Source organism: Somniosus microcephalus, chromosome 16, assembly GCF_052327205.1.
Source record: "Somniosus microcephalus isolate GS21.2 chromosome 16, FLI_Smic_1.0, whole genome shotgun sequence".
In the NCBI taxonomy this organism is placed as follows: Eukaryota; Metazoa; Chordata; class Chondrichthyes; order Squaliformes; family Somniosidae; genus Somniosus; species Somniosus microcephalus.
Window position 1 is genome coordinate 73851872 of NC_141002.1, and position 276349 is coordinate 74128220.

The 276349-nt window shown below is 45.7% G+C and overlaps 2 protein-coding genes across 3 annotated transcripts; one reads left to right on the plus strand and one right to left on the minus strand.

Annotated features, from left to right (window-relative positions):
• The first annotated feature begins 80438 nt into the window (after positions 1-80438).
• Positions 80439-128655, plus strand: vhll (von Hippel-Lindau tumor suppressor like). The gene is made up of 3 exons (XM_086009272.1): positions 80439-80825; positions 122972-123106; positions 126987-128655. Exons 1-3 carry the CDS (start codon positions 80600-80602, stop codon positions 127148-127150), a joined length of 525 nt encoding a protein of 174 aa, XP_085865398.1. The 5' UTR covers positions 80439-80599; the 3' UTR covers positions 127151-128655.
• Positions 128656-130456: 1801 nt separating this feature from the next.
• On the minus strand, positions 130457-238720 carry tbc1d30 (TBC1 domain family, member 30). 2 transcript variants are annotated; one of them, XM_086009269.1, is made up of 14 exons: positions 237998-238719; positions 236557-236721; positions 207104-207165; positions 203977-204042; positions 198946-199071; positions 188984-189169; positions 183668-183836; positions 171418-171586; positions 169156-169261; positions 145656-145768; positions 142755-142891; positions 139962-140171; positions 135669-135740; positions 130457-131567 (listed from the first exon to the last, which is right to left on the minus strand). In XM_086009269.1, the coding sequence occupies exons 1-14, from the start codon at positions 238671-238673 to the stop codon at positions 130813-130815; spliced, it is 3012 nt and encodes a 1003-aa protein (XP_085865395.1). In that variant the 5' UTR covers positions 238674-238719; the 3' UTR covers positions 130457-130812. The 2 variants fall into 2 exon arrangements, with proteins under 2 accessions (XP_085865395.1, XP_085865396.1); XM_086009270.1 differs by lacking the exon at positions 135669-135740 and having other exon boundaries at positions 237998-238720.
• Positions 238721-276349: the final 37629 nt, after the last annotated feature.

The following is a 276349-nucleotide window of genomic DNA, read 5'->3' on the forward strand; positions in this document are numbered from 1 at the left end:
CTGCTCAACGACCTTTTCATCACAGGGACGATGGGTGTAGCCCACTCGCTCCAGTCTACCTTGGACAGTACACCTGAATGTTCCAGACTCTCCAGCTCTGCTTCGACGGCTGGGTGGATCGCATAAGGCCTTAAAAAATTTTGGGCTTGCGTTTTCTTCAATTTTAATCATCGCTGTCATGCCTTTTAGTGTTCCGAGTCCTTGCTGGAACACTTCTTTCGCGTCAGTTAGGATCTTTGACAGTCGCCCAGGTGTGACGTCGTCATCCTTTTTGTCAGCCACAGTCAGTGCCTGTATGGAATGCCAATCCAGTTGTATTTTCCAGATCCATTCACGTCCCAGTAATGGTGGTCCTCCATCTTGCAATACATACAGGTCTAGTTTTGGTGTTTCCTTACCGTTATATATAATGGTCACCCTTATTTTTCCTTTGGGGTAGACTTTTTGCCCTGTGTACGTCTTCAAAATAATTTTTGTGTCTCTCAAGGGTATGTGTGAGAATAGCCGCTCATAGTCCCGTCAGTTTATGACTGTTAGGGCTGATCCTGTGTCCAATTCCATCTTTACCTGGACTCCTGCTAACTTGAGAGTGACCCAAATGGTTCGGTGATCCTCCATTGTGATCACATTATGTAGTTTCAGACAACTCAGTTCCCTGCTTTCGGAGTTGTTATCACTCTTTTGTTCATCTGAACTATTCTCCGTCATCTTATGTACCTTCTTGTACTTTCCTTTGGTAGGTTTCTTATTGCTGGTTTTCTTTCCCGACCTGCAGACTCGTGCTATGTGTCCTACTTTTCCACACTGTCTGCACACTTTGTCTTTGAACCAGCAATCATTCTGGTCGTGTGTTGTTCTGCCGCAGCGATAGCACTTCTCTGTTCCATATGACATTTCGTTTGTGCCATATTCTTGCGGTCTCTGTTGTATCTCTGCAGCGCCCCATGCAGCTGCTTCATATGATACCGCAATGCTGAAAGCCTTTTCCAGCGTAAGGTCCTTTTCAGATAAAAGCCGTTTCTGGGTTCCTTCACTTTGAAGCCCACACACAAACTTGTCCCTTAAGGTATCTGCCAGTCCCACTCCAAACTGGCAGTGTTTCGATAGTTTGCACAGTTCTGTTAAATAATCAGCATTGCTTTCATCCTTATGCTGGTTCCGTTTGTGAAACTTGAATCTTTCTGCTATCAGCAGCGGTGTGGGGTTTAAATGTTCCTTTAGTATCGTTACTATGTCTTCAAAACTCTTTTCCATTGGCTTCGTTGGGGTTACTAGATTTCGTAATAAACCATACGTCTTTGCACCCATTAAATTTAACAATACCGACACTTTCTTGTCATCTGACACCTCATTTGCCTTGCAGTACACCTCTATTCGTTCGACATATGTAGTCCAATCTTCGACTTCATTGTCAAATGCGGTGATACTGCCACTCTTTGGCATTTTGGGTGTGGTTTAAAATGGCGTCTCCCAATGGCTTAAAATGGCGTCTCCCGCGCTTTCCTTCCTCCCCCGCTGCTGCCAGTTCTCGTGGCAATGGCGGCGCCCTGTAGGTTTCGCACGCTTCTCCTGCGCTGCTGCCAACGCCGCTCTCGGCGGTCCTCGTGGCAATGGCGGCGCCTCGCGGGTTTCTGCGCGTCTCTCTCTCCCTCTCCCTGACGCTGCTCAGCCCCTGAACACTGGCTGCGCCCTGTGCGCTCTGCCCTCTCTCTCTCTCCCCCGTCGACGCTGCTCGGCCCTTTGCTGTGCCGCTCGGTCGGGCTCTAGCCCGCCGCTGTCCGGGAAGGGTCTGCGCACTACCTGTTGCCAGCCCGTTTCGCTGGACCACCTCGACTGGAAAGCCAAGCCTGGCTCTCGACAGCCTCCCCCACAATTCTCGAGTCTCTGCTGGATGACTGGGCGGTTGCCCGTGGTCGACGCCCGAGTCTCTGGCCTTGACCTCCAATCCACTGATCTTCAGGAACGAATCCCCGGGAGGTGATGCAGAGTTGCAGGTAGGTTCGAACCTGCCTCGTCGCCAATGTTACGTCCGTGTATAATAAGACACAGACTGCGGAGAACGGTACAACAGGTGTTTACTCAACGTGGCTCAAACTGCAACTGAACTGTACAGATTACTACTCAGTGTTATATACAGGTATGGTCACTGCCGGTACTGCAGTATATATGAGCTGTAAAAAATAGTTCCCTCCTTAAAGGTATATACATTACAGATGCGAGTTCAGGGCTAGGGTGGGGGGGAACCTTAGAGGAAATTTGGCCCAGTGGACTAGGGGAAGGGAGAGAAGCAGTAGAACGGATGGTCTCAATCTTAGTCACAAAGTCGTCCATGAGCTCCTCGCACTTGGTGTTAGAGGTAAGGATGAAGGAGGCAGGGGAGATGGGTTTAAGAAGACAATTTGTAGTAGAGAAGAGAAGTCGGGTGCTATCTTTGCATTCCAAGATGATCCTGGAATAGCGAGGGTGATCCTGGATAGTGAACAGTTTATTTATTCGCTGAAATGAAAATCAGCAAAGATCCTACAGGAAATCAGCTAAATCACATCATTGAATTTATTTTATCAAATGGTTCTAGCAGCCAACTTGATTTCTGATCCAGCCAAACATGTAGTAAATACCATTTATAACATAACTAACACAAAAGTAATTAAATAATTTACTATTAAATCATTAAAAGACAAGAAAAGATATTTAGAAACAAAAGAGGGAGCAGATAAAATGAGACAAACGGGCAGCAATGATGCAACAAAGAAAAGATGAAATATCAAAATAACAACAAAAAATGCTGGAAAAACTCAGCAGGTCAGGCAACATCCGTGGACAGAAATTTGAGTTGACGTTTCGGGTCGAACCCTTCTTCAAAACTGGAAAGAAAAGATAGATCAGAGGCAGGGCTGCGATCGGACAAAAGAATAAAAGAAACAAAAGAAGTAAAAAAGAGACAATAAAAGGTATTAGAAGCTAGACGAGATGGTAATAGGCTGAGATTAGGTGTAAAGTGTACTGGCAGGGCAAGAGATAGCTGCCAGGTGTGAGAGAGAAACAAAAGGAAAGGGCGGGGGGGGGGGGGAAGGAGTGGAAAAATTACAAGAAAAAATGAAATAGGGGCTGAGGTTATGATCTGAAATTGTTGAACTCGATATTGAGTCCGGAAGGCTGCAGAGTGCCTAATCGGAAGATTGGGCCATAAATTGCGGTCGGAGGCGTACCTCTGGAGTACACCGCCGTCCTGTGAAAAGAACACGCACCTACCTGATGGGGGCCTTCCTGCGTAAACTTGCTGTCTGACACTATGAGTAGGAGGGCAGTGTAATGGTCCACGGATCCCAGGGACACAACCTGTGCGGAAGCGTGGGCCTGGTCCTCCAATCAGAAATCAGATTGTCTGTCATTCATTTAAATTACTACATTACTTCATTACTACAGCCTTTAAAATACATACAGCTTGAACTTTTATCGTGAGAATCCAATTCATTACTTATAATTCCTGTAGTGTCCGAGGATCAATAATACTCAGACTGCAGGAGAACAATAAAACAGGTATTTACTGAACAGAGAGTAACTCAAGACTGAAGTACAGAAGCCTGCTAGGGCTTTTTATACAGGTGTGGTCACTGCCGGTACTGCAGTATAAAATCAGTTCTTCTCTTAAAGGTACATACACAACAATTCCTCCCCTTTTAGATAAACAGTACATAACATTCATTTAACAACTAAATAATAACTAATTACAATTACAATTTTCTCTGTACTATATACATCAACTGAAATAATTATTTATAAGTTCAGTCTTTGAGGAGGCTTCCTGATCCTGACTGGATAGCGCCTTTCTCGAATATCCTGTTCTTGCGGCGGAGTCGATTCTGGCTCATTGTCATTGGTTGGTTCGTCAACTTCCAATACCACTGCTTCTGAGGTAGACGCAATCTGTACTTCGGGTTCATTACCAGGTGCACATGCTCGTGGTATAGGTTTGGCTTGTTCCTGTGACTCTAGAATCTGGTCAGCATGGCGTCTCACGATGCTCTCTCCAACGTCCACTGTGTACATTAGTGGTCCCTGCTGTGTGCATATCGTTCCTGGCTGCCATTTTTCTGTTCGGTAGTCGCGGGCCAAGACTGGTTGCCCTATCTTGAAGCTCCTGGTTGGCTTCTCATTGACGTGCTGGAATTGCTTATCCTCAACATCTCGTCTTATGTTTGGTTTGAGCAAATCCAGGCGACATCTTAGCCTTCGGTTGAAGAACATTATGGCTGGAGCTTGGTTGGTGACTGCATGTGTCGCATTCCGGTAAGCAAACAAGAAATGATCTACCTTGTGTTGTAGTGGTATGTCGTCGTTATACATCGCCTTTATTGCCTTTTTAAAGGTCTGAACAAACCTCTCAGCCAATCCATTTGTGGCTGGATGATATGGGGCAGATGTGTAATGTTTCACCCCATTATTCCTCAGAAACCTCCGGAAATCCTCGGACACAAACTGTGGCCCATTGTCGGAGCAAATCTGTTCTGGCAAGCCATTCCTGGCGAAGATGGTCCATAGGACTGCAATAGTTTTCTCTGTGGTGGTGGAGGACATTTTGATGACCTCTGGCCATTTCGAGTGGGAGTCCACGGCGATTAGAAACATTGAGTCCATAAATGGACCAGCAAAATCAATGTGTACCCGTTGCCATGGAGATAAGGGCCACTCCCATGGGTGTAGAGGGGCCTGTGGTGGAGCGTTTTGGACCTTCTGGCATCCTGTGCATCTCTTGGTCATATCCTCGATTTCTTTATCGATTCCTGGCTACCACACAAATGCCCTGGCTAGGCTTTTCATTTTTACCCCTCCCAGATGACCCTCATGAAGCTCATTGAGCACTCTATCTCTCAACTTGGGTGGAATTACCACTCGGGATCCACACATCAAGTTCCCCCAGCACACTGACAGCTGTTCTCCCCTTGGCGAGAATGCTGGCAACAGTGAGTCGTCATGTGCTGGCCATCCCTTCACCGTCAAATCATAGACCCGAGAGAGTGTCGGGTCATTTCGGGTTTCCTTCTCTATACTTGAGTTTGTAACAGGCAGACATTCGACTATGGTCGCATGGAATATCTCAACAGGGTCCACTGCAGGTGCTTCCTCTACCGTAGGCAACGGTAGGCGCGACAGCCCATCAGCGTTTCCATGCTGTTTTGTACCCTTGTACTCTATGTCGTACTGATGTGACCCTAGAAAAAGTGACCATCTTTGCAGCCGTTGCGCCGTCATCACCGGAACGCCCATCTTTGGGTTAAAAATGGAGACCAGGGGCTGATGATCAGTCAGTAGGGTGAATTTCTGCCCGTGCAGATAGTGATTGAACTTCTTCACCCCCCACACCAGGCTGAGGGCCTCCCTGTCAATCTGGGCGTAGTTACGCTCGGCTGAGGTTAACGAGCGCGACGCAAAGGCTATTGGCCTCTCTGAACCGTCAAGGAATTTGTGTGACAGCACCGCTCCAATGCTGTAGGGAGACGCATCACATGCCAACCGAATCAATAGTGTTGGGTTGTAGTGGGCCTATACTTCTTTTGAAGTGATTAGGCATTTACATTTCTGAAAGGCACGCTTACACTCATCACTCCATTTCCATGTTACTCCAGTTTGCAGCAGGGCGTTCAGTGGGTGCAGAATTGTAGATAAATTCGGCAAGAACTTATGGTAGTAGTTCACCAACCCGAGGAACGACCTCAGTTGCGACGCATTTTCTGGTGCTGGAGCCTTGACTACAGCCTCAATCTTGTCTGGTGACTTATGCAACCCTTCCTCATCAATCATGTGGCCACAATACGAGATTTGTCTCCTGAAGAACTCGCATTTGGGGCGGTTGGCTCGTAGCCCATATTCCTGTAATCTAGTGAGCACCTGCTCCAGGTTGGCAAGGTGTTCACTGTCATTTGCGCCCGTAACCAGGATGTCGTCCAAATAACACTGGGTCCCCGGGATCCCTTGCAGGACTTGTTCCATCGCCCTCTGCCAAATAGCCGGGGCTGATGCTACCCCGAATACCAGTCGATTGTACTGGTAAAGGCCTTTGTGAGTGTTTATGGTGAGGTATTTCCTAGATGCTTCTTCCACCTCCATTTGTAGATATGCTTGGGCCAGATCAATCTTCGTAAAGCGTTTCCCTCCAGATAGTGAGGCGAAAATATCTTCTATCCTTGGAAGAGGATATTGTACTGTGTGCAGGACTGGGTTCACAGTTACCTTGAAGTCCCCACAGATGCGAACCTTCTTCGGCTCCCCTGGCGTGCTGCTCAATGATTTCTTCATTACAGGAACGATGGGTGTGGCCCACTCGCTCCAGCCCACCTTGGACAGCACACCTGAACGCTCCAGACTCTCCAGTTCTGCTTCAACGGCTGGGCGGATCGCGTACGGTACCGGTCTGGCCTTAAAAAATTTTGGGTTTGCGTTATCTTCGATTTTTATCGTTGCCGTTACTCCTTTTAGAGTCCCAAGTTCTTGTTGGAACACCTCTTTTGCGTCAGTTAGAATTTTTGACAGTCGTCCAGGTGTGACGTCATCATCCTTTTTGTCAGTCACAGTTAGCGCCTGAATGGAATGCCAATCCAATTGTATTTTTTGGATCCATTCACGTCCCAATAATGGTGGTCCTCCATCTTGTAGTATATATAGATACAGTTTCTGTGTTTCCTTGCCATTGTATTTAACTGGCACCCTTATTTTTCCTCTGGGGTAGGCTTTTTGCCCCGTGTATGTCTTCAATACAACGGATGTGTCCTTCAAGGGTATGTGTGAGAATAGCCGCTCATAGTCTCGTCGATTCATGACAGTTAGGGCTGATCCTGTATCCAATTCCATCTTTACTTGGGACCCTGCTATCATGAGGGTGACCCAAATGGTTCGGTGATCCTCCTTTGCGATCACGTTGTGTAACTTTAGACAACTTAGTCTCCTGCTCCCGGAGTCATTATCACTCTCCTGATCTTCCGAACTACTGTCTGTCATTTTTTTTACTTTCTTGTACTTTTCCTTAGTAGTTCTTGTAGTGTTGGTTTTCTTTCCCGACCTGCAGACTCTTGCTATATGTCCCATTTTCCCGCATTGCCTGCATACTTTGTCCTTAAACCAGCAGTCCTTCTGATCATGGGTTGTTCTGCCGCAGCGATAGCACTTTTCTGCTCCATACGCCATTTAGTTAGCACTGTATTCTTGTGGTTTCTGTTGTATTTCCGCAGCTCCCCGTGCTGCTGCTTCGTAGGATACTGCCACGCTGAAAGCCTGTTCTAGCGTCAGGTCCTTTTCCGAAAGTAGTCGTTTCTGGGTTCCTTCACTCTGGAGCCCGCAGACAAACTTATCCTGTAAGGTGTCTGCCAGTCCTGCTCCGAACTGGCAGTGCTTCGATAACTTGCGTAGTTCCGTAAGATAGTCAGCATTGTTCTCATTTTTGTGCTGGCAGGCTCGATGGGCCGAAATGGCCTCTATCTGCACTGTGGGGTTTCTGTGATTCTGTGATTCTGCTATCAGCAGCGGTGTAGGGTTTAGGTGTTCCTGTAAGATATTAACAATCTCTTCAAAACTTTTCTCCATTGGTTTAGCTGGGGTAATTAAATTCCGCAATAGGCCGTACGTTCTCGCGCCCATCAAATTTAATAATACCGACGCCTTTTTTCCATTGGCCACCTCATTGGCATTGCAGTACACTTCAATTCTTTCCACATACGTGGTCCAGTCTTCTACCTCGTTGTCGAAAGCAATGATACTGCCACTTTTCGGCATCTTGGGTGATTTAAAATGGCGCCTCCCGCGCTTTTCCTTCTTCCCCAATGGAATAAAATGGCGCCTCCCGTGCTTTTCCTTCTTCCCCTTGCTGCCACGCAGCTCCTAGCATTCTACAGGGTAATGGCGGCGACCCGCGGCTTCGGCGCGTCTCACTTTTCCTTCCCCGCGTTCTATCCTCTCCACGCTGCCCTGTTCTTGAGCACCGACCGCGCCCTGTGCGCTCCACCCTCTCTCTCTCTCTTCCTCCCGATGACGCTGCACGGCCCCTTTGCAGAGCCGCTCGATTGAGCCCGAGCCCGCCGCAGTCCGGAAGGGTCAGCGCACTACCTGCTACCAGCACGACTTGCTGGAACACCTCGACTGGGGAGCCAGGCCCAGCTCTCCACAGCCTTCCCTGCAACTCTCCGATGGATCCCTGGGCGGTTGCCCGCGGTCGACGCCTGCCGTTCTGACTTCGACCTCCAAGAAGCTTCTCTTCAGGGAAAAGATCCCCGTGAGGTGATGCAGTACTGCAGGTGAGTTCAAACCTGCCCGTCGCCAGTGTAGTGTCCGAGGATCAATAATACTCAGACTGCAGGAGAACAATAAAACAGGTATTTACTGAACAGAGAGTAACTCAAGACTGAAGTACAGAAGCCTGCTTAGGCTTTTTATACAGGTGTGGTCACTGCCGGTACTGCAGTATAAAATCAGTTCTTCTCTTAAAGGTACATACACAACAATTCCCACTTCTAAACAGTGCAGAAAGTTATGAAATGTAAATGTTACTTTAAAAAAACCTGCAGCTTTAACAAACACTAGGATTGCTTCTCATTAAAGCTTTTAATGTTCCTGGATATCATTTAATTTAAAAAAAAGCATTTTTTCCATTTTGGGTATCCCTTTACACCGTGGAAACAACAACAACAACTTGTATTTTTATAGCGCCTTTAACGTAGTAAAACGTCCCAAGGCGCGGCACAGGAGTATTTTAAGACAAAAAATTTGACACCGAGCCACGTAAGGATAAATTAGGGTAGGTGACCAAAAGCTTGGTCAAAGAGGTAGGTTTTAAGGAGCGTCTTGAAGGAGGAAAGAGAGGTAGCGAGGCGGAGAGGTTTAGGCAGGGAATTCCAGAGCTTAGGGCCTACGCAACAGAAGGCACGGCCACCAATGGTTGAGCGATTATAATCAGGGATGTTCAAGAGGGCAGAATTAGAGGAGCGCAGATACCTCGGGGGGGGTTGTGGTGCTAAAGGAGATAGAAACATAGATTACAGAGATAGGGAGGGGCGGGGCCATGGAGGGATTTGAAAACAAGGATGATAATTTTGAAATCGAGATGCTGCTTAACCGGGAGCCAATGTAGGTCAGCGAGCACAGGGGTGATGGTGAACGGGACTTGGTGCGAGTTAGGAACAGGCAGCTGAATTTTGGATGACCTCAAGTTTACGTAAGGTGGAATGTGGGGGGCCAGCCAGGAGTGCGTTGGAAGAGTCAAGTCTAGAGGTAACAAAGGCATGGATGAGGGTTGCAGCAGCGGATGAGCTGAGGCAAGGGCGGAGACGGGCGATGTCACAGAGGTGGAAATAGGCGGTCTTTGTTGTGCTGCAGATATGTGGTCGGAAGCTCATTTCAGGGTCAAATATGACACCAATGTTGCGAACAGTTGCCCTGCTCCTGTTTTCACCAGCCGTAGGATTTCCGTACGTAGCTGCTGGGCAGTTGGTGGGTAAATAGCCCAACTCTGCACCAGCAATTAGGTTTTCGGTGGCGGAGCGGATGGCCGGTCAACGCATATGTTGACAGACCGCAACTTCGGGATTTAGCGCAAGCGCATTTGGAAATCCCGAACTTGCGGTGGATTTCAAAAGCAGTATGATGGCGTACTCTGAGGGGTTGATTTTAAGTCAGCCGTGAGGCGGGCTTTGAGGCGTGTGGGGGGTCAGAACCCCCCCCCCGCCTGATTCCCGACCCCCCCCCCCCCGCCTGATTCCCGACCCCGAGCCATTTTAACCCAGGCATGTCTGATGGTCCCAAATCAGTCCCGCCTCCAACAGGCGGGACTGGACTTTAAGGCCCTTAATCAACAATAATTGGCCTTTATAATCCCATTTTAACAGGCCCTTGCATTTTTTACCCTTTTCCCACCTAAAACACATCTGGTGGGGATCACACCTGTGAAACCTGGCATGAGCACTATTGGCTTGCTGACTATCAGCTGCAGGTCCACCATTAAAGAGGAGATTTGATCAGTCATCATTTGCAGGTGGCAGGACTTTGTTGTTTCAGGCCTGGGGCAACTTTTACCAGGCTTAACCACAGCTGTGGAAGGTTGGAGCCTCACACACATCTCCAGTGTGAACTCCTGGGAAACCCCGCTCGCCACCTTCACTCAGCGCTTCCTCAATGGAGGCATATACCAGAAGCATGGGAGCCATTTATTTCCTTCCCTTCTGGGCATTAGATGAGCTCGAACACCAGCCGCGGCACCAGCAGAACCAGGAACAACAGCAGCAGCAACAGGAGCGCCAGACTGCTGCTCACCCACCTGAAGCTGCACAGGCCAGAAGGGGCCAACGCTTGGAAGTGGCTTGAGAGCACCTTGCAGCACATCAGGGGGCCATAGGGACCCGTATCTGCACTGGCAGTCCTACTCAGAAGGACTTCCATGAAGGTCTGGTTTCTCTATTCAATAGATGCCCATCGCTCCTCAAGAGATGTCATTCTATTATGAACACTCACCATGTTTTCCATACCCTGGCGACTTATCTCCTCCATGGAGGTTGCCATCCTTTCCATGGTGATGCGTTCATGCGCCAATGACTCCACAAAAGCTCTGCTCATGTTCGCTATGGACTCCTCCATTCGCTCCACACTCACATCGACCCTGGAGATAAAACCTGCCAGAGACTCCTGCATCTGTTCCTGGAGTTCCAGCCCCGCTGATCTTATGGATGGACCCAGAGGCAGAGGGTCGACATGCAGCTGAGCTGAGCTGGCAGAGTCCTGCGCCCTCCGACTAGCACTCTCCACTGCTGTCCCTGTCTCCACAATCTGCTGATGCTTACTTGTGAGCTGTGATACACCAGGTGACAACACTACTCTATGTCCCGAAGGTCCCAGCGAGGTGTGAGTGTCTGCGCTGGTGCTGGGTGCGCTGAATTCTGCTGACGCTGCGCCCTCAGAGGTTGCAGATTCCTCTGAGGATTCTGGAAGTTCAGGCTCTTCCTCCTGGACAGTGGGGACGAGGGCTCTCGATGGTCCTGTGGGGGAGTAAAGGAAAGAGTTGGAGATGTGAGGTCAAGGTTACATGCACATTGCATATTGCAGATGATCATAGCTCCATTTGTTTTCGCTTCAGAATCATTATCTGCGACTCATGCAATGTCAATGAGAGAGATGGAAAATTATTCTATCACCAGCTTGGTGTGGTGCACCCGTCTGTCCGTCCCCCACTTGCGCCTCATCCTCCACTCCTGCGATCTCCAGGACCGCCTCCTCCCAGGGGGTGAGGTGGGCTACTGATGGTGGCCCTCCTCCTGTCCTCGCTCGCTCTCTTTTATTGTGAGCTCTCTTTTCCTGCAATGAGGGAGACAAGTGGAGTTTGAGTGAGAATGAATGAGTGAGTGTAGAGAATCCATAGCATAGATGCTTAGAAGGAGACAAAGATGGAGTGAGGTGGCAAGACCAAGGGCCCTCCCTGTGTGTTGTCAGTTGTTTTCATAGCATCAGAGTGATAGGGAGGGCTGCATAGTCGAATAGTTAGGTGAATGTGAGCATAGAGAGAGAGGGAATGGGTAAGGGTGCATGGATGTCAGTGTCAAGTGGGATGTGGAGGAAGAGATTGCTAAAGCTGAGTGCTGGTGAGGAGAGGCAATGGAGATCAGATTGAGAGCGATGGGAACTTCATACTCACTTTTCCAGTGTGTTGAAGGTCATGAAATCTCTTCCTGCACTGTATCCAGGTTCTGTGGGTAGCCGATAAGGAGTTGACTCCTTTGCCACTTGCAGCCACGCAGCCTTTGTCTGCTGGGGAGGCATCTTCCTCCCCGATGAAGGGAAGAGCACCTCCTTGTGAGCTCTTGCTCCCTCCATTAAAGCCTGCAGGGCAACGTCGTCAAAACGGGGTGCAGACCTCGGTCTTTCTCTTGCCATTCTGCTTCCAGCAGTGTATCAGCAAATGCCAAAAGGTTGACAGCCTGCAGAAGAAGCAAGGCTTGTTGCAGACCCTAAATGCAGCAGCAATAATGACGTCATATTATGCGACTTTCTGACTGGAAATACTCATTTGCCAAGGGTTCCCACACGTTGGAAATCAATTGGCCAATTGAGTTAAAATTGCATCAATCTCACACACCCATTTAGATTCGTGTGGGAAACACCAAATTCGGGGAACCCGACAATTCCCCGCACCCGAGTTAAAATCGACCCCTGAGAGTATGCCATCATAACCACTGCAAAATCCGGCCCATCATTTTATCTATTGAGCAATGCTCAGGAGATCAGCTGGTTTATTTATCTCTCTGCATGTATATAAAATGTATACACTTTCATGGGTTGAGTAGTTTGGATCAATTTTGCATGTCCCAATACTTTTGGTTCAGTTTTATTTTATAACCAGGCTGTTTCTATTGTGTAAATAATTGCACAGCTTCAAAAGAAAAACATATGAAGTACACCTTGCAACAAATGTGCAGATTCTTAAAAAAACATCTGGTACATTGCATGGTTTTAATGAAGTACAGCTGTACACCTCAGAGTTAAATCTGTGACCCATAGTCGTTCACCTAAACTTTAAATCTCATTTATTCATATCACTAGCAGTAAAGTCAATAATTTATTCAATACTTTGTCATTTTAGTGCCTTATTTATTTCACCCAGTGTTTTTTTCTTCCCCAGGCAACGCGCTTCCTGCAGTTTAATGGGTAGGCCGTGTGGTCTGCTCGCAGGCCGCTGCCATCCCATTCTTAGTTAGGTGCCAGGAAACATGCGAAAGCAGTCTCGCAAACCTTTCCCATTTCATTTTCCATCGCTCCCTTCCTCCCGCCCATTTATTGGGTGCTACCTGGCCGCTGCTTGACAACTCCCTGCAGCAATGGCTGAGGTTAGGAATTCAGCTAAGTGGGAGATGGAGCCTTTGACCCACTATTTCTTGCACCCGGGCTCTGCCATAGAAGTAGTCAAGATTCTTATTGCCAACTGTAATAAACACTGCGAGAATGAATTAACGTCATATTGATTGCAGTCTATGAACGTATCAATAAAATGAAAAAAAGGACACAAGCCGCTGGGAATATCTGCAATAAATAAACGGAAACAGAAGATTAGAAATGTTGCAATTTGATCATTTTGATTTGCTACAATTTGCAGAGACACACGATCCAACAGAAGAACAAAAAAGATGTAAAGCCCTGTGCATTAACACTATTCAGGAGGTTGCGCCTCAGCTTTTGTATTTTTGATGCACTTTCTCTTTAAATTCTTCAGGCAGTATTATCCATTAAGTTTTTTAGTTTGCTTTCAGTGCACAGACACAACCGGAGCAAAAAAAATTCTGTACAACTGGCAAAATGTCAATCCTTCAGAATGAAGCAATGGCCAAGGGGTTCTCGTGTATTTACAAGGGTTGTTTGCGAAATGTCACCTGCATTCTAAAGACGTGTCTCCGGGAGGCTGAGTCGTTGTTTTTTTGAACAATTTGGGCAGAGACATGGTTGAGGGAGGGGCAGGACTGGCAGCTTAATATTCCGGGGTATAGAATCTTCAGGCACGACAGAGGGGGATGTCAAAGAGGAGGGGGTGTCGCAATATTAATCAAGGAGTCAATTACTGCTGTAAGGAGGGATGACATCTTAGCAGGTTCCTCTAATGAGGCCATATGGGTAGAGCTTAAAAACAAAAAAGGGGCAAGCACTTTGCTGGGAGTGTACTATAGGTCCCAAAACAGTCAGGGGGAGATAGAGGAACAGATATGTAGGCAAATCTCAGAGAAGTGTAGCAATAATAGGGTAATAATAGTAGGGGATTTCAACTTCCCCAATATTAACTGGGATAGTCAGAGTGTGAAAGGCTTAGAGGGTGCGGAATTCTTAAAGTGCATCCAGGAGAGCTTTTTGAGCCAGCATGTAGAAAGTCCTACAAGAGAGGGGGCGGTACTGGACCTAATTCTAGGGAATGTAGCCGGGCAAGTGGTAGAAGTGTCAGTAGGAGAGCATTTTGGTCAGAGTGACCATAATTCGGTGAGATTTAAGGTAGTCATGGAAAAGGACAAAGATGGACCGGAAATTAAGGTTCTAAATTGGGGGAAGGCCGATTTTAATATGATAAGGCAGGATCTGGCCAAAATGGACTGGGATCAGCTACTTGTAGGAAAATCCACATCAGAGCAATGGGAGTCTTTCAGAAAGGAAATAGAGAGAGTACAAAGCCAACATGTTCCCGTAAAGGTCAAGGGTGGGACCAACAAGCCCAGGGAACCCTGGATGTCAAGGGATATACAAGAATGGATTAGGAAAAAAAGGGAGGCTTTTGGAAGATACAAAGGACTAAAAACATTGGAAGCCCTAGAGGAGTATAGAAAGTACAGGGGGGTACTTACAAAAGAAATTAGGAGAGCGAAGAGGGGGCATGAAAAAACACTGGAGGGCAAAATAAAGGAAAATCCCAAGGTGTTTTATAAGTATATTAAGGGCAAGAGGATAACCAGGGAAAGAGTAGGGCCCAGTAGGGACCAAAGTGGCAATCTGTGTGTAGAGCTGGAAGATGTAGGTGAGGTTTTAAATGAATATTTTGCATCTGTGTTCACTATGGAGAAGGGTGATGTAGGCATAGAAATCAGGCAGGGGGATTGTGATATACTTGAACAAATTAGTATTGAGAGGGAGGAGGTACTAGTGGTTTTAGCGGGCTTAAAAGTGGATAAATCCCCAGGCCCTGACGGGATGTATCCCAGGCTGTTGTGTGAGGCAAGGGAGGAGATTGCAGGGGCTCTGACACAAATTTTCAGAACCTCTCTGGCCACAGGGGATGTGCCAGAGGACTGGAGAACAGCTAACGTAGTACAGGAGACTTTGGTTTATCCGGAGGTTGCATGTCTGGAAACCTCAATCTACCGGCAGAAATCAGGAGCCGTTTTGTTAGGTTTTTTTTCTTCTCGTGGCTTTTTTTCAAACTGTCAGGCTCTGGAAAGTCTCTCTGAAGCTGTTGCTAAGCTACAGAGATGCTTCCAAGGTACAGGCCGACTGTTTAGAAGCTGTTGCTAAGCAACAGTGTTTGTTGTCAGATACGGAGATGAAAACCTCCGTATGTTTCAACATTAACGCTGGTATGTCCGGCAGTTTTGATAAATCGGCAACAGCTTGGTCCCATTGGTGCCGGATATAACAAAGTTTCCTGTACCATTGTTCAAGAAGGGTAGTAGGGATAAACCAGGGAATTACAGGCCAGTGAGCCTAACATCAGTGGTAGGGAAATTATTGGAAAATATTCTGAGGGACAGAATTAGTCTCCACTTGGAGAGGCAGGGATTAATCAGGGATAGTCAGCATGGCTTTGTCAGGGGAAGATCATGTCTGACCAATTTGACTGAATTTTTTGAGGGTGTGACTAGGTGTGTGGATGAGGGTAATGCAGTTGATGTAGTCTACATGGACTTCAGTGAGGCATTTGACAAAGTCCCACATGGGAGACTGGTTAAGAAGGTAAGAGCCCATGGGATCCAGGGCAATTTGGCACATTGGATCCAAAATTGGCTTAGTGGCAGGAGGCAGAGGGTGATGGTCGAAGGTTGTTTTTGTGACTGGAAGCCTGTGTCCAGTGGTGTACCACAGGGATCGGTGCTGGGTCCTTTGCTGTTTGTAGTGTACATTAATGATTTAGATATGAATGTAGGAGGTATGATCAGTATGTTCGCAAATGACACGAAAATTGGTGGAGTGGTAAATAGCGAGGAGGGAAGCCTCAGGCTACAGGACGATATAGATGGGATGGTTAGATGGGCAGAACAGTGGCAAATGGAATTTAACCCTGAAAAGTGTGAGGTGATGCATTTTGGGAGTACAAACAAGGCAAGGGAATACACAATGAATGGTAGAATCCTAGGAAGGACAGAGGATCAGAGGGACCTTGGTGTGCATGTACATAGATCCCTGAAGGCAGCAGGACAGGTAGATAAGATGGTTAAAAAGGCATATGGGATACTTGCCTTCATTAGCAGAGGCATAGAATATAAGAGCAGGGAGGTTATGATGGAGCTGTACAAAACGCCAGTTAGGCCACAGCTGGAATACTGTGTGCAGTTCTGGTCACCACACTATAGGAGGGATGTGATTGCATTGGAGAGGGTGAAGAGGAGATTCACCAGGATGTTACCTGGGCTGGAGTGCTTCAGCTATGAAGAGAGACTGGACAGGTTGGGGTTGTTTTCCTTAGAACAGAGAAGGCTGAGGGGGGAACCTGATTGAGGTGTACAAAATTATGAGGGGTATAGATAGGGTAGATAGAAAGGAACTTTTCCCCTTAGTAGAGGGGTCAATAACCAGGGGGCATAGTTTCAAGGTAAGGGGCAGGAGGTTTAGAGGGGATTTGAGGAAAAACTTTTTCACCCAGAGGGTGGTTGGAATCTGGAACTCACTGCCTGAAAGGGTGGTAGAGGCAGGAACCCTCACAACATTCAAGAAGCATTTAGATGAGCACTTGAAATGCAATAGCATACAAGGCTATGGACCAAGTGCTGGAAAATGGGATTAGAATAGATAGGGCTTGATGGCCGGCGTGGACCCAATGGGCCGAAGGGTCTCTTTCTGTGCTGTATAACTCTATGACTCTATGACTGTACGATTCTTGATGTGATCCTTTTGACATTGATCCAATTTTTAATATTGTCACTTTAACACCATATCAGATTTTACTCACACGTTATAGCTGGCACATACTGCTGGCCTACCCTTCCCCTGGGGAACTTGATCCACTACTCACTTAATTATGTGTGACGTATAACTGTTGCAATATTTTCTTACTAATTCAAAAGCAGTACACTCTAACATAATTTAATCCATCAACTGTATTGATTTTTCTGTGGCAGTAATTTAAGCCTTCTTTAGACTAGCTTAAACAAAATTAAAATGAGATGAAACACATAACACTTACCATTACTTACAAAAAATCTATTTGGTTTTCATTTACTTTATATTTAGGGTGTTGTGGTGTTGCAGTTTGATGATTCTCCAGCTACTAATTGGTACAATCCATCATCAGGTCTGTGATTCCCGAGATTGTATCATAAACACATTGGGGTAAATTTTCAATTTCACTTCCTGGGTGGTAATCTGCCGGAGCAGATTTCCCATTGATTACAGAATCCGTGCGATTTTCATTCCATTGAAATGAATGGGATGAAAATCGGTCGGGTACTATAACAGGTGGGCGATCTGCTCGGCCAGATTACCATTCCAAGTGATGAAGACAAAAATTTTCCTCATTCTTTGAGTACATTTACAGTGTCAATACACATAGCAACCAGAACAATTCTTCCCAATGGTGAATTCCCAATCTTGGTTCTCGCACCAAGGAAGGTATCAAGTGAAGACCAAAGTGTAAAATCAGAAGACAAGTCATTCAATGTCAGTCCTATGTAGCTTCTAGTGGTTGCTTCAAAAGTGACTGACTGAAGCCTTGGCAAAGGTTTGCCTGCCTACATCCTTGGCCAAGAATATGTGGCACAAAGACATCTAAAAAAGGGCAATAAATAAAATAACTTAAAAGTGTGAACAAAACAAGACCCTCAGGATCTAAAATGTGTAAGTAGCCAGAAGTTATTATTTTTTAATTAATTTATATCCATATTGGACTTACTCTTCCTTTCTCTAAGACCATGAATTCAGAAGAGACCATTAAGCTGTCTTTCAAAATAAAACATTCCAAAATGTGATTTTAATGTGGATAACTTACTTTGACAGTTATATTAGGAAAGGATTTTTTAGTAGGTGCTAAAAAAAAATGTGTATTCTAAGCCTATCATATATTAGACAAATGTGACAACTACAGGCAAGATGAAAAAACAGGGCATTTGAGCAAGTGAACCAATAACATCAGGCTTCATTACAATGTTTGCTTAAACAGTACCGCCTGTGAACTTACTGCTATTGCAAGCATGACCTGGCTTTCTGTTAATTAAAGAATGTGAAGACAAATAATCACAATCAGGATGTGGATAGTAATCTTGCAGTACACTGAAAAGGCATGCCATTTAATTAAACTCCCCCGCACAAGCGCTCTCTTCATTCAGTGAAATCATCAGGCGTACTCTGTTTGTTATCATAGCATTGGAGATGAAAAGCATATTATTACCAAATTGCTTAGCTTTAGCCTTAGAAGTGAGGAAAGTAAATACTGTGGGTTAGCACACCCAAAGTTAAAACACAATCGTAAGCCTGTCAGAGTTGGAGTTTGTGAACTCTTTATTGCACAGTCCAAACCATCTGAAAAAGATTGAGGTGAAGATAGCCAGTGTTTGAAACATTTTGGCAAGATTACAGAGAATTTGAGAGGGCTAGTGGTTTCCATCATTCTTCCCAGTCAGGTTTAGAGAAAAGAAACAAAACCGTATCAGAAAGATGTGGCCGCTGAATACTGTGTGCGAAGTTTTTGACCTGATGGAGCCAATGTTTACCCTAGTACACTAGCATTGGATAAATATTATTTAAGTATTATAACCCGCATACTTTTTATTTTAAAAATCTGTATTTTGGGTACTTGAGCACTGCATGATGCAATAATTATGAAATGAATCATGTTCCAGTACTGTGTAAATTAATACAAAACGTTCTGAACAGCTCCTCTGATGAATGGACCACCTGCATCCAGGGAGGCCCTAGGTTTAATCAGTTTGTCAGTCTGAGTCAAGTCAGCAGTGAGAGCACTAAAAATGGCTTCAGTGACCCCGGATTAAGTGGAGGATAAAAATCAGCCGTAGTTCCTGCTCCTGATCACTAGCCAGTGACCTCTGCTAAAAAGTGCACAGGTGAGGACAGAGTGAGTTTAGCTGTGATATTTCGCCCATGGTCCAATAGCTTACTAGCACTTAAGAACTAGCCTCAAACAATGGCAGCTTGGGCAAGGTTACTGGAAGTCTATTTTACCCCAGCATGAGTACATGCCATCAGGAGAGAATGGAAATTGGAAAAGAAAATGTAATAGCTTTATAAAACATTGGCCCAGATATTCCGATCCCTACGGGTGTGTACGCGCTGTGTACCCACCCATAGGGACATCGGAAATGCCGGATTCAGGCATGCACAGCGCATGCGCTGAAAACCGGCATTTCCGATCTGTCAAGAATGGTCTTGACAGATCGGATGCCTGCCCTAGAGAAGGGCCTCTGTGGGCGGAGAGTTCCGCTTTCTGGAGAACCTCCGCCCGCAGAAAACCTTTAGAAATCTCACGCCTGGCAAAAGCAGGTATAAGGCCTGCTTTTACAAGGATAAGAGTTGAAAAAAAGTTTTAAAAATATATTTTTCAGTCATTTATCATTTAAAAATACTTTAAAAAGAGTTAAGTTTATTTTTAGCCCTGTAAAAACTTTAAATATTTTTTTCAAAAAATTACATTTTTGTTTAAAATATTTAATTTATTGTAATTTCAACTAATTTTAAAAATGTGATTAAAAAAAATGTATTTAATGTTTTGAAGTGTTTTTGGGGTGATCTCCATTCATATATTCGACAGGTCTATCTGTCAAGTGTATGAAGGGAGATTCCCTTCTTTGATTGGCTCCCCATGGCCCATGTGATCCCAGGGACGCTTGCGAACCGCATGCGCCCCTGGGATACGTAGGCCCTGCGCACGTGGAGTTCGAGAGGCCCAGCATCGGAACTATACGCACCTCGGGAGCCCTCAGGCAAGTGCGGGAAGCCTCCGATCGGAAAAATACGGCCCAATTAGCTGCTTTTGTATTCCTCAATTACTGAGCCAGTGTTGCCAGCTCCCAATATCCAGCTGGCAGCAACACCAATGTTAATTTGCCAGATTCACTATGGATAGTGACTGGGATTACTTTTTTTCTATGCATTTCTGGCTGCCTGCCTTAGCAAATATGGCAAGTTTACTTTGGTTTTGCCATCAAATGTGAAAGCCCTGTATGTCAGGAGCCAGTCTTAAGTGAAATATAAAATCAGTTCTTGATGGCTAATGAAGATAATTTAGCTGCATTACTCTAACTCTGTCTTATTACAAATACTTAGTAATAGAAATGGACACCTCATCACTGTCTAACTGTGGAAGGTATACTGGTGCTTCTGCCGAACTGGTATCTCCAAATGTGAATGCACCAACCTATTTACCCAACAAACCTTCTTTGTTGTGATAATTGATTACAAGATGATGGTCTAGAAATTCACTATGGCCCCGCCAGCTGGCTAGCGCCCAAAAGTTAGCGCTGGGCGGGAAGCCTATAGGGATCGCCAGATATTCATTGTTAGCGCCCCAATTCGGAAGTGGGCGCTATACCAGGGTGTGCCCGCCTCCGCTTGGTGCGCTGACACTGAATATCACCGCTCTTGGCGCCGCTGCGCCAGGCGCTGCGCAGCGGCAGGCTGCGGTACTGCAGGCCTCCTTCTCTTAAGGGGGAGCTGCCTGCAATGGGGAGATCGCCGCTGGATAGTGCCGGCAAATGAGCCCGGCACCACGGAGAAGTGCCGGGCTCGCGGAAAGCAGCCGGCAATGCCGCGGGGGGGCTGGTGGAGGAGGCCGGGGAAGGAGGTGCGGGCAGGCTGCCGCCGCAAAAGCGGCCGGCCGCACCTTCCGCTTTAAAGCGCCCCACTAAGGCAGCAGGACGGCCCCGTTTTCTGGTCGCTGTTTGCGGCCGCTTCGGAGGAGGCGGCCGCAACTAAATATGGGGATCGGCGCGGTTTCGGGGCAGAACCGGGGCACTGCGCACACCGATGATGTCAACGGTGCCGGTGCAGCGCTAACGGCTACCGCCGCCAATACCGCTGCGCTGAATATCTGCGCAAACTCATTTTTGGCGCAAACTCACCCTTTAGGCGTTAACTGGGCGCAAAGCTGGCAGCGCCTTAATGAATTTCTAGGCCGATAACTTTATTTGACTCTGAACTATTTCCTTTTAAACATTAGGGAGTTTGAATTGCTTGAATGTTTGAAGGTGCTGGAACTACTTCAAACAATGAGACATTAAAGAACTTTGTTGAAATATCTTAGCTGTGAGGGACACAAAGGCCATTTTAGGACTGTATGGTTAAGATGACAAACAAAGTTTAAAATAACAGGTTCTCAATTCACTTAACAAATATCATTGTGATGGGTAAAGACGAAGTAAAAAAATTAGGTCCTTATCACCAGACCACTAAAAAGAGTGTTATATTAATAATACCTTTTGTTGGCTTTGCTCTAAATTGGGCTTCACTTTTCTGTATGAATGTTCTTGTTATTTAGTTAATCAAACAATTCTGAAAGAATTAATCTTGCACATGATTAATGTTAGTTGGACTTCTATTTTTGGAATAGGCATGGCTTCAAAGAAAAAGAGCAGGAGTATGTACAGCAGATCCAGATATGATTTAATTAAATATTTCTTTGTTAGATAAATATGGCTTTAAATAAAAAATGGTCGTATTCTGAATTCCAAATTCCATTGGCCTCAGTGGCATACAGTAAGTCCATGTACAGACACAAGTAAGTCCATGTACAGATACTTCCCAGCAGGGGACATTTGTTAGAAATCAGGATTAGGAACCCTGGTTGATTTTTTCTCTCTCCCTATCTTGACATAGTACGGCCAAATATAATGCCCCTGTTGCTGCCTAGCTATGATCAGCTGGCTTAACATAGAACAAGGATTGTACCTTGGACCTTCCTGGTTTCTTTGGCAGTATGTTATGAATATGTTGCTTACTTCTGATGTACATCAAGTCATATGCAAGTGTCTGATGTGTTATTTTAAAAGAATACTTCCACTAGTTTTCGCCCCTCCTTTCCTCAAGGCACTGATTCTTAGTGGGATCAGGTGACCCAGCAGCATCCAGTATTCATTAAAAAAAATTGTACTCAGCATGTGGGCAATATTGGCAAGGCAACATTGTCCAGAGACAGTGATGGTGGGATTTCTTGAGTTTGTGGGCCATTAATAGTCAAACACATAGGCCGCAATTTCGCCTACCGAGGTGGGTCGGTGGCGGGGTGCCATCCCGCTGCTGGCACCATCCCACTCTGTGAAAAGAGTTTTACGCTGATTGGGCTCGTTAAGCCCGCCCAGTGCATTTGCCGACCAAGTGAAGGAAGCAGGTCTGATGACGTCACGTGATGATGCGTCATCAGCCAGTTTCCTTAAAGGAACCATGCGCAAATTGATTTTGACAGTTCTGCTGTCAGTATTCTACAGCATTGAGCTGCTGTAAACACTGATAAGCACGGCACAGAGGTGCAGGGCTGCATCCAGGCTCTCCCATAGACTCACTCCATATGCTTATGGAGGGAGTCACAGCACGCAGGGAGGTCCTCTTCCCTTCCCATGGGCTGGAGGCCTCCCCAGGAGATCAACGCAGCCTGGTTGCACATTGCACAGGAGGGCACAAGCAGGGATGTCGTCAGGAGGACCTGGGTGCAGTGGCGCAAACCTTTCAATGATCTCAGTAGATCACAAAACGTTACTGCAAAGCCACACTCAAACTCACCCTGCTGTGCCACTTATCACATCCCCATCACACTGCCTTCCCTACCCTACTCCTGCACATCCTTACACCAACTTACCTTGCACCTCCATCCATCCCTCTGTATCTACATTATCACTTCCCCATCTCACTAGCCACCCCTCACACTCACCCTCATCCTAGTGCAATCATACCAACTAACAACACACAAGGGTAGGCACTTGGGTGTTTTAGCCAATGTTCATGTGAAGTTTCTGTTCATGTGCTGTCAAACATTGAAATTTTTATTTTCAACACTTTGCGTTCTTGGACAGATTTGTGTGCACCTTTGGAAGTGGCTTAGTGAGTTGAAGTGAATGGTGAGACATAACGGTACCCCCCGCAATGGTAGTGAGTGTGAAGGGAATGGCTTGGGCACTGTAGGGATGCTTTATGGTGTTGGTGTGGGGTGGTGCCAAACTGGTGCATCATGTGGCAGCCACGGTGTACAACATCAAGTGAAGTAAATTTGGCCATGGTGAGGCCATGACTGGCGTCCCGGGCAGCAATGTGCTCGGGTGCTGATGCCCTGTGTCCTGTGCAGCACCAACTGATTGCAGAGAAGGTTGGTGTGCCTGGTGCTGCTGGTGTTGGGGCTGATCGTGGTGGGATTCTGAGGACCAAGGTGAGATTTTTTCAAGGGCACCGATGCTGATGGAATAGATGGCAGGTGAGGTTGAGATGACAGAAGCAATCTGTCAATCGTGAGAGAGGTTTTTCCAATGAGGTGACACTGGATAGAGAGTTTGCTCCAAACACTTGCAAGTTGCATAAAGCTCAATCTGTCTTCCAAATGCAGTAAGCAACAACTTGTAACCTTGGAAAGTGAAGACCTATGAAATGGGAGCTTTTATAGACAATTTGCAGCTGTCAAGTTAGTAAATCAACACATGCTGACATAGCACCCAACCTCCTTACCTGACGTGATCCCCGAGCAGTGGGGAAGCCGTTGGCGAACTCTAAAAATCAAAAGATAAGCTTAAAATAATACTCTTAACAATCCAGCTAATGATCTAAATTGCCTCCTCCTCCGCTTGGTGTCGGGTATGTTCTGTAATGACAGACCTGACACCTGGGAGACTAGCGTGGAGGTGGGTTGACAGTGGGTTCCCTACCCGCTGTCAAAAAAACCATTTTCCCAGCCAACCCGCCACCAAACGTGTCCTCTGACCCCCGAAAAATTCCATCCTTAGTGTGGGACTAGAGTCACCTTTAGACCAGGCTGCATAGGGGTGACAAGTTCCCCTTAAAGTCATTACTGAACCATTCAAGTTTTTACAACAAAACAGCAGCTTTGATGGTCAGTAAGAGGTGCTCTACTGAGGTTGGAGCTAGGCTGTGTTGTTGGGGCTGAGTACACAGAGCTTTACTCTGCATCTAGTTAGGAAGATAAGAAAAAAGGACATTTGAATTTTTATAGCGTCTTTCACGACCTCAGGATGTCCCAAAGTGCTTCACAGCCAATAAATTACTTAATTGTGCTATTCCGGACCTGAGGTGCTTGATGCTGATAGAGGGTACCTGAAATGGAAAGAGCTTCATTCCCCAGCACCAAATATGCCTTTATTTTGAGAGACCAGGATGGTGGGAAGTATCACACATGTCATATGCAGGACCTCAGAGAAGTTTTCCTGTTAGGTATGGAACTCAAACCATGCTATTCCTTGCTCGCTGGTCAATTGTTTCTTTCAATATTTAAATGAACCATTAGCAAGAATAAGGGATTGTTTGCTACAACTTGGGCTTCCTGATTGGGTGAAGGTGGCCGCAGACGTCCAGCTCAGGGATGGAAGCTTCAGTGGGAGGATTTACTCATCATGGAGAAATGCTTAGCTGGAATCAAACCCATTTGCAAAGGGATTTTAAAGTCAAAGGGATGTTCATTAATTGGCCCCAAAACTACTTGAAAATGAAATGTGGGAAATTAGGAACAGGTGGCAATTCCAACCAATCCAATGGAGCAGCCACGGGAACATTATGCCCTGCAGTTGTTGAGTGGAAACAACTGTATGGGTGATGCCCACTTACTCTCTGCTGCATATGGGGTAGTCGGCCCTACTCCAAAGCACTCAACACCACTGCAGAGGTAGGTGCCAAAGTATCTCATATGGTTTTGGCTTATGAGGCTTCAACATAGTCTGACTCTATTTGAATTGTATTCCTCTTGAAGTAGACTAGGAGATCTTTGAAGGAGTCTGCGATGGTGCAAACAATTGCAAACTAATTTGGAATAGATTTCATACTGCTTTTTCAAATGATGCATTAATTCTTGTTGTACATCTATGTCAGAATGTGTCTGGAACCAAATTTTCAGAAGCCACCACCAAGTCTGCCTTTATTTTGAGAGACCAGGATGGTTGGTGTGGGTAATATCACACGTGTTATATTTGAATTTTGTGGAATCCATGTTTTACATTTGTGAGAGGATTAGCACGATCAGCAAAAGTTAAGATTACCACCCACCCCTGCCAAGGTTCATTTGCTGTTTGTGAAATAAAGCAGCTTAACAATTCGTATCTGCTCTCAGTTCTCCAAGTGTTTGCTTGTTCTGCCTTCTAAAAGAATGAAGAAGTACATGTGCAAAAGATATGATGTGCAGTTCATACATCAAGTGGGACGCACTGTTCCATTTCCTTGATTAGGCTCATATACAAGAAGATATTGGGCCATATGAGTTCTTTCTTATGTTCTTATGTTCTTTCCAGAATGTAAAGGATGTGGGATCTGCTTGCAGGAATGATTGATGCCACTGAACACTGCGATAGACCTCCAAATTTGTAACAGAGGGCATGATGTGGGATTTGTCCACATTTCTGGAGGTGTGATGTTGGGTTGTTTGTGTTAATTGGGTGATGGCAGTTCTGCCTCGTGGTCAAGTAGCCTATGAAGCTAGCCTTACCTTATTTTCTAGCGCAATTCTTTCTTGGACATACTAAAGAGTGGTAAAATAAATCAAACATATGATGATTCACTCAGTAGTCTGAGACTTTGTGATTGCTTTCCACAGCTGCAGTTCCTTTGGATAGTACAGCCAGTTCTGTGATTTAAAGTTATGGTGTATCTATCAGAAGATAACAAAGTGCTTTACTGATCAAGGGTCTGCAAATGGGGAAAGAAAAGTATTTGGCATGCTTTTGTCATCAGTTGGGCAGCTCTATAATAATAAATCGTCAATCTCCCACCTTCCTCAAAAGGAGGCTAAAAAGTTGACTGCAGCGCAAAGAAAATATGAAGCGACTATGAGACACGACATGCATGATCGAGGAATCCATTAACACACATGAAAATCCACTAACATTTAACTAAATAAAAAAGTGTTGAGGCATTTTCACTTAATTTGTCAAAAAAAGCCTGTTGTCCACAATTGATATTATTTTACAGTAACACTAATTGACTATAGGCATATGTCTCAATCCACCTTTTTAGTAAATATGCAAAACGGACACAATTTGTACATGCATTTTTATAACAAATTTTTGACTTTTTTGTTTAAAATGTCTCCCATTTTTAAAATGTTGTTTTCCTCTCAGGCCCCCCTGTAGGTAGGCAGTCCTATTCTTGGCTACTTACAGGTTCAAGAGCCACCTGAAGTGACCGGCAATCTGATTTTCCTACCCCTCCCCACCCTCTCTAATGAATTGTTTGGTCTCTATTTGGTAACTGCCTATCAAATGAACTTGCCACTTTATGCTAATGACCATGACTGCAAACAAATTTCATTTAAATATGTAAATCACCACATTAATATGCACAAGGACCAAAAAATTTATAACTGTTTAAGCACATCAAGGAGTCATAGCACAAATTGATACCATTATATGAGCAATTGAGTTTACATTAACGATTTAGACTTAGGAAAGATTAATGGTAGGCCAGAGGATTGGGAAATTTTTAGGAACCAGCAAAGGATGGCTAAAAAAATAATAGAGGGAGAAGATAGATTATGAGAGTAAACTCGCAAAAAATATAAAAACAGACAGTAAGAGCTTCTACAAGTATATAAAAAGGAAGAGAATAGCTAAAGTAAACGTTAGTCCCTTAGAGGATGAGACTGGGGAATTAATAATGGGAAACAGGAAAATGGCAGAGACTTTGAATAAATATTTTGTATTGGTCTTCACAGTAGAAGACACTAAAAGCATCCCATTAATAATTGATAATCAAGGGGCTATAGGGAGGGAGGAACTTAAAACAATCACTATCGAAAAAGTATTAGGCAAACTAATGGGACTAAAGGCTGACAAGTCCCCTGGACCTGACGGCCTGCATCCTAAGGTTTTAAAAGAAGTGGCTGCAGAGATAGTGGATGCGTTGGTTGTAATCTTCCAAAATTCCCTGGATTCTGGAGAGGTCCCAGCGGATTGGAAACCGCAAATGTAACTCCCCTATTTAAGAAAGGAGGGAGACAGAAAGCAGGAAACTATAGGCCAGTTAGCCTAACATTTGTCATTGGGAAAATATTAAGGAAGTAATAGCAGGACATTTAGAAAATCATAATAAAATCATGTTGACTCTGTTTGATTGTATGAAAGGGAAATTGTGTTTGACAAATTTACTAGTGTTCTTTGAGGATGTAACGAGCAGGGTGGATAAAGGGGAACCAGTAGATGTAGTGTATTTGGATTTCCTGAAGGCATTCGATAAAGTGCCGCATAAAAGGTTACTGCACAAGATAAGAGCTCACGGTGTTGAGGGTTATGCTGATAGATTTAGATGAGGAAAGACTGGAGGAGGCTCGTGTGGAGCATAAACGCCAGCATGGACTGGTTGGGCCGAATGGCCTGTTTCTGTGCCATATATCCTATGTAATCCTATGAGTCCACAGAGAGAAAGATGAGCTCTTTGGCACCTTTAAAACACAGTAACTGGGTGTGTGCGTCTGCAGTCCGAGAGACAATGGGGGTGCAATTCGCCTTGGGCAGTAGTGCAAACCTGGCAATAGTGCAGTAAAATGGGCTGCCAATGCACTATTGCCCAAGACAAATTTCACCCCAATATTCTTATTTGAAAGGTGCTGCACAGAATATGATCTTACAGCAACAACAACTTGTATTTATATAGCTACTTTAACGTAGGAAAACGTCCCAAGGCGCTGCACAGGAGTATTTTAAGACAAAAAATTTGACACCGAGCCACATAAGGATAAATTAGGGCAGGTGACCAAAAGCTTGGTCAAAGAGGTAGGCTTTAAGGAACGTCTTAAAGGAGAAAAGAGAGGTAGCGAGGCGGACAGGTTTAGGCAGGGAATTCCGGAGCTTGGGGCCTAGGCAACAGAAGGCACGGCCACCAAAGGTTGAGCGATTATAATCAGGGATGCTCAAGAGGGCAGAATTAGAGGAGCGCAGATATCTCGGGGGGCGGGGGCTGAAGGAGATTACAGAGATAGGAAGGGGTGGGGACATGGAGGAATTTGAAAACAAGGATGAGAATTTTGAAATCGAGGTGCTGCTTAACTGGGCGCCAATGGAGATCAGCGAGCACAGGGGTGATGGGCGAACGGGACTTGGTGCGAGTTAGGACACGAGCAGCCGAGTTTTGGATGACCTCAGGTTTACGTAGGGCGTAGGGGAGAATGTGGGAGGCCAGCCAGGAGTGCATTGGAATAGTCAAGTCTAGAGGTAACAAAGGCATGGATGAGGGTTTCAGCAGTGGATAAGCTGAGGCAAGGGCGGAGACGGGCGATGTTACAGAGGTGGAAGTAGGCGGTCTTTGTTATGCTGCGGATATGTGGTCGGAAGCTCATTTCAGGGTCAAGTATGACACCAAGGTTGCAAACAGTGTGGTTCAGCAAGGGAGATATGCTGAAATTATTCTAGGATAATTTAGTTGCCAGTAACATGCATTATCTCCTACAGCGTGGCTAAACCAATGTGTCACATTTAGACTTATTGCAATGAAGTGTATACATAACTTTTAATAAGGAAATAAATTACGTACAGACAAGGTTAGGTCAGGCACTAATTAAAGCGGTATGTCTGCTCGCTAGCCGCATGCCACAATTCTAATTAAAGGGATAGCACTCTTAAATTAACAAAATGAAAGAAAGTAGTTCTGGACTGCATTCTTAGTCACATACCTCAGCCTTTAAAATAAATGCAATTATACCAATATACGGGAAGCGTTGGTTGTATCATTTAAAGTGACGCCTACTGGTTAACTAAATCATACATAAATGGTCCAAAAATGATAGGTTTCAAAGGAGATATTAATGGACCTCATATTCTTTAATAATAAACTGTGGATTATTTCCCAATAAACTTGTGGTGATTCATTAATCTTGTTTTGCGAATGCATTCGGGCATCAAAGCCATGGAGCATACTGACAGCTGGCTTCTGCACTGGAAGTAGCTGCCAGCACACAAGCTAACCAAACAGAATAAATCTGCCGTATAAAACTGAAGACTTGCATTTATATCACGCCTTTCACGACCTCAGGATGTCCCAAAGCGCTTTACAGCCAATTAAGTACTTTTTTTTTGTTGAAGTGTAGTCTCTGTTATAATGTAAGAAATGAGGCAGCCAATTTGCGCACAGCAAGGTCCCACAAACAGCAACGTGATAATGACCAGATAAAATGTGTTTTAGTGGTTTTGGTTGAGGATAAATATTGGCCAGGACACCAGGGAGAACTCCTCTGCTCTCCTTCAAAATAGTGCCATGGGATCTTTTATGCCCACCTGAGAAGGCAGATGGGGCCTCGGTTTAACGTCTCACCTGAAAGACGGCACCTGCGACAGTGCAGCACTCCCTCAGCACTGCACTGGAGGGTCAGCCTAGATTTTTGTGCTCAAGCAGTGGGTCGATTTTAAATCAGAGTGGGTTTTGGGCGGGTGTAAGGCGGCGTACGTGTGGAATGCAGTCGCTGGCCTAAGTTTCAGGCCTGGGCTATTTTAACTCTTGTGTTGCATTTAAATGCCACTAGTTTACTTTCTGCTGGAAACAGAGGCTTGTGGGGGATGTGGGAAGGAATGGGAAGGGAGTCCATGGTAGGAGAGGCTGTGACTTTCCTTGTAGGGCCCGGAGGAGCACTCCCGCTCCGCCTCGTCTCACAAATGAATTCTTTTCACTTACCTGGAGTGCCTCTTTGTCCTTCCCACCAGCTTCCAGCCTGATTCAGCCTGGCGGGGAAACTGCAGTGGCTTCCCCTACTCAGGCCCTTGTTAAAAATGCCATTGGGATGCCATTGATGTCATAGGAACCTGATTAGCATTTATTCACGAGGCTTCCGCCTGAATCCACTAAAATCAGCAGCATTAATATCGGAGATCGGCGGGAAATGGCACTCTCAAGTTTAGCTTCTTGCCTGCTCTGTTCCTGCCAACAGGGAGAGTTAAAATATCCTCCAGTATATATTACAAACAACAACTACCAGCGAATTATTTCAGGGTTGTAATCTAAATTTGAGATTCAAATGACCAAAACCACTTTGGTTTCCGAGGTCATCTGAACTTCCAAACTTCATCACTGCCTTGTAATCACTTCCCGGTACTAACTTCTTTATTTAACACTCTGGTATGCAGCCTATGTAGGAATTGCCTGTATATTAAGTGGTCTTTGAGGATTAAGCAGGGAAAGGGCTATTTTAAAATAATTTTCAGTAAAGAAAGTATCCTTGTACATTATCCCTCTCAAATGCCGATTGTCACATTGCGCATGACTGAAAACATATCTATTGCAGAAAAATAAACTGTCCAGATGTAAAAAAGAAAAACACATTCTAAGGTGAACAGCAACAAATCCCTTGAGGTTTAAATAATTTTACTAGAAAATATTGAACTAAACAGTGGCTGTTGGATCAGGCATCAAGTTGCAGCAACACTTCCATTCAACCCTTGGCCAGTAATTAGTGGTGTTCAATGGGTGTCAGGCAGTCCTTGCAAATAACGACACACTCTTGGGAACGTGTACATCTTTTATAATACACCAGGGAATACTGAGCATTTTTACATTATCAGATCATTACATATGATCTGAGTTCTCTTTTTCATGATCTCCCTCATTCACTGTAACATTTATTGAACCAGCTACTTATGGGGATCTTTGTCTCACCCTTCCTCTCAATTCTTTATTGAACATCACTTATCATCATATTACCTTGTTTCACTACTTCTCATATCCATAGCAATTTAGTTTCATTACAAAGCAAGTAGGCCCTAAACCTTAAGCCTGTCTTTTCTACTCTTGTATTCTCTATCAAGAGATTTATCCACTCTTCCATCACGGCAGAGACTTTTTGTCAAGACTAATGCCAAGGAAAAGCTTCCAGAACTCCTTATACTCATAGGAAGTGTACAGTAACAATTTACAGCAGCAATCATGTCACACTGATTGCGTAAGCAGGGCATGTTCCTTCGTAAAATATAATATAGAGTGATGTCTCAGTTACTGGGCTACAGAAACATTTTGTTAGAACCAGAAAGATAATGTTAAATATCTTGCATAATTTGTTGTTTGTATAGATAAAATAAAGGGAAAATGGGCTGTATTCTGTAGCATACCAACATTTTGAACGTGCGTATCTTTTTATATGTGTGTCTTTTCTATTCCACAAGAACTACAGCTTCTAAAGTTAATTGTGCGCCATGCTTTGAGATGATCTGATTAGTCACTATTCACATAATCAAAAGTTGAACTTGGGTTGAGCAGTCTTCTGGTGAAACTTTGAGCCGGTTATTTTAAAGCAGGAATAGTGTAAAACCTGGTTCTGCTGTGTCCATTGGAATTCAGATTTATAACCTGTGCAGAGCTCAGTCTGCCAGTGTCCAATTGCAATAAAAGTTTTAATGTAGGATCCACGAACAGGATGGTCAGCTGCTTTCTGTCTTTAGAAACTTAAAGCAGTCTGGTTTTCTTTTTGTTTTGTTAATCTTTATACTTAGCAAAGTTATGGATGTTGGTGCTGTAGAATCGTCTACTATCCATTCAAGTACCCAGTAGAACATCAAACACCCCAGGTCAGGCACACTATGTTTAGATACAAAATAAGATTCCCATTACGCTGTCCCAACCTGCTGCCCACCAGACATGGCTCCATTTTCCACACATCATTCCGTGGCCTGTCTGACTGGATTGCCAATTAGTGCCAATTTCATGCCAAATTAAGCACGTTTTGTGCTGAGGGACTATATCCACTAGGGACTTGATTGAGACTGTGCAGGACCGTTTCAAGCAGGATCGTTGCAGTCAGTAGACAGAGGAAACTTTCATTCCATCAACATGTGCTGGATTGAAACCATTTTTGATTTAAGATGGTTTCATGATCAGTGGAAAATACCAACCTGATACTGTTTTTTCTGCAGTTATACTGTAACTTTTGTACTGTTGATGTTTCTTGCAGTATTATAAAATGTATAGTATAACTGCACCATAAGATGGAATCTTTTTTCTTGATTCTCCATTGGTACATTGTCCTATAGACTCTCCACAGCAACAAAACATTTAAATCACCAGCAAAACCAAATTTCATTATCATGTTATTTTAAAGTGCTCAAAGAGTTCTCTCTGATCGCTGAGTTGATAAATATACTGCCTGGAGTGGTCGTGAGCAATACAGACTAGGAACATCTTGGGTCCAATTTTGGTCCGTACCAAGTTAACTGATTTCAGCTGGGATAACAGCAGGAGTCCTACAATTGGCCACAGTTTCCCTGGGCGAAGGAAAAAAAAATCAATCAGCCAGTGTTCTGACTTCCTCTGTGTGTGGGGGTGCTGGGCTCAGCTGTGATAGCACTTATGGTCACAATGGAATAACTTGCTGATGCTTATTGTTCAGGTTCACCCATGCAGAAGGTCCACTTGGGCGAGGTAAGGTTAGCATGTTAGCATCTATGAGACTGTACCCCAGCATGCTTTCAGGACAGGAGGGGAGAAAGGGAAGTATGAAACATGATCTCAAAAGCCGCTGCCTTAAGTATGACCATCATGTGTGCATCTTGTTTAAATATACTTCAAAAATGTATAAAAATGAAATGATATTTATAAGTTGTGACAAGCATCTGCACTGTACCTTTTAGTACTTAAAACAGAAACTGCAACATCTCTGCTTTTGATTAACAAATTTATTTATAATTGTATAAGCGTTTCAGAGACACGGATTTTGGATATTTTGTTTAAAAAAAAGGATAAAATGGATTCTACTGATGTGACATGAAGGGCTTCAGCAAGGTATTTGTTAAGAAATATTTCAAATAACACATCTGCTTGCTGTTCTCCATCTTAAATATTTGTTTCAACACTGTATAGTTCAAGCAAAGCGATTTACATTTTGGCAGATGTTTAATGCTTTATTTAATATATAACTATGAATGTTGGCGAGGCATATAAAATGAGAAGGAAAGCAGCTAGAGTTGTTGAAAGGCCGCATGGACTATTTGTCACATTGTTCCCGGCAGCTTTTTGATGTACTTTCTTGTTTCAGCTCCTCCGTCTGTTGCTTTCAGTGTCAAGAAGACAAAACTGTTCATCCATTCATTTGATCGAAGGAATGTGTTTACAAGCACTCGCGGAAAAGCTCGAGTGACTTTGGAGAGGTTTCAATCAGCAGGTAAAGGTCATTTCCTGTGGAGACCATAGAATTTAAACTGGCCTGACACTGGCCAAGGCAACAGTAAAAGAAAATGTGATTTTCTTTCTTTAAAAGAGGCACAGGATGTTGTCAGACTTTTCCAGTCAGTGACAAATCTTTGCAATATGTTAAGAGGCATTTCTGCTATCAAGAGCTGCCACATAGCAGGTGACTAAAGCCACCTGCCCTCGCCTGCATCTACTGTATAAACAAGTAAGAAGATCTGAGAGGAGAATTTCACAAAGATCAAAGCTTGGGATAATCCATCTGGAATTTCTCAAAGCTGGCAAAGATTTATAAAACTCTGCTGGAATTTTAAAAGGAATTTTAGGTCTCTTCTCTTCCAGCTGAGATAGGTTCTAGTGGAGCTTTTTACTCACAGTTGGTACTTTTATTGAGTGTGAGCTTATCGTTCAGAAGGAGAACTTCAAACACATTAACATAAGGCCAGTAACTAAAGAGAATGCTCACCAGTTTTTTTTCTTTTTGCGCAAGCCAAGGAAACAAAAAACATACCTTATTTCAATTGTACTCCCCCCATAAAATATATTGATCCCTCTCAATAAGGTTATGTTTTAACAATTGTAGTAAAATAGAAGCCATACAGGTTTCACAGTGATATTACACCAGCAAGGGGCTGTTTATCTGTGTGTCATCATGAAAATATGGTACTGATGATTACACATAAAAGTATAAGGTAATATTTTGGCTGCTATTAGCACTAATCTGTCATATTCAAGCTTTCGTGACACCCCAATATGATCTAGAGCAAAATCTGCCACTACCTGAAAATATTTTATAACATTTCTGTTTTCTTTTTTAAAAATTGCGCCAAAAAAAATTGTAAAATATTCGGTTTCTGTACTGTAGATCAGCGTAAAGCTCTCTGTATTGTGTTGGACATTATTATACATCAAGTATTATGGTGAGGAATTGATATATATGTATGGTAATGCTGTACAGAAAAAAAGCAGGAGGCTGCAAGGCAAGAAAGCAATTTTAATAGCAGTTTTCTTCTATATGGTAAGTCTTTCTCACAAACTTCGGTTTCATGTTTACCACAGCCCTCCCTCCCCGAGCTGCAGTTAGATTGCAGGAGCCCTTTCTAGCAGAAATCCAGCAGTTTATTAAGACAAACACATGGCAATTTGATCAAGTAAATACTTCCGTTTCATACACAGCAGGAGGGAAATGATCTCAGCTGGAGAGGCGCTGAATGCTGTGCTCCCATCTATAATGTGCATTCCCATATTTCCTGAAATTCCCACCACACAAACCCTTCAAACGTATGTTCTGCATAGCATGTTGTAGGGTGTGCAGGGAGTAATGAGTAAAACAACAAAAACCAGTGGTAGCCGGCAGCATTCAGTTGTTCCAGACTGGCGACAGGATGGCCGAGGGTGTGGAATGGATTAAATGTAGTCCCTCCACATGACTGGGTGCATCACGCGCGATCCAGATATTGGCAAATGAACAAGAGAGGCATCAAAGGGAGAGTGAGCTAAACATTGTAGATAGAAACAGGGGGTAAAAAGAGCGATTTTTGTGAGCATGGAGGGAAAGAAAGAGACACCATGGAAACAGACAAACATCAGAGAGTGAAAAAATCAAAAGGAGAAACAGAAACAGGAAGGACATTGAGAGAAAGAGGGAAACAAAAAAAATGAGAAACAATAATCAAAAAGAAAGACAAGTAAAGCGGGTCATAGAAAAGAAACACAACTGTTGCAAAGATAATTCACATAATCAATAATTCAAATATGCCCTGCCATAAACTTTGATCAGTAATTTTCCTGTATACAAATGTATCAGAACGGAAGAAAAGTATGAAAACAGTTTCATTGTCTCAATACTATTTTGTTTTGACACGTGTCATACAGGGAAAATACACAAAAAATCAAATCAGATATATATGGAAAATATAGGGGGAAAATGTGCTGTTTGAAGGCTGCTGGCGAGATACAAGAGCTCTCCGAGTTGAAAGGACGTGCTGCACAAGGGGATGTAATGGAAAACGGGAGAATTATTCAACCCACAGAACTCGTGTTCTTAATTCTGCTTCAGGAGTGGCACAGAGTCACTCTGGTGTAGGTCACGCACACCCCTATCCTCCCCTTCTCTTGCCATATGTTGCAGGAGAAACCTAATGAGTTGGGGAAATAACTTTCAAAATGGAGAAGGGGAACAACAGTGATGGCAGAAAAATGAAAGGTAAACTATTTTACGAAAGGATCCCCAACCACTGGTATGATGCATCTGTGGAGTCACAAAAGTAAAGGTAACAAAACATTGAATGATGTCCTGACTTGCAGAACTCCGCCAGGTGCCACTCTGCCTATTGCTCATGCTTCAAACAATTATTTGTTCAATTTTCTCCCCTTTTCACCTCTCCTCTCTATTGAAAGTCAAGTACAGTTTCACAGGCTTTCCAGTCCAAGCGGCCATTGGTCATGTGGATGCCTAAGCAATGTCAGCGCGCAACAATAATCTGGGATTCCATCATTACCCCCACAACAGTTGATCGGGTAGGTCACCACCATATTACATAGGAAACTTAAGGAAGAGGTGACACTGCCCATGGATATCAGCACTTCTCCATCTATGGTTCAAGGAATGTGATGAGGAGGATTGATCCCATTGTCTTAAAGTATATGACAATCTGTGCTGTAGTTGATGGCTCAGGGCCTGACTCTTTTAAACCATTACTACTGGACCCGTGGCCAGCCTCGCATCCTCCACCCTCCATAAACTTGAGCTCATCCAAAACTCTGCTGCCCGTATCCTAACTCGCACCAAGTTCCGCTCACACATTACCCCTGTGCTCACTGACTTACTTTGGTTCCCGGTCTACCAATGTCTCAAATTTAAAATTCTCACCTTGTGTTGAAATCGCTTCACGGTCTTGCCCCTCCCTATCTCTGTAACCTTCGCCAGCTCTGTAACACTTTAAGAACTCTGGCCTTTTCCACATTCCCCACTCCCTTTGCCCCATCATTGGCGGCTGTGCCTTCAGTTGTCTTGGTCCTAAGCTCTGGAATTCCCTCCCTAAACCTCTCTGCCTCTCCACCGCGCTCTCCTCCTTTAAGACCCTCCTGAAAACCTACCTCTTTGACAAAGTTTTTAATCAAATATCCTAATATCTCCTTCTTTGGCTCAGTGTCAATTGCTGTCTGATTATATTCCTGTGAAGTGCCTTGGGACACTTTCCTACATTAAAGTCATTACATAAATGTAAGTCGTTGCTGTTGTCATCAACCCAGAGGTTCCCTAAAGCTCCTTCCTCTCTTTGTATTGTTGACCTCCATTCATTATCCAATCCTATCTACACCATTCCTGATGATTTCACTCTATATTCATAAAATTCCATAAGACTGCATGCTGTCAAGGCATAAAACCACCATTTTTCTTGCAGTACAATGATTGAATCAATACATCTTGATTTCCTCCATGGGCTTTCAAGTCCATGAAAATCTTGTTTCTTTTAATTTTTCATCATGTTTCTCAAAAGTCTAACCAACAGCAACCAGACCTTAGTTTTGATGGCCTCCACCATAGTCCCTCTGAATGAGCTGTTCTCAGCCAGTGCAACAGTTTGCCTCAATGACCTGGGCTACAGAGGAAAAACAATAACTAGTGTTCTCACTGCTGATTGTCTGGGTTGGTTTAATTAAATTGATTAAATTCTTTATATGGAATTAACTGAAACTTCCAACTCCGAGAGGATCCAAGTCCCATTAGAAAAGAGCAATGTTGATTAATCTTCTGTGGTGTGTTGGACTGGTTCTTGTGTCCATTCAGTAAAGCATATTATTTGTCTTATTAGTATAAAGAATATGATTAGGCAGCACTAAAATTTGTGTTTGCAACAAGGCTTGTGATTTTGCCATTTAGCCAAATTTCTCCTCCAATGATTTCTGCTATAAAGGTAATTTCTACCTTGTCATGACAGGAGAGATTCATATCAGGCCCAGTGCGAAATGTTGACTTCTTTGTCATCAGTTCCTGTGATATTTTGCAGTCAAACAAAGTAGATTGTTTGTGAATGAAACATGTTCTCCTCCAGAAGTTATGGAGGATATTTTGCACTTGTGTATGTGAATCTTTAAAATGCACTGGAGGCACTATATGCGTATCGCAAACATGGGCCCCAATTACTTTTTCTGTTCAAAACCAAACATTTCCATTTCGTCTGAAGAATCAGCATCTGGACATTTTTATCCTCTTTGTTGCTTTGTTTCCAGCTGTATGTTGTGCAGCAGAGCTGATTAGTATGCTCGCCCTCATCTGGCTTGCAGTCGAAATGTTTTTGAAGTGTGTGCTGGAGGACAGGCGTACACTGGCAAGCCTTCAGTAACACTACAGAGTAGAATTTTTCCCTACAAAAAAGTAGCTATGTGCAACAGATTCCTAACATAAACAGTTAATGGCGCAGCAATTAAATTAAATGGAAAAATAATGTGGCTAGAAACCAGGCTGTAGACTAGCGGGACAAATATAGACAGATAATCAAACAGTCCAGTCCAGTCTATTGAATATGATGGTTCCTGAGCTGCTCAGACCATGGGCGTATCGGTACTGGAAGGCAACTGCACAGGGTTGAATAATGTAGATGCTGCATTGATATCCTGGAATTTTCTCCTTGATTAGCTTCAAGAGTTAGAGAGAGAAATTTCATGAAGCTTTGTTTTGGGAATTTTATGTTTTTCCTCACTTTCCTAAACAGATTAAATAAATGAGGAATAAGAGTCTATGGCAGAGCAAATTGCATATGTCCTGTTAGAAGTTGCGCTTGATCAGATAAATGTAGTTTTCTCATTCCATATATTTTATGTTTTAAAAGAAAAACTGATTAAAACATTGCCAAAAAAAAAAGGCATGAACATTTTTTTGTGGTTGCTGACACACAGGAAGGGCTGTGGCTAGGCCTTCTAATTGGTTACAGTAATTGAAAGACGCTAATCGCTCAGCATCATTGCAATGTAAAATGTCTTGTTCACTGCATTTACAACCCTCATGATTTGTGACTTTTTGGGGCGGGTAAAACTGTGCACTCATTTTCCTTGTTTGTACATTCTTTGTTCAACTGTGTGCCATGAGTCGCAATTCCATTTTTACATCCAAATCCATAGTTTTATCAGTGGGTGCACTGCAGGGATGGGGCGGAGGAGCATAAACCATTTGAAACTTTGCTGCTGCAGCTCTTTAAATTGTTGCAGCAATGATCCAGAATCCTATCTTGTGTGTGAGATCTCAGGGCAAGTCATCGTGTGGGCATGAGCTGGGCATTCAACATTAATTGGGGTCATGCTGGAATGGCCTGAATACCATGTCAAACGGATGTCTCGTGGTGCACCGTTACCACCCCAGGAGTGCATAATACAGAATTTCTACCCTATAGTGTTAAAGAGGTTCAGCTGGTACCCTCAAAGGCTTAGTGGTAAGGCATTGCTCAGTTTAACACAAAGCCTGGAAAATCCCAGGTTTAACCCCTGATCTCAGTCAGGGCAGCATACAAAATTATTACAGGGCTTGATAGGGTGGATGCTGGGAGAATGTTTCCCTTGGCTGGGGAATCTAGAACCAGGGGCCACAGCCTCAGGATAAAGGGTAGGCCATTCAGGACTGAGATGAGAAGAAATCTCTTCACACAGATGGTGGTGAATCTTTGGAATTCTCTACCCCAGAGGGCTATGGAGGCTCAGTCATTGGGTATATTCAAAACAGAAGTCGATAGATTTCTGACTAGTAAGGGCATCAAGGGATACGGCGATAGGGCTGGTGAATGGAGTTGAGGCAGAAGATCAGCCATGATCTCATTGAATGGCGGAGCAGGCTCGAAGGGCCGAATGGCCTACTCCTGCTCCTATTTCTTATGTTCTTTTGTTCTAACTGGGGCAGTAGAATTACCTCCATTCCCTGGACAAGTGAGGGGAAAAAGAATCAGCAAGTTTTTTGCTGTTCTAGCTATCCAATGACCACTGTTGAAACGTGTGCTTACATCAGATGAAAACACTTTTGATCTCAACTGTGGTGTTGTTCACCATCAGATAGATTGCTGACACTTAAGGAGCCATTTGCCAATTTTGACTCTGGCAGGAAGCCTCACCTGCCAAAAGCATATATCAGACAGTCTGGTGTGCACTTATGTTCTGAGCATTTAAAATAAGGGTTGAAATCCCAGGGTTGGTGTGCTCCCAAATTTCCAATATGTGCTCTGAGCGGATGAGGCATTTAATTTGGAAAATTAACTCTAAAGCTATAAAGATTGGACCCTTGAGTGAGGTTCCTGCTCTCTTGAGTAAAGTTGGATCCCGTACATCTTCACAAATGTGCACACCAGAGAAGTTGCAAAAAATAAATCCGATTTTGCAGAGATAAGTGGTTTTCCAAGGCTACATTTACACCACACTGCAGTGTCAATGCAAAAATGTTATGCTTCAGACTGACACGAAGATGTTGGCCCTGAATTTCTGATCAGAGGCTTCCTGCGGGCGGATGCCTCCGATCGGAAAAAATCTATGAACCTACCTGTTGGTTCCGTAGATCCCGAGGCTTCCGCTCCTGGACCTTTCTTGTTGGAAATGTGCAGAGGCCCAGGTATCCCAGGGGCGCATGCGGTTCGCAAGCGCCCCTGTGATCACGTGGGCCAACTCAACCAATGGAAGAAGGGAATCCCCCTTCATACTTTTGACAGGTCTGTAGGGTCAGAACAGTCAAAAGTATGAGTGGGGATCACATTTTTAAAACGCACTAAAACATTAAAATTCAATTTAATTAAATACTTTAATATTTTTTTCCAAAATTAAAATGTTTTAAAAATGTTTTTACAGGGCTAAAAATAAACTTACATTTTTAAGAGTATTTTAATTTATAAATGAGTTATCAAATTTAATTTTTCTATTTTTCAAGATTCTTAAGCGTAAGAATTCTATGGCCTTTCAGCGGGCGGAAGTTGTGCAAAAAGCGGAACTCTCCACCCGCAGAGGCACTTTTCCCGGCACTTGCGAGGCCCCTATGGGTGCGTACACACCCGTGGGGGTCGGAAAATCTGGCCCGTTATAGTCTAAATCTGCAGTCTTTGCCTGATCTGACTTCTTATTTACACAGCGTCACGTGCTTTATGCTGATTCTATAGTTGTAATGTAAATACAGTCTAAATGATTGTAGAATCTTGGGCCTAGAAATTCAATGTCACTGTGCCTGTCTTGCAGGCGTAAGACGGGAGCCTAAGGGTCCAATATGAAGGGTGGCTTGTGCTCGCTCATTCCGCGCCAGGACTGTGCTGCCTGCCATATTGGTAAAGGCTCCTTCGTAGCCATCCAAGGTGCGCACCTGAAATAGGCATTAGCCTCTTTGCATATGCAAATAGGCAGCTTTTCGCTTGTTTGAGATCCACTTTGCAAAACTGGTTTGCGATTGACCGCAACATGCCCCGAGCATGCTTCGGTGAACTTCTTCAGGCAGTTGACAGCCAAACTATTGATCCTTAAAGGGACCGCTGGAAGTTGCCACCAGAAAGATAAGTTTTAACATTTTTTTTACTTGCCTTGTTGTGGGGCCGGGAGTTCTCCTCCGGGCTCCACGTTAAATCCGCGGGCCACTATTGACCACCACTCTGATTGCCTCTCTCCGCCTCCCTTCCCCCAGACTTTGTTGAGGACCTCGGGTGGCATCTAAGCTCCTTGGTGACCGGCAAGCTGTCTCTGGGGCCATGACTGGGCCGGCAGACCAAATTGCCATTGGCTGTCGTGCCGCCATAAAAGAAAGACTTGCATTTATATAGCGCCTTTCACGACCATCGGATGTCTCAAAGGGCTTTATAGCCAATGAAGTACTTTTTGAAGTGGAGTCACTGTTGTAATGTGGGAAACGCGGCAGACAATTTGTGCACAGGAAGCTCCCACAAACAGCAATGTGATAATGACCAGATAATCTGTTTTTGTTATGTTGGTTGAGGGATAAATATTGGCCAGGACACCGGGGCTAACTCCCCTACTCTTTTTCGAAGTAGTGCCATGGGATCTTTTACATCCACCTGAGAGGGCAAACGGGGCCTCGGTTCAACATCTCATCCGCAAGTCGGCACCTCCGACAGTGCAGCACTCCCTCAGCACTGCGCTGGAGTGTCAGCCTAGTTTTTTGTGCTCAAGTCCCTGGAGTGGGACTTGAACCCACAACCTTCTGACTCAGATATGAGAGTGCTACCCACTGAGCCACAGCTGACATCCTCATTAAGCGCTTGCAGCATGTGCTGCACCGGGATTGCACCCAGATTCGGACACAATCCAATTCCTGGGCCTTGGATTCCTCAACATAGAATAGAGCAGTGGTTCTCAACCGGGGACCCGCGAGATGGTTTTAAGGGGTCCGCCAAAAACAAGCGCTGAGCCCGGTGGAATGGAATCTGAGCAATTTATTATTAGTACTACACTCGGATGAGATGCAGTCGGAAACGGGAATGATTCACATGAGCAAAGTTTGGATTGAAATTTGAAAGGGTCAGTGAAAAGTTTGGGACAGAACGGTTCTTCTGGATGGCAGAGACTGCCGGCTTGTTCTGGATGGAGTTGTAGCGCAGCCAATCCATGAGTCATCCAGGCTCCTCGTGGCAAAGCAGAGGGAGAAGCTGGAGAACCAGTCGGGAGCGAGGGACGGACACCCAGTTAAGCTCCTGCATATAGAGCTCCTTTAAAAACACTTCAAATGGGAATTCTCATCAGTTTCATAAACTGAAATCAACCAGCGGGTATGGTTTATTGGGGGGGCGGGGCCTCGTTTGCGGATATGGTCCAAACTCAGTAAGATCTCTGAAACGTTAACACCGTTTCTCTCTCCATGGATGCTGCCTGACCTGCTGAGTGTTTCCAGCATTTTCTGTTGTTTATTTAAGATTGTGGCGTACCGATCACAGAAAGGACACAATCCGGTTTTCGGTCTGTAGACTATAAATCAGGCGTCATGCCTTTAAGAAGGATCACACCTTTAAGAAGCTCGATCTGCAACATAGTTAAGCCCAGAGCGGGGGAGGGGGAGTCGAAGCTGTGGACTGATTAAAGACAGTCGGACTTGGTGTCGTCTCTGACGCCATTTTTGTGTTCAACATGTGGTCTCAAGAATTAAACCTTTTCTGTTGAACCTCTCCGAGTTCAGTATATTTTGTTAGGAGTACGTAGACTCCTACATTGGTGACCCCGACACTCAGGACGACTCCTAAGCATAACCATGGCTGACACAAACGCAGTTTCTGTGAAGCTGCCGGAGTTCTGGGAGAACCTAGCCACCGCCTGGTTCCTTCAAGCCGAATCGCAATTCCGACTCCGCGGCATCACCGCCGACGCAACGATGTACGACTACCTCCCCCCCAGCATCCGCCGGGCGATCGTGGCGTCCAGCCTCACGGACCTCGAGGACCTGGCTGACGAAGCCGATAAGCTCCTGTCCGCCGCCTCCAACCACGCCGTCACCCCCGACCTGGCCTCCGCAGCGTCGGCGCGCGCTCCACCCTCTATCGCACGGCCACACAGCTCGGCCACGAGGCCCCCCAGGCCCCCACGTCCCCCAAGCTCTCCGACCCAGGGCTACTGCTACTTCCATACCCGGTTCGGCGCACGGGCACGCCGCTGCAGCCATCCCTGCACGTTTCCAACCGCCACCACACCGGCCTACACGATGGCCGTGGGGCAAGCAGGCGCGCTGCTGTACGTTACGGACAGCGCCTCCGGACGCCGTTTCCTATGCGACACGGGCGCGCAGCGCAGCATCATCTCCGCATCCGCCCTCGAGATCCAGCGAGGCGGCCGCGGCCCTGCGCTGGCTGCCGCCAACGGCACCGACATCCGGACGTACGGCACCCGCACCGTCACCATCGACTTCGCAGGCCGCCGGTACCACTGGGAGTTTATCACCGCCAAGGTGCTCTCCCCGCTCCTCGGTGCGGATTTCCTGTGCGCCCACGGCCTGTTGGTCGACATGCCTCGGCGCCGCCTCGTGGACATGAACACCATGTCACCTATCCCGGGCGCCATGGCCCCCCCCAACCCGCCGAAATGGCATGGCAGTGCCGCGCCCGCTCAACGGACGACTACTCGGCACTCCTGGCTGAGTTCCCAGCCCTCACCAACCCGACCTTCTCCGCGAAGGTTGCTAAGCACGGGGTAGAACACTTCATCCCCACCACAGGCCCACCGGTGTATGCCCACGCCCGCAGGCTGGACCCGGCCAAGCTGGAGATCGCGCGGGCCGAGTTCGCCACAATGGAACAGCTCGGCATCATCTGCCGCTCCAACAGCCCCTGGGCCTCCCCACTCCACATCGTCACCAAACCCGACGGGGGATGGCGCCCCTGCGGGGACTACCGGCGCCTAAACAACGCCACCACGCTGGATCGGTACCCCATACCGCACATTCAAGACTTCTCGGCTAGACTGGCCGGCTGCTCAGTCTTCTCCAAAGTCGACCTGGTGCGTGATTACCATCAGGTGCCAGTCCACCCCACGGACGTCCCCAAGACGGCCATAATCACCCCTTTTGGGCTATTCAAGTTCCTCCGAATGCCCTTCGGCCTCAAAAACGCGGCCCAGGCCTTCCAGCGGCTCATGGACTCGGTCCTCCGGGACCTGAAGTTCCTCTTTGTCTACCTGGATGACATCCTGGTAGCTAGTTCCTCCAAGCAGGAACACATCGAGTACCTCCGCACCCTGTTCCAGCGGCTCAGTGAGCACGGGCTCATCATCAGCCCAGCCAAGTGCCAATTCGGCCTCAGCAGGATCGAATTCCTCGGCCACCACATCACACAGGATGGAGCCATTCCCCTGCCCGCCAAGGTGCAAGCCGTCCAGCAGTTCCCCCGGCCTACCACCATCAAAGGCCTCCAGGAGTTCTTGGGGATGATCAACTTTTACAACCGCTTCATTCCCGGAGCGGCCTCCCTCATGCGGCCCCTATACGAAGCCCTCCGGGGTAAGAAAGACAGAATGGCGATCGAGTGGTCGGCGGATATGTTGACCGCTTTCGACTCGACCAAAAAGGCGCTCGCCGATGCCACCATGCTCGCTCACCCACAGCCCAACGCCAGGGTGGCCCTCACCACAGACGCCTCCGACCACGCGGTCGGCGCCGTGTACGAACAGTGGGTCGATGGGGCCTGGCAACCGCTGGCCTTTTTCAGCCGCCAACGGCGACCCCCGGAGGCCAAATACAGCGCCTTTGACCGCGAGCTCCTCGCACTGTACCTGGCAGTCCGCCATTTTAGATTTCTTCTGGAGGGCCGCCCCTTCACCGCGTTTGTCGACCACAAACCCCTAACATTCGCGATGGCAAAATCTGCGGACCTGTGGTCAGCCAGGGAACAACGCCAGCTCGCCGCGGTGTCCGAATTCACCACGGACATCCGGCACGTCTCCGGTCGAGACAACGTGGTGGCCGACTGCCTATCCCGCCCCGCCGTCCACGGCGCCCACCTGGCAGTGGACTATGCTCAACTGGCAGCGGAGCAACGCACCGACCCCGATCTGCTCTCCGCGCCCACAACCCTCCCAGGGCTGCGACTGACCGACGTCGCCTGCGGCCCATCCACCATCACAGTCAAATGCGACACCTACTTGGCACAACCCCGCCCCGTAGTCCCGGCGTCCTGGCGAAAACAGGTGTTCGACATCATCCACAGCCTCTCACACCCCGGCACCCGCGCGTCCATTAGACTGGTGGCCAACCGATTTGTCTGGCGCGGCCTGCGCAAAGATGTGCGCATCTGGTCCAGATCCTGCATAGCTTGCCAGCGTGCCAAAATCCACCAGCACGTCAAAGCCCCACTCGAGGAGTTCACCATGCCAGAAAGAAGGTTTGAGCACGTCCACATCGACCTCGTCGGCCCCCTGCCGCCATCACAAGGTCACACGCACCTGCTGACAATCGTTGGACCGTACCACCCGCTGGCCCGAGGCCATTCCACTGACGTCCACCACCACCGCCGACATCGCGAGGGCGTTCGAGACCTGGGTCGCTCGGTTCGGCGTCCCCTCCGACATGACGTCGGATCGAGGCCCGCAGTTCACCTCTGATCTGTGGGCCGCCATCGCCCGAAACCTCGGGGTGGCCGTTCACCGCACCACGGCTTACCACCCCCAAGCCAACAGACTGTGCGAGCGATTCCACAGGTCCATGAAGGCGTCCCTCTGCGCCAGCCTCGAGGACGAGGCTTGGATCGACCGCCTCCCGTGGGTGCTACTTGGCCTACGCTCCGCGGGCAAGGAAGACCTGAAGCCTCGGCAGCGGAACTCGTGTACGGCCAGCCACTGCACGTACCTGGAGAGTTCCTGCCCACCGCCACGACCCCCTGGTCGGCTGACCAGCAATGCCGCGCTTTCGCCAACCAAGCACAACAGTTCGCTCCGGTACCCACCGGCCGGCACGGCGAACCAGCAACCCGCGTACCACCTAGCCTGCACATGGCCAAATTTGTTTTCGTGCACCATGACGCACACCGAGGACCTCTACGGCCCCCATACGACGGACCCTACAAGGTACTCCAGACGGGGAACAAGTTCTTCCTCCTCCAAGTGGGCGGCAGAACTGACAAGGTGTCGGTCGGCCGGCTCAAACTGGCGCACCTAGAGCCCGACGAACCCGTTCAAGTGGGCCAACCCCCACCGCGGGGCAGACCGCCTAAGAGCCCGACGTGTCCGACCGCCCCGCTCCCGACACCAAGAGCCGTTCCGGCCGTGCCATCAAGCCGCCACGCTGGTTCGTATACTCCCTACTAGCGGATTCTGGGGGGAGCTGTGTGGCGTACCGATCACAGAAAGGACACAATCCGCTTTTCGGTCCGTAGACTATAAATCAGGTGTCATGCCTTTAAGAAGGATCACACCTTTAAGAAGCTCGATCTGCAACATAGTTAAGCCCAGAGCGGGGGAGGGGGAGTCGAAGCTGTGGACTGATTAAAGACAGTCGGACTTGGTGTAGTCTCTGACGCCATTTTTGTGTTCAACATGTGGTCTCAAGAATTAAACCTTTTCTGTTGAACCTCTCCGAGTTCAGTATATTTTGTTAGGAGTACGTAGACTCCTACAAGATCTCTGGTTGGTTGAGTTTTAATAAAATTAACGGGAATGTTAACTGGAATGTCACGCCTGCTGGCATTTCTTTTATTTTGCTGGTGTGGGCCTAGATGGGCGACAAAAGAGCTTGATTTGCCACCGCCCCTCTCCCGGGCGGCAGTGACAATGCAATCCAGGTCCTGGGGGTTGACATATTGATTCTGCATATTAATCCTGGCCAGACCTGATGGTGTGAACATGAATTAATGTAGCCAGCCTTGTCTGGTAACTCATACCCATAGAGTAACTTTGCAGTTTTCCTATCTTTTTTTAAATTTAAAAATACAAATACTTTTGATGAATTTTGATGTGTGTTAAGGAGAGGGCTATTTGGACTGGGAAAATGAACTATTGGACACTCCCAAGTCAGACACAGTATACCAATAAGCCCGCTTGTCTTCCCCAGCCTCAGGAGAAAACCCCCTACTCAGTAATACTTATTTTCCAGAACTCCCAACAGAACAATCTGCTGCACACCTGTGGGCTACAAACCCCTTTGGTGAGAATATTGAAGCTAAACTGCCACCCTCTGTCCCATAAGAACATAAGAAATAGGAGCAGGAGTAGGCCATTTGGCCCCTCGAGCCTGCTCCGCCATTCAATAAGATCATGGCTGATCTTCTACCACAACTCCACTTTCCTGCACTATCCCCATATCCCTTAATTCCCTTAATATTCAAAAATATGTTCCATCACAAAACAAAAAACATAATAAATAAAGACATGCCAGATCATCAACACAGATACCACCATCACACGTGACGACACCACCCACCAGGTACATGGTACATACTCATGTGACTCGGCCAACGTTGTCTACCGCATATGTTGCAGGAAAGGATGCCCCGGAGCATGGTACATTGGCGAGACCATGCAGACACTGCGACAACGGATGAACGGACACCGCACAACAATTGCCAGGCAGGAGTGTTCCCTCCCAGTCGGGGAACACTTCAGCAGTCAAGGACATTCAGCCTCCGATCTTCGGGTAAGCATTCTCCAAGGCGGCCTTCGAGACACACGACAACGCAAAATCGTCAAGCAGAAACTGATAGCCAAGTTCCGCACTCATGAGGATGGCCTCAACCGGGATCTTGGGTTCATGTCACGCTACATGTAACCCCACCTGACGTAGAGTCATCTAGACTCGAGTCGTCGTTGGCTTGTTCTCTCTACACAGATGCGGCTGGACCTGCTGTGATTTCCAGCAAAAAAAAAATTTTTTAATATTGTTTTTTGTCTGTTTTTTGTCTTTCATACAGACCCCAGCATCTGCAACATTTGACCCCTTGTGACCCCACCTCATTGTTCTTTGATGTAATGTGTTCCTGACTGACCTGTTTGGACACCATCCACACCTTTGATTGCTGTGATTATCTCTCTGCCGAGGTGTGATAAAGGACAGTTAGAAAGATTACTTGTAATCATCTGGCATTATTCTCTGACTATATAATCTGTGTCTATATGTATCTCTTCACTTCACCTGATGAAGGAGCAGCGCTCCAAAAGCTTGTGATTTCAAATAAAGCTGTTGGACTATAACCTGGTGTTGTGCGACTTCTTACATAATAAATATATGTTTAATTGTATAACTAATTTTTATACAGAAAAAATACTTGTGTTGTGTTATGGGGGTCTGCGGAATTTTTATAACAAGAGGGGGGGGTGGGTGGGCCTCAGAAGCACAAAGGTCCAGAACCTCTGGAATAGAGGACTAGTACGCCCCCTCCTGGATCATAATCCATTCTCTGAATGAAATCGTATCTTTTAAAGGAAACAGATCACACCAAGCCTTGCTATCACAACATTTGGCACTGAAATTCTGCAGTAGTTATTTAGTGTTGCTGCAATTTAGAATTAGATGCATCTGAAGGTTGTGTTGTGCTGTTTGACTGGACAGTATCTGCAGGACCAAAAGGAAGACTTGTGTTGCTTTGATTAACATGCTTCTGTCAGCCAGCCTCCTGCCTGTGCAAATATTTCTACAGCACAGTGACTAGCAATTGGTTTTAAAGTAAAGCTGGCATGTTCTGTCAACTGGTCGTCTTCTCTGTGTAAAACGTGGCGAAATCATGACAACTATGGAGGTTTTCAAGAATTTTCAATATTCTGCTTTTGTGGTAATAGAACCATTGGGTATTTTCTTAACATAAAGTTATATAGTTCCACTGCCGGCCATTATCTGAGGATTGCCAACCCTGTCTTTCACCTCCGATGTCACGCCCTCGTACGTGGTAATGTACTCCTGCATTTGTCCTGAGGTCAGGCCTGAATTCATCTGTAAGCAGTCTTTCTGAGCATGCCCTGATTTACAGTCATTCTGGCAGAAGGTAAAGAATCACTGAATATTTTAAAAGATATAAACAATATCAGATTGTAGGAAAAGTACAGGAAAAGGAATGCTCTATAGTCATTTGAGAATGGAAAATTAAATTGTAAGCTCATTGAGCATTATCATTCCACAGAATCATTGAATTTTACAGCATAGGAGGCCATTCGGTCCATCGCACCCAGGCCTGCACTCTGAAAGACCTATCCATTTAGTCCCTTTCCCCATACCACTTTTTTTTCCTTTTTCAAATATTTATCCATTTCTACTTTAAAAGCTATAACAGATTCTGCTTACACCATATTAAACAAATATTCTTAACTGTCCCTTCATTCTTTTGCTGATTTTAAATTTATGCCCTCTAGTTATGTACTCGCTGACCATTGGTGAGTCAGTATCTAGAGGGCATTAATTCCAATTTAAATATATGATTCCATGTAGGCCCCACCTGCGGAATCCAAGTCTGACAAGCAGATCAGACCCCCAAAGAAGAAAAAAATATTAAAAACTTATCCTGGATCAGCCCCCTTGCTCAGGGACCAATTGGAGCAGTGCCAGGGTCACAGGGACTAGCAACCTCTCCCCCCCACCCCCCCCCCCGCCCCCCTCAGTGAGAAGCTGGTCAAATTTTAATTTGCATGTGCCAGGTGGGCACCAAAGAGGTGGCCCAAGGGGGTGCCCTCTTGCTGACCGCTCAAGCTCCGGCAGAGTTCCATGTTGGAGGGCACTGCTGCGTGCAATCCCAATGCAACTGGCGAGATCACCGACCATGGAATTTCTGGGCCCAGATGCAGTAAGATATCATAACATAAGATTTGGTCATACATATTGATAAAGTAGACAAAATTGATCCTATTTTTCACTTTTCCCCCTTGAAATTTGCATGATGAAATTTACCTGAACCCAGCTGAGTTTCCTGATTTAGGCAATTTGCATCATTTGGTCTTGAGTTGGGCAGTAATATCACCAGTGAATGGGTGAGTGTCTCAGATCAGGGGAGGGAAGTTATTTACTGCAACAGGCCTGAAGGCCTGCACAATTGTAAATTCCTGTTTGTCTATGAGCTCTCTGGCAGCTAACAAAAATAGCAGACAAATGGCCTACTGCCCCACTATTCCTTCTTCTTGGTCCATTAAAATTGGAAACCTACCTATCTGGAGGGTCTGAAGAGATTGCTGCCAGCCTCTTTTCAGAAACTCAACTGGACCAGCCATATAAATGCCGTGGCTACTAAAGCAGGTCAAAAGTTGGGTATTCTGTGGCGAGTGGTTCACCTCCTGACTCCCTGAAGCCTCTCCACCATCTTTAAGGCACAAGTCAGGAGTGTGATGGAATACTCTCCACTTCTCTGAATGGGTGTAGCTGCAACAACACTCAAGAAGCTCGACACCATCTAGGAAAAAGCAATCCGCTTGATCGGCAACCCATCCACCACCTTAATCATCAATTCCTTCTACCACCGGAATACCGTGGCTGCAGTGTGTACGATCTACAGGATGCACTGCAGCAACGCACCAAGGCTTCTTCGACAGCACCTCCTAAAAGTACAACCTCTAGAAGGACAAGGGCAACAGATGTATGGAAACACCATGACTTCCAAGTCCCACACTATCCTGACTTGGACACATATCGTTGTTCCTTCATCGTCGCTGGGTCAAAATCTTGGAAGTCCTTGCCTTGGGATGGCAGTGCAGGTGGTGTGTTGTAACTGCAGCATATGGAAGTTGGTGGAGACCAATGAGATCCCAAGCGATCACGTCTGTGGTAAGTACCTGCAGCTCGAGGAACTTCGGATCAGTGTTGTTGAGCTGGAGTCCGAGCTGCAGACATTGCGATGCATCGGGGAAGGGGAGAGTTAAACATAGAAACATAGAAGATAGGAGCAGGAGTAGGCCATTCGGCCCCTCGAGCCTGCTCCGCCATTCAATGAGATCATGGCTGATCATCCAAATTCAGTACCCTGTTCCTGCCTTCTCTCCATATCCCTTGATCCCTTTAGTCTTAAGAAATATATCCAACTCCTTCTTGAATATATTTAATGAATTGGCCTCCACTGCCTTCTGTGGTAGAGAATTCCACAGGTTCACCACTCTCTGGGTGAAGAAATTCCTCCTCATCTCTGCCCTAAATGGCTTACCCTTTATCCTTAGACTGTGACCCCTGGTTCTGGACTCCCCGACCATCGGGAACATCCTTCCAGCATCTAGTCTGTCTAGTCCTGTTAGAATTTTATAAGTTACCTGGACACTTTGTTCCAGGAGGCAGTCACACCCCTTAGGTTAAGTAGTACTTTAGAGTTAGTCAATGGTCAGGGACAGGAGAATGTGACAGTGAGTCAGGAAGGTATGGGGACTCAGGATATAGTGATGGAGGAGCCTCAGCCCTTGACCTTGTCCAACAGGTATGAGGTACTTGTTGCCTATATGGATGAGAACAAGGACTGCAGAGAGGATGGGCAAACTGACCATGGCATTGTGGTACAGGAGGCCATTCAAGTGGTGGTGGTGGTGGTGGGGTGGGGGGAATAAAAAGAAATGTGGTAGCAGTAGGCGACAGTATAGTCAGGGGGATAGATACTGTTCTCTGCAGCCACGACAGGGAGTACCAAAGGCTGTGTTGCCTGCCCAGTGCCAGGTTTAAAGACATTTCCTTGTGGCTGGAGAAGAACTTGGAGTGGGAAGGGGAGGATCTAGTTATCGTGATCCACATAGGAACCAACGACATAGGTAGAGCTAGGAATGAGATTCTGCTGAGAGAGTTTGAGGAGTTGGGGTCCAAATTAAAAAGTAGAACCTCAAAGGTAATAATTTCTGGATTGTTACCTGAGCCATGTGCCAATTGGTATAGGGATAAGCAGATTAGAAGGTTAAATGAGTGGCTGAAAGAGTGGCGTGGGAGGCAGGGGTTTCACTTCATGGGCCACTGGCACCAGTACTGGGGAAAGAGGGAGCTGTTCTATTGGGACGGGCTCCACTTAAACCAGGCTAGAACCAGTGTCCTGGCGAATAGAATAACTAGGGCAGTAGACAGGGCTTTAAACTAATGAAGTGGGGGTGGATGGATTCAGGAAATAATAAATTTAAATGTCAAGGCTCTGGAGCAGAGCAGAGTTTTGGGTAAAAATAAGCAGAATGGGTCAGGAAGGGACAGAACGAGTAACAAAGGTAATAGGGCATCAGTAACTAAGGTGACATCAGGGAAACATATAATAAAGTCAAAGCTAAAGGCACTATATCTGAATGTGTGACGCATTCACAACAAAATTAATAGCGCAGATAGAAATGAATAGGTTTGATCTAATAGCCATTACTGAGACGTAGTTGCAAAGTGACCAAGGTTGGGAACTAAATATTCCAAGATACTTAACTTTTAGAAGGGATAGGCAAAATGGAAAAGGAGGAGGGGTAGCCCTGATAATAAAGGATGGGATAAAGACAGTAGAGAGAAAGGATCTTAACGTGGAAAATCAAGAAGTAGAATCAGTTTGGGTGGAGCTAAGAAACTGCAAGGGGCAGAAAACATTGGTGGGAGTTGTTTATAGGCCCCCAAACAGTAGTTGTAATGTAAAGCAGAGTATAAATCAGGAAATTAGAGGCGCATGTAACAAGAGTAATACAATAATCATGGGGGACCTTTAATCTACATATAGACTGGGCAAACCAAATTTGCAGTAATAGTGTGGAGGACGAATTCATGGAATGTATGCAAGATAGTTTTCTAGATCAGTATGTTGAGGAACCAACTAGGGAACAGGCTATTTTAGATCTAGTTTTGTGCAACGAGAAAGGGTTAATTAATAACCTTGTAGTAAAGGGGCCTTTAGGGAAGAGTGACCATAATATGATAGAATTTTATATTGAGTTTGAAAGTGATTTAGTTAAATCCAAAACTAGGGTCTTTAATCTAAACAAAGTAAACTACATAGGTATGAGGGGTGAGTTGGCTAAGGTAGATTGGGAAACTACATTAAAAGGTATGATGGTAGACAAGCAATAGCTAGCATTTAAAGAATTAATACATAATTTACAACAAATATACATTCCTTTAAGGCACACAAACCTCTCAGAAAAAGTGGCCCAACTGTGGCTAACAAGAGAAGTTAAAGATAGTATTAGATCAATGGAAGAGGCTTATAATGTTGCCAAAAAAAGTAGTAAGCCTGAGGATTGGAAGGATTTTAGAATTCAGCAAAGGAGGACCAAGAAATTGATAAGGAAAGAGAAAAAAGAATATGAGAGTAAATTAGCAAGAGACATAAAAACAGATTGTAAACGTTTCTATAGGTATGTAAATAGAAAGAGATGAATGAAAGTAAATGTGGGCCCATTAGAGGCAGAGACAGGAGAAATTATAATAGGCAATAAGGAAATGGCAGAGACATTAAACAAATACTTTGTATCTATCTTCACAGTAGAAGACACGAGAAACATTCTGGAAACAATGGGGAACCAAGGGTCCAGAGAGAATTAGGAACTTAAAGAAATCAGTATAAGTAAAGATGTAGTACTGGAGAAATTAATGGGACTAAGTGGCGACAAATCCCCTGGGCCTAACGACCTGCATCCTAGGGTTTTAAAAGAGGTAGCTGCAGAGATAATGGATGCACTGGTATTATTCTTCCAGAATTTCCTAAATTCTAGAACAGACCCCAAGGATTGGAAGGTAGCAAACATAACCCTGCTATTTAAGAAAGGAGGAAGAGAAAAAATGGGGAACTATAGGCCAGTTAGCCTGACATCAGTAGTAGACAAAATGCTAGAATCTATTATTAGAGACATGGTAACAGGGCACTTAGAAAATCATAATATGATTAGGCAGAGTCAATATGGTTTTATGAAAGGGAAATCGTGTTTGACAAATCTGTTAGCGTTTTTTGAAGATGTAACTGTCTGTAATAGGATGGATACGGGTGAACCAGTGGATGTAGTGTATTTGGATTTTCAAAAAGCATTCGATAAGGTGCCACACAATAGGTTATTACACAAAATTAGGAATTCATGGGATTGGGGGTAATATATTAACATGGATTGAGGATTGGTTAATGAACAGAAGACAGAGAGTAGGAATGGTTGGCAGGTTGGCAGGCTGTAACTAGCAGGGTACTGCAAGGATCAGTGCTTGGGCCTCAGCTATTTACAATCTATATTAATGATTTAGATGAAGGAACTGAGTGCAATGTATCCAAGTTTGCTGATGATACAAAGTTAGGTGGGAAAGTAAGCTGTGAGGAGGACGCAAAGAGGCATAGACAGGTTGACTGAGTGGGCAAGAACATGACAAATGGAATACAATGTGGAGAAGTGTGAAGTTATCCACTTTGGTAGGAAAAACAAAAAAGAATATTTTTTTGAATGGTGAGAGATTGAGAAATGTTTGCATTCATAGGGACCTAGGTGTCCTTGTACATGAATCACAAAGTAACATGCAAGTACAGCAAGCAATTAGGAAAGCAAATGGTATGTTGGCCTTTATTACAAGAGGATTTGAGTATAAGAGTAAAGACATCTTACTGCAATTATATAGGGCCCTGGTGAGACCACACCTGGAGTATTATGTACAGTTTTGGTCTCCTTACCCAAGGAAGGATATACTTGCCATAGAGGGAGTGCAACAAAGGTTCACCAGACTGGTTCCTAGGATGGAGGGATTGTCCTATGAGGAGAGATTGAGTAGACTGGGCCTATATTCTCTCGAGTTTAGAAGAATGAGAGGTGATCTCATTGAAACATACAAAATTCTTACAGGGCTTGACAGGGTAGATGCAGGGAGAATGTTTCCCCTGGCTGGGGAGTCTAGAATCAGGGGTCACAGTTTCAGAATAAGGAGTCGGCCATTTAGGACTAAGATGAGGAGAAATTTCTTCACTCAGAGGGTGGTGAATCTTTGGAATTCTCTACACCAGAGGGCTGTGGAGGCTCAATCGTTGAGTATATTCAAGACAGAGGTCGATACATTTTTGGGAATTAAGGGATATGGGGATAGTGCAGGGAGGTGGAGTTGAGGTAGAAGATCTGCCATGATCTTGTTGAATGGCGGAGCAGGCTCAAAGGGCCAAATGGCCTACTCCAGCTCCTATTTCTTCTGTTCTTATGTTCTACCTTCTCAAGGGCAACTAGGAATGGGCAATAAATGCTGGCTTTGCTAGTGATGCCCATATCCCCAAAATTAATAAAATCATATACCAAATGTCACTAACCAGACATCATACATCAAATTTCACACTTCAGTACAGATGCAAAAACAGAAAGAAATCTAGTCAATGACCTGAAGCTTGCAATTCCAAATCTGAACCCGTGAATTAGAGGCAAGAGTGCAACCAATTAAGCCAAGCTGACACTTGGTGAGAAAACACCCAGCATGCACCAATGTGACTGTGTTAGCCGTCTGGAGAAAACACCCAGCATGCACCAATGTGACTGTGTTAGCCGTCTGGAGAAAACACCCAGCATGCACCAATGTGACTGTGTTAGCCGTCTGGAGAAAACACCCAGCATGCACCAATGTGACTGTGTTAGCCATCTGGAGAAAACACCCAGCATGCACCAATGTGACTGTGTTAGCCGTCTGGCGAAAACACCCAGCATGCACCAATGTGATTGTGTTAGCCGTCTGGAGAAAACACCCAGCATGCACCAATGTGACTGTGTTAGCCGTCTGGAGAAAACATCCAGCATGCACCAATGTGACTGTGTTAGCCGTCTGGCGAAAACACCCAGCATGCACCAATGTGACTGTGTTAGCCGTCTGGCGAAAACACCCAGCATGCACCAATGTGACTGTGTGTAGGCAGTCTGTGTAGGTTGCTCTTCTCATCTATCCCTATTGTGCTTTCACCTTCAGTCCATGCCAACCTTGTCCAATTCTATGGTACTGAGCCACATAGACTGGGTTGGTTCCAGGTTTAATCCCTGGTTTGTGCTGGGTGAGCTAACCTCCAGCAGTGCAACAGTGGGGCTATTACAACTGTCCGCAGTACCCTTAGGGGGAAGAGGAATCAATCAGGAATCCAGATCCTGCTTGTGCTTGTTATCTACTGACCCTCTGCTCGACAGGCAGATGTGCAATGTTGGGTAATGGCATGATAATGATCAAGTATTCTGCTGGTACTGATTGCATGGGCTCAAAGACAGGCAATAGTCTGTTGGGTAAGCTACTGTAGGGCTGTCTGCACCTGTGGAGTCATGCACCTGCATGAGTCATTGTCCTCAAGTGAGAGCCGGAGATATTAGGATAAAATTGGGAAGAAAAAAGTGAAAAATATCTTGATAATTTATGCCCAGTTATGTCTGTTTTGGGTTCCCTGCTGTCCACATTGTTCATAAACAATAAGTGGGAGAGTCGTTATATGATTTGCTGATGTCACCAAGCAATGAGGCCGGCTGATATCTGTGAGGCGATAGCACTCAAAAGGGATTTGGAAACTTAGGCCAGTGAGCCAAGAATGCCAAATGGAATTAAATAAATGGTGATAAGTTAATGCACGTTAGTACAGAAATCATGTGAATAAAACGAGTGCTGCTACTTTAGAAGAAACAAAATAACTTTAACTTGAGCACATCAGTCCACATGCTTATCTGTTAAACCATCCAAAGGAAATTGGTCCAATGGTAGATGTTGAAAAGACAACATTTCTGTCCATCACTGTATCTGGGAGGTCTCTGAGGCTCTCTCTGCCAAGAGAAATAGCTATATCTCTTACCCCATGGACAGACCGAAGCAGGATGAGAGAGCACTGGGCTTCACCATTCCATTGCAGAGTTCTCCAGGGCGCAAGGTTTCATACACTGTACCTACATTGCCTTGCGTGCTCCCCATCACCAGCCTGGAATCTTTGAAAATAGAGAGGATGTAATGGATAAGCCCTTAAAATAGTACTGCTGAAGGATCCTTCCTGCCTGTTAGCGCCACGAGTGCTGGGCGGGTTCATCACGTGGGGCAACCCAATATATCAAAAGGGTCCTACAAGAAGAAGAGGACCCTTATTTAAATAGATTAATCAGTGATTTAAATAGTTATGGCATGCACCCTGGATGCCTACTGAGCAGCCCAATCCGATCTGCCGGGCGTTGCACTTCTGACATGTATTAAGCCCGTGGGCTCCAACTGCCATGTAAGATGCTTCAGCATCCGTTTTTCACCTGAAAAACAGCTGCGATGTCATTGAATTTCTAGGCTATTATCTTCAAAGGAACATTGCTGCCCTGGAAAGAGTTCAAAGAACAGAGGGAAAAAAATGATTCCAGAACTCAAACAAAGTTTTATGAGGATAGGCTGACATAATTGGAGTTGTTTTCATAGGATTAAGTAAGATTGAGACAGGACACGATCCAGGCCTTTTAATGTTGAAAGGACTGGATAATCTGGATGTAAGTAGGTTATTTTTCCTTATCTTATTTTATCTTGAACTGTGATCACAGAATATGATTACAAAATTGGCAAGGCTCAAATGAGTCCGAGACTAGAGGATTTTGTTCCCCCACGCATAACTATGTGGAATAAACTCCTTATGTCAATTAACCCTTTTAAAAATGAGCTGGATGATGGCCTGGTTATATAACAGATAAGTGTAGACATAGATGGTCAAATTGCTTGTGGAACAATGAGATCCAGTTCTATTGGGAATGCCATGTGGAATGGGTCTGATCAGGGTTGAACAAGGTTTGACTGATATCCTTAGTAATGGTCCATAACTGAACAAACTGCACATAGTCTGTTGAAAGGAGCATTCCAATGAGTTGAAACAGAGACAGCCCTGGGCGCCTTTATTTTTGGCTTCACTAATATGGTGGGCGGTGCACCTCCGGTGGATAATGAGCACACGCACCCTGTCCGCCATGTTGGATGCTTAGGTACTTGTTTTGCGACAGATAAACAGGTGCAGCGCCATTGAATTTCTAGGCCTCTGTCTTTTATTAACATCATGTAACTTGTAACAGTTTTCTGCAATTCAGTTTGTGTTGTACATTTGCCAGTCACTATGGTAGGGCTGGCCAACCTTCCAAAGATTAAGAGCCAAAAAAATAAATTGTATATTGAAAAAGTGCCATAGGTTTTAAATATGAGGCTTAGTAATGTGGTCCTGATATAGTGGTTGCTCTTTGGGTGCAGCGCATGCCTGTAGTGGGGAGAGCTGTTCTCTCGCTATAATGCATAGTCAGCTCATTTGCATGAAATTGGTGTATTCCTGGTGCACAGTGCATAATGTGCCAGGAGTGCACCAAGATGAAAGGGCAGGTTATCTAGCTGCAACAACTTTTAAAGGGCTGCCGTTTGCCCGTAAAGCTGTCCTGCTCCTGCAGAGAGGGAGGAATGGCTTTTAAACAGCTTTGCAGATGCGACCCGAGGAGGTTGTGAAAACAACGGTGGACTTTTTTGGAGCCTCCTCCCAGAGTCGCAATGCGGATTCCGCCCACTAAGGGGCACAATGGACATGATCCTCACCGCGCGTCAATTATAAGAGAAATGTAGGGAACAGCACCAACCACTGTACATGGCCTTCTTTAACCTCACAAAGACCTTTGACACTGTCAACCGTGAGGGATTATGGAGTGTCCTCCTCAAATTCAGCTGCCCTCAAAGGTTTGTCACCATCCTCCGCCTGTTTCTTGACAACATGCAAGCCGTGATCCTGACCAACGGTTCCACCACAGACCCAATTCACGTACAGACTGGGGTCAAGCAAGGCTGTGTCATCGCACCAACGCCCTTCTCGATCTTCCTTGCTGCAATGCTCCATCTCACCCTCTGTAAACTCCCCGCTGGAGTGGAGCTAATCTACAGAACAAACGGGAAACTGTTCAACCTCCGTCGCCTCCAGTCCAGATCCAAGGTCGTCCCATCCTCTGTTGTCAAATTCCAGTATGCAGATGACGCTTGCGTCTGCGCACACTCAGAGGTTGAACTCTAAACCATTGTCAACACCTTCACCAAAGCGTACGAGAGCATGGGCCTTACACTAAACATCCGTAAGACAAAAGTCCTCTACCAACCTGCCCCCGCCACACAGTACTGCCCCGATTAACAAAATCCATGACAAGGCCTTGGACAACGTGAACCACTTTCCATACCTCAGGAGCCTACTGTCAACAAGGGCAGATGTCGATGACGAAGTCCAACACCGCCTTCAGTGTGCCAGTGCAGCCTTCGGTCGCCTGAGGAAGAGAGTGTTTGAAGACCAGGACCATAAACTCTGAACCAAGCTCATGGTCTACAGAGCAGTAGTGATACCCGCCCTGCTGTATGCCTCAGAGGCATGGACCATGTGCAGTAGGCACCTCGAAGCACTGGAGAGGTACCACCAATGCTGCCTCCGCAAGATCCTGCAAATCCATTGGCAGGATAGGCACACCAACGTCAGTGTTCTCGCTCAGGCCAACATCCCGAGCATCGAAGCTTTGACCACGCTTGATCAGCTCCGATGGACGGGTCACATCGTCCACATGCCCAATATGAGACTCCCAAAATAAGTGCTTTACTCGGAGCTCCGGCACGGCACGAGAGCCCCAGGTGGGCAGAGGAAAAGATTCAAGGTCACCCTCAAAGCCTCCTTGAAAAATGCAACATCCCCACCAACACCTGGGAATCCCTAGCCCAAGACCGCACAAAGTGGAGGAGAAGCATCCGGGAAGGCGCCGAACACCTCGAGTCTCTTCGCCAGGAGCAAGCGGAAGCCAAGCGCAGGCAGTGCAAGGAGCGCACGTCAACCCAAGCACCCCACCCACCCACCCCTTCAACCACCATCTGCCCCACCTGTGACAGAGACTGTAGGTCCCGCATTGGGCTCATCAGTCACCTGCAAACTCATTTTTAAAGTGGAAGCAAGTCATTCTTGGTTCCGAGGGACTGCCTAAGAAGAAGAAGAAGGACTTTTTTAGAGCTTAGCGGCACTCTCCAATGAAGAGCAGCGCCAGAACAACCTGGGTGGAAATGGCTCAAAGAGCCAATGTGGGAACAGGTGAGAAAGAAATTTGCTGGCTTCAAGAGATTACCAAGGGATGTGCTGCTCATATTTTTGTTAGTTTTATAATATTGCATTAGAAGGCCGTTACTTGCGTGTAAATCGTCCAGCAATTTGTGGCGATTCGCAATTCATGGGGTATCTTTTCCTCACTACAAACTGCTGAATGATTTATACACTAATAACAGCGAGCACCATTAAACTCTCCGTTATTCTGCCAGCAAACAGGGCCAGCCTTACAGGGGGGGGGGCGGGGGCGTGGTCAAGAGAGTCTGACATTAGTGGTGTCGGCCTCTGTGAAGAACTATCTCCAAAGTTTGCTTCCATCAGACTGCAATGCTCCTCAAGAAGAACAAACTTCAAGTTTCAAGAGCAAGTTCCCAAACACGTGGATAGCACTCAGGATTCTGTTAACCATGCCCGTCTGGTGGCGAGCAGTGAACGGAGCTTCTCGAAGTTGAAGCTCATGAAAACAGATTTGAGATCGACCATGGGAGACGACAGGCTATCTTCGCTGGCCATCCTGTCCATTGAGAATGATGTGGCTCAAAACATCTCGCTGAACAAAGTTTTTTATTTGTTATTATTTATTAGTTTAATGTTTAATTTAATGTTTAGTTTATTTGTCACTTAGCTACAATGTTACTTTTTATGACTTATATTGTTTATTATTTAAATTATTAAAAAAAACTTTTGAGATTACAGCTTTATTTCTGCAACTTTTGCTAATACTACTACATACTTAAACTCAAAGAAAAGGCGCCAAAATACAAGTTCACTCAGGGCGCCATTTTCCCCTAAGACCGGCCCTGCCAGTAAATTCTGGCCCATAGTCTTTTACTGCAGGGTTATGGATGATGCTGTTAACTGTGCAATCTATACTCAATGTGTAGCTAAAACAGCACCATCTACAGGTACAAATTATTAAAGAACTAACCCAGTCACATTAGCTGCATTGCTTAGATCCTGCTCAATATTTCTATGTTATTGCATTAGTAAGCACCATATAGTTTTACAAATTTGTCCTAATATTGGAAACAACTACATGATTTTCCACTAATCTGCCCAGGGTTCTAACATACTGTACAGCTCTATTTTCTTTTCTTGTCAATTTGCTCCCCCCCCCAATCCTGAAGGCGTTTACTGCAGTGTTGGGGTGAAGTTTCATGGATGTTATGTTATCCTCCAATACATCGCCCAATTGGCCATTATTCATTTAGCAGCCTTGACAGTATGAGATTACTCTCAAGATCCCTGTCCACTCATCTGGTGCCTGTAGATGTGCGCTTGTAACCGGGGTTTCTGGGAATTGATCAGAAGTGTGAACCTTAGTCGATTCCCACCACCCCCCAACCTAAGAGGTGATGCAAATTGTAGCAACTATACGACCACCTCAATGGAGATGGGCTAACTCGACACAGACCAAGGACCATCGTGGCCTGTATGCCTCAGCTATTCACTGGACAAGTTCACGGAGCCATTAAGGTAGCCTATACAGTGCTACAATACAGTATTACATCACCTTTGTTATATAGGCCTCCTTCTACTATAAATATAATATCCCTCATTTTTGTGATTGCTATCATTATAGAACATTTGGACATCAAACATTTATGGAGATCAATACAAGGAGTAAAGTGAGTGCTGCGTTAATGCAAAAGTTTGTCTCTGAAAACGAATGCAAACCTACAGCCTTGCATTTGTTGCTATCCCTTTCATTCCATAGATCGATTTCAAATTAAGACAGCGGGAAACTATAATTGGCCTAAGTGTCTGCAGGTAAGAAAGGGAGCAAAATCTGTCTGGGTTCAGTCCTAATCAGTATCCTATGATCCTTACTGGAAAGCGTGTGGACATCAGGCTAAAACAACATTGGGATCACCTTTGATGCCTTTATGTTCAACATGGGAATAATGGTTACATTGGTGAGGTACTGAAGAGCTGGAAATACTTGTGAAAACATATCCAAGAATGAGTCACCATGAAGAGAGGAGAGAACATGGATAGAACTAGGGAGAAAATTGGTGAAATAGACTAAAAATTCAAAGGCAGATAAAGCCAGTACAGGCGACGTCGGCCTGCAGGTGGTGCTATGGTACAAGTAGTGAACTTCAGAGGATACAAAGTTTAGAGCTGGAACTCAGGGGATCCCAACCCGCCCACTTCTGGTTTTAACACAGGTGGGCTGGGGGCAGGCGACCAACCCGCTCTCAGAAGACCCGTTGGTCCTTAACATATTTTAAGGAGGCTGCGTGTCTCCATTTTACCGTAACTTTTATTTTTAACACCTACAAGCTGGGTTTCCCGGGCCTCGGGAAACCCGGCGGCTGAAGGCAGGCGTGAAGGGCCAGATCCATAAATAAGTGCCTTTACAGCACTGCTTGTGGGCCAGGTGGAGCAGAATTGTTTCCCCCGCCGCCCCCCCCCCGGCCCAACAAGCTTATCTGTTTTAAACCTCCCCCCCGCCATGAACTGTCCTCACCCCCTCTTCCCCTCCCCCGACGATCGACTTCCTCCGGATGACTGCTCTCCTGCCCATTCCAGATCCCCAGCTGCGGCCCGGAGCCACAGGCCTATCCACCCAACAGACAGACACCCTTCAATCTGGCTGGCTGCGGCCAGGAAACAGAGAATTAAAAAAAAAATCAAGTCTGCTGCTAAATTCATATGTTCGGGCTTCCCACCCACTAACCACCCCCTCTCTTGCACCCTTCCCACCTACCTGTTATCATCGGGGACATAATCTGCATAAATGTAGGCCAATGGAAAATAGCAAGAGATGTACAAAAAAAAACCAGCAAGTTCTTTGACAATTGTAAATCTCAGCTGCAATATGACAAAAGCCAAAGGAGGTCGGGTTTAATTCAGTAGGAGGCCAACGGACAAAACCACTTTAGAACCGACCTGAAGAAGCCAAAACTCAAAGCCAAAAGCAACATTGTAAAAAACAGAAAGTGCCTGCAGTTATGTTTTAAACCATTCCTGATAACATGATTAACTGTCTCTTTGCTCCATTCCCTACCTTCTATCTCGAACAGTCAGATAAGCACATTTTTATCCTGACATTCTATGGATTTCGTTTTTAAATAAGTTTTGCTGAAAACTTACAAAACTCATTTGTTAATCAAGGAGCCTAATGTCCTCCATCTAGTCATCCCCCCCCCCCCCCAGTAATGTGAGGGATGTCCGTGCTGAGTTTTGGATGCTTTTTAATTATGCCCATCGAATGACCACATCAGACACTTTCCAGTCAACATACACATCAACCTAGAAAACCAGCAAAATCTGATCAATAGCTTCAATAACAAACTCGGAAACTGGCCTGAACATGCAGTGGTGGATGTAATTGTCATGACTTAAACTGCAGACACACCTAACGTTCCATCACTTATATAGCAAATGCTTCCTCTTCCTCCCCTTCACTCCCCACTTTCCACCTTTTGCTTCACTAGGTTAGAAAGACTTGCATTTATATTGCACCTATCATGACCTCAGGACATCCCAAAGTGCTTTACAGCCAAGGAAGTACTTTTGAAATGTAGTCACTGTTGTAAAGTAGGAAACTTGGCAGCTGATTTACGCGCAGCAAGCTCCCACAAACAGCAATGCAATAATGACCAGATAATCTGTTTTTCGCGGTGTTGATTGAGGGATAAATATTGGCCTAGACACCAGGGATAATCCCCTACTCTTCTTCAAATTAGTGCCATGGGATCTTTTACGTCCACCAAAGAGAAGCAGGCGGGGCCTCGGTTTAACGTCTCATCCGAATGACAGCACCTCCGACAGTGCAGCACTCTCTCAGTACTGCATTGGAGTTTCAGCCTAGAATTTTGTACACTTGAGTAATGGGACTTGAACCCACAACCTTCTGATTCAGAGGCGAGCGTGCTACCAACTGAGCCACAGCTGACACTTGCGATCATACAATTTTGAAGCACAGAAGGAGGCCACATGAAGAAAATGAGACACAGCCCTTTCATTGATGATAGAAGGGGGTACTCCAATAATAAAAATCAGTTTCATTGTGACTTAATTGCTGGGAATTTGCTTGGGGATGGGTCACCGTAACTTCAGCGCAAGGTCGGTGGAATCCCAGATAAATCGCATCCGTCAACCTTCCATCGAAGTTGTGGCCTCCAATCAGGAGACCTTCTGAGGAAATTCCTGGTGAAAATTTCTTAAACAAAAATGAAAAAGCAGCAAAATTTGGAGATTCCAACTTGTACTGTCGGATAAAACAGAGGAGAAGGAATGGGAAAAAGAGAGAAAGATGTAAACAGTAAACAGAAAAAAGCAAATGAAACATTCAAATTTGAATTCAGGGAAGATAGAATCACCTTTAATTGTTTAAAATGTTAGCTTCCAAGAAACCGTATAAAGAAAGGCTGATGTGGAGTTACAAATAATTATTATCCGTAACCTCAAGCCAAAATTTAGCTGCAATACACACAGAAACATAGAAGATAGGAGCAGGAGTAGGCCATTCGGCCCCTCAAGCCTGCTCCGCCATTTAATGAGATCATGGCTGATCATCCAAATTCAGTACCCTGTCCCTGCTTTCTCCCCATATCCCTTGATCCCTTTAGCCTTAACAAATATATCTAGCTCCTTGAATATATTTAATGAATTGGCCTCAACTGCCTTCTGTGGTAGAGAATTCCACAGGTTCACCACTCTCTGGGTGAAGAAATTCCTCCTCATCTCTGTCCTAAATGGCTTACCCCTTATCTTTAGACTGCGACCCCTGGTTCTGGATTCCTCGACCATCGGGAACATCCTTCCAGCATCTAGTCTGTCCAGTCCTGTTAGAATTTTATAAGTTTCAATAAGATCCCCTCTCATTCTTCTAAACTCTAGCGAATATAAGCCCAATCGACCCAATCTCTCCTCATACATCATTCCTGCCATCCCAGGTATCAGGCTGGTGAATCTTCGCTGCACTCCCTCCATGGCAAGAACATCCTTCCTCAGATAAGGCGACCAAAACTGCACACAATACTCAAGGTGCGGTCTCACCAAGGCCCTGTACAACTGCAGCAAGACATCCTTGTTCCTGTACTCGAATCCTCTCGCTATGAAGGCCAACATACCATTTGCTTTCTTAACCGCCTGCTGCACCTGCATGCTTACCTTCAGTGACTGGTGCACAAGGACACCCAGGTCTCGTTGCACTTCCCCTTCTCCCAATCTATTGCCGTTCAGATAATAATCTGTCTTCCTGTTTTTGCCACCAAACTGGATAACCTCGCATTTATCCACATTATACTGCATCTGCCATGCATCTGCCCAATCACCCAACCTGTCCAAATCATACTGGAGTTTCTCGGCATCCTCCTCACAGCACACTCGCCCACCCAGCTTTGTGTCATCTGCAAACTTGGAGATATTACATCTAGTTCCCTCGTCTAGATCATTAATATATATTGTGAATAGCTGGAGTCCTAGCACCGATCCCTGCGGTACCCCACTAGTCACTGCCTGCCACTTGGAGAAAGACCCGTTTATTCCAACTCTTTGCTTCCTGTCTGCCAACCAGTTCTCTATCCAAGTCAGTACCTTATCCCCAATCCCATGTGCTTTAACTTTACACGCTAATCTCTTATGCGGGACCTTATCGAAAGCCTTCTGAAAGTCCAAATACAACACATCCACTGGTTCTCCCTTATCTATTCTACCAGTAACATCCTCAAAAAATTCCAGTAGATTAGTCAAGCACGATTTACCTTTTGTAAATCCATGTTGACTTTGTCTGATCCTGTCACTGTTTTCCAAGTGCTCTGCTATTACATCTTTTAAAATGGACTCTAGCATTTTCTCCACTACCGATGTTAGGCTTACTGGTCTATAATTCCCCGTTTTCTCTCTACCACCTTTTTTGACTAGTGGGGTTACATTAGCTACCCTCCAATTCATGGTAACTGTTCCAGAGTCTATAGAATTTTGGAAGATGACCAGCAATGCATCTACTATTTCTAGGGCCACTTCCTTAAGTACCCTAGGATGTGGATTATCAGGCCCTGGGGATTTATCGGCCTTCAATCCCGTCAATTTCCCTAACACCATTTCCCTGCAAATACTGATTTCATTCAGTTCCTCCCTCTCATTAGACCCTATGTTCCCTGACATCTCTGGGAGGTTATTTGTGTCCTCCTTTGTGAAGACAGAACCAAAGTATGTATTTAATTGTTCTGCCATTTCTTTGTTCCCCATTATAAATTCCCCTGATTCTGACTGCAAGGGACCTACGCTTGACTTCACCAATCTTTTTCTCTTCACATATCTATAGAAGCTTTTACAGTAAGTTTTTATGTTCCATGCAAGCTTACTCTCATACTCTATTTTCCCCCTCTTGTAAGATTCGCAAAATGTCTACATTTTCCCGAAGGTTATTATTAAGAAAAGGGACCCTGCATGGACATTTTTAATGAAAAAGGGTACCCAAAATGGCGTCCGCACCTCGTGGCAGAAAGCCTGTGAGATTTTAAAACTTAGGCTCTGCAACGAAGGCAGCTTGTGGAGAAATCGAAACCAAGGCTGCGGTTTCTGTGAAGAGAGACTTTGTATTTTGAAACCAGACAGGACTTTGAATTATGTATTACATCGAATTGGAGACAAATCTAAATTCAGTTCGGCCTATAGTTAAGGACATCAAGCAGTTTACATATATAATCGACAACAGATTAAGGAAGCCATCGAGGTTGGACAGGCCCATCAAGGAACATTCATGACAAAACAAGTCAATTATCGGGCCGGTAGATGCGATTACCGGCCATCTAAAAACAGTTAGTATGGATTGCTACCATTATTTAAAATAACCCGCCAAGATTAAAACAAAGAACCAACCTGATTTGGCGCGCAGATAAGGGTTTTCGAAAGGAATATAATTGAAGGCCCCGGGTAGCAATCTCTCTGCTCTGCTCGGCTCTTCTGCCCCTCTCCCTCGTGGCTGTCGCTCTTTCCCCATCCCGCGCTTACCCCCTGGCCTTTGCCCGTGCCTTTTCCCACTCCATCTGGAAATCACCCAGGCACTGCATCGGGCGGACACGGACAATTCAGGCCAGGCGAGGCGGGACGCGACGAGGGGAGAAGGGAAGACCGACTGAAGAAGACCAACTGAGGAGACAAACTGAGGGTAGGCTTCGAATCATCGGGCCTTCAGCCTCAGCCAACCTGTGACTATCTTCATACAAACTCAAACTGTCGGCCGACGACGAAGAATCATCCTGCAAGGTAAAGTACCCAAACAGAGACTTTAACTTTGGGGTACTCGAACCTGGACAATGCCCTTGCAGCACTTGGAAACCACGTGACGACGGCAGGCTCCAGAGAGCACCAAGAGTGAACCCCGAACCCAACCGCTGTTTTGAGTTCAGCAGAACCCTTTTGATTGGTGAGCAAGAAGTTCTGACCCCTCGTAGCTTAATCTAGTTAGGTATAGGGGGTGGGATAAGGATAAGGGGATTGTTAAGATAGTTTGTTTTCCCTCGATGTGCCGTGTGTTCCCCATTCCCTGTATAAGTATAGTTATTCTTTTGTATTTTGCCTGTAGAAGTGTACACTAGTAATTTTCCATAAGATTGTATCAATTTTCATCTTCAATAAAATCTTGGTTTTTGTTTACATCCAACCACCTGTCTACTCGAATCTTCTCTGTACCGCCGCCTTGTACCTAAGTCCGGTGTCTAGAACCCAGGGGCGTGGGAGCGATTCGAACCACTCATAAACAGTCAGAGGCATAACTGACTGGGCGCATGCACCACCCCACAGGCCACCCCCTACACTCTTAATTAATCCCTTTGTCCTCCTTTGCTGAATCCTAAACTGCTCCCAATCCTCAGGTTTGTTGCTTTTTCTGGCCAATTTATATGTCCTCTCCTTGGATCTTATGCTATCCCTAATTTCCCTTGTTAGCCACGGTTGAGTCATCTTTTTTGTTTTATTTTTATGCCAAACAGGGATGAACAAATTCTGTATTCATCCATGCAATCTTTAAATGCTTGCCATTGCCTATCCACATCAACCCTTTAAGTAACGTTCCCCAATCCATCCTAGCCAACTCACACCTCATACCATCATAGTTTCCTTTATTTAAATTCAGGACCCTAGTCTCTGAGTCAAATACTTCACTCTCCATCTTAATGAAGAATTCGATCATATTATGATCGCTCCGCCCCAAGAGGCCTCGCACAACACTATCTGCATGGTCATGTCGAGATGTGGAAAATGTAGTCATCTGCTTTTAATGCCATTTTTAATAGGGTTCAGGATGCCTGTCAGTTCCATTTCCTACACTATAAAACTCAACACAATAGCTGAACTTTCTCCCCCCCACTCATTGGATCCTTCACACTAACCACATTAATTCTCCCAGAGATGGGACATAATCTGCATTGTAACCCAATGGAAAATATCAAGAGATGTACAAAAAACCCCAGCAAATTCTTGGGCAATTATAAATTCTGAGGCAATTACATGAGTTTTAGTTTTTAGAACGCTCTCTGGCATCCATCACATAAACCACATTAACTCCTTCACACGATTTTGCATCCATTCGCAAATAGCACGAAAAACACAATGGCCCGGAATTTACGGTCCCCGTGAACGCATATGCTCCGTAAGCCTTCTGAAAGGTCCCGCAAGTTCCAGGTTTCCCCATGCGCGAAAACCCGGAACTTGCAATCTGGCAAAGTATGTCTTGACAGATCATCCGAACCGACTAGAAATTCACTTTCACTAGTGCAGACTGCCCAACTCCTGCCAAGCAATTGCCCACAAAACCCTTACACCTGGTAAAAGCAGGCATAGGGCATGCTTTCACCAGTGTAAGGGTTATTATAAATCTTAAATTAAAAATAAAAAGTAAAAAATGATGCACCAACACTTAAAATTAGTTTATACAAATATTGGCCTGGATTAAAATGTTTAAAATTATTTTTCAAAAAATTAAATTTTTATTGTATTTGCTGTAATGAAGGGACCTTTAATTAAATTTAAAAATCAGAACATTTATTTTTATTACAGTTGTCTAAATTGTTTAATTATTTGGGGATTCCAGTAGGGTTTATGGGGATTCCATTCGTAAAGGGCATCCCTGGGACTCGTGGGCCTTTACGCAGGCATACGTCTGGAGGCCCAAGACCCGAACTCTTCTTTGGAGCCAGGGGTAAGTTTGTAGTTTTTTCGCGGGTCATACTCCGGAGGTACGCCTCCGACTGCAAATTCTAGGCCAATCTCTTCCACTTTCTAATAGGAACTGAACTTACAGCCTGGCAGGACCAGCAATTCTATACCTGTTGAATCGATTCCAGGAATGGTGCTGAGAGTTGGAGTTGGGTTCTTCAAACCTGGCCAATTTGTGACAGACTTGTTCTGGCTGATTTGTTCAGTCTTACTGTGGTTTCTGTTTTTGTGTTCTCTGCTATTGGGCTGCTCCTTGTGCAACACCAAGCTTCTCTGCATTCAATGTTCTATCTCTGTCACACTGAGACTCTTCCAGATACTCTCTTTTTAGTGTACATAGGACTCTCTGTCCGCATTCTTCTCTACTTTTGCTCCTAAACATTCTGCTGTTTGCTGCTTATGGGGAAAGTGATGTTGTTTGCCCTGGCAAGTAGCACATCAATTCCCTGCTTGATACATCTGTGAACTGCAGATTGACCAATGTTGCTGATGTCTTATTTGGCAGGATGCAATGACCCTGAGGCTTGAAAGTTCAGGGTCATAGTGATCTTGACCACAAGTGGCAATGCCATCCCGATGGTGAAAGTTGGTTGGAGATCAGATGCTAGGAGACAGTACCACTCTGTCACCGCCTCATTAATGAACCAGGACCTATGAAGGCAGTTTTCCTCTGACAGTCCCCAAAGGTGTGTCTCGACCTGTAAATATGGCTTTGTAGTAAAGAGCAGGTAAAGGGAGTCCACCTGTGACAAAATCTGACTTGCCCTTGAATTCCTTCTTTCATTTTTTTCCACATCCTCCAAACAACATAAAAAGGGATCTATCACCATTTTCAAAATTATAATGGTAGCAATTAAAAATGATTTGAGCCAAAACACTTAAGCAAAATCACTCTAAAAATAACCGGACACAAAATAGCATATTAAATAACACCTGACACAAATGTAAAGATAAATTGCTCTTTCAGGTATTTTTACTCAAAAATAACTACCCTTTAAATGCTCACTTCCTGTTAGCCCAGAACGAGCCTACTCCCCCCCCCGCCCCCCCCCCCAAGTCATAATCCATATGGGTGAAATCAAGGCACAGTGAATTCATGCCGATAATCAACAGGAAGTTGCATATATGTTTAGAAATATCTTGGCCCCAAATTTACTTAACTTTTCCAGCAATTTTTGGCCTCAGAATGGTGTTTATACTCACTGAGGCCTGCAAATTGGGGCGAGCTTTCACCCTGTAATGGCTGCACTGTCATTTCCAGTCAGCTCTGGGGTTTTCTAATTTTGTGTGTGTGTGTGTGTTAATGTTACTGAGAACTCATTATAATGTATGGAAATTGCCCTGAACCCATGATTAGTACTTCCATGGCATCTAGGGTAATTCATAATGAAGTAAAAAAAAGTGCACTACAGAATTTGTTCATCCCTGTTTGGCATAAAAATAAAACAAAAAAGGTGACTCAACCGTGGCTAACAAGGGAAATTAGGGATAGCATAAGATCCAAGAAGAGGACAAATAAATTGGCCAGAACAAGCAACAAACCTGAGGATTAGGAGCAGTTTAGGATTCAGCAAAGGAGGACAAAGGGATTAATTAAGAGGGGGAAAATAGAGTATGAGAGTAAGCTTGCCGGGAACATAAAAACTGACTGTAAAAGCTTCTATAGATATGTGAAGAGAAAAAGATTGGTGAAGTCAAGTGTAGGTCCCTTGCAGTGAGAATTGGGGGAATTTATAATGGGGAACAAAGAAATGGCAGACCAATTAAATACATACTTTGGTTCTGTCTTCACAAAGGAGGACACAAATAACCTCCCAGAGATGTCGGGGAACATAGGGTCTAATGAGAGGGAGGAACTGAATGAAATCAGTATTTGTAGGGAAATGGTGTTAGGGAAATTGACAGGATTGAAGGCCGATAAATCCCCAGGGCCTGATAATCTGCATCCTAGGGTACTTAAGGAAGTGGCCCTAGAAATAGTAGATGCATTGCTGGTCATCTTCCAAAATTCTATAGACTCTGGAACAGTTACCATGGATTGGAGGGTAGCTAATGTAACCCCACTATTCAAAAAAGGTGGTAGAGAGAAAATGGGGAATTATAGACTGGTAAGCCTGACATCGGTAGTGGGGAAAATGCTAGAGTCCATTATAAAAGATGTAATAGCAGAGCACTTGGAAAACAGCGACAGGATCGGACAAAGTCAACATGGATTTACAAAAGGTAAATCATGCTTGACTAATCATCTGGAATTTTTTGCAGATGTAACTGGTAGAATAGATAAGGGAGAACCAGTGGATGTGGTGTATTTGGACTTTCAGAAGGCTTTCGATAAGGTCCTGCATAAGAGATTAGCATGTAAAGTTAAAGCACATGGGATTGGGGGTAAGATATTGATTGGATAGAGAACTGGTTGGCAGACAGGAAGCAAAGAGTTGGAATAAATGGGTCTTTCTCCGAGTGGCAGGCAGTGACTAGTGGGGTACCGCAGGGATCGGTGCTAGGACCCCAGCTATTCACAATATATATTAATGATCTAGACGAGGGAACTAGATGTAATATCTCCAAGTTTGTAGACGACACAAAGCTGGGTGGGCGTGTGTGCTGTGAGGAGAATGCAGAAAACTCCAGTATGATTTGGACAGGTTGGGTGGTTGGGTAGATGCATGGCAGATGCAGTATAATGTGGATAAATGCGAGGTTATCCAGTTTGGTGGCAAAAACAGGAAGGCAGATTATTATCTGAATGGCAATAGACTGGGAGAAGGGGAAGTGCAATGAGACCTGGGTGTCCTTGTGCACCAGTCGCTGAAGGTAAGCATGCAGGTGCAGCAGGCGGTTAAGAAGGCAAATGGTATGTTGGCCTTCATAGCGAGAAGATTCGAGTACAGGAGCAAGGATGTCTTGCTGCAGTTGTACAGGGCCTTGGTGAGACCACACCTTGAGTATTGTGTGCAGTTTTGGTCGCCTTATCTGAGGAAGGATGTTCTTGCCATGGAGGGAGTGCAGCGAAGATTCACCAGACTGATGCCTGGGATGGCAGGAATGATGTATGAGGAGAGATTGGGTCGATACCACAACCTCTCTGACCATTTAATTTTACAAGTGTGGAGTCTCATTCCTTCAGATTTTAATTATGGGAGATTTTTTTTTAAATTACAATTTTTTTTAACTTTTTCTTTCTGTCTCTTAATCCCACATTTCTTTCTCTCTTGATTTTACATTGAATTAATATTCTAATTTATATTTCCTCATTTAGCATCTGCATGTCTGTGAGGATTCCTCAATCTGATTGGTTGAAGAGACACGCTGTTGCTTTACCTGCTCACACACATCACAGATCCCTTGCAGAGGGTGCCGCTCTGAAAAGAATCTCTAGTAACTCTAAGTTGCTGCTCAAAAACCCACAAAAAGCAAGCGCCGTTCCTTCGGCGCTGACCACAAAATTCGAGCCTATGTGTTCTGAGTTATAAGATTGGACTCCATTCAGATGGATAGACAACAATTCAGCTGCTGGTAATTCAGAAGGAGCTTGGATTTTAGTTTAGAAATTTAGACTAGATCTTTGCATACCCTGGTGGTAAAGTATTTGAAATAATCTTTTCTACCTATCCACTTTTTTGAAGCCTCTTGTGACCAGTTTTGGCCTAAAGTGAAGGAACCATTATGAAGATTCATTGTATCCCATTAGCTAGGAGAGACCTGAGGACAGGGTCAGTGATGATGTACTACGAGCATGTGTGGAAATGGAAGCTATGTAAGAAAACTGAAATAAAATGGAGGAGTCACCATGTGTCAGGGATAATGGATAAATAATGCAGAGATTCAGGAATGTTCTAAACAGAGGGCTCATAGGTAACCTCGTCAGACACGCGTGAGGTCACTACAGACGCCAGTTAGCAAACAATGGGTCAATTAGAGAAAATGGATGAAGTAAGACGTAAACTAATCAAGGAGATGAGACAGGATGTGGAATAGGGTAAACTAATCATCAGGATGCAGGGACAGTAACAAACATGTAACCAAAGAGATGGGACAGATTATAGGATAGTATAAACCAGGAGGAAAAACCCCAGATAGAGAGCAACAACCTGGGAGCGACAACCTGGCAGCAAGAGACCTAGGAGCAACACTCGACAGCAGGGACCTGGGGACAAAACCCTACGTAGAGGGTTGGGCAGAGATTGAGCACCTCAGACCAAATCAGGGTAATATCTATATAAGTTGTGAGTCTTATATTTTGGAATTGTACTTTAAACTGCGAACGGTGTTTGTTAAGCATTTATTAAAGATAAATCTTTGTACGCGAAATCTGTTGCCTGTGTGTTTGTTCAGACCAAACTTCTATTTGAACCCTAAAAGGAAATTTACGAACCTATTTGTTCGATCTTTCAAACATCTAGCGAAATCTGAGCAACAGCATGTTAATCCAGAAGATGTTAAAACCTGGCTACCATGGTACTGCCAGCTCTGTCTGGTAGCAATAAAAGTTACCACCACACTCAGCTTTTATGCCAGTATATCATTTCAAGTTATCACATGGGACCTGAGTCATGTACTCCCTCACCCTGCTCACTCTTCTCCACTGGAGATTTTCAATATCATGTTCATGTTTGTTCGATGATATTGATCAGTGGTGTTGATGATATTTGTCATCCAGGGTGCCATCCAGGTGTGTATTCATGAAGTCACTGAAACCATTTTTAGGACAGCAGGTGAGTTCAATAAATTTAGCATGACTGCCAGGTAGCAGCGTGATAGAGCCATACAGTTGATTATAGTCAAGTTGCTGCATTCCCCAAATTGCAGGGTGCAATAGATGGCACTCATAGTATTGCAAGCTCCTCCAGTATACCCCCTAAACTTTAGGAATAAAAAGGGCTTCTACTTACTGAATGTACAGATTGTGTGTGACTAGAATTCGGTATGTCAATACCAGATTTGCTGAAAGTTGCCAGGACACTTTTGTCCTTAGGAATTCTCCCCTCCCTGACCTCTTCAAGGAAGAATCTGATGTGACCAGCTGGCTTGTGGGTGACAAAGCGTATGTCTTGGGTAGTGGATTGAGGGAATGTTCTTTTATTTGAAAGTGGAGGAGGTGGAGGTGAGGCCCTGGTGGTAAAGATAGACTGTGTTACACAGAAGACCTCAGTAATGAGATGTGCTCTGATGTCCCTTGCAGCAGTCCTGAGGAGCCCTCTGAATGTTGGTCACCTTGGTGTTCTATTCCATGTAGTTCTGCCTCCAAAGAAGTTAGGGTCACCTCCCCAGCAGTGCCCAAATCCAGACCATTTTGTATGGTGAAGTTGTACATAGGATAAGAGTAGGCCATTCAGCCCTTCGAGCCTGTTCCGCCATTCAATTAGATCATGGCTGATCTGTATCTCAACTCCATTTACCCAACTTGGTTTCATATCCCTTAATACCCTTACTAACAAAAATCTAGCAAACTCAGTTTCAAAATTTTCAATTGACCTAGCTTTTTGGGGGAAGAGAGTTCCACATTTCCACTATCCTTTATGTGAAGAAGTGCTTCCTGACATCCCCCCTGAATGCCCTAGCTCTAATTTTAAGGTTATGTACGCTTGTTCTGGACTCCCCCACCAGAGGAAAGAGTTTTTCTCTATCTATCCGATCAAATCCTTTAAACATCTTAAACACCTCAAGTAGATCACCCCTTAGTCTTCTATACTCCATAGAATACAAGCCCAGTCTATTTAACTTGTCCTCATAATTTAACCTTTTTAGCCCCAGTATCATTCTGGTGAATCTGCGCTGCACCGCCTCCAAGGCCAATATATCCTTCCTGAGGTGTGGTGACCAGAACGGCACACAGTGCTCACATGGAGTCTAACCAGAGCATAATTTCCACCCCTTTGTATTCCAGCCCCCTCGAGATAAAGTCTAACCTTTTATTAGCCTTTTCAATTATTTTTGTACTTGTCCACTAGCTTTTAGTGATTTCACAGTAAATGGACCCCTAAATCTCTCTGCTCCTCCACAGTTCCTGTAGTGTATGTGCCTTTAAGAGCCCCATGTGTACTGTAATGCCAGTAATGGCCACTCGGGCTAGATAAGCCTGTATATTGTGTTGTATCAGTTAGTTCCCCTCCAGACTTTGTTTAGTAAACACCTATGAAACCAACTCCTGTCTTCAGTGTCTCTATCAACACACAGACACAACAGTGGCGACGAATTGGAAACGAACTTACCTGCAATTCGGCAGCACCTCAAGGACATCGATTCCTCTGGAGTCCAAAGTTGAAGAAAAATCAAGAAAAAGAAAAAGCTGTGGTTTCACCAGCTAGCCAAGCTGGTGGCAGGTACTGCAATAATCCTACCTGGGCGTCGGGCTGGGGCTCCAGCGGCTGGCTCTACAGCTAGGCCAAGCAGCGAAAGCGGAGGCAAGCAGTAACAGACGGGGAGGGAGCACTCGGGAGACGGCCGGCGCTGCAGGCAGGTCGGCGTTCAGACCTAGAGAGAGAGTCCGGCGGGAACGAGTCTCCAACTGTAAATAAATAAATAAAAAGAACGGAAACCGTGGGAAACAGCGTTGTCATCGGCAGCAGCGGCGGGGAAGCGCCATATCTTTTCTGCAGAAAAGAAAGAAAAGCGCGGGAAGCGCCATTTTATTTCTAGGATGCCTAAGTCTGGCAATATTGATGCTTTTGATAACGAGATAGAGGATTGGACCACATATGTGGAAAGAGTGGAGGTATATTGCACCGCAAATGGAATAGAAGATGAAAAAAAAGCTTCAGTACTGCTAAATCTAAGGGGCGCAAAGACATACGGGCTGTTACGAAATTTAATCACTCCAGCCAAACCAAAGGACAAGAATTTTAAAGAAATTGTTGATACCCTACAGGAGCACTTAAACCCAACACCGCTGCTGATAGCGGAACGATTCAAATTCTTCAAGAGAAATCAACACAAGAATGAAAGTAACGCTGATTACCTCACCGAATTAAGAAAGCTATCAAAACACTGCCAATTCGGGGCAGGACTAGCAGATTATCTTCGAGACAAATTCGTCTGCGGTCTCTTAAGTGAAGGAACACAGAAAAGGCTGCTTTCTGAAAAAGATTTAACACTGGACAAGGCTTTCAGTATGGCTGTATCATACGAAGCTGCCGCAAGAGGAGCTGCAGAGATACAACAAAAGACACAGGACTTCGGCACCCATGAAATGACACGGGGTTTCGAGAGATGTTATCGCTGCGGCAGATCCACCCATGACCAGAGGGACTGCTGGTTCAAGGACAAAGCATGCAGGCAATGCGGAAAGATTGGACACATTCCATGGGTATGCCGATCTGGACAAAAAAAATCCACAGACAGGAAAAAAAAAATCAATAAAGAAAAGTACAGGAAGGTACAAATGATGACGGACAGTAGCTCCGAAGACCAGAAGAGCGATAGCGACTCTGAAAACAAGAGACTAAGCTGTCTCAAATTACATAACGTAATTGCCAAAGATGATTACCAGACCATTTGGGTTACCCTCACGATAGCAGGGTCCCCAGTTAAAATGGAGCTAGATACAGGATCAGCTCTGACCGTCATAAATCGACGGGATTACGAGCGGCTATTTCCGCATATACCTTTAAAAGACACATCCATTATCTTGAAAACATATACGGGGCAGAAAGTATACCCCAAAGGAAAAATAAGGGTGCCTGTTGTATACAACGGCAAGGAAATACAAAAGTTGTATTTATACGTTCTACAAGATGGTGGTCCACCGCTGTTGGGACGTGAATGGATCAGGAAAATACGTTTAGACTGGCACTCCATTCAGGCACTGACGGTGACCAGTAAGAAAAAAAACGATGATGACGTCATACCTGAACGATTAAAAGACATCTTGGCCAACGCCAAGGAAGTGTTTCAAGAGAAACTAGGAACCTTGAAAGGCATCACCGCCTCAATAAAAGTGGAAGATGCAGCAATTCCCAAGTTTTTTAAGGCAAGACCGGTGCCATACGCAATTCGTCCAGCAGTCGAGGCAGAGCTGGAGAATTTGGAAAAGGCAGGCGTATTATCCAAAATAGATTGGAGCGAGTGGGCAACACCCACTCAAGGGATTGATGGACGGCGCAGACACGATGGGCCGAAGGGCCTCTTTCTGTGCTGTAAAACTCTATGACTCTATGACCCATCGTTCCAGTCATGAAGAAAGCATTGAATAATGATAAATCTGAAGAACAGAGAAAAATTTACATCTGTGGAGACTTCAAGGTGACTATAAACCCGATCCTTCACACGGTACAGTATCCTCTTCCGAGGATAGAAGATATTTTCGCCTCACTATCCGGAGGGAAACGTTTCACCAAAATTGACTTGGCACAGGCATATCTACAGATGGGGGTTGAAGAGGCCTCTCAAAAGTATCTCACGATAAATACACACAAAGGTCTGTACCAGTACAATCGACTGGTTTTCGGAGTAGCATCCGCTCCAGCTATCTGGCAAAGAGCTATGGAGCAAGTCCTCCAAGGGATTCCGGGGACTCAATGCTACCTAGATGACATCCTTGTAACAGGAGAAAACGACAACGAGCACCTTGCCAATTTGGAGCAGGTGCTCACTAGGCTGAGAGAACGGGGCCTATGAGCAAATCGCCCCAAGTGCAAATTTTTCCAAAATCAAATATCATATTGTGGCCACATAATAAGGAAGGGTTGCATAAGTCACCTGACAAAATTGAAGCGGTCATAAAAGCCCCAGCACCTGAAAATGTTTCACAATTAAGGTCGTTCCTGGGATTAATAAATTACTATCATAAATTTTTACCGAACTTATCAACTCTTCTACACCCTCTTAATGAACTGCTACAAACAGGAGTAATTTGGAAATGGAGCGAAGACTGTAAACGTGCCTTCCATAAATGCAAAGACTTAATCACGTCCAAAGAAGTTTTGGCTCATTACAACCCATCACTGCCAATCAGACTGGCGTGTGATGCATCCCCTTACGGCATAGGAGCAGTATTATCGCATAAATTCCCTGATGGCTCGGAACGGCCGATAGCTTTTGCGTCACGCTCATTGAACTCAGCTGAGCGTAACTATGCCCAAATCGACAGGGAAGCACTCAGCCTGGTATGGGGAGTGAAGAAATTCAACCATTACCTACACGGACAAAAATTTACCTTGTTGACTGACCATCAACCCCTCATCTCCATATTCAACCCTAAAAAGGGTGTTCCCATTATGACAGCGCAAAGGCTACAGAGGTGGTCCCTTTTTCTAGGGGCACACCAATACAACATAGAATACAAAGGATCAAAACAGCATGGGAATGCTGACGGGTTATCGCGCCTACCGTTGCCAACGGTAGAAGAAGCACCTACCATAAACCCAGTGGAGATTTTCCACTCTACCATAGTCGAATGTCTACCAGTAACAAATTCTGCCATTGAAAGGGAAACTAGAAATGACCCGACTCTCTCACGAGTCTACGATTTAACAGTGAAGGGATGGCCAGCACATGGCAAACCACTGTTGCCAGCATTCTCGCAAAGAAGAGAACAGCTGTCAGTGTGCCGAGGAACCTTGATGTGTGGATCCAGAGTGGTGATTCCACCCAAATTCCAGGATAAAGTTCTAAAGGAGCTTCACGAGGGGCATCTGGGTGGAGTGAAAATGAAGAACCTAGCCAGGGCGTTTGTATGGTGGCCAGGTATCGATGGAGACATCGAAGAAATGACCAAGAGCTGCCTAGGATGCCAGAAGGTCCAAAACGCTCCACCCCAAGCCCCTCTACATCCATGGGAGTGGCCCTCATCCCCCTGGCAAAGGGTACACATCGACTTTGCTGGTCCATTTATCGACTCAATGTTCTTAATCGCGGTTGATGCACACTCCAAGTGGCCGGAGGTAATAAAGATGTCCTCCACCACCACGGAATAAACCATCACAGTATTAAGGACCATATTTGCCAGGAATGGGCTGCCGGAACAGATCTGTTCTGATAATGGACCGCAATTTGTGTCCGAAGAATTCAGGAAGTTCTTAAAAAACAATGGGGTTAAGCACTACACGTCCGCCCCATACCATCCCGCCACCAATGGATTGGCTGAAAGGTTTGTCCAGACCTTCAAGAAGGCCATAAAGGCCATGGGTAATGAAGACATAAAACTTCAGCACAAGGTGGATAACTTCTTGTTCGCATACAGGAATGCAACACATATGGTTACAAACCAAACTCCCGCCATGATGTTCTTCAATAGAAGCCTAAGATGCCGGCTGGATTTGATCAAGCCAAACATCAGAAGGGACGTGGAGAACCGGCAATTTCAAGGCATGAATGAAAGGCCAACTAGAACCTTCCAGATAGGTCAACAAGTTTTGGCCCGGGACTACCATACCGAGAAATGGCAGCCTGGAACTATCTGCACATGACTAGGACCGCTGATGTATACCGTGGACATCGGAGAAAGCATAATAAGGCGCCATGCTGACCAAATCATAGAGTCATCCGAAAAGGGACAACCTACACCACAACTCTATACGCCTAATGATGAAGTAGAGATACCCATATCTACCTCCGATCCGGTGATACTGGAACCCGACGAACCCGACACTGGCATTCAAGCCGAATCAGCCTTGCCAAAAGAACCTGCTACACCACCAGAAACTACTACACCACCGAGGCGTTATCCGGACCGAGTCAGGAAGCCTCCAGAGAGACTGACTTATAATTAATTAACTGCAGCAATGTGTAGATTATTTTTCTTGTAACATGTAATTAATAATTACTTAAAATATTATGTACTGGTTGGCTAAAAGGGGAGGAATTGTAGTGTATGTGCCTTTAATGTGTACTGTAATGCCGGTAATGGGCACTCGGGCTATATAAGCCTGTTGTATCAGTTAGTTCCCCTCCAGACTTTGTTTAGTAAACACCTATGAAACCAACTCCTGTCTTCAGTGTCTCTATCAACACACAGACACAACAGTTCCGAGCTCCTCGCCATTTAGAAAATACTCTGATCTGTCTTTCTTTGGTCCGAAATGGATGACCTCACACTTCCATCTGCCATAGTTTTGGCCTATCACTTAATCTATCAATGCCACTTTGCAACTTTTTGCTCCAACTACACTATTTACTGTGCCATCTAACTTGGATATATGGCTCTCTATTCCTTCATCTAAGTCAATGATAAATGTAGTGAAAAGCTGAGGCCCCAGTACAGATCCCTGGGGAAACCACTAGTCACATCCTGTCAATTTGAGTACGTACCCATTATCCCTACTCTGTTTCCTACATCCTCACCAATTCCCTACCCACGTCAATAGGTTGCCTCCAATTCCCCGCACTTCCATTTTTGGTAACAGTCTCCTGTGTGGAACCTTATCAAATGCCTTCTGTATGTCCATATAAATGACATCCATAGACCCTCCCTTCTCTACCACGTTAGTAACCTCAAAAAAAATTAACTAGGTAAGTTAGACGTGATTTAACCTTCATGCCGGCTCTCTCTAATCAGTTCATATTGGTTCAAGTGCTGCCAACTAAAGGTAAGTTTTAATTTACCTTTTACAAGTTTTAATTTAAATGTTTTAAAAAACGTTTCTGTGGGGCCTGGAGGAGCAAGAATGTCCCCCTTGCCTGCTTCAACCCTCACTCCAGGAACTTACCTGAGGGTTGTTGTTTGTCCCTGTCTGGCGAGGTGTCTGGGGGCGCTGCTGGCGCCGGCAGCTCGCCCCAATTATTATTCAGATATAAAGCCCTAGGACCAATTTTTATCGATCCTCCGGCCTCTTGGTTTGAACATCTGCTTGATTATTTTACAGCCTTCGCTGCTGCTAATTTTACACACCTTGACTTGACGTGCTTTGTTTAAACTCAGGCTCTCCCTGGCTCTGTTCCCACTCTCCCCGGCTCTGTTCCCACTCTCCCATCGGTCTTACTGCGTTGTATCTGGAGAAGGATCATTGACGTCTGCCTTTGAGCTGGACACTTCCTGGCTGGTTGCACCGGGTTCAGAATCAAAGTGAAAGCGATCAATGGGGGCGGCACTGCCGTGGTTTAAACACTGGGATGTCATGGCTCATGCAGGCGAGCAGCCGGTGGATGCCCTTAGGTCCCTGAATTCAGATGAAGCTACTTTCGTTACATTTGTTAATCAGACCCCGCGGACTGCAAGGCCTTGGTGGATCAATTTTAAGGCACTCCCTCAGAATTATGATGACATTCCGCCAGGAGGAACCCTGGAAATGCGCACCTATCGGAGTAAGTAGCTGAGCATGAACCGTGCAGGAATAGTCTGAAAATATCAGGGCAAGCATTTAACAGCTCCTTGGACGCTGGGCGCCGATTCTGTAGCTGCATACAGAGGAAATTAGATAAGCCCCGTGCAGTTTCCTGTCGACCTGAAACTGCTTCATTTATAGTGTTTATAATTTAAAGGGGTACTGCTGCCACGGTTTGATTTGCATTACTGTATATTTGTGCACAGATGAACATTAACTGCGGCTAAAAAATATTTATTTCAATACTTTGAATAATTGATTTGAAAAAGTTTGATTTTTCAAAGTGTGTTTTTGAAATAACCCAGCAATGGGTAATATGCTCATTTAATAGTTGGTCCAGTATTAACTGTGAAATACTTAAATCCTCACTTAACATGCCAACCCACCTACCCTCATTGGGTGAGATTTTCTTTCTTGAATGGATTGCTAGATTAAACACTGTACAGTAGATACTCCATTTTACAGGTTAAATGCAGAACCAGTTCCATTCTCAGAACTTCACCTTATGTTGAGTAACTGTGCAGCAGTTTTAATAACAGCAGTGGAGAAGATCGTGGCTTGACCCCTTTTGGCTGAATGTGAAAGTGTGCTGACTCTCACTGGGCTACAGATCCTGAAGGTGCTGACTCTCAGTGGAGTACAGATCCAGAAGGTGCTGACTCTCACTGGGGTACAGTTCCTGAAAGGTACTGACTCTCTCCGGGGTACAGATCCAGAAGGTGCTGACTCTCAGTGGAGTACAGTTCCTGAAAGTGCTGACACTCACAGGAGTACAGATCCAGAAGGTGCTGACTTTCACTGGGGTACAGATCCTGAAGGTGCTGACTCTCACTGGGGTACAGTTCCTGAAATGCTGATTCTCACTGGGGTACAGTTCCTGAAAAGCTGACTCTCACTGGGGTACAGTTCCTGAAGGTGCTGACTCTCAGTGGAGTACAGTTCCTTAAGGTGCTGACTCTCAGTGGGGTACAGTTCCTGAAGGTGTGACTCTCACTGGGGTACAGTTCCTGAAGGTGCTGACTCAGTGGAGTACAGTTCCTGAAGGTGCTGACTCTCAGTGAAGTACAGTTCCTTAAGGTGCTGACTCTCACTGGGGTACAGTTCCTGAAGGTGCTGACTCTCAGTGGAGTACAGTTCCTTAAGGTGCTGACTCTCAGTGGGGTACAGTTCCTGAAGGTGTGACTCTCACTGGGGTACAGTTCCTGAAGGTGCTGACTCTCAGTGGAGTACAGTTCCTGAAGGTGCTGACTCTCACTGGAGTACAGTTCCTGAAGGTGCTGACTCTCAGTGGGGTACAGTTCCTGAAGGTGCTGACTCTCACTGGGGTACAGTTCCTGAAGGTGCTGATTCTCAGTGGAGTACAGTTCCTTAAGGTGCGGACTCTCAGTGGGATACAGTTCCTGAAGGTGCTGACTCTCACTGGGGTACAGATCCTGAAGGTGCTGTCTCTCTGTCGGGTACAGTTCCTGAAAGTGCTGACTCTCACTGGGGTACAGATCCTGAAGGTGCTGACTCTCAGTGGGGTACAGATCCTGAAGGTGCTGACTCACAGTGGGGTACAGATCCTGAAGGTGCTGACTCTCAGTGGGGTATAGTTCCTGAAGGTGCTGACTCTCACTGGGTTACAGATCCTGAAGGTGCTGACTTTCAGTGGGGTACAGATCCTGAAGGCACTGACTCTCACTGGGGTACAGTTCCTGAAGGTGCTGGCTCTCAGTGGGGTATAGATCCTGAAGGTGCTGACTCTCAGTGGAGTACAGATCCTGAAGGTGCTAACTCTCACTGGGATATGTTGTGTCTGTGTGTTGATAGAGACACTGAAGACAGGAGTTGGTTTCATAGGTGTTTACTAAACAAAGTCTGGAGGGGAACTAACTGATACAACACAATATACAGGCTTATATAACCCGAGTGGCCATTACCGGCATTACAGTACACATGGGGCTCTTAAAGACACATGGGGCTCTTAAAGGCACATACACTACAATTCCTCCCCTTTTAGCCAACCAGTACATAATATTTTAAGTAATCATGTTACAAGAAAAATAATCTACACATTGCGGCAGTTAATTAATTATAAGTCAGTCTCTCTGGAGGCTTCCTGACTCGGTCCGGATAATGCCTCGGTGGTGTAGTATTTTCTGGTGGTGTAGTAGGTTCTTTTGGCAAGGCTGATTCGGCTTGAATGCCAGTGTCGGGTTCATCGGGTTCCAGTATCACCGGATCGGAGGTAGATATGGGTATCTCTACTTCATCATTAGGCGTATAGAGTTGTGGTGTAGGTTGTCCCTTTTCGGATGACTCTATGATTTGGTCAGCATGGCGCCTTATTATGCTTTCTCCGATGTCTACGGTATACATCAGCGGTCCTAGTCGTGTGCAGATAGTTCCAGGCTGCCATTTCTCGGTACGGTAGTCCTGGGCCAAAACTTGTTGACCTATCTGGAAGGTTCTAGTTGGCCTTTCATTCATGCCTTGAAATTGCCGGTTCTCCACGTCCCTTCTGATGTTTGGCTTGATCAAATCCAGCCGGCATCTTAGGTTTCTATTGAAGAACATCATGGCGGGAGTTTGGTTTGTAACCATATGTGTTGCATTCCTGTATGCGAACAAGAAGTTATCCACCTTGTGCTGAAGTTTTATGTCTTCATTACCCATGGCCTTTATGGCCTTCTTGAAGGTCTGGACAAACCTTTCAGCCAATCCATTGGTGGCGGGATGATATGGGGCGGACGTGTAGTGCTTAACCCCATTGTTTTTTAAGAACTTCCTGAATTCTTCGGACACAAATTGCGGTCCATTATCAGAACAGATCTGTTCCGGCAGCCCATTCCTGGCAAATATGGTCCTTAATACTGTGATGGTTTTTGCCGTGGTGGTGGAGGACATCTTTATTACCTCCGGCCACTTGGAGTGTGCATCAACCGCGATTAAGAACGTTGAGTCCATAAATGGACCAGCAAAGTTGATGTGTACCCTTTGCCAGGGGGATGAGGGCCACTCCCATGGATGTAGAGGGGCTTGTGGTGGAGCGTTTTGGACCTTCTGGCATCCTAGGCAGCTCTTGGTCATTTCTTCAATGTCTCCATCGATACCTGGCCACCATACAAACGCCCTGGCTAGGTTCTTAATTTTCACTCCACCCAGATGCCCCTCGTGAAGCTCCTTTAGAACTTTATCCTGAAGTTTGGGTGAAATCGCCACTCTGGATCCGCACATCAAGGTTCCTCGGCACACTGACAGCTGTTCTCTTCTTTGCGAGAATGCTGGCAACAGTGGTTCGCCATGTGCTGGCCATCCCTTCACTGTTAAATCGTAGACTTGTGACAGAGTCGGGTCATTTCTAGTTTCCCTTTCAATGGCAGAATTTGTTACTGGTAGACATTCGACTATGGTAGAGTGGAAAATCTCCACTGGGTCTATGGTAGGTGCCTCTTCTACCGTTGGCAACGGTAGGCACGATAACCCGTCAGCATTCCCATGCTGTTTTGATCCTTTGTATTCTATGTTGTATTGGTGTGCCCCTAGAAAAAGGGACCACCTCTGTAGCCTTTGCGCTGTCATAATGGGAACACCCTTTTTAGGGTTGAATATGGAGATGAGGGGTAGATGGTCAATCAACAAGGTAAATTTTTGTCCGTGTAGGTAATGGTTGAATTTCTTCACTCCCCATACCAGGCTGAGTGCTTCCCTGTCGATTTGGGCATAGTTACGCTCAGCTGAGTTCAATGAGCGTGACGCAAAAGCTATCGGCCGTTCCGAGCCATCAGGGAATTTATGCGATAATACTGCTCCTTCGCCGTAAGGGGATGCATCGCACGCCAGTCTGATTGACAGTGATGGGTTGTAATCAGCCATAACTTCTTTGGACGTGATTAAGTCTTTGCATTTATGGAAGGCACATTTACAGTCTTCGCTCCATTTCCAAATTACTCCTGTTTGTAGCAGTTCATTAAGAGGGTGTAGAAGAGTTGATAAGTTCGGTAAAAATTTATGATAGTAATTTATTAATCCCAGGAACGACCTTAATTGTGAAACATTATCAGGTGCTGGGGCTTTTATGACCGCTTCAATTTTTTCAAGTGACTTATGCAACCCTTCCTTATTAATTATGTGGCTACAATATGATACTTGATTCTGGAAAAATTCGCACTTGGGGTGATTTGCTCGTAGGCCCCGTTCTCTCTGCCTAGTGAGCACCTGCTCCAAATTGGCAAGGTGCTCGTTGTCGTTTTCTCCTGTTACAAGGATGTCGTCTAGGTAGCATTGAGTCCCCGGAATCCCTTGGAGGACTTGCTCCATAGCTCTTTGCCAGATAGCTGGAGCGGATGCTACTCCGAAAACCAGTCGATTGTACTGGTACAGGCATTTGTGTGTATTTATCGTGAGATACTTTTGAGAGGCCTCTTCAACCTCCATCTGTAGATATGCCTGTGCCAAGTCAATTTTGGTGAAACGTTTCCCTCCGGATAGTGAGGCGAAAATATCTTCTATCCTCGGAAGAGGATACTGTACCGTGTGAAGGACCGGGTTTACAGTCACCTTGAAGTCTCCACAGATGCGAATTTTTCTCTGTTCTTCAGATTTATCATTATTCAAAGTTTTCTTCATGACCGGGACGATGGGTGTTGCCCACTCACTCCAATCTATTTTGGATAATACGTCTGCCTTTTCCAAATTCTCCAGCTCTGCCTCGACTGCTGGACGAATTGCGTATGGCACCGGTCTTGCCTTAAAAAACTTGGGAATTGCTGCATCTTCCACTTTTATTGAGGCGGTGATGCCTTTCAAGGTTCCTAGTTTCTCTTGAAACACTTCCTTGGCGTTGGCCAAGATGTCTTTTAATCGTTCAGGTATGATGTCATCATCATTTTTTTCCTTACTGGTCACCGTCAGTGCCTGAATGGAGTGCCAGTCTAAACGTATTTTCCTGATCCATTCATGTCCCAACAGCGGTGGACCACCATCTTGTAGAACGTATAAATACAACTTCTGTATTTCTTTGCCGTTGTATACAACAGGCACCCTTATTTTTCCTTTGGGGTATACTTTCTGCCCCGTATATGTTTTCAAGATAATGGATGTGTCTTTTAAAGGTATATGCGGAAATAGCCGCTCGTAATCCCGTCGATTTATGACGGTCAGAGCTGATCCTGTATCTAGCTCCATTTTAACTGGGGACCCTGCTATTGTGAGGGTAACCCAAATGGTCTGGTAATCTTCTTTGGCAATTACATTATGTAATTTGAGAGAGCTTAGTCTCTTGTTTCCGGAGTCGCTATTGCTCTTTTGGTCTTCGGAGCTAATGTCCGTCATCATTTGTACCTTTCTGTTAGTGGATTTTTTGTTTCCAGATCGGCATACACGTGTAATGTGTCCCATCTTTCCGCATTGCCTGCATGCTTTGTCCTTGAACCAGCAGTCCCTCTGGTCATGGGTGGATCTGCCGCAGCGATAACATCTCTCGAAACCCCGTGTCATTTCATGGGTGCCGAAGTCCTGTGGCTTTTGCTGTATCTCTGCAGCTCCTCTTGCTGCTGCTTCGTATGATACAGCCACACTGAAAGCCTTGTCCAGTGTCAAATCTTTATCAGAAAGTAGCCTTTTCTGTGTTCCTTCACTTAGGAGACCGCCGACGAATTTGTCTCGTAGAGAATCTGCCAGTCCTGCCCCGAATTGGCAGTGCTTTGACAGCTTTCTTAATTCGGTAAGGTAATCAGCGTTACTTTCATTCTTGTGCTGATTCCTCCTGAAGAATTTGAATCGTTCCGCTATCAGCAGCGGTGTTGGGTTTAAGTGCTCCTGTAGGGTATCAACAATCTCCTTAAAATTCTTGTCCATCGGTTTGGCTGGAGTGATTACGTTTCGTAACAGCCCGTATGTCCTTGCGCCCATCAGATTTAGAAGTACCGATGCCTTTTTATCATCCTCTACTTCATTCGCTGTGCAATATACCTCCACTCTTTCCACATATGTGGTCCAATCCTCTATATCACTATCGAAAGCAGTAATATTGCCAGTCTTAGGCATCCTGAAAATCAAAAATGGCGCCTCCCGCGCTTTCCTTTCTTCCCTGCCGAGAAAAAATGGCGCTTCCCGCGCTTTCCCGCCGCTGCTGACAACGCTGTTCTCCACGGTTTTTATTTACACAGATATTTTTAATAGTTGGAGACTCGTTCCCGCCGGACTCTCTGGGACTTTTCCCTCCCTCTGCTTGGTCCGAATGCCGACCTGCTTTGCAGCGCCGGCCGTCTCCCATTAGATTTAGAAGTACTGAAGCTTTTTTTTCATCTTCTATTCCATTTGCAGTGCAATATATCTCCACTCTTTCCACATATGTGGTCCAATCCTCTATCTTGTTATCAAAAGCATCAATATTGCCAGACTTAGGCATCCTAGAAAAAAAATGGCGCTTCCCGCGCTTTTCTTTCTTTTCTGCAGAAAAGATATGGCGCTTCCCGCGCTTCCCCGCCGCTGCTGCCGATGACAACGCTGTTTCCCGCGGTTTCAGTTCTTTTTATTTATTTATTTACAGTTGGAGACTCGTTCCCGCCGGACTCTCTCTCTAGGTTTGAACGCCGACCTGCTTGCAGCGCCGGCCGTCTCCCGAGTGCTCCCTCCCCGTCTGTTACTACTTGCCTCCGCTTTCGCTGCTTGGCCTAGCTGTAGAGCCAGCCGCTGGAGCCCCAGCCTGACGCCCAGGAAGGATTAGCGCAGTACCTGCCACCAGCTTGGCCAGCTGGTGAAACCACAGCTTCTTTCACTTTCTTGATTCTTCTGGACGCTAGAGGAATCGATGTCCTTGAGGTGCTGCCGAATTGCAGGTAAGTCCGTTTCCACTTCGTCGCCACTGTTGTGTCTGTGTGTTGATAGAGACACTGAAGACAGGAGTTGGTTTCATAGGTGTTTACTAAACAAAGTCTGGAGGGGAACTAACTGATACAACACAATATACAGGCTTATATAGCCCGAGTGGCCATTACCGGCATTACAGTACACACGGGGCTCTTAAAGGCACATACACTACAGGATACAGTTCCTGAAGGTGCTGACTCTCAGTGGAGTACAGATCCTGAAGGTGCTGACTCTCACTAGGGTACAGTTCCTGAAGGTGCTGACTCTCATTGGGGTACAGATCCTGAAGGTGCTGACTCTCACTGGGGTACAGATCCTGAAGGTGCTGACTCTCACTGGGGTACAGATCCTGAAGGTGCTGACTCTCACTGGGGTACAGTTCCTGAAATGCTGATTCTCACTGGGGTACAGTTCCTGAAATGCTGATTCTCACTGGGGTACAGTTCCTGAAGGTGCTGACTCTCAGTGGAGTACAGTTCCTTAAGGTGCTGACTCTCACTGGGGTACAGTTCCTGAAGGTGCTGATTCTCAGTGGAGTACAGTTCCTTAAGGTGCTGACTCTCAGTGGGATACAGTTCCTGAAGGTGCTGACTCTCACTGGGGTACAGATCCTGAAGGTGCTGACTCTCAGTGGGGTACAGATCCTGAAGGTGCTGACTCTCACTGGGGTACAGTTCCTGAAGGTGCTGACTCTCAGTGGAGTACAGTTCCTTAAGGTGCTGTCTCTCTGTCGGGTACAGTTCCTGAAGGTGCTTACTCACAGTGGGGTACAGATCCTGAAGGTGCTGACTCTCAGTGGGGTACAGATCCTGAAGGTGCTTACTCACAGTGGGGTACAGATCCTGAAGGTGCTGACTCTCAGTAGGGTACAGATCCTGAAGGTGCTTACTCACAGTGGGGTACAGATCCTGAAGGTGCTGACTCTCAGTGGGGTATAGTTCCTGAAGGTGCTGACTCTCACTGGGTTACAGATCCTGAAGGTGCTGACTTTCAGTGGGGTACAGATCCTGAAGGTGCTGACTCTCACTGGGATACAGTTCCTGAAGGTGCTGACTCTCTCCGGGCTACAGATCCTGAAGGTGCTGACTCTCCGCGGAGTACAGATCCTGAAGGTGCTGACTCTCAGTGGAGTACAGATCCTGAAGGTGCTGAGTCTCATTGGGATGCAGTTCCTGCAGATGCTGACTCTCAATTGAGTACAGATCCTGAAGGTGCTGACTCACAGTGAGGTACAGATCCTGAAGGCACTGACTCTCACTGGGGTACAGTTCCTGAAGGTGCTGGCTCTCAGTGGGGTATAGATCCTGAAGGTGCTGACTCTCAGTGGGGTATAGATCCTGAAGGCACTGACTCTCACTGGGGTACAGTTCCTGAAGGTGCTGACTCTCACTGGGATACTGTTCCTGAAGGTGCTGACTCTCAGTGGAGTACAGATCCTGAAGGTGGTGACTCTCATTGGGATGCAGTTCCTGACTCTCAATGGAGTACAGATCCTGAAGGTGCTGACTCTCACTGGGGTACAGTTCCTGAAGGTGCTGACTCTCATTGGGGTACAGATCCTGAAGGTGCTGACTCTCACTGGGGTACAGTTCCTGAAGGTGCTGAATGTCAGTGGAGTACAGATCCTGAAGGTGCTGACTCTCACTGGGATACAATTCCTGAAGGTGCTGACTCTCTCCGGGGTACAGATCCTGAAGGTGCTGACTTTCACTGGGGTACAGATCCTGAAGGTGCTGACTCTCTTGTAGGGGGTTTTGGTTTGCGGTTTGTGTCTGGTCAGTCAGTCATGTGTCTGAGCTGCTCCAGCCCCGTGCGGTTCGAATCGCTTCCCCTTTGGTTCTGACCACCGGACTTATTTACAAGTAGCGATATAGACAAACGAGACCAGTGGTTCAGTGCAAAGAAAACCAATGCTTATTAAAATAGAGAATAATTACTATACAGAGAAAATCACTATGGATGCAGCACAGTTACACTTAACGGGGGAGGAGAAACGGACACATCGAGGGAAAATGACTAAAATGACACTTTAGCAATTCCCCTTAACTCCCACCCTCTACTCCTATCTAGGTTATCTTGTGATGGGCCAGAAAATTGATGCTCACCAGTCTAGGATGTTGAAACGCCTGCTCCGTGCCCTGTTGCCTGCCGATGTCTTAGGTTTTCACCGCCCCAAAGCAGAGATACCCCAGTAATTTAAACGTAACTGCGGGTATTCTACTTCCCTGGACGGGCTCTTCGTCGACGATCCTCTTGCTGGGTTGCTGGTAAGGCAGGGCACCGGAGGCGAGGCAGGAGAGAGAGAGAGAAATGGCCTCCCGAGGGACTAGTTATACCCTTCCCGGTAGCCCTTATCTCCTGCCAGATCAGCTCGTTTCTTTGTCTAATCTGGACGTATTGAAAATCATACAAAAGGTACCGATCTGGGCCCATCAACCTGGATGGCCGGTAATCGGTTTTAAACGCCTCATCAGTGTTCCCCTTTGTCCAACTGGTTTCATGATGGGGCCATTCCAGTCTGGATGCCCCGTTGATTGTTTTGAAGCACTTGGGTAAACAATGTTGACGTCCTCTAAACGAAGGCCTGAATGCAGCTGAGCTTGTCCCACTACATATTGAATAGGCCTTGTCTGCTCTTGATTGTTTGTGCAAACAACCTTGATAGCTTTTAATCAGAGGCCCGAATGCCACTGGGTTTGTTTCTCATGCATAAATGCAGAAGGTCTGTCTGCATTCAAGTTCTGGAAAGTTCCTTCTCACAGTCATCAGAATACAAGCTTGTCAGTCCAAACTGAAACTTACAGGCTTTGGCCATGAGGCTGACCGCAGCCATCTTGTTGAGTCCTGGATTCCAAACTCAGTCCAACCAGGGCTTCTTTAATAAACCAAAAGTAAATCCTCGGGGGAGACATGAAATTTGCGAATCCTTTCAGTCCTCCCTAGGATACTGAAACTTGCTTGAAGTGTCCAATCAAGGTGAGCAAAATTTCTGACCCCCCACAAGCAACCTTCCCCTATATTTATCTATTCACGATCCCCTGACACATAAATTCCCCTTACTTAGAGAAAACCGCAGTGCACGGCAGGCGGCTATCGATAGCAAATATGATCTGTTACAATAATCCAAGCACGGAGGGGGTCCAACACCCCTGCACTACTTGGGACATCATAAAACTTTATTACAACACATAATCTTTAATAAAATCAACATCCGGCCAAAACCATATTTATTAAAATTAACGAACGGAAGGAACGAGCTTTATTAAAAAAATAACAAACGAGTCTGCCATCATTCGGTAGTGATACGACACAAAGCTCACACGGGTGTTTCTTCTTCCACCCGGGCATACTGGTCCTTCCACAACCTTGTCGCTTTAAATTCTACCCCGGGACCCTTTCTCCTACACTGGACACAAACCAGGTAGAGGACAATCCCTAGCTGACAGACTACTAAGATGTGGGACGCCATTCGAATCCAGGAGGGGACCTTTATACTTTCAAAAATGTCCCACCAGGGCGGGTTCGTAATATCTAAAATGTTGGCCCCTATCTGTACAGTCTTCTGTTCCAAAGTGTAGAAGTGCTTTTGTGATACTAGAATGGCTTTTAATAATTTGGTAAGGTGCTCTGGGAGAGGGGGAATCAGGTACCCGAAGTGGGCAACGTATTTCTGGAGGTGGGTAAAACTCTCCTCCACAGTGAGGTGAACAGTGGATGGTTCAGGAATGGGGACAATTCGTATCTGTGCCACTTGAACTTCTGCCTCGGGTTTGAAGCAGAAGCTGCCGTCACTCACCGCGCACCAGCTGTGCTGTCCGTGCTGGTAGTGAGACGCTCCTGTGGTGACGCAATATGTCCCACCTCGTATATATGCTACCTGTGGGGGAACATGGCCTTGTGCCATGGCTTCCATGGTACATTTTATAGGTTTCGCGTCAGCAGCTCTGAACCCGCATTGTGGTTTCGAATAGGCATTCAAGTGCTGGGGACACAGGATGATGTGTGCGCCCCGGCTACAGCACCCCGAGAGGTCAGTACCCGTCATAGCGTGCTCCCACTTTATGACATAGGACGGGATCGCTGCAAAACGAATGTGTGCACCCCATTGAATGATTCCAATGTTCTCCACTCTGTATACCGGTGTGGGTCGGGCCGTCCCGCCCCTGACCGGCATTCTTACAACTATCCCCATGACGGTGTGGTTGGACCGCCCAAAGTCCACTGGGACTGGGTAGGCCTCCGAAGCTAGCCGGAGCTGGCACGGGCTTAATGCATTCTCAAAAGGGTGGAGGGCTGCGAGGTGTTTGTTGCTGATCCAGCAGGGGACTAAACCTTGTTTTAAATCCTCCAGATTACTGCGGCCCTCGCCCAGCAACCATGCCCTGTACAGCACGTACACTTCATTCTGCGCAGCCTGGTCAGAAGCGTTTCTGTCCTCCCTGATGAGAGCATTTACCGTCTTTGCATGTTTTTCCAGCTCCGCTATGATCTCCTTTAAGTGGAGTGTCATGGCCTGGTCTTCATGCAACTCAGAACTTACCACCTTATTCTCATCAGTTAAAATACCCTTTAATTGTGTTTTTAGACCATTAATCTGGGTCTGCAGCTCGATGTCATCCAAATTGTTGATGACCGAGGACCCCATGTTAAAACCAGTTAAAACATCATTAAGAACACCCCTTCTTTGCCTCCCAATCCCGTCCCAAATCTCGTGGTGAGTATACAATTCGGTCTTATTGACCTCCGAAAAGTCAAATTTGCGGAATTTTTGAAACATCTCTGTTAATAGGGCTTGATACAATTTGGCAGTCTCTGCGGGGCACCACGCGGGTAGGTGTACCTCAGTGAGGTTTAAAATCACCGAGGCCACTGTGTAATGCACCCCTTGATACAGCACCTGGTCTGTGGGTACTAGCACCAGGCCGTTCCCTGGTCCCTTGGTGGTGGCGGGGCATCCCTCTGCTACTGTCCGTGACGTCGGGGTCGTGGGCAGGGGCCGTCGGGGGCGGGTCACTAGTTCAGTGGCATTAACCGAGATTGGGGAGTATGGGATCGCGCATGCATCCAGGCGAGACTTCCAGTCCATCCCCCTCCCGTTATCTTGCCACTGGCTGTGGAAAATGATGGAAATGCCTGTGGGGCAGGCCTTCTCTGATCCCCACATACAGACGTAGATCCCCTGATCCGGTTCCCACCATTTATCCCAGCACACACTTAACCCTCCCTGGGTCCCTGTAATGGTCCTGTGAGTGTTATTCCCTAACCTTTCCCACTCTACCCTGGGGTTCCCCATGTCTTTACTTAACTTTCTGAGCCACCACCACCTATCCAGGGGAACGTTCCCTTTACACGTCAAACATATTCTTTTGCCCACGGCGACGCTAATCCTTCGGGTGACGATTCGTATCCTCGGGCACTGGTGGGAGGCCTCCCCATACGTGAAGCCGGTCTCACTAGAATACTGGGTCGAATTGGATCCCAGCCATCCTGGCCAGCTCCCCTCGTGGACGTACGAGGTGATTTCATCCGCCTCCCGTAGACCACTTCCGTCGTGTGCTAGGGGCGCCCTCTTCCCCGAGCATCCGAAGATATGATGGTCCTCGACATTGCCCCTTCTCGCGAGGCTCAGCCCGAACAGGGCGAGCAGGATTATGCCTCCGCACATTTCGAAATTCTGAAAAAGACATAAAAGCATCTAGCCAGGTTCCCTGGAGGCTCCCTGACTCGGGGAAGTGTGATCGGGTCCCGCGACCTCAGCTCACGTAGACAGCACTCTGGAACGGTTCCATACTTAAAACTTATAGACTACTGGTTCCTTACATAGAATTAAATTAAAACACTCTAACTTAACCTTATACACATTACTAAACTTAAACAAAGCTATGTACACCTGCCGCCCGTCTCCGAGCGGCCAGCCTAATCTCTGTTAGGACTGTTGCAGGCTACTACCTGCGGCGAAGCTGGACTGATCTCCACTTCTGGTCCCTCGCAGCTTATGTCTGCTGGCTGGGGACCTCTGTCTTTCGGCTTCTCCCTGACACGGGAGGCCGCCCTTTTTAACTGAAGAGCCGGTGACCATACTTTTCTGGGCTGGTGTGGCCGAGGAGACCTCCTAGGGAGTGCTACCGGTGGGGCTACACTGGCGAGCGGACCCTTGGTTTGGGTCACAGTCCTCGCTGGATGGGGGCCTTCTCCCTCGGGTCCCTCCCCTCCCAAACCTGAACTGGGGACGGGCAATCCCTTGCCACCGGCTGCCGGTGGCTGAGGGTCTTCCCCTCCAGGTTCAAAACCCGGTTTGGGGGCGGGGCCATCTGATTCGGGCTCCTCCTCCTCAGAATCCCATAGGAGAGGGGGAGTGGTCTGGACAAAGTGCTGGGGAACTTCTCCCTTGACGCACGCGACTGCGCCTGCGTGTGCAGCCTGCGTGCGCGTACCCGCTGCGGGCTGAGGATTTCTAACCTCTGTAGTGTATGTACCTTTAAGAGCCCCTGTGTACTGTAATACCGGTAATGACCACTCGGGTATATAAGCCTGTATAGCGTCTTGTATCTTTTAGTTCACCTCCAGACTTTGTTCAGTAAACACCTGTTAAACCAACTCCTGCATTCCGTGTCTCCATTAACACACGGATACAACAGTGGCGACGAATTGGAAACGGACTTACCTGCAATTCGGCAGCACCTCAAGGAGATCGATTCCTCAGACGAAGGTCGAAGAAAAAAAAACAACAACAAAAAACTGTGGTTTCACCAGCTAGCCGGGCTGGTGGCAGGTACTGCACTAATCCTTCCTGGGCGGCGGGCTGGGGCTCGATCAGGTGGCTCTGCAACGGGGCTGAGCAGCGAGTCGGAAGGCGGATGCAAACAGAGACGGAGGGTGGAGCACTCGGGAGACGGCCGGCGCTGCAAAGCAGGTCGGCATTCGGACCAAGCAGAGGGAGGGAAAAGTCCCAGAGAGTCCGGCGGGAACGAGTCTCCAACTATTAAAAATATCTGTGTAAATAAAAACCGTGGAGAACAGCGTTGTCAGCAGCGGCAGCGGCGGGAAAGCGCGGGAAGCGCCATTTTTTCTCGGCAGGGAAGAAAGGAAAGCGCGGGAGGTGCCATTTTTGATTTTCAGGATGCCTAAGACTGGCAATATTACTGCTTTCGATAGTGATATAGAGGATTGGACCACATATGTGGAAAGAGTGGAGGTATATTGCACAGCGAATGAAGTAGAGGATGATAAAAAGGCATCGGTACTTCTAAATCTGATGGGCGCAAGGACATACGGGCTGTTACGAAACGTAATCACTCCAGCCAAACCGATGGACAAGAATTTTAAGGAGATTGTTGATACCCTACAGGAGCACTTAAACCCAACACCGCTGCTGATAGCGGAACGATTCAAATTCTTCAGGAGGAATCAGCACAAGAATGAAAGTAACGTTGATTACCTTACCGAATTAAGAAAGCTGTCAAAGCACTGCCAATTCGGGGCAGGACTGGCAGATTCTCTACGAGACAAATTCGTCGGCGGTCTCCTAAGTGAAGGAACACAGAAAAGGCTACTTTCTGATAAAGATTTGACACTGGACAAGGCTTTCAGTGTGGCTGTATCATACGAAGCAGCAGCAAGAGGAGCTGCAGAGATACAGCAAAAGCCACAGGACTTCGGCACCCATGAAATGACACGGGGTTTCGAGAGATGTTATCGCTGCGGCAGATCCACCCATGACCAGAGGGACTGCTGGTTCAAGGACAAAGCATGCAGGCAATGCGGAAAGATGGGACACATTGCACGTGTATGCCGATCTGGAAACAAAAAATCCACTGACAGAAAAAAAATCAATAAGGAAAAGTACATAAAGGTACAAATGATGACGGACAGTAGCTCCGAAGACCAGAAGAGCGATACCGACTCCGGAAACAGGAGACTAAGCTGTCTCAAATTACATAATGTAATTGTCAAAGAAGATTACCAGACCATTTGGGTTACCCTCACGATAGCGGGGTCCCCAGTTAAAATGGAGCTAGATACAGGATCAGCTCTGACCGTCATAAGTCGACGGGATTACGAGCGGCTATTTCCGCATATACCTTTGAAAGACACATCCATTATCTTGAAGACAAATACGGGGCAGAAAATATACCCCAGAGGGAAAATAAAGGTGCCTGTTGTATACAACGGCAAGGAAATACAGAAGTTGTATTTATACGTTCTGCAAGATGGTGGTCCACCGTTGTTGGGACGTGAATGGATCAGGAAGATACGTTTAGACTGGCACTCCATTCAGGCACTGACGGTGACCAGGAAGAAAAAAAATGATGATGACGTCATACCTGAACGATTAAAAGACATCTTGGCTAACGCCAAAGAAGTGTTTCAACAGGAACTAGGAACCTTGAAAGGCGTCACCGCCTCAATAAAAGTGGAAGATGCGGCAATTCCCAAGTTTTTTAAGGCAAGGCCGGTGCCATACGCAATTCGTCCAGCAGTCGAGGCAGAGCTGGAGAATTTGGAAAAAGCAGGCGTGTTATCCAAGGTAGATTGGAGCGAGTGGGCAACACCCATCGTCCCGGTCATGAAGAAAACGTTGAATAATGATAAATCTGAAGAACAGAGAAAAATTCGCATCTGTGGGGACTTCAAGGTGACTGTAAACACGGTCCTTCACATGATACAGTATCCTCTTCCGAGGATAGAAGATATTTTCGCCTCACTATCCGGAGGGAAACGTTTCACCAAAATTGACTTGGCACAGGCATATCTACAGATGGAGGTTGAGGAGGCCTCTAAAAAGTATCTCACGATAAACACACACAAAGGCCTGTACCAGTACAATCGACTGGTTTTCGGAGTAGCATCACCTCCAGCTATCTGGCAAAGAGCTATGGAGCAAGTCCTGCAAGGGATTCCGGGGACTCAATGCTACCTAGACGACATCCGTATAACAGGAGAAAACGACAACGAGCACCTTGCCAATTTGGAGCAGGTGCTCACTAGGCTGAAAGAACGGGGCCTACGAGCAAATCGCCCCAAGTGTGAATTTTTTCAGAAACAAATATCATATTGTGGCCATATAATTAACGAAGAAGGGTTGCATAAGTCACCTGAAAAAATTGAAGCGGTCATAAAAGCCCCAGCACCTGAAAATGTCTCACAATTAAGGTCGTTCCTGGGATTGATAAATTACTATCATAAATTTTTACCGAACTTGTCAACTGTTCTGCACCCTCTTAACGCACTGCTACAAACGGGAGTAATTTGGAAATGGAGCGAAGACTGTAAACGTGCCTTCCATAAATGCAAAGGCTTGATCACGTCCAAGGAAGTGTTGGCTCATTACAACCCATCACTGCCAATCAGACTGGCGTGCGATGCATCCCCTTACGGCGTAGGAGCGGTATTATCGCATAGATTCCCTGATGGCTCGGAGCGGCTGATAGCTTTTGCGTCATGCTCATTGAACTCAGCTGAGCGTAACTATGCCCAGATCGACAGGGAAGCACTCAGCCTGGTGTGGGGAGTGAAGAAATTCAACCATTACCTACACGGACAAAAATTTACCTTGTTGACTGACCATCAACCCCTCATCTCCATATTCAACCCTAAAAAGGGCGTTCCCATTATGACAGCGCAAAGGCTACAGAGGTGGTCCCTTTTCCTAGGGGCACACCAATATGACATAGAATACAAAGGATCAAAACAGCATGGGAATGCTGACGGTTTATCTCGCCTACCGTTGCCAACGGTAGAAGAGGCACCTACAGTGGACCCAGTGGAGATGTTCCACTCAACCATAGTGGAATGTCTACCAGTAACAAATTCTACCATTGAAAAGGAAACGAGAAATGACCCGACTCTCTCACGAGTCTACGATTTAACGGTGAAGGGATGGCCAGCACATGGCGAACCACTGTTGCCAGCATTCTCGCAAAGAAGAGAACAGCTGTCAGTGTGCCGAGGAACCTTGATGTGTGGATCCAGAGTGGTGATTCCACCCAAACTCCAGGATAAAGTGCTAAAGGAGCTTCATGAGGGGCATCTGGGTGGAGTGAAAATGAAGAACCTAGCCAGAGCGTTTGTGTGGTGGCCAGGTATCGATGGAGACATCGAAGAAATGACCAAGAGCTGTCTAGGATGCCAGAAGGTCCAAAACGCCCCACCACAAGCCCCTCTACATCCATGAGAGTGGCCCTCATCTCCATGGCAAAGGGTACATATCGACTTTGCTGGTCCATTTATGGACTCAATGTTCTTAATCGCGGTTGATGCACACTCCAAGTGGCCGGAGGTAATAAAGATGTCCTCCACCACCACGGAAAAAACCATCACAGTATTAAGGACCATATTTGCCAGGAATGGGCTGCCTGAACAGATCTGTTCTGATAATGGACCGCAATTTGTGTCCGAAGAATTCAGGAAGTTCTTAAAAAACAATGGGGTTAAGCACTACACGTCTGCCCCATACCATCCCGCCACCAGTGGATTAGCTGAAAGGTTTGTCCAGACCTTCAAGAAGGCCATAAAGGCCATGGGTAATGAAGACATAAATCTACTACATAAGGTAGATAACATTTTGTTTGCATACAGGAATGCAACACATGTGGTTACAAACCAAACTCCCGCCATGATGTTTTTCAATAGAAGACTAAGATGCCGGCTGGATTTGATCAAGCCAAACATCAGAAGGGACGTACAGAACCGGCACTTTCAAGGCATGAATGAAAGGCCAACTAGAACCTTCCAGATAGGTCAACAAGTTTTGGCCCGGGACTACCGTACCGAGAAATGGCAGCCCGGAACGATTTGCACATGACTAGGACCGCTGATGTATACCGTGGACATTGGTGAAAGCATAATAAGGCGCCATGCTGACCAGATCATAGAGTCATCCGAAAAGGGACAACCTACACCACAACTCTATACACCTAATGATGAAGCAGAGATACCCATAGTATCTACCTCTGATCCGGTGATACTGGAACCAGATGAACCCGACACTGGCATTCAAGCCGAATCGACCTTGCCAAGAGAACCTACTACACCACCGAAAACTACTACACCACCGAGGCGTTATCCGGACCGAGTCAGGAAGCCTCCAGAGAGACTGACTTATAATTGATTAACTGCAGCAAATGTGTAGATTATTGTTCTTGTAAACATGTTAATTAATGATTACTTAAAATGTTATGTACTAATTATCTAAAAGGGGAGGAATTGTAGTGTATGTACCTTTAAGAGCCCCTGTGTACTGTAATACCGGTAGTGACCACTCGGGTATATAAGCCTGTATAGCGTCTTGTATCTTTTAGTTCACCTCCAGACTTTGTTCAGTAAACACCTGTTAAACCAACTCCTGCATTCCGTGTCTCCATTAACACACGGATACAACAACCTCGGGTTGGATCCCAGCTGCCTGCTTCTTCGCCTCCGGCTTAAACAGCTCACACTGGTCATGAACTATTTTAAAAACCCTTAGAACATAAGAACATAAGAACATAAGAAATAGGAGCAAGAGTAGGCCAATCGGCCCCTCGAGCCTGCTCCACCATTCAATAAGATCATGGCTGATCTGATCCTAACCTCAAATCTTCTATCACTCTCCATCCCACCCGAACCCATGTGATCTCCCGGGAGAGGCGAAAAACCAGATAAAAAACCCAATGGCCAATTTGGGAGAAAAAATCTGGGAAATTCCTCTCCGACCCATCTAGGCGATCGAAACTCTTCCAGGAGATCACTCTGTCCCTATATTTTCTACAGTACTTACCTTCTGTAAAGGCGATCTCCACTCCAGCCAGGAACAGGAATAAAACCATCTCCTGAAATCTAACACAGAATTAGAACACAAGAAGTAGGAACAGAACCAGGCTACACGGCCCCTGGGCCCGCTCCACTACCCACAGGGCCATGACCATTCCGAACCTAGACTCATGTCCAATTTCCTGCCCGCTCCCCATAACCCTTAATTCCCTTTACTTCTAGGAAACGATCTATTTCTGTTTTAAATTTATTTAATGATGTAGCTTCCACAGCTTTCTGGGGCAGCAAATGCCACAAACCTACCACCCTCTGAGTGAAGAAGTTTCTCCTCATCTCAGTTTTGAAAGAGCAGCCCCTTATTTTCAGATTATGCCCCCTAGTTCTAGTTTCACCCATCATTGGGAACATCCTCACCGCATCCACCCGATCAAGCCCCTTCACAATCTTATAGGTTTCAATAAGATCGCCTCTCATTCTTCTGAACTCCAATGAGTAGAGTCCCAATCTACTCAACCTCTCCTCATATGACCACCCCCTCATACCTGGGATTAACCGAGTGAACCTTCTTTGTACTGACTCGAGAGCAAGTATGTCTTTTCTTAAGTATGGACACCAAAACTGTATGCAGTATTCCAGGTGCGGTCTCACCAATACCTTGTATAACTGCAGCAATACCTCCCTGTTTTTATATTCTACCCCCCTAGCAAAGAAAGCCAACATTCCATTGGCCTTCTTGATCACTTGCTGCACCTGTATACTAACTTTTTGAGTTTCGTGCACCAGGACCCCCAGATCCCTTTGTACTACAGTACTTTCCAGTTTCTTGCCATTAAGATAATAACTTGCTCTGTGATTTTTCCTGCCAAAGTGCATAACCTCACACTTTCCAGTATTGTATTCCATCTGCCAAATCTCTGCCCACTTACTTAGCCTGTCTATGTCACTTTGCAGGTTTTTTATGTCCTCCTCACTCACTACTTTCCCTCCCATCTTTGTATCATCTGCAAACTTTGATATGTTACACTCGGTCCCCTCCTCCAAATCGTTAATATAGATTGTAAAGAGTTGGGGACCCAGCACTGACCCCTGCGGAACACCACTAGTTACTGATTGCCAGTCTGAGAATGAACCATTTATCCCAACTCTCTGCTTTCTGTTAGAGAGCCAATTCTCCACCCACGCCAGAATATTACCCCCAATCCCGTGATTTTTTATCTTAAGCAATAATCTTTTGTGTGGCACCTTGTCAAATGCCTTTTGGAAGTCTAAATACACTACGTCCACTGGTTCTCCTTTATCCACCCTGTATGTTACTTCCTCAAAGAACTCAAGCAAATTTGTCAAACATGACTTCCCCTTCATGAAACCATGCTGAGTTTGTCCTATTAAATTATGTTTATCCAAATGTCCCGTTACTGTCTTCTTAATAATGGACTCTAACATTTTACCAACCACAGTAGTTCGGCTAACAGGTCTATAGTTTCCAGCCTTCTGCCTACTACCCTTTTTAAATAAGGGTGTTACATTAGCAGTTTTCCAATCTGCCGGGATCTTTGCTGAGTCCAGGGAGTTTTGGAAAATTATTACCAATGCATCCACAATCCCTACCGCCACTTCCCTCAAGACCCTAGGATGTAAGCCATCAGGTCCAGGGGATTTATCCGGCTTAAGTCCCATTATTTTACCAAGTACCACTTCCTTAGTGATTTTAATCGTATTTAGCTCCTCTTCCCCTAGAGCCCCCTGTTTGTCCAGTGTTGGGATATTCTTAGTGTCCTCTACCGTAAAGACTGATACAAAATATTTGTTCAGCGTTATTGCCATCTCCATGTTTCCCACCATTAATTTCCCAGCCTCATCCTCTAAGGGACCAACATTTACTTTAGCCACCCTTTTTCTTTTTATATAACCATAGAAACTTTTGCTATCCGTTTTTATATTTTTTGCTAATTTACTTTCATAATCTATCTTCCCTTTCTTAATCAATCTTTTAGTTATTTTTTGCTGTCTTTTAAAGACTTCCCAATCTTCTATCTTCCCACTAGATTTGGCTACCTTATATGCCCTTGTTTTTAGTCGGATACTATCCTTAATTACGTTACTTAGCCACGGATGGCTATCTTTTCTTTTATACCCTTTTTTCCTCAGTGGAATATTTTTTTTGGAAGTTGTAAAATAACTCTTTAAATGTACACCACTGATCATGTACCGTCTTACCCTTTAATCTATTTTCCCAGTCCACTCTAATCAATTCCGCTCTCATACCTTCATAGTCTCCTTTATTCAAGCTCAGCACGCTTGTTTGAGATCCAACCTTCTCACCCTCTACTTGAATATGGAATTCAACCATGTTATGGTCACTCATTCCAAGGGGATCCTTTACTTGGACATTTTTAATTAATCCTGTCTCATTACACAGGACCAAATCTAAGGTTGCTTGCCCCCTGGTCGGTTCAGTTACATACTGCTCAAGAAACCCATCCCTAATACACTCAATGAACTCATCCTCCAGGCTGCTCTGCCCAGTTTGATTTGTCGAGTTAATATGATAGTTAAAACCCCCCATAATTATAGCTGTTCCCTTATTACAAGCCTCAACTATTCCCTGATTAATACTCCGTCCAACAGAGTTGCAACTGTTCGGAGGCCTATAGACTACGCCCACTAGTGTTTTTTTCCCCTTATTATTCCTTATCTCTACCCAAACTGTTTCACTATCCTGCTCCTTTGACCCAATATCATTTCTCTGTATTATAGTGATTCCTTCCTTTATTGACATTGTGATTAGCTGACGCTCTAAACTGCCAGCCCTCGCTGTTAACCTAGCATTCTCCTCCCTTAAAGCCTACTCAACTAACTTAGCCTCCGCAACCTGGCACCGCAGGTATTCCTCCATTTTACAGGAGGTCTATTCCTGTGCGTGTCTTTCTGGGGGACACAGGTCGACAGGCTGCGCTGGCTCTAGTCATTGTGGGGCATCAGAGGGGGCCGAGGGAACCACCACACTGGTGGTGGCTGCTATTCTCCCCTGGCTGGTCATAAGAGATCGCATGGTCTCTAAAAATGACTCGATCGCAGGGGGAGCTATTTCCGTCTCTGCCTTCTGGGCTGGGGCTGTGGAGTTCTTTACTTTATTGTCTTTCCATGCATTTTTACAATCCTTGCGCCAGTGGCTGTCCTTCCCGCACCCATAACAGTTTAACTTAGTCTGGGAGGGATGGTTCCCCTCCTGGTGCCACTCTTTCTTATTCTGGCCCCCAGGTTTAACCTCATGGACTTTTCCCTTGGGTTGGGGCATCTCGATACCCCTCATATTCCTAAACGCTACCGTGAGCTGGTGGATCACCGTTTCTTCGGTGGTCTGGGGGCTTCGGGGGTCAAACCAGGCCGCAGCCTGGGCTCGGATTTGGGGCAGGCAGTTTGTCATTAGACAACGGAGCCAGTGGGTCAATTGGGCTTGGTTCAGTAATGTCTGCACTGGCATTCCTGGGCATGCGCTCCAGTAGAATGGCCACAGCCTGTCTGCGGACGCCTGCGGGGACTCCCCTGGGAGCTGTACCGTTTTTTCCCCCGGGCGAACGGACTACCGTCATTGAGTCCCATGGCCTCCAATATCTCGTTCCTCAAATCCTCATACTCTTTCTGCCCCTTTTTACATTCATCAGAAAGGGTCTGGAGGAGATCACTCCCCAGAGAAAACAGCAGCATCTTAACTTGCTCTGCGTCATCGCAGTCATTAACGCACGCTTCCTGTTCTATCTCCCTGAAGTGCAGAGAGGGGTCTCCCTTTTTGGTGAGCTTGGGGATGTGACTAACCATGGTCCTGAGCTGTTGAGTGCCATGTGGCACCACAAACTGATTTTGGATGGCCCCTGGGTCCTCGTCATCAACGGGCGGGCCGTACCTCCGTTGTCGGAGGGGGTACACCGGTCCTGGCCCCGGCCTATCTAGTGGGGCCTGCTGTGCTTCCCCTACCACTTCATCCTCCACCCCCCCCTTGCTGCCAGAACTCCTGAAAACTCGGAGCTATGGGTGGCGGCCGTGGGACCTCTGATTCCCTAGCCAACTTTGTTCTGGGTGCTGCCTGTGGGACGGTTCTGTTTGGGTTGCCGGTAAAGCCCTCGATAAGGCCATGCCCAAGCTTTCTATCTCCTCCCTACAGGGCCCGTGATCTGCCTCCTCGAACCCCTGGTCGCAGGCTAGCTTGTATGCTGCCTTAACCTCCCTTACTTTCTCCTCCTGCTCTTTTAATTCTTGGGTGAGGACGCAAATCGTGTCCTGCAGTCTTATCTCGCTGCCCCTCGCCTCTCTAACCTGGTATTCCAAGTGCTCCATCTTGCGCCTAGCGCTGGCTTTAATTTCAGCAGTCTGGTATTCCAGGCGCTCTACCCTTGCCTGATGTTCCCGTTGCACTTCGCCGGACCGGGCCTCCAGGCGCTCTACCTTTGCCTGGTGTTCCCGTTGCACTTCGACGGCCCGGGCCGCCAGGCACTCTACCTTTGCCTGGTGTTCCTTTGCCATCTGCGCTCTTTCTTGGCTTAACACCTGAAGTGCCACTAGCACTTTCTCTTCCGCTAAAACCTTATCCTGCATTTCTAGGGCCAATTTCTTGAGCTTGGCAGCCTGTGCTGCTACAACACTGTCCAGCACTAGGACTTGTTTCTTGTAACACATTAACCAGACTGCCTTTTCAATTGCCCTCTTATGCTGTTTACTTGCCGTCCACTGGGCGGCGGCGTCTATGCGACGCTCGGCCTTTAACATAGCGCCCACCCATTTCTTGGCGATATTGACCTTTCTGCACACATAAGTGGACAACCTCTCTTCCATTGCAGTTTCTCCCTCCGCACCACTGTCTGTCATATCGCATACTGTCGCCGATGCTCCTACCTGGGTCGCCATTTCTGTAGGGGGTTTTGGTTTGGGGTTTGTGTCTGGTCAGTCAGTCGTGTGTCTGAGTTGCTCCAGCCCCGTGCGGTTCGAATCGCTCCCCTTTTGGTTCTGACCACCGGTCTTATTTACGAGTAGTGATATAGACTAACGAGACCAATGGTTCGGTGCAAAGAAAACCAATGTTTATTAAAATAGAGAACAATTACTATACAGAGAAAATCACTATGGATGCAGCACAATTACACTTAACGGGGGAGGAGAAATGGACACATCGAGGGAAAATGACTAAAATTACACTTTAGCAATTCCCTTTAACTCCCACCCTCTACACCTATCTAGGTTATCTTGTGATGGGCCAGAAAATTGATGCTCACCAGTCTAGGATGTTGAAACGCCTGCTCCGTGCCCTGTTGCCTGCCAATGTCTTAGGTTTTCACCACCCCAAAGCAGAGATACCCCAGTAATTTAAACGTAACTGCGGGTATTCTACTTCCCTGGAAGGGCTGTTCGTCGACGGTCCTTTTTGCTGGGTTGCTGGTAAGGCAGGGCACCGGAGGCGAGGCAGGAGAGAGAGAGAGAAATGGCCTCCCGAGGGACTAGTTATACCCTTCCCGGTAGCCCTTATCTCCCACCAGATCAGCTCATTTCTTTGTCTAATCTGGACGTATTGAAAATCATACAAAAGGTACCGATCTGGGCCCATCGACCTGGATGGCCGGTAATCGGTTTTAAACGCCTCATCAGTGTTCCCCTTTGTCCAACTGGTTTCGTGATGGGGCCATTCCAGTCTGAATGCCCCGTTGATTGTTTTGAAGCACTTGGGTAAACAATGTTGACGTCCTCTAAACGAAGGCCTGAATGCAGCTGAGCTTGTCCCACTACATATTGAATAGGCCTTGTCTGCTCTTGATTGTTTGTGCAAACAACCTTGATGGCTTTTAATCAGAGGCCTGAATGCCACTGGATTTGTTTCTCATGCATAAATGCAGAAGGTCTTGTTAGATCCGTGATTCTTAAAGTAGGATGTTTTCCAATAACTACACGGAGGCTGTAACTTAACAATCAACAGTTGTTTACTGGAGTAGGGTAGTCTCAAGACTGGCAGTACAGAGGCATGCTCAAGGCTTATATACAGGTGTGGTCACTGCAGGTACTACAGTATACAGGAGCTGTAAAAGTAGTTCTCTCTTAAAGGTACATACACTACAATTCCTCCCCTTTTAGATTAGCAGTATCCATAATATGCAAATAACAATTAACACTTTAACATGCACATTAAACAGAAATAGTCCATTTATAGATTCAGTCTTTGGGGCGGCTTCCTGATCCTTTCTGGATAGCGCCTTTCCTGAGGTTCTTGTTCTTGCTGCGGTGGCGATTCTGGCCCCCTTTCATCGGTTTCCACTGCTACTGTTTCTGAGGTAGATGCTACCGGTATGTCGGGTTCATCCCCAGGTACGCGAGACATGGGGTTGACTCGTTCCTGTGACGCTAAGATCTGGTCGACGTGGCGTCTCACAATGTTGTCCCCGACATCCACCGTGTGCATATCGTTCCTGGTTGCCACTTCTCTGTTCGGTAGTCACGGGCCAAGACTGGTTGTCCTACATTGAAGCTCCTTGTCGGCTTCTCATTGATGTGCTGGAATTGTTTATCCTCAACATTTCTTCGCACATTTGGTCTGAGCAAATCCAGACGAGATCTCAACCTTTGGTTAAAGATCATCATGGCCGGGGTCTGGTTGGTAACTGCATGTGTCGCATTTCTGTAGGCTAACAGGAAATTGTCCACCTTATGCTGTAGTGGAATTTCATCATCGCACATGGCCTTTATCGCCATTTTAAAGGTTTGTACGAACCTCTCAGCCAATCCATTTGTGGCTGGATGATACGGGGCGGATCTGTAATGCCTTACCCCATTCCTTCTCATAAATTTCCAAAACTCTTCGGACACAAACTGTGGTCCATTATCAGAGCAAATCTGCTCTGGCAAGCCGTTCCTGGCAATATGGTCCGTAGGACTGCAATCGTTTTCTCTGTAGTGGTTGAGGACATTTTTATCACCTCAGGCCATTTCGAGTGAGCATCCACTGCTATTAAGAACATTGAGTCCATGAATGGACCAGCAAAATCAATATGCACCCGTTGCCATTGGAGAGGAGGGCCACTCCCATGGGTGCAGAGGGGCATGTGGTGGTGCATTTTGGACCTTCTGGCATCCTGAGCAGCTCTTAGTTAGGTCCTCGATTTGTTGATCAATCCCTGGCCACCACACATAAGCCCTAGCAAGGCTTTTCATTTTCACCCCTCCCAGATGACCTTCGTGAAGCTCATTTAGCACTCTCTCCCTTAACTTGGGTGGAATTACCACTCGGGATCCACACATCACTGTCCCCTGGCATACTGACAGCTGTTCTCTTCTGGATGAGAATGCTGGCAACAGTGAGTCACCATGTGTTGGCCATCCCCTCACCGTCAAATCATATACCCAAGACAGTGTCGGATCATTGCGGGTCTCCTTCTCTATATCCGCGTTAGTTACTGGCAATCGTTCAATTATTGATGAATAAAATATCTCGATAGGGTCCACTGCTGGTGCTTCCTCCACAGTAGGCAGTGGCAAGCGTGATAGCCCATCAGCGTTTCCATGCTGTTTCGTGCCTTTATATTCTATTTCCTATTGGTTCGCCCCTAGAAAAGGGACCATCTTTGTAACCGTTGTGCAGTCATCATCGGAACGCCCTTCTTTGGATTAAAGATGGAGACAAGTGGTTGGTGGTCAGTCAGCAAGGTGAACTTCTGCCCATGCAGATAGTGGTTGAATTTTTTTACTCCCCATACTAGGCTGAGGGCCTCCCTGTCGATCTGGGCGTAGTTGCGCTCGGCTGAGGTTAGTGACCGAGACGCAAAGGCTACTGGCCTCTCCAACCCGTCTGGGAATTTGTGCGACAGCACCGCTCCAATACCATAGGGTGATGCATCACATGCCAACCGAATTGGTAGTGCTGGGTTGAAATGGGCCAACACCTCTTTTGATGTGATCAATTCTTTGCACTTCTGGAAAGCTCGTTTACATTCGTCATTCCACTTCCATAGTACCCCCGTTTGCAGTAGGGTGTTCAGTGGGTGTAATACTGTAGACAAATTTGGTAAGAACTTATGGTAGTAGTTCACCAGCCCAAGGAACGACCTCAGTTGTGACACATTTTCCGGTGCTAGAGCCTTGATTACTGCCTCAATCTTTTCAGGGGACTTATGTAACCCCTCCTCATCAATAACATGGCCACAATACGAGATCTGCTTCTGGAAAAACTCGCACTTGTGGTGATTAGCTCATAGCCCATATTCCTTTAATCTAGTGAGCACCTTCTCCAGGTTGGCGAGGTGATCACTGTCATTTTCACCCGTGACCAGGATGTCGTCCAAATAACACTGGGCCCCTGGAATCCCTTGCAGGACTTGATCCATTGCCCTTTGCCAAATAGCCGGAGCCGATGCTACCCCGAACACCAGCCGGTTGTATTGGTAGAGACCTTTATGAGTGTTGATCGTGAGGTATTGTTTCGAGGCTTCTTCTACCTCCATTTGCAAGTACGCCTGGGCCAGATCAATTTTGGTGAAGCGTTTACCTCCAGATAGCGAGGCGAAAATATCCTCAATCCGTGGAAGTGGATATTGTACCGTGTGAAGGACTGGGTTCACTGTCACCTTAAAATCCCCAAAGATGCGGACATTCTTTGGTTCCCCAGGCGTATTACTCAACGACCTCTTCATTACAGGAACGATGGGTGTAGCCCACTCGCTCGTCTACTTTGGACAGTACTCCTGAATGTTCCAACCCTTCCAGCTCTGCTTCGACGGCTGGTTGGATCGCATAAGGCACCGGTCTGGCCTTAAAAAACTTTGGGCTTGCATTTTCCTCTATTTTTAATCGTTGCTGTTATGCCTTTTAGTGTTCCGAGTCCCTCCTGGAACACTTCTTGTGCGTCAGTTAGCATTTTTGACAGTCGTCCAGGTGTGACGTCGTCATCCTTTTTGGCCTCAACCTTCAGTGCCTGTATGGAATGCCAATCAATTGTATCTTCCGGATCCATTCACGTCCTAGTAGTGGTGGTCCTCCATCTGGCAATACATATAGGTCCATTTTAGGTATTTCCTGGCCTTTGTATATCACGTTCACCCTTATTTTTCCTTTGGGGTAGACTTTTTGCCCCGTGTATGTCTTCAAGACAATCTCTGTAGCTTTCAAGGGTATATGTGAAAATCGCCGCTTGTAGTCCCTTTGGTTTATGACTGGTAGGGCTGATCCAGTGTCCAATTCCATTTTCACTTGGACTCTGTCTATCTTGAGTGTGACCCAGATAGTCTGGTGATCCTCCATTTTGGTTACCTTATGTAGTTTCAGACAACCCAGCTCCTTGCTTCCGGAGTCTGTATCACTTTTCTGTTCGTCTGAACTACTGTCCTTCACCTTATGTACCTTTTTGTACTTCTCCTGTGGAGATTTCTTGCTGTTGGTTTTCTTCCCTGACCTGCAGACTCTTGCTATGTGTCCTGCTTTTCCACACTGTCTGCACACTTGGTCCTTGAACCAACAATCCTTCTGGTCGTGTGTTCTGCCACAGCGATAACACTTCCCTGCTCCATATGACATTTCATTGGTGCCATATTCTTGCGGTCTCCGTTGTATCTCTGCAGCGCCCCATGCGGCTGCTTCGTGTGATACTGCCATGCTGAAAGCCTTGTCCAGCGTAAGATCCTTTTCTGATAGAAACCGTTTCTGGGTTCCTTCACTTTGAAGCCCACACACAAACTTGTCCCTTAACGCATCTGATAGTCCCACTCCAAACTGGCAGTGTTTCGATAGCTTGCGCAGTTCCGTTAAGTACTCAGCATAACTTTCGTCTTTATGCTGGTTCCTTTTGTGGAACTTAAAGCTTTCTGCTATCAGCAGTGGTGTGGGGTTTAAGTGGTCCTGTAGGATTTCTACTATGCTTTCGAAATTCTTATCCACAGGCTTCTCTGGGGTTATTAGGTTTCACAGTAAGCCATAAGTTTTTGCACCCATGGAATTTAACAAAACCAGTACTTTCCTAGCATCTGGCACTTCATTCGCCCTGCAGTACACTTCAGTGCGTTCCACATATGTCGCCCAATCTTCGACTTCATTGTCGAACGCAGTGATACTGCCACTCTTCGACATCCTTGGGTGTGATTTAACTGCATAAAATGGCGTCTCCCGCGCTCGCCCTTCTTCTCCGCTGGCACAAAATGGCGTCTCCCACGCTTTCCTTTCTTCTCGTGCTCGCCCTTCTTCTCCGCTGCGGCTTCTAAACATGGCGTTTCCCGCGCTCTCCCTTCTTCTCCGCGGCTCAATGGCGTCTCCCGCGCTCTCCCTTCTTCTCCCCGCCGACGCGGTTCAGCCCTTGAGCCCTAGCTGTGCTCTGCGCGTTCTCCTGTGCGCCTTTCCCATTGCCGTCGCTCGGTCTTGAACCCGGCTGCTGCTTTACCTTTTCTCTCTCTGTTTGTTTTTCCTCGACGCCGCTCGGTTTTCAACCCACGGCCGCACCCTGTGCGCTTCACCCTCTCTCTTACCCCGTCGACACTGCTTGGCTTTTTCTATGCCGTCGGTCGGCTCCAGCCGCCGCTGTCCGGGAAGGGTGTGCGCTGTACCTGTTGCCATTCTGTTGCTGGAGCTTCGTGGCTGGGGAACCAAGCTCGGCTCTCAACAGCCTCCCCTGCGATGTTTACTCTCTGCCGGATGACTGGGCGGTTGCTCGTGGTCGACGCCCGTGCTTCTGGCCTCGACTTTCTTCCACCGTCCTCCCGGAGCGAATCCTTGAAGGGAAATGCAGAGTTGCAGGCAGATTCGAATCGACCTCGTCGCCACTGTTAGATCCGTGATTCTTAAAGTAGGATGTTTTCCAATAACTACACGGAGGCTGTCACTTAACAATCAACAGGTGTTTACTGGAGTAGGGTAGTCTCAAGACTGGCAGTACAGAGGCATGCTCAAGGCTTATATACAGGTGTGGTCACTGCCGGTACTACAGTATACAGGAGCTGTAAAAGTAGTTCTCTCTTAAAGGTACATACACTACAGGTCTGTCTGCATTCAAGTTCTGGAAAGTTCCTTCTCACAGTCATCAGAATACAAGCTTGTCAGTCCAAACTGAAACTTACAGGCTTTGGCCATGAGGCTGACCGCAGCCATCTTGTTGAGCCCTGGATTCCAAACTCAGTCCAACCAGGGTTTCTTTAATAAACCAAAAGTAAATCCTCGGGGGAGCCATGAAATTTGCGAATCCTTTCACTCTCCAGGGTACAGATCCTGAAGGTGCTGACTCTCACTGGGGTACAGATCCTGAAGGTGCTGACTCTCACTGGGGTACAGATCCTGAAGGTGCTGACTCTCACTGGGATACAGTTCCTGAAGGTGCTGACTCTCTCCAGGGTACAGATCCTGAAGGTGCTGACTCTCAGTGGAGTACAGACTCTGAAGGTGCTGACTCTCACTGGGGTACAGTTCCTGAAGGTGCTGACTCTCATTGGGGTACAGATCCTGAAGGTGCTGACTCTCACTGGGATACAGTTCCTGAAGGTGCTGACTCTCAGTGGAGTACAGATCCTGAAGGTGCTGACTCTCAGTGGAGTACAGATCCTAAATGTAGTGTATGTACCTTTAAGGGGAGAACTACTTTTTACAGCTCCTGTATACTGTAGTACCGGCAGTGACCACACCTGTATATAAACCCTGAGTAGGGATCTGTACTTTAGTTTTAGAGTAACCTTCATCCAGTAAACACCTGTTGATTGTTCCTCTGCAGTCTCTGTCGATTTATTGAAGGACACCATACATCAAAATTCACGGATTTAACAGTGGCGATGAGTCGATTCGAACCTACCTGCAACTCTGTAGAAGAAGGCCGATTCCACCAGTGCGGGCGTCGACCATCCGGAGAGGACTTGAACATCGCAGAGGAGGCTGTGGAGAGCTGGGCTTGGTTCCCCAGTCGCGACGATCCAGCGCAGCGGGCTGGCAGCAGGTACGGCGCAGAGCCTTCCCGGATGGCGGTGGCTGGAGCCGACCGACGGCACAGAAAAAGGCCGAGCAGCGTCGACAGGGTAAGAGAGAGTGTAAAGCACACAGGGTGCAGCCGGGGTTGAAGACCGAGCGGCATCAACGAGAGAGGGGAAAACGCGCAGAGCACGGCCGGGGTTTCAAGGGCTGAGCAGCGTTCGCGGGGGAAGAAAGGAAGCACGGGAGACGCCATTTTGAGCCAGCGGAGAAGAAGGGAGAGCGCGGGAGACGCCATTTTTAGCTAGTCTAACCACACCCAGGGATGCAGAAGAGTGGCAGTGTCACAGCGTTCGACAATGAAGTCGAAGATTGGGCAACATATATAGAACGCGTAGAAGTGTACTGCAAGGCGAATGAAGTGCCAGATGCCAGGAAAGCACTGGTATTGTTGAATTCCATGGGTGCAAAAACGTACGGCTTACTGCGAAACCTAGTAACCCTAGAGAAGCCAGTGGAAAAGGATTTTGAAAGCATAGTGGCAATCCTACAGGACCACTTAAACCCCACACCGCTGCTGATAGCAGAAAGATTTAAGTTTCACAAAAGGAACCAGCATAAAGACAAAAGTAATGCTGAGTATTTAACGGAACTGCGCAAACTATCGAAACACTGCCAGTTTGGAACGGGACTAGCAAGATACTTTAAGGGACAAGTTTGTGTGTGGGCTTCAAAGTGAAGGAACCCAGAAACGGCTTCTATCAGAAAAGGATCTTACGCTGGACAAGGCTTTCAGCGTGGCAGTATCACACGAAGCAGCCGCACGGGGCGCTGCAGAGATACAACGGAGATCGCAAGAATATGGCACAAATGAAATGTCTTATGGAGCAGTGAAGTATTATCGCTGCGGCAGAACAACACACGACCATAAGGATTGTTGGTTCAAGGACCAAGTGTGCAGACAGTGTGGAAAAGTAGGACACAAAGCAAGTGTCTGCAGGTCGGGAAAGAAAACCAGCAGCAAGAAATCTCCACAGGAGAAGTACAAAAAGGTACATAAGGTGACGGAGAGTAGTTCAGACGAACAGAAAAGTGATACAGACTCCGGAAGCAAGGAGCTGGGTTGTCTGAAACTACATCATGTAATCAAAATGGAAGATCACCAAACTATCTGGGTCACGCTCAAGATAGATGGAGTCCAAGTGAAAATGGAATTGGACACAGGATCAGCCCTAACAGTCATAAACCGAAGGGACTACAAGCGGCTATTCTCACATATACCCTTGAGAGATACAGAGATTGTCTTGAAGACGTACACGGGGCAAAAAGTCTACCCCAAAGGAAAAATAAGGGTGAACGTGATATACAACGGCAAGGAAACACCAAAAATGGATCTATATGTATTGCCAGATGGAGGACCACCACTACTAGGGCGTGAATGGATCCGGAAGATACAGCTAGATTGGCATTCCATACAAGCACTGACTGTAGATGCCAAAAAGGATGACGACGTCACACCTAGACGACTGTCAAAAATGCTAACTGACGCACAAGAAGTGTTCCAGGAGGGACTCGGAACACTAAAAGGCATAACAGCAACGACCAAAATAGAGGAAAATGGAAGCCCAAAGTTTTTTAAGGCCAGACCGGTACCTTATGCGATCCGCCCAGCCGTCGAAGCAGAGCTGGAAGGTTTGGAACGTTCAGGAGCACTATCCAAAGTGGATTGGAGCGAGTGGGCTACACCCATCGTTCCTGTAATGAAGAGGTCATTGAGTAATACGCCTGGGGAACCAAAGAAGGTTCGCATCTGTGGGGACTTTAAGGTGACAGTGAACCCAGTCCTTCACACTGTACAATATCCGCTTCCGCGGATTGAAGATATTTTCGCCTCGCTATCTGGAGGGAAACGCTTCACTAAGATTGATCTGGCCCAGGCGTACCTGCAAATGGAGGTAGAAGAAGCCTCGAAACAGTACTTCACGATCAACACTCATAAAGGTCTCTGCCAATACAACCGGCTGGTGTTCGGGGTAGCATCAGCTCCAGCTATTTGGCAAAGGGCAATGGATCAAGTCCTGCAAGGGATTCCAGGGACCCAGTGTTATTTGGACGACATCCTGGTCACGGGCGAAAATGACAGTGATCACCTCGCCAACCTGGAGCAGGTGCTCACTAGATTGAAGGATTATGGGCTCTGAGCTAATCACCACAAATGCGAGTTTTTCCAGAAGCAGATCTCGTATTTGTTAAGTCCGTGAATGATTGAGACACGGACTAGCAGGAGAGAAACAAACAAGTCTTTACTGGTGAAAGGCATAAACGAAATTAACCAACAGAGGCTCTCTAGCGCCTTTTATACAGGGGTGGTCACTGCCGGTACTGCAGTCTGAGACCAGTTATTCTTTTAAAGGTACATACACAACAATTCCTCCCCTTTTAGATAAACAGTACATAACATTCATTTAACAACTAAATGATAACTAGTTACAATCACAATTACTGTTGCTAGATACATTGGTTAAGTTTAAGCAATTATAAGTTCAGTCTTTGAGGAGGCTTCCTGATTCTGTCTGGATAACACATCTTTGGAGTATCAGGTTCTTCTGGCAATGTTGAGTCGGAATCAATGTCGTTGTTTGGTTCATCTGCTTCCAATATTACCGGTTCTGCGGTAGCTGCAATTGGAACGTCGATTTCATTACCAGGTGTATCAGATCGTGGTGTGGAGTTGACGTTTTCCAGTGACTCTAGAATCTGGTCAGCATGGCGTCTTACAATGCTCTCCCCAACATCCACGGTATACATGAGAGGTCCTTGTCGTTTACAAATCGTTCCTGGCTGCCATTTCTCAGTGCGGTAGTCCCGGGCCAAAACTGGTTGACCTATCTTAAAACTCCTGGTCGGCCTTTCATTCATATTCTGAAACTGCCTGTTCTCCACATCTCTTCGGACGTTTGGCTTAACCAAATCCAAGCGGCATCGTAGTCTTCGATTGAAGAACATCATGGCTGGAGTTTGGTTGGTAACCGCATGTGTCGCATTCCGGTAGGCAAACAAGAAGTTGTCCACCTTGTGTTGTAGGGGTATATCTTCATTACACATTGCCTTGATAGCCTTCTTGAATGTTTGGACAAACCTCTCGGCCAATCCATTAGTGGCTGGATGATATGGGGCAGATGTGTAATGCTTAACACCATTGTTCTTTAAGAACCTCCGGAACTCTTCAGACATAAACTGTGGTCCATTGTCAGAGCAAATCTGTTCAGGCAGCCCATTCCTGGCGAATATGGTTCGTAAAACTGCGATAGTTTTTTCCGTGGTGGTTGAGGACATTTTTATTACCTCTGGCCACTTTGAATGTGCATCCACCGCAATTAAAAACATCGAGTCCATGAAGGGACCAGCAAAATCAATGTGCACCCTTTGCCATGGAGATGAGGGCCACTCCCATGGATGCAGAGGAGCTTGTGGTGGGGCGTTTTGGACCTTCTGGCATCCTGCACAGCTCTTGGTCATCTCTTCGATTTCTCTATCGATTCCCGGCCACCACACAAACGCTCTGGCTAAGCTCTTCATTTTTACCCCACCCAGATGACCCTCATGAAGCTCATTGAGCACTCTATCCTTCAACTTAGGTGGAATTACTACTCTGGATCCACACATCAAGGTTCCTCTGCACACTGACAGCTGTTCTCTTCTTGGCGAAAATGCTGGCAGCAGTGGTTCGCCATGTGCTGGCCATCCCTTCATCGTTAAATCATAGACCCGTGATAGTGTCGGGTCATTCCGTGTTTCCTTTTCTATGTTTGCATTCGTCACAGGGAGACATTCGACTATGGTCGAGTGGAATAACTCCATTGGATCCACTGCAAGGTCTTCTTCTTCCACCGTCGGCAACGGTAGACGTGACAATCCAGCAGCATTTCCATGCTGTTTAGTTCCCCTGTACTCGATGTCATATTGGTGTGCCCCTAGGAAAAGGGACCATCTCTGCAGCCGTTGTGCTGTCATTATCGGTACGCCCTTCTGAGGGTTGAAAATGGAGACAAGAGGTAGATGATCGGTTAGTAGAGTAAATTTTTGACCGTGCAGATAGTGATTGAACTTCTTCACCCCCCACACTAGGCTGAGGGCCTCTCTGTCAATCTGGGCGTAGTTATGCTCGGCAGAAGTTAACGAGCGTGACGCAAAAGCTATCGGCCTCTCCAAACCATCAAGGAATTTATGTGACAGTACCGCCCCAATGCCGTAGGGAGACGCATCACACGCCAGCCTGATTGGCAGTGCTGGGTTGTAGTGAGCCAATACTTCCTTCGAAGTGATTAAGTCCTTACTCTTCTGAAAAGCACGTTTACAATCATCGCTCCATTTCCATGCTACCCCCATTCGTAGCAGGGCATTCAGTGGATGCAGAATTGTCGACAAATTCGGCATAAACTTATGATAGTAATTCACCAACCCGAGGAATGACCTCCGTTGCGACACATTTTCAGGCGCTGGGGCCTTAACAACCGCTTCAATTTTGTCAGGGGACTTATGTAACCCCTCTTCATCAATCACGTGGCCACAATACGATATCTGTTTCTTAAAAAATTCGCACTTGGGGCAGTTGGCTCGCAGCCCATGTTCCCGTAGTCTAGTGAGCACCTGTTCTAGGTTGTTAAGGTGTTCACTGTCATCTTCACCTGTTACAAGGATGTCGTCCAAGTAACACTGAGTCCCCGGAATCCCTTGCAGGACTTGTTCCATCGCTCTTTGCCATATCGCCGGAGCTGATGCTACTCCGAATACCAATCGATGATACTGGTAAAGATCTTTGTGAGTGTTTATCGTGAGATACTTCCTAAGGGCTCTTCAACCTCCATCTGCAAATATGCTTGTGCTAGGTCAATTTTTGTAAAACGCTTCCCTCCAGACAGTGAGGCGAAGATGCCTTCTATCCTTGGAAGAGGATATTGTACTGTGTGAAGGACAGGGTTCACCGTCACCTTGAAATCCCCACAGATGCGAATCTTCCTTGGCTCTCCGGACTTATTGCTTAACGTTTTCTTCATGACAGGAACGATGGGTGTCGCCCACTCGCTCCAGTCGACCTTAGACAACACGCCCGCCTTCTCCAGATTCTCCAGCTCTGCCTCGACGGCTGGACGAATTGCATATGGTACCAGTCTCGCTTTGAAAAACTTGGGAACTGCATTCTCTTCTATTTTTAACGAGGCGGTTACGCCTTTAAGCGTGCCCAGTTCTTGTTGAAATACCTCTTTGGCGTTAGCTAAGATTGTTGACAATCGTCCAGGAGTGACGTCTTCATCTTTTTTACCGTCCACCGTCATTGCATGAATGGAATGCCAATCTAAGTTTATCTTCCTGATCCATTCCCGTCCCAATAACGGTGGTCCACCATTTGGCAGTATGTAGAGATACAATTTCTGTATTTTCTTGCCATTGTATTCGACAGGCACCCTTATTTTTCCTCTGGGGTATACTTTTTGCCCCGTATACGTCGTCAAGATGATGGATGTCTCTCTCAAGGGTATGTGTGAAAATAGCCGCTCATAGTCTCATCGATTCATAACGGTTAGCGCAGATACTGTATCCAATTCCATTTTAACTTGGGACCCTGCTATCGTGAGGGTGACCCAAATGGTTCGGTGATCCTCTTTTGCGATTACATTGTGAAGTTTGAGACAGCTTAATCTCCTGTTCTCGGATTCACTATCGCTCATCTGGTCTTCGGAACTACTGTCCGTCATCTTTTGTACTTTCTTGTACGGTTCCTTAGTAGCCTTTTTGTTGTCGCTGGTCTTCTTCCCAGACCTACAAACTCGTGCAATGTGTCCAATCTTCCCGCATTGTCTGCATATTTTGTCTTTGGACCAGCAGTCCTTCTGTAAGGATTTCGGGGTTTCTTTTAAACTGGTTGAAGGTAATCTACCTGGCCAGCAGTCTTTTTGCTGCTGCACTCTAAACCAATTTCGCTACCCCTCCTTTAGTTCTGAGTGGAGGAACTTATAATTAATGATATTAAAACGGAACACGTGGTTTGGATGAGAGAAAATTATCAAGCTTTATTAACTAAAAGAAACTACAATCACAATATCAAACTATCCCACACGAACACAGTAAAATTGTAAAACTATATATCAAGGGGGTACACACGGCAAAAACGAGGGGTACAAAAGCTACAATGTATTTAAACAATCTTAGCAATTCCCTTAAATCACCATCCCCCCTTAACTCCTGCTAGGTTGCCTTGTTGAGAGTCAGAAAATCTCTGCTCACATGGTCCAGCGAAGAGAGAGAGAGAGCTCACCTTATCGTCCCAGGAAGTCAAGAGAAAGAGCTGGCTTCTCAGCCCTTTTTTTATACCTGGTGAGCCCCTCACATCCTGCCTTGCAGGCTGTGTGCAAAAGTTCCCCACCCAAAAGGGTCGAAAGCTGTGATAGGCTAACTCAAAGTGGTTAGATTGAGTTAATGTGATTTTCAGAGCTCCCTGTGCTGAAACAAAAGGGAGATACATCTGCTCTATAGTCCAGTACTGGGTGATTGGAAACCCATTTAAAGTTAACGCTTCCCATTCAAGGTGCAAACGTCTCGTCTGCAGTTTCAGGTGTATCTAAACAAATGCTAATAGCATTCAGTTGCTTTGGAAACAAAGCATTGTCCTTGTCTTCGGCCATGTGGTGACAGCCATTTTATCCCTGGAAAGTTAAAAGCACATTGCTCAGGGATCCTTTAATCAAAAACATGAATCTTCAGAACTGTAAATTATTGCGAATTCTTACAGTCCGCCCTTGGATACTTCCAGCTTGCTTGTAGTATCCTCTTGAAGAAATGAGCAATGATTTCTGACCCCCCACAAACAACCATCCCCTGTATTTACCTAATAGCTATCTGCCACTGATCCCCGTCCCGTCTATTCCCCTTAAATTCAAGAAAAAAAAACCATGGTACGGTAGGCATCTTACAGATACTTCAGTTTTCAATAAGGGGTCTCATACCCCTACACGCTTGTAAAATTATACAGTGTAAACCAAATTTACAATCACCTTTTTTTTCACATCGTAAGTTATTACAAAATGTTACGATCTTAGTTACACAATGTACTCAAAAATTATCGCAAGCACGGAGAGGGTCCTACGCCTCTGCTTTGCTCTGATAATGGAGCACAGTTTGTGTCCGAAGAGTTTCAGAAATTTATGAGAAGGAATGGGGTAAGGCATTACACATCCGCCCCGTATCATCCAGCCACAAATGGATTGGCCGAGAGGTTTGTACAAACCTTTAAAAAGGCGATAAAGGCCATGTGCGACGATGAAATTCCACTACAGCATAAGGTGGACAATTTCTTATTAGCCTACAGAAATGCGACACATGCAGTTCCCAACCAGACCCCAGCCATGATGTTCTTTAACCGAAGGTTGAGATCTCGTCTGGATTTGCTCAGACCAAATGTGCGAAGAAATGTTGAGGATAAACAATTCCAGCACATCAATGAGAAGCCGACAAGGAGCTTCAATGTAGGACAACCAGTCTTGGCCCGTGACTACTGAACAGAGAAATGGCAACCCGGAACGATATGCACAAGGCAGGGGCCATTAATGTACACAGTGGATGTAGGGGAGAACATTGTGAGACGCCACGTCGATCAGATCTTAGCGTCACAGGAACGAGTCAACCCCATGTCTCGCGTACCTGGGGATGAACCCGACATACCGGTAGCATCTACCTCAGAACCAGTAGCAGTGGAAACCGATGAACTAACCGACAAAAAGGGGCCAGAATCGCCTCCGCACCAAGAACAAGAACCGCAGGAAAGGCGCTATCCCGGAAGGATCAGGAAGCCGCCCCAAAGACTGAATCTATAAATGGACTATTGTTGTTTAATGTGCATGTTAAAGTGTTAATTGTTATTTGAATATTATGGGTACTGCTAATCTAAAAGGGGAGGAATTGTAGTGTATGTATCTTTAAGAGAGAACTACTTTTACAGCTCCTGTATACTGTTGTACCGGCAGTGACCACACCTGTATATAAGCCTTGAGTATGCCTCTGTACCCCCAGTCTTGAGACTACCCTACTCCAGTAAATACCTGTTGATTATTAAGTTACAGCATCCGTGTGGTTATTGAAAAACATCATACTCTCAGAATCACGGATCTAACAATGGCGACTCACTGTTGCCAGCATTCTCATCCAGAAGAGAACAGCTGTCAGTATGCCAGGGGACCTTGATGTGTGGATCCCGAGTGGTAATTCCACCCAAGTTAAGGGAGAGAGTGCTCAATGAGCTTCACGAAGGCCATCTGGGAGGGGTGAAAATGAAAAGCCTTGCTCGGGCTTATGTGTGGTGGCCAGGGATCGATCAGCAAATCGAGGACCTGACAAAGAGCTGCTCAGGATGCCAGAAGGTCCAAAATGCACCACCACATGCCCCTCTACACCCATGGGAGTGGCCCTCATCTCCATGGCAATGGGTGCATATTGATTTTGCTGGTCCATTCATGGACTCAATGTTTTTAATAGCCGTGGATGCGCACTCGAAATGGCCTGAGGTGATCAAAATGTCCTCCACCACCTCGGAGAAAACTATTGCAGTCCTACGGACCATATTTGCCAGGAACGGCTTGCCAGAGCAGATTTGCTCTGATAACGGACCACAGTTTGTGTCCGAAGAGTTTCGAAGATTTATGAAAAGGAATGGGGTAAGGCATTACACATCCGCCCCGTATCATCCAGCCACAAATGGATTGGCTGAGAGGTTCGTACAAACCTTTGAAAAAGCAGTAAGGGCCATGTGCGATGATGACATTCCACTGCAGCATAAGGTGGACAATTTCCTGTTAGCCTACAGAAATGCGACACATGCAGTCACCAACCAGACCCCGGCCATGATGTTCTTTAACCAAAGGTTGAGATCTCGTCTGGATTTGCTCAGACCAAATGTACGAAGAGATGTTGAGAATAAGCAATTCCAGCACATCAATGAGAAGCCGACAAGGAGCTTCAATGTAGGGCAACCAGTCTTGGCCCGCGACTACTGAACAGAGAAATGGCAATCAGGGACGATATGCACACGGCAGGGGCCACTAATGTACACAGTGGATGTTGGGGAGAACATTGTGAGATGCCATGTCGACCAGATCCTAGAGTCACAGGAACGAGTCAACCCCAGGTCTCGCGTACCTGGTGATGAACCCGACATACGGGTAGCATCTACCACAGAAACAGTAGCATCGGGAGCTGATGAACCAACCGACGACAGGGGGCCAGAATTGCCTCCGCACCAAGAGCAAGACACTCAGGAAAGGCGCTATCCAGAAAGGATCAGGAAGCCGCCCCAAAGACTGAATTTATAAATGGACTATTTGCCGTTAATGTTGCATGTTAAAAGTGTTAATTGTTAAATGAATGTTATGGTACTGTTAATCTAAAAGGGGAGGAATTGTAGTGTATGTACCTTTAAGGGGAGAACTACTTTTTACAGCTCCTGTATACTGTAGTACCGGCAGTGACCACACCTGTATATAAACCCTGAGTAGGGATCTGTACTTTAGTTTTAGAGTAACCTTCATCCAGTAAACACCTGTTGATTGTTCCTCTGCAGTCTCTGTCGATTTATTGAAGGACACCATACATCAAAATTCACGGATTTAACACTAAAGGTGCTGACTCTCACTGGGATACAGTTCCTGAAGGTGCTCTCAGTGGAGTACAGATCCTGAAGGTGCTGACTCTCTGTGGAGTACAGTTCCTGAAGGTGCTGACTCTCAGTGGAGTACAGATCCTGAAGGTGCTGACTCTCACTGGGATACAGCTCCTGAAGGTGCTGACTGTTTGAGTACCTGGTTGATATTTCCTTTCTCCACCCAGGATCACTGTGCACCCTCATGGTTCTTTAAAATAATCCAATAGCATGCTTAGAATTTGGTGGAAATGGTTATATAATGTGGTAAGGCTGTGATTGCTCTGAATTTTCACTAGTATTGACACTGAAACCTCAGGAGATGCTCAAGATTGTGCATGCTGCTGTTTAAATGTAGTAACTGAGACTTTCTGACTGTGGCCTGTATGGCCAGGCTGACCATAAAAGAATTGTTGCAACAGGATCCAGCCCCATCAGAGGCATGTTTACCTGCAATTGTGCTGTACCATAGGTGGGATCTCATCTGAGGTGGGTCTCATGGTCTCCAAAGGCACTAGTACTGCCTTGTTTTTGTCACTGCAATACCTCCAGAAATGGCATTGTAATAAAAATGGCACATAAATAAAGTGGCCAAAGAGACTACCCTCTTCACTCCTATCTTCAGTCTGTATCGAAGCTTAGTTGGTAAATGCACAACGGTTGCATCTGGAAGCTAGGGAGGGGAAGAGGAAGAAACAGATAGGGTTCCCACTCCTGATCACTGTCAAGGGACACTTGCTAGAAAGTGCCTGCATGTGGATGTTGTTGACAGTAAGCTTCAATTTAGATATGATGCCTCCATGAAATTAGCTCACTGACAATCACTGTCTAGGCACACACCTGAAGAATGGCCACTTGAGTGAGGCACTGAACGCCAGCCAGTTATTCAGCAATGGAAAAGAGGGGGCATCCTTGTGTTGATGTTGGAACTCAACTCTGACAAAGGCCAGTCGAATACATTGCAAAATGAAGCGGTAACAGGGCCATGATCAAACTTTTATTAGGCAAAAATGGCAACGCACAGTTTTTGATATTTAGTTATTATTTTACTGTAACACCATTAGATGCCCTCCCGCAGCAAATTATGGCCTTGAATGGAAGCATAAACATTTTTACAGCTGATTTGAATTGAAAAATGAAAGGCGCTAATTTGAGATCTGGTCCTGTGAAGGATAATGAACGATGTAACAAGACTGCTGAAAACAAGGAGCGCTTTTGATGTGGTCAAGTTTCAGCCAGAAAATAGTGTTATCTTGCACCAATCTAATACAGACAAGTTCATCAATTAGTTTTAGTACGCTAATGTTCTCATTTTTATAAACATTACTGTTGGATGCAGAAGCCAGCAATTATTCTGTCCATGACTGTCCATGATGTGATTTGGTTTTTTTTGCTGACTGGTCAGCACAGATCTATGCCGTTATAGGAGTCGCTGGAAATCAACAGATTGCGAGACTTTCGTAGCAGCAAAGAAAAACGCGTGTTAGCTTTATTAACTCTCCGCATCGACTGAGGGACTCAGCCTCGTCGCAGGGCTATGACGTCATCACACAATCGACGACTCTTAAAGGGACCCTGCCCCGATAACCCAACCAAGTTCTGTACATACCGTGGAGCGATAACAACATTGGCTATACATAGTGAATTGTGTTACTGTCCCTATGTGGTCTCCGCCACACCATCATTAGAGAAGGTTCAGTGGCCAAATACAGTCATGCAGCTGTTTTTCTGTTATGTTGCAGTATAAAGGAGGTGAATTGCACAGCAGCAGGAGCCTTGGACAACATAGCAGAATCACTTCTGGAACTAAATTAGTGTGTACTTGTTATGGATGTACATAAAAATAACCACAGGTGTCATGTGTGACTTCAGATGCTGACAAAACGTTGCCTCACTTGATGCCAGGCTCTTATCTTTTTCAGCTCATCCTTGGGTTTTTCGGGATGCAAACACTAGAGACGAATTGCTTATAAATAAGGATGAGGTTTATTTTCCAACATCTGCACAATATGATGAAGATGATCCTGTTTACATTCCTGTTTACATCACACTTCCAGGTAAATACCGCACACACAGCATCCGGTTTAGCTGAACTCACAACTATCACATATCACAGACAATAGATCTGTAATTAGATCTTGGCCCCACTCTCAGCTACAGAGGCTTCTGCATTAGTTGGATATTTTGCTCGAGAGCCAAAACCTTGTTATTCTCCAACATCTTAGCTACAAATAGGACTTTTCAAACCATTAACCGTCTGGAGGAAAATTAATTAATTAACTTTTTCCAGAGATTACATTGAAATATTGCTCCACCACGTTAAAAATCTCCCATCACTGTTCGCTGATAATTCAGTTGGTAAAGCAGCTGTGTAATTTCACCATACGGCCCAGAAAATCTTAGCCTGTAATGCGTAAGCTGGTCTCAGATGGGCAGCAGTACGGGTACTTCAAATGACCTCAATGCTCCTGGCTAGGAAGAGGAAAATAATGGCCCAGAAATCCGGGTCGGGGGCTTCCTGCGGGTGCAAGCCTCCGACCTGCACTTACCTTGCACGCCGGCCGTTGAGCTCTGGGCCTGCGTGGGATTCCGATCCTGGGCCTCCTCCAACTGCCGGCGCGCTGTGCTTGCATATCCCAGGGGCGCAGTTAGTTCGATGCGTCCCCTGGGATCACGTGGGCCATGGGGAGCCAATCGGAGCAGGGAATGCTTCATTCATAAGTTTGACAGGAAGAGCTGTCAAACCTATAAATACTATAAGCCCCAAAACATCACTAAATCTTCAAATAAATTTTTAAAAAACATCACATTTTTAAAATAAACTATAAATTACATGAAATAACTATTTTAAACAATAATTTAAATTTTTGAAAAAATTAATTACATTTTCTAACGGGACTAAAAATAAACTTACCTTTCTTTAAATTATTTAAAAATAATAAACCTGTGGAAAAAATTTAGGTCATCTCAGCCAATTGCTATATTGGGCCTCAATGTCCTGGACTAGAGAGGGCAGAAATCACCCTGTTTTACAGCATTAAAAGTTTAGCTTCTGGCTATTTGTTGGTCACTAGACTCCAGTAATAAAGATTTTTTCAGGTAAATTTATAGGTTGAGTGAAAGGAATCTTTTGCGTTCTTCCCCTTGACGGGGTTTTTCCACACCCTGCCGTTTATTCTGTTTCTCGGTGTTTCTGCCAATCGTCCAATGAAGTTACGGCAAGGAAATCGGGAGCAGCTCCACGGAAATTCTACCCCCGACTTAATATGTTTGAGTGAAAGAAGATTGACAGTGACCGGGAGATTGTTATGAATTCAGGTCTGTCTTAAAGACATCCCCACCGACACCTGGGAATCTCTGGCCCAAGACTGCACAAAGTGGAGGAGAAGCATCTGGGAAGGCACCAAACACCTCGAGACTCTTCGCCAGGAGCAAGCGGAAGCCAAGTGCAAGCAGCGCAAGGAGCGCACGTCAACCCAAGCACCCCACCCACCCACCCCTTCAACCACCATCTGCCCCACCTGGGACAGAGACTATAGGTCCTGCATTGGACTCATCAGTCACCTGAGAACTCATTTTTAATGTGGAGGCCAGTCATCCTCGGTTCCGAGGGACTGCCTAAGAAGAAGAAGGATTGAGTATCGGTGATGTCAGTTGCTCCCATCAGTGGTTTGAATGTTTTACTTTTAATGGGAGCTGACTCACTCTGTCCTAAATCTGCCTGTATGGTAGTGAGATCCAAGGGAGACCTGTTATGATAGCAGAATACTGCGGATGCTGGAAATCTGAAATAACAACAGGAAAAGCTGGAAAAATTCAGCAGGCCGGGCAGCATCCGTGGAGAAAGAAACAGAGTTAACGTTTCAGGTCGAAACCCTTCTTCAGACCTCTTATGATCTGGACTGGATATCCACGTGTTTGGGATGATTCTGCAGCTCATGACAAGGCCTGAGGAGTAAGGCTGGAATGGTAATATTTTTCAGCTGGTAGTGAGCCTCAGACACAGGACCAGACTGAGAATATTTTTTAGCCTGCAGTGGGGCATGGGGAATTGGGTGAACCAGGAATATTTAAAAATTATTATTTATTCTGATCTTGGAGGAAAATGGCACCCTGAGCGAACTTGTATTTTGGCACCTTTTCTTTGAGTTTAAGTATGTAGTAGTATTAGCAAAAGTTGCAGAAATAAAGCTGTAATCTCAAAAGTTTTTTTAATAATTTAAATAACAATATAAGTCATAAAAAGTAACATTGTAGCTAAGTGACAAATAAACTAAACATTAAATTAAACATTAAACTAATAAATAATAACAAATAAAAAACTTTGTTCAGCGAGATGTTTTGAGCCACATCATTCTCAATAGACAGGATGGCCAGCGAAGATAGCCTGACGTCTCCCATGGTCGATCTCAAATCTGTTTTCATGAGCTTCAACTTCGAGAAGCTCCGTTCACTGCTCGCCACCAGACGGGCATGGTTAACAGAATCCTGAGTGCTATCCACGTGTTTGGGAACTTGCTCTTGAAACTTGAAGTTTGTTCTTCTTGAGGAGCATTGCAGTCTGATGGAAGCAAACTTTGGAGATAGTTCTTCACAGAGGCCGACACCACTAATGTCAGACTCTCTTGACCACGCCCCCGCCCCCCCCCCCCTGTAAGGCTGGCCCTGTTTGCTGGCAGAATAACGGAGAGTTTAATGGTGCTCGCTGTTATTAGTGTATAAATCATTCAGCAGTTTGTAGTGAGGAAAAGATACCCCATGAATTGCGAATCGCCACAAATTGCTGAACGATTTACACGCAAGTAACGGCCTTCTAATGCAATATTATAAAACGAACAAAAATATGAGCAGCACATACCTTGGTAATCTCTTGAAGCCAGCAAATTTCTTTCTCACCTGTTCCCACATTGGCTCTTTGAGCCATTTCCACCCAGGTTGTTCTGGCGCTGCTCTTCATTGGAGGGTGCCGCTAAGCTCTAAAAAAGTCCTTCTTCTTCTTCTTAGGCAGTCCCTCGGAACCGAGGATGACTTGCTTCCACTTTAAAAATGAGTTCTCAGGTGACTGATGAGTCCAATGCAGGACCTACAGTCTCTGTCCCAGGTGGGGCAGATGGTGGTTGAAGGGGTGGGTGGGTGGGGTGCTTGGGTTGACGTGCGCTCCTTGCACTTGGCTTCTGCTTGCTCCTGGCGAAGAGTCTCGAGGTGTTTGGTGCCTTCCCCGATGCTTCTCCTCCACTTTGTGCAGTCTTGGGCCAGAGATTCCCAGGTGTCGGTGGGGATGTCTTTAAGACAGACCCGAGTTCATAACAATCTCCCGGTCACTGTCAATCTTCTTTCACTCAAACATATTAAGTCGGGGGTAGAATTTCCGTGGAGCTGCTCCCAATTTCCTTGCCGTAACTTCATTGGACAATTGGCAGAAACACCGAGAAACAGAATAAACGGCAGGGTGTGGAAAAACCCCGTCAAGGGGAAGAACGCAAAAGATTCCTTTCACTCAACCTATAAATTTACCTGAAAAAATCTTTATTACTGGAGTCTAGTGACCAACAAATAGCCAGAAGCTAAACTTTTAATACTGTAAAACAGGGTGATTTCTGCCCTCTCTAGTCCAGGACATTGAGGCCCAATATAGCAATTGGCTGAGATGACCTAAGTCATCGCAAACTTTGATTGAACCTGGACCTAAAACATTAGCATAGTTATCTCTTTCAGGTGCTTACAGTGAGTGTCCAGTATTTTCTGTTTTTAGTTCAGCAATGTACAGTAGTTATTGGCTGTAGGTAACTTAATTGTTGACCCTAGAATTTTTTCGGGACCCAAATCCTTAATTTGCACCATTGGTTGATGATAAATAGCTTGACAAACCTGAATCTTTAAAACATTTTAAATCAATGACCCTCATTCCAGATTGTATAACAATTTTTGTCTTTACAGTGTATTCGCTGAAGGATTGCTGTTTGCAATGTATTCGTAAACAAGTAAAGCTGGAAGACTACAGAAAGTTAGAACTACCGATGTCATTGCACGATGATCTCAAGAATTCTCCACATCTGCTAAGGGAGATTGAAAGTTTGAGCATGCGCTACAGAAACAGTTAATAATTCACCATTTCTACTCGGAAGAGAGGCCAACATTTCATTCTGCCATCTCCATCTTGTTTTAGCATTTAGGGTAAACCTATCTTTATTCTCACCATTACTCCTTTGTTAATATACCACCTGAAATTATGAGTAACTTCCTTTTGCTGGAGTTTCTAAATTTCAAACAGTTTGCTGAATGATTTAATCTTTAATGGGATGCTCAAAAGGGGTTTTTCCACAGACCTTAGTGAAAAGGAAGGATTATTTTCTAAGCTACAGATTTACTGTAAGGGATTTATTAGCGGAGGGGAGGAAAATGTTATTCTCTGTCCCTATAAGATCCATAAAAGGTCTAATATATTGATATGCGCATAAAATAGCTAATATATATTACTGCACATAATTGCATTTGCCTTTCAAACCAGAACCAAAGGAACCTGTCTCTTCCATCAACAGTGGTTTGCACTGGAATTGAATAACTGAAAAATGTCAGAATAATCATGCTGCTGTGCTATTCCTCATGGCTTCATTGCCAACAGATTATTAATTGATGACAACATGCATGCATTTTAAAAATCAATACGCTGTCAAGCAGAACCAAATAATTCCAATCTTCTAAAACAGAACTCACAGTCTCCTGAGAATTATAGGCCACAATATTCCCCCCCCCCATGCCCTTTCCAAGCTGGTGGGCAACAAAGTGCACTCAAAATTTGGTGGGCCAGGTCATTAGCATGGCCCAATCGACACCGAGCTGCCAGCCTCAGGGCGTTTGGGCTGCTGTTGAAGAACAGCAACCAGAAGGCCTTTCTTCCTGAAGAACCATTGGGAGGCTGCAAGAGAATGGGAGCACTTGCTTTGCTGCCTCACTTGCCTTGTTCCTGTCTTCCTCAGGGGGTCTCGCGCACAAGGCCCACTACCAGTTTCTTAGGGCATCACTGAAAATGGACACCCTTCTGATGCAGTGACATGAAAATGAGGTGAGAGGCCCAGGAATGCCTGCCTCATTTATATGGCTACCGTTGCCCTGCACCTGTTCCTGTCACAGGCCCTAGATGTCCTAGAAATCAAAGACAATGTAAAAGAGATAGAGACCTGATGTAACATGTCCCCACTCCCTTTTCCTCTCCATAGCACCTGAGAAATAAGGATTTCCCGGGAACTAGGGAGAGTATTATCAGGCCATAGTGTTAGGAATAAATATTACTCCTACAATTGTCCATCCTCATCTCACGAGACAAAGCAATCTTCAGTTGTTGATAGTTCTTGACTCGCATATTGAGTCAATTCTTCAGTTCTTCGCAGAAAGCAGGTGTTATATTGTAAATATATCAACTTTCTTTTTTGTCTCTTTTTCCCTGATTATGAATATTCTTGCCCTGGGTTATCATCCATTTGTCTGAGAATTTATGCCACTCAATTTTTGAAAGTGTTTATCATTTTGGGTGCTATTAATGGCCATCAATCTTGGAGTGTGTTTCTTGAGTCTTTACAAAAATATCATTAAATGAGCTCAATGTAAATTTGATTTATTATCTCCTTTATATGTTCTCTGCTTTGTATTGTGTTTCAACACTGTTATACGAACAGCTGCATTGCACCACTGGCACCATGCAAGTGAAATGACAATGGATTCTTAGACTTGCCTGTTACTCAGCTTTCTGATCCTTGCATTATCTGGAGTCTTCATGAAATCACATTACTCTGTATTTGAAGCACACTTCACACAAATTCAAATTACTGGTATGAAACTACCTCCCCCCCCACACCTATTAACAACAACTTGTAACTCGCCTTTAATGTAAGAGAACATCCCCAGGCACTTCACAGGAGCGATTATCAAACAAAATTTGACACCGAGCCACATAAGGAGATATTAGGACAGATGACCAAAAACTTGGTCCATGAGGTAGGTTTTAAGGAGCATCTTAAAGGAAGAGAGGTAGAGAGGCTTAAGGAGGGGGTGCCAGAATTGGAGGAGCGCAAAGATCTGAGGGTTGTAGTGCTGGAGGAGGTTACAAAGATAGGGATGGACAAGGCCATGGAGGGATTTGAAAACAAGGATCAAATTAGAGATAGAGCTACAATAACTAACTTCAACAGCCCTTTATGTTTTGTCAGATTCAGCTATTTTACTGGAATTGGCACAATGTTAATAGATATCCACCTTTTATTTCTCAGAGATCTGACAGAAGGCTACCAACTCCAGAGGACACTATGGTGATGTACTACCATGGTGCTGGATTAATACTTTCACCCAATATGTGGGATATCATTGTAGCATTGTGTTCAGGAAATGTCCATGGAGCACTTCTCTTGCTTTTTCTCTTTCACCAATAGAAAAGCAATGAAAACCTGACATCATCATGTCATCAGGACTGAAATGGTAAGAATTATAGCAAAGTGGCAAATACTACGATTTTTCGAATAAAGGGTAGCTACATTTGGGTTGATGAAAATTCTCCAAGCTTATTCAAATAACTCATCACAGATGGAAATCTGGGAACATTGCAGCATATTACAACAAAATACATTTAAGAGCTAGTAGAGTAGGATTCAGTGTATTCATACACCGAGCAGCATTCCAATCCTGCTTCAGCACACTATTTCTCACTCCTGGTGTGCCAATTCAATAACGGATCTCCCACTGGGAGCCTGCCCAAAATTACTGACATTAGCTGACCCCAGAAAATTCACTGAGGTCAGCACCAATATTGTGGGACGACCTGCCACACTTCTGGTGGTGTTGTGGCTGAAGCAAAGAAAATTGTGCACACTTTTCAGGAGCTGACCAGTGATCAGTAGCCAAACTCAAGGCTCACTGCAGAGCCGTTGTTGCTTCCCTTGTTGAGGTCACCCAACTCTGCGAAGAGAGATTTAACCTGGGACATCCCTGCTCTGTAAAACTCAGTACAGGAAACTTTTTCATCCGGCACCGACGGGACCGGCGTGGTGCCAGTTGATCAAAAAGTCCGGATTACATAGAGGTATACTTACCAAGGTACGAGAGCCCCGTACACGGCCACAGGTGCAGGAGCCCCAGTTACACGGCACTTGTGCAGGAGTCCTGGTTACACGGCCACAGATCCAGGAGTCCCTGTTGCACAGCCACAGGTGCAGGAACCCCGGTTACACGGCCACAGATCCAGGAACCATGATCTTATTGAATGGCGGAGCAGGCTTGAAGGGCCAAATGACCTACTCGTCTTATTTCTTATGTTCTTATAGAACAGAAATTGGGTAAGCTTGTAAACAGGTATGAAAGCACAAATATTTTAAGATTTCTATTTCTATCTGAAGACTAAAAAAATGAAAAGTCTGCAGTTGAAATTGTAAACAGTAGTGTTTATTGTCACATTATACAACAGCAATAGATAAGACAGCAATTGTGAAGAGTTTTAAACCTTTTTGTACTACATCACCTTTAATGCTTTTTAGTTTTCCTTCAATTGTCCATAAATATTGTACCATGGTGCATTTAATGTTGGTTTTCAATTTCTGGAAAATGCATTTAATACAGCAATACTTTATAATTTGACCACAGGTACTTAACCCACTTTAAAAAAAGTTATTTACATTTGGTAAGTTTTATAACATTGCACGATATAAAATGTTTTTAAACATCTTAATTTAAGAATAAATTATAACAAAATGGTCATCATTGAATTATTCTGACATATTCACTCTTTCCTGGTCCCACTTGGTCTGCTATTTCCAGAACTGTTAGCAGTTTTGCTCATGTGGGGAAAATGGACTGTTGGGGTCCTTTCAGTTGGCCCATACAATCCTAAATTTCTTGCTGCTGCTGATTTTCTGGGAGGTTTAACACTAGGAAAAGGGCTGAATGTCTGAGTCTTCGCAGTGCTAGTTCTGTGCGCTAGATCTTTGTCAGAATCCGAAGAATCAGATGAGCGCCTTTGGCTTGGAGATGGACTGGGTGGCTCAGCTGCAGTTGTGTTAGTCTGGCTTAAGTCTAGCGTTTTTAGCTGGTGCTGAATAACAGTCACATTGTCATTAGCATCCTTGTAAACTGGTTCCGAAGATTGTCCATCTGCTTGTGCTAATATTCGATCCTCAATGCTTTTGCTGTCAGCTTCTGTGCTTTCTGTCGAGCTAAGGGATGTTTCTTCCACTGGTTTATTATTTCCTTCTTTGGTAACGTCACTCTGTTCCTCCATTAGCCCGATGGTATCACCGTAGCTCATCTGGGTCTTGGCCCTTGCAAGGTTTTTCCGGTGAACTCGAATGTGAGTGCGCCATGGTGAGTTAAGCTTTGACTTCATGTCTTCATGTGGGGCCTTTGATGCAGGCACATGAAGAACAGCATTCCTAGTGATCCTGTTAGTACTTCTCTGTTTCTTCCCGAGAAGCAAGTGATTCATCATTGGAGTTTGATTAATCTGTGAAGGCAGAATGGTGGTGGCAGGTCCGTCGCCTATGAAACGCACAACAAAAAAACAATCCACGGGTTAATAATTGACAGGGACAGTCACAGCCTCTTTCTGCAGAGCTCCAGCCCCACATTTCTCCTGAAATTTTCAGAATAAATCACAGCCAGGACACAAAGATCATATCGAACCTTCAAATAAAAAGGCTATGTATGTAGAATCATCGAATCATAGAATGGTTACAGCATGGGAAAAGGCCATTCGACCCGTCGAGCCCGTGCCAGCTCTCTGCAAGAGCACCTCAGCTAGTCCCACTCCCCCGCCTTTTCCCCGTAGCCCTGCAATTTTTTTTCTTTCAGGTACTTATCCAATTCCCTTTTGAAAGCCGTAATTGAGTCTGCCTCCACCCTTTCAGGCAGTGCATTCCAGATCCTAACCACTCACTGCATAAAAAGGTTTTTTCTTACGTCGCCTTTGGTTCTTTTGCCAATCACCTTAAGTCTGTGTCATCTGGATCTCGACATCTCAGCCAATGACTTACTTACTATACTATTACATTGTAACTTAATGAGATTTGGATGAACTTTGATTACATATTGTTTAAAAGAGCAGTTTTAACTCAGATCCTGGTGGGCACAAGTCCATAGCATATTCAATTCAGCACAAGTTGGCAGTCGTACGCGAGAGGTCACCAGTATGACAAAGAAAATTCGCATTATTGTGGTGCTCCTTTGAGGTTGGGGCAGAGGTGAGGAAGCTTTATTCCAAATCTAACCGGTGGAATATCTGACCTGGGTGTTCTTGATGCTAACCGTGGATAGAATAATGAAAAATAAAAGGCACTTTCCAACATTGACAACTATCAACTTGACAACACTGATCAAAAAAGCATTTGAAAAAAGGTATCACATATAGGTTGATGAACAAATATTACATTTAAATATTGAGAGGTAAATATTGAATGTCAAATATTCCAAGTTGTCATAGTCTGCTCCAATAAACAAATAAATCCTTATGTAGTTAAAACACGATTTTACTAGTGGAGGAGAGAGGAAAAGATGGTTAAATACATCACAGGGAAACAAAGTTATATTATTCCAAGGTGATAGGTGGAGAGGTCAGAAACCAAAGGCCCAACATCCTGTGGGAACAGGAAGGAGGTGAACAAAGATTCACATGGTAGCAGTCTTCTTATGGGCTGTCTTCTCCAGCAAAAGGAATGCAAAAATGTGAGAAGCAGGTGGTTACCATGACATGCAGTAAAACCCAAATGTCAGCCAAAGTGGGTGACGGCAGGTGCATACAACAAGCAGTTGCATTATATGGGAGGCTACTTAGGCACAAAATACATGAAGGATGTGAGTGAAGGAACAATTCCAGGTGAAGAGGGTATGTAAAGGGCACCCTTTGAGCATTTATGGTAAGCATTTAAAGTAAGAGTGTAAAAAGAGATCATTGTTAAGTGGCAGGCGTGCTTTGTACAGTTCGTTAATGGAACGTTCAGTGGGATCTCTTAGCTGGCCTAACCTTACAGTCATTAAACTTCTTCCTGTACGGTTTCTATGGCTGGAATTTTTACTTGGAAGCAGGTGGGTAGCGGTTGCTGAAATGCGGATGGGAAACCCAGGAGAATGGGTTTCGCTCAGGCCCTGCCGAATTTAATGGCAGGGTCTGATTTAATTTTTTAAAATCTGTTTCCCACCCACAACCAGCCAGATTGAGAGGCTGGCTGGCTGTTGGGCAGGTAGGCCTGGGGAGCAGAGAGGAGGAAGGCCAGGGATCGTCGGAGGGGGTCGGGGGCCAAGGATCGTCGGAGGGGGGAGGGGATCGTCGGAGGGGGGGGGGAGGGGGCCAGGGAGTATTGGAGGGGGTCAGGGGCCAGGGATCGTCGGAGGGGGGGAGGGGGCCAGGGAGTGTCTGAGGGGGTTGGAGAGGGGGGAGGTTGGAAGAGTCGTGGGGGGGGGGGGGGGGTTGTCCAATCACGAGAGGTTAGCGACACAGGAACGCTAGATCCAGCAGCTAAGTGGAAGCGTTCTCATCTCCTGGATCCAGTAACCCTTGCCTTCCTTTAACTGCCAGGTTCTCCATGGCCCGAGAAACCCAGCCACCCACAGTTAAATTTAAAATGGAGCTTCAACATGAGGCATGCAGCCTCATTACAGGAAACTCTTTGGTATCCGGCACCGATGGGACCGGCATGTTGCCGGTTGATCAAAAATTCTGGATGACGGAGAGGGTTATCTACCGAGGCTATTTTTAACAAAGAAAAATTTAAATAATCAAGAAATGTGCAGTATACAGTAATTGGGTACTCACCGACAGAATGTTGTGTTAAATGGATGGTGGAAGATGCTTGATTAAGTACAGTACTGCCAGTTGAGGGTAATGCAATGCAATACAATGACAACCAGCAGCGTGGGAGACACACTGTACCCCTGTAAAATGGTGGATCAGAAGACACTACCTGCAGCGCGGGAGAGTCAGACTCCTATTACAGGGGTATTGAGGTGTTCCAACTTCCGACAGCACCAAGAAGCCGAGTAGTGGCAGTTTGGAGAACTACCCCCACTGACCAACTCAGCCACTGCAGGAGACTCGGACTCAGCAACATTGCCAGTTACTGAGGTGCTGTTTTCGGAGTGAGAATTTTGCCGGTTAATAGAGAATTCTGGATATTTAGGTGCCGTTTAAACGAGAGTTTCCTGTATAATGTTTGAAGTGCCAATCCACCTCCTGCAAGTGGGTTCACTGCCCGCCCCCCCTTTCCACCTCCGTTGCCTCACAGCGCCAGGGACCCGGGTTCGAATCCGGCCTCGGGTGACTGTCTGTGTGGAGTTTGCACATTCTCCCCGTGTTTGCGTGGGTTTCCTCCGGGTGCTCCGGTTTCCTCCCACAGTCCAAAGATGTGCGGGTTAGGTTGATTGGCTATGATAAAATTGACCCTTAGTGTTAGCGGGATTAAATACGTGGGTACGGGGATCGGGTGGGATATGTGTCGGTGCAGGCTCGATGGGCCGAAATGGCCTCTATCTGCACTGTGAGGTTTCTGTGATTCTGTGATTCTGAAGTGGGCGGGTTGGAGATGGGTTGGGGTTGGGATTCAGATTTTTAACACTTTCACCTTCCTCCCGATCCAAACCTGCCTGTTTTTTGGGGATAAAATCCCCCCATCCCCTACATGTGTGGAACAGTGGAGTTGGTAATAACAGATGAGGGACCCTGTTTCCATTTCCCTGATAATCTCTCCTTGGGCCTGTGTGTGTCTTTGCCACAGACCGCCACCCTCTTCAGATGTGTTTCTGTTGCCTGGAGCTTACCCATAATTATTTTAATAAAGCTGATCCTGGAAACTAGGCTGGGATCAGCACTAAGTACGTTGGGCAGGCTTTAGATCACACACTACCCTACTTCCAGATGGGCTCAATCCCAATTGGAAAATATGAGGAGACATTTGCAAAGTATCAGTTTAGAAACACATCGAGGCATTTGGGAAAAAAAAGATTTTTGCGGTTACTGTATTCATTCGTTTGTACAAAGTGGCCAATGCAGAAGGTATTTTCTCCAACTTTGCCCGAGAAGAGTGGGCAAGTGAGCTTCTCCAGGACTTTGTCAATGCTGCTTTGTAAGTGTCTGTCAGGAGGTATGGGCATGCCCTGCATCAGCTTGCTGCCTTGACCTTCCCTTTCTTTCTGTGGGGGAAGAATTTTTTTTGTTGTTTCTCATAGTTCAATCAAGATCAGTAACCGCCCACCCTGTGCAACATCTAACACTGGAGAACTTCGTGCTAACATGAGACTGCAAAAAATGAAAATATGGCCCATTTCTCAGCATGGCCATCACATTAATAACCACAAACGTTCACCAAGTGCTTTAAAAATAAGATTAGGTGGTTGAACTTATTTAAACGCTAATATTGTGAGGTAAGTAGCTTGGATGTTTCATTAAGTTGCTGTGAGTCGTTCCAATAAAGAAATACAATGTTATATAATGAGAAAAGTCGTTTTGCTGAAAGTGGGAGGAGGAGGAAGAGGGAGACAAAAGCACCATAGGGAAAGATAAAGTAAATTTACATCAAGGTGTTAGTACCTCAATACATAACTGTGATATGAAGAAACAATGAAATAAAAATAAAATCATAAAACACTAACTTCTTTCAATAGCATTATTCAGCTGGTCCCTGGGATCTGGGATAATCCCAGGATTAATTTCATCTTCTGTTCCTAATAATAGAAACACAACATTTAAAAACTGGGCAAAATGAGTTAGTTTGAACAGTGTTTGTACTGCAAGTAAGTTGACCAGAAATCCTCCATACATTAGGATTGGTGTTATTGTTATGAAAATACCTTGTTCCAAATGCCTCTCTGTCTTTTTACATAAGAAATAGGAAGAGGAGTAGGCCATTCGGCCCCTCGAGCCTGCTCCGCCATTCAGTAAAATCATGGCTGATCTTCTACCTCTATTCCACTTTCCTGCACTATCCCCATATCCTTTGATTCCCTTAATATCCAGAAATCTATCGATCTCTGTCTTGAATATACTTAACGACTGAGCCTCCACAGCCCCCTGGAGTAGAGAATTCCAAAGATTCACCACCCTCTGAGTGAAGAAATTTCTCATCTCAGTCCTAAATGGCCGACCCCTTGTTCTGAGACTGTGACCCCTGGTTCTAGATTCCCCAGCCAGGGGAAACATCCTCCCTGCATCTACCCTGTCAAGCCCTGTAAAAATGTTGTATGTTTCAATGAGATCACCTCTCATTCTTCTAAATTCCAGAGAATATAGGCCTAGTCTACTCAATCTCTCCTCATAGGACAATCCTCCCGTCCCAGGAACCAGTCTGGTGAACCTTAGTTGCACTCCCTCTATGGCAAGTATATCCTTCCTTAGGTAAGGAGAAGAAAACTGTACACACTACTCCAGTTGTGGTCTCACAAGGGCCCTATATAATTGCAGTAGACGTCTTTACTCTTATACTCAAATCCTCTTGTAATAAAGGCCAACATACCATTTGCTTTCCTAATTGCCTGCTGTACCCGCATGTTAACTTTCAGTGATTCATGTACAAGGACACCCAGGTCCCTCTGAACACCAACATTTCTACCTCTCAACATTTAAAAATGCTCTGCTTTTCTATTTTCCTACCAAAGTGGATAACTTCACAGTTCTCCACATTATATTCCATTTGCCTTGATCTTGCCCACTCACTTAGCCTGTCTATGTCCCCTTGAAGCCTCTTTACATAGAAACATAGAAGATAGGAGCAGGAGTAGGCCATTCGGCCCCTCGAGCCTGCTCCGCCATTTAATGCGATCATGGCTGATCATCCAAATTCAGTACCCTGTCCCTGCTTTATCCCCATATCCCTTGATCCCTTTAGCCTTAAGAAATATATCTAACTCCTTCTTGAATATATTTAATGAATTGGCCTCAACTGCCTTCTGTGGTAGAGAATTCCACAGGTTCACCCCTCTCTGGGTGAAGAAATTCCTCCTCCACTCAGTCCTAAATGGCTTACCCCTTATCCTTAGACTGTGACCCCTGGTTCTGGACTCTCCCGCATCTAGTCTGTCTAGTCCTGTTAGAATGTTATAAGTTTCAATGAGATCCCCTCTCATTCTTCTAAACTCTAGTGAATATAAGCCTAAACGACCCAATCTCTCTTCATATGTCATTCCTGCCATCCCAGGTATCAGTCTGGTAAATCTTCGCTGCACTCCCTCCATGGCAAGAACATCCTTCCTCAGATAAGGTGACCAAAACTGCACACAATACTCAAGGTGTGGTCTCACCAAGGCCCTGTACAACTGCAGCAAGACATCCTTGTTCCTGTACTCGAATCCTCTCGCTATGAAGGCCAACATTTCATTTGCCTTCTTAACCGCCTGCTGCACCTGCATGCTTACCTTCAGCGACTGGTGCACAAGGACGCCCAGGCCTTGTTGCAAATGGTATGTTGGCCTTTGTAGCGAGAGGGTTTGAGTACAGGAACAAGGATGCCTTGCTGCAGTTGTACAGGGCCTTGGTGAGACCACATCTTGAGTATTGTGTGCAGTTTTGGTCGCCTTATCTGAGGAAGGATGTTCTTGCCATGGAAGGAGTTCAGAGAAGATTCACCAGGCTGATACCTGGGATGGCAGGAATGACATATGAGGAGAGACTGGGTCGATTGGGCTTGTACTCACTGGAGTTTAGAAGAATGAGAGGGGATCTCATTGAAACTTATAAAATTCTGACAGGACTGGACAGACTAAATGCAGGAAGGATGTTCCCGATGGTCGGGGAGTCCAGAACCAGGGGTCACAGTCTAAGGATAAAGGGTATGTCATTTAGGACAGAAATGAGGAGGAATTTCTTCACCCAGAGAGTGGTGAACCTGTGGAATTCTCTACCACAGAAGGCAGTAGAGGCCAATTCATTAAATATATTCAAGAAGGAGTTGGATATATTTTTTAAGGCTAAAGGGATCAAGGGGTATGGGGAGAAAGCAGGGACTGGATACTGAATTTGGATGATCAGCCATTATCACATTGAATGGCGGAGCAGGCTCCAGGGGCCGAATGGCCTACTCCTGCTCCTATCTTCTGTGTTTCTATGTTGCACTTCCCCTTTTCCTAATCTATTGCCGTTCAGATAATAATCTGCCTTCCTGTTTTTGCCACCAAAGTGGATAACCTCACATTTATCCACATTATACTGCATCTGCCATGCATCTGCCCAGTCACTCAACCTGTCCACATCATACTGCAGTTTCTCTGCATCCTCCTCACAGCAAACACGCCCACCCAGCTTTGTGTCATCTGCAAACTTGGAGATATTACATCTAGCTCCCTCGTCTAGATCATTAATATATATTGTGAATAGCTGGGGTCCTAGCACCGATCCCTGCAGTACCCCACTAGTCATTGCCTGCCATTCGGAAAAAGACCCATTTATTCCAACTCTTTGCTTCCTGTCTGCCAACCAGTTCTCTATCCAAGTCAGTACCTTACCCCCAATCCCATGTGCTTTAACTTTGCACGCTAATCTCTTATGCGGGACCTTATCGTAAGCCTTCTGAAAGTCCAAATACACCACATCTACTGGTTCTCCCTTATCCATTCTTCCAGTCACATCCTCAAAAAATTCCAGTAGATTAGTCAAGCATGATTTACCTTTTGTAAATCCATGTTGACTTTGTCCAATCCTGTTGCTGTTTTCCAAGTGCTCTGCTATTACATCCTTTATAATGGATTCTAGCATTTTCCCCACTACTGATGTCAGGCTTACCGGTCTATAATTCCCCGTTTTCTCTCTACCACCTTTTTTAAATAGTGGGGTTACATTAGCTACCCTCCAATCCATGGGAACTGTTCCAGAGTCTATAGAATTTTGGAAGATGACCAGCAATGCATCTACTATTTCTAGGGCCACTTCCTTTAGTACCCTAGGATGCAGATTATCAGGCCCTGGGGATTTATCGGCCTTCAATCCTGTCAATTTCCCTAACACCATTTCCCTACAAATACTGATTTCATTCAGTTTCTCCCTCTCATTAGACCCTATGTTCCCCGACATCTCTGGGAGGTTATTTGCATCCTCCTTTGTGAAGACAGAACCAAAATATGTATTTATAATTGGTCTGCCATGTCTTTGTTCCCCATTATAAATTCCCCTGATTCTGACTGCAAGGGACCTACGCTTGACTTCACCAATCTTTTTCTCTTCACATATCTATAGATCATCTTTGCATCCTCCCCGCAACTTACATTCCCACCCAGTTTTGTATCATCAGCAAATTTGGATATATTACATTTGGTCCCCTCATCCAAATCATTGATATAAATTGTGAATAGCTGAGGCCCAAGCACTGATCCTTACGTTAGCCCACTAGTTACAGCCTGCCAACCTGAAAATGACCTGTTTATTCCTACTCTCTGTTTTCTGTCCGTTAACCAGTCCTCAATCCATGCTAGTATATTACCCTCAAATCCCATGAGCCCTAATTTTGTTTAATAACCTCTTGTGTGGCACCTTATCGAACGCCTTCTGAAAATCCAAATACACCACACTAGCATTTTGTGTATGTGTTTTGCACTCATACTTTTTTTTTGCCAATTTTCACCCTTTTTCTTCCATGAAAATCACCCACCCCCTGATGGACCAAGTTCCACAGTATCCGTATCTGTCCAGTACCTTATCCAAACGACCAGTCTTCATGTCCATGCCCAGGCAGCGAGTGTCAGTATATTATTAGGTAATGGAAGGCATTATAGTCGAGCTCAATCCTGTTCTCACCCAATGTCTTTTTATCGATAATTTCCCTTTCACCAACAAAAAGTGCTTAAATAATTTACTGATGTAAAATCCAGGTCGATGAGTGTCCTTTTCAAAAGTGAATGTCTGTCAACATCCTGTAAATGATTCTGTAAATGCAACTGTGGTTCTGAATGATATTTTACCTGCTTTGATGAAGATGAGATGGGCCTGTTGTTGCTGCTGCCTCTTCTTTATCCGAACATACTGTCGCTTCAGTGCATTGATGTCAGTTGTCATACGTTCCATCATCATGCTGTTAAAAATGGAGTGGTGCTCACTGCGGCTCGCATCGATCGCCCCGGGGCTGAGCTCAGCAATGTTGCTTGATTTCAGGATTTGCTCATCCTGCTGATCTAGAGAAATCACAACCAGAAAATGGGAGAGTTTAAATTTCTACATTATGTACCGTATTATTTCTCTCACTACGTACACATGCAGGATCGGCGCAAGGACAAACTGCAGATTTCATCAGCAATATGTTACATTTCTGGCACCTGGCAATGTTCCATAGAGATAGAAGATAAGATTAATGTGATTACAAATGCAATGTTACTGCAGTTAAATAAATGTACTGTAAAAGCTGGCATACAAATTGCACATTTACCCAAGTTGGTACTGGTGACAAAGCTGGATTAACAAACATTCTATTTCACATGAACTGAAAAAGCAAATCATCTGCATGCTAGTTTACTAACACAAGTTGAAGCACTCCGTCTTTTATAAATCTCCTCGTTGTTTTGAGATTTCACTCTCAGTACAGTGTATTGACCCTGCAAAAATAACAGCATCAGATTTTTGCTATAAAACACATTAGATTATAGTTGGTGGTTATAAACAATAGAACACATGCACTGGAAACTGACTCGAGGCTTCTCCTGCTCCACTGCAGTAACCTTGGCAGAAAGGGTCGACTAGGCCTGTATTCACTAGAGTTTAGAAGAATGAGAGGTGATCTCATTGAAACGTATAAAATTCTGACAGGGCTAGACAGACTGGATGCAGGGAGGATGTTTCCCCTGGCTGGGGTGTCTAGAACAAGGGGTCACAGTCTCAGGATACGGGGTAGGACATTTAGGACTGAGATGAGGAGAAATGTCTTCACTCAGAGGGTGGTGAACCTGTGGAATTCTCTACCACAGAAGGCTGTGGAGGCCAAGTCACTGGATATATTTAAGAAGGAGTTCGATAGATTTCTAGACACAAAAGGCATCAAGGGGTATGGGGAGAGAGCGGGAATATGGTATTGAGATAGAGGATCAGCCATGATCATATTGAATGGCGGAGCAGGCTCGAAGGGCCGAATGGCTGACTCCTGCTCCTATTTTTCTATGTTTCTATGTTCTATGTTTCTAAACCCCGTTCACACAAGCCCTGGCATACCTACCTGACAATGACCGCTGGGAACTACCTTTACAGGGTTTGGGCCAGCAGAGGCCTAGGCCAGGAATTTCCTCACAGCTGCTTCCACTCCACTGCCGGAAGTACAGCGGAAACCCTGTTTACACGTTTTAATGGGGTTTCTGCTCCACTTCCGGTGAAGTTACGGCAGTGGAGTGGGATCCACTCTGAGGAAATTCCTGGCCATTGATGCAAAGTTATGTTATCTGCTGCAAGGACACCTGCAGTGGCCATGCAGCAGAGGGCTGACACGTCTAGTGTCAGTAACAGTCTTAAACTAGGGTCCACTACCTTGCAGGTATATGGTAATGCTCATCTATGGGGATGGGAATCACATGAGAGAAGGGTTGCCCCCTCATAAATACCTCATGAAGCACCACCTGCACTTCCGCAGGCATCAGTGAAAGGGTGAGGTGCTGGTCTGCTTTGTTACTTGCCTGCAAACTCATGTCTACAGCTTAGGTCTCCTTTCCCTTCATTCTTGCTTGTTACTTTTATGTCCCTTTTCCCTTTAGCCTTGGCAAAGGCTGTTAATGGGTTGAGATGCCATTTGGACTTTTCCAAAGGCTTTCAGAATTTTTGTCATTCTGTTGTATCACTCCCCTTTAATTGTCCCCATCCCTTTAAATTTCACTTCCCTCAACAGTCCCAGAGGTCAGATGAACATTTAATTAACCACCACGAGGTTAGGTGCTCCCGAGGTGTCTTTGTGGACCACTTAGATGCGCGTCAAGAAGCCTCATGGACCATCTGTAAAGTTCAACATTATGTTCTTTTCAATTTACATATTACGCAAGCTGATATATTAAATCTTGGTGTTTTTGATCCACTAATGAGAAACAGTGCTAAGTACAAGCCTGTCCAAACTTCCAGGGGCATAAAAATGGAAATAGAATTGAATTGCCTGAGGTAAATTACTGGGGCTCATGGGCTATTGTTTCGACACCACAGTTGTACTTCACAAAAACAAATGTAACAGGAGGCTGTTTCGGGTACCAGGCGAAACATGCAGTAGAATTTTTTTTTTAAATAAACCATGTGTGCACAGAGGTGTTTATTGTACTTGTATGCATGAATATTTTTAATACCTAATACCAAAATCTCCAACACTGGGCCATATTAGGCTATTTGACTGATCATCTTAATTGGCTCAAATCAGGTCTCTTTAGATTTTGGCTTTGCTTTTATCATTAAAGCATTAATACACTCAGTTAGCTAGCTCATATTTCCCACAGCAACAGCTCTTGTTGCAGTTAGTCTTGGTGAGTCAGTCAGAAAACGTGCCCATTACGTTCTGCTCCCTTACTGGGAGCAGGGTGATAACAACACATTTGGTATGAGCCACCTGGTGGCGAATAATGAAAAGTTTCTATCGCCAACAGCAAACTATCAGCAGCAAATGTTCAGCTTAGAGTTATGAAAGACAAGAGCTTCAAGTACCAAAAACAGAATCCCTACTGAGTGTTGCCACTTTAGGACGTGCCAACAAAATGCTTTCAGTTTTTAAAAAGAAAAGCAAAAGTTACATTAAAGATTACCTTTGACTTGTTTCTGATACTTCTGCAGTTCTGGTACGAGAAGACTGAATGGTCCCAGACAGCTGACTGCAGAAGCTATTGCGTCTTCATCATCCAAATCAATCTCTTCATCACTGTCTTTCATTTTACTGAGATTTCTGTAATAAATGTTGGGGAAGGGAAGGAAAGTTCAATTTTTAAAAATAAGCATTATTCAAAAATGCCATAATCTCAAATGGTACAAAAAATGGGCAGATCAGAACATTAAAAAAAAATCTTTAAACTACATTACCCGTTATTTTAAGTTAAAAGCTCGGAGTGAGGTTATCCACTTTGGTGTCAAAAACAGGAAGGCAGATTATCTGAATGGCAATAGATTGGGAGAAGGGGAAGTGCAACGAGACCTGGGGGTCCTTGTGCACCAGTCGCTGAAGGTAAGCATGCAGGTGCAGCAGGCGGTTAAAGAAGGCAAATGGAGGGTTTGCGTACAGGAACAAGGATGTCTTGCTGCAGTTGTACAGGGCCTTGGTGAGACCACATCTTGAGTATTGTGTGCAGTTTTGGTTGCCTTATCTGAGGAAGGATATTCTTGCCATGGAAGGAGTTCAGAGAAGATTCACCAGGCTGATACCTGAGATGGCAGGAATGACGTATGAGGAGAGATTGGGTAGATTGGGCTTGTACTCGCTGGAGTTTAGAAGAATGAGAGGGGATCTCATTGAAACTTATAAAATACTGGCAGGATTGGACAGACTAGATGCAGGGAGGATGTTCCCGATGGTCGGGGGATCCAGAACCAGGGGTCACAGTCTAAGGATAAGGGGTAGGCCTTTTAGGACAGAAATGAGGAGGAATTTCTTCACCCAGAGAGTGGTGAACCTGTGGAATTCTCTACCACAGAAGGCAGTAGAGGCCAATTTATTAAATATATTCAAGAAGGAGATGGATATATTTCTTAAGGCTAAAGGGATCAAGGGGTATGGGGAGAAAGCAGGGACCGGGTACTGAACTTGGATGATCAGCCATGATCGCATTGAATGGCGGAGCAGGCTCGAGGGGCCGAATGGCCTACTCCTGCTCCTATCTTCTATGTTTCTATGAGTGCAGCTGTGATGCCATATTTCAAGATCACTTTCATTTCTGATTCACTTTTAATTTATAATTTGTGGTTGTTCAAAGTTACACGGGTTAGGGGAGAGGAACTGTGCAAAGGCTCAGAAAACTGAATTTACCTCAGATCTATGACATTGAAAGCAAATTTAACTTCTCGCATACAAGAGACAAGCTAGAAGCCACATAATGTATGGGTGCAGTAGCATAGTGGTAATGTCACTGGGCTAGTAATCCAGAGGCCTGGACTAATGATCCAGAGACGCGAGGTCAAAGCCCACCACGGCAGCTGGGGAACTAAATTCAGTTAATTAAATAAATCTGGAATAAAAAGCTAGTATCAGTAGTGGTGACCATGAAACTACCGGATTGTCGTAAATACCCATCTGGTTCACTAATGTGCTTTAGGGAAGGAAATCTGCTGGCCTATACAGCAATGTGGTTGACTCTTTACTGCCCTCTGAAATGGCCTTGCAAACCACTCAGTTATAACAAAAAGCACTGCTGCAGCGGCTCACTACCACTTGAGCAATAAATGCTGGCCTTGCCAGCCGTGAACTAATATTATATATTAAAAAAATGTGCTGACTTTGAATGAAGTAGAAGAAACATATTCAGCAAATATCAAGAACTTAATGGTGTATTATTAAGATGATCAAAGATCACATAAGAATTAGGAGCAGGAACAAGAGTAGGCCATTCGAGCCTGTTCCGCCATTCAATAAGAGCATGGCTGATCTTTGACCTCAACTCCACTTTCCCGCCTGATTCCCCATATCCCTAGAGACCAAAAATCTATCTCAGCCTTGAATATACTCAGCATCCAGAGAATTCCAAAGATTCACAACTCTCTGAGGGAAGAAATTCCTCCTCATCTCGGTCTTAAATGGGCTACCCCTTATCCTGAGACTATGCCCCCTAGTTCTAGACACTCCAGCCAAGGGGAAACAACCTCTCAGCATCTACCCTGTCAATTCCCCTCAGAATCTTGTATGTTTCAGTGAGATCACCTCTCATTCTTCTAAACTCCAGAGAGTATAGGCTCAATCTACTCAATCTCTCCTCATAGGACAACCCTCTCATCCCAGGGATCAATCTAGTGAACCTTCATTGCACTGCCTCTAAGGCAAGTATATCCTTCCTCAGATAAGGAGACCAAAACTGTGCACAGTACTCCAGGTGTGGTCTCACCAAAGCCCTGTACAATTGTAGCAAGACTTCTTTACTCTTGTATTCCAACCCCCTTACAATAAAGGCCAACATGCCATTTGCCTTCCTAATTGCTTGCTGTACCTGCATGCTAATTTTCTGTGTTTCCTGTACAAGGCCACCTAAATCTCTCTGAACACCAACATTTAATAGTTTATCACCATTTAAAAAATATTCTGTTTTTCTATTCTTCCTTCCAAAGTAAATAACCTCACATTTCTCCACATTATGCTCCATCTGCCACCTTGTTGCCCACTCACTTAATCTGTCTATATCCCTTTGCAGATTCTTTGTGTCCTTCTCATTGTTTACTTCCCCAGCTAGGTTTGTATCATCAGCAAACTTGGATACATTACACTCAATCCCTTCATCTAAGTCATTAATATAGATTGTAAATAGCTGAGGCACCCCACTAGTCTGCTAACCGGAAAATGACCCGTTTATCCCATCTCTCACAACAATCTTTTTACAGTTTAAATATTTACAATAGTCAATAATCAACCTGTATCACCAAGTGTGAGGTAGCTGTTAGACTGAACTTTATCCATACTTACTGCACACAAATGTTATTACAGTTATTTGGATAATGAAAATTTCCCTTACCTTTGTGATTCAGACGACTTCACAGGGGCTGGGAATGGATTGATATTGTAAGTGTATTTCTCTCTCAGTTCAGCCAATTGTGGAAAGGGGAATGGTGCCATTGAATAAAGAGTCTGCAATAGAAAGAATGAAACATGATACCTCAGGGGGACTTTAAATCCATATAATATGCAATTTAACATGTTAGTATACCAGATTAGAAATTTCATTTTTTTTATAGGCATAAATATTTGTACCTTCTTTAAATGCTTGATTCATATGTTTTTGAACATCAGAGGGGGGATGAAAATAAACAGATTCACTCCCCCCAGTGGATGTTTTCTTCTAAGAGTGCATCCTCCACACTGCTGGAGTGACTCACCACCCGGTCATGTCCTGGTCCTGGTTGATTCTTGCCTTTTATGGTGGTAGTGATAAAGGATGGATTCCATCAACAAGCAAAACTTAATCTGATAACAGACTTGCCCAATGTTTTAGGATTATGGGATACAAAAATGTGATTTGACTTTGAGGACCTTGGTTCTATCCACAGACACCATTGTGGTGTAATGAGCACAAGGCTAAAGGGTTAAATTATGAGAGCAGGTTACATAGACTAGCTTGCATTCCCTTGCATATAGGAAGATTAAGGAGTAATCTAACTGAGGTGTCTAAGATGATCAAAGGATTTGATAGGGTAGATAAAGAGAAACTATTTCCTCTGCTGGGAGAGTCCAGAACAAGGGGGCATAACCTTAAAATTAGAGCCAGGCCGTTCAGGGGTGATGTCAGGAAGCACTTCTTCACACAAAGGGTAGTGGAAATCTGGAACTCTCGCCTCCAAAAAGCTGTTGAGGCTAGGTCAAGCTGTACTGTTCTATGATTCTATGATAGATTCTTGTTAGGCAAAGGTACTTGTATTACGGAACCAAAGCGGGTAGATGGAGTTAAGATGGAGTACAGATCAGCTGTAATCTAATTGACTGGCAGAACAGGCTTGAGGGGCTGAATGGCCTACTCCCATTCCTAAGGCAAGTTATATTGCAGCAAGACAGTGCCACGGTGCAAATAATTCAGGCAGTGTTCCCAGGAGATTGGGCACACATGAATCTTTCCTTTAAGAGGAATCTGGCCAATACCCTAAGAGCCAGTTTTCTTGGAAAGTTTTCATGAAGTAACACAAATATAAACTGCCCCTTTTTGGTTTTGTTGAACTTGTTTGATGGCACTGGATGATAGAAGGATATCTGTCTTGGTTCACAGTATGCGTTTCAGCCATGGACCTCCATCAAAATCAGACTAGACTTCCCCACTGGAGCTGGAGAATGGGCTGAATGGAGGTGCAGGGATAACCCTAGCTGATGGTCCCCAGAACTCAGAGATTATGTTCCTCTATTCAGCTGCAAAAAGAACTAAGTGGCTCCCCCACCTGTGTCTTTTTTTAAATTTATTCATGGGATGTGGGCATTGCTGGCAAGGCCAGCATTTATTGCCCGTCCATAATTACCCCCGAGAAGGTGGTGGTGAGCCGCCTTCTTGAACCGCTGCAGTCCCTGTAGCGAAGGTACTCCCATAGTGCTGTTAGGGAGGGAGTTTCAGGATTTTGACCCAGCGACGATGAAGGAACGGTGATATATTTCCAAGTCAGAATGGTGTGTAACTTGGAGGGGGTGGTATTCCCATGCGCCTGCTGCCCTTGTCCTTGTCCTTTTAGGTGGTAGAGGTCACAGGTTTGGGAGGTGCTACCAAAGAAACATTGGCGAGTTGCTGCAGTGCATCTTACACACTGCAGCCATGGTACGCCGGTGGCGGAGGGAGTGAATGTTTGAGGTGGTTGATGAGGTGCCAATCAAGCGGGCTGCATTGTCCTGGATGGTGTCGAGCTTCTTGAGTGTTATTGGAGCTGCACTCATCCAGGCAAGTGGAGAGTATTCCATCACACTCCTGACTTGTGCCTTGTAGATGGTGGAAAGGCTTTGGGGAGTCAGGAGGCGAGACACTCACCACAGAATACCCAGCTTCTGACCTGCTGTTGTTGCCATAGTATTTATGTGGCTGGTCCAGTTAAGTTTCTGGTCAATGGTGACCCCCAGGATGTTGATGGTGGGGGATTTGGCGATGGTAATGCTGTTGAATGTCAAGGGGCGGTGGTTAGACTCTCACTTATTGAAGATAGTCATTGCCTGGCACTTATGTGGGAAAGTGTTACTTGCCACTTCTCAGCCCAAGCCTGAATGTCATCCTAGTCTTGCTGCATGTGGGCATGGACTGCTTCATTATCCGAGGAGTTGCAAATGGAAGTGAACACTGTGCAAGCATCAGCGAACATCCCCAATTCTGGTCACTGTACATTGGGGGGAATTTTGCCAGCCCAGGGGAGGCAGGTCTGCCAGGAAAATGGCAGAAACTGGGAGCGTGTACTGAACCCACTCCCAACCCGCCTCCGTGCCATCTTCCCGGGAGGCAGGTCCCCGAGTCGCGCAGGGACCCATCTCCTCGAGGTGGGAAGGGGATTACAGCCAATTAACTGCCTGTTAACAGGTAGTTAACAGGCAGTTAAGAGGCTTATTCCCACTTTACCCCTGCAAGTGTGGGCTTCTCGATGGCTGCGATCCTTGCCAGGGTCAGCGAGGCGAGCAGTGGGTCTACGGGGGTGAAAGGGATCGAAAAGTGCGCTGTAGAGGTGAGTGATGGATGCAAGTATGGAGAGGTAGGTATGAGAGGTGAGTGTAAAGTGTTAGAAAAAGTTTACTTACCTTTGTTTCTTCCTGCAGGCTTCAACCGTTGGGGATCCGGAGGTGCCTCATCTCAACAGCAGAGATGACAGAAGGGCTGTTGCATTCTCAGATGCAGCAGCCATCTGATTGCTGCTGAGGAAAGAGGTTTGGTGAGTCTTCAGTACAAGGGCTCACCTTAGAACAGAGATGGTCAGTGTTTGACAGCTTTTCAAAGCTGTCAAATGCTGACAATTCATCTGTCAAAAATCTTTGACAGATGAAACATCATACACTGACGTCCTCTGTCACCGGCTTTCCCTTAATTGGCCGTAGGGTGGGCTTAACAAAGTCAATCAAGGAAAAATAGCGTGGGTTGGCCGGACGTCGTTGGGGGCGGGTCTCAAACCCAAAAACCAGCAGTCCCGCTCCCAACCCGCCCCCATTGACAAAATCCAACCCAGAGAGTCGGGATAAATGGGTAATTTTCAGGTTGGCAAAATGTAACTAGTGGGGTGTCGCAGGGATCAGTGCTGGGGCCTCAACTATTTACAATCTATATTAATGACTTGGATGAAGGGACCGAGTGTAATGTAGCTAAATTTGCTGATGATACAAAGATAGGTGGGAAAGCAAATTGTGTGGAGGATGCAATGTATCTCCAAAAGGATATAGATAGTCTAAGTGAGTGGGCAAAAATCTGGCAGATGGAGTATAATGTGGGAAAATGCAAGGTTATCCACTTTGGTAGGAAAAATAAAAAAGCAAATTATTATTTAAATGGGGAGAGATTACAAAATGCTGTGATACATGAATCACAAAAAGTTAACATGCAGGTACAGCAAGTAATTAGGAAGGCAAATGGAGTGTTGGCCTTTATTGCAAAGGAAATGGAGTATAAAAGTAGGGAAGTCCTGTTACAACTGTACAGGGCGTTGGTGAGACCACACCTGGAGTACTGCGTACAGTTTTGGTCTCCTTATTTAAGGAAGGGTATACTTGCATTGGAGGCAGTTCATAGAAAAATAATAATTCTTTTTCAATTACAGTGGTCCTGAAAACTGCTATAAATATTGAACTCTTACCTGACGGGACCACCATATAAGTGAATGACATTCTATTCTTATATTCACGATAAATATTCTGGATATGACATTATATAGATACAAGGCATTTCGTCCTTAAAAAATGAAAGTGAAACCAGACCCAAAGTAAATGAAAGAACGAAAAAGTAAAGTCAAAATTTTAACCAAGGAAGTGTGTTATAGGCATAAGAACGAAAGACTGAGACTGCAGACGAGGACTGATAGCCGAGGGAGATACAAACTATATGACAGGAATACACGCAGAGTAGGAGGCATAGAGAAGAGAAAGAAGGATAGACTTTTGTAGGAGGGGAGGGGGGAGACAGTGAGTAGGAAGACAGATGCAGAGACAACAAGAGAAAGTGTCTCAGAGCCGAACATTTTGAGAGTGCACCATACAGAAAGAATTTTAAAAAGAGTGACAGAGGGGAGGAAGTTACAAAGAACTGCAGAGTGGCAGACAAACAGAGAGACAAACAAATCCTAGTTTTCATTTTGTCCCTGAGCAATGTCACAAGAGATCAACAATTTTTTTTAAATCTTACTTTTAGTCTGTGGTATTAGTCTTGATCAAACTAGAAGTACCAGCCCCCATCCGAATGAATACAAACGGCAACAGCACAATTACTACATGTGAACACTGCACCATCAGCTTAATTAATCACAAAATCAACAATATTAAGCCATGATGTGGAGATGCCGGTGTTGGACTGGGGTGGACAATTGTGAGACAATTCACCTGACGAAGGAGCAGCGCTCCGAAAGCTTGTGATTTCAAATAAAGCTGTTGGACTATAACCTGGTGTTGTGTGACTTCTCACAACAATATTAAGAGACTTGCATGACCAGTCTCCAGTGTCAGTAAATGGAGGACTTCATCACTGCAAAGCATTCTGTCTCAGGGCAACATAAACCCATTCCACACAAGCACTTCTATTGGCTGAACAAACAAACCAAGCGTGACTTGGCTATCCCAGCCCTATGCATCAGTACCCATGTGTGAAATACACACTGGCTGACCATTGAGTAAAATCAGACATTCTCTGTGCGTATAGCAGTAAGTCATTTATTCCTGGTTAAAAATAGCATTTGAACGGAAGAAAAACACCAACTTTTCTAAATGATCTACAGCAAGGAAAATACAAAATATAACCTTCTAAAAATACATATGCAATTTTTTTTCATATAATAGAATAGTTCATCCTGAATTACATAGTAATAATATCAATTGATCTTGATCTGGCAGCAGTTCTTTGCCCCAGTATGTTAGTTTAAGCTTGTGAAAGCAGAGAAAGCTTTAAAATCTCCTCCTATTGTACATGTTTGAAACTTTCCACTACTCATAAATACAGTGGTCTGTATTTAATCCTTTCTTTTTTTAAATTCATTCCAGGATATGGGTGTCACTGGCAAGGCTGGCATTCATTGCCCATCCCCAGTTGCCCTGAGAAGGTGGTAGCAGTCCGATGCAACTGAATAGCTTGCTAGGCCACTTTGCCGGGCAAAGGTTTAGTAAATATTGATATATTTAGCAGGAAAGGTTGATGATGATGATTATTATAATATAGCAAATGCTTCCACTAGGTGGCAGAAGTAGACGAGAAGGCCATCGCTCTAGTATTTACTTCACAACTCTCAGCTTGCAGCCTTAAAAGTGAGGTGTGGCCTAACATGGCGTGGGACACACACAGCTCACACATCAGGGCTCAGAGACTGCATGTTGGACATGCTTAAATCACATCATGGGTAATCTCCACAGTGCAACTTGGCAGTATTTCAGAGGCTGGTTCAAACATACACACAAAAAAAGCTACACAAATAACTTTTTTTAGAAAAAGAAAACTTACACCACATAGCACACCGATAGCAAACTTTCAAAACTCTTAAAATAGAATGTTCTGTGCAACAATTATTTGAAGTTGGTGCATTGCTCTGTTTTAATTTGTACTGTAGTTGGAAGGTTAGCTGTTAATGTAAATCACTAACTATGCTTATGTAACTGATGTTTATACAATAGCAACCTTGTAATGTACTTAGTGACCAAACAGGATATGGGTGTGCCTTAAATGAACCTCGACATATAGTGCTAACAATACTTCAAGCTTTTTAGTCCTTGTTCCAATTTTTATTCCACAGACCCATTATACTACATATTTCGTACTGATGTGAGGCAGCTCCAGCTTTGCATCAGGTATGAAGTTGATGAACTAACAGTGATTTTCATTTAGTATTTGGAGGTTGTAAGAGTATAGAGGCAGGTAAACTATCACCGTTTCACATTGGCTGCAGTGTCGCCGACTGAAATATTCTGAACTTTGTTTTTTACATATTTAATATCACCAGTGAGCCAACTATTGCTTCTCTCTTAACATTAAAAATTGATTGATTTTTGGGGGTCAGTGAATGGGACATATGACATTATATATAAAATAAAAACAGAAAATGCTGGAAATACTCAGCAGGTCAGGCTGCATCTGTGGAGAGAGAAACAGAGTTATCGGGCTAGATTTTATCAATGGAGGCGATTAGGAGGCGGGACTCCCACTTTTGGGGTTGTAGTCCCACCTCCATCGAGTTGTGGCCAACCCACTCGATTTTCCCTTGATTGAACTTGTTGAGCCCGCCCAGCGGGCTCAGCAGGCCAAATAAGGGCCACCGGCAACAGGTGACGTCACAGATTGACATTTCATCTGTCAAGAGCTTTTGACAGATGAAATATCAGCATTTGACAGCTCTTTGAAGCTGTCAAACACTGACAATCTGTACTCCAAGCTAATTCCTTCCTCTCAGGCTGATTCAGAGATCTCTCCAGAACAGAAAGCAGAATGCTGCAACTTTTGACAGCTCGCGGCCATTCTGCTTTCTGTGCCGGTGAGATGAGGGACTTCTGAGACCTGAAAGAAGGAAGCCTGCATTAGTAAGTAAAGGTAAGTAAAACTTATTTAAACACTTTACACACACCAAACACACTTGACTCTGCACTCATGCACCCATCACTCACCTGAACACCGGACATCTCGAACCCTCCAAGCCCTTCAGCCCGACGGTCCACCTCGCTAACTTGGCGTGGTTTGGTGCGGTCGGGAAGCCCACACTTCAGGGATAAAAATAGGGATTAGGCTAAAAACTGCCTGTTAACTACCTGTTAATAGGCAGTTAATTGGCACTAATCCCCTTCCCGCCTCGGGGAGGTGGCTCCCAGCACAGGTCGGGTACCCGCCTCCTGGGAAACGGGCATGGAGGCGGGTTGGGGGTGGGATGGGATGGGTTCGTGTCCCCCCATTTCGCGATTTTAACACCCCACAGGCCTCCATTCCTGCCTCCACGGCCCTGGGAAATTCTAGCCAACGTTTCAGATCGATGACCATTTCTGACGAAAGGTCATCGACCTAAAATGTTAACTCTGTTTCTCTCTCCACAGATGCTGCCTGACCTGCTGAGTATTTCCAGCATTTTCTGTTTTTATTTCAGATTTCCAGCATCCACAGTATTTTTCTTTTGACATTATATATATCTTATCAGCAAACTGAACTGAAAAACATGGTGTAATAAGCTACCTATGTTTTTTCCACCATATTTTATCAAACCTGCTGCTGTGGACTGGCTGTAATTAGAGAGCACCTAATGTTCATCACAGGTGCTGCAGGACTACCTGTTCTATTAACTCTAATGTCACTGCAATGCCAGCTCAGCACACTGCATGACTTTCACTAGCAAAAGGCAGCTTTTCTCCAATGCAAAACCTGCAACATAACTGGGCATTAGTAACTAGCCCTAGTCCTCATGATTGTATAATTAGGTTACTCTGCCAACACCATGCTCTTTCTTATGAATAGGGTATTGTAAGATGGGTTAAGAACATAAGAAATAGGAGCAGGAGTAGGCCATTCGGCCCCTCGAGCCTACTCCGCCATTCAATAAGATCATGGCTGATCTTTTACCTCATCTCCACTTTCCTGCACTATCCCCATATCCCTTGATTCCCTTAATATCCAAAAATCTATCGATCTCTGTCTTGAATATACTCAATGACTGACACAGCCCTCTGGGGTAGAGAATTCCAAAGATTCACCACCCTCTGAGTGAAGAAATTTCTCCTCATCTCAGTCCTAAATGGCCGACCCCTTATTCTGAGACTGTGACCCCTGGTTCTAGATTCCCCAGCCAGGGGAAACATCCTCCCTGCATCTACCCTGTCAATCCCTGTAAGAATTTTGTATGTTTCAATGAGATCATCTCTCATTCTTCTAAACTCTAGAAAATATAGGCCTAGGCTACTCAATCTCTCCTCATAGGACAATCCCCCCATCCCAGGACAATCCCCCCATCCCAGGAACCAGTCTGGTGAACCTTCGTTGCACTCCCTCTATGGCATGTATATCCTTTCTTAGGTAAGGAGACAAAACTATACACAATATACTCTAGGTGCGGTCTCACCAGGGTCCTATATAATTGCAGTAAGACATCTTGGGGGAGAAATTCAGTAGGTTGCACCACCCGTTAGCGCCGTATGAGGGCGCTAAGTGGGTCGCAAGCCAACTGGCACCCGGACGCGGCACTGTCCACGCCTCCCGCTAAATTCCGCGGGACGTTAGTGGTGGCGCTAACCGTTAGCGCTGCGCCACTACCGATACCGATGACATCATCGGTGTGCGCAGCGCCCTGCTGATGCCCCGGCCGCGATATTTGGCAGCGCCCCCTGATTTACCGCCGGACACTATGTCCGACCGGTTCAGGGGGGCCTACCTGCGGCCAGGGAGGCGCAAATTAAAGGAGAGGTGCGGGGCGGACATTTTTGTTGTTGGCCGCCTGCCAGCACCTGCCTGCGCTCCTGTCCCTGGCCTCCTGAACCCCACCCCCCCGCGGAGTGCCGGCTGCGTTCCAAGAGCCCGGCACTTCTCTTCGGTGCTGGGCTCTTTTGCCTGCACTCCCGATCCTCGGGGGCCCAACTGGGCCCCAGATCGCACTGCACAAGGCCCCTCCCCTTTAAGAAGGGGAGGAAGGCCTGCAATACCGCGGCGCTGCGGCACGTTGCGCCACGATATTCAGTTGCAGCGCCCCAAGAGGGATGCGGGGCGCCTCCAGTAGCGCCGTGCTTCCCTTTGGGGCGCTACCACTCAATTTCCGGCGGGCGGCCGCGAATGCTTCCGGGGTGCTACTTTTAGCGCCCTGGCGAGGCTGGCGCCCCAAACGGGGCTATAGTCAATTTCTCCCCCAAGGGAGAATCCTCTTGTAATAAAGGCCAACATACCATTTGCTTTCCTAATTGCTTGCTGTACCTGCATGTTAACTTTCAGTGATTCATGTACAAGGACACCCAGGTCCCTCTGAACACCAACATTTTCCAATCTCTCACCATTTAAAAAATACTCTGCTTTTCTATTTTTCCCACCAAAGTGGATAACTTCACATTATATTCCATTTGCCATGTTCTTGCCCACTCACTTAGCTTGTCTATATCCCTTTGAAGCCTCTTTGCATCCTCCTCACAACTTACATTCCCACCCAGCTTTGTATCATCAGTAAACTTGGATATATTACATTTGGTCCCCTCATCCAAATCATTGATGTAGATTGTGAATAGCTGAGGCCCAAGCACTGATCCTTGCGATACTCCACTGGTTACAGCCTGCCAACCCGAAAATGACACGTTTATTCCTACTCTCTTTTTTGTCCGTTAACCAATCCTCAATCCATGCTAGTATATTAACCTCATTTCAACAGCGTCAGGAGGTGGCCTTTCTTTGCCTACTGGTGCTGTTTGAACATGGACAAAATTGACCACTTTCTAACCAGTAATAAAAACTTTGTAGTGAAACTGAAATTGTAATAAATTTGATGAAAACTATAAACAGATCATGAAACACAGCAGTACTCTTAAATAAAATACTTAAAGCATTTCTATATCTTTTGTTCAGATGTAAAAAGGCAACATTAAAGTTTTACAATATATATTGTTATTTTCTAGTATTTGTTAATCATTATTTGGTAAACTTACAACTGTTATCTTACATTTTTCTTCTTCAAATGTTCTCCCCATAATCCTCTGCTTTTTGTTCTAATTTTTCTCCCTTTCGCTCCTGAAGATGGGAATTTATGCGATGGTACGGTTCCACAATCACCAGCAGCCCACTGATACCTTGCCCATATTATCATTCTTCATGCGTGAGCCTAGACAGTGTGCGTCACCAGGCTATTTAACCGTGGAAGCATCACAGACAAGTTCAAACATAGCCTCTCTCAACATTCACACATAGGAGATAATGAAGCACCTCTCGTTTATGATAGTTCATAGTTCATCCTAAAATACACCAGAGCAGTGGTTTTCAACTTTCCCCTGGCAATATTAACACCCTCCAAGGATCGCCCGTAGATAATGATATAGTTCTCAGGGATCTAACTTATGTCAATTACCAAAAGGATATCAGTGCAATCATTGAAAGGAATCTATTACAACAACAGAATAACCTGCTAATAAATGATAAAGTATAGAAAATATAGATGGAGACGGACAGCAAGCTGATGACCTCAGGGACCTTGGTTTGAAAACCTGTTCGTTACAGTAATAAAATATTGCGACCTCAACAATATACTCAAGGATTAGCTGCTGGATACAGAATTTATTGTATTTGCGAGATTGTGGCTCTGATGAGACAGGCAACCATGCAGTAAGCTGCATTATATAATTGATGTGCATCCTCTGCCCTTTGACTTTTGGTTATATTTGTGGGGAAAATTGATTTAGCGCATTTTTAATCATACTATCAAATGACAATAAGAGATCTTATACCACATTTTTATTTTGTAAATTTAAATTTGTCTTCTTTTTCTGGGTATATATTAACTGATTTTTTTTTATTATTCAAACTGGTATACCAAACAGTTACTGTACTTAGAATTCAAGAGTTTTGAAAAACAGTGAAATCATAGCAGCATAAACAAGTACAGGTAAGTCACATCAGTCCACTTAAAAGTGCAGAGTAAGAACATAATTGTGACAAGTAGCAAAATCCAATTATAGTACAACAAGTAGAAGGGTGTGCCAGGCATAATTATATGCTAGACCAAGCAAGCACAGTGTGATGAAATATTCCATTCATCACTGCCTGTGACTGTGGTTGGTTTCAGGTTTCAGTTCCCTTACCTCAGTTCCGTCTCCTCACCATTGTATTGTATATTGTAATGTATTGTGTGTAGGGCTCCGCCCATACCTGGCCCCTATGTAAGCAAGCTCAGTCTGGCCTCATATCCAGTACTGCAGACCTCCAGATGGAAGATACCTCTCTCCACTGCGTGTTACCTTCTAAGTTAATAAAAGCCTTGTTTTGTTTCGCTAACATCGAGTCTCGGAATTATTGAGGCACATCACACAGTACATCTCAGTGCTCCATGGGGTCTTCAGCATCAAGCACTACATTTATAGCTCAAAAAGCATTCCAAACATGTTTATAAAATGGTGGAAGTTTGCATCGGAAAGGACAGCAGAACCGGTGATGTTGCAAGCTAAAAAGGTACAGTTAAAAAAGTGGCAGTTATTAAAAGCGCTAGCAGCTGTGGTGAGACTTTACTCTGAATTGCAGCAATATCCACTTATGGATTTGGCTGTGTAAAACCTACTTAAGGGAGAACAGGAGAAAAGCCAGAAATAAGAGGCCATTTGCCCCATCAGAGCTCGTGCCTTTCGAATCTTAACTCAGGCTAGCATCCAACTGCATTCTTAATCAAATCAAATCAAATCAACTTTTATTGTCATTGTTAGTGCACAAGTGCAGTATAACGAAATGTAGGCTTGCGGCTCCCGAGAGTGTACATTTGGATTAAGACATTTAAACATTCAACATACATTTGGCTTGTAGTATATTAACATAAACATAACCATAATAAAGTGCATTGGCAGATGTGCAGGCTTTAGAGTTTATTTGTGGAGTTCAGTAGGATGACAGCCCTGGGAAAGAAGCTGTTCCTAAATCTGGTCGTACGGGTGCGAATGCATCTGTAGCGTCTCCCAGATGGCAGGAGGGCGAACAGACTGTGGCTGGGGTGGGTAGGGTCTTTGATGATGGACCGTGACCTCGATAGACAGCGTTTCTGGTATATGTGCTCTATGGTCGGTAGCCGGGTGCCGGTAATGCGTTGAGCAGTTTTGACTACCTGCTGCAGGTCTCACACACATCCTACAGACTCGACTACTCAGCCTGGCAGGTAGTTCCAGACATTCATCACCCCTCGAATTAAGTTCTTTTCATTAGTTTATTAGCTTAATGGGCCAGGATTTTTCACTTTGTGCTTGCCAGTCTATGATTTTCCACCCAATCACTGCAATGAGTGGAAAATGATGTGTTAGCACAAGCAGAAGCAGAAATACTGGCTGTGATCTACTAGCATACCTTACTTTAAAGTATATTCTGGATTTACCTTATCTGAGACATTTAATATTTTATATATACTTTGACAAGGTTGCCCATTAACTGTCTTCTCTGTAGGAGATTGATCTTTTTTTTTTTTTTAAACCTTTTCACACAGCTTATCCCCTTTACATTTTGAATCATTCTCGTTGCTATTTTTCTGTACCTTCTCTAATTCTCACACGTTCCTTTTGCGCCATGGGCACCAGAGCTGCACACGGTACTCCATGTGTGGTCTGACCAGTACATTGAACAGTCTTAGCACAACTGCAATTAACCTGCCCCTCCCTCCCGGAACCACAATAGGGTTCCCCTTGTCCTCACCTTTCACCCCACCAGCCTCCACATTCAACGGATCATCCTCCGGCATTTCCGCTACCTCCAAAGTGATCCCACCACCAAACGTATCTTCCCCTCCCCTCCCCTTTCAGCATTCCGCAGGGACCGCTCTCTCCGAGACACCCTAGTCCACTCCTCTATCACCCCAAACAGCCCTTCCCCTTCGCCTGGCACCTTCCCGTGCAAGCGGAGGAGATGTAACACCTGCCCCTATACCTCCCCCCTCCCCACTGTCCAGGGCCCCAAACACCCCTTCCAGGTGAAACAGCGATTTACTTGTACTTCTCGCAATCTAGTATACTGTATTCGCTGCTCACGATGCGGTCTCCTCTACATTGGGGAGACCAAACGCAGATTGGGTGACCGCTTTGCGGAACACCTCCGTTCAGTCCGTAAGGGTGACCCCGAGCTTCCGGTCGCCTGTCATTTCAATTCACCGCTCCATTCCCACTCGGACCTCACCGTCCTTGGCCTCTTGTACTGTTCCACGGAAGCTCAATGTAAACTCGAGGAACAGCACCTCATCTTCCGATTAGGCAGTCTGCAGCCTTCCGGTCTCAATATCGAGTTCAACAATTTCAGATCATAACCTTGGCCCCTATTTCATTTTCACTTATATTTTTCCACTCCTTTCCTTTCCCCCCCCCCCCTTTCCTTTTGTTTCTCTCTCACACCTGGCAGCTATCTTTTGCCCTGCCAGTACACTTTACACCTAATCACAGCCTATTACCATCTCGTCTAGCTTCTAATCTCTTTTACTTCTTTTGGTTCTTTTATTCTTTTGTCCGATCGCAGCCCTGCCTTCGATCTAGTTCCTTTTCTCTCCAGTTTTGAAGAAGGGTCAAACCCGAAACGTCAACTCAAATTTCTCTCCACGGATGTTGCCTGACTTGCTGAGTTTTTCCAGCATTTTCTGTTGTTATTTTGCAATTAACTTGTATGCCCCTATATATCCCAACATTGTGCTAACTTTTTAAATTGCTTAGTATATTGGCTAGACATTCACTGTGATGAGTCCATTATTCCTCCCGATCATACATCATTTCACCCAATGTGTAATACTTCGCATTTGTTTGTATTAAATTTAATTTTCAATCAGTTTGTCAATTTACACAAATGACCTAAATCCCTTCTGTTAGTTTTTAGCTGCATCCTCCATTTCTAATGCTATTTTTTATTTTAGGGTCATCTGCAAATTTAACAAATTTTTTCATTTTGTTTCAGTATCCGGGTCACTTATGTAAAATGAGGAACAAGAAAGCGCCAAGCACAACCTCCTGCAGGACGCCACTGTATATTTTCTCCAAGTCTGACAATATACTTCTTACTAGTACTTTAGGTTTCCTGTCCTTTAACTCATTTCATATGGAGTCTCCCATGTAGGGTTGCAGTGGGTGAACCTGGTAAACAGCACTTTTGCCATCAGTGAGGCATGGTGATTGTTTGTACTGCGCCAAGCCAAGCATGAAGTATACTGCTTACAATTTCACAGAAATGCTCCCTGTAATGCTTCATTCAGCTTTGTGCATCACAACCAAACTATTTTAAAAATGACGTACAATATGGATTGGGGAAAAAATTGCTTAAAATTAAAAGTTAATAAGGTCCCTTAGGGCACATTAAAGTGGCAGTAGTGAATGGATCATTTAATACTATTCCCAAGCAACATCTGGATTCTGCTTAATGTACTGTAAACAGATGGTGACTGAATAAGTCAAATACTGTTTTTATTATATAAACAGAAAATGCTGCAGATACTCCAGCATTTTCTGTTTTTATTTCAGATTTCCAGCATCTGCAGTATTTTCTTTTTGTATTACTGTTTTTATTATATTGGGTTCCAAGATTCTTGACTGGTGTTTTACAGATCGAATTCCATGATTCAGTCTGTTTTCCTCTGTCAAGTGCATGAGTGCTCTTACCGATAATATATAAAAGTGTGGCGACACGCCACTACTGGACATAATCCACTCACGGCGGCATGGACAGTTTAAGCAGACGCCCCCAGCTGGGGGCCCTTTCCTCCAGCAACTTGTTTCCCGCAGGGACAGGCTGCCGGGAGCACTTCCTGTCTGGGGAGTATTTAAGTGGTTGCGCGGGCTTTTCCAGTTCCTCTTTGCCATGAGGTTGATTAAAGCAGTTGTGTTTCACTAACTCTGGTCTCGACTCCCACGTTTGCCGCGGTATCTCAACACTGGTGACCCCGACGCTCAGGACGAATCCTAAGCTAGCATGGCGGATACAAACGCAGTCACGGTTAAACTACCGGACTTTTGGGAGAACCTGGCCGAAGCCTGGTTTGTTCAAGCCGAGTCCAGATTCCGGCTGAAACACATTACAGTCGACGCCACAAAGTACGACTACCTCGTCACCTCTCTCACCTACGCCACAGTCCCCAAGGTTTGGGCAGCGCTGCAGGAGCCACCAGCGGAAGGCAAGTATGAACATCTGAAGGCTGCGCTCCTTAAAAAATTTCAAACGTCCTCTTACCAGCGCAACTGCCAACTCCTCGACCTCCCCGGCCTTGGTGACGCTTCACCGTCGGATCTGCTTTCCCACATGCTGTCCCTCTCGGACGACAAAAACACCGGCGTCCTCTTTCGCACGCTTTTCATTCGGCAGCTCCCCGCCAGCATCCGCCCGCTCATTGTGGAATCTGGCTCTACGGACCTGAATGAGATAGCCGAAAAGGCCGACCGGCTGCTCTCTGCGCAGTCCGCCCGCGACGTCGCGCCCGACCTCACGGCAACGGCCACGCGGTCTTCCCGGCCCACTAGGCCCAACCGCCCTACCACTCCGGGTCACTGCTACTACCACACCCGTTTTGGCACTAGGGCCCAACGCTGCATGCCACCGTGCACTTTCAAACCCCCCCCGCACCGGCCCCCACGATGGCCGCGGGGCAAAAGGGGCCTCTACTGTACGTCACCGACGACAGCACCAACCGCCGATTTCTGTGCGACACAGGGGTCCAGCACAGCATCACCCCCGCCTCCGCCCTCGAAATCCAACGCGGCGCACGGGGTATCACGCTGGCCGCAGCCAATGGCTCTGACATCTGCACATATGGCACCCGCATGGTCACGCTCGACCTCGCAGGCCGCCACTACCGCTGGGAGTTCCTCACAGCCAGGGTCCTCTGCCCACTCATCGGCGCCGACTTCCTACGCGCCCACGGCCTCCTTGTCGACATTCCGAGGCACCGCCTCGTCGACATCAACACTATGGTCCCCATCCCTGGCGCATTTACCCCGGCCCATTCGGCCGGCCTGACGACCTACTGCCTCGCCAGAGCCACGGACGACTACTCGGCACTTCTAGCCGAGTTTCCCACCCTCACTAACCCGACCTTTTCGGCCAAAGCCGCCAAACACGGTGTGGAGCACTATATCCCCACCACCGGCCCCCCGGTTTCTGCCCACGCCCGCAGACTCAACCTGGCCAAGCTGGAAATCACGCGGGCCGAGTTCACCACCAAGGAACAACTCGGCATCATCCGCCGCTCCAGCAGCCCTTGGGCCTCGCCCCTCCACATCGCCCCCAAGCCCGGCGGAGGCTGGTGCCCTTGCGGGGACTACCGCCGCCTCAACGACGCCACCACCCCCGACCGATACCCGGTGCCGCACAGCCAGGACTTCTCGGCCCGACTGGCCGGACGAACCGTCTTTTCCAAGGTCGACCTGGTGCGCGGTTACCACCAAGTCCCCGTACACCCCGCGGACATCCCCAAAACGGCCGTCATCACCCCATTCGGCCTGTTCAAGTTCCTGAGGATGCCCTTCGGCCTCAAGAATGCAGCCCAGGCTTTCCAGCGCCTTATGGACTCAGTCCTCCGGGACCTGAACTTCCTATTCGTCTATCTAGACAACATTCTCGTGGCCAGCTCCTCCCAACAGGAACACATTCGCATCCTGTTCGGGCGCCTAGCCCAACACGGGCTCATCCTCAGCCCAGCGAAGTGCCAATTTGGCCTAACCGAGATCGATTTTCTCGGTCACCACATCACCCCTGCCGGGGCCGTCCCCCTGCCCAACAAGGTGCAGGCCGTCCAGCAATTCCCCCGCCCCAAAACCATCAAGGGCCTCCAGGAGTTCCTCGGGATGGTGAACTTCTACAACAGGTTCATCCCCAGCGCTGCAGCCCTCATGAAGCCCCTATACGACTCCCTCCGAGGTAAATCCGGCAAGATGGCCGTAGCCTGGACCACTGACACGTCAGCCGCCTTCGACGCCACCAAAAACGCGCTCGCCGACGCCACCCTGCTCGCGCACCCGAGGGCCGATGCCCGGGTCGCGCTCACCACCGACGCCTCCGACCACGCGGTCGGAGCCGTGTTCGAGCAGTGGGTCAATGGCGCGTGGCAGCCACTGGCCTTCTACAGCCGCCAACTGCGCCCCCCCCGGAGGTCAAATACACTACTTTTGACCGCGAGCTTCTCACGCTCCACCTGTCGGTCCGCCATTTCAGGTTCCTCCTGGAGGGCCGCCCCTTCACCACGTACGTGGACCACAAGCCGCTCACATACGCGATGGCCAAGCACACCAAACCCTGGTCCGCTAGGCAGCAACGCCAGCTCGCGGCCGTGTCCGAGTTTACTATGGACATCCAGCACGTCTCCGGTAGAGAAAACGTTGTCGCCGACTGCCTTTCCTGTCCCGCCATCTGCGCGAATCACCTCGCGGTCGACTACGCGCAACTAGCAGCGGCCCAGCTCACGGACCCAGACCTCCTCTCGGCGGCTACCAGCCTGCCAGGGCTACGCCTAGCCAAGGTCGCGCACGGGCCCGAAGCCACAGCAGTCACTTGCGACGTCTCACTCGGCCAACCCAGGCCGGTCGTCCCTGCAACCTGGCGCCGCCGCATCTTCGACGCGCTACACGCGCTCTCCCATCCTGGTGCCTGCGCATCCGTCAAACTCCTCTCCCAGCATTTCGTCTGGCGCGGCCTCAGCAAAGATGTTCGGACTTGGGCCACCTCCTGCCAACGGGCTAAGGTACAGCTACACACAAAAGCACCCCTGGGAGACTTCGAGGTACCCAGCCGCCGCTTCGACCACATACACGTCGACATCGTCGGTCCTCTGCCGCCATCGCAAGGCCAAACTTATCTCCTCACGATGGTCGACCGCTACACACGCTGGCCTGAGGCAGTGCCGCTGCCCTCCACCACCACAGCCGACATCGCCAGGTCGTTCGTTAACACTTGGGTCGCAAGGTTCGGCGTACCAGCCGACATAACCTCCGACAGAGGCGCCCAGTTCACCTCCGAACTCTGGACGGCCACAGCACGCAACCTCGCGGTGACGCTCCACCGAACCACGGCGTACCACCCGCAGGCCAATGGGCTGTGTGAACGCTTCCACAGGTCACTCAAGGCCTCACTCCGCGCCGGCCTGCAGGACAGTACCTGGACTGACCGCCTACCGTGGGTGCTACTAGGCCTATGCACCACGGTCAAGGAAGACCTCCAGTCCTCGGCAGCGGAGTTAGTCTACGGACAACCGCTGCGCGTCCCAGGCGAATTCCTTCCGGAGGCTACCACGCCTTGGTCGGCCGAACAGCAGCGGCTCAACTCTTTCTCTTCCGCTCAACAGTTCGCCCCACTTCCGGTCAACCGGCACGGCGAACTCGCACCTCACGTCCCGCCAAACTTACAGCAGGCACGCTTCGTCTTCATGCAACACGACGCGCACCGCGGACCCCTGCGACCCCCGTACGACGGACAGTACGAGGTACTACAAACCGGGGACAAGGTCTTCAAGCTGCGACTCGGTGACAGGGTCGACACAGTCTCCATCGACCGGCTCAAACCAGCGCACACAGAACCAGGGGGAAACAGGTCCCCGTGGCCCGACCTCCAACTAGAGGCCGTCCTGCCAGCAAGCCAGCACAGCCGGCGGCGAACCGCCCGGCCCCACCAACTAGACCGGCGACCACTCAGAGCCGCTCCGGCAGAACCATTAGACCACCGTCACGACTTGTCCACTCCTCCCAAGCGGATTCTGGGGGAGCTCTGTGGCGACACGCCACTACTGGACATAATCCGCTCACGGCGGCATGGACAGTTTAAGCAGACGCCCCCAGCCGGGGGCCCTTTCCTCCAGCAACTTGTTTCCCGCAGGGACAGGCTGCCAGGAGCACTTCCTGTCTGGGGAGTATTTAAGTGGTTGCGCGGGCTTTTCTAGTTCCTCTTTGCCATGAGGTTGATTAAAGCAGTTGTGTTTCACTAACTCTGGTCTCGACTCCCACGTTTGCCGTGGTATCTCAACAAAAGGTTCGTTTTTCTCCAGAATCAAGGCCACTAGTTTACGGGGACAAAATCAAATTGAATTTTATTACATTGTATGCTGGGAATTTTACTAGTTTGGGGATTACGTACCATGACTCTATCCATGTTTCCACCTAAACGAGTGGCCTTGATAAGGGGTTGCAAACAACCATCACATTATTAATAGAAGCACAAAGAGTAATCTACTGCTTACTGCCTCTTCATACTCAAAATGTGCTCTAGAAATAATAAGGGAGTTAATGTTCCATTTACAGTTACACATATCAAAACTGTAAATGGAATATTAACTCTCCACTCCATCCCTAACCTCTTAGAACAATTATGACAGCCAGTTCACTAACTGAGCACGGCTCCGTCACCAACTGATTAGTGAACAAACAGCAACAAAATTAATATAGAGCTACAGTCATTTCCTAATACAAGTTTGTCAACAAATGCAGAAGTAATGACCCTTGTAACTGACTCATCACAATCCATTAACATGATCCCTTTGTTGTGTACATTAAACACCATTGAAAATCTCCCTGTGTGTTTTCAGTATTTACATTAAAAATGTGTTCAAATGGATCAATTTCCTACCATCAAGAATGAATCATGCACTCTCTCATTCACTCAAAGTACCAACAATGTTTAGTCAGATAGAACTTACAGGATGTCAGGATAAATAACACATCATTTTTTCCTTCATTTAAAAAGTTAAATGTGACCTTTTTATAGCTTGATCTACACACTAGCACATGATTGTAGCTTTTACTCTCCTGTTTTTTCCCCAGAACAATCAAAAGTTGGTGAGTAGCTAGCTGTTCGAAAAACCTAAAGGGCAGACATCTGCTTTCTGTGAAAACATTGACATTTATTACTCAGGAAGCAGTGCTTCCTTTCAGGCACTGGATGGGTTGCTGTAGACTGGTGATATAACTGTCATCATTGTTGACAATCTCCAGAGTGCAGAAGTCACAAGATAATAATTATTAAGAAAAACATTTAACAAGGGTTACCTCCCCTTTGTGTTTTTAACCGTTTTGATCCGAGCCCATTTTTTTTTTTTACTGTGTTAAGTTTAGGTTTTATAAAAAGATGTTTTTCTTCCTCGTAACTTTTGTCTCCCCTTCATTCATGAAGGTCATGATTCGCAATTGTAATGGTGATGGCAGTATCAGTAGTGTTTATTCTGCATATGTGTGCCGAAACAGTGTTGATAGGCTAGTCAATAATGGTGGGCATCCCAGTTAAACCGGGTCTTTTCTTACCCGACATTCACACACATGACTTTCTGGCAGAGGTCACCGCAGTCATCTGTAGCAGGAATCCTGTCTGGTCTTTTCCCTCTCAAGTGTAGGATACAGGCCTGTTGAGATCAGCCATCTCAGCAAAAATCAGAGATGGCACAATTCTACACCAGAGAGTGCATTTACCGACCGAGCTGTTCAGCGAACTCATGGGCCCGGATTTTGCGGTTGTAATGACAGTGAAACTGTCAGTGTTCGCCGTCATTACTCTGTGAAACTGACAGCAACTTCTGGTGTCCGTACATGCGCAATTAAACGCAGAAATCGAGAAGTTGCTGTCATGATTCCCTGCTCCTCCACAGGGTGTACTGTTGAAGTCCGTGCAGAAATCAACTGAACTGATGTGAACTTCCCCTTTTACACTGTAATATCACAGTTAAAAAACCCTGAGAAAGTTAAGCCTTAACGGTGTACTAAGTCATAACTACTGTTGAACAACCTCTGTGGTTCTGATAAACTAATTTTATATTTGTGCAATGTCAACATTTTCCAGTGTGATAAAAATTTCATAAGTTTTTAATATAATAATTTTTTTTTAAATTTATATTTCAGCTTCTACCTTAATCCCAATCTTTTATTTCGCTCTCTGTAAAAAATTTTAAAAGTGAAGGATAATCATTGCTTTTTACTTCCTGGTTTGCTGTCTGTGAGAATTCTTCAATGTGATTGACTGCTTAGCTTGCTTGATGACATCACTGTTGCTGGACACTGGAGAGTCCCTAGAGTTGGTGCCAGAATGAAATTAATGCTGGGAAAGGTGAAATCCACACCACAGAGATCACTAGATCTTTGTGGGCAGCTTTATCGAGGTCAGTGACGAGTGCTGTCACCTCGCCGCTGACTGCAAAATCCGGGCCATGACTTTTTTTATCCATGTTTTAAAAAAAATTGTTATTCAATGTTAATATTTTGGTGCTCAAAATATCTTAAGCGAAAGGGATGTTAGCACTTAGGAATGGAACACTTTCCTATTTCAGGCACTCAGTGTCAACATTGAACAACCCATGTTAGTTATTGTGTAGGTACAGTAGTTGCAGAGTAAAGCTAGCTCTATTTAACTCCAACAATGCCTCTTAAGTCCCAACCTTGGAAGATCACTCCCTACTGCACCTGTATGTTATTTTTCATTTCTTACAAATGCCATACTGATGGTAATTGTGCGAGACTGTGAATTTAGAGGTAGTTTTCTGTTGCAGAACTCGTCTCATTAAAAACTGGATTGAAACTGCTGAATTTCATTTCACATACGCTTGACTCAGACAACACTGAAAGGAGCATTTTTATCCCATTAGTCTAGACTGGATTCAACCCAGGTCCTAATAGGTTAAAGAACAGAACTAGCCCATTGCAACATTGTCCCCAATCTCCTAATGTATATTTTTAATGAGGGACTGACCCTTCTTTTACAACATATGTTTCTTCCTACCCTAGTCTTGTTAGAACACATCCATCTGCAGCCAAGAGGACATGTGAACAACCAGCTCCCAGACCTCTACCGATTCTGTTCCTCACCATTGGTTAGGAGCTTCATGACAATAATGACTCTTCCCCCAACTCCCCTCCCACCCCACCTCTCGTGAACCAGGGAAATCCAATGAGGTGGCACATATTGTTTATGTTGAGGTTCTGATGAAAACAGGATAGTGGGATCATTTTCTTGTGGAAGTAATTCATTGTATTTTAATTCAAATTAGGGATCTTTTCCTACTTTGACAGTGTAGGGGGTAGAAATTGGACCTGTGCCCAAAACAGGTGGCAAGGCAGCAAAGTTATTCACAGCTTCTCTGATAATGAAGCAGCCCACACTGCTCTACAACAGGACCTGGATAATAACCAGACTTGGGCTGACAAGTGGCAAGTAATACTCACATCATTTATAGGGCCAAGTAATGACCATCTTGAACAAGAGAAAGCCCAGCCACATCCCCTTGACCATCAGTGGCTTCACCATCACCGAGACCCCCACCATCAGCATCCTGGGATCACTACTGACCGGAAACTGAACTGGATCAGCCATATCAACCTGTGGCTACAAGAGCAGGAGGCTGAGTACTCTGCGATGAGCGGCTCTTCTCCAAACCCATTAAAGCCTCTTCATCATGTACGAGGTTCAGGAGTGTGATGGAATACTCACCACTCACCCGGATGGGTGCAGTATAACAACACTCAAGAAGCTCGACAACATCCAGGGCAGAGCAGCTTGCTTGATTGGTGCCCCTGCACCACCAGCACTACTACCTCCACCGCCAACACATTATGGCTGCAGTATGTACAATCTACAGGATGCACTGCAGCAACTCACCATGGTTACGTTGACTGCACCTCCCTTGTCTGTGACCTCTACCACCAAGATGAGCAAGAGCAACAATATTTTGGGAACACCACCACCTCCAAGTTCTCCTCTAAGTCACACGTCATCCTGACATGGACATACATCGGTGTTCCTTCGTCATCGCTGGATCAGAACCCTGGCATTCACCATCCTAGCCCCATATGGGAGCACCCTCACCACAAGGACTACAACAGTTCAAGGAGAAGGCCACCACTAGCTTCTCAGGACAACTAGGGACGGGCAATAATTGTGGCCTCCCCTTTTCTAATGTAGCTGAGATATTTTCTATGATTTCCTATTTTCTTTCTTTGCCCTTCCCTTTCCTCACTTTTCTTTTATAAATACAGGGATTGATCCCTGGGCAAATCAGCAAATTCAATTCTCCACAAACGGAAATGTGTTGCATTTCCTTTCAGAAGTATTTGTTCTGCAGCAATTAGATATGTGGTATATCTCTGGGCTTCCCAGAACTGCAGTCCAACTGTACTGCATCTCTCAACTTAGTCATTGAACCATTTTTATGTATAGAGATCGCTTAATGGCTTAATTCATTCCCACAAAATGTAGACAGGTCGTGATACTATAGATTATTTAATAGCCAACTCTAACTGCATATCAGATTAACTTGACTAATACCTTGTGCATTTTGGCATTCGTAAACCCACAGTTCATTTAGAATTGCAAATATTGCCCGTTTAACATATGCATAACAGATATTGATTCTGACAGATCCACTTCAGACCATTTCAAAATTGATGCTAGTAGCATAATAGCAATTTCTTTCTGAACATCCTGAAGGACATCCAATACTTGATACATCCTTAAAACAAACCTCTAAAACTACACCACGGGGTTAGAATTCCTCTGGTCGCTATGTGTATGCAAATATGCCAATGAAGATTTTCTGTGTTTGGTACTTCCAGTGAAATAGTCAACATGCTCCTTTGGAAAGTATCTACAAATGCTGCAGAAATTGCAAACAGAGAAAACCTTCATGAAAGCTTGATAATGTTGCTACAAATCGTGACCGGAGGAATTCTCACCTACAAATAGGAGCCAAATTACTGACCTGCAGCAGCTCATTACAGTCAATCAGACTATCCTCCAGCATCTCTTGAGTCAGTCTTCCCATGGTACTGTAGAATTCATCTGCAGTTTGGCAGCTTTCGATTCTTCTGTTAAAATAAAAAAGTGGCTTCTGTCACTATCATTACTGTAAAAATGCTCTCTGATTATATCTCCATGGCAGATATTCACATTGGCTCCATACGGACATAGCACTGGCAGTCTCAGCTGGCTTGTCACAAATAGCATCAAGTGGAAGCTTGCTGCCTTAGTGATCGGGACTGATGGCAAATCAGCAGAGCACCTACCACCAGACAGAGACTGGGATTCGCAGAAGCTACAGAGATTCATGCAGTCACCCACTCGTGCCCATGGTCCAGGAACAAGCTTGAGGGCTATAAAAGGAAGATGATGCGTTAACAAATAATAATGATAGCTTAATAAAGCTATTCTTCAAAACTAAATAGTTATGAAAAAAATCACAAGGAGTTGAGAAAATTCCCCAACTTGATTAATCCTTTAATGATACATAATTTAGAAATATACCTTAACTCCTGCCTTAGATCATCCTCCAGGAAAAGGAGGTTTAACCTTTTCTGTTGTAAATTATAATAATAGGTCTCTTCTGTACCAACTGGCCAGGAGTACTCAGAACAGGAAAGATATGAATTTGCAGGGCTATGGGGAAAGAGCAGGGGAGTGGGACTAATTGGATAGCTCTTTCAAAGAGCCAGCACAGGCACGATGGGCCGAATGGCCTCCTTCTGTGCTGTGAGATTCTATTATTCTATGCAACTTGCAAACAGATCATTCCACTCAGTCTATAGTTTGTTTTCAAAATTACTGTGGCTGTCACTATATTTGGTTTGTACACTGAAGAGAATTATTTAAACAAGCAATGTCCAATTATTGAGAAAAATATTTAATAAAATACATTGGGAAAAAATGAGTACCAGTGCTAATGCTGATGTCAATAATATGAGTGCGTCACAATACAAAAACAGTATTATTTGCTTTTGAAAATTGGATCTTAGCGCCAATCCCATCTAATTTCAATGGTCTTTCAGTGTACTCTGGGCCACCACCATTAAACTGCTGGGGGTCCAAGAAAAATGACCACATCTAGCACTGGCAATTAGGAGATATGTTTCCTCCGTGGCCATCGGAATTTAGTATTAAAATTAAAAAGGGACAAAAGCATTTCAAGAATCCTGCCCACTTGAGGGACAAGGGAATTCTCTCTTTTCCCTCTACTCCACGTCTATGACTAATGGTCTGGCAAATTTTTATTCTGAGATTTTTTTTTACTATCATATTGCTCATACTCTAATCTCTCACCAGGTCATCATTGCACTGGAACATTAGGAATTGGAACATATAACCAGTGAGAAAGTACTCATTAAAATAAACTTTAATTACGTTCTTCAAGCATTTTGGCAAATATTTGCATGTTTCAAGTAGCAATTGTCAAAGCTCAACGATAAATTTTAATAAATGGAAATTTGTAGGGAAGTGCAGCTTAAAAAAAGAGAAATCAGGTGGGGATGAACTTAATATAATGTGTCCTTTTAAATTCTCCAAGCTTCACATAGCTTGAATCTAGGTCGCTGTAATGATGAGATGCTGCGCTGTATAATCTCGCTCCTGTACAAAATTCTCCTCATCAGAAACATGAAATCTGCAGGATAACTGTTTTGTCAGCGTTCTAAGTAACTGACTAATATTACAGATAGATTGTAATTAACATTTTTGCTGAGATGGAAAGCCAATGCAGAATTCATTTCTTGGATGTTATCGATATCCTTAGTTTACTGTTATAAATGATATTTCCTAGAATTGCATGAGATTTTTCACTAAAATATTTCATAAAAGATTTTTAAAAATTTTCTTTTGCTTTACTTTGATTCATATTAAACAAATAAAACTCACATAAGACATTACTTCTCGCAAAATATATTTCCAGTGTTGACAGAGTGGAATGGGCAATGAGCAAGGTTGCCTCGTTTCCTTGCAATTCTTTTGTTTTTACTCCAAGCTCTAGAAATTAAACAGCTGCTGCTGTAGTCACCCCCTCACACCAAAAATAGGATGGAATGGATTTCTCAAATGTTGTTGCTAGTTTTGATGGGGGCGGCGGGAAGCGGGCGGAGGGGGGGAAATGATGTTTCCACAAATCTTAAATTTTGTACACCTTTCTTCCACTCTACCCAGGCAGAAAATATTGAACAAAAGAAAATCACTGATTTGATTATAATCTACAACTTACTCTCCAAGTTTAGCCCAGATTGCCAGGGCTACTCGTAGGATCACCTCAGATCCTTCAAAGAACACAGAGTCCCAGATTCGTAGCACAGTGTGATTAGGAAGGCATGTAGCAAACAAAGTCAGGAACCACTGCATGGTGAAAACATTGGTCAGGGGAGGCTCGTAGCTACCTGTCAAATAATATAATAGCACAGTTTGAACAGAACAACAGGAGATTAATCACAGTTAAGTAGTGAAAGGTGAATATCTTTCTATTTGCTAAGGCAAGATCACTTGAAAACTTTTAGCAAATTTACAGGATAGAAATATGGTGCAAACATTTCTTGATAGTCCAGAAATACCTTATCCGGTAATAAAAACTGCATTTAACTTTGAAACATTAAAGCTTCAGGAATCTATATTTATCTTAAAGAAACACATCATCAGTATCACTTGAAATAATTTTATTTAAAAATACAATTAACATTAATATTTTTTGTTTATTCCCAATTTTTGGCTTTATTTTTTTTTTAAAGTATATACTGACAGTTAATGAGTTGAAAAGCTGAATATCAGTAAAAAAAAATCCCATTACTCAGAATGTGTTTCAGCTTCCTCACATTGTTAGCTTAGTAACTGCTCCAAGTCTGTCCTTCAGATAGTGCCAATACTCGTTTAATCAAGCACACACACAACAAAAAGGCAGAAATAAATTTTAAAAGGGATGTTAAAGTTAACAATTGTGTGATAAATGATTTTAAATGAAGAAACTTGTTTATTAAGAATAGTCAATCATTGAATAAATTATGAGTTTACATAATATGAAAAAAACACACGATCTACTGGGTCGCTCAAATGTGCCTGTAGCATGCCAATTACTGTTTTATGTAGATTTAATTAAAGATAATTAATACCATTTGATTGTCATTTGAGACTGCGGTGGGGCAATGAAATGAAAATGAAATGAAAAGAACAAAGACACTAGAGGGTATACTTTTTACCATTCACTAACTGTAGTGACAGGGTAGAGGTGAGTGTGAAGTAATATTCCCCATTGTATACTTATGTCTACCCTTTCACTAAAATGAGTGAACAGAGGAAATACAGCCCTAGAGCTTGCCATAAAATGGTTAAAAATTGTTTACGGTGGTTAATATCTTAACAGTTTAATTGTACAAAACAGCATAGAGAAGAGTAACAGCAAAATAGAAACAAAAACTAGAAGATATAAAGAGAAGTAATATTGCAGTGGATCAGTTACATAAGGTTTAAAGCCTAACGTTGATCAAATGCAGAAATGGAGGAAGCATAACGGAACTCAGTAGAATGGTTAGGTTTCAGTTCTCCCATATATGAGCAAAAATTGCAGAGGTACAACAGTTATTAGTGAGCTATGAAGATAGCTGATACAAGTCAGCTTGGAAGGCAGAGCAAATATGTAACGGCACAAGGGAGTAGGGCAAGGCTGGATGGCATTTATTTTAGTGCAAGGAGTCTTGCGAATAAGGTGGATGAACTGAAGGTGTTGATGAACACATGGGAGTATGATATTGTTGCTATTACGGAGACATGGTTGAGAGAGGGGCAAGACTGGCAGCTCAATATTCCGGGGTATAGAATCTTCAGGCGAGGGGGGTAAAAGAGGAGGGGGTGTCGCAATATTAATCAAGGAGTCAATTACTGCTGTAAGGAGGGATGATATATTAACAGGTTCATCTAATGAGGCCATATGGGTAGAACTTAGAAACAAAAAGGGGGCAAGCACTTTGCTGGGAGTGTACTATAGGCCCCCAAACAGTCAGGGGAGATAGAGGAACAGATATGTAGGCAAATCTCAGAGAAATGTGCAAATAATAGGTTAATAATAGTGGGGGATTTCAACTTCCCCAATATTAACTGGGATAGTCAGAGTGTGAAAGGTTTAGAGGGTGCAGAATTCTTAAAGTGCATCCAGGAGAGCTTTTTGAGCCAGCATGTAGAAAGTCCTACAAGAGAGAGGGGGCGATACTGGACCTAATTCTAGGGAATGTGGCCGGGCAAGTGGTAGAAGTGTTAGTAGGTGAGCACTTTGGTGACAGTGACCATAATTCGGTGAGATTTAAGGTAGTCATGGAAAAGGGCAGAGATGGACCGGAAATAAAGGTTCTAAATTGGGGGAAGGCCGATTTTAATATGATAAGGCAGGATCTGGCCAAAGTGGACTGGGATCAGCTACTTGTTGGAAAATCCACATCGGAGCAATGGGAGTCTTTCAGAAAGGAAATTGAGAGAGTACAATGGCTACATGTTCCCGTAAAGGTCAAGGGTGTGACCAACAAGCCCAGGGAACCTTGGATATCAAGGGATATACGAGAATGGATTAGGAAAAAAAGGGGGGCTTTTGGCAGATACAAAGGACTAAAGACAGAGGAAGCCCTATAGGAGTATAAAAAGTGCAGGGGGATACTTAAAAAAGAAATTAGGAGAGCGAGGAGGGGCCATGAAATAACACTGGCGAGCAAAATAAAGGAAAATCGTAAGGTGTTTTATAAGTATATTAAGGGCAAGAGGATAACTGGGGAAAGAGTAGGGCCCATTAGGGGCCAAAGTGGCAATCTGTGTGTGGAGCCAGAAGATGTAGGTGGGGTTTTAAATGAATTTTTTGCATCTGTGTTCACTATGGAGAAGGACGATGTAGACATAGAAATCGGGCATGGGGAATGTGATATACTTGAACATATTAGCATCGAGAGGGAGGAGGTACTAGCGGTTTTAGCAGGCTTAAAAGTGGATAAATCCCCAGGCCCAGACGAGATGTATCCCAGGCTGCTGTGTGAGGCAAAGGAGGAGATTGCAGGGGCTCTGACACACATTTTCAAAACCTCTCTGGCCACAGGGGATGTGCCAGAGGACTGGAGAACAGCTAACATAGTACCATTATTCAAGAAGGGTAGTAGGGATAAACCAGGGAATTACAGGCCAGTGAGCCCAACATCAGTGGTAGGGAAATTATTGGAAAAAATTCTGAGGGACAGAATTAGTCTCCACTTGGAGAGGCAAGGATTAATCAGGGATAGTCAGCATGGCTTTGTCAAGGGAAGATCATGTGTAACCAATTTGATTGAATTTTGAGGGGGTGACTAGGTGTGTGGATGAGGGAAGTGCAGTGGATGTGGTATACATGGATTTCAGTAAGGCTTTCGATAAAGTCCCGCACAGGAGACTGGTCAAGAATGTAAGAGCCCATGGGATCCAGGGTGCCTTGGCACATTGGATCCAAAACTGGCTTAGTGGCAGAAGGCAGAGGGTGATGGTCGAAGGTTGTTTTTGTGACTGGAAGCCTGTGTCCAGTGGGGTACCGCAGGGATCGGTGCTGGGTCCCTTGCTGTTTGTGGTCTACATTAATGATTTGGATGTGAATGTAAAAGGTATGATCAGTAAGTTCGCAGATGACACGAAAATTGGTGGGGTGGTAAATAGCGAGGAGGGTAGCCTCAGTCTGCAGGACGATATAGATGGGTTGGTCAGATGGGCGGAACAGTGGCTAATGGAATTTAACCCTGAAAAGTGTGAGGTGATGCATTTTGGAGGGACTAACAAGGCAAGGGAATACACAATGAATGGTAAGACCCTAGGAAAGACAGAGGATCAGAGGGACCTTGGTGTGCATGTACATAGATCCTTGAAGGCAGCAGAACAGGTGGATAAGGTGGTTAAAAAGGCATATGGGATACTTATATTCTATGCCTCGGCTAATGAAGGCAAGAGCAGGGAAGTTATGATGGAGCTGTACAAAACGCTTATTAGGCCACAGCTGGAATACTGTGTGCAGTTCTGGTCGCCACACTATAGGAAGGATGTAATTGCTTTGGAGAGGGTGCAGAGGAGATTCACCAGGATGTTACCTGGGCTGGAGCGCTTCAGCTATGAAGAAAGACTGGACAGGCTGGGGTTGTTTTCCTTGGAGCAGAGAAGGCTGAGGGGGGACCTGATTGAGGTGTACAAAATTATGAGGGGCATAGATAGGGTAGAGAGAAAGGAACTTTTTCCCTTAGTAGAGGGGTCAATAACAAGGGGGCATAGATTCAAGGTAAGGGACAGGAGGTTTAGAGGGGATTTGAGGAAGAACTTTTTCACCCAGAGGGTGGTTGGAATCTGGAACTCACTGCATGAAAGGGTGGTAGAGGCAGGAACCCTCACAACATTCAAGAAGCATTTGGATGAGCACTTGAAATGCCACAGCATACAAGGCTACGGACCAAATGCTGGAAAATGGGATTAGATTAGACAGGGTTTGATGGCCGGCGCGGACGCAATGGGCCGAAGGGCCTCTTTCTGTGCTGTATAACTCTGACTCTATATGTGTTTGTGCAATTTTTAATTAAAAAAACAAAATTAGCTTTAAAGCACCATTTTTGCTGGTGAGTTAGGGAGCAAGTAGGACTATTTAGATTTAATCGGATTTGATCACCATTTGAGAAGAATAGCCATTAATACTGTTTCAATTCCATACAGCAGGCTGTAAGTGTGGTACTACATGCTCAAAGTACCTGAATACAGACGATTTACAGTACTAGAGGGAGAAGAACTGTTTCAGATACAATATGAACACAATCATCTTTGATAACATAGGCCTAAAAGATAGAAAGTATCAGACATGTGATTTGGATTCTCTCTCAAAATGACAAAGAACACTGAAATATTACAATGGTGAAGCTACATGCAGTATTAAGATATTATTTTATTAAATATAAATGGGGCCAGCAATCTTCCATTAAAATATTGACTATTAAGTATGAATGGATTGCTTCAGGTAAACATCTGTGTTTATGTAGCAGAGGGATTGGATGTGGAGAATCAATATTACTCATATAGCAAAGGAGGTCCAAATTAATTTAGAATCTTTGACTGGAAGTAGGTAGTGTAGCTTTCACCAGAGCCACTTGATAAATCAAATTCTATTATATTTACACAGGGTTCCAGGATTTTTACTCATGTTTTGGGTCCATAAGTTTTTCCATTAAAATTGAATACCAGTGGGCTTGGCCATGACATATTTGCTGAAGCTATAGTTATCGAAATAAATCCCGTTTATTAAAAGGAAAATAATAAAGGTGCAATATTGATGCTTAAAACAAATGATCCCTCAATTAAAAGTATAGCATCATCTAGAAACTTGATCAGTTCACTCAAAAGGAAATACAACAATGCCACGTAACAACAACTGATACAGCACAGATAAACCAGATAAACCAGTCTTTCCTTACTGATAGTTTATTCACCTGCATATTAACCTCTTTGTTGACAAAAAATTATAACTTAGCATCAGTTCTGAAATTCCCCAACGTTGAATTTGAAACATGACATTTAGAAGGATCATTCAATGAACACTTCAAGTTCAATGTAAGAGTGCAGAGGAGAGTGGGTGGAATGCAATAGTTAGGACACTGATCTTTCACCTCTGCAACTTCAGTTTGAATCCCTAGCAGATGGGATGACGGTCTCCTTCTTTGATCTATAAGATCATTGGAGAAGGGGGTTTGAGAAGTGTTGACCTAGTTCCCAATAAGTGCAGGTCCAAAGTACAGCACTGCCCATAATTTGGCAAAACCTGGTAAGCTCAAATCTTTCATAAGGATGCCCAGCCTGGAAAATGGAAACAATGAATACAGATGCACAGTAGATAATACTCTTCTGAAATAACTGAAAATGCTGGAAAAACTCAGCAGGCCAGGCAACATCCGTGGAGAGAAAATAGAGTCAACGTTTCGGGTCAAACCCTTTGTCAAGACTGGAAAAGCACAGGAAATGAAATAGATTGAAAGGCCAGTGTAGTGTATGTACCTTTAAGGGAAGAACTACTTTTTACAGCTCCTGTATACTGTAGTACCGGCAGTGACCACACCTGTCTATAACCCTGAGTAGGGATCTGTACTGCTTAGTTTTAGAGCAACCCTCCTCCAGTAAACACCTGTTGATTGTTATCTGCAGCCTCTGTCGATTATTTGAAGGACACACTACCTAAAGCTATCCAGATTTAACATTGGCGACGAGTCGTTTCGAACCTACCTGCAACTCTGAAGAAGGCAGCCAATTCCACCAGTGCAGGTGTTGACCATCCAGGGAGAACTTGAGCATCGCAGAGGAGGCTGTAGAGAGCTGGGCTTGGTTCTCCAGCCGCGACGATCCAGCGCAGCGGGCTGGCGGCAGTTACGGCACAGACGCTTCCTGGACAGCGGCGGCGGGAGCCGACCGACGGCACAGAAAAAGGCCGAGCAGCGTCGACGGGTAAGAGAGAGGGTAAAGCACACAGGGCACAGCCGGGGTTGAAGACCGAGTGGCGTCAACGAGAGAGGGTAAAGTGCACAGGGCGCAGCCGGGGTTGAGGACCGAGCGGCGTCAACGAGAGAGGCGCGCAAGAAAACACGCAGAGCGCGGCCGGTGTTCAAGGGCTGAGCAGCGTCCACGGGGGAAGAAAAGAAGGGAGAGCGCAGGAAGACGCCATTTTTGAGCCGCAGTGGAGAAGAAGGGAGAGCGCGGGAGACGCCATTTTGAGCCAGTGGAGAAGAAGGGAGAGTGCGGGAAATGCCATTTTTAGCCAGTCTAACCACACCCAGGGATGCCGAAGAGTGGCAGTGTCACAGCGTTCGACAATGAAGTCGAAGATTGGGCGACATATATAGAATGCATAGAAGTGTACTGCAAGGCGAATGAAGTGCCAGATGCCAGGAAAGCACTGGTATTGTTGAATTCCATGGGTGCAAAAACGTACGGCTTACTGCGAAACCTAGTAACCCCAGAGAAGCCAGTGAAAAAGGATTTTGAAAGCATAGTGGCAATCCTACAGGACCACTTAAACCCCACACCGCTGCTGATAGCAGAAAGATTTAAGTTTCACAAAAGGAACCAGCATAAGACGAAAGTAATGCTGAGTATTTAACGGAACTGCGCAAACTATCGAAACACTGCCAGTTTGGAACGGGACTAGCAAGATACTTTAAGGGACAAGTTTGTGTGTGGGCTTCAAAGTGAAGGAACCCAGAAATGGCTTCTATCAGAAAAGGATCTTACGCTGGACAAGGCTTTCAACATGGCAGTATCACACGAAGCAGCAGCACGGGGCGCTGCAGAGATACAACGGAGACCGCAAGAATATGGCACAAATGAAATGTCATATGGAGCAGTGAAGTGTTATCGTTGCGGCAGAACAACACACGACCATAAGGATTGTTGGTTCGAGGACCAAGTGTGCAGATAGTGTGGAAAAGTAGGACACATAACAAGAGTCTGCAGGTTGGGAAAGAAAACCAGCAGCAAGAAATCTCCACAGGAGAAGTACAAAAAGGTACATAAGGTGACGGAGAGTAGTTCAGACGAACAGAAAAGTGATACAGACTCCGGAAGCAAGGAGCTGGGTTGTCTGAAACTACATAATGTAATCAAAATGGAGGATCACCAAACTATCTGGGTCACGCTCAAGATAGACGGAGTCCAAGTGAAAATGGAATTGGACACAGGATCAGCCCTAACAGTCATAAACCAAAGGGACTACAAGCGGCTATTCTCACATATACCCTTGAGAGATACAAAGATTGTCTTGAAGACGTACACGGGACAAAAAGTCTACCCCAAAGGAAAAATAAGGGTGAACGTGATATACAACGGCAAGGAAACACCAAAAATGGACCTATATGTATTGCCAGATGGAGGACCACCACTACTAGGACGTGAATGGATCCGGAAGACACAGTTAGATTGGCATGCCATACAAGCACTGACGGTAGATGCCAAAAAGGATGACGACGTCACACCTGGACGACTGTCAAAAATGCTAACTGACGCACAAGAAGTGTTCCAGGAGGGACTCGGAACACTAAAAGGCATAACAGCGACGATCAAAATAGAGGAAAATGCAAGCCCAAAGTTTTTTTTAAGGCCAGATCGGTGCCTTATGCGATCCGCCCAGCCGTCGAAGCAGAGCTGGAAGGTTTGGAACGTTCTGGAGTACTGTCCAAAGTGGACTGGAGTGAGTGGGCTACACCCATCGTTCCTGTAATGAAGAGGTCGTTGAGTAATACGCCTGGGGAACCAAAGAAGATTCGCATCTGTGGGGACTTTAAGGTGACAGTGAACCCAGTCCTTCACATGGTACAATATCCGCTTCCGCGGATTGAAGATATTTTCGCCTCGCTATCTGGAGGAAAACGCTTCACTAAGATTGATCTGGCCCAGGCGTACCTGCAAATGGAGGTAGAAGAAGCCTCGAAACAGTACCTCACGATCAACACTCAAAGGTCTCTACCAATACAACCGGCTGGTGTTCGGGGTAGCATCAGCTCTGGCTATTTGGCAAAGGGCAATGGATCAAGTCCTGCAAGGGATTCCAGGGACCCAGTGTTATTTGGACGACATCCTGGTCACGGGCGAAAATGACAGTGATCACCTCGCCAACCTGGAGCAGGTGCTCACTAGATTGAAGGAATATGGGCTCCGAGCTAATCGCCACAAATGCGAGTTTTTCCAGAAGCAGATCTCGTATTGTGGCCACGTTATTGATGAAGAGGGATTACATAAGTCCCCTGAAAAGATTGAGGCAGTAGTCAAGGCTCCAGCACCAGAAAATGTGTCACAACTGAGGTCGTTCCTCAGGCTGGTGAACTACTACCATAACTTCTTGCCGAATTTGTCTACAGTACTACACCCACTGAACACCCTACTGCAAACGGGGGTACCATGGAAGTGGAATGACGAATGTAAACGAGCTTTCCAGAAGTGCAAAGAATTGATCACATCAAAAGAGGTGTTGGCTCATTTCAACCCAGCACTCCCAATTCGGTTGGCGTGTGATGCATCACCCTATGGTATTGGAGCGGTGCTGTCGCACAAATTCCCGGACGGCTCGGAGAGGCCAGTAGCCTTTGCATCTCGGTCACTAACCTCAGCCGAGCGTAACTACGCCCAGATCGACAGGGAGGCCCTCAGCCTAGTGTGGGGAGTGAAAAAGTTCAACCACTATCTGCACGGGCAGAAGTTCACCTTGCTGACCGACCACCAACCACTTATCTCCATCTTTAATCCAAAGAAGGGCGTTCCGGTGATGACTGCGCAACGGCTACAAAGATGGTCCCTTTTTCTAGGGGCGAACCAATATGAAATAGAGTATAAGGGCACGAAACAGCATGGAAACGCTGATGGGCTATCACGCCTGCCACTGCCTGTGGAGGAAGCACCAGCAGTGGACCTTGTCGAAATATTTTATTCGACTATAATTGAACGCTTGCCAGTAACTAACGCGGATATAGAGAAGGAGACCCGAAATGACCCGACACTGTCTCGGGTATATGACTTGACGGTGAAGGGATGGCCAACACATGGCGACTCACTGTTGCCAGCATTCTCATCCAGAACAGAACAGCTGTCAGTATGCCAGGGGACTTTGATGTGTGGATCCCGAGTGGTAATTCCACCCAAGTTAAGGGAGAGAGTGCTCAATGAGCTTCACGAAGGCCATCTGGGAGGGGTGAAAATGAAAAGCCTTGCTAGGGCTTATGTGTGGTGGCCGGGGATCGATCAGCAAATCGAGGACCTGACAAAGAGCTGCTCAGGATGCCAGAAGGTCCAAAATGCACCACCACATGCCCCTCTACACCCATGGGAGTGGCCCTCCTCTCCATGGCAACAGGTGCATATTGATTTTGCTAGTCCATTCATGGACTCAATGTTTTTAATAGCCGTGGATGCGCACTCGAAATGGCCTGAGGTGATCAAAATGTCCTCCACCACCACGGAGAAAACGATTGCAGTCCTACGGACCATATTTGCCAGGAACGGCTTGCCAGAGCAGATTTGTTCTGATAACGGACCACAGTTTGTGTCCGAAGAGTTTCGGAAATTTATGAAAAGGAATGGGGTATGGCATTACACATCCGCCCCGTATCATCCAGCCACAAATGGATTGGCTGAGAGGTTCGTACAAACCTTTAAAAAGGCAGTAAGGGCCATGTGCGATGACGACATTCCACTGCAGCATAAGGTGGACAATTTCCTGTTAGCCTACAGAAATGCGACACACCAGACCCCAGCCATGATGTTCTTTAACCGAAGGTTGAGATCTCGTCTGGATTTGCTCAGACCAAATGTACGAAGACATGTTGAGAATAAGCAATTCCAGCACATCAATGAGAAGCCGACAAGGAGCTTCAATGTAGGGCAACCAGTCTTGGCCCGCGACTACCGAACAGAGAAATGGCAACCAGGAACGATATGCACACGGCAGGGGCCACTAATGTACACAGTGGATGTTGGGGAGAACATTGTGAGACGCCATGTCGACCAGATCCTAGCGTCACAGGAACGAGTCAACCCCATGTCTCGCGTACCTGGTAATGAACCCAACATACAGGTAGCATCTACCCCAGAAACAGTAGTATCGGAAGCTGATGAACCAACCAACGACAGGGGGCCAGAATCGCCTCCGCACCAAGAGCAAGACACTCAGGAAAGGCGCTATCCAGAAAGGATCAGGAAGCCGCCCCAAAGACTGAATTTATAAATGGACTATTTTCAGTTAATGTTGCATGTTAAAAGTGTTAATTGTTAAATGAATGTTATGGTACTGTTAATCTAAAAGGGGAGGAATTGTAGTGTATGTACCTTTAAGGGGAGAACTACTTTTTACAGCTCCTGTATACTGTAGTACCGGCAGTGACCACACCTGTATATAACCCTGAGTAGGGATCTGTACTGCTTAGTTTTAGAGCAACCCTCCTCCAGTAAACACCAGTTGATTGTTATCTGCAGCCTCTGTCGATTATTTGAAGGACACACTACCTAAAGAGATCCAGATTTAACAGCCAGGCTGGGAGAGAACAAAAGAGAAGAGACATTAAGAGGCATTCAAAACGAGACGAGATGGTGATAGGACTAGTGGAGACAAAAGATGGCTCTAGATTAGGTGTGAAATGTGCTGGCAGAATGAGAGACAGCTGCCATGTGGGAGAGAAAAAAAGGGGGGGGGGGGGGGGGGAGAAAAGGGCCAAAACAAAGGTGTGGATAAAAAATAAGTAAAAATGTAATGGGGGCCGAGGTTATGATCTGAAATTGTTGAACTCGATAGAGTCCGGAAGGATGTAAAGTGCCTAATTGGAAGATGAGGTGCTGTTCCTCGAGCTTACGCTGAGCTTCCGTGGAACAATGCAACCCGAGTACAATGAGGTCTGAGTGGGAATGGGGCGGTGAATTAAAATGACAGGCGACCGGAAACTCGGGGTCATCCTTACGGACTGAACGGAGGTGTTCCACAAAGCCCTTTTCCTTTCCTTTCCCTTTTTTGGCCCTTTCCCCCCCCCTTTTTTTCTCTCCCACATGGCAGCTGTCTCCCATTCTGCCAGCGCATTTCACACCTAATCTAGAGCTGTCTTTTGTCTCCACTAGTCCTATCACCATCTCGTCTCGTTTTGAATACCTCTTAATGTCTCTTCACTTCTTTTGTTCTCTCCCAGCCTGGCCTTTCAATCTATTTCATTTCCTGTGCTTTTCCAGTCTTGACAAAGGGTTTGACCCGAAATGTTGACTCTAATTTCTCCCCACGGATGTTGCCTGGCCTGCTGAGTTTTTCCAGCATTTTCTGTTGTTATTTCGGATTTCCAGCATCTGCAGTATTTTGCTATCGTACTAATACTCTTCTGATGTTCAGGTTCAAGGTATGCTACTGGGGCTGAGTAGAGGGAGTCTTACTCTGTCTTTGCTCCAGAAAAAAAAGACCGAGGGGTGACCTGATAGAGGTCTTTAAGATTATGAAAGGGTTTGATAGGGTGGACGTAGAAAAGATGTTTCCACTTGCTGGGGAGACCAAATCTAGGGGCCATAAATAAAAGATAGTCACTAATAAATCTAACAGGGAATTCAAGAGAAACATCTTTGCCAGAGAGTGGTTAGAATGTGGAACTCACTACCACAAGGAGTAGTTGAGGCAAATAGCATAGATGTATTTAAGGGGAAGCTATATAAACACGAGGGAGAAAGGAAGAGGAAGATATGTTGATTGGGTTAGCCAACGTAGGGTGGGAGGAGGCTCGTGTGGTGCATGTTTCTGTGCTATATATTCGATGTAATTTCTATATATATCGGTACATTCCATGTCTGATTTGTTAGTACCCAAAATATCCCTTTCTTAGCATAAAAACCTTCATCAAAAATATGGATATGAAAAACAAGAAGAATCGAGCACAGTGGAGGGAAAAAAACTTGCCCATAAAGAGAAACTGCTTATATTAAAACACAAGAGAAATTACCTGCACTTTCCTTGTTGGCACCTTTTTGGAGATCATCAAGATACTGAGAAAGTTCAGGTAGCTTTATCCGCAGAAGATCTCGAAAGACAGCCATATCCACTGATAATGCACGTAGATTATTAGCAAAATAACTCTCAGGCAGCACTTTGTCAATCAAGTAAATCATTACCTACATATTGAAAAAAAGACAAAAGAAAGCAGAATAACATGCATCAATCTATGAAGTCCATATAACACATATTTTGCCATCTTATGTAAAATTCATCAAATATTATAAGCACAATGTACAATTAAAGAATGAACGGACTGGAATTTAACTAAAAGAGCACATCATCGGGCCAGAAATTCGGTCGGAGGCTTCCCGTGGGTGCAAGCCCCCCCGACCTGCACTTACCTAGCGTGCCGGCCGTTGAGCTGTGGGCCCGCGGGGGATTCCGATCCTGGGCCTCCTCCAACTGCCAGCATGCAGTGCTTGCGTATCCCAGGGGCGCAGTTAGTTCGAAGCGTCCCCTGGGATCACGTAGGCCATGGAGAGCCAATCGGAGCAGGGAATCTCTATTCATAGATTTGACAGGAAGACCTGTCAAATCTATGAAATAGAGATCGGCCCCAAAACATAACTAAAACTTCAAATACATTTTTTTTTTAAATCACATTTTTAAAATAACTAAATTAGGTAAAATAACTTTTAAACAATAATTTAAATTTTTAAAAAAAATTACAGTTTTTAACAGGGCTAAAAATAAACTTACCTTTCTTTAAAGTATTTAAAAATAATAAACCTGTGGAAAAAAGTTTTAATTTTACTTAATTCACCACTTACTTTGTTAAAAGCAGGCCTTGCGACTGCTTTTTAAAAGCGTAACTGCTGGAGATTTACCCTCCTGGAGAAACCTGTAAAAAAAAACGGAAGTTCCAGGCGTACGCGCTGCCTCTCCGGCACAGCATTCGACCTCTGAACCCCTTCTTTCAAGGGAACGGAAGTTCCGGTTTCCCGCGCATGCACGAAACCGGCACTTTCGTTGGCCCTGCGAGTGAGTACCCAGCGCGTACTCACCCGTGGGGACCCGAATTTCTGGCCCATGTTTCTGCAATGTATAGTAACATTTACAACAACTTATATTTATATAGCACCTTTAACGTAATAAAACGTCCCAAGGCACTTCACAGGTGTGTTATAAAAAAAACAACATTTGACATCGAGCCACATAAGGAGAAGTTAGGGCAGATGGCCAAAAGCTTGGTCAAAGAGATAGGTTTTAAGGAGCGTCTTAAAGGAGGAACGAGAAGTGGAGAGGCGAAGAGATTTAGGGAAGGAATTCCAGAGCTTAGGACCTAGGCAGCTGAAGGCACGACTGCCAATTAAAATCGGGGATGTTCAAAAGGCCAGAATAGGCGGAACGCAGAGGTCTGGGGGGATTATAGAGCTGGAGGAGATTAAGAGATAAGGAGGAGCAAGGCCACAGAGGGATTTGAAAACAAGGATGAGCTTTTTAAAATTTAGGTGTTGTTTAACTGGGAGCCTATGTTGGTCAGCAAGCACAGGGGAGATGGGTGAGCGGGACCTGGTGCGAGTTAGCACACGAGCGGCAGAGAATTGGATGACCTCAAGTTTATGAAGGGTAGAACTAGGGAGGCTGGTCAGGAGTGCTTTGGAATAGTCAAGTCTAGAGGTGATAAAGGCATGGATGAGGGTTTCGGCAGCAGATAAGTTGAGGTAAGGGTGGAGATGGGCGGTCTTAGTAATAAAATGGATCTGAGGTAGGAAGCTCAGTTCATGATCAGATATGACGCCAAGGTTGCAAACAGACTTGGTCAGCCTTCGACAGTTGCCGGGGAGAGCAAGAGAGAATCAGTGGAAAGGGAACGAAGTTTGTGGCGTGAACCGAAGACAATAGCTTCAGTCTTCCTGATATTTAATTGGAGGAAATTTCTACTCATCCAGTGCTGGATGTCAGACAAGCAGTCTGATAGTATAGAGACATTGAAGGGTTCGAGAGAGGTGGAGGAGAGCGAGAGCTGGGTATCATCAGCATACATGTGAAAACTCACGTTGTGTTGCCGGATGATGTCATCGAAGGGCAACATGTAGATGAGAAATAGGAGGCGGCCAACGATAGATCCTTGGAGGACACCAGAGGTGACAGTGCGAGATTGGTAGGAATGAAACCAAGTGAGTGCAGTCCCATCAGTTGGACAACGGTGGAGGCGCATTGGAGCAGAATTTTGTGGTCAACCGTGTCAATGGTTGTAGACAGGTCCAGAAGGACAAGCAGGGATAGATTAGCTTTGTCGCAGTCAATTAGCATGTCATTTGTGACCTTCATAAGAGCAGTTTCAATACTGTGGCGGAGCAGGAGCCTGATTGGAGGGATTCAAACAAGGAGTTCTGGGAAATATGGGCACGGATTTGGGAGGTATCATATGGTTGTATGCATAAAATCCAAAGTCTGAATCTTAGAACACCATGATGAAATAAAGCAGCAAATTAACACCCACAATTATTAATAAAAACTGAAATTTCTAGAAGACAAATACATGATTCAGTTTATGTTGCTGTATTTTTAATGAAACGTCACTAAATAGGCACTAAAAAAGTTCATAGAAAAAGAGAGAAACTAGATAAGAGAAGGTAGAAAAAAGGATAAGATGATAAAAAGAGAGAAGGAAGAAGAAGAAAAATCTATTAGTGCCATGTTTATGCAGAACTGAAGGATACTATATTGGCTCCATTTTCACAGCAATCCAAATGACAGTCATAGAATCATAGACGTTTACGGCACAGAAGGAGGCCATTTCGGCCCATCGTGTCTCTGCTGGCCGACAAAGAGCTAACCAGCCTAATCCCACTTTCCAGCTCTTGGTCCGTAGCCCTGTAAGTTACGACACTTCAGGTGCACATCCAAGCACTTTTTAAATGTGGTGAGGGTTTCTGCCTCTACCCCCTTTCAGGCAGTGAGTTCCAGACCCCCACCGCCCTCTGGGTGAAGAAATTCCCCTCAACTCCCCACTAAACTTCTACCAATTACTTTAAATCTATGCCCCTGGTTTTTGACCTCTCTGCTAAGGGAAATAGGTTCTTCCTATCCACTCTATCTAAGCCCCTCATAATGTTATACACCTTGATAAGGTCTCCGCCCAACCTCCTCTGTTCCAAAGAAAACAACCCCAGCCTATCAATCTTTCCTTGTAGCTAAAATTCTCCAGTCCTGGCAACATCCTCGTAAATTTCCTCTGTACCCTCTCTAGTGCAATCACATCCTTCCTGTAATATGGTGACCAGAACTGCACGCAGTACTCTAGCTGTGGCCTAACTAGTGTTTTATACAGTTCGAGCATAACCTCCCTGCTCTTGTATTCTATGCCTCGTTTTTAATTCATGTTTTTATTGTTTGCTTGCACTGTATGAAGTTGGGGAAGGCACAGTTCTATACAAGGCACTCAACTGCATGCATGATGCACCGTTCTCTGGTCAACAATGGTGTTTTTGAATGAATCGATGCTAAGGTGTCAGCCTCGGCTCAGTGGTAACACTGTTGCTTCCAAGTCAGGTGGTCAAGGGTTCAAACTCCATTCCAGAGTCTTGAGCAGATAGTGTAGGCTGCCACTTCCGTGTAGTACTGAGGGGGTGCTGCAGGGTCAGAGATGCCATCTTTCAGATGAGATGTTAAACTGAGGCCCTGTCTGCAGTCTCAGGTGGACATAAACCATCCCATGACACAATGTGAAGAAGAGCTGAGGAGCTCTCACATGTTAGTCTTTAGTTTTCAGTAACTAAAGTGTGAATGGTGGTACGGCAGACTACCGAGGTTTGTTTAACTTTAAAAGCTGAACTTTTTGGGTGGGGCTTCATACGACTTGCTTTTGAGCTAAAGACAACGTGTATGCTTCCTGGTTGAGACTAAGTCTTCCAGGAAGTTAACGGGGGATATAACTCAGTCACTTATAACTAAGAATATCAGTGAAAAGGAGGAGTTACAATAGGACTGCAAATTTACATTGGCCCGGAATTTGCGGTGGGTAACTTGCTGTTATTACCCCTTTGAAACTGACCGTAACTTCAAGTTGCAGTCAGTCATTCACTGCTCTGACACTGGCTGTGCTGTGCCATCCCCATAGCCGGCAATCAGTGTAATCAGGGAAACTGATGAAAACTTCGGCTCTTCCGGGTTAATATTGCTGTTAATGCATTTTTAAAAAGTGTTTGTTCATCTTTATTTCAGGTTCACCTTTATTCCATGTGAGAGCCCCAATCTTTGTTTTGCTCTCTATAACATTTTTAAAAAGTCAGAATAAAAGGAGCGTGTTCAATTCCTGGTTCCCAGTCTGTGAGAATTCTGCATTGTGATTGGCTGCTTAGGCAGCTTGTTGATGTCACAGTAGCTCGCACTATGGAATTCCCACTAAACTGCACTGATCACAACTGAACATCGGAAAAGCCGCACTTCTCGCCACAGAAATCGCAAGATCTTTGTGGGAATCTTTCTTCGTGGCCAGCGGCGAACGCCTTTGCTTTGCCGCTGACCGCAGATTACGGGCCATTAAGTTTGCAGGGGAGTGGGACTAATTGGAAAGCTCTTTCAAAAGAACCAGCACAGCCACGATGGGCCGAATTGCCTCCTTCTGTGCTGTATGATTCTATGATTAAAGCACTTAAAGCTTTAACTTACGATCCTGGCGATAAATGCAGTTTCCCAGCTTCCCACTTTTAACCAAGGACTATTATTAGTGTGAGACGACATCTAACTTATGACCGAAAATCTCACATCAAGGATTGCCCAATGCTATCTACCCCTCGGAGTGGTGCTGAACTGTACAGACCAGGAAGGTGCCAGGTTTAATCACTGGTCTGTGCTAAATTAGTTGATCTCAGCAGAGGCAGCAGTAGGGGTGCCAAACTCAGATTAAGTAGGAGCCTTACAGCAAGCAGTCCTGTGCTGGGGAAAATATAGGGGTGGGGAAGAATATTAGCCAGGGTTCCAGTGTAATCTAATCACCCGTGGAGTATATGTATGCAAAAACTGATGTGTGTACCTTGTAGCCTGTAGAGAAAACATGGATCCGAACCCTTTTATGTCTCTGTATCATAACACTGATTTATCTGACTAAGTAAACCTCAGCAGCAATTCTATTCCTGCATTTTGTGTTTTTATTTCAGATTTCCAGTATCTGCAGTATTTTGCTTTTGCAATTCTATTCTATTGTACATCAATGCAAATAGAATTCCCAAGGATGTGATGAAGCACTATATAAATGCAAATTCTTTCTTCTTTCTTTCAGTGCATCAGCAAATTTGTTCTGCATTATTGCACTTACCTTCAGTGCATCTCCTTCATTTCCTTCCATCACTTCCAATATGAGTGCAGCAAGTACATTGAAACCTTGGCAGTAGCCTACAAATTTGTTCCAGCGAGCGTACGCAAGAAGGACCCGCTTCAGCACCACACGATCCTGCTCAGCCTCCTGCCCACAATAAGAACTGCAACCTGTTCTGTGAAGATCCTTGAAACAAACAATTGTAAGTATAAGTGAATCTTTATCTACATTCTAGACCTTCCTCTTGAGGGGTTCAGAGCAATGATCATTTCATGAGCCATGATGGTTTCTCGGGACAAGTGTTACTAAATCTGTAAAAGCATTTTTAGTAAACTCGTTGGTAGATTTTTTTAAATAATGCAGAGTAGAGTTGATATTTATAGATTTTCAATTCCTACCATTATACAGGGTACATACATATTTCTGAAATTGGGCAGATGTGTTAACATTAACAAATCTTCCTCAAAGTATTAAAGGAACACAGGGAGCAATTTTCAAGTAGCGCCTGCCCGTTTTACATCGTTAAATTGAGCACTAAGACCCTCAGAATCAGGTTACGGTCTCTCCCAGCCGTTCCCCACTCGAAGTGCGCCCAACGCCATTTTGGGATGGGCCTCTCCTTAGGCGTCCAGCGTGTCCACCTGAAATCGGCGAGGACCTATTTAATATATGAAACTGAGGGTCCTGCGCTTGCTGTAGGACCCAAATGCCACTTGCAACCACTTTAGCATGCTATTTGTCGGTTCTACAATAGACTTACAAATTGTGGGTGAAAACAGTCGGGAGAGCATAATGTCCAGAGTTATTTAAAGGGATCATTAGCTGCTCTCAGGTAAATCATTGATATGATCAGTTTGGCTGTTGGTGCTGCTTTTGCTCTTTTGGCTGTTGGCGCTGATATTAAACTTTCCAACAAGTTATCTGGCTGTATCTACACTGGAATTTTGACCAGGGGCTTCTGCAAACTGGCATTATGGTTTTGGTGATTAGGATGCCATTGTGGTTAGAGGAGGAGGGGAGGCAAGTGTCCACAAATCTGCAGCTGCAGAGACACGAGACAGAAAGAGGGAAACTTACCCCACTAGAGTGTACAGGCCATGAACTTCATACCTGCAGTTCAGCAAGGAGCGGCATGTGAGGACACTCTGGTTTGCCAGGGAAGCCTACATCATCTGTTGCAGCATCCACTGCAGCCCAGCACCAAGTCATGCTCATCCTTGACTGTGGCTCTGAAAGTCACTGTGGTCCTGAGTTTTTATGCCTTGGGATCATTCCAGGTTGCAGCAGCTGACATTTGCAACATTATTTACACCATCCAGGACAAAGCAGCCCACTGCCTTAAACATTCACTCCCTCCACCACCGGCGAACTGCGGCTGCAGTGTGTACCATCTACAAGATGCACTGCAGCAACTCGCCATGGCTTCTTCGGCAGCACCTCCCAAATCGTGACATCTACCACCTAGAAGGACAAGGGCAGCAGGAGCATGGGAACACCACCACCTCCAAGTTCCCCTCCAAGTCACACACCATCCTGACTTGGAAGTATATCACCATTCCTTCATCGTCGCTGCGTCAAAATCCTGGAACTCCCTCCCTAACAGCACTGTGGGAGTACCTTCACCACACGGACTGCAGCGGTTCAAGGCGGTGGCGCACCACCACCTTCTCAAGGGCAACTAGGGATGGGCAATAAATGCTGGTCTTGCCAGCGACGTCCAGATCTCATGAACGAATAAAATAAAAATCAGTCAATCATTCCAGGCTGCATGAAGCACATGACAGATACACTCTTCACCAGAGCCAATAAGTTCTTTTCTTTTCCCATAGAGGCTATGAAGCAGGAAGAAAGGGCTCTGGGGTTTGCCAGGATTTCAGGCTTTCCTCAGGTGCAGGGCATCATTAACTGTACACACACAGCCCTGCATGTTGCATCACAAGACCCTGGAGTATACGTCAACAGGAAGTGCTTCATCTTGCTGAACGTGCAGCTGGTGTTTTGACTGCAATGCATCATGCAAGTCTGTCCCAGGTATCCTGGCAGCTGTCATGATGCCTTCATCTTGTGCCAGTCCTCAATTTCCCCTCTCTTATGGCTGCATATAGTGACACCAGTATTCCTGGCCAGAATGGAGGTGATTGGGTAATTCCCCCATCAATCATGCCTGGTGACCTCACTGCTGTAAGTGACTGGGATTGATTTTACACATATAATTTGTATGTAACTATCCTCACTCACTGCAATTTTGTAGGAGAAATTACCCTTCTTTTAGCAGGAGAAGTGGCTGCAGTTTTGGTCAGGGTTTCTGTTTGCTGTATTTTGTAGAAACTCTTTTTAAGTATGGTGTGGAGATGCCGGTGTTGGACTGGGGTGGACAAATGTAAGAAATCACACAACACCAGGTTATAGTCCAACAGCTTTATTTGAAATCACAAGCTTTCGGAGCGCTGCTCCTTCATCACGTGAAGCCTCTGTAGACGGTTTGCTGTAGCTCGCTGTTAAACAGACTCGGTTTGCTGAGTAAGGAGACTGTTTGGGTTTTGCCGCATGTCCTGCCCCACCTCCAACTCCGTGCCTGACACAGTGCAACTCATTGGCTGACACAGGCCAATCATTGGCTGACATAGTGGTGTCAATAGACACTCTGCTCTTGGCTTTGCCCAGGCCATCAGCGAAGAGGCTAGCTGCTTGGAGACGAGGGATACCCCCTGCAGGTCTGGCTCATGACACCTGTCAGAAATCTGTGCACAGACGCAGAGATGAGATATAATTAAGACATGGCACCACAAGAGCCCTGATAGAGCAAGCCAGCAGCATCCTCAAGGATAGGCCTGGAGGCGTTTGGCAATAGATGCCCCAGAGAGTCTCTAGGTTTGCTGCTGTTTGCTGCAAGCTCCACAAATTTGTCATGGAAAGGGGCCAAGCCATCAAGCCACCTGTGGAGGAAGACATGGAGGTGGAGCAGCATGAAGAACAAGAAGATATAGAGGATGATGAAAAAGAGCAAGGTCCATTTATCCTGCCAGCTCTTCGATAGCAGCTTATCAAAGAGCACTTCAACTAACAAACTCTTATTTCCTAGCACCATCAGTCCCTCCCAATATCATCCGAGTCCATCTACCATTCTTAGGACTGCATTCAACCCAAACACCAGTGTGGGTCTTTCAATCAAATCACAATGCCTGGTCAACAAATATTCAAAGAAACTCTGCACACCAAGAATTCCATAAAAACTGTAACTGAAAATAAGCATCAACACATTCAGCAACTAATGAGCACCCTTAGTGCCTGACTTTAGTGGTCTCCTACCTAGTCTACTGCTCCTGCAAAGTGCCACCCCAGTGGCTTCAGCATGGGAGGTGGAAGGCTGCTGAGCCTCCCATGAAGGCACTTGAGAGCGCTGTGGTCACCGAAGCTCGAACCGGAGGGGACCTGGCTGCAGACTGCAGCACCTTGGCTACTGCTAGGGCAGTCTGGCCCAGCTGCCTTTTGGCACAAGGACGGGCATAGGTTGAGGAGTTGGTGGGGGAGCAGGAATGCTGTCATCCTGATAGAGGCTACTGCTGTCCTCTCTCATTACGCTGCTTGCTACTCACATGGGGCTGCGTCTCGGCACTCGCACTGATCTGCGGAAGAGCCGACGGCAGGAGGGCTGTGACAGAACTCAAGCCCCTATCCATACTTTAATGCAGACTGTGGGAGCCTCTGGAGATGGAGGCAACAGTGCAGCCACAAGCCAAGTTAGAAGGTCGGGGGTTCAAGCCCCACTCCAGAAACTTGAGCACATAATCTAGGCTGATCGTTCAGTGAAGTAATGAGGGAGTGATTGATGCATTATTGGAGCTGCTGTCTTTTGGATGAGATGTTAAACCAAGGCCAGATCTGCCTGCTCAAGTGGACGGAAAAGATGACAAGATGCTATTTGAAGAAGAGTAAGGGAGTCCCCCCACCCCAGTGTCAACATTTATCCCTCAACCAATACCACCAAAACAGTGTAGCTGCTATTTGTGGGACCTTGCTGTGTGCAATTTGGCTGTACAGTGATTACATTTCAAAAGTAATTCATTGGCTTTAAAGCAGTTGGGGCAACCTGCAGTGATGAAAGGTGGCATATAAATGTAAGTTTTCTTTCTATGCATGCTAGTTTGGAGTTGATCCCTTTCAAACAAAGAGCGTTTTGATTTCTCAGTTCCTCACTGGTATTAACTGACTGCTTTTGACTAATTCACTTTTAATCAATTGGATATTTGATTGGCAATTGAACAGATAATTCACTCAATCTGCCCCGTAGACAGTACAATTAGGCCGAGCGCAAGATGGCGAACAATCCAATCTCGCCAGTTTCTCGCCGGGCAGTTGAGGTTAAAATTATCCCCTATGTGGTTGATTTTTAATGGCCTCAGAGCAACTAGGCATGGGCAATAAATGCTGCCTTGCCAGTATCACAAATATCCCAAGAACAAATTTTAAAAAACAGTAAATTTAGTTCCTATGGTTATATTGATATCCCTGAAGCAAATTTAAAAAGAAAAATGTCTTTTGTTTGCATTTATTTATTAATGTCAGTATGTTCACAGGTACTCTGCATTTCAGCTTTCACATAATGCAGAAAACCTATTCTCTTCAGAATAAATTCTAAATGCCAATCCAATACAGCTGAGATATTCCATCAGCACTCTGCATTATCTGTGCAGATACGGATACGTATTTTGTAGCAGTAGCCATGGCAACATACGTCATGTCAGGGCACTGTTGTTAGGATACCTCGACATCTTTTAAATGCTTTTCTTTCCAGATATGGAACCTGGAGTTATAGTGGGTGTTCATAGCTTACAGCGAACACAAATGTACAACTATTACATTTTGACAGCTGAATAAAAACACTGAAAAGGTAAGCAAACAAGGTTAAATTTGAATACCAAGATAATCAATTGGCCATGAAATTTTTTTGTCTTCATAAGAATGTACAGTTGTTGCAAATGTTACAGGGAATGGTAGCATAGTGGTAATGTCACTGGGCTAGTAATCCAGAGGCCTGGACTAATGATCCAGAAACGTGAGTTCAAATCCCACCACGGCAGCTGGGGAATTTAAATTCAGTTAATTAAATAAATCTGGAATAAAAAGCTAGTAATGGTGACCATGAAACGATGAGATTTTCGTAAATACCCATCTGGTTCACTAATGCCCCTTTAGGGAAGGAAATCTGCCGTCCTTACCTGGTCTGGCTTATATGTGACTCCAGACCCACAGCAATGTGATTGACTCTTAACTGCCCTCTGAAATGGCCTAGCAAGTCATTCAGTTGTAACTAACCGCTACAAAATAATAAGAATGAAGCTGGATGGACCACTCGGCATCGGCTACGGATATGGTAACGGCACACCCAGCCCAGTCAACCCTGCGAAGTCCTCCGCACCAACATCTGGGGACTTGTGCCAAAATTGGGCAGAGCTGTCCCACAGACTAGTCAAGCAACAGCCTGACATAGTCATACTCACAGAATCATACCTTTCAGCCAATGTCCCGAACTCCTGCAGTATGTCCTGTCCCACTGGCAGGACAGACCCACCAGGGGTGGTGGCACAGTGGAATACATTCGGGAAGGAATGGCCCTGGGAGTCCTCAACATTGTCTCTGGACCCCATGAACTTTCATGGCTTCAGGCCAAGCATGGGCAAGGAAACCTCCTGCTGATTACCACCTCCCTCAGCTGATGAATCAGTACTCCTACCATGTTGGAAGAAGCACTGAGAATAGCAAGGGTACAGAATGTACTCTGGGTGGGGGACTTCAATGTCCATCACCAAGTGTGGCTCGGTAGCACCACTGACTGAGCTATAGAGTCCTGAAGGACATAACTGCCAGTCTGGGCCTGTGACAGGTGGTGAGTGAACCAACACGAGAGAAAAACCTACTTGACCTCGTCCTCACCAATCTATCTGTCCGTGGCAGCAGTGCACAGTCGAAGCCCCGCCTTCACACGGAGAACACCATCCGTCGTGTTGTGTGGCACTACCACCATGCTAAATGGGATAGATTCAGAACAGATCTAGCAGCTCAAAACTAGGCATCCATGAGGTGTTGTGGGGCAGCAGCAGAATTGTATTCCACCAGAATCTGTAACCTCATGGCCTGGCATATCCCCCACTCTACCATTACCACCAACCCTGGTTCAACAACAAGTGTAGAAGAGCATGCCAGGAGCAGCACCAGGTGTACCTAAAAATGAGGTGTCAACCTGGGGAAGCTGCAACACAGGACTACATGCATGCTAAAAAGCTGAAGCAGCATCCTGTAGACAGGGCTAAGCGATCCCACAATCAATGGATCAGATCAAAGCTCTGCAGTCCTGCCACATCCAGTCATGAATGGTGGTGGACCATTAAACAACTAACGGGAGGAGGAGGCTCCAAGAATATCCCCATCCTCAATGATGGTGGAGCCCAGCACGTGAGTGCAAAAGACAAGGCTGAAGCGTTTGCAACCAACTTCAGCCAGAAGTGCCGATTGGATGATCCATATCGGCCTACTCCCAAGGTTCACAGAAGCCAGTCTTCAGCCAATTCGATTCACACCACATGATATCAAGAAACGGCTGAGCGCACTGGATACATCAAAGGCTGTGGGCCCCAACAACATCCCGGCTATTGTGCTGAAGACTTGTGCTCCAGAACTAGCTGCGCCTCTAGCCAAGCTGTTCCAGTACAGCTACAACACTGGCATCTATCCGACAATGTGGAAAACTGCCCAGGTATGTCCTATCCACAAAAAGTAGGACAAATCCAACCTGGCAAATTACCGCCCTATCAGTCTACTCTCAATCATCAGCAAAGTGATGGAAGGTGTCATCGACAGTGCTATCAAGCGGCACTTACTCACCGATAACCTGCTCACTGATGCCCAGTTTGGGTTCCGCCAAGACCCCTCGGCTCCCGACCTCATTACAGCCTTGGTCCAAACATGGACAAAGGAGCTGAATTCCAGAAGTGAGGGGAGAGTGACTGCCCTTGACATCAAGGCAGCATTTGACCGAGTCTGCCATCAAGGAGTCCTAGTAAAACTGAAGTCAATGGGAATCAGGGAGAAAACGCTCCACTGGCCACTTGATCGGCAACCCATCCACCACCTTAAACATTCACTCCCTCCACCACTGGCGTACCATGGCTGCAGCGTGTACCATCTACAAGAGGCACTGCAGAAACTCGGCAAGGCTTCTTCGGCAGCACCTCTCAAACCCGCAACCTCTTCCACCTAGAAGGACAAGGGCAGCAGGCGCATGAGAACACCACCACCTCTAAGTTCCCCTCCAAGTCACACACCACCCTGACTTAGAAGTATATCGCCGATCCTTCATCGTCGCTGGGCCAAAATCCTGGAACTCCCTACCTAACAGAACTGTGGAAGTACCATCACCACATGGACTGCAGCAGTTCAAGAAGGTGGCTTACCACCACCTTCTCAAGGGCAACTAGGGATGGACAATAAATGCTGGCATTACCAGTAACGCCCACATCCCATAAACGAATTTTTTAAAAATTGTGTTTTCTTTCATTGGAAAGGTAGTGGCCTAGAAATGTGATTACACCTGGAAACGGGCATGCAGAGGGTGGGGCAGGCACTGCACACACCTGTTCATATTATCCCAGGCAGTACATTAAATTTATGCTGGGACCTCATTCAAATGATTTAGGTATATAGCCAGCGCTACCCGTGCCATTCATTGGCTGCATGTCTGTGTGGGGGGGTGGGGCGGGACGGAAATTAGGCATCTATGATGCCACTTATAAAAACTTAGCTCCTAGGACATGGCTGCAATGCCGAAAGAAGTTCACGGACCACATCAGAGTTGTCAAAAATATTGCTCTCTTACTCTCTGCTCACACCTCCACAACTCACAATACACCCCCGCTTCTCTTCACCCTCCTAATATCACTGCACCACATTTCACTCCACTGGTCACAGGATGACAGCGTGCCTGCTCCCCCAATACCCACTCCGTCAGTGTCCTTGTTGGTGCCAGACAGCCAGCTGGGCCAGACTGACTCGGCCTTGGCCGAGATGCAGGTTCTCAAGGCCCTCAGCTGCTCAAGGGTCAGTAAACAAGCACAGAAGACAGGCACGAAGGGCTTTCACAAGGGTGATTCTTAACTATTTCTGTTAACTATTAGATACAGATGGAATTGAGTTGTTTGATAAATTTGTTCTTTGGTTCTGGATTTAGTGTTGGTGTTTATATTTGTAGTGAAGGGAGGGCAAGACCCATAAGGCTGGACTGAAGCAAGACAATTGGATGGTGATAATAAGGACAGTGGTGATTAGGATTGCGGGGCTGTTGGTGTAATGGGCACGCGAGGGATGGTTCAAGTGAAGCGCTCTTCGATGAACTGCTCTCAGAGCGCTCTGGCAGCTAGGGGCACTGGTGGTTGATGCTGCTCCTGTTGTTCCTCCTCTTCATGTTGCTCCTCCTCCTCCTGCACTTCCTGCTGCCCAGGTTGTGGTAAGAGCTGGACCCTCATGAAGGCAAAGTTATGGAGCATGCAGCATATGAGCAGAGATCTGGATACCCACTCAGTGGTGTACTGTAAAGCTCCTCCCAAACGGGCCAGGCAGTGGAAGAGTTGCTTTAGCAGATCAACTGTCTGCTCAATGACATTTCTGGTGACAACATGGCTCTTGTTGTTGGCCAGCTCTGCAGCTGTGCCCAGGTTCCTGAAAGGAGTCATGAGCCAAATCTGAAAGGGATCGCCTTTGTCGTCCAACAGCCAGCCGGTAACCTGATGGCCTGGTTGTAACAAAGGTGGCACTGAGGACTGACACAGGATAAATGAATCCTGCCAGGATAGTGGGCACAGACCAGCATGATGCGCTGCACGTGGTCACAAACAAGCTGGATGTTGAGGGTGTTGAATCCCTTTCTATTGACAAAGATGCCAGGGATAGTGATTGGGAGTACGCAAGGATCTTGTACTCTGGGGAAGCCGGGCAAAGACTAGTCCACTCTGGTCCTGCTTTGCTCTGTCCATGGGGAAAGAAATGTAGCTGTTCTTCCTAGAGTAGAGAGATTTGGTGACCTCCCTGATACAGCGATGGACTGCAAACTGAGATGTCGTTGATATCATCTGCTACAGCCTGCAAGGAACCCGTGGCATAAAAGTTAAGGGTCACAGTGACCTTAACAGCCACAGGCAGTGCTCTCCATGCCCTAATTTGAGGCTCAAAGTGTGGTTGCAGCAGGTAACATAGCTCAGCGATAGCCTCCTTTGTCTCAGGCTTTGCTCCTCAGAGAGGTTCATGTAGGAGAAGTGCTCCCCGAGGACCCGCTGTGGGCATGATCTCCTGCGCAGTGCCCACCTCCTCCTTTCTCTCCTCTGAGCATCTCCTGCTCTCTCTTATATTCTTTGCCGCTCTCTTTCATCCTACAGCCCCAGAGGCAGCCCTGCCAGACCACCCATGACTGCAGTAAAACTGTTTTGAAGGTAGTAGACAATATTTAATTTATAATAGAGAACATGGTGCATCAACTTGCTTTCACAAAACAGATGCGGGGGTGTGGGGGGTGTTGCGCAGGAGGAATTGTTCAGGGAATCATTCCAAAACCTAAAAAAGTTTATTGCCTCCAGTTCCTCACTGTTAACAAGAGTTAAGAAATTAATAGACACATTGCTAATAATCACCATAATATACAAGAACCACCATTATAATTGTTTCTGTTCAACTCAGATTCTATTATCTTGTATGAAGGATATAACAAACTCTACTTCAACTACTGGAAAATGTACCAAGTAGTGTATCAAAAATGAAACTTTTTGAAGGCAGTATACTCCCCGTCCCCCTAGATGTATAGTATATCCACTTGTAAATGACTAACGCACATGCGTATGCAGGCACACAATTCTGCAGCATTAGGGTAGGGAAAGCGAAAGGTTTGTCATAACAGAAGCAGTTAGATTGGGCATTACCTTTACTATTTGAATGCCCATGGAATCATCATCAGGGTTGCTCCTATCATTAAAAGCAAAACGCATAGTCTTCTCCCAGTCGATTGCGATACTGTGCAAGTACTGATCTGCTAGAGTCAGCCAAACCTGAAGGGGAATAGATAGTACAATAAAACTCTGACCGAGTTCTATAAGGAAAAGTAGATTACAATCAACATGAACTAGGGATTCTTGTAAGATGTAGACTAAAAAATAACACAGTCCATTAAAACTGCAGGAGATTTAACAGATACACTAGAAATAACAGAATCTAAATGGCTGAACTTTTTCATCAGAAATGAAACAAGGATACATATTTTGCAAACAGACCACTTACTTTAATGTTCAGTTTCATTGAGTTTTCACAAAAATTAAAATGCATTAATCAGCAAAATTCCAAGTGAATTTGATATTTAAATTTGTTTGTCTCATAATCACTTTCAGTTGTGTAAAGTTTGCTACAGCCCCCACCCCATTAAAATAATGGTGAGTTGCATAAAATTTAATATGTCCTGTAAATAGGCCAAGATTGATTTAAGTGTAAATGTGGTTTGCCTTTCATTCTTTGCTCCATAGATGTAACGACTCATTAGATCAATGTAGTAGTACCCATTGGCACTACAATGGAAGGGGTATGTTAACCTTTACATAAGCAACAACTTGTATTTATATAATGCATTTAATGTTGAAAACCATCCCAAGGCACCTCACAGAAGAAGCGTAATCAGGCAAAAATTGACTCTAAGCCAAAGAAGGAGATATTAGGAGGGATGACTACAAAGAGGAGGCTGGACCATAAAGGGCCATATCTTTTCAATAAAACATTTTACATTTTCAAACGACTTAACTAATATGCACAAATAGCATCGGTTAAATCTTTAATTGTTAACATCAAATCCCCTTTCGTGACTGCCTACCACATTGCTGAATGAAATGGGCCAAACGCCAAAGTGGCGCAAAAGTCGCCTGAACGCAGGATTTAGCGCAGCGATCGGAGTGATACCGATCGCCAGAAATTCAGTTTCAGTGCCCCTCGAGGGACACGGGGCGCGGCTCGAGGCGCTCCGCGTCCCACTTAGGGCGCTGAAACTGATTATCGCAGCGCAACGTGCCGCAGCATCACGCTGCGGTACTGCAGGCCTTCCTCCCACTGTTAAGGGGGAGGTGCCTGCAACAGCGCGATCCCCGATCGCGAGTGCCGGCAAATGAGCCCGGCACCAAGGAGAAGTGCCGGGCTCTCGGGAAACAGCCGGCAATGCCGCGGGGGGGGGGGGGGGGTTAGGAGGCCGGGGACGGAGGTGCTGGCAGGCGGCTGCCGAAAAAGCAGCCGCCCCGCACCTCCACCTTAACTTGCGCCGCTGCCGGCACAGTAAGGCCCCGTGAACCGGGCACGGGTAGCGAACGGCGCAACTGCGGCGTTCGCTACCAAATATCGCGAACGGGGCACGAATGGGGCGCTGCGCACACCGATGACGTCATCGGTGGCGGCGCAGCGCAAATGCCTAACGCCACCATTAGCGCCCCTACTGAATATCGTGGGAGACGCAGCCAGTGGCGCTGCAGCCACTGACTGCCTCTTTAGGCGCTAACAGGTGGCGCTACTCACCCAATTTCTCCCCCTTTGTATGTGTTAAATTGTATTCCTTTCCATTCAGTTAATTTAAATTCAAAACATTGTTGCACTGATTACTTTTTTCCTCGTACTATTGCCCTATTTCAAGGTCTTTAGCACATTCCAGATTTATAAAGTGCATTGCAATTATTTTAAACTCTTGTTTCTGACAGGAACTAAGTTGCGTACTGCATTAATCATTCTGTAGTACCACATGCAGCTAAAGTTTTCTCGGCAATTGATAGTACATAACAAACAAGATCGGAACAATTAATGCTTCTGCAAAATTATTATATAGAGCAAGTTTTGGGCTGATTCAGAAGATACCAAAGTGTTTTAAATGCTGAAAATGTGGAAATACAATTTACACATAAGCACTAAATTCTCTTTGCACACCATGGGCTAAGAATATTTCACAATGAGTGATCTACAATGTTGGTTGTTAAGCCATACATAATCATGTTGAGGTGCTTGTATATAAGTATCTGGAGAGAAAGTGATCATCAGATCTAAATGGAACATGTTACCGCAGATTTAGAAGATTAGAAGTTCACTCACTTCATTTTAAGGCATGTGACAGCTATTACTGTTTAAACTTGTACAAGTTGAGGGGGAAGAGCTAAATTTGTGTACCCATTGAGGTAAGAAATGGCAGTGCTGGAGAATGGGCCTTATATTGTAAGCCTTAATAAATAAAAAACTGTAATTTACTGGGCATCTTCAGTACCGTCTGGCATGAGTTTAGAATAGTGCTCATAGAAGTGTCATTTGGTGCAATACTAACTCCCAGTTTGGGGCTTGAGCCTGTATCAAGACAGTGTTAACCATCACTGTGGTTAACCAGTCATGTACTTAATACAGTAACATGTCATACTATAGCTACTCACAAAGGTTTTAAAAAATCTCCACTTTTAGCACTGTAGGCCATTGCTTTGAATGACATCTATTTACCATTTTTGCTGTTGCTCTGAGTTTCTCACACTCAAATACATGTTGTTGCTATATAGTTACAGATCAGATGATGTAATCTCCTTCAATTATAAAACATATTTAATGATGATGACATTGTATTTGGCAACAGAACAATAAGTTAGAGTTAATTAAAATAGTCCACATTTAAAATTAGCATTTGTCAAATTTTAATCATTTTAATTGTTTAGCTAGCTCATGGTATGAATAGAACACATGAAAAGCTATGGGATATAATTTATATTACACTCAGTAATGAGAATTCATTTGTAACTGCATTACTCATCATTTATAAACTCTGTGGAATAAAATTGTATCCCGCAGATCTTCATTAAATACCACCTCGGCATACTCATCTTTGCAAGTTACAAAATACATAAGAATTTTCTACCAAATTTGAAGAATATATACAAGAGAATATTGCTCATTATAATTCTATCTACATTAACTGTGATATATGTAATCTTACCACAATGTTTTAATAAGAGCGTAAGAAATGCTCATTTGGCCCCTCGAGCCTGCTCCGCCATTCAATAAGATCATGGCTGATCTTCTACCTCAACTCCACTTTCCTGCACTATCCCCATATCTCTTGATTCCCTTAATATCCAAAAATCTTTCGATCTCTGTCTTGAATATACTCAACAACTGAGTCTCCACAGCCCCCTGGGGTAGAGAATTCCAAAGATTCACCACCCTGAGTGAAGAAATTTCTTCTCATCTCAGTCCTAAATGGCCAACCCCTTATTCTGAGACTGTGACCCCTGGTTCTAGACTCCCCAGCCAGAGGAAACATCCTCCCTGCATCTACCCTGTCAAGCCCTGTAAAAATTTTGTATGTTTCAATAAAACCACCTCTCATTCTTCTAAACTCTAGAGAACATTGGCCCAGTCTACTCAATCTCTCCTCATAGGACAATCTCCCCATCCCAGGAACCAGTCTGGTGAACCTTTGTTGCACTCCCTCTATGGCAAGTATATATCCTTCCTTAGGTAAGGAGACCAAAACTGTACACAATACTCCAGATCTCACCAGGGCCCTATATAATTGCAGTAAGACATCTTTACTCCTACACTCAAATCCTCTTGTAATAAAGGCCAACATACCATTTGCTTTCCTAATTGCTTGCTGTATCTGCATGTTAACTTTCAGTGATTCGTGTACAAGGACACCCAGGTCCCTCTGAACACCAACATTTCCCGATCTCTCACCATTTAAAAAATACTCTGCTTTTCTATTTTTCCCACCAAAGTGGATAACTTCACATTTCTCCACATTATATTCCATTTGCCATGTTCTTGCCCACTCACTTAGTTTGTCTATATCCCCTTGAAGCCCCTTTGCATCCTCCTCACAACTTACATTCCCACCCAGCTTTGTATCATCAGCAAACTTGGATATGCAGGAAACTTTGGTTTATCCGGAGGTTATATGTCCGGAATACTCGATCTAACGGCAAAAATCAGGAGCCGTTTTCTATATGTTTTTTTTAGTTCTCGTTGCTTTTTTCCCCCCCCAGTCAAGCACTGCAAGGTCTGTAGCTATAGCAACAGCTTCAGCTACAGACGCTTGCAGTGCAGCCGACTGTTTTGAAGCTGTTGCTAAGCAACAGGGTTTGTTGATTCACACGGAGCTTCTCAGTTTCGTATGTTTAAACATTAACTCTGGTATGTCCGGCACTTTTGATGTTACGGCACCAGCTCGGTTCCGTCAGTGCCGGATATCAGAAAGTTTCCTGTATTACATTTGGTCCCCTCATCCAAATCATTGATATAGATTGTGATTAGCTGAGGCCCAAGCACTGATCCTTGCGGTACCCCACTAGTTATAGCCTGCCAGCCCACAAATGACCCGTTTATTCCTACTCTCTGTTTTCTGTCCATTAACCAATCCTCAATCCATGCTAGTATATTACCTCCAATCCCATGAGCCCTAATTTTGTTTAATAACCTCTTGTGTGGCACCTTATCGAATGCCTTCTGAAAATCCAAATACACCACATCCACTGGTTCCCCCTTGTCTATTCTGCTAGTTACAACCTCAAAAAACTCTTAACAGATTCGTCAAACACGATTTCCCTTTCATAAATCTGTGTTGACTCTGCCTAATCCTATTATTATTTTCTAAGTGCCCTGTTACCACGTCCTTAATAATAGATTCTAGCATTTTCCCTACTACTGATGTCAGGCTAACTGGTCTGTCGTTCCCCATTTTCTCTCTCCCTCCTTTCTTAAATAGTCGGGTTACATTTGCTACCTTCCAATCCACGGGAACCATTCTAGAATCTATGCAATTTTAAGTCCTTTAAACAGTTTACTTTGTAAAATGTCAGCTTTGAAGGTGAATATGACTATGTACAAATAATTTGTTATTAACAAAGACAGATGCGAAAACCACATAGAAATGGTCTCTACAATTGACAGCCACTTACCCTTTTCCTCCAATCCTTTGGAATTCCCGTTGGTAACCTAGCAACGGATTTCAGAGCATCATACCACTAAAAACAAATAACTATGAATTAATTCTGCAAAACAGTTTCAGGGAAGTTTTACATTAAAATTACAGTAACTAATTTGTTAACTACTCAGCTGTATGAATTATTTCAGATATGCCAGAAGTTAAAATATGGATTATATTAAAACATAAAAGCTAAAGACAGATGACACTGTCATCTGGTTCAGATTGAATCCAGTCTACGATATAACTGGCAAATACTGGTCTCAGATCAGTAGCTGCAGCAGGACAGAAGTCTGAAAGAGTTAAGTAGTCCAGACACTATGGTCCCGATTTTCGGCTTGTGTGGGAAATGTTCGGGTTTCCCCGAATGTGGGGGTTCTGACACACATAAAAAAGTGTCAGCCAGCTCCACGCAATTTTCCCTCAATTGGCCAATTAATTCCCAGCATGTGGGCAGCCTTGCTAATTGTTCAATTCGAGTCAGAAATCCCCACAGTATGATGTCATCATTCGTGGTGCTTTCAAGGTCCATAGCAAGCACTGCATCCTCTGAAGGCTTCCAAATGAACCATACAGGATGGCAGAGGAGCCTGCAGCAGCTGTGGCCAGTGCCAGACCCCGAGCTGCCTTCAAATTCGACGAGGCTTCACTGCAGGCATTATTGGATTGGGTTAGGGCCCACAGGGAGGTCCTCTTCCCTAGCTCAGGGAGGAAGAGGCCTCCCACTGAGACCAATGCTGCATGGATGCAGGTGTCAGCAGATGCCAACTCGCTGGGAGTCACCAGAAGAACCTTGGCATTACATCTCTAACTCCTTCCTTTACTCCCCCACAGTACCATCCAGAGCCCCCGTCCTCACTGTGCAGGAGGAAGAGGCTGTGCAGCCAGACTCCTCAGAGGAAGCTCCAACCTCTGAGGGCACAGCATCAGCAGAAGTAAGTGCACCCAGCACCAGCGCAGACACTCACACCTCGGGGGGACCTTTGGGACATAGAGTAGTGTTGTCACCTGGTGTTTCACAGCTCACAAGTGAGCCTCAGCAGATTCTGGAGACAGGAACAGCAGTGGAGAGTCCTCGTCGGAGGGCGCAGGACTCTGCCAGCTCAGCTCAGCTGCGCTGCATGTTGACCCTCTGCCTCTGGGTCCATCCGCAAGAGAAGAGGTGATGGATCTCCATGCACAGATGCAGGAGTCCCTGGCAGGTTTTGTCTCCAGGGTCGCTGCGAGTGTGGAGTGAATGGAGGAGTCCATAGCGACCATGAGCAGAGCCTTTGTGGAGTCATTGGCGCATGAACGCAGCACCATGGAAAGGTTGGCAACCTCCATGGAGGAGATAACTCGCCAGGGTACGGAAAACATGGTGAGTGCTCATAAGAGAATGACATCTCTTGAGGAGCATTGGCCATCTGTTGAACAGAGAAACCAGATCTTCATGGAAGTCCTTCTGAGTAGGACTGCCAGTGCAGAAACGTGTCCCCATGGCCCCCTAAAGCGCAGCAAGGTGCTCTCAAGCCACTTCCAAGCGCTGGCCCCTTCTGGCCTGTGCAGCTTCAGGTGAGTGAGCAGCAGCCTGGTGCTCCTGGTGCTCATCCTGCTGTTCCTGGTTCTGCTGCTGCCGCCTCTGCTGCTGGAGATCCTGTACTGGCAAGAAGGGAAGGAAAAAAAGGCGTCCCATGCTTCTCGCAGATGCCTCCGCTGAGGAAGCGCTGAGTGAGGGTGGCGAGAGGGGCTTCCCAGGAGATCGCATTGGAGAAGTGTGTGAGGCTCCAACCTTCCACAGCTGTGCCTAAGCCTTGAAGGAGTAGCCCCAAACCTGCAACAACAAGGTCCTTCAACATACAAGTGCCGTCCCTTTAAATCGCAGCTTTCCCTGACCTGCAGCTGACAGCAAGCAAGCCGGCAAGCTTCACGCCAGGTCTCATCAGCGGGGTTCCCCGCAGGCGTGTTTGATGTGGGGAAAGCCCCAAAGTCACAATGGCCCCGGAAAATCTTCTTCAACAAGGTAATAATTGGTCATTAGTGTGCCGACGACCAGTCCCACCAGCAGTGGCTGGGACTGAAGCGGGTCGCGGGGAAACGGTGGTCCGAAAGTTGGACGGGGAATCAGGCGGGGGGGGGTCCCGACCCGCTTTTTCGGCGATTTTCGGCCCCCGGCCACCTGAAAAGCTGCCCGACGGCGGCCAGAAAATTGACCCCTATGACTTCAAGCAATTGAGAGTGCATGTATTTTTAAAAAGTTACATTCTTTTCATTCCCTGGATTTGACTGTCACTGACAATGCCAGCATTTATTGCTCATCTTTAATTGCCCTTGAGCAGGTGGAGGTGGGCCTTCTTCTTGAAACACTGGAGTCCACATGGTGAAGGTGCTGTTGGTTAGGGTGTTTCAAGATTTTAACCCACGATGATGAAGGAATGGTGATATATTTCCAAGTCAGGATGGCGTATGACTTGGAGAGGAACTTGGAGGTGATGGCGTTCCCGGGTACCTGCTGCCCTTGCCCTTCCAGGTGGTGGAGGTCGCAGATTTTGAAGGTGCTGCCAAAGAAGCCATAGTGACTTGCTGCAGCACATCCTTTAGGAAGTTAGGAGGTGAACCACTTGCTGTGTAAGACCCAACATATGACCTACTCTAATAACCATGCCATTTATGTGGCAACTGGCCCAGTTGAGTTTCTGGTAAATACCATTGAATGCCAAAGGGAGTCTCTCTCTTGTTGGAGATGGTAATTGTCTGACAGTTGTGTGGCATGAATGTTACTTGCCACTTATCCACCCAAGCCTGATGTTGTCCCAGTCTTGCTGCATGAGGGCATGAACTGCTTCATTATCTGAAGAATAACCAATGGATCTGAACTCTATCAATCATCAGAGAACAGCCCCACTTCTGACCTTATGATGGAGGGGAAGTCATTGATGAAGCAACTGCAGACAATTGGGCCTAGGATGATGCCCTGAGGGCCTCCTGCAGCGATGTCCTGGGGTTGAGATAAATGGCCCCCAACAACCACAACCATCTTCCTTTGTGGCAGGTATGTTTCCAGCCATTGTTTTAGTATTTTGCAACTGTCCCAAAAAATTCAAAATTGATCCAAGACCTACCTGCTGAAACCCATGTTTGCTCACAGATGGTTCGAGTGTAAATTTCAGCTTTGTATCAACTCCTAAAAGGGGACAAAAGACAATATTAATGAGAGATTAAATTTACAAACGCTCAAAACATGTAGAGCTCTTGCATGAGAACAATGAGCAGATTCGTTCCACACTAGCCTGTTAGTTAAACCATTGGGACCGTTTGCCCTGCAGTAAGAATGCATTGTTAACAACGGCATACTCCACCAGATATTGTCAAATAATGGTATCGGCTCGATATTCTCGCAATGCATCGCGCCACCTGGCAGAGTAACAAAGGACCTTCCTGTGGTTTCCTTTCTCCGGACTGAGCACCATATGGGCATTTTTGAGCAGTAACGTGAGGCGCTGACATGATACAGGGGAAATTGCCTACAGCTGGACTGCGGCTTTCCATTCGGAGTCTGGGATCCGGAAGCTGGGTGATTTTTTTTAAATATATATCGTTTCCAGAACGTGGGGCCGTTCCCCAAAACCCGTGTGCGCTGTCCACAAAAACACAGGTGCTGAATATTCTGGAGGCGAGCTTTGAACCGGCGCTGCTTTAGCATGATTAACGTTTGTGTAATAAATAGGCTGCTCGTCAGTGCGGCAGGCCCAAGGGGGGGAATTGTGTTTCTGCAGCGACATTCTCCGGAGCTCTATGGGTTCCCGGTTCCACGCACTACATGGCTGTTCCTGGGAGCTGTGTGGGCTCAATGCTGCCATCGTTTCTACTGCAATCGAGGCGTTGTCTTGGTGTTGTTGATCGTGTGTTTCTAAAGCCATCTGCCCCCCACGGCTGTGACATTCCCAACAGGAAAATCGCAGCGTCAGTGCTGCGCACACCTCACTCACCGCATGCACTCCCCGTCGTTCCTGCTGCCATTCCGCCTCGATTCTTCCTGCTCGATTCTCCACCACGTCGATGGAGGCTCCCTTTGGGCGGCTGTGTCTCCGCCAATACCTCGCCACTGAAACCTAATCGGCTTAAGACGCACATGCACCCACTCCCTGGGCTTGCAGTGTGAACACACCAGCACAGCCCCCGCCTGTCCCCATCTCGCCCGGGATGTCATGCAAATCCTTTGATCTCAATTCGGGGGTTCTGCAAATATGCCAACTGCGCCGCTGCACCCCTCTCAAATCTGCTCATTCGCCGAGCCAAATTCAAAGGGTGATTTTTAAACCTTCAAAATAGGTTTCGCTCCTGCTCGCAGATTAGGCGCCGTTTCGACATCACAACCCCTGGCATTCTCCAGCGCCGGAGAGGCTGGACAACACACTGGGCAACAGCACATCCACACACAACATGCACACACTCCTCCAGGGTCGCGGCTTTATTTTCACAGGCTTCACCTGGTTCCAGTGTGCAGAGGAGCCGCGGGGCGGTCCTGGCGATGCAGCTCCTCTTCTTCAGAACATTGCTGATGATGTTGGTCATGCCGGCCGTGTTTTGCCTTTTCAGACACTTGCCAGCGCGCTTGCCTGAAGCCAGGGTGTGTTTACCCTTTTTCATTCCGGATCCTGGTTCAAACCAACAAACCTCGAAATCTTATTCCCTACAAACGGAGCTTCGGTTTGTGTGGATTGTTCAGGTAGACGGCGAATCCATTGTCATTTCGGGATATTTTTTGTTGTTGAGCACACATATATATATATATATATATATATATATATATAATTAAATCGGCTGTGCATCTACCCGCAAATCAAAACTAGCGATCGCACAAACATTAGACGAAGCTCGTTCTTCATTAACGCCTGCAAGGTTCGCCCTTGTCCAGAGATATCTGCAGTGCAGCAGTAACACGGTCCTTTCACTGCAATCACTGTAACCGCCCACCTTTACACAGCATCAGTACACGGATATCACTGGCCACAAACCCCCCGCACCCTCCTGACTGCCGTCAGTGTCGGCGGAACGTAGTGCGGGACAAGAACACACTGCACCCGGGCAATTCAAATAGACTCCTCGCCAAAACAGAGGAGCCCAGCGCTGCAGAAACAGCTCAAATAGTTTGAGGGCTGCCCTTCTCGTGTCAATTCATATCGGCACAGTCTCTGATCTCGACATTGGAGAACGCCACCATGTAGGCTAGTTTTGGGAATGTTTGTTATAAACACACATAGAAGGTCCAGAGGGAACGTCTCCTCTCTTAAAAAGGTAAGTATCGCTCCAGAAAATAAAAAGGCAACTCCCCGAGCAGCAAATTATCACGTCATATTTACCGCCCTTCGGTAATTTGGGGTAAAGTAGACCCGCTGTGTATATAGCCCCAACTGAGTTTGTAGAATCTCTAGTCTGACCGAAGCACCTCGTCTTCCCCAAAGGGTGACCATCCCCCCTTTTATTTTAAGGAAATACTCTGATGCCAATTTGAAAAGGGATGAGCAATAAGTATCTAACTGCAAAAACTTTAAATAACAAACTCAATTGATCATTGTGAAATGATCATAGATCGCAGTTTCTGCAACGGAATTCATTTAAACACTTTCAGAAAGGGCTATAATTAAAAGGTGAATGTGAATGCATATATTGCCATCCAGGAAAGCTCAGTTCAAAACCATACCACCTTGGCTACCAGGATAAATCTGCATTACAGCAGGTATTACACGTATTATATTTAAACCTCTACATTTTTCTGACAGTTTTGAACTGAACCATTTGTACTGAAAGAAACAGTGACGTGATTGTATTATGAATCACTCCATTGGACATTTCGCAAATTCACAAATGATATTAAATTGGTGGGTGCAAGGCAAAGAAGTCTAATGAAACAGAAAAGGAACTACAGAACAACAACAATTTGTTTTTCTGTAGCACCTTTAACATAGGAAAACGTCCCTAGGAGCTTCACAGGAGTGTGGTCAGAAAAAATTGGCACCAAGTCAAAGAAGGAGATATTAGGATGGGTGACTAAAAGATTGGTTAGCAGTAGGTTTTAAAGAGGGTCTTAAAAGGAAGAGAGGGAGAGGTTTAGGGAGGAAATGCCAAAGCTTAAGAGCTAGATTGTGAATAGCTGGGGCCCAAGCACCGATCCTTGCGGAACCCCACTAGTCACAGCCTGCCGTCCTGAAAAAGACCCGTTTATCCCTACTCTTTGTTTTCTGTCTGTTAAGAAATAGCATGGATTGCGAATTGGTTATGTTCTTATGCTTATTCAAATTTTGCTGCTTGAGATGAATTCAATGTTTCTGTAAATCTCTCAAATTCTGCTTTATGATAGCAATAGAATTTAGCAGAATACCATGAAGTGTGCTTATGTATTAAAGTCTTCAAAAAATATTCAACACTCAATGGGGCTATTTCCATCTCCTCACCATCCCATTTCTACCTGAAAATGGGACTTTAGCCGTAAGGAAATCCAGTAGGATTTGGTCCAGTCCACTTAGTGCTGGCTTCAGGGGCCACCCAATTTTCCAGAGGTGGGGTGGTTTGTGGTGCAAACCTGTCTGTCTGAGACAGGTGGGACGGGGAAGGATCCTGTGCCATTTTACAGCCCACAGGCATACTGGACACTGAATTTCCAAACGCCCATGGATACTTGGCAGGAAATAGGCCTTCAGCAAACCATTCATGTAGGAAAGCCTTTAAAAGGCCTGTAAATTTTACAAGTAAATGGCTTAGTTCTTTTACAGGCCCTTCTTGTATTTTTTTGAAGTTTTTATTTAATGCTGCTACTTATGCATTCATGAGCCTTTGTGCCAGTTGTTTTTATTTTTATTATTTGCCTTGTACTTCCTTTAATGGATTGAATTGATTGCCCGATAATGATCTTCTGAGCTGATCTGTTCAAAGGTAAAGGATGGGCTGCATAGGTTTGCCAAGCAGGTCAGGCTGTCCAAGAGGTATTCTGTATTCTGCTGCTGGCAACCACATCTCCATGTCTGTAGAAGGAGCAACAACCCTACTTTGATAAATGTTGTGCTGCTGGAGGCTCCTCTTCCCAAAGGCAGCACACCAGCAGACCCTCAGTGGTATCGCGATGAGACTTGAATGGCTCAATATGCATTCTGCTGGAAGGTTCTTCAGAAGCGCCCCAATCACAGCAGGTTATGCTTTACATGGTACTGCATGAAAGAGGGCATGCCAGGGTGATCAGGAGCCAGCCTTGCCTTCTTTACTGCACCTGCCTAGATGCCACCAACCATTTCTGCATGCCCTGGACAACCTGCATGGGAATGATTGTGAGACCATCTCTTCTGAGGGTCTGTGTCAGCTGAGAGGCCAATGTTGAGCTGTACCACCTGATGTGGCTACTACGCGGCAAAGGGCTTGTACATACGCAGGGACAGTAACAGTCAGCTGTGAACTGAAACTTGGCTGCACCTTCTGGCAGGTATGCTGCAGTGCTAACCCATGAGATGGCGCTGTGGAGTGACAGAGAGCAACTTCCTCAATAAGCACCATCTTGACTTCAGCTGCCAAGTGGGGAAGCCAGGCTAGGCTGTGCCATCAGTTGTCTACAGGCTCATGTCAGCATTTTGTGGTTCCTTTCCCTTCACCTGGACCTGCTACTTCTTAATTCCCTGTCTCTTCAGCATTGGCAAAGATGGCTGATGGATTGAAAAGCTTTTTAAGCCTCTCCAGAGCTTTCTGAATGTTTGTTCCCCCTTTTAACTATTCTCATCCCTTTAAATTTGACTTAATCAATCGATCACTCCTACCAGCAGTGCAAATGAGCTTAGATTGTCAAACTATATTTGCACTTGAGATTCAGGTGAGCCTTAAAGCAGTGCAAAGCAAATTAGAACAGATTTACACTACATGGTGAAAATCGGCTCCAATGTATCTATGATTGGGAACTTCAATCAATATATGTCTAGCCCATGATTTTTTTTTCTAAAAGACATGTACTGGTTTATTTAAACTTAGATTCCTAAAGGATAATTACTTACCTTTTTTTTTTTAAGAAACAAGAACCGAAAATCCTTTCTTTTTCTGGGTGGCTTCTTCATCTGGCAGAACATTCTACCCAGCAAACCAAAAAAATCCACTGCAAAAAAATAACTGTTTTCCAAACTAGCTGCTTCCCTAATATGGCTAAAAGCCAGATTAACCAGTTGCTGTGGTAACCAGGCTATTAAACCCATTGATTTTAATCAAGAGCCTCTTAAATCACAAAGGTGGCAAATGAAAAAAATATTTGGGTCTAACCCCAACATAAACACAATTCAAAAGGCAGGTAATCTACTCCCATTCTACTTCTCAGACTTCAATAGCTGTTAGAAAATAGATTCTCCCAGTTTCTCCCTCCTCCTCTGTAAATAAGCACAGTGTCTGTTCAATCCCTTTCTTCCTCCTTCCCCTTCACTGCCCAAAATGATGTGCCCAAGCTTAATAACTCACTGTGCACAGAAACCAACCTCTTATTTCAACACAAATACATAAAGCTACCGTACTGTGCACCTTGTTCCAATGTTTGCTTTTAAAAATTGGCATGGCTATCTCTGAACAAGCACTAAATCTTGAACCGGTTCATATAACAAAAACATGGGGGTCTCTTAACCAGTACTCTTATAAAAACAAATTATTTAAAAATGATTAACATTTTAAATTTTTTGTCCATTTGTGGTTAAAGTTTTTTTAATTATTTCAAATGTAAACAGAACATATAAATGGTATTAAGGGAATTGACATGAAGTGGTTACTGAGCCAGATTTGATAAAAAGTTGAATTAATATACATAGCTGTAATAATAAACTCACTAAATTACCCAATTTTAATGAGTGTTGTGATAATAATATTAATTCATCTCCGTCAATCATTTGTGCTCAGTAACTGCATACAGCCAGGTTGCCCAAGTATGTGATTAAACAAAAATGTTTGAAAAATGCTGCTAGCGATATTGATTTGGTTGAGCATCTGCTTAGTTTGTCTGATCACTTCCTTCTTCCTCTCCCTACACACAGTTCTTCAATTTGGAACATTATGTCATGAATACCAGCTTCCAAATGAATGGAACAGTATAGTTTTGGTGTACCCTTTTATCTCCATGCAATTTATGGCAATTCCAACTACTGATCAACTATAATAGCTAGTGTACATAATGTATCATTCCTTACAAATAGAGATAAATTGGTTTGATCTAATAGCCATTACAGACATGTGGTTGCAAGGTGGCGAAGGTTGAGAACTAAATGTTCCAGGGTACTTGACGTTTCGAAAAGACAGGCAGAATGGGAAAGGAGGGGGAGTAGCCCTGATAATAAAGGATGACATAAGGACAGTAGAGAGAAAGGATTTTGGCTCAGAAGATCAGGAAGTAGAATCAGTATGGGTGGAGATAAGGAATAACAAGGGGCAGAAAATATTGGTAGGAGTAGTATATAGACCCCCTAACAGTAGCTATACCGTTGGACAGAATATTAATCAAGAAATAGTAGGAGCTTTCGACAAAGGTAATGAAATAATCATGGGGGACTTTAATCTTCATATAGACTGGACAAATCAAATTGGCAAAGGTAGTCTGGAGGACGAGTTCATAGAATGCATTTGGGACAGTTTCCTAGAACAATACGTCATGGAACCAACCAGGGAACAGACTATTTTAGATCTTGTATTGTGTAATGAGACAGGGTTAATTAGCAATCTCATAGTAAAGGATCCTCTGGGGCAGAGTGATCATAATATGATAGAATTTCACATTAATTTTGAGAGTGACTTGCCTAAGTCCAAAACTAGAGTCTTAAACTTAAATAAAGCCAATTACATAGGTATGAGGGGCAAGTTGGCAAAGGTAGATTGGAAAAATAGATTAAAAGGTATGGCGGTAGTTAAGCAGTGGCTAGCATTTAAAGAAATATTTCATAATTCTCAACAAAAATACATTCCATTGAGAAACAAAAACTCCATGGGAAAAGTGATCCAACCATGGCTAACTAAAGAAGTTAAGGATAGCATTAGATTGAAAGAAGAAGCTTATAATGTTGCAAAGAATAATAGTAAGCCTGAGGATTGGGAGAGTTTCAGAAACCAGCAAAGAATGACCAAAAAATTGATAAAAAGGGAAAAAATAGAATGAGAGAAAACTAGCAAGAAATATAAAAGCAGATTGTAAGAACTTCTACAAGTACGTAAAAAAGAGAGTAGCAAAAGTAAATGTTGGTCCCTTAGAGGCTGAGACAGGAAAAATTATTATGGGGAATAAGGAAATGGCAGAAACGTTAAACAAATATTTTATATCTGTCTTCACAGTAGAAGACACAAAAAGCATACCAAAAATGGTGGGGAACCAAGGGTCTAGTGATGGTGAGGAACATAAAGTAATTAATATAAGGCGAGAAAAAGTACTAGAGAAACTAATGGGACTAAAAGCCGACAAATCCCCTGGACCTGACGGCCTACATCCTAGAGTTCTAAAAGAGGTGACTGAAGAGATAGTGGATGCATTGGTTTTGATCTTCCAAAATTCCCTAGATTCTAGAATGGTCCCAGCAGATTGGAAGGTTGCAAATGTAACACCGCTATTCAAGAAAGGAGGGAGAGAAAAAACAGGGAACTGCAGGCCAGTTAGCTTGACATCAGTTGTCGGGAAAATGCTGGAATCCATTGTTAAGGAAGTGGTATCAGGGCACTTAGAAAATCATAACATGATTAGGCAGAGTCAACATGGTTTCATGAAAGGGAACTCGTGTTTGACAAATTTATTAGAGTTTTTTGAAGATGTAACTAGCAGGGTAGATAAAGGGGAACCAGTGGATGTAGTATATTTGGATTTCCAAAAGGCATTCGACAAAGTGCCACATAAAAGATTATTACACAAGATTAGGGCTCATGGGGTTGGGGGTAATATAGTAGCATGGATAGAGGATTGGTTAACGGACAGAAAACAGAGAGTAGGGATAAACGGATCTTTTTCAGGTTGGTAGGCTGTAATTTTGTGCAGTTTTGGTCGGCTTATCTGAGGAAGGATGTTCTTGCCATGGAAGGAGTGCAGCGAAGATTCACCAGGCTGATACCTGGGATGACAGGAATGACATATGAGGAGAGATTGGGTCGATTGGGCTTGTACTCGCTGGAGTTTAGAAGAATGAGAGGGGATCTCATTGAAACTTATAAAATTCTAACAGGACTAGACAGACTAGATGCAGGAAGGATGTTCCCAATGGTCAGGGGGTCCAGAACCAGGGGTCACAGTCTAAGGATAAGGGGTAAGCCATTTAGGACAGAGATGAGGAAGAATTTCTTCACCCAGAGAGTGGTGAACCTGTGGAATTCTCTACCACAGAAGGCAGTAGAGGCCAATTTATTAAATATATTCAAGAAGGAGTTGGAGATATTTCTTAAGGCTAAAGGGATCAAGGGATATATGGAGAAAGCAGGGGCAGGGTACTGAATTTGGATGATCAGCCATGATCGCATTGAATGGCGGAGCAGGCTCGAGGGGCCGAATGGCCTACTCCTGCTCCTATGTTTCTATGTAACTAGTGGGGTGCTGCAAGGATCAGTGTTGGGGCCTCAGCTATTTACAGTCTATATTAGTGACCTAGATGAAGGGACTGAGTGAAATGTATCCAAGTTTGCTGATGATACAAAGCTAGGTGGGACAGTAAGCTGTGAGGAGAACACAGAGTCTGCAAAGGGATATAGATAGACTATGTGAGTGGGCAGTAAGGTGGCAGATGGAGTATAATGTAGGGAAATGTGAGGTTATTCACTTTGGTAGGAAGAATAGAAAACAGAGTATTTTTTAAATGGTGAGAAACTTTCAAATGTTGGTGTTCAGAGAGATTTGGGTGTCCTCGTGCAAGAAGCACAGAAAGCTAGCATGCAGGTACAGCAAGCAATAAGGAAGGCCAATGGCTTGTTGCAAGGGGGTTGGAGTACAAGAGTAAGGAAGTCTTGCTACAATTGTACAGGGCCTTGGTGAGACCACAGCTGGAGTACTGTGCACAGTTTTGGTCTCCTTATCTAAGGAAGGATATACTTGCCTTGGAGGTGGTGCAACGAAGGTTCACTAGATTGATTCCTGGGATGAGAGGGCTGACCTATGATGAGAGATTGTGTAGAATGGGCCTATACTCTGGAGTTTAGAAGAATGAGGTGTGATCTCATTGAAAGATTCTGAAGGGGATTGACAGGGTAAATGCTGAGAGGTTGTTTCCCCTTAGCTGGAGTGCCTAGAACTAGGGGGCATAGTCTCAGGATAAGGGGTAGGCCATTTAAGACCGAGATGAGGAGGAATTTCTTCACTCAGCGGGTTGTGAATCTTTGGAATTATCTGCCCCAAAGGGCTGTGAATGCTGAGTCTTTGAGTATATTCATGGCTGAAATAGATAGATTTTTGGACTCCAGGGGAATCCAGGGATTTGGAGATTGGGCGGGAAAGTGGAGTGGAGGTCAATGATCTTATTGAATGGTGAAGCAGGCTTGAGGGGCCGTATGGCCCACTCCTGCTCTTATTTCTTATGTTCTTATGTTCTTACCAGTACTGTGGCAACAGGCGAGAATTTGAAAGCCACAAGCAAAGTAGAATGTTACTGTCCAGACCAACATTATTCACTATATGAAAAATTATTTAGTCCAATGCTAGGATACTCATAATGATCTCACTTTTAAAACCTGAAATAGCCAGTAACCATCTCATAATCATTTAAATTTGTGGCTTGGATAATTGAAATTCCTCCTGATGTATGTTGTTTTAATAACATTGACTGGAAGATCAACCTAAGCTTGTTTGGAGGCCACATTGAACCACATTCTAAATGCTTAATATCTTTGCATGTTAATTCTAGCCAGTGTTTTACAACTTGAAATCTTAATACCATAATTCACCATGATGCAGTAAGATGAAACCCTTTTTACATTTAAGCAAACTTTGAACATGCCATTTGAAATCTGACCTGTTACATTTCAAAATTGGTAAAAATCTCAGTATTTCTATAATATAAGAAGTGCAAAGCATGTTGCATGTCCCAATAACTGGAATGAAAAACAATGATGTACTTAAATCGATTGACATGTGCCTTTCTTGGAAAAGCTACACTTAAAATCAGTGGGTGTACATTTTTGTTGGAAAGTCTTTTCTTTTAGAATCACAAATTACATGTTAAACATCCCTGAAAATACAAAAACTGGTCTAGAGATATAATGAATGTTAATTGCTGTTAGCTCAACTGGGCAGACTGGATATTGTCTGTTCTCATCATAAATCATTAAAGAATCACAATCTCTCTCAATTAAAAGCTGACCAGGTTAAAGCACAAAATAAAAGTTAACTGTTACCAATAACAAATCTAGGATTACATTGCACATTTTCAATCACTAATCTGAATATATCTGCTACTTTCATTAAAAGTTCTCAGAGATTGTATCCTAAGCCTCTGAAGCAATGTCTTTCGCACCATCTGTCATTAAATACAAACAACATACACAACTCCCTTAGTCGACAAGGCTTGAAAGTTACAGCACATAAAATACAGAAATAATAAAAATGCAATTTTATTTTCACTATGTAAAACTTGCTCTCGGATACAGTGTATTGCCTAAAAATATTAAAGAAACAAATATAATGTATGAAGCATTACAGAACTATACTGTAAAGGTTTGAGAAGTTGAAAAATATCATCCTCATGATACAAAATGGTGACCATTACGATGATACTTTAAGGCATTTTAGATAGAATTATACTCCATTTACTTTTCTGCTTTTGATGTCAAATGTAGTTCCACCATCAGCATCAAAGTAAAACAAGTGGACACTATTTAAAGCTTTTTACACTTCAGGACATCTCAAAGTGCTTTATGACCAATCAAATACTTTTGAAGTGTAGTCACTGTTGTAATGTAGAGCAATGCAGCAGCCAATTTGCGCACAGCAAGGTCTCATAAACAGCAATGAGATACATGGCCAGATAACCTGCTCCTTAGTGATGTTGATTGAGGGATAAATGTTAGCTAGGACTCTGGGAGAACTCAGAGTTTGCATCTTTTATGAATTTCCCCTCTTCTCTGACTGCCCTCTTGCTGTTAAAGTATTGAAAGAACTTTTTAATGTTGCGGTTACGCATTTTTCTAGTTTTTTGTTTGCCCCTCTGGTCACCCTTTTAATGCGTCTCTGCACATTTCCACATTCATCCTAGTGAGCCCCTTCCCCTTCCCCTTTCTCTCAGCAGGGTTTATGCAGGTGTTTTCCCTTGTTATTTCACTTGTAATTTGTTAATCCATTTAGGGTTATGTGTTTACTTTGAGCTTCTTCATTTTAGGGATGTATTTATCCTGCAGGCTCAGCATTATACTTTTAATGGCGTTTAATTTGTCCTCTACTGAAATGCTGTTGAACATCCTCCTCCAATCAATTTGCTTTACTTGTTTCCTTATTTCTTTGAATTTAGCAAATTTAATATACCTGGCTCCTGATCTTAGGTATATCACAATCCTAGATCATGTTTAACTTGTGCTCTAGGGGTGCTATGTTTTCCATTTCCACGACATTATCTGGGTTATTAAGAAACTCCAAATCAAAATGAGCCTTTCATGGTTTCCTTGACACACTGGGTCAGGTAGAAGTCATGCATTACCTTTTCCAACTCTGACTATAAAGGACTTGGCTTTCCCAGTTTATATTTTGGTTGATTGAAGTCTCCCATAAAAATAATGTTCCTGTTCTCATATACCCGTCCTATCTCTTATGCTGGCCTTGTGGTCTGTAGCACACCCCTAGTGTTAGCTTGGACCTTTTCACATTACAGATGTCTAATTTTGTAGCTTTCTCCCTTTCACAGAACACCTTCATTTATCTCCCAACTGTCTTCTTCCTTTTCTGTTCACTTTGAGGTTTTTTCTGAACACTCTCTGCCCCCACCCACCCAGCAACACCACCCCCCACCCATCCAGCAACCCCCACTCCCCCCGCCTCCACCCCCCCTGCCTATCAGTTTAAATGATTCTTGATTGCTCCCTCAATGTTCCTCACAAGTCTCTTTGCTCCTACTTAATTTAGGTGCAGATGTAACATTCCTTTTTAATTTTGAAACGGTGCCCAATTATTTATAAAAGTAGTATTTTTTTTTTTTACAGCATGTTGCCAGTCACATTTACATTCCCAATTTTTCTGCTGAATTTTTCTCCTTTCCAAAACACTGGAAGTATATCAGGGAACATTACTTTGCATTCCCGATCTTTTTTGAGGCAATCCTCATATGTGATGCTTAAGGCTCATATGTATTTCTGCACATGTTGCTACCCTTATGTGAACTACCATTACTGGGTCCCGTCCTGTCACCTTCTAACCTTTCCTCATCTAGTACTACTCTATAATCCCTGATGACTGTAATCTTCCTATGACTTCCAACCTGTGTCTTAGAGATGGAGGTCAAAGATCTCATAGCATTCCAGTTCCAGGACAAGGAGTTCTTCCAGTGTCCTCAGCAACATTTCCCCCATAACCAATGCCACCAGATTAATTATCCACCCAGCTCATTACTCTTTGTGGGAGAAGGCTAGTAGAGAATGCATTCCATGTTTACGTACATGACAGTCACTGCACTCCAAAAGTCATTGGGGGTAATTTTGACTTTGGGCAATAGTTTACCTTGCACATTATCAGCTCGACCACCCGTTAAACACCTCTCTTGAGTTTTGTATCCATTGATGTCAAAGGAAATAAAAATCAGGAGATGTAAAGCGGGCTGTCAATTCGCTATCACCTATTTTACACTATCGCACAAGGTCAAAATGACCCCCTCTATGAAGTGCTTTGAGATATTTCAATATCATCAGAATCTATATAAATGCAATTATCTCTTTTCCCATAAAACATTTGGGTTAATGCTTCCATCGGAATATTTTTCCTGCTCCACTTTATTTAATTATATACTCTTTATTATGTAATAATAATTTGCTGTTTTAGCAACATAATTCATTACATTACGTTTCTGAATAGTAACTGTCATCTGTGACTGACCTGGCTGGGAATAACTGAAGAATTGTGAAATTTTATCTCTCTCCTTTCTCCACACCTGAATATTTAGACATTTGATTTACAATACATTATTATTAACGACTCTTGTAAATGGCAAAGGTTTCAGGGCCAATCTTTGGGTTTACTCCACTTGAATTGAGAAATACTAAGGGGAAAAAAACATTAGTGGGAGTGGTATATAGACCTCCAAACAGTAAGGCGGAGGTTGGGGATGGCATTAAAAGGGAAATTAAAGAAGCGTGCAATATTGATGCACCATCAATTACTCAAAAGACTGAGGTTGAGCGAGTAACAACCAGGCTTTTATTAACTAAAGAATGAAGGTCTTGTCTCGAGTGGTCGACCCGTCCAGAATACTAAGGGACTGGGAGGTAGTCACTTATATACCTGGAATAGTGGGAGGAGTCAGCCGAGGCATGTCCAGACCTGTACCTAGTGGAATACACATACCTCTACAGACAGGTATAACAGTGGTTTACCACATTCACCCCTTGTTTAAAAATGAGTCCGGCGGGGTGAAGTGTATTTAAAAGTTCGTGTATTGGAGTCTCTCCGGAGGTCTTGTCTGCCGCTGTGATCGACGTGGCGACGGCAGGGGTGGTGGAGCTTCCGGCGTCGCGTCCCGTGTAGGCTGGGGCCCTGGAGTGTAGTCCTCGTGGGTGACGGTCCAAGGCGAGCCGGCTGCTGGGGTTGGATATCGGGTCGTGGGGGGGGGGGGGGGGGGGTGGTAATGGGTAGTGGGTTACAGCGCTCCCCGAGGGTGCGAGGTCTCGTATGGAGACTGTGTCCTCCTGCCCTACAGCGGTCCCCGAGAGTGCGAGGTCTCGTATGGAGACTGTGTCCTCCCGCCCGTCCGGGTACGCAATGTAAGCGTACTGGGGGTTGGCGTGGAGGAGGTCGACCCTCTCGACCAGGGGGTCCATTTTATTGGCCCTCACGTGTCTTCTCAGTAGTACCGGCCCTGGGGACGTCAGCCATGGCGGTAACGATGTCCCCGATGTGGACTTCCTTGGGAAGACAAACATTTTCTCGTGAGGGGTGGCATTGGTGGCAGTGCAAAGCAGTGACCCAATCGAGTGGAGCACATCGGGGAGCACCTCCTGCCAGCGGGAGGTCGGAAGGCCCCTAGACTTTAAGGCTAGTAGGGCGGCCTTCCAAACTGTCGCATTCTCTTTCCACCTGTCCGTTCCCCCGGGGGTTGTAACTGATGGTCCTGCTTGTGGCTATACCCCTAGCGAGCAGGTACTGGCGGAGTTCGTCACTCATAAACGATGAGCCCCGGTCGCTATGGATATAGCTGGGGAAACCGAACAGGGTGAAGAGGCTGTTCAGAGATTTAATGACCGTGGCACTGGTCATGTCCGAGCAGGGGATAGCGAACGGGAAACGGGAGTACTCGTCAATGATGTTGAGGAAGTACACACTGCGGTCGGAGGAGGGGAGAGGCCCTTTAAAATCGACGCTCAGGCGCTCGAAAGGGCGAGTGGCTTTTATCAGGTGGGCTCTGTCTGGTCTATAAAAGTGCGGTTTGCACTCAGCGCAGACTTGGCAGTTCTTGGTCATGGTCCTGACCTCCTCGATGGAGTAAGGCAGGTTGCGGGCCTTGATGAAGTGGAAGAACCTGGTGACCCCCGGGTGGCAGAGGTCATTGTGGAGGGCCCTCAGCCTATCGATCTGCGCGCTGGCGCAGGTGCCACGCGATAGGGCATCTGGGGGTTCATTGAGCTTCCCAGGCCGGTACAAGATCTCGTAGTTGTAGGTGGAAAGTTCGATTCTCCACCTCAAGATCTTGTCATTTTTGATTTTGCCCCTCTGCTTGTTGTTGAACATAAAAGCAACTGAACGCTGGTCAGTGAGCAGGGTAAATCGTTTTCCGGCCAGGTAGTGCCTCCAATGACGCACAGCCTCCACAATAGCCTGGGCCTCCTTCTCGACCGCGGAGTGTCTGGTCTCCGGGCCCTGGAAGGTTCGTGAGAAGAATGCCACAGGTCTCCCCGCCTGATTAAGGGTGGCGGCCAGAGCAAAGTCGGACGCATCGCTTTCCACCTGGAAGGGGATGGATTCGTCCACTGCGTGCATGGTGGCTTTGGCAATGTCCTCCTTGATGCGGTGGAAGGCCGAGCGGGCCTCTGCCATCAGGGGAAAAGAGGTGGATTTGATCAGCGGACGGGCTTTGTCTGCATAGTAGGGGACCCACTGAGCGTAGTAGGAAAAAAACCCTAGGCACCTCTTCAGGGCTTTTAGGCAGTGGGGGTTCCATAAGGGGACGCATCCGGTCCGGGTCAGGACCGATGACCCCATGTTCCACAACACAGCCAAGGATGGCGAGGCGGTCTGTGCGGAATATGCACTTCTCCTTGTTATATGTCAGGTTCAGGAGTTGGGCGGTGCGGAGGAATTTCTCGAGGTTTGCGTCATGGTCCTGCAAGTCCTGGCCGCAGATGGTCACATTGTCTAGGTAAGGGAAAGTGGCCTGCAGCGCGTTTTGATCGACCATCCGGTCCATCTCCCTTTGGAAGACGGAGACCCCGTTGGTAACGCCGAAGGGAACCCTAAGGAAGTGATAGAGGCGGCCGTTTGCCTCAAAAGCAGTATACTGGCGGTCTTCAGGGCGGATGGGGAGCTGGTGGTACGCTGATTTCAGGTCAATGGTCGAAAAGACGCGGTACTGCGCGATCTGGTTGACCATGTCAGCTATGCGGGGGAGTGGGTAGGCGTCCAGCAGGGTGTAGCGGTTCATTGTTTGGCTGTAGTCGATGACCAGGCGTTGTTTCTCGCCGGTCTTAACGACCACAACCTGGGCTCGCCAGGGGCTGGAGCTGCCCTCAATAATCCCCTCCTTCAGGAGTCGCTCCACTTCGGTTTTGATGAAAACCCTGTCCCCGGCACTGTATCGCCTGCTCTTTGTGGCGATGGGCTTACAGTCGGGGGTGAGGTTAGCAAACAGTGGGGGGGGGGGTGGGACTCTGAGTGTGGAGAGGTTGCATCTGGTGCACGGCGGGCAATTTGGAGGCTGCTGGCTGCGGACTGTGAGTGGGGGGAGGGGGCCACCGTACGCCATCGTAACGCTTTTGAGGTGGCACTGGAAATCCAACCCCAGTAGGACGGCAGCGCAGAGGTCGGGCAGGACCAGGAGTTTAAAATTATTGAATACAGTCCCGTCTACTACTAGTGTCACCACGCAGTAGCCGCCAATGTCCGCTGACTGGGACTCGGAGGCCATAGAAATCCGCTGGTGCGCAGGCAGGACTGGGGGAGAGCAACGCCGCACCGTGTCGGGGTGGATGAAGCTCTCTGTGCTCCCGGAGTCAAAAAGGCAGTTTATTGCATAGCCGTTTACCTTAACGTCCATTTTGGACCGAGCTAGTTGGTGTGGTCTCGTTTGGTCCAGCGTAACAGAGGCCAGCGTAGGGGTCGGTGTGTCGCTGCGGGTATCAGATGGGGTGGGGTTGGCGGTCTGCTGCGTCCCGGCTGGTGTCCAAGATGGCGGCGTCCATGATTCCCATGTGGCTGGAGTCGTCCAAGATGGCTGCTGCTGCGGTGGTTCGCACATGGCTGGGGAGGCCCAAGATGGCGGCCCGCACGGCCCACACGCGGCGCTGTTGGGGGCCCAAGATGGCGGCTCGCCCGGCCCACACGCGGCGCTGCTGGCGTTCGGGGTGGCTTTGGCCTTGCAGACGCTGGCGTAGTGTCCCTTTTTCCCGCAGCCCGAGCAGGTCGCATTCTTCGCTGGGCAGCGCGCTCTGGGGTGTTTGGCCTGGCCACAGAAGTAGCATTTCTGGCCTTGGGATACTGCTGTCTGGCTTTGGGACACTGCTGCGGTAGTTGGGCCGTTGTTGGGCTGTGGCTGGGGTGGCACGGTGCTATGGGGCTGTCCTACCGTGTCCCAGGTTGTCGTTCCCCGCGGCGTCCACGGTGTAGAGGAGTAGGCATCCATGCCCCGGTAGGCTGCGTCCAGCGTTAGTGCGATTTCGGAGGCTTGGTTGAGGTTGAGGTCGCTCTGCTCCAGCAGACGCTATCGGGTGTAGTTGGACTTGTGGCCCGCTACGAAGGCATCCCGGATCAGTTCCTCCGTGTACTTAGCGGGCGTTACCGCCTTACACCCACAGGCCCAGCCAAGCACGGACAGTGCTTGGAGGTATTCCTCAGTCGATTCCCCAGGTTGTTGCTTGCGACTCCCCAGGAGGTGCCTGGCGTACACTTCGTTCATGGGGCGCGCGTACTGGGTCTTGAGCTGGAGGGCGTCTGTGTACGAGGTCGCGTCCTGGATGACTGAGTACACTCGGTGGTTCACCTTGGAGATCAGGACAGACAGTTTGTCCGCATCCGTTGTGACCGCAGTGGAGGCAGTCAGGAATGTCTCGAAGCACATGAGCCAGTGAGCAAACTTGGTGGAAGCGTCCGCTTCCCGACTGTCCAGGTCCAGGCATGCTGGTGTGAGGATCTTCTCCATTATAAAAATTTAGTTAATAAAATTGATGCGCCATCAATTACTCAAAAGACTGAGGTTGAGCGAGTAACAACCAGGCTTTTATTAACTAAAGAATGAAGGTCTTGTCTCGAGTGGTCGACCCGTCCAGAATACTAAGGGACTGGGAGGTAGTCACTTATATACCTGGAATAGTGGGAGGAGTCAGCCGAGGCATGTCCAGACCTGTACCTAGTGGAATACACATACCTCTACAGACAGGTATAACAGTGGTTTACCACAAGGCACAGCAGTCATCATGGGTGACTTTAATCTACATATAGATTGGGCCAACCAAATTAGTAACAATACTGTGGAGGAGGAATTCCTGGAGTGTTTACGGGATGGTTTCCTGGACCAATATGTCGAGGAACCAACCAGAGATCAGGCCATCTTAGACTGGGTATTATGTAACGAGAAAGGATTAATTAGCAATCTTGTTGTACGAGGCCCCTTGGGTCGGAGCGATCATAATATGATCGAATTCTTCATTAAGATGGAGAATGAAGTAGTTGACTCAGAGACAAGGGTCCTCAATTTAAATAAAGGAAACTACGATGGTCTGAGGAGTGAGTTGGGTAGGATTGATTGGGGAATGGCACTCAAAGGGTTGACGGTGGATAGGCAATGGCAAACATTCAAAGACCGAATGGATGAGCTACAGAATTTGTTCATCCCAGTTTGGCATAAAAATAAAACAAAAAAGGTGACTCAACCGTGGCTAACAAGGGAAATTAGGGATAGCATAAGATCCAAGGAGAGGACATATAAATTGGCTAGAAAAAGCAATACTGAGGATTGGGAGCAGTTTAGGAGTCAACAAAGGAGGACAAAGGGATTAATTAAGAAAGGGAAAATAGAATATGAGAGTAAGCTAGCAGGGAACATAAAAACTGACTGTAAAAGCTTTTATAGATATGTGAAGAGAAAAAGATTGGTGAAGTCCAAGCGTAGGTCCCTTACAGTCAGAATCAGGGGAATTTATAAATGGGAAACAAGGAAATGGCAGACCAACTAAATACATATTTTGGTTCTGTCTTCACAAAGGAGGACACAAATAACCTCCCAGAGATGTCGGGGAACATAGGGTCTGATGAAAGGGAGGAACTGAAAGAAATCAGTATTTGTAGGGAAATGGTGTTAGGAAAATTGATGGGACTGAAGGCTGATAAATCCCCAGGGCCTGATGGTCTACATCCCAGGGTACTTAAGGAAGTGGCCCTAGAGATAGTAGATGCATTGCTGGTCATCTTCCAGAACTCGATAGACTCTGGAACGGTACCCATGGATTGGAGGGTAGCTAATGTTACCCCACTATTCAAAAAAGGTGGTAGAGAAAAAGCGGGGAATTATAGACCGGTAAGCCTGACATCGGTAGTGGGGAAAATGCTGGAGTCTATTATAAAAGATGTAATAGCAGAGCACTTGGAAAGCAGTGACAAGATCGGACAATGTCAACATGGATTTACAAAAGGTAAATCATGCTTGACTAATCTACTGGAGTTTTTTGAGGATGTAACTGGTAAAATAGATAAGGGAGAACCAGTGGATGTGGTGTATTTGGACTTTCAGAAGGCTTTCGATAAGGTCCCACATAAGAGATTAGCGTGCAAAATTAAGGCACATGGGATTGGGGGCAAGGTATTGACTTGGATAGAGAACTGGTTGGCGGACAGAAAGCAAAGAGTTGGAATAAACGGGTCGTTTTCCGAGTGGCAGGCAGTGACTAGTGGGATACCGCAAGGATCGGTCCTAGGACCCCAGCTGTTCACAATATATATTAATGATCTGGACGAGGGAATTGGATGTAATATCTCCAAATTTGCAGACGACACAAAGCTGGGTGGGAGGGTAAGCTGTGAGGAGGATGTTGTGAAACTCCAGTACGATTTGGACAGGTTGGGTGATTGGGCAGAAACATGGCAAATGCACTATGTGGATAAATGTGAGGTTATCCACTTTGGTGGCAAAAACAGGAAGGTAGATTATTATTTGAATGGCAATAGATTGGGAGAAGGGGAAGTGCAAAGAGACCTGGGTGTTATTGTGCACCAGTCGCTGAAGGTAAGCATGCAGGTGCAGCAGTCGGTTAAGAAGGCAAATGGTATGCTGGCCTTTGTAGCAAGAGGGTTCGAGTACAGGAACAAGGATGTCTTGCTACAGTTGTACAGGGCCTTGGTGAGACCGCACCTTGAGTATTGTGTGCAGTTTTGGTCACCTTACCTGAGGAAGGACGTTCTTGCCATGGAGGGAGTGCAGCGAAGATTCACCAGGCTGATACCTGGGATGGCAGGAATGACGTATGAGGAGAGATTGTGTCGATTGGGCTTATACTCACTGGAGTTTAGAAGATTGAGAGGGGATCTCATCGAAACCTATAAAATTCTGTCAGCTCTGGACAGACTAGATGCAGGAAGGATGTTTCGGATGGCCGGGGAGTCCAGAATCAGGGGTCATAGTCTAAGGATAAGGGGTAAGCCATTTAGGACTGAAATGAGGAGGAACTTCTTCACCCAGAGAGTGGTGAACCTGTGGAATTCTCTGCCACAGAGGGCGGTGGAGGCCAGTTCATTAAATATATTCAAGAAAGAGTTGGATATATTTCTTGAGGCTAAAGGGATCAAGGGATATGGGGAGAAGGCAGGGACAGGGTACTGAATTTGGATGATCAGCCATGATCTCATTGAATGGCAGAGCAGGCTCGAAGGGCCGAATGGCCTACTCCTGCTCCTATCTTCTATGTTTCTATGTTGCAGCTCCCCAATGGAACTACTAGAATTAGTCAAACAATTACAATTCCCTGCCTATTATCTGTCCAATTCACCTTCCCATTTTTATCCCATGAACTCCTGCGAGGGGTTTTATCAAATGTCTCCTGAAATCTAATTATGTACCGTCAACTATGTTACTATCACCAACTGGCACCTGTAACTGAGCATGGACAGTTAGCTGGAACATTATACTGAGCAGAACTAGAACTGCCAAAGATCATTATAGAATCATGCATCAGTCATTCTGGAGTATCCAGTTTCAAACCAAAGACTTCATTGAGCACCATCCTTTATACATAATCTTTCATAAACTCATTTCAAAATATTTGAATTGTTGGTTGCTCTGCAGAGAATGTGAATATTTGGCTTAATACTGATATGGTACCCACACATTCTTAATTGAACACTAGATGGCCCCCTGATGGGAGTAAGCACATTGTAGCAATTCCATTCCAAGGTCTCTTTTGTATTGCTTTTGTTATTCTTTGATGGGAATATTGAGGGTCTGGAAAGTAGTCAGTTTCTGCCACAACAATTGAGTGTTTCTTTGGACATAATAAGTACTTAATCTGCTCAAACGAAGTCAAAGGGACATCACAGGGAAAAGGCAGAGGCAGGGGACCTGAGCCGGAGCGAGAGCGGAGGCGGAGCAAATAAACAGCGCGGCAGAGGAAGGCAGTGGACCTGACAACAAAAACAAGGATTGACATCACAGGAAAGCAGGGAAGTGATTGGTTGGTCAGTATTTCTCTCTTTTCTTGGGCATTGGTTTAAATCAAGAGCTGGGATTAAAAACTAAACGTTCAAAACTTAAACACTTAATTAATTAAATACATTAGAGATGGCAGGGCAGGCGATGTGTTACTGCTGCAACATGTGGGAGCTGGTGGACACCATTGAGATCCACGGCGACCACATTTGCAGTAAGTGTTGGTCACTCGAGGAACTTCGGCTCCGTGTTGATGAGCTGGAGTCCGAGCTTCAAACACTGCAACACATCAGGGAGGGGGAGAGTTACCTGGATACTGTGTTCCAGGAGGCAGTCACACCCCTTGGATTAATTAATTCAAATTTGGTCTGTGGTCAGGGACAGGTGGGTGTGACTACGAGCGAGGCAGGTATAGGGAACCAGGAGGTAGTGGTGGAGGAGCCTCAGCCCTTGCTCTTGTCCAACAGTTATGAGGTTCTTCGGGGGAGAAATTCAGTATTGCACTGTTTGGGGTGCGATTATCAGCCGGGCGCAAAGTTTAGCGCCTGGTGCTAATTATCGCCTCTGACTGCAAACTTGGCTTTTATCGCCCCTGGAGATGATTGGAACACTAAACCAGGCGCTGCACACCTGTCTTAAGGCACAAAGGCCGAGGAGCGAGGCGCTAACTCAGAGCGTTGGCGAAGCTCATGTGATGTCAGTCAGCAATGGAACACAGACACACTGTCGCCGGCCAGTTCTTAAAGGGGATTGGGTCGATCTTGCTGTCCATCCACATCCTGCTCATTGCAGCCTGGAGAGACCTGTACATCAAATCTGTTGGAAGAACAATGGAGAGGCCCAGGAAAGAGCTCAGAGTGCAGCCCCCATAGTCTCTTCTAAATCAATGCAAGGAAGATCAAATAAAAATGAACCTGCAAAGTACTGCTCAGTACCCAAAACTTCTCAACACAGCGTTGAATATCTCCTGCAGTTTCTCTCTCTCACTCAGAATGCGTGGTGAAAACATTTTGCTGACAAAAAAAGGCAGGAAGCGGTCGCCTTTAAATAGCGCTCCCCCAGTCCTTTCCCAACTGCAAAACACTCCCCTCAACCTGTCGTTGCTAGCGGCAGGCAGAAAGACAGGGGCGCCACTCAATATCCGGTCTGGGGCGCTACCGGGGCGTTGCACACTCGACTGACGCCACGATCTGCAGGCGCAGGAGATCGTGGTGGTAGTGTTTAGCGCTGCCACAAAATGTCTAGTCAATTTCATGAGTGGCGCAAACATCGTCGCGCACGGGCGCTAGTTGCTTTGCACCACATTAGCACCCTCTTAAGGTGCTAACGGGAGGCGCAAACCAACCGAATTTTTCCCCCTTACTCTCTGTGGGCGAGAGCAGGGACTACAGTGAGGATGAGCAAACTGACCTCAGCACCATGGTACAGGGAGCCATTCAAGTGGAGGGAGCAAAAAGAAATGTGGTAGGGAACAGTATAGTTAGGGGGATAGATACTGTTCTCTGCAGCCGAGAGTGTGAGTCCCGAAGGCTGTGTTGCCTACCCGGTGCCAGGGTAAAGGACATCTCCTCTGGGCTGGAGAGGTACTTAGAGTGGATGGGGAAAGATCCAGTGGTTGTGGTCCATGTAGGTATCAATGACATAGGTAGGACAAAGAAAGAGGTTCTGCTGAAGGAGAATGAGCAGCTAGGAGCTAAATTAAAAAGCAGAACCACAAAGGTAATAATCTCTGGATTATGACCTGAGCCACGTGCAAATTGGCATAGGGTAAATAAGATCAGAGAGATGAGCGAGTGGCTCAAAGACTGGTGTGGGAGAAATGGGTTTCGATTCCTGGGGCACTGGCACCAGTACTGGGATAAGAGGGAGCTGTTCCATCGGGATGGGCTTCATTTGAACCAGGCTGGGACCAGTGTCCTGGCGAATCAAATAAGTAGGGCTGTAGATAGGGCTTTAAACTAAATAGTGGGGGTAGGGATACGCTGAGTAGAAATGAAAAATATCAAAGAAAAATGAGACGGCAAAAGTGCAGGGTAGTGATAGGGGTAATGATAACCAGAGTGTGACAGGAAGGGACAGAGCGTATACACATAAGAGTGCATCAGAAAGAGGGGTCAGAGTAGGGAAAAATGGTAAAAAGACAAAATTAAAAGCTCTATATCTGAACACATGCAGCATTCGTAACAAGATAGATGAGTTGACAGCACAAATAGAAATAAATGGGTATGATCTGATAGCCATTACAGAGAGGTGGTGGCAAGGTGACCAAGGCTGGGAACTGAATATTCAGGGGTATTTGCCATTTCATAAGGATAGGCAGAAATGAAAATGAGGTGCTGTAGCTCTGTTAATAAGGGATGAGATCAGTGCAGTAATGAGAAATTATATTGGCCTAAAAGATCAAGACGTAGAATCAGTTTGGGTGGAGATAAGAAATAATAAGGGTAAAAAGTCCCTGTGGGAGTGTTCTACAGGCCCCCAAACAGTAGCCACACTGTAGGACAGAGAATAATACAGGCTTGTAAGAAAGGTATGGCTATAATCATGGGAGATTTTAATCTTCATATTGATTGGACAAAGCAAATTGGCAAAGGTAGACTTGAGGAAGAGTTCTTAAGAGTGTATGCGGGATGGTTTCTTGGAATAATATGTTGTGGAACCAACCAGGAAAAATACTATTTTAGATCTGGTAATGTGTAATGAGGCTGGAAAAATTAATGATCTCGAAGTGAAGGATCCTCTTGGGAAGAGTGATCATAGCATTTCAATTTCAGTTTGAGGGTGAGAAAGCTAGGTCTCAAACTAATGTCCTGAACTTAAACAAAGGTAATTACAAAGATATGAAGGCAGACTTGGTTAAAGTGGACTGGGAAAATATATTACAGGCTAAGACGGTAGAAAAACAGTGGCAAACATTTAAGGAGATATTTCATAACTCTCAGCAAAGATATATTCCAGTGAGAAAGAAAGACTAAGAGAAGGATGAACCATCCGTGGCTAACTAAGGAATTAAAGGATGGTATGAAATTGAATACAAAAGCATACAATGTTGCGAAGCATAGTGAAAGGCCAGAGGATTGGGAAAATTTAAAAAACCAGCAAAGGACGACTAAAAAGATAATAGAGAGAAGATAGCTTATGAGAGTAAGCTAGCAAGAAATATAAAAACAGACAGTAAGAGCTTCTACAGGTATATAAAAAGGAAGAGAGTAGCTAAAGTAAACGTTGGTCCCCTAGAGGATGAGTCTGGGAATTAATAATGGGAAACAGGGAAATGGCAGAGACCTTGAACAAATATTTTGTATCAATCTTCACGGTAGAAGACACTAAAAGCATCCCAATAATGGATAATCAAGGAGCTATTTGGGTGGGGGGGGGGGGGAGGGGAACTTAAAACAATCACTATCACTAGAGAGAAAGTACTAGGCAAACTAATGGGACTAAAGGTGGACAAGTCCCCTGGACCCGATGGCGTGCATCCTAGAGTCTTAAAAGAGGTGGCTGCAGAGATAGTGGATGCATTGGTTGTAATCTACCAAAATTCCCTGGATTCTGGAGAGGTCCCAGTGGACTGGAAAACCACAAATGTAACTCCCCTATTTAAGAAAGGAGGGAGACAGAAAGCAGGCAACTATTGACCAGTTAGCCTAACATCTGTCATTGGGAAAATGCTGGAGTCCATCATTAAGGAAGTGATAGCAGGACATTTAGAAAATCATAATATAGTCAAGCAGAGTCAGCATGGTTTTGAAAGGGAAATCATGTTTGACAAATTTGCTGGAGTTCTTTGAGGATGTAACGAGCAGGGTGGATAAAGGGGAACCAGTAGATATCGTGTATTTGGATTTCCAGAAGGCATTCGATAAGGTGCCACATAAAAGGTTACTACACAGGCTAAGAGCTCACAGGGTTGGGGGTAATATATTAGCATGGATAGAGGATTGGCTAACCAACAGAAAACAGAGAGTCGGGATAAATGAGTCATTTTCAGGTTGGCAAACTGTAACTAGTGGGGTGCCGCAGGGATCAGTGCTGGGGCCTCAAATACTTACAATCTATATTAATGACTTGGATGAAGGGACCGAGTGTAATGTAGCCGAATTTGCTGATGATACAAAGATAGGTGGGAAAGCAAATTGTGTGGAGGACGCAAAGAATCTCCAAAGGGATATAGATAGGCTAAGTGAGTGGGCAAAAATCTGGCAGTTGGAGTTTAATGTGGGAAAATGTGAGGTTATCCAATTTGGTAGGAAAAATAAAAAAGCAAATTATTTAAATGACGAGAGATTACAAAATGCTGAGATACAGAGGGATCTGGGGGTCCTTGTACATGAATCACAAAATGCTAGCATGCAGGTACAGCAAGTAATTAGGAAGGCAAATGGAGTGTTGTCCTTTATTGCAAAGGGAATGGAATATAAAAGTATGGAAGTCCTGTTACAACTGTACAGGTCGTTGGTGAGACCACACCTGGAGTACAACATACAATTTTGGTCTCCTTATTTAAGGAAGGATATACTTGCATTGGAGGCAGTTCAGAGAAGGTTCACGAGGTTGATTCCGGAGATGAAGCAGTTATCTTATGAAGAAAGGTTGAGCAGGTTGGGCCTGACGTAAGAAAACTACTAGGCACTTGGTCTAAGCGTTAAACAAAGCTTCAATCAACTGTTTTACAACATGGAGGTCTAGTTGTGTCCTTCACTAGTTCCGGTTAAGAATGTCCTGCACAAGCTGGGCCCGTGCCCGAGTATTTATACTCTCCCTGGACAGCGCCACCCGTAGGCCGCTCAGTATTATTTCATAAGTCTTTCTTTCATGAATGACTGATTCACGTCAGGGCCTATACTCATTGGAGTTTAGAAGAACGAAAGGGGATCTTATTGAAACATATAAGATTCTGAAGGGGCTTGACAGGGTAGATGCAGAGAGGATGTTTCCCCTCGTGAGGGAACCTAGAACTAGGGGGCATCATTTCAGAATAGGGGGGCACCCTTTTAAATTGGAAGTGAGGAGGAATTTCTTCTCTCAGAGGGTTGTGAATCTTTGGCATTCTCTTCCCCAGAGAGCTGTGGAGGCTGGGTCATTGAATATATTTAAGGTGGAGATAGACAGATTTTTGAACGATAAGGGAGTCAAGGGTTATGGGGAGCAGGCAGGGAAGTGGAGTTGAGGCCAAGATCAGATCAGCCATGATCTTATTGAATGGCGGAGCAGGCTCGAGGGGCCAAATGACCTACTCCTGCTCCTACGTCTTATGTTCTTATGTATGTAAAGGTTTTTTGTAATCAAAGTTATCAGATGGATGGTTAGAAAATATTTTTAATGATAGAAAATGCAAATCAGATAATCTCACCTCCTAGTCAGAGGTTTGTAAATATCACAAAGTTTAGTTTATGTTCAGTGGGAACCGATAGTGACACTGCAAAATCCTACAATGTTGACTCCACTATTCCAGTCTGGTAACTGCTGATACCAAGTGGCTTTCTACCTCTTAATTGTATGTAAAATTGAACATTTTTTTAGTACTGGAATCAGTGAAAAAGCCTTATTGCAAAGACTACTGCTTCTTTATGCAATACAGTACTTCCAATGCTACTTTATACAAGATGTGTGATTGTCCTAACACAAGAAATGTTTTTAATAAACGACGTTCTTGTGATTATTTACACAATATACTTTGTAAAGAGCCTTAATATTTTGAAGGGAAGGACCCATTTACAGTATCTGTGTTATTATAATCAGCAATAGGCTGTGCAGCATCGTACAAGACTTAGAAACAATTTCCAAAAAGGCCCTCATTTGAGCAAACAACAGAGTTTGTATTCAATGTTACAGAAGGAAGATATGATATAATAATGAAAGGCCTCAAGTCCATTCTGTAAGACTTGAGAAGGAAATGGTATTGACAAAGGGAAAGGAATTGAAGCAAGTTTTACAAGAGAGTAATTTAATCAGAGTTTGCCAGTAGTAATTGCACAATGAAATGCACAATTCATTCATTAAATAAATACTTGTTTTGTTTATACTTATATTTAATGTATCTGAAAAGAATAATTCTTCAGTATTCAGCACAGTGATGCATAACATTTATAAATCTGAGCAGGCATATTAATACATGCACAATAAAACAGTTGGTTAAAAACCTGTTCATTGCCAAGACTGAAAGAGATCAACTAACTGCTGATCTTAAAAAAGTAAAAATAATAATTCAAACTAACATGCTATCGGTGTGAATAAAATACGAAGTTTATCATATTTACCTGAGCACAGAGCACAGCCACGCTGCATGTTAACAAAACAGATAATTAAAATATTAACTTAGGAAATGTTTAATATACATCCCAAACTAAAAGCATGAGATGTGCATTTTGCATTATTCTGAATCACTATTATTGCTAAGTATAACCTTGAGAACAGTATAAAGTGGTTGGTCCTTTTTTTGTTCATAGTGAATAAATATTAAACATTAATAGTCTGCCTCAACACTATACAACAGATACGTATTTTAAACTACCAATTTTTAAACTGCATTTTCAAAGCCTCATTTGAATCCACTCTGAATATGGTATATCAGAACTGAACCTGCTACCCCCAATTACTGATCTGTTTAACCTGCAGCTCGACATTATATCTGCTGTCTCCAGTTTCTAAAAATGAGCCTGTTGCTTTGGTGTCAGGCACGCTTGTATGTAACAGGACATCAGCTTATAGTGCATTGAATTCAAGGGTATGTGATGCAGTGTCTGAGCTGCAGGAAGATATCAAATTGAACTGTTAATGAGAAGATATAAGACATAGGGAGAGCTGTGTATTTAGATTCAAAATCAATTGCAAGTTTCTTCATTCCACAGCATTTAAGCTGGAGATTTGACTTCCAAATCAGTCACAGTATAAACATGGTATATAAATGTATTGAAATGAGGATGCTCCTAATCAATTCTCTATAGAATACTGAATGCATGTAAAAGACTATATAAACTGATTTCAACAACTTTCAATGCAAAGGACAAACAATATTTTCTTACTTATTTAATCAGCAAAGAAAAACACTACAATGGCTTAATGGGTAAACATACAGTCTGGTGTTCTACTGAATCCTACAGACCAGAACTGTACCGGTTTCTTGGTCTGTGTTCAGTTAACTAATCTCAGCTTGCATGGCAATTAGGACACATCAATTGACCTGAGCATCCTTCGGCGAGAGAGCAGAAAAACAGACAGAATTTCCACTCGCAAATGGTATCCAGTAATTTCGGCTGGAAAGTGGGTAAATGAAGATTAGATTGGGCTTGGCTGTGAGGGCCCTCAGTTGAAGTATACCAACACTCAGCCCATACATGAAAAATGGCTGAATGGGAAAGAAACCAGAGAGCTACAGGCACCAATGGAACCCGACCTTCAGAGAAATAAGAAAATGAAGAATATGGGGAGGAAAGGGGAGTGACAAAAGAGAGGCTTTTCAAATAAAAGAAAAACAGATGTTAGCGTATTTCTACTGTTTCTGTAGATACATTTAATCATATTCAATTTATGGTTGCCTAAAATATTTTCAGTTTTGCAAATCTGTGCAATGCAAATAATCACCAGAAACATTTTCACTTTGGATTGACTTAATTTCACAATTAACATGATAAATGGACTTCACTCTGCATAAACAGCAATTTACACCTGGATAATTGTGGGTTTTTTTAAGCCTTTCAGCAATTCTGCTGCTGAAGGGAATTATCAGAATCCTCAACACTTCTTTGACAGTAAGATGTAATCCTCTCCATTTAATTATTCGATGCTACAAATTATAATGTTTACACCATGTTTACAAATTGTTATGGAACATTCTTATGATGTTAATGTAACCATAATAAGGAAAGGCCCAAAATCAAACCTTCTTTTGAAAGTAATATAATGCATATAATTAAAGTAAGCACAAAACTCACAAATCTCAATTTCTCTGAAACTGTTTGAAATTAAACCATAAAATTGCTGTTCAAAAATACAATTGTCAGACCACTCTTCCCATTTGAGAGATTTCCATTTATTGCAGTAAAATACCCTCTGGAGCCTGATCCATTATAAATCAGCTGATTTTTTCCCCTTCCAGTTAATTGCTGCTACCATTAGTCTAGTGCTCCTTTACAAACACTACCACTTAATTTACTGGTCCATTTGATAAAGGTTATACTTAAAACAAAGAAACCTGATGTAAAGAGTTACCCATGATTCTAAATTATCAAAAGACAAACATGATACTGTACTTGCTTTAAACATACAATGAAATCCACTTTAATTGATTTATTCGGCCAGTAGCCAGACTGTATATACATTTTATAAATGCAGAACATGTACTATTGAGGTTGTGAACTGACCCCATTCAGTCCAACGGTAATTTCACAAGACATGCAAATATCAAACCATGCATATATTTGCCTACCTAGCAAATTATTGCACTCCAATAGTTATGTATTGGGTGAAGAATTTGAGACGTTGAGTGATAAGGTGCTATATAAATGCAAATATTGTATAACGTACCCAAGAGGGAATAGAGTGCTCCATATTTCAGATATACTCACGTCTTTTCTGGGAAACTGCTTGCAAACATGCGGTCACAATATCGCTGTTCTTCTGCAGTTTGTGTGAAAGATTGTCTTTTCTCTTTAACTGACGAACCAGCTTTGCAGACTGCACGGCAATTCTGTAGTTTAGCTCCTCGACAATTCGCTTCAGCTCATCTACACCTGTTAAGATGAAAAGAAAATTATAATATGGTACAGCCGTCGCATTATCTGTATGTGCTAGTAAGCATGGTATCAAGATAATTGCTGCAGAATTCTGGTAATAAATTGTTTGTTTATGTATCCTTGAATTTTGGGTTGCACGAATATTGCTGAGAATGCTTTATTTCAATATTCTCTCCGCTGTTACATTGAGTAAAATAGCCCATATTTCAGATTTTCTTTTAAACTGCCAAACATTACTCTGTGACAAAAGCGAAATACTGAGGATGCTGGAAATCTGAAATAAAAATAGAAAGTGCTGGAAATACTCAGCAGGTCAGACAGCATCTGTGGAGAGAGAAACAGAGTTAACGTTTCAGGTCGATGACCCTTCATCAGAACTGGAAAAAGCTGGAGATGGAACAGGTTTTTAAGCAAGTGTAGGGGCAGGGAAAGGGGGGAGGGGAAGAAGGAACAAAACGAAAGGTCTGTGATAGGGTGGAAGGCAGGAAGGCAAGCTGAAGCGAATTGTACTCGGTGACATGCGTTATCCCCCAATCGTGTCCACTGAAGTCCTATATCTCTGAATAGATAGTTATTACGTCTATTCTCGGGGCTCCACGAAGTACCCGTGAGCTCACTGCTGCCCAATCAAGTATTGCGCCACTTTTTGGTCAGTTCCTGACACTAATGACACAGAAGGATTCGATTATTCGCACATACGCACACCACTGTTTTAAGAACACATCAAGCCAGACAAGATGACCTCTATGTTTAGTCTTTCCCCTTTACTTGCTATGGCAATAAAGTTAAATACAAACGATTACACTTGCATAATATTTTCCACTGCCATGGGCTCCGGTGCTCCAGGAGTTGGCCTGTATCATTAACCTATTCATTAATCAGCCAAAATCAAACAAACGCCTCAAAGTACCCGTGGCCTCTTTCTGACCGTTTGATTTCAGAGGCACAGGTTGGGGAGGCATTATTGACATACATTTTTTTGACGCTGGCAATATTTTTCAGGTTACTTAACTGAGAACAATTTGACCTTAGGTACTAATTTTTGGATTAACAGTGAAAATGGGTTCATAATATGAGCTAGAGTTACACTCAAAGCCGGCGTGCAAGGATCCTGGAAGCTTTATTTGGCTCAGTAGTCTTCGGATTTCTATTACCACTTTGCATTGCTGCGCACCCAAACTCAAGTGGTAGCTTAGATGCAGTCATAGTTAAGGACACGTTTTGTTAGAGTAACTGTGTATATAGATGTTATACAAATATTTTTTTTAAATACCTTTTTGTGCCAGGTACTGCATCTGATGTTTTGTAGTGTACTGTTCCTGAAATTCCTGCAGGAACATCGATCCAGAATTGCTCCTTCCCAGAAAAGCATCAGAGCTGGAGGTCTCCGTTGAACTGTCCACACTGTCAATACTTCGACCGCTATACGCGCAGGAGTCATAGAGTTCGGTCAGCAGACAGTCCACTATGGAAGAAGTTCTCCTGCAGGGGATACTTGCTGTTCCAGACTGGCTTTCCCTGACCCGGTTAACAATGTGGGATCCCCCCGCTTTTTCCGTGGCGCTCGCCCCTTTCGTCCAGTGCTGGGTTGGCACTGAAGTGGAGAGTGGCACGGGCGATAGTGGAATGTTTTCGCTGTCCTTTGGCAGAAAGGGGCCTTGGGCTGTTCCCGGCGAACCGACAATCTGCATCCACTGCTGGAAGCCGGACAGCCCGTCCAAGTTACTTCCAACGGAGTTCACGAAGGCGTCATTCTCGTCCTCTGAACAGTTTCCATTGGAGATGTCGACTTCGGAGAGTTCGTTTTGCGGAAAGTGAATGGAAGCAGCCATTCTTCGCCACTCACTGCTGAACGGCTGCAAACTGCCCAACTCCTGAGCAGGAGCGAGGAGCAGGTAGATCGGGAGCGAGTTCCGGGTCCTCACCATTTCCCAATCTGGGGGAGGCATTCCCAGCACGCCCTCAATTTATGTTCCCCCCGCCCCAAACTTTATTTTTTGCTACCTCAGCAAGAACACTTTGTTTCACTCTGACTTTGTTAGATTTATCTTAAAGTACATCGTACTGATGCTATCTTCGTTGAAATCATGTACTTCCCTCTTCCCCACGAAGTCCATGGTACAGTCTGGCTATTGCTATGTTGCTCCAGGTAAATTTCACATCAAGATTTGCAGCCGACTGCAAGTAAGACTGACCAAGACCAGGATATATGATTAAAAAAAACACGGCAGCGATTCAATCAATTCAAGAGCAACATTCCCTGTGCGTACAATCAAAAGAGATGTTTCCGGAAGCTTTTTCTAAGTGTGTCAGATATTGTAAATTTTAGCAACTCGTTAACAATCCTCAAAATGATACGTATTTGAATCTTATTCGGTAATATATGATCACTACGTAATTAAAACTATTCAAATTATATATATTCATAATAGATAAATCAGAAGGCATCGACATCACTACCTGCCGCTGGCCAATATTTGCATGTTTAAAAAAAATTAAACCCATAATTTAAAATAAGTTTACGGAACAACCAAGTTAAGATTACAATTGTAAACAAACGATCTTCAACGGACAGCCCATTTTACCCCGTTCTTATCTAGTTACATTTAAAATTGGCAAATGAACGAAGGGTTAATTTGGAAGCAGGGGAAGCTGCCTTGGTTCCAAGTAACTGACGTTCCGATATTTATTGAAACTATTGTACGTGATACTGTGCTGGCGAATGAAAGCTACACTCAATCTGCCAAATGGTGTTTATTGATGCAGAGCGACATATGTGAGTGAGCTCATTGCACTAGCTTTCTCTCTGTGATTTGTGGGAAATGCTCCGCTGTGTGGGCGTGTGCACTTCAGCACGCAGTAAGATGCTATCGCTACCTTGCTGTTGCGCATTAGAAGTTTGTTTTGATTTTGATCCAGGAAATCGGTCGTCATTACGTCTTAAGATTGGAGATGGCTCCTCCCTGGCTGAAACTCCCAATTGTCATGGCCAGGAGATAGTCTGAGTGGTTAGCTTCTTTCCTAACACTTAAAATGTATCTATTAACATATTAAGGATCAGTAAATCCTCTTATGCAGGGCTGTTAGGATGAGAAGTCCAGCCAGAGAATGGCTTCCCAGCCTTTCCTGTTTTCCATCCGTGGTTCTAGATGACAGGAAGTGGGAGAGTCTAGAATGCCCTCTAACCCTGCATGAACTGATAAAGGCCGTTCTATCCTTCGAGACAAATAAATGTTATTGAAGCAATGGTTTAACGGTGGAGTTGTACTTGGCTCTGTGGGACGAGATCGGTCCAGACCCGCTAGAAGTGTACGATGGTATGGTGCTGGCAGGAACCATGCCAGAATCCCAGAGAAAAGGCAGCACCACCCTCATCTACATACAGAAGCAAAAATGGAAGACATCAAAAATTGGTGGCTCTTATTGTTGCTTAATGTCAATTAAAAAATCCTATCCAAGGTCATTGCCAATTGGGTCAAGCCTGCTCTGGAGCTGGTGATCCACATGATCGGACCTGTAGGTGCATGGCAAGAAGATCTCTGATAGCCTGACGCTACTCAGGGATACAGTTGCCCACGCACAGGACAGAAAGGTGGACACCTGCTTGATCAGCCTGGACCAGGAGAAGGCCTTCAATAGGATCTCGCACATGTACATGATGGGTGTGCTGTTTAAGATGGGGTGCAGGGAGGGAATCCACAATTGGATCAAACTGCTCTACACCAACATCTGTAGCACATTTTTAATCAATAGATGGGAATCAGAAAACTTTTCGATCAGATCTGGAGTAAGGCAGGGTAGTCCTCTTTCCTCTGTCTTGATCATGTGCTGTAGCTAGCTATTTGGTGAGTCCATCAGGGAGGATATGGGTATAAGAGGAGTGATGATCCAGGGCAGCAAGGGCACTCAGATCGAGGTGTCCCTATACATGGATGATATGCTCAGATCTACTGTCGTTCCACAGAGTGATGCACATCTGCAATCAGTTTGAACTGGCCTCTGGGGCCAGAATAAAATGCAGTAAAAGTGAAGTAATGTTCTCTGGGATCTGGGCTGACCAATGCTTCATCCCTTTCACTGTCAGACCATATTACCTGAAGGTGCTGGGCATCTGGTTCAGAGGAGCCAAGGTGTGCAGCAAGAACTAGAAGGTGCGAATCAGCAGTGTAAAACAAAAGTTGGCATTGTGTGCAAGAATCTAATCATCAGATGCAAGGTGCTCCTGATGTTGCTGTACATGGCTCAGGGCTGGCCTATATCAGCTGCCTGTGCCATGGCAGTCACCTAAGCCATCTTCCACTTTATCTGGAGACTGAAACTGCACCATCTATGTACAAATCTCCAGATTAAGGGGACAAAAACATAGGCAACGTCACCTTAATCCTGATTATGGCCTTTGTGTGCAGCCTCATCAAGCTGTACCTTTGGTATCTAAACACCAAGTGTCACTGCATGCTCAGATTCTATCTGCTACTGGTGTTGCAAAGCTAACTCACAAAAGGGAGCCATTATATGAGCTTAGCACTTACTTAATTAAAACAATAACAATGAGTTGTCATCTTTAACAGATACTAACACTAGGCTCACTTGTGAGTTAGCTGATCTTAGTGGTCTTGCGATACAGGACTAAAATTGGCCTCAATGGCCCTGGATTAGGGATGGAAATGTTGTATAGTTTTTTTTGAATATATATATACATATATATATATATATATATATATAAATAAATGACCTGGATATTGGGATACAGAGTAGAATTTCTAAATTTGCCGATGACACCAAACTTGGGGGGGTGGCAAACAGTGAGGATGATACCAATCGACTGCAACAAAACATAGAAAGTAGCAGAATGGGCAGACAAGTGGCAGATGGAATTTAATACAGAGAAGTGTGAGGTGATGCACGTTGGCAGAAGGAACAGAGAGAGGCAATATACACTTAATGGCACAGTTTTAAAGAGTGTGCAGGGACAGAGGGACCTGGGAGTTAATATGCATAGGTCTCTGAAGGTGGCGGGACATATTGAGAGTGTGGTTAACAAAGCATATGGGATCTTGAGCTTCATAAATAGAGGTATTGAGTACAAAAGTAGAGAAGTTATGCTGAACCTTTATAAAGCGCTGGTTAGGCCACAACTGGAGTATTGCGTCCAGTTCTGGTCACCACACTTTAGGAAGGATGTGAAGGCACTTGAGAGGGTGCAGAGGAGATTTACTAGAATGGTTCCGGGGATGGGGGATCTTAGCTGCAAGGACAGGTTGGAGAAGCTGGATTTGTTTTCATTAGAGCAAAGGAGGTTGAGGGGTGATTTGATAGAGGTGTATAAGATTATGATGAGTTTGGATAGGCTAGACAGGGAAAGGCTGTTCCTACTAGTTGATGGTACAAGGACTAGGGGACACAGATTTAAGGTTTTGGGCAAGAGATACGGGGGGGATGTGAGGAAAAACTTTTTTACGCAGCGAGTGGTGAGGACCTGGAACTCGCTGCCGACGGAAGTAGTGGAAGCGGAGACACTCAATGTTTCCAAGGGGAGACTGGATAGACACTTGAGGGAAATAAACTTGCAGGGCTACGGGGATACAGCGGGGGAATGGGACTGACTGGATTGCTCTACAGAGAGCTGGCACAGACTCGATTGGCTGAATGGCCTCCTCCTGTTCCGTTATGACTCTATGGGGGAGAAATTCAGTTGTTAGCGCCAGCGATTAGCACCTAAAGAGGCTGAGAATTGGGGCATTACCCAATTTTCGGGCGGGCGCAGTGAACCCAGCGCCTCTTGCCATATTGAGTGGGCTTTTAGCGCTGGCGCTAAATCTTAGCACCCGCTCGCAGGCGCAGGCAGATCATGACGTCATTTCAGTGTGCAATGCCTTTTTGGCGCCCCGGACCAGAAATTCAGTGGCGCCCCCCTCTGTTCCGACCGGCGCTAATAAGGACAGCTTCCTGGAACGTTCCCCAGTGGCTCTCGGGCTTAGGGGGGCGCTCTTTAAAGGGGACTGCACTGGTATAAAAGCGGCAGCCATTTTGGGAGCACAACTTGTTTGAGATTTACACAGAGTTGCAAAGTTGAACTCTGAGCCATTTCACTAGTGACCCAGCGCTGCCAGAGGACCTTCAGCCTTCATACCATCACCCTGCTGCTGGTGAGCGTTTACACCCTATTTAATTTCTGCTGACCTATTATTATGGGGGCTGCTTTGGAGGGGAACGTCCTGCTGCTCGACCATCTGGAAAGGGCACAGGGATGGAGGGAGAGAGGGCCAGGAATGGCCAGACGGAGGAGGGCCAACAGACGTCGCCACACCAGACCTTACGCTGCCAGGGTATTCAGGCAGCAGTTCTCTTACCTCAACATGTCGGAGGAGCAGTGTGTTAGGAGGCTGCGATTCCGAAAGCCAGGGTATTCAGGCAGCAGTTCTCTTACCTCAACATGTCGGAGGAGCAGTGTGTTAGGAGGCTGCGATTCCGAAAGGAGGTGGTGACTGAGCTGTGCCACCTACTTCAGGAAGATCTGCAGCCGCAGATAAGGTGCAGGACCTCTCTGTCGGTGGCTGCGAAGATAACAGTGGCATTGAATTTCTATGCGACCGGCTCCTTCCAGTCAGCAACTGGGGACATTGCCAACATATCCCAGTTTGCGGTGCATAGCTGCATCCAGCAAGTAACAGATGCCCTGTTTAAAAGGCGGCGTCAGTACATATCCTTCAATGTGACACCGGAGAAGCAGCGGGAGCGCGCAGAGGGCTTCATGGCAATAGCGGACTTCCCCATGGTGCAGGGCGCCATTGACTGCACGCACGTGGCTTTGCGGGCGCCTGTACAGAATCCTGAGGAGTTCCGCAACCGCAAGGGGTTCCAATCCTAGAATGTGCAGCTGGTCTGTGACCACCGGCAGCTGATCCTGGCGGTCAATGCACAGTTCCCAGGCAGCAGCCACGACGCATTTATCCTGCGCCAGACTTCAGTCGCTGACCTTTTCGAGGCCCCGGCTCACCCAGAAGGCTGGCTTCTCGGCGACAAGGGCTATCCACTGTGCCCATGACTGATGACCCCGCTCCGGATGCCCAGCACCCCTGCAGAAGAGCACTACAACGTCAGCCATCAGGCGACGAGGAACATTGTGGAGCACACAATCGGCGTGCTGAAGCAGCGGTTCCGCTGTTTGGACCATTCAGGACGAGCCTTGCAGTACTCACCAGAGAGAGTCTCCCACTTCGTCATTGTCTGCTGCATGCTCCATAACCTCGCCACCCTGCGCACCCAGCCAATGCCAGCAGACATTGAAGGACCAGCAGAGGAGGAGGAGGAGCAGGAGGAGGAGCAGGAGCAGGAGGAGGAGGAGGAGGAGGACCAAGACGGGAGGGTCCGAGAAACTAGAAGGGCCGTCCGTCTGAGGCTGATAAAGGAGTCGGTTCTAGGCCCCTCTCATGGACTGCTTGGTGCCATTCGAAGACCAGGAATGGAACCATTTGGATAACCAAAAGCCTATGAAGGCCACAATGATTGTAAATAGCAGACATGGCCAATGACATTAAAAAATTTTGTTTATTTTGAAAACTGTGCTTCCTTCCAACATGACAAAGCAATGGCACCAGAAAGCTTAACTAACAAACTAACACATAAGTGCCTCGCACACCCGGGAGACTATCCAAAACATGTCTAACATTCAGAACAAGTGACTCGCACACCCGGGAGACTATCAAAAACATGACTAACATTCAGAACAACATCCACGGCCTTGATTTCTAGAAATAGGACGTTTCAGCAGCACCTTCTACTCTTTCCCCTTTGATGGTGATCTACTTCTCTTGCGAGAACGGCCCCTTCCCTCCCTGCAGCTCCTCCGTAATGGGACCCCAGTGACTGCATGAAGGCTGGGGGACGCCTGCTGACTGTCCGAAAGCACAGATGCCCCTGAGGGACGGCCTGGACGGACTCTGGGCTTGGAGGGGCCAGATGCTGACTGCTCCAAATGGGCATGGGTGGAAGCAATCTGTCCTGCAGGTGATGGCAGCTGCAGTGGAGACGTGCCAGCGTTGGCATCAGGAATGCTGACATCCTGAGAGCGGACACCTGCTCCGTGGTTGGCCGACACACTGGCACTCTGACGGGGCAGCACCGCAGCATGCGGACCAATCGGCTGGTCCACAGATTGCTGGCCTGCTGTGGTGCTGCAAGGGCCCCGGGTAATCCTGCCTGATCCATCGAGGGTGGCAGCAGTCAGTGCTTGTGTGGCCTCAATCTGCCTCTGCATGAGGCCAGCGAGGGACTGCGTGGCAGCACTCAGCACTTGTGTGGCAGGTGCCAGTGCTTCGGTGAAGCCCTGGACAGTCCTTTCCAGTGATGTCGCGACGCCCTGGACAGTCCTTTCCAGTGATGTCGCGACGCCCTGGACAGTCCTTTCCAGCGATGTACCGACGCCCTGGACAGTCCTTTCCAGTGATGTCGCGACGCCCTGGACAGTCCTTTCCAGTGATGTCGCGACGCCCTGGACAGTCCTTTCCAGTGATGTACCGACGCCCTGGGCACTCCTTTCCAGGGCTGCCCCAAAGCCCTGGGCACTCCTTTCCAGGGCTGCCCTGAAGTCTTGCACACTCCTTGCCAGTATCTCGATGGATTCAGGCATCCTTGCAATTGCAGCCATCAGCTCAGTGTGCCTGAGTCGAGCCTGGGCGCTCATTTCTGTGAGGGAACGCACCTCTTCTGCGCTCTGTGCAGCAGTCATCGCGGCCTGACGTGCCCTCCGGGGAGACGGCTCCCGAACTTCCCTACCCCCCTTGCGCTGCTGGAGGGCGTTGGTTCCTGCAACTGGTTCCTCCTCAGAGCCATCCCCCCCGCTCCCTTCCAGGGAAGCACTATCCCCAGTCTGCAGATGGGCTGGCTCGCCTGAGGGTGGGACAGATGGTCCGGCTTCCTCCTGCTCGTCGCCTCCAGAGTCAGTGTCCCTGGCAGCTTGCTGGCCCGGCTCCCGAGCTGGTGATGCAGCATCTGAAAGCAGGGAGGTTGAAGAGTGGCTTTAGCGAAAGGACAGGGTGGCAGCAAGGGATGGAAGAGTGCTGCAATGCTCTGACATGGGTCCAGGCTGAAAAAGCATGCTGGTGGGGGGAACAAGTGGAAGGAGAGAGTTCAAAAAGGTGATGACCTTACCATCGCTGTGCACAATGGGGTCGGCAGCTCCAGTGGTGACAGGACCACTCATCTGGCCTCCAACAATCTGGTGGACTCTTTCCTCCAGGTCCGTGAGTTCCTGCAGCTGAGGAGGGCCCCCTCCAGTATGATTCTGTTCCCTCCGGTTCCTGGCCAGCTTGCCCTGCAGGAGAAAGGACGGGAAGTTCTGAAACATGCTGCCCTGAGTTGTCATCTTATGCCCCCCCATGGTGGATCAGCCCTTACATTATGTCCTGAGTTGAATGTACATGTGCATTCCCAGAAAGGGCCATGGGTGCTGGCTGACAGATGGCCATTGGGGCATCGCGCACTCTCTGGCCATAAAGTCAGGTGTAGATGGAGGGATGAAGAAGATTGCCAACAAGCCACTCACTCTAACGACCCGAGTGAGATCGTTGAACTTCTTCCTGCATTGCACAGGAGTCCTGGGCGCCATGCTGCTGGAGTTGACTCTTTCACAAACTTCCCTCCAAGCTCTGCGGTACTCGTTCTGATGAGGCCTCCTGCCATTGTCAGGGTACAGCACTGCTCATCGGCGCTCCACTGCGTTAACCAAAGCATCCAATGCCCTTTCAGAAAACCGCTCCGCTCTCTGCCTCACCCTCTCCATCTGGTCAAAGTTTGTAATGCCTCAGTTTGCACAGCGCCGATTTTGAGGCCTACAGGGCGATGAGTCTGGCTGCTGAACCTAAATGACCCGCTCCTTTAAGAGTTGGCCGGCGCCAGCATGTCTCATGGTCATCGATTATTGACAGCACCTGCGCTGCGCCCGTCCGCCCACATATTGAGTAGCACCGCCAGGTTAGCGCCTTAGGAGTCCTGTGCAGCGCCTGATTTAACGCCGCAATCACCTTCAGGGGCGCAGCAACCCAATATCGCTGGAGGTGGCGATAAGTTGCGCCTGGCGATAAAATTTGCGCATCGCCAATTCTAGTGCCCCGAGTGGGGCTATACCCAATTTCTCCCCCTATGACTCCTCTCCTGATTGTTATCCAACAACTTCCAATACATTGGGTGTGATTAAGATCAAGTTCAGCTGTGATGCCCCTGAGATTGAATAGCTTGTTAACAACAACAACAACAACAACTTGCATTTATATAGTGGGCCGGATGTTCCGATCCCTACGGGTGGGTACGCGCTGTGTATCCACCCGTAGGGACATTGGAAATGCCGGTTTCAGGCATGCACTGCGCATGTGCTGGAAACCGGCATTTCCGATCTGTCAAGAAAGCTCTTGACAGATCCTCCGGCTGCCTGGGGGAAGGGCCTCTGCGGATGGAGAGTTCCGCTTTTTGGAGACCCTCTGCCCGCAGAAAACACTTACAATTCATGCGCCTGGTAAAATGCTTTTACCAGGATAACAGTTGAAAAAAGTAAAAAAAAAAAATTCCCACTGATTTATCATTTAAAAATACTTTAAAAGAAAGGTAAGTTTATTTTTAGCCCCATTAAAAACTTTAATTATTTTTTTCAAAAATTTAAACTTTTGTTTAAAATAGTTAATTTATGTAATTTCAAGTCATTTTAAAAATGTGATTTAAAAAAAAAATGTATTTGAAGTTTTACTATTTTTTTGGGGGTGATCTCCATTCATATATTTGACAGGTCAAATGTATGAAGGGAGATTCCCTTCTCTGATTGGCTCCCCATGGCCCACGTGATCCCAGGGACGCTGCGAACTACCTGCACCTCTGGGATACGTGGGCCCTGCGCACCGGCAGTTTGGAGAGGCCCAGCAGCGGAACTGTGCGCCTCCCGGGAGCCCTCAGGTAAGGGCGCAGATTTTTCCAGATCGCAGCTCTCCGCCCGCGGGAGGCCCGTGATCGGAAAATCTGGGCCAGTGCCTTTAACATAGTAAAACATCACAAGGCACTTCACAGGAACGTAATCAAATAAAATTGACACCGAGCCAACGGTCAAGACGGCAAATTAATAATGGCCACTTGGGCAAGGTACCCGAGAGGTACTGCTGCCTGCGGAACCATTCCCAGCAAGGCATCAACACGTTGAACACCTTCAAGGGAGGAAATTACAGGAAAATTGGTGGGAAAAAATCTTCTAAAAGAAATAATGTATGTCATTGTTTCTGAAAATGCAAGTAATATATTTTAATTTGCTGTTTGAAACTGATTAGTAGAATGTTATATTTACATTATATCACAAACAACATATTTAAAACCTCTGTGGCACATAGATCTCACATTATGGTAAACAATATTTATGATTCTTTATTACCTCATCAGTTACACCATCAGTCTTATAGCACTTACATATATTTATTAACAATCTCCACTCAACACAGTGGTCAGAGTCATTCTAATTGCTTCTAAATGCTATCATTAGACCATGCTTCACTTAACCCATTTATCTGTAGCAAGCGCATGCGATTCTCCCACAGAGCTTAACAAAAGTAGTTTCAATTGACAGTGAATGAAGGAGTGCATGTGCTATCAACTCTCTGTGCTTCATTTATGCTGTTAGTTGGAAACTGTAGCACTCTGAATTTTCCCCTTACAATATGGTTTCCTACTGCCAGTAAATACATTACCTGGTTAGCCAGGAATGGACTGGGTGGATTTAGCCTAGTACAGTATGTAGCTCTCACTCATTGTTAGTTCAGGCACCAAGCAGTGACGTGAGCAATTCCCCTTGAGGAATTCTTAAAAATCTGCATGCTTACAAATTTTAATGATGTGCTTTTATCGTCAATTGACATATTCAGAAAAAGAGTGGCACTTCATTTCTTTTTGTTAAATACATTGATGAAAATAATACTCCTGGGTCAGAGCCTACAATGGGCTTATCCTCAATTATTCTTAATAAAAATATACCTGGCTTTTAAAAAAAATTATGTAACATTTTTGAAAATGAAAAATGTATTTTGTAATTAGTTGATGACTAGATCTTGATCTAACCAACCACTTCTGAAGCTGAGCATTGAGATGTGCCACTTCTGTGCAAAGCCTTGGTCTCCCTGTACACACCCCTGCTCCACTGAACACAACAGGCTGTATCTAATGTAACTGAGAGACACTCAGAGAAGCAAAGCTTTTACCCAATACAAAAGATCTCTTAGAGGCAGACTGTTGTATCCTCACTTTATTTTTCAACTATATGGACTATATTTTACTATTTTAAACTAATTTTATTTTAAATGTAACGACATATATTTGAAGCCACTACAGAAACTGCTTAGATTTGAAGACAAACCTTTTCTTATATTCTTGTGTATTTCTTAGCTGTTTTGCAAGATGGACACGTTATTTATTCATACTTGTAATTTTGATTTATGTTTAATAAACATCAGGTTGCGCAATGACACAGATGGAAAACAGATGCTTAATTCTTATAACAGTAATTTGTATGGTCATAACTCCTGGACCAACAAGTATTTTACTAATCTTGCCAAAGCACCTGCACAAGGTTATCAGCATGTTTACCTACATTAACATGGGTACATATAACATCAGGACCTTAGTCTATAATAAGCAGGATATCCACATATATTGGTAAGTGTGAGAAAGAACATGTGTGTATCAGTGTATAATGTTTGCTGAGGCCATTGGTCATGTGGCATGGCAATGGTGCTGTGATTGCTGTTGGCACAGTACCACACCTGATGGTTTTCAATGGTTAACAAAAACAATAACTATATGTAGTGTCTTTAATGCAGAAATTATCTCAAGGTACTTCACAGAAGCAAATTAGGCACCGAGCTTTAGCAGGAGAGTTAGGAGAAATGACCAAAAGTGAGGTCAAAATGGTAAGTTTTGAGGAGGCTTTTAAGGGCAGGTTCTGAAGCAGCAAGGTGAAGGGGTGTAGGGATGAAGTTCCAGAGATCAGGGCCGAGACAGCTGAAAGCTCTGCCACCAATGGTGGAATGGAAGGAGAGGGAGATGAATGGGATGCTGGGTTTAGAAGACTGCAAGACATGGGCTGGAACATTGGGATGGAGGAGTTTGCAAAGGTGGGATGGGGCAAGGCCACAGAGGGATTTGTAAGGGAGAATGAGAATTTTGAATTTGATATATTGTGAGACAAAGACATAATGGAAGTTGGTGAGAAGTGAGACTTAGTGTAGGACCAAATGTAGGTGGTAGAGCTTTGGGCGAGTTGAAGGTTGTCTAGGGTGGAATGAAGGAAGCCAGCAAGGGGAAGCCAGCAAAGGGCATTAAAGACGTCCAGTCCCAAGGTAATGAAATCCTAGATGAGGATCTCAGTTGTTATGAGATAGAGGTGGAAATGAGTAATATTACACAGGTGGAAGTATGGTCGTGGTGATGGACAGGATATGAGGTTTGAAACTCAGCTTAATGTCAAATAGGACACTGAGGTTACACACTGTCTGGTTCAGTCTGAATGCATAGCCCAAGAAGAGAATCTAATTTCAGAGTTTTAGATGAGAGCCAAATAAGATGGCTTTGTCCTTCCCAAAGTCCAATTGAAGAGAGTTGTGGTTTATCTGCAACTTGATGTCAGACAAGCAGTCTGGTAACAGTGAAGCGATCATGGAGTTATGGGTGGTAGTGACAAACTAGAGCTGGATGTCAGCAGTTTACATGTGAAAACTGATCCTGTGCCTACTGAGGTCACCATGGGAAAACATGTAAATGAGGAAAGGGAGGGGTCCAAGAATGGAACCTTGGGGTACTGTGAAGGAGACCATGTAGGGAGTGGGAGAAACCATTGATGGAGATGTTCTGGCTGCATTGGGACAAGCAAGAGTGAAACTCTGCATGGGCATTCCTTGGAGGTGAACCATGGCAGAGAGGCAGGGGAACAGAATGGAGTGGTTGACCATGCCAAATGCCGTGAACGGGCAAGGAGGACAAGAAGGATGTTTGATTTAAGTAAGGAATTGTGGGAGAGGTGAGTGTTAGAGAAGCTGCTATGGGAAATTGTGTTCGGATCCTATTTTGTATCAAGGACTCCATTTTGTGGTTGAAAGACAGTTTTTCCAGAAATTGTCTGAAACAGTCAGTATTTGAAGAATGTCAACAAGATAACCCAAATCTCCAAGACCTCTTTGCAAGGCTGGTAGCGGCTGTCGTCATATAAGATAGATTCTGATTCTTTGTGTAATTTTGACTGTCTAATAGATACGTCTATCTGTTTGACAAATATATGTTTAACTTTTCTGTACATGTAAGGAGTCAAGACAGCTTTTTGTTATGTCCGGAGACCCATTATGGAACTTTCGCCCACTGATATCAAATCTGTGGAATAATGGTACCTAATGTAAACCAAGAATAAAGATAATGAAAGAGGTATAATATGATGGCCTTTAGCTGAGGGTATAATTGCATACCACTGTCATAAAAGGTAAGTAGCTCAAGAGTTGAACATGCTGCTGGTATTGAACTCAGCAACTGTAACAGCCTTCACATCGCCATGTGTGTCGTCTGTTATTATCATTTCCTTGAATAAATCTGTAAGCTAAGATTCTATGTCCAGCACTGATTCCCTGGCATGTAGTCAACAGGTTTTCTAGCAGCATATCTGACAGTGAGCATGGAGTTGCGACTACGCATTTGAGTTTAGAGATGGGGTGGTAGTTGAAGAGGAAGTGGCTCTAGTTGAGGCTGCTGTACTCGATCTTTAAGACAAAAAAGTCCATAAAGCGGTCACACTTGCCTTTAATGGCGAAATCAAGGGATGGAGGCAAGGGAGCCAACAAGGAGTTTGGGATTGTCCTTACTCTGCAGGATGATTATAGAAATATAGAAACATAGAAGATAGGAGCAGGAGTAGGCAATTCGTCCCGTCGAGCCTGTTCCACCATTCAATGAGATCATGGCTGATCATCCAAACTCAGTACCCTGTCCCTGCCTTCTCCCCATATCCCTTGATCCCTTTAGCCTTAAGAAATATATCTAACTCCTTCTTGAATATATTTAATAAGTTGGCCTCAACTGCCTTCTGTGGTAGAGAATTCCATAGGTTCACCACTCTCTGGGTGAAGAAATTCCTCCTCATCTCAGTCCAAAATGGCTTACCCCTTATCCTTAGACTGTGACCCCTGGTTCTGGACTCCCCCGCCATCGGGAACATCCTTCCTGCATCTAGTCTGTCTAGTCCTGTTAGAATTTTATAAGTTTCAATGAGATCCCCTCTCATTCTTCTAAACTCTAGCGAATATAAGCCTAATCGACCCAATCTCTCTTCATACGTCATTCCTGCCATCCCAGGTATCAGTCTGGTGAATCTTCGCTGCACTCCCTCCATGGCAAGAACATCCTTCCTCAGTTAAGGCGACCAAAACTGCACACAATACTCAAGGTGTGGTCTCACCAAGGCCCTGTACAACTGCAGCAAGACATCCTTGCTCCTGTACTCGAATCCTCTCGCTATGAAGGCCAACATACCATTTGCCTTCTTAACCGCCTGCTGCACCTGCATGCTTACCTTCAGCGACTGGTGCTCAAGGACACCCAGGTCTTGTTGCACTTCCCCTTTTCCCAATCTATTGCCATTCAGATAATAATCTGTCTTCCTGTTTTTGCCACCAAAGTGGATAACCTCGCATTTATCCACATTATACTGCATCTGCCATGCATCTGCCCAATCACCCAACCTGTCCAAATCATACTGTAGTTTCTCAGCATCCTCCTCACAGCACACACCCCCACCCAGCTTTATGTCGTCTGCAAACTTGGAGATATTACATCTAGTTCCCTTGTCTAGATCATTAATATATATTGTGAATAGCTGGGGTCCTAGCACCGATCCATGTGGTACCCCACTAGTCACTGCTTGCCACTCGGAAAAAGACCCGTTTATTCCAACTCTTTGCTTCCTGTCTGCCAACCAGTTCTCTATCAAAGTCAGTACCTTACCCCCAATCTCATGTGCTTTAACTTTGCACGCCAATATCTTATGCAGGACCTTATCGAAAGCCTTCTGAAAGTCCAAATACACCACATCCACTGGTTCTCCCTTATCTATTCTACCAATTACATCCTCAAAAAATTCTAGTAGATTAGTCAAGCATGATTTACCTTTTGTAAATCCATGTTGACTTTATCCGATCCTGTCACTGTTTTCCAAGTGCTCTGCTATTACATCTTTTATAATGGACTCTAGCAATTTCCCCACTACTGAAGTCAGGCTTACCGGTCTATAATTCCCCATTTTCTCTCTACCACCTTTTTTAAATAGTGGGGTTACATTAGCTACCCTCCAATCCATGGGAACTATTCCAGAGTCTATAGAATTTTGGAAGATGACCAGCAATGCATCTACTATTTCTAGGGCCACTTCCTTAAGTACCCTAGGATGTAGATTATCAGGCCCTGGGGATTTATCGGCCTTCAATGCCATCAATTTCCCTAACACCACTTCCCTACAAATACTGATTTCATTCAATTCTTCCCTCTCATTAGACCCTATGTTCCCTGACATCTCTGGGAGGTTATTTGTGTCCTCCTTTGTGAAGACAGAACCAAAGTATGTATTTAATTGGTCTGCTATTTCTTTGTTCCCATTATAAATTCCCCTGATTCTGACTGCAAGGGACCTACACTTGACTTCACTAATCTTTTTCTCTTCACATATCTATAGAAGCTTTTACAGTCAGTTTTTATGTTCCCTGCAAGCTTACTCTCATATTCTATTTTCCCCCTCTTAATTAATCCCTTTGTCCTCCTTTGCTGAATCTTAAACTGCTCCCAATCCTCAGGTTTGCTGCTTTTTCTGGTCATTTTATATGTCCTCTCCTTGGATCTTATGCTATCCCTAATTTCCCTTGTTAGCCACGATTGAGTCACCTTTTTTGTTTTATTTTTATGCCAAACAGGGATGAACAAATTCTGTCATTCATCCATGCGATCTTTAAATGTTTGCCATTGCCTATCCACCGTCAACCCTTTAAGTAACGTTCCCCAATCCATGCTAACCAACTCGCACCTCATACCATCATAGTTTCCTTTATTTAAATTCAGGACCCTAGTCTCTGAGTCAACTACTTCACTCTCCATCTTAATGAAGAATTCTATCATATTATGATCGCTCCTCCCCAAGGGGCTTCGCACAACAACATTGCTAATGAATCCTTTCTCATTACATAATACCCAGTCTAAGATGGCCTGATCTCTAGTTGGTTCCTCGACATATTGCTCCAGGAAACCATCCCATATACACTCTAGGAATTCCTCCTCCACAGTATTGTTACTATTTTGGTTAGCCCAATCTATATGTAGATTAAAGTCACCCATGATAACTCTGTGCCCTTATTGCACGCGTCTCTAATTTCCCATTTAATGCCATCCCCAACCTCAGCATTACTGTTTGGGGGTTTGTATACAACTCCCACTAACGTTTTCTGCCCCTTGGTATTTCTCAGCTCTACCCATACAGATTCCACATCATCAGAGCTAATATCCTTCCTTACTATTGTGTTAATCTCCTCTTTAACCAGCAATGCTACCCCACCTCCTTTTCCTTTTTGCCTGTCCTTCCTGAATATTGAATACCCCTGGATGTTGAATTCCCAGCCTAGGTCACCCTGGAGCCATGTCTCCGTAATTCCCATTACATCATATCCGTTCACATCTATTTGCGCAGCTAATTCATCCACCTTATTATGAATGCTCCTCACATTAAGACACAAAGCCTTCAGGCTTTTTTTTTAACACTCTTAGTCCTTTCAGAATTATTATTTACTGTAACCCTGTTTGATTTACACCCTTGATTTCTCTGCCTTCCACTTTTGCTTTTCTCCTTCCTGTCTTTTGTTTCTATCCTTGCTTCCCTTTCCTCTGTCTCCCTGCACAGGTTCCCAACCCCCTGCCATTTTAGTTTAAACCCTCCCCAACAACACTAGCAAACACTCCCCCTAGGACATTGGTCCCGGTCCCGCCCAGGTGCAAACCATCCAGTTTGTACCGGTTCCAATGTCCCAGGAATTTGAATCCCTCCCCCTTGCACCATTCCTCTAGCCACGTATTCATCTGAAATATCCTTCTATTTCTACTCTGACTAGCATGTGGCACTGGAAGCAATCCTGAGATTACTACCTTTGAGGTCCTATCTTTTAATTTACCTCCTAACTCCCTATATTCAGCTTTTAGGACCTCATCCCGTTTTTTATCTATATAGTTGGTACCTATATGCACCACGACAACTGGTTGTTCATCCTCACCCTCCAGAATGCCCTGCAGCCGCCCCAAGACATCCTTGACCCTTGCACCAGGGAGGCAACATACCATCCTGGAGTCTCGTTTGCGGCCGCAGAAACGCCTATCTATTCCCCTTACAATAGAATCCCCTATCACTATAGCTCTCCCACTCTTTTTCCTCCCGTCCTGTGCAGCAGAACCACCCATGGTGCCAGGAAGTTGGCTGCTGCTGCCTTCCTCCGATAAGCCATCTCACGCAACAATATCCAAAGTGGTATATCTGTTTGAGAGGGGGATGGCCACAGGGGACCCCTGCACTACCTGCCTGTGCCTACTACTCTACCTGGTGGTCACCCATTCCCTTCCTGCTTGTGCAGCCTTTACCTGCGGTGTGACCAACTCTGTAATCGTGCTAGCCACAATGTCCTCAGCATCGCGAATGCTCCAGTATGTATCCATTCGCAGCTCCAGCACTGCAATGTGGTCTGTCAGTAGCTGCAGCTGGATACATGGTGGTCAGGGACACAGGAAGTGTCCCTGATTTCCCACATAGCGCAGGAGGAGCATGCCACGGGGCTGAGCTGTCCTGCCATGACTTACCCTTCAGTTAATTTAAATTAAATTAAATCCAATCAATACCACTAATTACACTACAATTAAATGATATACTTGACATGAATCAACTGAGTGGCCTGCGGGTGGCGCTGTCCAGGGAGAGTATAAATACTCGGGCACGGGCCCAGCTTGCGCAGGACATTCTTAAGAGGAATTAGTGAAGGACACAACTAGACCTCCATGTTGTAAAACAATTGATTAAAGCTTTGGTTAACGCTGAGACCAAGTGCTTAGTAATTTTCTTACGTCAATGCTCAAGGGCCCTTGGTTACTAGCACTCCCCGATACACAACAGAGACCTTAGAAACTATAACCACAAAAATTAAGACCTTCTAAATTTTATAAACTATTAATCTTAACTGTCAAACTATAGAGTAGTATAAATACTCACCTGGCCGTACTCACCCAATCAGCTGCTTCCTATTGCCCGCGTCACTTATCAAGCAGTTTCTTAGAGAAATGACACCAGGTTAGATGCAGGGATAAGCAATCTGTCCTCATAAAAGTGTTCCCCGCCCAATTATCCAACTTAAAAGAAAAAGCATTCCACATATTGTTCACAGATATGTGTATCGAGCACCAGTGAGGTTAGAACTCACCACAAAGCTTGATTAATACTGGGACTTCGAATGTCACATCAGCTCACCCACATCTCATCTGAACACAGCTGTCCTCTTGAGTGAGCAAACCAAGTGTTTCTTTCAACAGCTTTGAAGGTGGCAGGACAAGTTGAAAAAGCTGTTAAAAAGGCATACAAGATCCTTGGCTTTATAAATAGGAGGAAGATATATTAAGCCTTTAAAAAACACTGGTTAGGCCCCAGCTAGAGTACTGTGGCCAACTCTAGGCACCACACTTTATGAAGAATGTGAAGGCCTTAGAGAGGGTGCAGAGGAGATTTACTAGAATGGTACCAGGGATGAAATACTTCAGTTACCTGGAGAGACTAGAGAAACTGGGGTTGTTCTCCTTAGAGCAGAGAAGGTTAAGAGGAGATTTGATAGAGGTGTTCAAAATCTTGAATGGTTTTCATACAGTAAATAAGGAGAAACTGTTTCCAGTGGCAGAAGGGTCGGTGACTAGAGGACACAGATTTAAGGTGATTGGCAAAAGAACCAGAGGCGACATGAGGAAAAACTTTTTTATGCAGCGAGTTGTTATGATCTGGAATGCACTGCCTGACAAGGTGGTGGAAGCAGATTCAATAATAACTTTCAAAAGAGAATTGGATAAATACTTGAAAGGAAAGATTTGCTGGGCTATGGGGAAAGGGCGGGGGTGTGGGACCAATTGGATAGCTCTTTCAAAGAGCCAACACAGACATAATGGGCTGAATGGCCTCCTTCTGTGCTGTATCAGTCTATGAGTCTATGATCTTCTTTCTTCCACAATAGGTTATGCTCATAGACATCATTGAGGGGTGCCATTAGAGAAAGGGAAATAAAAACAAGGAAAAGCTGTTTCCTTTAGTTGAAAACCAATAGCATATATGGGAAAATAGCTCATAATAAAAAAGAAAAAGACTTGCATTTATAAAGCGCCTTTCATGACCACCAGATGTCCCCAAGCGCTTCACAGCTAATGAAGTACTTTTTGAAGTGTAGTCATTGTTGTGATATGTTGCAATACTGAAAAGATGCCTCATGGCAGGTAGTTTCTTTAGAAGAAAGAACTTGCATTTATACAGTACCTTTCACGATCGCAGTATGTCCCAAAACGCTTTATAGCCAATGTAGTACTTTTGAAGTACGGTCACTGTTATAATGTAGGGAAACATTGCAGACAATTTGTGCACAGCAAGGTCCCACAAACAGCAATGAGATACATCTGTTATATTAATGATGTTGATTGAGAGATAAATATTAGCCAGGAGAACTCCCCTGCTCTTGTTCGAATAATGCCGTGGGATCGTTCACATTAACCTGAGAAGGCAAACGGGCCTCAGTTTAACTAAAAGATGGCACCTCTGACAGTGCAGGATTCCCTCAGTACTGCACTGGCGTGTCAGCCTTGATTATGTGCTCAAGTCTGTGGAGTGGCACTTGAACCCACAACCTTCTAACTCAGAGGCAGGAGTGCTACCACTAAGCCAAGGTGGATATCTTGCACAAATGAATACCTAGTCAGTGACTGGTCAGGGACCAAGCATATTCCTGGTATTTGCATTGAAGTGAAAGGATATAGCACGGTTTAAAAAAATAAATCCACCAGTCTATTGCTTCAGTGTTTATTATTACAGACTGGGTACTTGGTCTGTGTTGCCACCTAGTGCTTTAATTGAAAACTCACAACTACTGACCATGCAATTATCATTCCTTAACCCAATGCTCATTGAGATCATCAATTGATTCCTCTCTTCAGATACTGTTCTCTCACCCTTAAAAACTTACCTCCTCACTCAAAAAAAGCCTACGCTTGAATTATTAGTAGATAATACACACTTCAGCCACGGTACGCCGGTGGTGGAAGGAGTGAATGTTTAAGGTGGTGGATGGGGTGCCAATCAGGTGGGCTGCTTTGTCTTGGATGGTGTTGAGCTTTTTGAGTGTTGTTGGAGCTGCACTCATCCAGGCAAGTGGAGAATATTCCATCACACTCCTGACTTGTGCCTTGTAGATGGTGGAAAGGCTTTGGGGAGTCAGGAGGTGAGACACTCGCTGCAGAATACCTAGCCTCTGACCTGCTCTTGTTGCCACAGTATTTATGTGGCTGGTCCAGTTAAGTTTCTGGTCAATGGTGACCCCCAGGATGTTGATGGTGGGGGATTCGGCGATGGTAATGCCGTTGAATGTCGAGGGGCAGTGGTTAGATGCTCGCTTGTTAGAGATAGCCATTGCCTGGCACTTGTGTGGTGCGAATGTTACCTGCCACTTATCAGCCCAAGCCTGAATGTTGTCCAGGTCTAGCTGCATGCAGGCATGGACTGCTTCATTATCTGAGGAGTTGTGAATGGTACTGAACACTGTGCAGTCATCAGCGAACATCCCCACTTCTGACCTTATGATGGAGGGAAGGTCATTGATGAAGCAGTTGAATTTGGTTGGGCCTAGGACACTGCCCTGAAGAACTCCTGCAGCGATGTCCTGGGGCTGTGATGATTGACCTCCAACCACCACAACCATCTTCCTTTGGCTAGGTATGATTCCAGCCAGTGGAGAGTTTTTTCCCCGATTCCCATTGACTTCAGATTTACTAGGGCTCCTTGATGCCACACTCGGTCAAATGCTGCCTTGATGTCAAGGGCAGTCACTCTCACCTCACCTCTGGAATTCAGCTCTTTTGGCCATGTTTGGACCTAGGCTGTAATGAGGTCTGGAGCCGAGTGGTCTTGGTGGAACCCAAACTGGGCATCAGTGAGCAGGTTATTGGTAAGTAAGTGCTGCTTGATAGCACTGTCAACGACACCTTCCATCACTTTGCTGATGATTGAGAGTAGACTGATGGGGCGGTAATTGGACAGATTGGATTTGTCCTGCTTTTTGTGGACAGGACATACCTGGGCAGTTTTCCAAATTGTCGGATAGATGCCAGTGTTGTAGCAGAATTGGAACAGCTTGGCTAGAGGCGCAGCTAGTTCTGGAGCATAAGTCTTCAGCACTACAGCTGGGACGTTGTCGGGGCCCACAGCCTTTGCTGTATCCAGTGCGCTCAGCCATTTCTTGATATCACGTGGAGTGAATCAAATTGGCTGAAGACTGGCTTCTATGATGGTGGGGACCTCAGGAGGAGGCCGATATGGATCATCCACTCAGCACATCTGGCTGAAGATGGTTGCAAACACTTCAGCCTTGTCTTTTGCACTCACGTTGCACCATCATTGAGGATGGGGATATTCATGGAGCTTTCCTCTTCCGTTAGTTGTTTAATGGTCCACCACCATTCACGACTGGATGTGGCAGGACTGCAAAGCTTTAATCTGATCCATTGATTGTGGGATCGCTTAGCTCTGTCTATAGCATGCTGCTTCCGCTTTTTAGCATGGATGTAGGTTGGCACTGCATTTAATAATAATAATAATAATAATAATAAACTTTTATTGTCATTGTTAGTGCACAAGTGCAGTACAACGAAATGTAGGCTTGCGGCTCCCGAGAGTGTACATTTAGATTAAGACATTTAAACATTCAGCATACATTTGGCTTGTAATACATTAACATAAACATAACCATAATAAAGTGCATTGGCAGATGTGCAGGCTTTAGAGTTTATTTGTGGAGTTCAGTAGGATGACAGCCCTGGGAAAGAAGCTGTTCCTAAATCTGGTCGTACGGGTGCGAATGCATCTGTAGCATCTCCCAGATGGCAGGAGGGTGAACAGACTGTGGCTGGGGTGGGTAGGATCTTTGATGATGGTCCGTGACCTCCGTAAACAGCGTTTCTGGTATATGTGCTCTATGGTCGGTAGCCGGGTGCTGGTAATGCGTTGGGCAGTTTTGACTACCCGCTGCAGGGCTTTCCGGTCATAGTAGCTACAGCTGCCATACCATACTGTGATACAGTTCGTCAGGATGCTCTCTATTGTGCAGCGGTAAAAGTTAGAGAGGATCAGGGGTGACAGGTTATTTTTAGGTATGCCTGGTGCTGCTCCTGGCATGCTCTTCTACACTCCTTATTAAACCAGGGTTGGATCCCTGGCTTGATGGTAATGGTAGAGTGAGAGATATGCTGGGCCATGAGGTTACAGATTCTGGTGGAATACAATTCTGCTGCTGCTGATGGCACCTCATGGATGCCCAGTTTTGAGCTGCTAGATCTGTTCTGAATCTATTCCATTTAGCACGGTGGTAGTGCCACACAACACAATGGAGGGTGTCCTCAGTGTGAAGATGGGACTTCATCTCCACAATGACTGTGTGGTGATGCATCTGCAACAGGTAGATTGGTGAGGATGAGGTCAAGTAGGTTTTTCCCTTGTGTTGGTTCTCTCACCACCTGTCGCAGGTCCAGACTGGCAGCTATGTCCTTCAGGTAGTGGTGCTACTGAGCCACTCTTGGTGATGGACGTTGAAGTCCCCCACCCAGAGTGCCCTTGCTATTCTCAGTGCTTCTTCCAAGTGGTGTTCATGGAGGACTACTGATTCATCAGCTGAGGGAGGGCGGTAGGTGGTAATCAGCAGGAGATTACCTGTGCTTGACCTGAAGCCATGAGACTTCATGGGGTCCGGAATCAATGTTGAGGATTCCCAGGGCCATTCCTTCCCAACTGGATACCACTGTGCCGCCACCCCTGGTGGGTCTTTCCTGCCAGGGATGGTGATGGAGGAGTTTAGGACATTGGCTGTAAGGTTTGATTCTGTAAGTGTGAATATGCCAGGACTGTTGCTTGACTAGTCTGTGGGACAGCTCTCCCCATTTTGGCACAAGTCCCCAGATGTTGGTGAGGAGGATGTTGCAGGGTTGCCATTGTCGTGTCTGTAGCTGGTGCTGAGGTCGATGCCGGGTGGTCCGTCCAGTTTTATTACTTTTCGTAGCGGTTTTTTACAACTGAGTGGTTTGCTAGTCTATTTCAGAGGGCAGTTAAGATTCAACCACATTACTGTGGGCCTAGAGTCACATATAGGCCAGACCGGGTAAGGACAGCAGATTTCCTTCCCTAAAGAACCAGATGGGTTTTTACAACAATCTGATAGTTACCATTACTGATATTAGCTTTTCATTCCAGATTTATTTAATTAACTGATTTTAAATTCCCCTGCCATGGTGGGATTTGAACTCTGGTTGAATGAGTCTCTGGTTCATTAGTCCAGGTCTCTGGATTACTAGTCCAGTAACATTACCACTATGCTACCATTCCTGACATGATAGCCAGCTCTACCTCTCTGTCACCTCCATTACTACCACGATACCATAAAGGTTTTAGTCCCTTAAAGGTGCTTTAAATGCAAGTTGTTGATAAAAAGTCAATGACCTAGAAATTCGGTTGAGGCGCCAAAGTGGCGCCAAGTTCGCCTGGGCACTGATTTTAGCGCAGCGTTTGGAGTAATACCGATCGCCAGAAATTCAGTTTCATTGCCCCTAGAGGGAGACGGGGCGAGGCTCGAGGCGCTCCGCGTCCCTCTTAGGGCGCTGAAACTGAATATCGCAGCGCAACGTGCCGCAGCGCCACACGCTGTGGCACGGCACGCTGCGGTACTGCAGGCCTTCCTCCCATTGTTAAGGGGGAGGGGCCTGCAACAGCGCAATCCCCGATCGCGAGTGCCGGCAAAAGAGCCCGGCACCGAGGAGGAGTGCCGGGCTCTCAGGAAACAGCCGGCAATGCCGCGGGGTGGGGGGGGGGGGGGCGGATCAGGAGGCCGGGGACGGAGGTGCTGGCAGGCGGCCGCCGAAAAAAGCGGCCGCCCCGCACCTCCACCTTAACTTGCGCCACTGCCGGCACAGCAAGGCCCCGTGAACCGGGCACGGGTAGCGAACGGCGCTATAGCGAACGGCGCTATAGCGGCGTTCGCTACCAAATATCGCGATCGGGGTGCTAATGGGGCAGTGCGCACACCGATGACATCATCGGTGGCGGCGCAGCGCAACAGGCTAACGCCACCATTAGCGCCCCTGCTGAATATTGCGGGAGGCGCGGCCAGTGGCGCTAAAGCCACTGACTGCCCTCTTTAGGCGCTAACAGGTGGCACTACATACCCAATTTCTCCCCCAATCTCCCATGCCAAAGACAAGGCTCATTCTCTACAGGACTACCAAATGTGACATTATTTGTGCCCATGTTAAATCACAAATTGATCTGAAACTATATTTCTTACCTATAGTTAGAATGGTTAAATAAAAATTGGGATTGTGACATTAGCATAGGGCCAGCTCAGTTAGTTTGATACAGTTTGTAACAGATGGTATAGGCTGAGCTCACTTTGTAAAATTGGCATGTCATGTGTTTTCATTGATTTTCATGAATATGGGTTGGTGGCATAACTACTTTGCTATTTTCAATAAAACAGTATCTTAAGACAGGATGTTTAAACTATAGCATTTGTGCAAGTTCCCAGAGTCCAGGTAATTATTTCTTATCTGTTGATTTTCCCTGATTGAATTTTGTGGGGCTGGATGTTTGGAAAGAGTTGTTCTTAGCATTATTGCCTCATTGGTGGATAGATCCTAAGTCAGAACATTCAAATATGTTAGCATCAACATCTTGAGATATATGGAAATTAATGGGAACATAGATTTAAACTTTATATGTGGACCAAGACCATGTGATAACACTTATTTGGTCCACAAAGACAAACTGATGAAGGGCATACACCCAAGACATCGTAACCTGCCTTTTTTCTTTACAAATGCTAACTGACCTGCTGTATATTTCTAGCATTTTCGGTCTTTATTTCAGATTTTCAGCATTTGCTTTTTTTTTTAATTGTGCAAAAGAAATTGGTTCTATAAATATTAGCAGATCTTAAGATGACTAGCATGCAACCTTGGCTGTTGAAGGCATTCAATAAGATGTTTCACAGGAAGCATTTAGTCTTTTTTAGACTTCAATGAAGGGGTTGCCACATTGGGGAAACACTGTGTGTATGTAGATAAACCTGTATAATCCCCTTTTAACTGCTGTATTCCCCTCCCCCCGCAAGACAGTTGCAAGCTGAGAGGAATAAGGCATGTTCAGACTTGCCTGCTGCTGAGAGAAGGAAAACCAATCCGTGAGTCATCACAGGCTCGCGGGCTTTACGAATTCAGTACTGTATTGTGAGAGTTGGAGTAAAGACCTTTTTCTTGTAGCTTGCTGTGTTGCCTATTTCTTTACGCGGGAGACTGTAGTCTCCCACATTGGTGACCCCGAATGTCGGCGGCCGAAGCCCCCGACTCACGTAGCCCTACAGAGGCCAGCAACGACCCGACGGCAACCAGCAGCAGCCCGATGTCGGCCGGCGCCGCGTCCTTGAAGCTCCCCACCTCCTGGGAACACCAAGCACCAGCTTGGTTCGCGCACACGGAGGCCCAATTCACCCTTCGCAGGGTTCAAGACGATGAAGAAAGGTACCTCCATGTAGTCTCAGCACTAGCAAGCTCTACCGCCGCCGAAGTTCTCGACCTGCTGGGGAACCCTCCACAGACCGGCAAGTACTCAACCATTAAGGGCCGCTTGTTGCAGGCTTACGGCCTGTCCGGGGAGGAGAGGGCCCGTAGGCTTCTTTCACTACCAGGCCTCGGCGACTCTACCCCGACCCAGTTGATGAGCCAGATGCTTGTGCTCCTGGGCTCTGAACCGCAGTGCTTCTTGTTTCGGGCCCTTTTCCTCAGCCTGCTTCCTCAGCAGGTACAGACTGCCCTCGCGGGGTCCTCGATCACGGACTGCGTACAACTGGCAGCCGCCGCGGACAAAGTCTTCGCCGTCGCCCAAATCGGCTGTGCAGCCGCGAGGCCCCCCGACACCACCGAGCGCGCGCCGCCACGCCAGGCCGCAGAACTATGCTACTACCACGCACGTTTCGACCACAAGGCCCAATGCTGCAGAGCACCCTGCTCTTTCGATCAAACCAAGATGGCCGCCCGGCCCAACGCGCCAGCCCCGCGCCGCCGTCTAGGCCCACTCGACCGCACCCCCGCCGCCACAATGGCCATCGGCACCGCAGGTAAACTGCTGTACATAACCGACTCCCTTTCAGGGCGCAGATTCCTTTGCGACACCGGAGCCCAATGCAGCATAATTCCTGCCTCCCAGCTCAACATCCAGGCAGGCTGCAGTGGCCCACCCCTCGTGGCGGCAAATGGTGCAGCCATCGCTACTTTTGGAAAGTGACGGGCCGAGGTTTGTTTCAACGGCCAGCGATTTACGTGGGATGTCGTGACGGCCTCGGTGGCACATCCCTTGCTGGGCGCCGATTTTCTTTGCGCCCACGGACTCCTGGTCGACGTCCGCGACAGGCGCCTGATCGACGCGGCAACTTTCGCTTCACTGGCCTGCCAGCAGAGCAACAGCCCGGCCCTCGTCGGGTCCTGCTCTGCCCCGGCGGATGACGACTACGCCCGCCTACTCGCAGATTTCCCGAGGCTCACACAACCGACCTTCTCTGCCGCGGCAGCCAAGCATGGTGTCGAGCACCACATCGCCACTACGGGACCACCAGTGTTCGCCTGAGCCAGACGCCTGGACCCAGCCAAGATGGCGGTGGCCAAGGAAGAATTTGCCACGATGGAGAAACTGGGCATCATCCGCCGCTCGAACAGCCCCTGGTCGTCCCCCCTCCACATTGTGCCCAAGCCGGGCGGTGGCTGGCGCCCCTGCAGCGACTACAGACGGCTCAACGACGCCACCACGCCCGATAGATACCCCATTCCGCACATCCAAGACTTTTCGGCACACCTAGCAGGAAAGTCCGTCTTTTCCAAGGTCGACCTGATTCGCGGCTACCATCAGGTCCCCGTCCACCACGCAGACGTCCAGAAGACGGCGGTTATCACCCCCTTCGGACTGTTTGAGTTCCTGCGCATGCCCTTCGGGCTCAAGAACGCCGCACAGGCCTTCCAACAGCTCATGGATTCCGTCCTACGGGACCTGAGCTTCCTGTTCGTCTATCTGGACGATATCCTCGTGGCCAGCACCAGCAAGGCCGAGCACATCGCGCATTTGCGCTCTCTTTTCCAGCGCCTCAACCAACACGGGCTAATCGTCAACCCGGCCAAATGCCAGTTCGGAGCAGCCCAAATTGACTTTCTCGGCCACAGAATCTCGCCAAGGGGAGCCATTCCCCTACCTTCCAAGGTGCAGGCGGTGGCGGACTTTCCCCAGCCCACCTCGGTCAAGGCGCTGCAGGAATTTTTGGGGATGGTCAATTTCTATCACCGTTTCGTGCCCAAGGCCGCCTCACTCATGCGCCCCCTCTACGAAACCACCAGGGGCAAAACGGGCAAAGAGCAACTCACCTGGTCCAGCGAGATGGCGACAGCCTTCCACCAGACCAAAAGCGCCTTGGTCAACGCCACACTACTGGCCCATCCCATCCCGGGCGCCAAGACCGCCCTCACCACGGACGCCTCGGATTACGCCGTCGGCGCTGTCCAGCAACAGTGGGTCGAAGGCACGTGGCAGCCACTGGCATTTTTCAGCCGACAGCTGCGCAAGAACGAGCAGGCCTACAGCACGTTCGACAGAGAGCTTCTGGCCCTGTTCCTGGCAATCCGGCACTTCCGTTTCCTCCTGGAGGGCCGGCCGTTCACCGCATTCGTGGACCACAAGCCGCTCACTTTCGCCATGGCCAAAGTAACTGAACCCTGCTCCGCGCGCCAACAGCGCCAACTCAACTTCATCTCGGAGTTCACCACGGACATCCGCCACGTCGCCGGCAAGGACAATTTGGTGGCCGACTGCCTCTCAAGACCCTCGCTCCACGCAGTGCACCTGGGCATCGACTACGCCAGCATGGCGAGAGACCAGGCCGCCGACGCGGAGATCCAGGCCCTCAGGACGTCAACTACCAGCCTCACTCTGGCCGACATCCACTTCCACGCAGCCGGCACAACCCTCCTGTGCGACGTCTCAGTCCCTTCGCCTAGGCTGGTTGTCCCATCCGCCTGGCGCAAGCGAGTTTTCGACATCATCCACGGCCTCTCACATCCAGGGATGCGTGCGTCTCAGAAACTCATGTCCGCCAAGTTCGTCTGGCCTGGACTCCACAAGGATGTGAGAGACTGGACCAACACATGCGTGGCGTGTCAGCGCGCTAAGGTCCAGCAGCACACCAAGGCGCCATTGGAGTGTTTCCCAGTGCCCGAGAGGCGTTTCGACCACGTCCACGTCGATCTGGTAGGCCCCTTGCCGCCGTCGCACGGTTTCACACACCTGCTCACGATCGTCGACCGCACCACCAGATGGCCCGAGGCGGTTCCCCTCGCCTCCACCACCACGACCGACGTCGCGCGAGCATTCGTCTCGACATGGGTGGCCCGGTTCGGCGTGCCAACCGACATATCCTCGGACAGAGGCCCCCAGTTCACCTCCCACTTGTGGAATGCCATCACCGCCGGCCTCGGCACCAAGTTGCACAGGACAACAGCCTACCACCTGCAGGCCAACGGGCTCTGCGAGCGCTTTCATCGTTCCTTGAAAGCCTCCCACTGTGCCAGCCTGACCGACACCAGCTGGATCGACAAACTACCCTGGGTCCTCCTGGGATTGCGCACCGCGCCCAAAGAGGACCTCCGCGCCTCCGCGGCCGAGATGGTCTACGGCCAACCGCTCAGAGTACCAGGCGACTTCCTCCCCCTGACAACGGAGCCGTGGTCGGCCGCCAGACAGCTTTCCCTGCACCAGGACGCGGCCCAGCAATTCCGTCCAGTGCCCACTTCGCAACACGGCCCGCAGCCGTCCTACGTGCCTCGGGACTTACGACACGCGGAGTTCGTCTTCGTGCGCCGGGACGCGCACAGAGGCCCGCTGCAGGCACCATACACCGGCCCCTTCTCAGTATTGGAGACGGGGGACAAAGCTTTTCTTATCGACGTCGGCGGGAAGCCGGACTTTATTTCAGTAGACCGCCTCAAACCGGCGCACCTGGACCTCAGCTTCCCGGTTCGTCCGGCTCTTCCCCCACGGCGGGGCAGACCTCTCGCGTTGGCGGCGGCCCCACAAGAGGACCAAGACACGCCAGAACCTTACTTCCCGGCCGCCGCCCCACCTTCGCCGGCAGCCCGTCCAGCCAGCCCACCGGCAGACCAGCCACCAGACCAGCCGACGAACTAACCGGCCGACCTCCCAGACAGCCCTCCTCACACGCCAGATGGCTACTACAGCCGCTACAGCCGTTTGGTCAAACCTCCGCAGAGACTGACTTTTACAGTTAACGAGGATTCTGGGGGGGGCGTATGTCGCCACATTGGGGAAACACTGTATGTATGTAGATAAACCTGTATAATCCCCTTTTAACTGCTGTATTCCCCTCCCCCCGCAAGACAGTTGCAAGCTGAGAGGAATAAGGCATGTTCAGACTTGCCTGCTGCTGAGAGAAGGAAAACCAATCAGGTTCCAGCAGGTGACCAATCCGTGAGTCATCACAGGCTCGTGGGCTTTACGAATTCAGTACTGTATTGTGAGAGTTGGAGTAAAGACCTTTTTCTTGTAGCTCGCTGTGTTGCCTATTTCTTTACGCGGGAGACTGTAGTCTCCCACAGGGGCATGATTAAGAAGTTTGCAGATGATACAAAAATTGGCCATGTAGTTGATAGTGAGGAAGAGAGCTGTAGACTGCAGGAAGTTATCAATGACTGGTCAGGTGGGCAGAAAAGTGGCAAATGGAAGTCAATCTGGAGAAATGTGTGATAATCCATTTGGGGAAGGCTAACAAGGCGAGGGAATACAAGGGAATAAATGGTAGGATACTGAGAAGTGTAGAGGAACAGAAGGACCTTGGAGTGCATGTCCACAGATCCCTGAAGGTAGCAGGACAGGTAGATAAGATGGTTAAGAAGGCATACGGGATACTTTCCCTTATTAGCTGTGGCATAGAATATAAGAGCAGGGAGGTTATGCTTGAACTGTAAAAAACTCTAGTTAGGCCACAACTAGAGTACTGCATACAGTTCTGGTCACCACATTACAAGAAAGATGTGATTGCACTAGAGAGGGTACAGAGGAGATTTACAAGGATGTTACCAGGACTGCAGAATTTTAGCTATGAGGAAAGACTGGATAGGCTGGGGTTGTTTTCTTTGGAACAGAGGAGGCTGAGGGGAGATTTAATGGAGGTGTATAAAATTATGAGGGGCCTAGATAGAGTGGATAGGAAGGACCTATTTCCCTTAGCAGAGTGGTCAATAACGAGGGGGCATAGATTTAAAGTAATTGGCAGAAGGATTAGAGGGGAGTTGAGGAGAACTATTTTCACCCAGAGGGTGGTGGGGGTCTGGAACTCACTGCCTGAAAGGGTGGTAGAGGCAGAAACCCTCATCGTATTTAAAAAGTACTTGGATATGCACTTGAAGCGCCGTAACCTACAAGGCTACGGACCAAGAGCTGGAAAATGGGATTAGGCTGGATAGCTCTTTTTCGGCCAGCACAGACACAATGGGGTGCATGGCCTCCTTCTGTGCCGTAAATTTTGATGATTCTATAATTCTATGAAGGTTGTTGCAAAATTTCTGGCATACAGTAGAAAAGGAATATAGCAACATGGATAGAAAGTTGATTGGCAAACAGGCAACAAAGGGTTAGAATTATTAGCCTGTAATTTGCGGACAGTGGCGAAGCAAAGGCATTCGTCGCTGGCCCCGAAGTAAGCTTCCCACAAAAATATTGCGATCCCTGTTGCGAGAAGGTCGGCTTTTCCGACGTGCAGTTGAAATCAACGTAGTTTAGTGGGAATCCCGTAGCGCAAGCTACTGTGATGTCAAGAAGCTGTCTAAGCAGCCAATCACAATGCAGAATTCTCACAGGCTGACAACCAGGAAGTGAGTAAGCTTCTTTGATTCTAACTTTTAAAACATGTTATAGTGAGCAAAACAAAGATTGGGGATCTCACACGGGGAAAAGGTAAACCTGAAAAAAAGGTGAACAAACTTTTAAAACATTTTTTTTTGTTAATTTTTAATTTTTTTTTATTTTTTACTAAAATTTGACATCCCACAAAATTAAAGTTCGTTTCTCAGGGCCATAACATTTCTTTAGCAGTCAATACCAGTTACACCTCATCCAAAAGGGTCTAACTTTTAATGGGGTATTTAACAGTGGTATTACCATGGAAGAGCTGAAGTTTTCATCAGTTTCCCTGATTTGACAGATTACACTGATTGCTGGCTATGGTGGCGGGGGCAGAGCAGGGAATGACTGACCGCAACTTCAGGATGCGCTACATCCTGAAATTGCAATCAGTTTCAAAGAGGTAATAACAAGGAATGCTGTTCATTCGCTGTTATTACCCATCGCAAATTCCGGGCCAATGAGTGTTGTTTGGGCTGGAAGTGGTGTACCTCAGGGATCAATGCTGTATCCACTTTTGCTCTTGATACACGTAAATACTTTGGACTTGGGCATAAGGGAACGCAACATCAAAATTTGCTAATGACACAAAAGTAGGAGGTTTAGCAAACAGCAAGGTGGACTGTAAAATACCTTAAAAGACATAGACACATTAGCAGAATGGGCAAACCGATGCAATTTAATGCAGGAAAGTGTGAAGTAATGCATTTTGGGAGGAAAAACAAAGAAAGGGCATATGTATTCAATGCAAAAACCTTGAAGGGTGTGGATGAAGAGAGAGACGTAGTGGTTCAAATATATAGTTCCCTGAAAGTGTGAGTGCAGGTAGAAAAAGGCATATAAAGGGCCAAAAACATTTGGGGTTTTATAAATAAGGGCACAAAGTACAGTAGTAAAGAGGTAATAAATTTGTAGAAAGTAATGATTTTGCCACAGTTAGAGTACTGTGCTGTTTTAGAAAGGACATTAAAATCATAAAGAACTTATATTAGATTCACCAGGATGATATTGAGAGACTTGAGCTGATTTCCATTGGAGTAGAGAAGGCTAAGGAGAGACCTAATAGCAGTTTCTAAAATTATGAAGAGTTTTGATAGGTTAAGTAGGGAACAACTATGTCCTCTCATTGGGAAGTCTCTGATGAGGGATCATCAATTTAAAATTGGCACTAAGAGAGTGAGGAGATAGGTTAGGATAAATTTATTTACACAAAGGCTTGTTGGAGCATTGAGTACTTTGCCACAGGGGGGTGGCTTGAAGCAGAGAATATTGCATCTTTTAAGGGTAAAGTGGATAAATAGTTGAAGCAGATAAATATGCAGGGCCATGGGGAGAGATCAGGGCAGTGGGACTAGTTTTTGATTGGTTCAGAAAAGAGCCAGTACAGACACAATGGGCCAAGTGGCCTCCTTCTGTGCTGTAAACATATATGGTCCCTTCTTTAAGGCATTGCAACACAGTGTGCAGACACATTATTCCAAATTTAAACTCAGCTCGAGTATGTTTTTCTTCTAAGGATGTAACTCCCTCTTCTTAAAAGGTATTTTTTTTGTCTCCCACTTTTTTAAAATCTGCCAACATGCATACCATCTGCATCTGTAAGGGCAGAGGGATGACCTGCTCCCAAACTTCTGCTAATGGATGCAACTCTGACAGATAGTGGGTAGTCTAGAGCAGCCCAAGGATGATTCTTCCTTTGAAAAGGCCGTATCTCCACTTCAGGGCAGAGGCTGCTTCTCTCGTTGAAGCCACCTGTACCCAGTACGTCTCATACCCACAAACCTGGTCGGCATAGCAACCTCCAGTTCTGATAAAAGGGCATCGACTTGAAATGTTAACTCTGTTTCTCTCTCCACAGATGCTGCCTAACCCGCTGAGTGTTTCCAGCATTTTCTGTTTGTATACCAACCTCCAGTATTATGCCGAGTCCCTTCTGAGCCGAGGAGTCCCCCAGCTCCAACTCCTTAGCATTATTGGCCTTGTAAGGGGTGAGTGGAGGTACTGCTCCTTACAAAACTCTGGAATCAGTGGGGCCTGGCAGCTCCCTATCTTTTTCTGGTAAGTTCCACCACTTCTCTCGATTCTTTCTCAACACTTTCACCACCATGTCTCTCAACCCCTCCACGATCTCTAAATTGACACGCTGCTTGTCCGACATCCAGTACTGGAAGAGCAGAAATTTTCTCCAATTAAATATTGGGAAGACCAAAGCCATTGTCTTTGGGCCCCGCCACAAACTCTGTGCCCTAGCCAGTGACTCCATCCCTCTACCTAGCATCTGAGGCTGAACCAGACTGTTTGCAACCTTGGTGTCATATTTGACTCTGAAATGAGCTGCTGACCATATATCCGCAGCATAACGAAGACCACCTATTTCCACCTCCATAACATCGCCCAACTCCGCCTCTGCCTCAGCTCATCTGCTGCTGAAACCCTCATCCATGCCTTTGTTACCTCTAGACTTGGATATTCCAACGCATTTCTGGCTGGACTCCTACATCCTATTTTAAGTAAACTGGAGGTCATCCAAAACTCGGCTGCCCATGTCCTAACTCGCACCAAGTCCCATTCACCCATCACCCCTGTGCTCGCTGATCTACCTTGGCTCCCGGTTAAGCAGTGCCTCGATTTCAAAATTCTCATCCTTGTTTTCAAATTCCAACATGGCCTCGCCCCTCCCTATCTCTGTAATCTCCTTCAGCCCCACAACCACCACCGCACCCCCCCCACATCCCCGAGATATCTGCACTCCTCAAATTCTGCCCTCTTGAGCATCCCTGATTATAATCACTCAATCTTTGGTGGCCGTGCCTTCTGTTGCCTAGGCCCTAAGCTCTGGAACTCCCTCCCTAAACCTCTCTACCTCTCTTTCCTCCTTTAAGACTGTTGTGTATGTACCTTTAAGGGAATAACTGGTCTTAGACTGCAGTACCGGCAGTGACCACCCCTGTATAAAAGGCCCTAGCAGGCTTCTGTATTTTCAGTCTGACGCTGCCTCCTGTTCAGTAAAGTACCTGTTAAACTGTTCTCCCGAAGGCCGTGTATTATTGAGGCGCGGACTTTACAGTGGCGACGAGTAAGTTCGAACTCACCTGCAGTGTGGCATTATCTCACGAGGATCTCGCCTGAGAGGAAGGTCGTAGTCTGAGCAACGGGCGTCGACAGAGGGCAACCGCCCAAAGAATTCATCGGTGGTCGGAGAATTGCGGGAGAGGCGGTGGTTCCAGCGAATCGTGCTGGTAGCAGGTAGCGCGCAGACCCTTCTGGACTGCGGCGGGCTCAAGCTCGATCGAGCAGCTCTACAAAACGGGCCGCGCAGCGTTGCCGGGAAAAGAAAACAAGAGAGAGAGGGTGGAGCGCACAGGGCGCGGTCGGTGCTCAAGAACAGGACAACGGAGAGAAACTAAACGGGGGGGGGAAGGAAAGCGAGACGTGCCAAAGCTGCGGGTCGCCACCATTACCCCATAGAACGCTAGGAGCAGCGTGGCAGTAAGGGGAAGAAGCAAAAGCGCGGGAGGCGCCATTTTATTCCATTGGGGAAGAAGCAAAAGCGCGGGAGGCGCCATTTTAAATCGCCCAAGATGCCGAAAAGTGGCAGTATCACTGCTTTCGACAACGAGGTAGAAGACTGGACCACGTATGTAGAAAGAATCGAAGTGTACTGCAAGGCAAATGAGGTGGCTGATGGAAAGAGGGCATCGGTATTATTAAATCTGATGGGTGCGAATACGTACGGCCTATTGCGGAATTTAATTACCCCAGCTAAACCAATGGAGAAAAGTTTTGAGGAGATTGTTCATATCTTACAGGAACACCTAAGCCCTACACCTCTGCTGATAGCAGAAAGATTCAAGTTCCATAAAAGAAACCAGCACAAAGATGAGAGCAATGCTGACTATCTTATGGAACTACGCAAGTTATCGAAGCACTGCCAGTTCGGAGCAGGACTGGCAGACACCTTACGGGATAAGTTTGTCTGCGGGCTCCAGAGTGAAGGAACCCAGAAACGACTACTTTCAAAAAAGGACCTGACGCTAGAACAGGCTTTCAGCGTGGCAGTATCCTATGAAGCAGCAGCATGGGGAGCTGCGGAAATACAACAGAAACCACAAGAATACAGCGCTAACGAAATGGCGTATGGAGCCGAAAAGTGCTATCGCTGCGGCAGAACAACCCATGAGCAGAAGGACTGCTGGTTTAAAGACAAAATATGCAGGCAATGCGGAAAAATGGGACATATAGCAAGAGTCTGCAGGTCGGGAAAGAAGACCAACATGACAAGAACTACTGAGGAACAGTACAGGAAAGTAAAGAAACTGACAGACAGTAGTTCAGAAGATCAGGAGAGTGGTTAGGACTCCGGGAGCAGGAGACTAAGTTGCTTAAAGTTACACAATGTGATCGCAAAGGAGGATCACTGAACCATTTGGGTCACCCTCATAATAGCAGGGTCCCCAGTAAAGATGGAATTGGACACAGGATCAGCCCTAACTGTCATGAATCGACGAGACTATGAGCGGCTATTCTCACACATACCCTTAAAGGACACATCCATTGTATTGAAGAATACACGGGGCAAAAGGTCTACCCCAGAGGAAAAATAAGGGTGCCGGTTGAATATAACGGAAAGGAAACACAGAAACTATACATGTATATACTACGAGATGGAGGACCACCATTATTGGGACGTGAATGGATCCGAAAACTACCATTGGATTGGCATTCCATTCTGGCACTAACTGTGACTGACAAAAAGGATGATGACGTCGCACCTGGACGTCTGTCGCAAATTCTATTTGACGCGGAAGAGGTGTTCCAACAAGGACTTGGGACACTAAAAGGAGTAAAGGCAACCATAAAGATTGAGGATAACGCAACCCCAAAATTTTTCAAGGCCAGACCGGTGCCATACGCGATCCGCCCAGCTGTGGAAGCTGAACTGGAGAGTCTGGAGCATTCGGGGGTGCTGTCTAAGGTGGACTGGAGCGAGTGGGCCACACCCATCGTTCCTGTAATGAGGAAAGCATTGAGCAGCACGCCTGGGGAGCCAAGGAAGGATTGCATCTGCGGGGACTTCAAGGTGACTGTGAACCCAGTCCTGCACACAGTACAGTATCCGCTTCCGCGGGTAGAAGATATTTTCGCCTCACTATCTGGAGGGAAACGTTTTACGAAGATTGACCTGGCTCAAGCGTATCTACAAATGCAGGTGGAAGAAGCATCTAGGAAATACCTCACGATAAACACTCACAAAGGCCTTTACCAGTACAATCGACTGGTATTCGGGGTAGCATCGGCCCCGGCTATTTGGCAGAGGGCAATGGAACAAGTCCTGCAAGGGATCCCGGTGACCCAGTGTTATTTGGACGACATCCTGGTTACGGACGAAAATGACAATGAACACCTTGCCAACCTGGAACAGGTGCTCACGAGATTGCAGGAATATGGGCTATGAGCCAACCGTCCCAAATGCGAGTTCTTCAGGAGACAAATCTCGTATTGTGGCCACATGATTGATGAGGAAGGGTTGCATAAGTCGCCGGACAAGATTGAGGCTGTAGTCAAGGCTCCAGCACCGGAAAATGTGTCGCAACTGAGGTCGTTCCTCGGGTTGGTGAACTACTACCATAAGTTCTTGCCGAATTTATCCACAATTCTGCACCCACTGAATGCCCTGCTTCAAACTGGTGTAACATGGAAATGGAGTGATGAGTGTAAGCGTGCCTTTCAGGAATGTAAATGCCTAATCACTTCAAAAGAAGTATTGGCCCACTACAACCCAACACTGCCAATTCGGTTGGCATGTGATGCGTCACCTTACGGCATTGGAGCGGTGCTGTCACACAAATTCCGTGACGGTTCAGAGAGCCCAATAGCCTTTGCATCGCGCTCGCTAACCTCAGCCGAGCGTAACTACGCCCAGATTGACAGGGAGGCCCTCAGCCTGGTGTGGGGGGTGAAGAAGTTCAATCACTATCTGCACGGGCAGAAATTCACCCTACTGACTGATCATCAACCCCTGGTCTCAATTTTTAACCCAAAGAAGGGCGTTCCAGTGATGACGGCGCAACGGCTGCAAAGATGGTCACTTTTTCTAGGGGCACATCAGTATGACATAGAGTACAAAGGTACGAAGCAACATGGAAACGCTGATGGGCTGTCGCGCCTACCGTTGCCTGCGGCGGAAGAAGCACCTGCAGTGGACCCTGTGGAGATATTCCATGCGACCATAGTCGAATGTTAGCCTGTTACAAACGCAAGTATTGAGAAGGAAACACGAAATGACCCGACACTCTCTCGGGTCTATGATTTGACGGTGAAGGGATGGCCAGCATATGGCGACTCACTGTTGCCAGCATTCTCACCAAGGAGAGAACAGCTGTCAGTGTGCCGGCGAACCTTGATGTGTGGATCCCGAGTGGTAATTCCACCCAAGTTGAGAGATAGAGTGCTCAATGAGCTTCACGAGGGTCATCTGGGAGGGGTAAAAATGAAGAGCCTAGCCAGGGCGTTTGTGTGGTGGCCGGGAATTGATAAAGAAATCGAGGATATGACCAAGAGATGCACAGGATGCCAGAAGGTCCAAAATGCTCTACGACAGGCCCCGCTACATCCATGGGAGTGGCCCTCATCTCCATGGCAATGGGTACACATTGATTTCGCTGGTCCATTTATGGACTCAATGTTTCTAATCGCTGTGGACGCCCATTCGAAATGGCCAGAGGTCATTAAAATGTCCTCCACCACCACGGAGAAAACTATTGCAGTCCTAAGGACCATCTTCGCCAGGAATGGGTTGCCAGAACAGATTTGTTCCGACAATGGCCCACAGTTTGTGTCTGAGGATTTCCGGAGGTTCCTGAAGAATAATGGGGTGAAACATTAGACATCTGCCCCATATCATCCAGCCACAAATGGATTGGCTGAGAGGTTTGTTCAGACCTTTAAAAAGGCCATAAAGGCAATGTATAATGACGACATACCACTGCAACACAAGGTGGATAACTTCTTGTTTGCTTACCGGAATGCGACACATGCAGTAACCAACCAAACTCCAGCCGTACTGTTTTTCAACCGGAGACTAAGATGTCGCTTGGATTTGCTCAAACCAAACATAAGACGAGATGTTGAGGATAAGCAGTTCCAGCACATAAATGAGAAGCCAACCAGGAGCTTCAAGATAGGGCAACCAGTCTTGGCCCGCGACTACCGAACAGAAAAATGGCAGCCAGGAACGATATGCACACAGCAGGGACCACTAATGTACACAGTGAACGTTGGAGAGAGCATCGTGAGACGCCATGCTGA

Coding starts and splice junctions, on each gene's coding strand:
- tbc1d30 (XM_086009269.1), bottom strand. CDS start 238,673: ATGCCTCCCCCAGATTGGGAAATGGTGAGGACCCGGAACTCGCTCCCG. Junction 236,722..237,997: donor GCAGTACCTGGCACAAAAAG/GTATTTAAAAAA, acceptor TCATCTTAACAG/GTGTAGATGAGCTGAAGCGA. Junction 183,837..188,983: donor ATGAAGGAGATGCACTGAAG/GTAAGTGCAATA, acceptor TTCAATATGTAG/GTAATGATTTACTTGATTGA.
- vhll (XM_086009272.1), top strand. CDS start 80,600: ATGGGGGCGGCACTGCCGTGGTTTAAACACTGGGATGTCATGGCTCAT. Junction 80,826..122,971: donor GGAAATGCGCACCTATCGGA/GTAAGTAGCTGA, acceptor TATCTTTTTCAG/CTCATCCTTGGGTTTTTCGG. Junction 123,107..126,986: donor TGTTTACATCACACTTCCAG/GTAAATACCGCA, acceptor TTGTCTTTACAG/TGTATTCGCTGAAGGATTGC.